The sequence below is a fragment of the Salvelinus alpinus genome, chromosome 15, assembly GCF_045679555.1.
Source record: "Salvelinus alpinus chromosome 15, SLU_Salpinus.1, whole genome shotgun sequence".
In the NCBI taxonomy this organism is placed as follows: domain Eukaryota; kingdom Metazoa; phylum Chordata; class Actinopteri; order Salmoniformes; family Salmonidae; genus Salvelinus; species Salvelinus alpinus.
This window is the reverse complement of record NC_092100.1, coordinates 28893106-29113883: the sequence shown is the minus strand read 5'-3', so window position 1 is coordinate 29113883 and position 220778 is coordinate 28893106. Positions and strand designations below refer to the sequence as shown.

Genomic DNA, 220778 nt, shown 5'->3' with positions numbered 1-220778 from the left:
CTTTTATAGAGGAAGTAAATTATGGTACTGAAACAATGTAATTAAATGGAATGATTGGCAGTTGAATATGTGTGATTATTGGGCCTACTAACAATCAATACTGATAGTGACTAATATTTCACATGATAGAAACAGGAGACAGAGAAAGTCAGGGTAGTCTATAATTAAGACATTTGAAAGTGTCCATCCCTGCAAGTTAAAATGCCGTACAATTTAAATTATGCATAATGGCACAGAATTTCATAAATTTTACAGTGGGAAAGTTGCTATGTTGATATGCTTCAGTTTGCTGCAGTATGACTTTTTGTCTCCAGCGACTATAAGGTAAAATTATTAAAAAACGAGTGTAATTTATATATACAATTCCCTTATCCAAACGGATTAATCATTTACCTAGCTCTTATCAATAACTCTTATCAATTTGTAAATTACTGTGCATGGAGAATGGTGAAAAGATTAAGTAGATGCTTTTTCCATTTGGAACCGGTAGGTTCACTAGAAATTATTCCAGGTTTCCTTGCGCGTAAAGGTAGTGGAATTATTAGGGAATTAAGTGAAGGTCAGAATACAGCATATCTGTAGATACTCCACCCCAAAGGAATAGTGAGTGGGTGAATAGCATGCTTTTCTCATGCTTAAGTCCAAGATCAGAATACGCATAGAGAGAAAAGGGAATAAAAAGGGAATTACGTTCCATGTACGCGTGCTTAACTCGGTGATGAAGTACTGTAGCTACACTACATTGCCAAACGTATGTTGACACCTGCTCCTCGAACATCTCATTCCAAAATTATGGGCATTAATATGGAGTTGGTCCCCCCTTTGCTGCCAAAACAGCCTCCACTCTTCTGGGAAGGCTCTCCACTAGATGTTGGAACATTGCTGCTGGGACTTGCTTCCATTCAGCCACAAGAGCATTAGTGAGGTCGGGCACTCATGTTGGGTGATTAGGCCTGGCTCGCAGTCTGCGTTCCAATTCATCCCAAAGGTGTTCAATGGGGTTGAGGTCAGGGCTCTGTGCAGGCCAGTCAAGTTCTTCCACACCGGTCTCGACAAACCATTTCTGTATGGACCTTGCTTTGTGCACGGGGGCATTGTCATGCAGAAACAGGAAAGGGCCTTCCCCAAACTGTTACCAAAAAGTTGAAAATACAGAATCGTCTAGAATATCATCGTATGCTGTAGCGTTAAGATTTCACTTCACTGGAACGAAGGGGCCTAGCCAGAACCATTAAAAACAGCCCCAGACCATTATTCCTCCTCCTCCAAACTTTACAGTTGGCACTATACATCGGAGCATGTAGCGTTCTCCTGGCATCCGCCAAACCCAGATTTGTCCATCTGACTTGCAGATGGTGAAGTGTGAATTATCACTCCAGAGAACGTGTTTCCACTGCTCAAGAGTCCAATGGTTGCGAGCTTTACACGGTTGGCATTGCGAATGGTGATGTTAGGCTTGAAGCTCCTGACGAACAGTTCTTGTGCTGATGTTGCTTCCAGAGGCAGTTTGGAAATTGGTAGTGAGTGTTGCAACCAAGGACAGATGATATTTACGCACTACCCGCTTCAGCAATCGCCGGTCCCATTCTGTGAGCTTGTGTGGCCTTCGCTTCGCGGTTGAGCCGTTGTTGCTCCTAGACAATTCCATTTCATAATAACAGCACTTACAGTTGACGGGGGCAGCTCTAGCAGGGCAGAAATTTGACGAACTGACTTATTGGAAAGGTGTCATCCTATGACGGTGCCACGTTGAAAGTCACTGAGCTCTTCAGTACGGACCATTCTACTGCCAATGTTTGTCTATGGAGATTGCATGGCTATGCGTTTGATTTTATACACATATCAGCAACGGGTGTGACTGAAATAGCCGAATCCCCTATTTGAAGGTGTGTCCACATACTTTTGGCCATGCAGTGTATGTAGATCCTAGATCCTATTCACAAGGGGGAGTTCTCATAGTCTGCCATCAAAAAAAGCCTCCATTTCCCACTTCTTTTGGATTATAATTAGATTGTAAGGCTCATATGAATGTCATGCTTAATATAATGTTTGTGTCATCATTGCAAATCAATTGCATTATACTTTTTAAAAAACACTTCAACCAGTAAAATGGCTGTTTGGCTAGCATATTACCAGACTATGTCAATGAGCGTTAGCATTTTGTTATAAAGTTAAAGCATGGCATTATAACAAAAACACAGTGACATACACTTTTAAAATGTGGAGCATTGCATTTACTCACCTGTCCGCCACATAACCTATATTCACGTTGTCATAGAGACATAAGACAAAGACACACACACAAACACTATGCACTCATCTATCAAGACAAGTTTGTGGTTGGAAAGGCTGAGACATCTTTGAGCTTAGGGTGGGAGGTGAAAAGTAGATGCAGTATTATCACACAGGTTGGTCCCATAGACGAGACATAACACAGTAATTCCTAACATATCATACAATTGCAAATTCCTAACATACTGTACAAATTGCAATTCGTAACATGTCATACAAATTGTAATGCGTAACATATCATACGAATTGTAATTCGTAACATATCATACAAAATGGATGATGTAAAGCTACAAAATAACACATAGGCTACCATACCTGTCACGATCGTGTGTAGGAGAGACGGACCAAAACGCAGCATGAGGAAAATAAGCCATCTTCTTTTAATTAAATGAACGAAGATGAACATAAAACGAAAACACTATACAAAAACACTATACAAACAAACAAAACAACAAATGATCGTGAAGCTAAATAACGCAAGTGCACAAACAAGACAACTACCCACAAAAGCCTACTGCCTATGGCCACCTTAAATATGGCTCCCAATCAGAGACAAATGAATGACAGCTGTCTCTGATTGAGACCCAATCTAGGCAGCCATAGACATAACTAGACAACCTCACAATTATCTATCCCATACACAATACAACACCCATAGACTAAACAAAACACACACAACATACAATGCCCACCCCAACTCACGCCCTGACCAACTAAACATAATCAAAATAACATAAAAATAGGTCAGGAACGTGACATAACCCCCCCCTCAAGGTGCATACTCCGAACGCACCACCAAAAGTCTAGGGGAGGGTCTGGGTGGGCATCTGTCCACGGTGGTGGCTCAGGCTGAGGGCGAGGTCCCCACCCCACCATAATCAATCCCCGCTTCTTTATCCCCCTCACAATGCCCACCCTCCAAATAACCCCACCTAAATTAAGGGGCATCATCAGGATAAGGAGCAGCACCGGAATGAGGGGCAACACCGGAATGAGGGGCAACACCGGAATGAGGGGCAACACCAGAATGAGGGGCAACACCAGAATGACTGGCGGATCCTGGCTGGCTGGCTCTGGACGCTCTTGGCTGGTTGACGGCTCTGGACGGTCATGGCTGGCTGACGGCTCTGGACGGTCATGGCTCGCTGACGGCTCTGGACGGTCATGGCTCGCTGACGGCTCTGGACGGTCATGGCTCGCTGACGGCTCTGGACGGTCATGGCTCGCTGACGGCTCTGGACGGTCATGGCTCGCTGACGGCTCTGGACGGTCATGGCTCGCTGACGGCTCTGGACGGTCATGGCTCGCTGACGGCTCTGGACGGTCATGGCTCGCTGACGGCTCTGGACGGTCATGGCTCGCTGACGGCTCTGGCTGATCCGGTCTGGCGGAAGGCTCTGGCTGATCCGGTCTGGCGGAAGGCTCTGGCTGATCCGGTCTGGCGGAAGGCTCTGGCTGATCCGGTCTGGCGGAAGGCTCTGGCTGATCCGGTCTGGCGGAAGGCTCTAGCGGCTCCTGTCTGGCGGACGGCTCTAGCGGCTCCTGTCTGGCGGACGGCTCTAGCGGCTCCTGTCTGGCGGACGGCTCTAGCGGCTCCTGTCTGGCGGACGGCTCTAGCGGCTCCTGTCTGGCGGACGGCTCTAGCGGCTCCTGTCTGGCGGACGGCTCTGTAGGCTCCTGTCTGGCGGACGGCTCTGTAGGCTCATGGCAGACGGGCGGCTTTGCAGGCTCATGGCAGACGGGCGGCTTTGCAGGCTCATGGCAGACGGACAGTTCAGACGGCGTATGGCAGACGGGCAGTTCAGGCGCCGCTGGGCAGACGGGCAGTTCAGGCGCCGCTGGGCAGACGGGCAGTTCAGGCGCCGCTGGGCAGACGGGCAGTTCAGGCGCCGCTGGGCAGACGGGCAGTTCAGGCGCCGCTGGGCAGACGGGCAGTTCAGGCGCCGCTGGGCAGACGGGCAGTTCAGGCGCCGCTGGGCAGACGGGCAGTTCAGGCGCCGCTGGGCAGACGGGCAGTTCAGGCGCCGCTGGGCAGACGGGCAGTTCAGGCGCCGCTGGGCAGACGGCAGACTCTGGCCGGCTGAGACGCACTATAGGCCTGGTGCGTGGTACCGGAACTGGAGGTACCGGGCTAAGGACACGCACCTCAGGGCGAGTGCGGGGAACAACAGGGCACACTGGACTCTCGTGGCGCACTCTAGGCCTGGTGCGTGGTACCGGAACTGGAGGTACCGGGCTGAGGGCACGCACCTCAGGGCGAGTGCGGGGAGAAGGAACAGTGCGTACAGGGCTCTGGAGACGCACAGGAGGCTTGGTGCGTGGTGCCGGAACTGGAGGCACTGGGCTGGAGACACGCACCATAGGGAGAGTGCGTGGAGGAGGAACAGGGCTCTGGAGATGCACTGGAAGCCTGGTGCGTGGTGTAGGCACTGGTGGTACTGAGCTGGGGTGGGAAGGTGGCGCCGGATATACCGGACCGTGAAGGAGGACACGCGCTCTTGAGCACCGAGCCTCCCCAACCTTACCAGGTTGAATGGTCCCCGTAGCCCTGCCAGTGCGGCGAGGTGGAATAGCCCGCACTGGGCTATGCAGGCGAACCGGGGACACCACCTGTAAGGCTGGTGCCATGTACGCCGGCCCAAGGAGACGTACTGGAGACCAGATACGTTGGGCCGGCTTCATGGCACTCGGCTCGATGCCCAACCTAGCCCTCCCAGTGCGGCAAGGTGGAATAGCCCGCACTGGGCTAAGCACGCGTACTGGGGACACCGTGCGCTTTACCGCATAACACGGTGTCTGACCAGTACGACGCCCTCTTACTCCACGGCAAGCCCGGGGAGTTGGCTCAGGTATCCAACCCGGCTTCGCCACACTCCCCTTTAGCCCCCCCCCCCCCCAAGAAATTTTTGGGTGAGCCTCTCGGGCCTCCAGCCTCTCCTACGTGCTGCCTCCTCATACCAGCGCTCCTGGGCTGTGGCTGCCTTCTCCTCCCGCAAGCGGCGATTCACACCAACCTTAGCCCAGGGTCCTTCTCCATTGAAAATTTGCTCCCAACTCCATTCCTCTTCTCTCCATTGTTTTAGTTCCTTTTCTCCTTCCTCAATCCGCTTGGTCCTGTTGTGGTGGGTAGTTCTGTAATGGCTGTCAAAGTCGTTCTCCTCCTCAGACGAGGAGGAGCATGGATCGGACCAAGATGCGGATTGGTAATTGTACATGTTTAATGTAAATAACAAGAAAACACTACAAACTACAAAACAACAAACGTGACATACCTCAAAACAGTCCTGTGTGGTCCAAACACTGACACAGGAAACAAACACCCACAAAAGCCTACTGCCTATGGCTACCTTAAATATGGCTCCCAATCAGAGACAAATGAATGACAGCTGTCTCTGATTGAGACCCAATCTAGGCAGCCATAGACATAACTAGACAACCTCACAATTATCTATCCCATACACAATACAACACCCATAGACTAAACAAAACACACACAACATACAATGCCCACCCCAACTCACGCCCTGACCAACTAAACATAATCAAAATAACATAAAAATAGGTCAGGAACGTGACAATACCAAACATAGAAATATCATACTACTTTCAGAGTCCCGGATTTTAATTTACTATGTTACATCTATCCCTAAGTTCAGGTTGCATCACATGCTATTTGAGAAAGAGCTGTTCTCTCTGGGTCTTGAGGCTCATACAGTAGGCTAGGGTTCCCTGGCAGCCACAGATGGTTTGATTTGGTCACCAAGTTTTCTGAGCTTTTTTCAAAAAATTTTTAATTTTCATGCTCGTAAAAGACTGTAAAAACAACAGGACATCAGCTCCATGTGATTTTAGTTTGGGAATCTGTTCCCAAGTATTCCCATGCAAAATAGAGACACGTGATCGTTTACAAATGTAAGCAAGGTTTGAAATGATTATGTTTTAGTCAAATATTATATCTGTTTGGGCTTCTTGCGGTCAATTAACAGTCTGCCAATTATTTGTAATTATCTTCCAGCCCCCTGACAATCAGCTCAAGAAAAAATGGTCCGACGGCTGAAGCTAGCTGATGATCCCAGCATGCTGTGTCTAAAGGGAACAGTCAGAGTGTGGGGCGAGTGAATTCAGAGTCTCAGGATGCCCTAAAACTCATGTACCTCATTCCCTCATTCCTGCCCATCCGTCCGCCCCCCCGCCCCCCAGCCTTACATCACACACTAACCAACAGGATATTTATAGCACAGCAGAGCTGTCTGCCTGTTGCTAGGAAACCGCCTGCTGCAGAATTCTCAAGCAAGCAGTCCCCTTTTCGTTTACAAAATGAGATGTTCCATGAAAAATGCTACTATACCAATCATTGTATATTCTCCCGGCCCATTTATTTGTCTGTACAGTGTGAATGCATCTGAGCTGTAGGCCTATTTCTCCAAGCCACACAGGGCTTTTGCCTCAACATTCTGAACAGTAGGCTACTACATTAAAACAGTGCCTAACACTCACACAAATAAATAGATTACTGCCCACTCATGGACATGGACAGTAGTGTTTTCTCTGAAAATGGCATGTCCTGGGAGTCTTCTTAGATAGAAAGCCAGACTGCTGCCTGTAAGACTTCATCTGCTCACATGTTTACATATTTCTAGCAAGTCCCCTGTTTGTGTCATACACTATATGGCCAAAAGTATGTGGATACCTGCTCATCGAACATATCATTCCAAAATCATGGGCATTAATATGGAGTTGGTCCCCCCTTTGCTGCTATAACAGCTTCCACTCTTCTGGGAAGGCTTTCCACTAGATGTTGGAACATTGCTGCTGGGACTTGCTTCCAGTCAGCCACAAGGCCATTAGTTAGGTTGGGCACTGATGTTGGGCAATTAGGCCTGGCTCGCAGTCGGTGTTCCAATTCATCCCAAAGATGTTTGATGGGGTTAAGGTCAGGACTCGGTGCAGGCCAGTCAAGTTCTTCCACACTGATCTCAACAAACCATTTCTGTATGGACCTTGCTATGTGCACGGGGGCATTGTCATGCTGAAACAGGAAAGGGCCTTCGCCAAACTGTTGAAACAAAGTTGGAAGCACAGAATCATCTAGAATGTATTTGTATGCTGTAGTGTTAAGATTTCCCTTCACTGGAACTAAGGGGTGTAGCCGGAACCATGAAAAACAGCCCCAGACCATTATTCCGCCTCTAGCAAACTTTACAGTTGTCACTATGCATTGGAGCAGGTAGTGTTCTACTGGCATCCGTCAAACCCAAATTCGTCGGTTGGACTGCCAGATTGAAGGGTGATTCATCACTCCAGATAATGCGTTTCCACTGTTCCAGAGTCCAATAACCGGCGAGCTTTACACCACTCCAGCTGACGCTTGGAATTTCGCATGGTGATCTTATGCTTGTGTGCGGCTGCTCGGCTATGGAAAACCATTTCATGATGCTCCGAGAAAAATGCATTGTGCTTATGTTGCTTCCAGATGCAGTTTGGAACTCGGTAGTGAGTGTTGCCACCGAGGACAGACGATTTGTATGCGTTACGTGCTTCAGCACTCGGCGGTCCCGATCTGTGAGTTTATGTGGCCTACCACTTCGTGGCTGAGCCGTTGTTGCTCCTAGACGTTTCTACTTCACAATAACAGCACTTACAGTTTTCCGGGGAAGCTCTAACAGGACAGAAATTTGACAAACTGACTTGTTGGAAAGGTGGCATCCTATGTATGACGGTGCCACGTTGAAAGTCACTGAGCTCTTCAGTAAGGCCATTCTACTGCCAGTGTTGGTCTATGGAGATTGCATGGCGGTGTGCTCAATTTTATACAGGTGTGGCTGAAATAGCCAAATCCACTAATTTGAAGGTGTGTCCACATACTTTTGGCCATATAGTGTATTTCATTTGGGGGAGGGTGGTGTCATCGTTATTGAATGATCCATGAATGAAGAGAAATGTTTATCTCTCAAGGGTCAGGGCCCTCAACCTGTGGTTGCTAGGGAAACTACCTGAATGTCAGCTTCATCCCAAGCTCAGTAGCACAATGATTGTCCTTTGTTTGTGCTGCTTGCTGCATATTTGACTGTGTGCAAAATTTTAGAATTTTACCTTTATTTAACTAGGCAAGACAGTTAAGAACAAATTCTTATTTACATGGCCTAGGAACAGTGGGTTAACTGCCTTGTTCAGGGGTAGAACAGCAGATTTGTACCTTGTCAGCTCGGGGATTCGATCCAGCAATCTTTCGGTTACTGGCCCTAACCACTAGGCTACCTGCCACCCCTTACCTCAGTAAGGTAAATTCAGTGAACAAGATTAATGTTTGTGCTGTCTCTCTCTCTCTCTCTTCCCTGCCCTCCCTCAATCTGTGCTGTATCTCCTGGGAGAAATCCTCATTGAATCCTGCTTTGAATATACATTAGTTTACATAAACAGTCGAGCTAAACTTACAATATACCTGATGAGCATAGCTGTGGGAAGTAGGGGTGCACCACCCTCTGAAAAATCTGAATACAAAAATCAGAAAAGACAAACCCACACCTCCACCCCCACCCCCAAACTACTTCCTGGAGCTATGCTCATGAGCCAAAATGACGATACTTTCCTCTTGAAATGTTGTTGCGAAGTTCTCTCTTGCAGCACAGGCCACTGGTCTATAGTTGCACAGTGGAAATAACTGATGGTATGGTTGTGTTCCCTCTGGTGGACAGAAATGCTACTACAATTCCTTACAATGAAAATATATTTATCTTAAATTCTAATGAAAATTCAGAAGTGTACAAAACAAATAATAAAGTTTACGTTTTGTGAAATAGGGTATGCATAGGGTATGCATCACTAATGATTCCTGTTATTACATTTGAACATCTTGGCCATGTTCTGTTATAATCTCCACCCGGCACAGCCAGAAGAGGCCTGGCCACTCCTCATAGCCTGGTTCCTCTCTAGGTTTCTTCCTAGGTTTTGGCCTTTCTAGGGATCTTTTCCTAGCCACCGTGCTTCTACACCTGCATTGCTTGCTGTTTGGAGTTTTAGGCTGGGTTTCTGTACAGCACTTTGATATATCATCTGATGTAAGAAGGGCTATATAAATAAATTTGATTTGTTATTTAATAAGTTTCCAAATATTGTAAAATAATTTCTCAAATAAGCATATCCACCCTATTAAATAATAATTGCACATCAACATCTAAGTCAATATTTTGATATGTAATTGATCATGATATCATGGGGAATGCAAATAGTGTATTTAGATTGGCCAATCAAATAACTTCCCAAGTTTCTTTTACAGCCATTATAGCCTACATCTATCAACATATTCTAAAAGTCTATGTCCTGTCCTAGCATGAAAGATTTCCCGCTCAAAGTCATGAAGTCCAATCTATATTTTGTATCAGTGTGTGATGTTATTTTTTGTTCTCACGAGGAGATCGTCAGACTAACAGACTGCCGCTGCGCACGACTCCAAACCCGTCCAGTCTAGCCGTCTGACCTCGAGACACCCCTTCCCTTCAGTTTCAGAGGGCACCGCTCTAGCTGCAGTTTGCGCGACTATTCTGTGCGGTGCGTGAGAGGCAGGGAAGCCGAGGAGATTCGGTAACATCATTAATTATCCCCGGCACTGACACCGCGTGATTCTCAGCCTCTTATGTAGCTCGATATGCTCGGGTTAATAACTTGTGATGCCCATGGCAGCCACAATATTCAGATGTTAACTTCATTTCCCACGTCTATCTACCATCTTGTCCTACATCAACAATCATACATGACAACAACAGTTTCATCAAGTAGAATATGACCTAAAAACTGGGCCAGTATTACTATTCACACCAACTCAATCTGCCTTTCTTACTGCAACAGTCAGGGCCAAGTGAAATATAAATAGTAAAATGATTCCAGTAGAATTATCAGATAGACATTACTTTTAAGCCTATCTATGGAGTTCTAGGTTTTCAGGCATTTCATACTACAAAGTGAATATGACAAATATCCACTATCTTTTTCTCTTTTTTTGCCCTTTTTACCTTCCTGTTTTTATTTACAGCATTTCCCCTTTAGTTATTCTCTGCTGTCTACCTCGCGGTGACTGCAGAAGATGTGTTCAGACATGTACAGCTGAGTTTAGATCCTTTGAGTTTAGATTCAAGTTGGAGTGTTAGCAGTCAAGATACTTCAAAGCACCTCATTTCATATCTAGATTTCACATGATCATTATTTAACAGCCACACAAATACAGTACTGCTCTTTAGTTCAGTAAAGGGGAATGTGTTTAGTCAGCTCAGCTCTGTCTGTGCAGCACAGCCGCTTGCTTCACTTGACGCTATTTAATATTTAATACCAAACCTGAACTATAGTTTTTGCAAAACAAGATAACAGGCTGTAAATATGGCCTTGAATAGCAATAAAATATGATGATAGTGAATCATTTTAATACATGTCAGAACATTTCAACTGCAGTAGGATATGTTATAGCAGAACCAGTGTATGGTCTGTCTCTCCATCTCCACCAAAGCTCTGCCTCTGTGTCCATCCTGTTGGGGAGGATTGGATCAGACACTCAGTTCAAATCAAAATCAAATCAAATCAAATCAAATTGTATTAGTCACATACACATGGTTAGCAGATGTTAATGCGAGTGTAGCGAAATGCTTGTGCTTCTAGTTCCGACAATGCAGTAATAACCAACAAGTAATCTAACCTAACAATTCCACAACTACTACCTTATACACACACACAAGTGTAAAGGGATAAAGAATATGTACATAAAGATATATGAATGAGTGGTGGTACAGAACGGCATGGCAAGATGCAGTAGATGGTATAGAGTACGGTATATACATATGAGATGAGTACTGTAGGGTATGTAAACATAAAGTGGCATAGTTTAAAGTGGCTAGTGGTACATGTATTACATAAAGATGGCAAGATGCAGTAGATGATATAGAGTACAGTATATACATATGAGATGGGTAATGTAGGGTATGTAAACATTATATTAAGTGGCATTGTTTAAAGTGGCTAGTGGTACATTTTTACATAATTTCCATCAATTCCCATTTTTAAAGTGGCTGGAGTTGAGTCAGTATGTTGGCAGCGGCCGCTAAATGTTAGTGGTGGCTGTTTAACAGTCTGATGGCCTTGAGATAGAAACTGTTTTTCAGTCTCTCGGTCCCTGCTTTGATGCACCTGTACTGACCTCGCCTTCTGGATGATAGCGGGGTGAACAGGCAGTGGCTTGGGTGGTTGTTGTCCTTGATGATCTTTATGGCCTTCCTGTGACATCGGGTGGTGTAGGTGTCCTGGAGGGCAGGTAGTTTGCCCCCGGTGATGCGTTCTGCAGACCTCACTACCCTCTGGAGAGCCTTACGGTTGTGGGCGGAGCAGTTGCCGTACCAGGCGGTGATACAGCCCGACAGGATGCTCTCGATTGTGCATCTGTAGAAGTTTGTGAGTGCTTTTGGTGACAAGCCGAATTTCTTCAGCCTCCTGAGGTTGAAGAGGCGCTGCTGCGCCTTCTTCACAACGCTGTCTGTGTGGGTGGACCAATTCAGTTTGTCCGTGATGTGTACACCGAGGAACTTAAAACTTTCCACCTTCTCCACTACTGACCCGTCAATGTGGATAGGGGGGTGCTCCCTCTGCTGTTTCCTGAAGTCCACAATCATCTCCTTTGTTTTGTTGACGTTGAGTGTGAGGTTATTTTCCTGACACCACACTCCGAGGGCCCTCACCTCCTCCCTGTAGGCCGTCTCGTCGTTGTTGGTAATCAAGCCTACCACTGTAGTGTCATCCGCAAACTTGATGATTGAGTTGGAGGCGTGCATGGCCACGCAGTCGTGGGTGAACAGGGAGTACAGGAGAGGGCTCAGAACGCACCCTTGTGGGGCCCCAGTGTTGAGGATCAGCGGGGTGGAGATGTTGTTACCTACCCTCACCACCTGGGGGCGGCCCGTCAGGAAGTCCAGGACCCAGTTGCACAGGTCGGGGTCGAGACCCAGGGTCTCGAGCTTGATGACGAGTTTGGAGGGTACTATGGTGTTAAATGCTGAGCTGTAATCGATGAACAGCATTCTCACATGGGTATTCCTCTTGTCCAGATGGGTTAGGGCAGTGTGCAGTGTGGTTGCGATTGCGTCGTCTGTGGACCTATTGGGTCGGTAAGCAAATTGGAGTGGGTCTAGGGTGTCCGGTAGGGTGGAGGTGATATGGTCCTTGACTAGTCTCTCAAAGCACTTCATGATGACGGAAGTGAGTGCTACGGGGCGGTAGTCGTTTAGCTCAGTTACCTTAGCTTTCTTGGGAACAGGAACAATGGTGGCCCTCTTGAAGCATGTGGGAACAGCAGACTGGGATAAGGATTGATTGAATATGTCCGTAAACACACCAGCCAGCTGGTCTGCGCATGCTCTGAGGACGCGGCTGGGAATGCCGTCTGGGCCTGCAGCCTTGCGAGGGTTAACACGTTTAAATGTTTTACTCACCTCGGCTGCAGTGAAGGAGAGTTCCTGACTGGGAAGCCGTCTGTCAGAACGGTGGTGACCCCAGAATATTTAATTACTTAATGAGCGTTTTGTGGTGCTATTAAAGCACTCACACGCCCCATTTGGCCTGAAGCCTTTCCTTTTAACACATTTACTCACTCAGAATCTCAATCCAATGTGCATCAAATAAATTAATCTGCAATTAAAAGCAGCAATGCCCAGAAAACACATACTGTATGTGATTGGTTCAAATCGCCCTATCATAGTCAGTCTAGTTGTCTGCCACATAACTGCTTCCCCCTTGGTTAAGAGTTTTCTTTTACGTAAGTGCTAAGTATGCAGACATCACAAACCCAAGTGATGAAATGTTTCTTCATATTTCTTCAATGTTTTATAATTTATGTTGATTTTAAAGTTGGAATTATGGAATGGGCCATTCGCCATTCGCCACTGATATGTGTATTTTGAACCCATATCCTCCTCAAGGACATAGTGCTTAGTGCTCACACCAAACACACTGGACAACATCTGAACTGTTTGTCAGTGGTCAAGTTCATCATCACACTTGGAGCAAACATTGTTTTTCAAAACATTGTAACCACCAGTGTGTCCGAGGCGTTAGAGAATTAATGTTGTACAGCATTGAAAGCAGTGGAAAACTTTATTTAGTGAAGTAATAACTTTAATCCTTCGAACATGACGAGGACGTCTGTACATGGTCTCTCTTCATTGTGTTGCTCTTGCTTTCCCTCAGTGTTTATCTCCCAATCCCTGTCCCCTCCCTCAGTCCTCAGGGAGACTAGTTAAAAACACATACTCCAAACATTTTACAACATTAGTCATCTATTTTCTATGAGTTTCTTTTAATCAGAATTATCTACATAAATGTAATGAATTAGTATATGTGGTTAAGTATAGTAATAAACTCCTCTAAGTTAATTGTTTTGTTTACAGTAAAATAATCATGATTGGTGCTGTTTAGTAACTGGAATGACGTTTTGCTACATTTCATTTCACCGGCAAGTTATTATATGCCTTGTAGCCATTGCATAATCTTGCAATCATTCCTAAGGGAGGGCTTGAGTTTGCCAATATGTTCTACGAGATCATACAAATCATAATCATCATCATTAAGAGGACAGTAAAAACAAAGATGATATTTAGGATCATAAAGTTATGTGTGTGTGTGTGTGTGTGTGTGTGTGTGTGTGTGTGTGTGTGTGTGTGTGTGTGTGTGTGTGTGTGTGTGTGTGTGTGTGTGTGTGTGTGTGTGTGTGTGTGTGTGTGTGTGAGCGAGAGAGAGAGAGAGAGAGAGAGAGAGAGAGAGAGAGAGAGAGAGAGAGAGAGCAGGGGGGTTTTAGATCACAGTGTCTCAACAGTCCCAATTGTCAACAAGAGGGTGCTGCCCTTGGCCTTGATTGATATAAGGAGAGGACTGAGTTTTCAAAACATAAGCTTTACATGCAGCAAATTTCCAGGAATTCTCATCTTCTAAGACATTAGGCTACACTCATATATGCCTTTTCATGTGCCTCCCATCAAAAAAATGAGCCTTGTATAATTGCAGAGGTTCAGAAGATTTGTATTTTTCCAGAAGTCTTATGCCTATGGAAAAAGTAATTCACGATGTAAGCTTATGGTCCAAACAATTTACAAAGAGAGATGTAATTTGTTTTGTCTGTCTCTGGGCTAAGGAACATGAGACATGGACGCATACATAGCATGAAAGCTCTTGCTCTCTGAAGTCTTGGTGAGTTATACGCGTGCGCACTAGGGATCAGTAGTGAGGAGAATTGTGAATGGGGGGAGTATTTTGGGTGTACAGTCATAAGTCGGACTCCGAGGAGCCAGGAAGTAACTCAGAACCATGCAGCGCGACTGATAAAGTCGAGAGAGCGGGCGTTTGTTGTCAGTGGACAGGGATCATACGCTTCAGGGTGAAAGGGAATTATAGCCAATTGCGAAATTGAGCCTAATCCATTGCAGTGGCAGAGACTGACCGCTCAGTAGTTCCGATTTGAGAGCAGGGAGAGATCACCACCCTGCTTCAATAAGGTAAATATCACATTAGCACATTGCTACACACCCCATCAAAAAAGACGGAAGAGAATAAAATCAGGATTGCAAAGGTTTTTCTTTCTCACAAACAATTAATATTAACAAAAGTTTATCAGCAAAGCTTCAAGATGCCTCGGGTGGTCCCGGATCAAAGGAGCAAGTTTGAAAACGAAGAGTTCTTCAGGAAACTCAGTCGGGAGTGCGAGGCAAGTCTATTCATTGGATACATTTTATCTGGTGGCGAAACAAAGTAGCTCATAACGTGGAAATGCACGTTGCGCTGATAGAGACCCAACTCTATCTTGCCTTTTACTGAAAGATATTGATGTTTTCCAAATATCAATATGAAAGCACTGTTGATTTTATGTGATACGTTTTTTCATATTTTAATGTCTAAATACACTTTTCAAAAAAGAGGAAGGAGACAGTTATGAAATTGTGTTTCGTTTTGGTTTGTTGTAAGTCTGTCAACTCATCTGAGTCGTGTATCACAGCCCGATGCTCTGACATTCACGTTGACTGACTCATGGCTAATGTAGTTTACAATCATTTCCCATCATTTATCATTTCAAATGGCTAAATGGAGATGAATGCATTTTCTTTGATGCCTCTGGATTTAAAGACTTAATAAAAATAAAGGTGTCTCAAATTCAAAATCTTGAAAGTGAACCATGATCAATGACATTCACAGTAAAGTTTGTTCTTTTTAATTAGGCCATGTGTTTTTTTTCTCTGAGATTAACTTTATTGATGCATTTGATCCTTCCTATTTTCAGATAAAATACACAGGGTTCCGAGACAGACCGCATGAGGAGAGGCAAGCCAGGTTTCACACCGCTTGTAGGGACGGTCGTTCAGAAATAGTGAGTAAACCATTTATGTTCAGCATACAACTCTTGAGATAATAACACTATAATCAGACATCATTACACTAACCTTGAGTTTATGTCAATATTTTGCGTAAATAGACACCCGGAACTAGACATTTTACATCAGCCAAAATATTACTTCCTCCTTTATTCTCTAACAAACAAAACAAAAACATCCTCTTAATATTAATTTCACTAAAATGACATTATACTATAATATGATCTGTTCACTGTCCAGAAATGTCATAAGCCTGTGTATCAGGTGTCCTACAGACAAGGCTATTAAGGTCTGCCTCTGTCTCAATAGTCTTTTGAGGAGAGAAACCGACATGGCCATTTGACAATGAGGGAAGTCAGGACAGAGCTGGGCTGGCGGGCCTGCCCGTGGCTACTTAAAACGGTCATTCTTCTCACTCCTTTTTTCAGTCGTAATATTTTCACGTTGTCTACTGTATGTGCTGTAATAAAGTAAAATGTAGTATTGATTTTATGTAGGCCTAACACTTTTATTCTTAGAGTAGCCTAAAATTACACTCTTGTTGAGTCTGATTGTTTCATATTTTTGGTAAAGTTATTCAAATCAAGGATTGTCTTTATGGCATGAAATAATAAAGTGACAAGGTAGTGTATCCAAATTCAATTACATTTTCAGACAAACAGATTCGAAAAGATATTCACAATAATAACATTGTGACTAGGCCTACTTGTAATTAGTTATTTTCTGTGATTGAAGTATTTTGAAGCATTATGTTACTGTCTGTCCAAACCTACCATTCACCCGAGTGTGTCTATTTCAAAATGATATTATTCTGACAGAGAAAGACATTAGAAATGATCATCACCGTACCTCAAATTTTAGTAAATTAAATAAATGCAAAGGACTTTGTTAATTCAATAAGGCAGAATAGTAATACACAATAGTTGTATTACTTGTATTATGAACATGTGCTATGTTCCTATAGCCTTAGTAATTACATGGTAATGACACTGTATTTTGTGTTAGTATATGTTGTGTGCATCCTGCCCGTGTTGTGTTTTTCCTATATTATGTTTGAAGTAATGCTATGAAAACAATACAAAACATTGTGTCCATATTTGGAGCTCAGTTGTTTTAAATCTTTGTCTATGTGCCAGTAAATTCCATGACATCAACCACGCACAGGGAGCCTGGAATCATTGGAAAGCCAAGTAATGTAAAAAGCCTAATTTAATAAATGAAATCAAAATTAATCATAGGCCATTTGTCATTAGTGTCAGTGCAGGGTCTGCTTTTAAACTATTATCGATTTTCTTGTCCTGTCTTTCTTACTGTATTCCTCCTATCTCTCACTCACTCCATCTCCCTCTCCTTCAGTCTCTTTCTCTTTCCTAAAGTCAGTTCACTATAGCCCAGTATTCCAACATTGTGTTGGTAAAATAGAATCAGATGTGCGTAACTCTATACTTCAAATAGAGAAAATGATGACTCTTGTGTTTTTTCCCTTTTTTTTCTGAGTGCTGGGAGCCCTGGCCCTGGCTCCAGGCACTCGTCTCTCTGATGTGAAAAAGAAATGACGGGCTGCATAATTTATGCTCGGGCCCAGCGTTCTGATCCTGTTTGTATTGATTTCCCTCTAAAAGGCTTTTGTGGCGACGGGCACCAACCTCTCGCTGCAGTTCTTCCCAGCCAACTTGCACGGGGAGCAGAGGCAGACGCCCACACGAGAGTATGTGGACTTTGATCGGGAGACGGGAAAGGTAATCCTGACATCTCTCTCTTTTCTTTTCTCTCTTATTCTCTCTTCTCTTTTCTCCTCTCTCTAATCTCATCTGTTCATTTCTCCTGAGAGGTGATTTAGGTTAACCTCTTAACGATTTGTCTCTGACGTACTCATCCATGACACTCTTTTTATTTCCCTGGCATTTCTGTAAACTCATGTAACCACACAATAATGATCTGTAAACAGCTTGGTATAGGCATTGAGGTATTCCTAGCATTTTTCACTCAAAATTGAGGTTGAATCTCACGACAGTTTGATTGAATCCAGGCTGTTGATTCAGAGTGATATGTTCTCTGGTTGGGATAAACCCTAGGCTTTCTGTAAGATGTTATCGCTTCACATGGAGCACGCTAAACATCACCCTGCCCTGCCGTCCACTAAAAAACCCACCTTTCTCCTCAATTCAATATTTCACTGTTCCTACTTTCCTTTATTTTTTAAACATGCCCATTTTTCTCACTGTAATTCCAACACATTCTACCAACTCAATGAATACACGACTACAGTATGTGGTTTCTTTCAAAGCCATAGGGATGGAAGATGGTGACAATGTTCCAACCATAGAAATACAATCCTATAGTAATCATATAGTAATAGTTTAGTACAATATATTTATAGTAATTATATAGTAAAGCCTTGCTGCTCCTGTGATTCAGATACTACTACAGGCGTGTTAAGGTGATACTGCCATGACACCTGAGAGCCCATGGGACTTTCTCCAGGTCCTGCCAACTCTGTTAGTGTCACTAAAGAACCGAATAAAGTGGGTCATAAATTGATTATCTGAACCATTAAACACCCCTGTCTGATCACATCCCTTCCATTTCCCAGAGAGAGCTCAATAAAACTATGGAAATGCTTAATCTTTTAGCCCTGAAAATTTTACTAGTCATTGTATAAAGATGACCTAAAGCGATAACATTTTAGATACAAATATTTACCAAAAGTTTAGATATGGACTCTTAAAACTTGAATTCCCCCTTGACACCTTTGTTTTAATGGTGCAGTGTTTAGAAGGATTGTATTTTTTGTTACTGTTTTGTTTGTGTATTAATTTGGTCCCCTGGAGACCTCGTAGTTGTTGCCGTACGTATGGTGTGCCAGAGGCCCCTGTTCACGGACAGTGCCTCGCTGAAATGTGCTCATTAAAAATGCATCCTTGGGAAATCGATGGACCTTTCGGCCCAAGGCTGACGGACTAATCTTTGCCCGTTAATTATTTAAAAAGGCGTGACGGGGAGTTGTCAGATGACGCGCTGGGTGTCCGGGGCAGGGCCTGATAGTAATCCTATCCCTTGTCACCTCTAGCAGGCTCAGGGCCATGCAGCTTTAATGAGCCCTGGGCCCTCCGTCCCTCTGCCGCTCCGCATCCAACATAAACCCCACGGAGCTCCCAGTCACACCATCACTGTCACCGTACACACACACACACACACACACACACACACACACACACACACACACACACACACACACACACACACACACACACACACACACACACACACACACACACACACACACACACACACACACATACACAAACACACACACACATATGCACACACACGCACTTACCCCCAACAGCACATGGCTGATCCTTTGCACCTCCATCAACATTTCAGTATCCAGTGAACTATCAGCACGCGTCGTATTCTCATGTTGCAACATTGGAGAACAGGGCTCAATTATTAGCTTGGATTTCTTCTCGACCCTTTCCACAATGCTGTGTAGTCATCAGGCTTCTTCATTTAGGTAGTAAATCCCTAGACAGGTGCTACTGCTCTGCTCGTTGACATGAATACTTATCTTTAGGAACTGAGGTGGAACTTATTTGGAGAACTTCTGATTTTTCTCTGGGCTCCCCCCCATCCCTCCCTCTCTCCCTCTCTCTAACTCCCTGCAGACCAGTGGTGTCAGGCTGGAAGAGATGTTGCGTACGCTGCAACCTCTGCTCTTAATTACTCTGATTGTTAACCTTTTACACAAACACATCTCACACTGCCTGGCTAGGAGATGTTAATAGACTGAATGAAAACCCCAAAGAATGTCTGCAGTGAAAGTGAAAGTGTGTGCCGTGGGGTCGGAAGAGGAAATGTGACATTTTACTGAAATATACCAGGTCAACAGGCCTGCGTCTGTTGCTCTATGAATTGAATCAATTGAAAAAAGTCTGAAATAAAATAGAAAATTGTAGAGGCGAAATATTGAAGCTAAGTCCTTTAGCTAGTGGAATCTGGGCTGTATGATTTGGCAAAGCATCCTTGCCAAGCTGTTTTCATGAGGGAACTGTCCAGGTGTAGCCTATGGATACATCAGCCATGTCTCACTATGGCATGATCCCCCTATTCCCAGTTGAAGTGTGAGGTCTATAAAGAGCATATAGCATACAGCTCTTTCCTCACCGCCACCCAACGCCAGTCCAGAGTAACAGATGAATAGGGAACAGTTATAATAATCTTTCCATGAAAAGTGAGTGATTTTATGGGTCTTGCCATTTTTGATTGATGGAGTCAGAACCAACCCCAGCTCAGTGTGAGCCCAGGGACTCGCTGTCTCTGTCTGTCTCCTTTCTCTGGGACCCTCTCCCTCTCTCACACACACTCTCTCTCTCTCTTCTTGTCTCTCTCACTCTCTTTTTCTCTCTCTCTTTCACTCTCTTTCTCACTTTCACTCTCTCTTGGTCTCTCTTTAGGTCTCAATCTCTCTCTTCTGGTCTCTCTCTCACTTCGCTTTTTAGGTCTCTCTCTCTCATTTCTCTCTCGTGCGCGAGTGAATAAACCATTGCGTTCCTCCATCCTTCCCCCACACCCCCTCGTTCTCCTCCTCCCTCATTTGAAAACACAGGCGGTGCCAGCGGAACGGGGCCAGTTTAAACTTGGCCGCTGGCGGGGGACAGTAGTATTATCTGAGTGGGGCGGTGAGCCCTGCTCCACTGGAGCCCCCGCAGTAGAGCTTAAGTACAGGCTCCGAGTGTCACTATAGGCTAATGGGAACCAGCTGTGTGGGAGGTTAATTTTAGCGGTAGCTAGCAGGGACCGGGGAGGAGCAGTTAACTCTGTCCCAGCCAGGGGCTCCCGGTTGTGGACTGCCTCGTACCGGGTAACTGGTCAGTCCCATGAATCTTCCACACTGCCCTAATGGCCATGGACTCTGACTCTGAGTCATGGCCATACAAGTCCAACCTTAAATTCATTAGATTGGAGGGACAAATGATAGCTAACAGTGCCTTTAGAGAATCATCAGACAGAAATGAATACACAGCAGCATACTGTTCAAAATTCACAGAGCAGAACAGGAAGTTGTATAACTGCCACAGGAACATTGAGAGAAGGCCAGTGGAGTAGAGTCCTTAAATCAGGTTTTCTTACTGTGACAGGCAGCAGAAGTGCAGAGCGTTTGAACTGCTACAGTAGCAGACAGGAGGGGGGGGATGATTCATTGTGTCTCAGTAAATTATTAATCTGCTCCAAGTGAAGTTTGCTTAGCTCAGACAAGAGCTCAGAGAGGTAGTGGGTCTCTGATGAAGATCCTCCATTTGTGCTTTGTTGTAATGGAACTCCATGGATACTGATGACTCACCATGGGATTGAAGAATATATTTGTCAAGAACCTCTACACAGAGTACAGTGAGTACCTGGACTGAAGTCCTGCCCATTTGATGTAATAGGGTTTTTACTGTAACAGAGAGAGAAGGCAATACAGACTCTTATACAGTGGCGATTTTAGCACGTACATCCTGGTGGGGCAAACAAAAACTAAAATTGGGTTGTGCATGCCAAGAAAGCCACTACACAACACAACACTAAACAATACATTCATTGCACTAAAACGGTGACAAACGGTGCCCACAAACTGTTAGGGCCTACATAAAGCTGTCCCAACAGCAGTCCCAACACCTTACCACTGCTACACCTGGCTATCAGTGGAGCCTTGTCTGGCAGCGAAACAGTTCATTCAGCCTCATTTACTGCCTTTAAAAAAACATGGCTGATATGGTTGATCCTCTTAAGGATCGGACCCTTTTTTCAATTTTCATCTAAAATAACATACCCAAATGTAGGAACCCAGGTCCTACATTTGAATATAAAAATGGATTTTATCAAACAAAACTATGCTACATTTAATCTCTGGAACCCTCAGGATGACAAATCAGAGCAAGATTACTGAATGTAAGTACATTATTTACCCTCAGAGGTGAATGTATCAAACCAGTTGCCGTGATACAAGTTTTTTGTTGTTGTGCACTCTCCTCAAACAATAGCATGGCATTTTTTCACTGTAATAGCTACTGTAAATTGGACAGTGCAGTTAGATTAACAATAATTTAAGCTTTTTGTCCATATAAGACATGTCTATGTCCTGGAAAGTTTGCTGTTACTTACAACGTCATTCTAGTCACCTTACCGCACATTAGCAACAACTGTCCCGGTATAAGGGACACCTATCCCATAGATCCTAAAGAGGTTTTAAACAAATGTGGTTTCTACTGACAATTGCGATGTACAAACTATGGCATAAAGGAACGACAAGTGGATAAGAGGCAATCCGTAATTTTGATTAAGACATTAATGAGCGAGCTAGGATGGACGTAGTCAATATAACTATTTGTTCAGCACTTTTGAAACGTACAGCGACAGAATTCAGAACATGGGCCGTTCTTACAGTGTTCTCCCTGTACGCCAAGTCAGAACCGTAGGATAAATAAAGGGGGCATATAAGCAGACAATGAAAGCTCTTACAATATTCAATGATTACATTTCTCTAAAGCAGGTTATAGGCTACATGTGCACCACCAAGTCAGAACAGTAGGCGAAATTAGGACGGGAAACGGGACCAAATTATTAGGGTGAGGCACATGGGCTACTAACAGCTTACTACACAACATACACTTAGTATTACTTTCTTAGCTACAGTATACATATCTCCCTGGCATATTACATAATTTATGCAGCAGCATACAAGACATATTTGAACTCACCTTGTTGTGCTGTGCTCACTTGAACAGGAAGGTGGCGCGGTGGTACTACTTGGGCAAATTTTGTCATCAAACTTTGTCATCAAAGTCTGGCATTCTCTGCATTTATGTTGCTTTCAAGACAACTGGGAACTCTGAAAAAAACAAGGTTGAATCATGATGATGTCAGTAATCTTCAGGTCATAGCTCTAGAAAGAGGCCCGAGTTCCCGACTTACAATTCCGAGTTCTGCCCCTCCTGTCCTGAAATACGGGTCGCCACTGCTCTTATATATGAACACTCCTCAACTTTAACTCAATCTTGTTGAAATTGGAGACTTTTAGGGTTTTGGAGCAGGGTTCAGCTGTAATGGTTTAAGAGATCTGGTGTTTGGCCTCTTCTCCATATCCCCCTCTGCTCTGTTCATCCGTAGAGCTTGTGTGTGGTTTCCTTTTATGCAAAGCAGAAATTGGGTCCATCTGCATGGCCATGCCAGAAGGTTGGGTTTGCCCCCCCCCCCCCCCCCCCCACTGATTGGTTGAGAGCTCCTGATATAGTCTCCTTGTTACAGACCCTCCAGAGTGTGCTGCTACTCTATTATATTGTGTTAAGAGCTTAAAGCACAAATACATGAAGAAAGTCGTAGAATGACTCCTAAACCTTTCAGCTACAGCCTGGTAAATGTGAAAGTCACTTCTGCTGGTATTACAGCAGTAATGCATAGCGGGATTGTGTAGGTGTGTTGTTATCTGACATGGGGCCAGAACTGAGAGAGAGAGCGAGCAGGCCCTTAACGTGGAGCCATACCGAGGCAGGGCCTCAGAGGCAGCAGACTATAAATCTTCGGCCTGTCTCTGGATGTAAGAATGTTCACTCGGGGCATATAGCACAGGGAAGATTCACAGTAAATTAATCCATTATGAAAGGGACTTCAGTCAGAGGCGTCACCACAGGAATTGGAGTTTTAATAGTTTTGTGTAAAAGCTTATTCCCAAGACCAGCCAGTGTGTTTGTGTGTCTCTGTATTGTGTGTGTGCGTATGTATGTGTTTGTCTGCCATAGCACTGCACTTACGGAGCCAATCTCCATATTAATGACGCGTCATGTGCCACAAAACATGGTCTTGAGCTGCATGGCGCCAGCTTGACAGTTAACCTTGTTACAGAGCCAGAGAGGGGGGAACAGCTTGACAGTTAACCTTGTTACAGAGCCAGAGAGGGGGGAACAGCTTGACTGTTAACCTTGTTACAGAGCCAGAGAGGGGGGAACAGCTTGACAGTTAACTTTGTTACAGAGCCAGAGAGGGGGGAACAGCTTGACAGTTAACCCTGTTACAGAGCCAGAGAGGGGGGAACAGCTTGACAGTTAACCTTGTTACAGAGCCAGAGAGGGGGGAACAGCTTGACAGTTAACCCTGTTACAGAGCCAGAGAGGGGGGAACAGCTTGACAGTTAACCCTGTTACAGAGCCAGAGAGGGGGGAACAGCTTGACAGTTAACCCTGTTACAGAGCCAGAGAGGGGGGAACAGCTTGACAGTTAACCTTGTTACAGAGCCAGAGAGGGGGGAACAGCTTGACAGTTAACCCTGTTACAGAGCCAGTGAGGGGGGAACAGCTTGACAGTTAACCTTGTTACAGAGCCAGAGAGGGGGGAACAGCTTGACAGTTAACCCTGTTACAGAGCCAGAGAGGGGGGAACAGCTTGACAGTTAACCTTGTTACAGAGCCAGAGAGGGGGGAACAGCTTGACAGTTAACCCTGTTACAGAGTCAGAGAAGGGGAACAGCTTGACAGTTAACCCTGTTACAGAGTCAGAGAGGGGGAACAGCTTGACAGTTAACCCTGTTACAGAGTCAGAGAGGGGGAACAGCTTGACAGTTAACCTTGTTACAGAGTCAGAGAGGGGGAACAGCTTGACAGTTAACCCTGTTACAGAGTCAGAGAGGGGGAACAGCTTGACAGTTAACCTTGTTACAGAGTCAGAGAGGGGGAAACAGCTTGACAGTTAACCTTGTTACAGAGTCAGAGAGGGGGAACAGCTTGACAGTTAACCTTGTTACAGAGTCAGAGAGGGGGAACAGCTTGACAGTTAACCCTGTTACAGAGTCAGAGAGGGGGAACAGCTTGACAGTTAACCCTGTTACAGAGTCAGAGAGGGGGAACAGCTTGACAGTTAACCTTGTTACAGAGTCAGAGAGGGGGAACAGCTTGACAGTTAACCCTGTTACAGAGTCAGAGAGGGGGAACAGCTTGACAGTTAACCTTGTTACAGAGTCAGAGAGGGGGAACAGCTTGACAGTTAACCCTGTTACAGAGCCAGAGAGGGGGGAACAGCTTGACAGTTAACCTTGTTACAGAGCCAGAGAGGGGGGAACAGCTTGACAGTTAACCCTGTTACAGAGCCAGAGAGGGGGGAACAGCTTGACAGTTAACCTTGTTACAGAGTCAGAGAGGGGGAAACAGCTTGACGGTTAACCTTGTTACAGAGTCAGAGAGGGGGAACAGCTTGACAGTTAACCCTGTTACAGAGTCAGAGAGGGGGAACAGCTTGACGGTTAACCTTGTTACAGAGCCAGAGAGGGGGGAACAGCTTGACAGTTAACCCTGTTACAGAGTCAGAGAGGGGGAACAGCTTGACAGTTAACCTTGTTACAGAGTCAGAGAGGGGGAACAGCTTGACAGTTAACCTTCTTACAGAGTCAGAGAGGGGGAACAGCTTGACAGTTAACCCTGTTACAGAGTCAGAGAGGGGGAACAGCTTGACAGTTAACCCTGTTACAGAGTCAGAGAGGGGGAACAGCTTGACAGTTAACCCTGTTACAGAGTCAGAGAGGGGGAACAGCTTGACAGTTAACCCTGTTACAGAGTCAGAGAGGGGGAACAGCTTGACAGTTAACCCTGTTACAGAGTCAGAGAGGGGGAACAGCTTGACAGTTAACCCTGTTACAGAGTCAGAGAGGGGGAACAGCTTGACAGTTAACCCTGTTACAGAGTTAGAGAGGGGGAACAGCTTGACAGTAACCTTGTTACAGAGTCAGAGAGGGGGAACAGTTTGACAGTTAACCCTGTTACAGAGTCAGAGAGGGGGAACAGCTTGACAGTTAACCCTGTTACAGAGCCAGAGAGGGGGGAACAGCTTGACAGTTAACCTTGTTACAGAGTCAGAGAGGGGGAACAGCTTGACAGTTAACCCTGTTACAGAGTCAGAGAGGGGGAACAGCTTGACAGTTAACCTTGTTACAGAGTCAGAGAGGGGGAACAGCTTGACAGTTAACCCTGTTACAGAGTCAGAGAGGGGGAACAGCTTGACAGTTAACCCTGTTACAGAGTCAGAGAGGGGGAACAGCTTGACAGTTAACCTTGTTACAGAGTCAGAGAGGGGGAACAGCTTGACAGTTAACCCTGTTACAGAGTCAGAGAGGGGGAACAGCTTGACAGTTAACCTTGTTACAGAGTCAGAGAGGGGGAACAGCTTGACAGTTAACCCTGTTACAGAGTCAGAGAGGGGGAACAGCTTTACAGTTAACCCTGTTACAGAGTCAGAGAGGGGGAACAGCTTGACAGTTAACCCTGTTACAGAGTCAGAGAGGGGGAACAGCTTGACTGTTAACCTTGTTACAGAGCCAGAGAGGGGGGAACAGCTTGACAGTTAACCCTGTTACAGAGTCAGAGAGGGGGAACAGCTTGACAGTTAACCTTGTTACAGAGTCAGAGAGGGGGAACAGCTTGACAGTTAACCCTGTTACAGAGTCAGAGAGGGGGAACAGCTTGACAGTTAACCCTGTTACAGAGTCAGAGAGGGGGAACAGCTTGACAGTTAACCTTGTTACAGAGTCAGAGAGGGGGAACAGCTTGACAGTTAACCCTGTTACAGAGTCAGAGAGGGGGAACAGCTTGACAGTTAACCCTGTTACAGAGTCAGAGAGGGGGAACAGCTTGACAGTTAACCTTGTTACAGAGCCAGAGAGGGGGGAACAGCTTGACAGTTAACCCTGTTACAGAGTCAGAGAGGGGGAACAGCTTGACAGTTAACCCTGGTACAGAGTCAGAGAGGGGGAACAGCTTGACAGTTAACCCTGTTACAGAGTCAGAGAGGGGGAACAGCTTGACAGTTAACCCTGTTACAGAGTCAGAGAGGGGGAACAGCTTGACAGTTAACCCTGTTACAGAGTCAGAGAGGGGGAACAGCTTGACAGTTAACCCTGTTACAGAGTCAGAGAGGGGGAACAGCTTGACAGTTAACCCTGTTACAGAGTCAGAGAGGGGGAACAGCTTGACAGTTAACCCTGTTACAGAGTCAGAGAGGGGGAACAGCTTGACAGTTAACCTTGTTACAGAGTCAGAGAGGGGGAACAGCTTGACAGTTAACCCTGTTACAGAGTCAGAGAGGGGGAACAGCTTGACAGTTAACCCTGTTACAGAGTCAGAGAGGGGGAACAGCTTGACAGTTAACCTTGTTACAGAGTCAGAGAGGGGGAACAGCTTGACAGTTAACCCTGTTACAGAGTCAGAGAGGGGGAACAGCTTGACAGTTAACCTTGTTACAGAGTCAGAGAGGGGGAACAGCTTGACAGTTAACCCTGTTACAGAGTCAGAGAGGGGGAACAGCTTTACAGTTAACCCTGTTACAGAGTCAGAGAGGGGGAACAGCTTGACAGTTAACCCTGTTACAGAGTCAGAGAGGGGGAACAGCTTGACTGTTAACCTTGTTACAGAGCCAGAGAGGGGGGAACAGCTTGACAGTTAACCCTGTTACAGAGTCAGAGAGGGGGAACAGCTTGACAGTTAACCTTGTTACAGAGTCAGAGAGGGGGAACAGCTTGACAGTTAACCCTGTTACAGAGTCAGAGAGGGGGAACAGCTTGACAGTTAACCCTGTTACAGAGTCAGAGAGGGGGAACAGCTTGACAGTTAACCTTGTTACAGAGTCAGAGAGGGGGAACAGCTTGACAGTTAACCCTGTTACAGAGTCAGAGAGGGGGAACAGCTTGACAGTTAACCCTGTTACAGAGTCAGAGAGGGGGAACAGCTTGACAGTTAACCTTGTTACAGAGCCAGAGAGGGGGGAACAGCTTGACAGTTAACCCTGTTACAGAGTCAGAGAGGGGGAACAGCTTGACAGTTAACCCTGGTACAGAGTCAGAGAGGGGGAACAGCTTGACAGTTAACCCTGTTACAGAGTCAGAGAGGGGGAACAGCTTGACAGTTAACCCTGTTACAGAGTCAGAGAGGGGGAACAGCTTGACAGTTAACCCTGTTACAGAGTCAGAGAGGGGGAACAGCTTGACAGTTAACCCTGTTACAGAGTCAGAGAGGGGGAACAGCTTGACAGTTAACCCTGTTACAGAGTCAGAGAGGGGGAACAGCTTGACAGTTAACCCTGTTACAGAGTCAGAGAGGGGGGAACAGCTTGACAGTTAACCCTGTTACAGAGTCAGAGAGGGGGAACAGCTTGACAGTTAACCCTGTTACAGAGTCAGAGAGGGGGAACAGCTTGACAGTTAACCCTGTTACAGAGTCAGAGAGGGGGGAACAGCTTGACAGTTAACCCTGTTACAGAGTCAGAGAGGGGGAACAGCTTGACAGTTAACCCTGTTACAGAGTCAGAGAGGGGGGAACAGCTTGACAGTTAACCCTGTTACAGAGTCAGAGAGGGGGAACAGCTTGACAGTTAACCCTGTTACAGAGTCAGAGAGGGGGGAACAGCTTGACAGTTAACCCTGTTACAGAGTCAGAGAGGGGGAACAGCTTGACAGTTAACCTTGTTACAGAGTCAGAGAGGGGGAACAGCTTGACAGTTAACCCTGTTACAGAGTCAGAGAGGGGGAACAGCTTGACAGTTAACCTTGTTACAGAGCCAGAGAGGGGGGAACAGCTTGACAGTTAACCCTGTTACAGAGTCAGAGAGGGGGAACAGCTTGACAGTTAACCTTGTTACAGAGTCAGAGAGGGGGAACAGCTTGACAGTTAACCCTGTTACAGAGTCAGAGAGGGGGAACAGCTTGACAGTTAACCCTGTTACAGAGTCAGAGAGGGGGAACAGCTTGACAGTTAACCTTGTTACAGAGTCAGAGAGGGGGAACAGCTTGACAGTTAACCCTGTTACAGAGTCAGAGAGGGGGAACAGCTTGACAGTTAACCCTGTTACAGAGTCAGAGAGGGGGAACAGCTTGACAGTTAACCTTGTTACAGAGCCAGAGAGGGGGGAACAGCTTGACAGTTAACCCTGTTACAGAGTCAGAGAGGGGGAACAGCTTGACAGTTAACCCTGGTACAGAGTCAGAGAGGGGGAACAGCTTGACAGTTAACCCTGTTACAGAGTCAGAGAGGGGGAACAGCTTGACAGTTAACCCTGTTACAGAGTCAGAGAGGGGGAACAGCTTGACAGTTAACCCTGTTACAGAGTCAGAGAGGGGGAACAGCTTGACAGTTAACCCTGTTACAGAGTCAGAGAGGGGGAACAGCTTGACAGTTAACCCTGTTACAGAGTCAGAGAGGGGGAACAGCTTGACAGTTAACCCTGTTACAGAGTCAGAGAGGGGGGAACAGCTTGACAGTTAACCCTGTTACAGAGTCAGAGAGGGGGAACAGCTTGACAGTTAACCCTGTTACAGAGTCAGAGAGGGGGAACAGCTTGACAGTTAACCCTGTTACAGAGTCAGAGAGGGGGGAACAGCTTGACAGTTAACCCTGTTACAGAGTCAGAGAGGGGGAACAGCTTGACAGTTAACCCTGTTACAGAGTCAGAGAGGGGGGAACAGCTTGACAGTTAACCCTGTTACAGAGTCAGAGAGGGGGAACAGCTTGACAGTTAACCTTGTTACAGAGTCAGAGAGGGGGAACAGCTTGACAGTTAACCCTGTTACAGAGTCAGAGAGGGGGAACAGCTTGACAGTTAACCCTGTTACAGAGTCAGAGAGGGGGAACAGCTTGACAGTTAACCCTGTTACAGAGTCAGAGAGGGGGAACAGCTTGACAGTTAACCCTGTTACAGAGTTAGAGAGGGGGAACAGCTTGACAGTAACCTTGTTACAGAGTCAGAGAGGGGGAACAGTTTGACAGTTAACCCTGTTACAGAGTCAGAGAGGGGGAACAGCTTGACAGTTAACCCTGTTACAGAGCCAGAGAGGGGGGAACAGCTTGACAGTTAACCTTGTTACAGAGTCAGAGAGGGGGAACAGCTTGACAGTTAACCCTGTTACAGAGTCAGAGAGGGGGAACAGCTTGACAGTTAACCTTGTTACAGAGTCAGAGAGGGGGAACAGCTTGACAGTTAACCCTGTTACAGAGTCAGAGAGGGGGAACAGCTTGACAGTTAACCCTGTTACAGAGTCAGAGAGGGGGAACAGCTTGACAGTTAACCTTGTTACAGAGTCAGAGAGGGGGAACAGCTTGACAGTTAACCCTGTTACAGAGTCAGAGAGGGGGAACAGCTTGACAGTTAACCTTGTTACAGAGTCAGAGAGGGGGAACAGCTTGACAGTTAACCCTGTTACAGAGTCAGAGAGGGGGAACAGCTTTACAGTTAACCCTGTTACAGAGTCAGAGAGGGGGAACAGCTTGACAGTTAACCCTGTTACAGAGTCAGAGAGGGGGAACAGCTTGACTGTTAACCTTGTTACAGAGCCAGAGAGGGGGGAACAGCTTGACAGTTAACCCTGTTACAGAGTCAGAGAGGGGGAACAGCTTGACAGTTAACCTTGTTACAGAGTCAGAGAGGGGGAACAGCTTGACAGTTAACCCTGTTACAGAGTCAGAGAGGGGGAACAGCTTGACAGTTAACCCTGTTACAGAGTCAGAGAGGGGGAACAGCTTGACAGTTAACCTTGTTACAGAGTCAGAGAGGGGGAACAGCTTGACAGTTAACCCTGTTACAGAGTCAGAGAGGGGGAACAGCTTGACAGTTAACCCTGTTACAGAGTCAGAGAGGGGGAACAGCTTGACAGTTAACCTTGTTACAGAGCCAGAGAGGGGGGAACAGCTTGACAGTTAACCCTGGTACAGAGTCAGAGAGGGGGAACAGCTTGACAGTTAACCCTGTTACAGAGTCAGAGAGGGGGAACAGCTTGACAGTTAACCCTGTTACAGAGTCAGAGAGGGGGAACAGCTTGACAGTTAACCCTGTTACAGAGTCAGAGAGGGGGAACAGCTTGACAGTTAACCCTGTTACAGAGTCAGAGAGGGGGAACAGCTTGACAGTTAACCCTGTTACAGAGTCAGAGAGGGGGAACAGCTTGACAGTTAACCCTGTTACAGAGTCAGAGAGGGGGGAACAGCTTGACAGTTAACCCTGTTACAGAGTCAGAGAGGGGGAACAGCTTGACAGTTAACCCTGTTACAGAGTCAGAGAGGGGGAACAGCTTGACAGTTAACCCTGTTACAGAGTCAGAGAGGGGGGAACAGCTTGACAGTTAACCCTGTTACAGAGTCAGAGAGGGGGAACAGCTTGACAGTTAACCCTGTTACAGAGTCAGAGAGGGGGGAACAGCTTGACAGTTAACCCTGTTACAGAGTCAGAGAGGGGGAACAGCTTGACAGTTAACCCTGTTACAGAGTCAGAGAGGGGGGAACAGCTTGACAGTTAACCCTGTTACAGAGTCAGAGAGGGGGAACAGCTTGACAGTTAACCTTGTTACAGAGTCAGAGAGGGGGAACAGCTTGACAGTTAACCCTGTTACAGAGTCAGAGAGGGGGAACAGCTTGACAGTTAACCTTGTTACAGAGCCAGAGAGGGGGGAACAGCTTGACAGTTAACCCTGTTACAGAGTCAGAGAGGGGGAACAGCTTGACAGTTAACCTTGTTACAGAGTCAGAGAGGGGGAACAGCTTGACAGTTAACCCTGTTACAGAGTCAGAGAGGGGGAACAGCTTGACAGTTAACCCTGTTACAGAGTCAGAGAGGGGGAACAGCTTGACAGTTAACCTTGTTACAGAGTCAGAGAGGGGGAACAGCTTGACAGTTAACCCTGTTACAGAGTCAGAGAGGGGGAACAGCTTGACAGTTAACCCTGTTACAGAGTCAGAGAGGGGGAACAGCTTGACAGTTAACCTTGTTACAGAGCCAGAGAGGGGGGAACAGCTTGACAGTTAACCCTGTTACAGAGTCAGAGAGGGGGAACAGCTTGACAGTTAACCCTGGTACAGAGTCAGAGAGGGGGAACAGCTTGACAGTTAACCCTGTTACAGAGTCAGAGAGGGGGAACAGCTTGACAGTTAACCCTGTTACAGAGTCAGAGAGGGGGAACAGCTTGACAGTTAACCCTGTTACAGAGTCAGAGAGGGGGAACAGCTTGACAGTTAACCCTGTTACAGAGTCAGAGAGGGGGAACAGCTTGACAGTTAACCCTGTTACAGAGTCAGAGAGGGGGAACAGCTTGACAGTTAACCCTGTTACAGAGTCAGAGAGGGGGAACAGCTTGACAGTTAACCCTGTTACAGAGTCAGAGAGGGGGAACAGCTTGACAGTTAACCCTGTTACAGAGTCAGAGAGGGGGAACAGCTTGACAGTTAACCCTGTTACAGAGTCAGAGAGGGGGGAACAGCTTGACAGTTAACCCTGTTACAGAGTCAGAGAGGGGGAACAGCTTGACAGTTAACCCTGTTACAGAGTCAGAGAGGGGGGAACAGCTTGACAGTTAACCCTGTTACAGAGTCAGAGAGGGGGAACAGCTTGACAGTTAACCTTGTTACAGAGTCAGAGAGGGGGAACAGCTTGACAGTTAACCCTGTTACAGAGTCAGAGAGGGGGAACAGCTTGACAGTTAACCTTGTTACAGAGCCAGAGAGGGGGGAACAGCTTGACAGTTAACCCTGTTACAGAGTCAGAGAGGGGGAACAGCTTGACAGTTAACCCTGTTACAGAGTCAGAGAGGGGGAACAGCTTGACAGTTAACCCTGTTACAGAGTCAGAGAGGGGGAACAGCTTGACAGTTAACCCTGTTACAGAGTCAGAGAGGGGGAACAGCTTGACAGTTAACCCTGTTACAGAGTCAGAGAGGGGGAACAGCTTGACAGTTAACCCTGTTACAGAGTCAGAGAGGGGGAACAGCTTGACAGTTAACCCTGTTACAGAGTCAGAGAGGGGGAACAGCTTGACAGTTAACCCTGTTACAGAGTCAGAGAGGGGGAACAGCTTGACAGTTAACCCTGTTACAGAGTCAGAGAGGGGGAACAGCTTGACAGTTAACCCTGTTACAGAGTCAGAGAGGGGGAACAGCTTGACAGTTAACCCTGTTACAGAGTCAGAGAGGGGGAACAGCTTGACAGTTAACCCTGTTACAGAGTCAGAGAGGGGGAACAGCTTGACAGTTAACCCTGTTACAGAGTCAGAGAGGGGGGAACAGCTTGACAGTTAACCCTGTTACAGAGTCAGAGAGGGGGAACAGCTTGACAGTTAACCCTGTTACAGAGTCAGAGAGGGGGAACAGCCTGACAGTTAACCCTGTTACAGAGTCAGAGAGGGGGGAACAGCTTGACAGTTAACCCTGTTACAGAGTCAGAGAGGGGGAACAGCTTGACAGTTAACCCTGTTACAGAGTCAGAGAGGGGGGAACAGCTTGACAGTTAACCCTGTTACAGAGTCAGAGAGGTGGGAACAGCTTGACAGTTAACCCTGTTACAGAGTCAGAGAGGGGGAACAGCTTGACTGTTAACCCCGTTACAGAGTCAGAGAGGGGGAACAGCTTGACAGTTAACCCTGTTACAGAGTCAGAGAGGGGGAACAGCTTGCTGCTGCTGCTGGTGGTGGTTATTGAAGGGGGGAAAATGAGGAGCAGATGAATCTCTCCCATCTTCAGCCCCAACATGAACCAGGGTGTGGTGCTTGGGAGGGGCTCTGAATTATCTCACAGAGCCACACAAATACACATTAATTGGTTGCTATGTTTAAAGGTTATGAACTTAATGTCATAAAGCTACTATAGTTACTCCATATTTAGTTAATGTAGTTTATACTCAAGTCTAGCTGAAGTGAACCTGGTAGTAATGTGTGTATGATGGGGGAGGGGGTAGGGAGGCATCAGCCCTCACTCCTGACACTGATGAGGAGAGAGGCGACTGGGCAAAGGCCAGGGTGGAGGGAGGATGATGGACGAGCATTTCTGTGAGGAGCGCAGTGGTCCGGCTCGTTTTGCGGTGGGGGCTGTTGTTTCCATCTCCCTCAAACGGAAGCCGCTCCACTGGCAGATGACTTGTCAATGACATCATCAAAGTGAGCCCACTAATTGATTCCTGCTGCTCTGTCATGCCCATTGTTCACTGAGCCCTCCTCGTGTTCCTCTCATCTGATGTTGATTGTTTGATGTTTGTTAAAAAGAGGGGTTCTTTGTGTCCTTGGCTATGCCATGTCCTTTTGTTGAATGTTTTTTTTACAGAAATGCTCCTCTTTTGACTGTCTGTTGGGACAGAACTGTCTCTGCTGGGGAAAGAGAAGCTTTGTTTTTCCCAGCACTAGTCAATCATACTCCTGCCTCTATTTTTGCCATAGGGTTTTCATTATAGCTCCCAGCTCAAATTTCCACTTCCTTTATCCCAGGCCTCAGATCAATGACCACTCCCACGCTTTATTGTGGGGTACAAATATACTGAATGTCACATGGCTTCCTGAAAATGTTAATCTTACAGTAAAATGAAACAGTGGAGCTCTGGTTGTGCCCCTGAGTGGCGCAGTGGTCTAAGGCACTGTTTCTCAGTGCTAGAAGCGTCACTACAGACCTGGTTTGATTCCAGGCTGTATCACAACCGGTCGTGATTGGGAGTCCCATAGGGCGGCGCACAATTGGCCCAGTGTCGTCCGGCTTAGGGCTTCGCCGGGGTAGGGCATCATTGTAAATAAGAATTTGTTCTCCACTGACTTTCATAGTTAAATAAAGGTAAAAAAATATATATTATAATAATAATACTAAAATACAAAAACTACTTTCTAAGGATAAATGTGACATTTCACTATGATTTATGGTTCTGCTACCTACAATAGCAGTGTTAATTTCACAATGAAATGAGAGAGTGTGTTCACTCATAACTGGAGGAAGAATCTTTCTGCACCAGGAAGTAGTTTTTTTCAACGCTTCTAAATGAGCTCATATTTTATTAACAATGTGAAACTGATAAAAACTGAGGGCTGTTAATGTGCAACAAACAGCCTCTCAGCCCATAAAGCAGCAAGCTGTTTGAGACATCATCGGTCCATACAGACCCCATAAAGTCTTCAAACATCTATCTCTCAGTCTGAGGGTTAGCTAATAACGAGAGTTACTAGACTTCTTGATTTTGTTTGTTTTCTTTATGCAGACATCACTCTTTTCCACCAGAAGTGATGACATTGCAGATGGAGTTGTTTCAGTTGACCACTCTCACCCCTTCCTCTCCTCTCTCTCTCTCTCTCCTCCTGCCAATTAAAACATTTGATTTAATTTGTTTTCCCTTCACCTTGCCCTCCAGAGTAATAAACATTCCATGATGTTGTGGAATTACTCAACTGATTCTGATTCATGGGAGTTTGGAACATGGGGACTTGTTGTAAATCACCTAACAGGATGGTGATGTTGCATCTGAGCAGATCACTTATTCACCATTTCATGAAGGGATTAAATATGAATTACACTAAATTGTTCCTCCGTAAATGTAATGGATGGATAGTCCAGATGAGTAGGTGAAAGACTTCAGTGTCTGTGTTTGTACTGAAGTAAGTCTGAGACTCCCCACCCTTCCTACATCCCACTGAGTGGGAGCAGTCAGACAGTGTTGTCTAGGAGGGAGGAGAGGGAAGCATCCTGCTTGGGGATTTGATTCTCCAGGACTGTCAGGACACAGGTGAGAAATACAGCGTGTATGTGCCGACTGCATTCCTGGTCACTATTCCAGGAACTATGTTCTCTCCCGGCCGCAGGGGGGGACAAGTGTGGTCACCTGGCCCGGAGGACCGTCTCTCTGCCTCCAACCTGACTGTGATGGGTGCCTCAGTGGGAGGGGCCAAGGGCCCCCCTACAACCCAGTATTTCCTGTACAGAGGGAAAATGGCAGATGTGAAACTTGACTTGGGTCCAAGTATAGCTAGAGTGCCTGAGAATTCAAGTCCCTTAAGATGCTCTTGGCAAGCCTGCCGATTCTTTATTTTGTCTGTCCTCACCTCTTCCCATGAAAACCGAGCCATCACTTTCTTTTGAAATGATAATATTCTTCTTGTGTATTTCTATCCAGTATATTATTAATTTGTTCATTTATTGTTGTAAATGTAGTTAATTAATTACTTTTAGATTATAACAATTCCGTATTCAAAATATATGTTTATATTAGTGTCTGTGACTATCTGATGTGACTTCTCAACGTCCTCTGGGGTTTTGTAGACTCAGCCATTTCTCCCCTGCAGCCTCTGCAGTATGTCCCAGCAGCCCCTGCACTATGTCCCTGCTCTCCCATTCTCCTGTGGTTAGAAACTTCATCCAAATGCTGGATTTGCCTTTGCATGATATTTACTTAAGTTAAACAGCCATCTGTAAAAACAGAGAAATGGATATCCTTTGTATGGTGTTCATGTGAGAAATTATTTTACATAGTGTACATGGTGTCCCCAACTACCCTATTCCTTATTCCCAATAAAAGTAGAAATGGTATAAAAAAAACAATTATTTCCATCAAGTGGCATCACAACCAATCTGATTTATAATCTGACTGACATAGTGACACAGGCCAAGTTTTTCTTATCACTAAGACTGGGTTGGTCTTTATTACATTTTATCGCTTTTTTAAATATAATTGATAAAGTAGAGCTATATCACTGGTTGGATTGGCAAGCTAGAAGCAACCAGAGACATTTGTATTACTTTTACAATCAAATTGGGAAAATTACCTAATAGAGGAAGCCTTACTCAATGAGTCAGTGTTACTGCATAACATAATCAGGCTTAGCAGGACAAGTTATACTCTGATTTGGAACATATATCAGAGGAATAGGGCTGTCTGGGGTCTGTCTGCCAGTCTGTCTGTCTGTCTGTCTGTCTGTCTGTCTGTCTGTCTGTCTGTCTGTCTGTCTGTCTGTCTGTCTGTCTGTCTGTCTGTCTGTCTGTCTGTCTGTCTGTCTGTCTGTCTGTCTGTCTATCTTTGTTTGTATGTATGTTTGCGAGTTCTGCGCTGGCATGGTGTCAGGTGAATGCAGGGCAGTTAGGGGCTATAACTGGGTTTTGGGGGGGGTCAGTTAGGGGGCTATAACTGGGTTTGAGGGGGGGTCAGTTAGGGGGCTATAACCGGGGTGTCGTGACTCGGTGGTTAGGGGTAATTATAGGGCTTGGAAGGACAAGGGGCAGGAGAATGGGTGAGCGCACGGGGCACAACAAGTCTAATACAGCCGTCTCTGTGGCAGGTGGTGTGGATGGAGGAACAGAGACTTGTCTCTGAGTGTGTGTCTGTGTCTGAGCATTTGTGTGGTTGGGTATATGTGTGGATGTGGGTGGGTATATGTGTAGGTGGGGTTGGGTATATGTGTGGTTGTGGGTGGGTGTGGGTGGGTGTGGATGGGTATATGTGTGGGTGTGGGTGGGTATATGTGTGGGTGTGGGTATATGTGTGGTTGTGGGTGGGTATATGTGTGGGTGTGGGTGGGTATATGTGTGGGTGGGGTTGGGTATATGTGTGGTTGTGGGTGGGTGTGGGTGGGTGTGGATGGGTATATGTGTGGGTGGGTATATGTGTGGGTGGGGTTGGGTATATGTGTGGTTGTGGGTGGGTGTGGGTGTGGATGGGTATATGTGTGGGTGTGGGTGGGTATATGTGTGGGTGGGGTTGGGTATATGTGTGGTTGTGGGTGGTTGTGGGTGTGGATGGGTATATGTGTGGGTGTGGGTGGGTGTGGGTGTGGATGGGTATATGTGTGGGTGTGGGTGGGTATATGTGTGGGTGTGGTTGGGTATATGTGTGGTTGGGGTTGGGTATATGTGTGGTTGTGGGTGGGTATATGTGTGGGTGGTTATATGTGTGGGTGTGGTTGGGTATATGTGTGGTTGGGGTTGGGTATATGTGTGGGTGGGTATATGTGTGGGTGGGGTTGGGTATATGTGTGGGTGTGGGTGGGTATATGTGTGGGTGGGTGTGGTTGGGTATATGTGTGGTTGTGGGTGGGTATATGTGTGGTTGTGGGTGGGTATATGTGTGGGTGGGGTTGGGTATATGTGTGGTTGTGGGTGGGTATATGTGTGGGTGGGTATATGTGTGGGTGGGGTTGGGTATATGTGTGGGTGGGTGGGGTTGGGTATATGTGTGGTTGTGGGTGGGTATATGTGTGGGTGGTTATATGTGTGGGTGGGGTTGGGTATATGTGTGGGTGGGGTTGGGTATATGTGTGGTTGTGGTTGGGTATATGTGTGGGTGGGTATATGTGTGGTTGTGGGTGGGTATATGTGTGGGTGGGGTTGGGTATATGTGTGGTTGTGGGTGGGTATATGTGTGGGTGGGGTTGGGTATATGTGTGGGTGGGGTTGGGTATATGTGTGGTTGTGGTTGGGTATATGTGTGGGTGGGGTTGGGTATATGTGTGGTTGTGGGTGGGTATATGTGTGGGTGGGTATATGTGTGGGTGGGGTTGGGTATATGTGTGGGTGGGGTTGGGTATATGTGTGGTTGTGGTTGGGTATATGTGTGGGTGGGTTACAGAGAGAAGCGTTCTCTAGCTCAACCTGCTTTCTCTATGTATGTCTCACCTCACTTGGTCACACCTGTTCTGTGTGTTTGTTTGTGTGTGGGGGGGTGGGGGGGGGGGGTGGATGTGTGTGTGCTCATAGATGTGGATATACTGGAAAAACAGCTCAGCCCTGACTAGGATTGCAGGATTGCACACACTGCTCCCGTAAGGGAATTGTGCTGTCTCAACTCCCAGGAACTTCCTGCTTCTCCATATCGAGCTGAGCATACGGAAGGGAACAGATAAAGATACTGGAATAGAGGGATGGAGGGAGAGGTGTAGAAAGAGGCTGGTGGTTGGGTAGCCAGGTTGAGAAGCAGCTGTAGATCTGTTGTTCTAGACAATGAGTGTCAGTCAGCACAGTCTAGTAGGGTCCCTCCCTCCCACGCCAGGAGTCCCCAGCCGGCCCCTCTGGGTCCTCGTCTGTAAGGGGGCAGGCTGATGGCTTGGGCCTGGAGGAGCCTTACTCACGAACTCTTACACTGTACTCATTCACACACCAGTTATCACAGGGGCAGAGGTGACGTCACTCACACTGTGTAGTATGGCATTACAGCCTATATGTATGGGTTTTCTATTCTCTAGTTACCATCGCCAGTATTAGTGTGTGGGCACTTCTACCTATTTTAGACCTTGCATCAGTGAGAGTTTAAGTTCATATAGGGGTTTGTGACTTTCCTGTTTTGCTCATTAATTAAGGCTGACTGTGTGGGAGGGAGTTTAGAGTATGTGGTGAGGAGGTGGTGGTGCCAGGGTGCAGGTGGCAGGGTACCAGAACTGGGCCCCAGTGTGTTTGTCACTTCCTGCCGGTTGTTGTCTTGCCCAGTGGGGGTGGCTGAGTCACCAGGGGGTCACAGAGGCAGCTGTCACAGCCCAGCAAGGGGGCAAGGTGAGGGGGAAGGGGTGAGAGGGGTGCGGGGGAGGCAGCTGGCATGGCTCCACAGACCTGGAGGCAAAAGGAGAGGAGAGGTGAAGGGAACAGGGGCATCTGTCTATGTGTGATTGTGGATCGGAACCTGAAGACTCAGAGCCCAGATGTAGCCCTGCTGCCCAGAGCACAGTATTGTGGGGTTGTGGTGGAGGCTCATGGGCAGATGGGGGTCAGAGGGTGTCGCGCCATGAGGCTAGAATCAGAACAGCCATGAAACAGCATGGTGACTGCCTGGAAATTCACACTTACCACAGGGGGAACCACCTCAACTTACACTGAGACAAAAAGAGAGAAAGAGGGATTGAGGGAGGGATAGTCAGAGGGAGAGAGAAAGAGAGAGTCAGATAGAGACATAAAAAGAGAGAGAGTGAGAGAGAGAGCTCAGGCCCTGAGTGGGATCTGAGTCACTCCCACACACTCATGTTTACTGTGTGAATAATACACTCACACACGTCCCAGACACTCATTGATGTAGCATTCCTTCTGCTAATATCATAATTAGTACTGTGTTATATCAGTTGGCTGTTAGCGTTCACACCTGCATTCACACACACACACACACACACACACACACACACACACACACACACACACACACACACACACACACACACACACACACACACACACACACACACACACACACACACACACACACACACACACACACACGAGGTGTGTGAGGACAATGGTCCTCTGTGTGCGGGCTCTCTGCCCTCTGCCCCCTGCGGCTGGGACAGCAGCCCTGCTCTCCTCCTTTCTCTCAAGCTCTCTCTGTTTTTCTTCTACCCCGAGAGCATCCAGATCTGCTGACGAGCTTTTGGCACGTGTCTAAATGAGGAGCCCTGTGCCAACGTGCCTGGCTGCGTCACGCTCACTGCCAGCCACTGTGCCAAGGCTCTGCCAACACACCATAGGCACAGCCTGAACGAGACAACTTCTCCTCCACTCTCCTCTGAGTATACCAGCGTCCTGTTGTCATCCAACATGATTGTTATTGACAAATTCGAAACAAGGCCTCAGAAATATGGGATTTTTTATCCCTCCGGTCACACTGTCCTACTGTGTGATATTGAGTGATTGATCTCCAGTCCCTACATTCCCCCTACATTCCTGCATCTGTTGATTTTAATATCAAAGGCATTCCCTAAGAGCATGATTGTTGTGCAACTGCTTTTATAAGCACATAGTCTCACAGAGAGACTGAGTGTGGCTGGGATGGGATGGGATGGGATGGGATGGCTCAGCCTCAGGCCAGTTGTGATTGGGTTGTAGAGGGGAGGGAGGGGAGGAGTGGCCCAGTGGAGTGGAGCTGACCTGGGATGGGGTCAGGGTCTCCCAGGGCTGGTCAGGGCTGGGACACCACACTGACCACAGAGCAGTATACAGTCCCACTCATTGTGTGCTTTTCTAATATGATATGCTGTTGCTTAGACCACAGCAGAATGTTGATCAAATCCAAACTTAACTTTGGGACTTTACACTAGTATCCTGTGTCCTCCCTCCCTGTGGCTCCATCTATGGCATTTCTGAGTCAAAGTTGAAATCAAAGTTTATTGGTCGCATACACAGTTTAGCAGATGTTATAGCGGGTGCAGTGAAATGCTTATGTTACCTAGCTCCTAACAATGCAGTAAAATGTCAAGCAAGTACACAAATAATAATAATACTTTTTTTAACAGTGTAACTAAAAGGCAATTCCTGGTCTTACATATAATCTTTTGTGTTTTAGAGGTCAGGGATGCTCCCTTCCACCCAGTGTTTTCGGCCATCTTTATGGAGGTACTTGGTCCACAGTTGGGTCTGTCTCACAAATCATGGCTGTGGTGGTTTCATCTAATTTCCTGTGTGGATGTGTGAACAGTGGACCTCTCAGGCCAGAGCCTGTGGGCCCAACCAGTGGTTGTGTGTTTGTGTTCCCATCTTTGTCCTCATGTCATGGTTTAGGACTCTTGGAGAAGGTGTTTAGTGTGTCTGGGTTAGCTGGGTCCATCAGACTCCATAGTAGCATCACTGGATCCAGATCAGCACACTCAATCACTGCCCTGTTTAGACATGGGTGTTTCATCAATTCAACTTCTTTGCCACTTTTATTCACAATGTACCTCTGTGGTATGTTATGTGCGTGCGTGTGTGTGTGTGTGTGTGTGTGTGTGTGTGTGTGTGTGTGTGTGTGTGTGTGTGTGTGTGTGTGTGTGTGTGTGTGTGTGTGTGTGTGTGTGTGTGTGTGTGTGTGTGTGTGTGTGCATGCTTGCGTGCATGTGTGTATGCGTGTGTGTCTGCATACACATGATCGTGTGTCAGTCACGGGGGTGTGGGGGATGTGGGGGTTGACATTTATTTCTGCAGAGGAAGTTTGTGGTTAGACCGTTTCTGCGCTCCCGTTCACATTTTTACTCTCCATGTAGCCGTGCTTTTTAAAAGCCATGCAGTTTCTTACAGATGTGGAAGTCATTTCAGCAGTGCTTGTGTAACGACTGGAGGAGTTTTTGTTCTGCATCGAGACGCTGCTGGGTCTGGGCTCCCCCGCCTCGCCCCAGTGCAGCATGAGAAGGTCTAGGCTTGTAAATAAAGCCCCTGTTCCAGGCTGTAAGGAAATAGCCTCTTAAGAAATGCAACAATGTGGGACTGGCCATGTATCTGACAGAAAACCAACAGAATCCACATCTAACACTGCGTGTGTTTGTGTTTTCATTTTCAAATGTATTCATGATCATTTGTTTCCTAGATAAAAATACTGCATTCCCCAGCTGTAAAGCTGGCGCTGTGTTGCCCTCAATGTTTGTCTGACAGTGTCTACACTTTGGGCAAGGGTATATATTTATTGTCCGTCTGATTAAATCAGCATGAGAACATACCAGAGTTGCAGACATTCCTTCTTTCTTTGATAGGTTCTTCTGTCCTGCACCTGATAACTTGGATGTACATATTTATTTATTTTTTCTAGATATATGTACACACCCACACACACACACACACACACACACATACAAACACATGCACACAAACACATACGCACAAACACACAAACACATACGCACAAACACACAAACACATGCACACAAACACACACACATACAGTGTATTCGGAAAGTGCTCAGACCCCTTATTGGTCACATACACATATTTAGCAGATGTTATTGCGGGTGTAGTGAAATGCTTGTGGTCCTAGTTCCGACAGTGACTGTGTGCTTAGGGTCGTTGTCCTGTTGGAAAGTGAACCTTCACCCCAGTCTGAGGTCCTGAGCACTCTGGAGCAGGTTTTCATCAAGGATCTCTCTACTTTGCTCCATTCATCTTTCCCTCGATCCTGACTAGTCTTCCAGTCCCTGCCGCTGAAAAACATCCTCACAGCACGATGCTTCCACCACCATGCTTCACCGTAGGGATGGTGCCAGGTTTCCTCCACACGTGACGCTTGGCATTCAGGCCAAAGAGTTCAATCTTGGGTTCATCAGACCAGAAAAGGTTGTTTCTCATGGTCTGAGAGTCTTTAGGTGCATTTTGGCAAATTACAAGCAGGCTGTCATGTGCCTTTTACTGAGGAGTGGCTTCCGTCTAGCCACTCTACCATAAAGGCCTGATTGGTGGAGTGCTGCAGAGATGGTTGTCCTTCTGGAAGTTTCTTCCATCTCCACAGAGGAACCCTGGAGCTCTGTCAGAGTGACCATCGGGTTCTTGGTCACCTCCCTGACCAAGGCCCTTCTCCCCCGATTGCTTATGAATGTCTCTGAGATAGATACTGCAGATGAGGGTAACTCCCCACTCTCCAGGGTGAGTGTAATAGGATGAATTGATAATTGATCACTTCCACATTGCCTGAGGATATGACATCTGCCTCGAGTCTGTCTCCTCTGCTCTGCTCTGTAGGGAACTGCCTCGTGGGAAACAGGATGTCACACTGGGTGGCACATGTCTGTCTTCTACTTCCTGCTCTTTATACTGTGGGTGTGGTTGATTGGCGAAGGACATATAGGCCTATACAGTATCTAGCCTTAACAGAGTCATGGCGTCTTAAGTGTGAAAGTGCATGGTTACATTCACTAGTATGAAGGCCCCTTTATGACTACTCTGGTGTGCTTTGGTTAGTCAGCCCCACCACTCTCTCTCTTCTCAGACATACTGCCTTGAGTGTGACTTAATGTATCTCATTAAGTCTGCATATCTACCATGTCTCTCACTACTCCTCTGTGTATACGTATAAGGACCCAGGGACCAACATGTTCAGACCTCTCTGTCTCAGCTTTGTCTTATTCTCTGTGTGTCTCAGCTTGTTACTCATATATGCCTTTGTGTCGAAAATCTACCCATGTTATTTGTTCATGAGCACATTCATTTGTGCTTCTTGTTTGTAGTGGTCTTGTGTAACTTTATTATTACAGAGTCTGGGTAGTCTTGACTATAAACACATACTGTACTTAACGTCCTGAGCCAAAGGAAAATACACCTGTGAGCTGCACTGGAGGGGAATATATATGGAATACTTATTCAAAGCATTTTATTCACTTCACTGCACTTATTCAAAGCATTTTTCAAAGACAGAGACTGAGAGGAGCAGATGCATCTAAATGAGGTCCTGGTCCCCTAGGGCATTTATGGGCAAATAGTGTCTCAAAGAGAAGATCAGGATTGTTTTGGCTGTAGGAATCAAACGCTTCCCATGAATTGAATCCCAGTATTAACCCCCACCCTCTCTCTCTCGCCCTCTTTCTTTCAGGAACTCAAACACACACACCCACACATACACACACACACTCACACAAACACACACACACTCACACAAACATACACACACTCCCCCACCCACACTCCCCCACCCATCTTCACAAACACACTGATTCTCTGTGTGTTATCCCTTAAACCAGTCCCACCCTACAGGCTTCTACCCCCTCTCTCTGAGCAGGCAGCAGGCAGGAAGCAGCCTTCCACCAAACTTGTTGCGCCACACTGCCTGTGTCTATCTTACTCTGTGTTGTAGCTATTTTTATCTTTCCCGTGTCTCCATCCTCCCCCTTTAAGTCTATGGCCATTATGTCTATGATAAGAAGGTACAGTAGATTAACTATAACCTTACCCAACCAATAAACCCCTATGTACCTCCCCCCCCCCCCCCCCCCCCATGTGTTTCACTCCCTGCAGTCAAACTCAATTATCTCTCCAGGACACCAGTGACCACTCAACAGGCCATAAACCACTGCAACAGCACCTCCCCTCAACCAGACTCAATCTGCCCCACTCCTCACTCTCCTTTCTCTAAGTTGCATGGTTTGGCTCCACATAAAACCCAATAGGGTTAGTGTTAGACAGTAGGTCAGGGTAAGAGAGTTCCATTCATACACATCAAATAACAAATCATATATGTATACATATAGCTATATCAGATTTTCTCTGATATCACTAAGCCTTCCTGTTAAACCCAGTGCCCTGTTAGTTGTGAGGGTGGATGGGTTGAGCTGCTCCGGTGTATAGAGAAGATATGTCTGTATGTCTACAGTATATATCACCTCAAATTAACCTGGGGGAAAGAGGGATAGGATTTGAGTATAGCTGCTTTTCTCATGTCTGCATTGTTGGGATCCCCCCAATAAAAACTGTGTGTTTAGCCTGATGGAGTTCTGAATGTTTCTTCTGGAAGGACCAGAGAAAGACTGTTTAAATGTGTTATTGATGGCTAAAAGGCCTGTATTGGTTGGGGGGGAGCTCTGTTTAAGTTGGCCGGTGGGGGACAAAAAAGGTGGAGAGGTCCAAAATGATAAAAATATATGTAACCAGACATTCATCTGTTTATTTGAAACTCACTGTCCCATGGTATATGGATTCTCAGAACCACTTATGGTGCACATTTAAGTCCTTGCATTTCATCTCATGCATAACCATGTGCCTGTGCTGTGGTGCAGATTTCACATTAGTTCACATTAATGCATGTAGCCTATATGTCTTTGTCAAACACTGTTATAGTGTGGTGAAGTTTAGTGTAGTTCAGTGTAGTTCAGTGTAGTTAGTATAGTGTAGGTTAGTGTAGTGTAGTGTAGTGTAGTTTAGTGTAGTGTGTATTAGGTGCCGCTTGTGTACTAGATCTATTCAGTTGATAGTGAAAAGATGGAATATTTGCTTTGGTTAATTTAAACCTGTGTAAATCGATTGATTCAGTGCTTTCAGAGGCAGTTGGAATGGGCTTAGTTTTTTCTTTATCCCTGGTGTAAAGTGGAAATGTGAATACTTCTTGCAATGGAACCCTAGTAAAGAACCTGAGATGTGAGGTGTGGACCTGAGAGAGAGATGAGGGAGGAGAGTTAGTTGCCAGGGAGGAAGAAGTATTGTTTGGTTGGAGAGTCGGGATAGATGTCAGAGTGGTGTGACGACAGAGAGTCGGGATAGATGTCAGAGTGGTGTGACGACAGAGAGTCGGGATAGATGTCAGAGTGGTGTGACGACAGAGAGTCGGCATAGATGTCAGAGTGGTGTGACGACAGAGAGTCGGGATAGATGTCAGAGTGGTGTGACGACAGAGAGTCGGGATAGATGTCAGAGTGGTGTGACGACAGAGAGTCGGGATAGATGTCAGAGTGGTGTGACGACAGAGAGTCGGGATAGATGTCAGAGTGGTGTGACGACAGAGAGTCGGGATAGATGTCAGAGTGGTGTGACGACAGAGAGTCGGGATAGATGTCAGAGTGGTGTGACGACAGAGAGTCGGGATAGATGTCAGAGTGGTGTGACGACAGAGAGTCGGGATAGATGTCAGAGTGGTGTGATGACAGAGAGTCGGGATAGATGTCAGAGTGGTGTGATGACAGAGAGTTGGAGGAATGAAAGGGGAGAGAGGATATGGTTCTAGGTGCTGACTCACTTGACAACTGGGAACTGGGCTGTTCTGTGAAATCAATAAGTTGTTCATTGTGCAGACAGTATTTGACCTCTCAGACAGTATGTTTGTAAGTGTGTGTGTTTATGGCTAGGATTGGTGTTTGGGTTTCAGAGTGATTAGGTTTACGTGTGTGTATGTGTCTGAAAGAGGGTATGCGTGTTTATAGCCAAAGCCCGTCCCCTCTCTCTTCCTCCTTCCCTATACTCCCAGCTACAGAAATAAACATCACACACAGACTGACAGACTACACGCTTTTGTCTGGAACTGAATTCCAAAGCCTCAGGGATGTGTTATTTCTATGGCCCTGAGCCAAACAGACAACCATATACTATACCCCTTTCTCTGGCTCACACTGCCATGGAGTCCTGTACATGCTCTCTCCCCCTCTCTCTCTCTGTCTCTCTCTCTCTGTCTCACACTGCCATGGAGTCCTGTACATGCTCTCTCCCCCTCTCTCTCCCCCTCTCTCTCTCTCTGTCTCTCTCTCTCTGTCTCTCTCTCTCTGTCTCACACTGCCATGGAGTCCTGTACATGCTCTCTCCCCCCTCTCTCTCTCTCTGTCTCTCTCTCTCTGTCTCTCTCTCTCTGTCTCTCTCTCTCTGTCTCTCTCTCTCTCTGTCTCACACTGCCATGGAGTCCTGTACATGCTCTCTCCCCCTCTCTCTTGCTGTCTCTCTCTCTCTCTCTTTCTCGCTCTCTTTCGCTCTCTCTTTCTCTCATGTCTCATATGGATATAAACATACTTAGCGATAGGGCATTAATGTATATACACACACTAATTTGTATAAATAAAGTCAGGATTTACTGATTTCTCATAGGAGAGCCTTGGTTTGCTGTCCCTCTGTCTCTCTCCATCCTACAGCAGCCTTGATAAATAAACAGCAACATGGCAGGAAGAAAACATCTCAGTGAGCTAGGCTGGGCCTTGGCTGGGCCTGAGGTGAGACAGGAAGAGAGAAAAAGTGGAATGTTAGTGTATGTATGCCTGTACGTGGGACTAGAGAACCATTTCCTTGTTTAGATTCAAGAGGATCTTCAATAGGCCTTTCTTTCTGTTTGCTCAGAATGGGTTGCATGTGTTTTACAATTCAAACCCCCTATTGTACGAGCCACTCTGACGCAAGTGAGGTTTTCTCTTTCATTCCAATCAGCACTCCTCCCATCCCTCTTACCCCTCCCCTAAGTCTTAGACGGAATGGGAGAAGACAGAGACAGAAGTGTCTCTAGTGAACTGAGTGACCCTTTCCTCTATTTTGTTATTTGAGAAAACCTTACTACTTTTATCTGAGTGGTTAAAAGTGAGCCACAACGACTGTGTTGAATAATGTACCCAGATCTGTGCATTCATTTGGTAGTATATGTTTTCCTAGATGTTTGAGCCAGAGCGTTGTTGTGTCTGTGTGGTCTGTCTGCAGGTGTACCTGAAGGCCCCTATGATCCTGAATGGAGTGTGTGTGATCTGGAAGGGCTGGATAGACATGCTGCGCCTAGATGGGATGGGATGTCTGGAGTTCGATGAGGAGAGAGCACAGGTACTGTAGCACATCTTTCATCACACCCCTGGTCCCCAAGCACCACCAACACAATACACACAACTAGATATAACAATTAGCTACTATATTTACACACATTTACATACAGTACACCTCTAGACGGACTACTTTTAAATTGCTTAACTAGAACTAAACTTAACATGTTGTGCCCCTGCCCCTACATATACAACCAAAACAACCACTCACTGGTCAAAACAAACTGTGTGTCTCTCTCCCCCTCTGTGTGTGTTCAGCATGAGGATGCCCTGGCGCAAGCAGCCTTTGAGGATGCACGTAGGAGGACCCGGGACTTTGAGGACAGGGACCGCTCGCACAGAGAGGACCTTGAGGTGAGCGAGATTGGACAGACTGGGGATGGGGTGGGCTAGTGGTTTGACAGATTCTGAATGTCCCCATGGTCACATGATTAGTGCTAACAAAAAAATGTGATGTTGGAAGGTTGTGATTGTTTGTGTCCCCTGTGTGCTATATGTAGAGAGATTGTTACCATGAGAACCCTTGCCAATTTCCCCTAAGGTAGCTGTAAATTACCATGACAGTTGTGTGAATAACCCGGATTGTTTTAGATATTTTACTCTCTAACACAAATCTTGAACTTATTGTGTGTTTGTCTGAGTTATCGTGTGTGTGTGTGTGTGTGTGTGTGTGTGTGTGTGTGTGTGTGTGTGTGTGTGTGTGTGTGTGTGTGTGTGTGTGTGTGTGTGTGTGTGTGTGTGTGTGTGTGTGTGTGTGTGTGTGTGTGTGTGTGTGTGTGTGTGTGTGTGTGTGTATTTTATTCAAAAGTATTTGTTATGGTATCTACAGTAGGTTTAGTGCATGAAGAGTCTATTCATAATAAGAACACAAAGAAACGTATTCATTTATTCTCAGATTGATCCTAAATGAAAACGAAATTGTATTTTTTTAGGACCCTGTGGCATCAAAAATCTGGGACTGATGGCATTCAAGGACTAGGGTCTGTCTTCTTTGCTTTTCAATATCACTCTGTCATGCACTAAACCCTGTGTGTGGTATGTGTGTGTTGGATGTGTGAGTGTGTTTGTGTGCGTAGTGAGGTGTCTGTGTGTTTGTGAATCAACACGAGAGCATGTGCATGTATGTGAACAATTTAAAGTATCTGAGTCTGCCTGTTTTAGTGCCTGCGTGTGAAGAAATAGAGAGACTGAATGAGTGAGTGAAGAGAGAGAGAGAGAAAGTTACATGTCAACAGTATTTGTTGAGTTAACACACTGTTGTAATGAATGCTTAGTGATAATGTGGGTTCCTTCTCTCTCATTCCCCAAAATCTCATGGTCAGTCATATGAATATGGTTTCTGGATTTTTTAAATGCATTTTCTGATTTTATGATAGTATGATGTGTGCAGGCCAGGAAATCCTACCAGGGTATAAGCTGGAAGACAGACCCCCCACACACACTCTCCCCCCAGTGCCTAATGGAGAACAGACCTCCTTACACACACACCACCCACCCTCACCCTGCTGCCGGAGGAGTCCGCTGCAAGGCCTGCTGGGACATATCTGCCACAGCTTGGCAGCACATGATTCTGAAGAGAGGGAGAGAGAGGGAGAGAGGGAGGGAGGGGGAGAGCATCTGAAGTAGTGCTTTCATGTTCACGTCTAGTATTTCCTCACTCAGTAACATACCCTCAAGCTCCCTCAGGAAGAATGGACTCCTTTCTTCTGAAAATCAATAAGCCATGGAGGTATTATTGGTCAAAGAAAAAGGAAAATGGACGTCTCTGACATGGAGCCTGGAGGAGATAGTCTCAAACAGGATTGTGTGGAAGGTGTGCATGTAGTCACTGTATGACACATCTTCCAACTAAACCCTTTCCATGCCTTTCATTCTCAAATACTGACTGTGGTGGAAAAATGAAACCCCATAATCATTTTCTTCACGTTTTTTTCCATCCAAGTTATGTTGAAATAGCAGTACTGCTCTGATTCAGAATTTTCAGATTGGACTGTAGCATTTAGCAAATTCTCTAATTGTTGAATCCCCCTGCTCTGGTGTCCTCTCAAGGAGGGAGGAAGCTGATATTGTTGGTTTTATTTTAGATGAAAGATAATATTTGCATTTGGACAGCACAGGACCCTGTTTTTATGTGATCTGGGCGCCTGGCTCTAGAGGACATTCAACCATTACATTTCTGTGGTCTGAACTTGTGATCCTATACTCAGTCCACCATAACTCAATAAAGGCCAGCAGCACAATGACAGTATGCCATAAAGTGGGAGCTAGGAGGCCTCTAAAGGGTTAGAAACCTGTCATTTAGTTCCAAAATCACAGCTCTTCTCTAGCAAGGTTGTCAGTGTCAGCTTTGAGTATGTGTGTCTAAGTAAAGCATATATGGGTAATTCCCATGTTGTGTGGCCTTTGCGTGTTTTTTCATGTTCTTTGTTCAGGTTTTGTGTTTTTCTTGGTGTCTGTGTGTGTGCGTGCATGTGTGCTCATGTGTGTAGGAGCGATACAGGACAGGACAGTGATAGCCATCTAGATGATTGAGGAAGATGAGATGGATGAAGAATAAATATTACATTTTTTATCAGCCCAGAGCCCCATTCTGCAGGTGGAATTAGAGGATTAATACTCTCCCTTTCCTGTAATTACGGTAGCACTCCACCCAGGGTTGAGGCTTACTGTAATGTGTATCATCAAAATAATATTCCTTTGTCTGTAGTTGCACTTTATAAAGTATATTATTATGTATTGAGTCCAAGTTTCAGATCATTGTAAAAAAGTGTGACCTTTCCTGATTTTTGTATTTATTTTCGTTTTGGAAGTTGGTCCAGTTCACATTACATTGTGTGTGGTGTGAGAAAGCCTTTTTTCATCAACCATTACCCAACTGTAACTGGTGTGTTTTGGCTGAAGGGGGAACCTTTACATAGACGTTCTTTCCTCTGACTCAAGGACACTTCAAATATTTATTTTCCTTCATTTTTTAACTAAGGGAGCAGCGCACATGTGTATGCGTGTGCGTGCGTGCGTGCGTGTGGTTGTTTTCGAAATCACTCTCCAACAACCTGTGATCGGCCAGTTCATAAAATCTTCATAAATTGACAATATTGCAGTAATAACTAACTATGGTATAATATATATTATTAATTGTTTTGAAGACACTATTTCCGTTTATGATTCTAAAGAGGAAGAATGGATGAGCGTCAGTGTCTCATTTAGGATTAGAGTAGTAGACTGAACCAGACCAGGTTTAAAATAAGCTATTATGGTGAGTCATTTGGATGACGACTACATGCCATTTCAGCTCAGAGACTTGTACCAGCGTCTACTTTCTCCCTCTGTCTGTCTGTCTGTCTGTCTGTCTGCCTGTCTGTCTGTCTGTCTTACATATATCTATGTTGGGAGAGATTTAGAAGTAGACGCATAAACATATGTATCTGTGACAGGCAGACAAGTTATTTTTAATTTTTAAAGCGTGTAATGTTGATGACTCCCCCCCCTTAGCCTCAGCTGGAAACTCTCTGGTGCCCTCTGCTGAATGTACTGCACTCATTGGTGCCCCATCTGAGGCCACTTTCAACACATTACACACACACACACTCATTATGGTATTTTTGGCTGTATCAAATCTGTTCTCCCCCCCCCCCCCCTCTGACACAGCCCAGGCGACAGCAGGACCCCAGCCCTGGCACCAACATGGGTAACAACGCTGATGATCACAAGATGCGCTAGAGGCCAGCAAGACACAGGGAGTGGGTCAGGGTGATCTGTCCGTCGTACTATGCCAGTCTCACACCCTGACATCAAGCTGTTAACTGGAGAGACCAAAGTCCACATTGCTGGGGATTTGGGGGTGGGGTGGGGTGGGATTCCTTTTAGTTTTAAAGTGTGGGTTAAGGGGATCGACCCAAACCTCGTTGTCTTCTGCGGGGTTTTGCACTATGTGATACATTCAGTTTAGTCCCCACTTCGCCTTCTGTATGCATGGAGCGCCTATCTATGTTTTCTTTTGTCCCCCTATGCAAAATATTTTGGAGGCACTTTCATTTACAATGCTTTATAAATAGGAAATGACTGGGTGATTATTAAATGGAACATATTTGTTCTTAAATAATAACTTATTTCTAAATTGATATACTGTATTTCTAATTAATCCAAATGTCTGTTTCCATCTACCTTATTATTTCCCAGAAAGTTTGTTTTCAAGGAGCACCTGAGGAGCACTGAGCATACATACATTTTTGTTTTTCAAGTTTTGATGATTATTTATTGAGTATCAACTTCCATCAGGTAGTTTGGAAGTAGGCCTACCATCAAGTACAAGTAGTTACCATTCAATCACCTATTTATTTTGTATTTATAAAGGACTGTAAACGATTGCCTAAAAGCTATCTCTTATCCTATTATAGCACTATTTTAATGAAATTGTATTTGTTATTATTTTATTCATGTTTTGTTTGAAAGTCATGATGTTTACTTTTTGTATTTCTTTTCTCTATATACATACTGTATTTGTCAGTCTTTCGGCTTTCGTATGGGATGTTAGTAGAATATAGAAAGTTGTGTTCTAGAAAAGTTACTTTTACAAAGAGGCACTTTCTGTCTTCCTGTCTCCTCTTTAATGTTATTGTAACAGTCTTTGAACATGAGACTAGCAGCACAGAGCACACAATGAGGTCAGTGCTGAGCTCGCTCTCTGTAAATTGAGGCAAATAGTCTTTTTCCTCTGCATTGTTTTTTTATTTTTATTATTCTCTTTATTTCACGTTTCATCTAGATCAGGGTTTATAACGTCTAAGCAGTAAATTTCTCCCAGAAAATGATGCAAAGGCACAGCAACATTGTCTCACTAACATACCCAACAGTTTTGTTTCGTATGTTTCAGGTTATCTGAATATCCTTGAGTTTGATCAATTATTTAGCTGTTGTCAGTGTTTCTTTCTCTTCCCCTAGCGGAATAGTTGTAACGGTTTATTCATATAAAGTTGTTGGTCACACTTTATTTGGATAGTCCCGTATAGATGATATACAGATGGTCATACGTTCAACAAGCTATCTGATGATAAGGAACTGCTTGCTAAAGTTATGGTTAAAGTTAGGGTTAGGTTTAGGTTTAGAATTTAAAATAAGGGTTAGGGTTAAGGTTAGGGCTAGGGTTGGGGTTAGTGGATAGTTAGTTGAAATGTTGTTGACAGTTATTGAACATCTACGAACCATCTACTTGGGACTACCCAAATAAAGTGTTACCAAGTTGTTTGTACTGGAGATAAGAAAGAGCAAAATCTTTAAAAGAGATAGAAGGCTTGCAATCCAACACTGTTTCAACCAGTCATGAAATATTGGGATGAAATAGGTAAAGAGTCAGTGAGGAGATAAAATAAGTAAGATAAATCACAGAAATACAGGTGTGTATGTTATTCAGTTTGAACAGTGATGGATTGTACAATCTGAGGCTCAATATTTGAAATTAAAGGAGAAAGCTAAGGTCAAGTTTAGCAGCAGTAATGTACCGGTGGTTTTCCACCAGTCATTTGTAATGTATCAGCTCAGTATTTTATTCAAAGTTAATTTGCTTTAATTTGAATAAAGAGGAAAGGTGGAGGAAGTAGCCTATGTTTTGTAAAGGGATGAATGGTAGACAGCAAGTTGTAAGATGTGGATGTGCAGGTCAGAAATAATGGGGTTTAGGTGGACAGTGGGAGAGGCAGGAGTTTGTCACACTTTGCTGGGGAATCAAGTTCTAATTTCATACTGCATGTGATTGTATTTCCTTGGATTATGTTCTTAGGTTTTTATCCTAAATACTTTCATATCACATACTTGCATAATGTTTTACATCCCAGTAATGATGCAGTTCTTTTGCATTTCTAGCTCATTAAAACAATGTGTATAGTCTTAGCCTGTTGCTTTAGTGTATCAAATCAAATCAAATGTATTTATAAAGCCCTTCTTACATCAGCTGATATCTCAAAGTGCTGTACAGAAACCCAGCCTAAAACCCCAAACAGCAAGCAATGCAGGTGTAGAAGCACGGTGTGTCACCTCAAGTTAGCATACCAATGTAGGTAGCAGGAACGAACAGGTTTACGCTACCTTCCACAGTGATGTTTATGCAATGTGTACAGTATTTCACCATTTTCTGAGAGCTCTATTTCAAATGGTTTGTTTGATATCTACTCCAGTGTATAGGGTACCTGATAAAAGTGGCAGTGCTCTTGAATAGAATTACAAAATGTATTGGACACTCAGAAACTAACTGGCCTACCTCCAGCTACAACCAAAAACAAATAGAAATATTGGGTATTTATTACTTCGCGATTTTGTGAACCTTTATTTAATTGAAATGTTGGTTAGATAGTACGATATGTTTGCATGAGGTCAGGAATGTCCAAAAAACACTGCAGTTATGACAAATCCCAGCCTGGATTTCCAATATAATTCATCTTTCCCTTCATGTGTAGGCCTACTCCCCTGAGTCCCAGTTAGCTGTAGCCCTGTCTGAGCTTCACCCTTCACTTAATGCTGGCATTAAGGCAAGTTACACACCAGAGACTATTTCCGAGTTTGCTCACTTTAAAAAATAAAAAAAATGTTTATTTTCTTATTTGTTTTAAGTTATTGATACAGGTTGACTTTTGTTGTGTTCAGGTTATGCTATGAAGAACTGTGTATTTCTGTGTTTAATGGCCTACCTTTTAAGATTTTACTGAAGAATTTAGTTTTCTTTCTTTCTGTTTTATGGTTTAGCTTGTTTAGCTTGTTTTGTTAAGGGGCAATTTAAATTTGTGTTGAATTTGATGTGTTTCATAATAAACTTGTAACAAACCTTTTACTAGGTCTTGTGCATTTTTTAAGACTCACCATTTCCAGAAACACTCATTTATTACTGACTTTATGACTGTCTAAAATTTAAAGGCTGTCTGCCTCTCTTTGAGGTTATTTTATCCTATGAATAATTACTATGGTCAACAAGTTGCTAGTCTCAGGTCTAGCCAGGTCTATGTGTGCTCCGAACTTGAACTCAGATAATCTTTCAAGTATGGCATTGTTCAGTCACAAGACTCTGAAGTTTGTAAACACGTGAGATGGTAAACAGAACTCATCACTTGAGTCAGACACTCATAACAGGCAATCTTACAACCATGCAGCAAACAACCAGCAAACATGATACCAGTGCACCATGAATAGGCTACACCTGTATGCTCATTGAAGTCGGCATAATAAGCATTTAAGTCAAATAGTTTAGTTTTATACTGTATCTGAATATTAATGAATAGTACTTAAATTGTACAATGTACATAGCCTGGCCATAGACAAGTTTTTGATTAGCATACAGTTTGATTAGAAATTATTATTGTTAATTGCACTAGTTATAGAAATGTGCAAACATAGACATGTTCACATAGATATTATAGCCTATAATTTAAACATGATAAGCGAGAATTTTGAAGAAATATGTTGGTCAGCTGACCAGGAAGTGGCTGTTTCTTCACGACACACAGGAAGTTGAATAATCAGCTGATAGTGTTGGTGTTTTGTTGGAAGTTGCCGTTGTTTGTGAAGTGTTTATATTCCTTTCTCTTCAATTCACGATAAAGACACAACAAACGAAAAAAGGAATTCGATGGACATTTAATTAATAGTCATGTTATGAAAATTAGCTAAGTGACTCACTGTTACAATTTCAATTCATAGCTAGCTAGATTGCTGTTGAATCCTCGGGAAGAAAGAAAACAGCAACGTAACGTCAGTCAACGGGTTTGAGACGTTCTTTGTTTTTGTTTTGTCAGACAGAATTGCAGTATTTGGTTTCTTCTTTTTGAACATCGTTTTATATTTATTAATAATTGTGCGTGGATTTTGATTACAATAACTATACAGGAGAGCTAGCTAGCATAACTACAAGTCGCAGATAATTGTTGTCAAGCTGCTGAGTTGTCTAATCAGAAGCGAGACAACAGAGCTGTTTAGATAGTGACGAGTGTGGAACGATTTCAGACTAGCTAGCTAGCTAGTTGTGGTGTGATCGTCATTTGCACATCACTCAGTTAGCTCAACTGCGACCTGTTGGTAGAGTTATATGTCAGCCACCAACCTGTAATTATCAGTAAGCTTTGTGTGTAATTAAGCAAGTTTGTTGCGCAATTCCTGTATGCCAACGTTGTCAGCAAGGATCGCTGGTCCAAAAGGATGGTAACAGCAGTGTGCTGTAACTAAGTTTTGGAGTGTCTTGGCCCCTAGAAGGTGTCATTTGTCCCACTGTCACTATATTTCAGGGTGTTTTATGTAAACCCGTATTGTGTATGCCTATGAATTAAGTATTATTTTATTGTGTTAATAGCTTAATGTTGTGTAGAAACCGTGCAATTGAAAAGGAGTGATTTAAGAAGAGAAGGATCAGGCAGTCTAATATTAAAGAAACGTCCAGTTCTGGCACAGGCACAGAACCTCGTTGAAAATCCTTCTCCCTACTTGCCAATGCTGGATCTGGAAGTTGTTCCTGAAAGATCTTTAGGACATGAGCAATGGGAATTCGCATTAGGTAAGTGACTCAGAAGATAATAGGTTATTTGGTATTCTTCATCCGACCACACACCCTAAATCTTTTCCCTGTCTGTTATTTTTCATATTTGTTTGTAATTTGTAAATGCGGACTAAATCTATCTCTAATCTTTTCCATCTTTTTGTCACAGGGATGCCATTGGCCCAGGCCATTTCCATTTTACAGAAACACTGCCGCATCATCAAGAATGTCCAGGTTCTCTACAGTGAACAAGTAAGAGATGAGATGACTGCTCTTTGATATGATGTAGGGTGTGGGCTGTCAGATTAATGTGACAGATTCTTGATTGACTGTTCCCTGTAATTACATGTTAATTACATGTTATCTTTCTGTGTTTCTAGACGCCACTCAGTCATGACCTCATACTCAACTTGACTCAGGATGGAATTAAACTGCTGTTTGATGCCTGTAACCAGAGACTGAAGGTGAGGGAGAGGTGCGCTCGTGGGTCATGACTTTAGACTTCATTCAGTAAACACTGTATGTTGAACACTAATCACGTCTCTTGTTGCTGTAATGTTTAGGTGATTGAAGTATACGACTTGAGCAAAGTGAAATTGAAATACTGGTGAGTGATCATCTGTTCCTAATGTGAATACCTGTGTGAGTATTAACAAATGTATATGTGAGCGAGGTGGGAATTTGTCAGACTGGAATTGTTTGTTTTACTTAGTGAGAATAGTTTGTTTTGCACATTGTTCATCTTATGTTGGATGTGGGACTTTGCTACTACATATACACTATATATACAAAAGTATGTGGACATCCCTTCAAATTAGTGGCACTTCAAATGAGTGGACTCGGCTATTTCAGCCACACCCGTTGCTGACAGGTGTATAAATTCTAGCACACAGACATGCAATCTCCATAGAAACACTTTGGCAGTAGAATGGAAGAGCTCAGTGTCTTTCAATGTGGCACTGTCATAGGATGCCACCTTTCCAACAAGTCAGTCTGTCAGATTTCTGCCCTGCTAGAGCTGCCTCGGTCAACTGTAAGTGCTGTTATTGTGAAGTGGAAATAGGAGCCACAACGGCTCAGCTGCGAACAGGTAGGCCACACAAGCTCACAGAGTGGGACCGCCGAGTGCATAAAAATCGTCGGTCCTCGGTTGCAACACTCACTATCGAGTTCCAAACTGCCTCTGGAAGCACACAAGCCTAAGATCACAATGCCAAGCGTCGGCTGGAGTGGTGTAAAACTCACCGCCATTGGACTTTGGAGCAGTGGAAATGCGTTCTTTGGCGTGATGAATCACGCTTCACCAACTGGCAGTCCGAAAGATGAATCTGTATTTGGCGGATGCCAGAAGAACGCTACCTGCCCTACCTGGTTCGGGCTAGGCCACTTAGTTCCAGTGAAGGGAAATCTGAATGCTACAGCATACAGTGACATTCTAGGCAATTCTGTGCTTCCAACTTTGTGGCAACAGTTTGGGAAGGCCCTTTCCTGTTTCAGCATGACAATGCCCCCGTGCACAAAGCGAGGTCCATACAGAAATGGTTTGTTGAGATCGGTGTGGAAGAACTTGACTGGCCTGCACAGAGCCCTGACCTTAACTCCATCGAACACCTTTGGGATGAATTGGAACGCCAACTTCGAGCCAGGCCTAATCACCCAACATCAGTGCCCGACCTCACTAATGCTGTTGTGGCTGAATGGAAGCAAGTCCCCGCAGCAATGTTCCAATATTTAGTGGAAAGCCTTGGAGGCTGTTAGAGTGGAGGCTGTTATAGCAGCAAAGGGGGGACCAACTCCATATTAATGCCCATGATTTTGGAATGAGATGTTCGATGAGCAGGTGTCCACATACTTTTGGTAATATATTGTAATAGTATCTAAGCCTAAATGGTGTCATTGTCTTGCAGTGGAGTACATTTCAACACTCAGGCTATAGCACCCACTATAGAGCAGATTGACCAGTCCTTTGGCGCCACACACCCTGGAGGTAAGGGAAAGACACTCACCTCACCAATCAGCAGATACAACTTTGTTTCTTATTGATAGTACTGTAGAATGCTGCAAGGTAGGCTTCTTGTGTTTGACCATGTTTTCCTCACTCCACAGTATACAATGCTGCAGAGCAACTGTTCCACTTGAACTTTCGGGGACTCTCCTTCTCCTTCCAGCTTGACTCATGGAATGAAGCTCCCAAGTATGAGGTGAGACTATTACCTGTTCCTGTTATATTTATCCCTAGTATGCTGTTTTTATCTGACTGGCTTTATAATTGCCTTATAAACCCTGTTTGACATATAGTATCTGCCACACTGCAAATGTATTCCGTAACTTGCTCTTCTTGTTCCCCTCATCTATTTTTTCAAATTTACTTTACCTGGCTAACAACCTCTAATAGACCTTGTTAACCAGATAAAGTACTAGTCTTTTTGGCTTGGATTATTTGTTAGATAATGAAAACCCCTGTGCCTCATTTTGACCACAGGGAATTAACAAACTAATTGCTACATCACCAATAGAGCTGTGTGATGCATGAGTATTTGGTTTTGAAGCATTTGATAATGCTGGAAATACAAAAAAAATCTGCCAAAAAATTGCTTAGTATGTATTTTCTTGTGAAAATGCATTGCTACAGTATAAAGCTGTTGATGTGAGTGCTTGTGTCTCTATATGTTGAATGTGAGCTGTTGAAATGCACACGCCAATCTACTCCCAGTTGTTTTGCTTTGACAGCCTAACTTTGCCCATGGCTTGGCCTCCCTGCAGATTCCGCACGGGGCCACAGTGAAACGGATGTACATCTATACTGGGAACAACCTACAGGATACCAAGTAAGAACATAATGTATTCACAAGCACACCTGGAATAATGGTTGAGCATGGCAAGTTTATGGGGAGATGGAGGAAGCAGGTGGAGTATAAGGTGAAGGGGAAGATACTGTGTGTTTGGTGAGCTTGTTTACTCCAATGGAAATGCTTCAACTAACACCATCTTCTCCTTTGAATATGGTTAGGTTTAAAAGTATTGCGAGATGTGTGATCTTGGATTGCAGAAAAAAACATGACTGTGACTCACTCTGTCGCTCCTCAGGGCTCCAGTGATGCCCCTTGCCTGTTTCCTTGGCAACGTGTATGCAGAGTGTGTGGACGTGCTGAAGAATGGTGCGGGACCACTTGGTCTGAGACTTCGCATCCTCACTGCAGGTACATAGCAAAGGGACATCTCAACCCACTCATGTCTATGAGTACAACACCATCAGAACTGTGTAATTGAAGCTTATTCTGTTCAGGTTGATATTCATTTTGAGGCTCTCTGAACACATGCCACTGACGGGACTGGAGGACGTAGGTGTTCTCTTCCCGTAGCTCAATCCATCCACAATTCTAATTGGATCAGGCTAGTCTTCTCCCTTCCTTTAATTAATTCCTTCCTCCAGCTCTGTTGTTAGGACTGTAATAGAGCCTCCTGCTGGAGCTACAGAATAGTGCTTTCCTGCAAGTCCCTCAGTTCCATCACGTTCCATGCTCTCTCCAGTCCATATGTAAAGCCCTGCTGATCTCATCACCAAATATCACCTCTGACAGGCCCCTCCCCTGGAGAGGCTGAGCTAAACAAATAACCTACAGGAGGAGCCATGTACACTATGTACTTGTACTCTACGCCCTTTAGTAGACGGGAAGAGGGCTATCAAAATATGTAAGTCATCTGAAAGTCTCTTGAAATCCCTCATCCAGTGTTTAGACGTGTGTCTTTTGACCAGCTGTTTTTGTTGTCTCTGGTTTGATGTATTACATGCATTCGTAATGAAATGATGTGCTCCAACAGTTTTGCAACATCAGGTCATATTCAGCTTGGATAATGAGTGTACTTGTGCCCTGTTGTCAGGCTGCGGGCCGGGGGTGATGGCTGATGCCAAGGTGCGTGCTGTGGAGAGGAACATCTACTTTGGAGACTCCTGTCAAGATGTGCTAAGCGCTCTGGGCTCGCCACACAAGGTCTTCTACAAGTCAGAGGACAAGGTATGGCCCTTAACTCTCTTCCCTGTCTCCTTCTTTTACCCTGACCCCCTTTTCTCATACTTGACTTGCTGCTCTCAGTTGATATGACCCTCTCTGTTTATAAACAAGCTCTCTTCATGTTTTGGTTTCCTGTTTCAGATGAAGATCCACTCTCCGTCGCCTCACAAGCAGGTCCCGTCCAAATGCAATGACTACTTCTTCAACTACTTCACCCTGGGGGTGGTAGGTCTTGGTGTTATATGGGGGGAGGGTAAAAAGAGGGCTTGTCTTTTTTATGTTGACATTAAAGCTCAATGTACAGTTTTGACCTCTGATTGTTCCCTCTTCCTGTCGTTCCAGGACATACTCTTTGATTCCACCACACACCTGGTGAAGAAGTTTGTCCTTCATACCAACTTCCCTGGTCATTACAATTTCAACATGTAAGTCTCTCTGCCTCAGTTAAGACTGGCACTTTATTGGCCCTTGGCTCAAATATACAATGTTCAGACATATGATTAATTTGAATTAATGATTTGCAGTCGAGCCATAAGAGGCTATTAACTCTTTAGTGGTTGAAGTAATGTAGTCGCAGGACTGCAGTGCTCCCCACTCAGTAACATGTTAAATCTCTCAATACTAGATATCATCGATGCGATTTCAAGATTCCACTTGTCATTAAGAAAGGTGAGTTTCTAATCAGCTTTTGTATTGTATTTCCTGAGTTTTTTGGTGCTCCTTTTGCACTCTGCCTGTCTCCTCTCTGACCTCTGTCAAGTCTCCTCATGTAATCCTGTCTGTGTCTTTCAGAAGCTGCTGATGCTCAGTGGGAGGACTGCATCCTCACTACCTACAGCAAGGTCAGACATGCCTGACCTGCTCAGTCTTTGCCTAACTGAATGTTTTCCTACAACATACTGTATATTTTTGATAAAGAGTTGTGAAAAACACCACACAAGCAACTATGTTTTAACTTTATAGGTATTTGTGACTTCAGAGAAGGTTTGTGTTCTCCTGACTGACTATGGTTGTGTCTCCCTTAGTGGGATCAGGTTCAGGAGCTTCTTGGACACCCCATGGAGAAGCCTGTCGTGCTCCACAGGTAAGAGATGCCTGGGTTAGAATTTACATGACTACTTTCCGATGAAGTGTTTTCACTCTACAACTGACTGCTGGCTCTGCAGTTACCAAAAAGGTGTTCATTTTTTCTGTTTCACAGGTCATCCTCTGCAAATAATACCAATCCCTTCGGCTCTACGTTCTGTTTTGGACTACAGCGAATGATCTTTGAGGTAAGAACTTGGTGTGTTCCCTGAGTCGTGAGTGATGATGGCATTAGGTTGAGTAGTACAAAGGCCTGTATGTAAACTCTGTGTCCTAACTGTGCAAACTTGTCGTCCCAGGTGATGCAGAACAACCACATAGCTTCAGTGACTCTGTACGGTGCCCCCAGACCCAGCAGCCGGGCCCGAGCCGAGGCCAGCGCCCACTGAACAGCATCCTACTGCCAAACCTGTCTCTCCCCTCCTCCAGTCCACGCCACAGCATCCCTAGGCTGATAAGAGCAGTGTACTCTGTCTCACTCAATCTCTCACCCACTGCCATGTTCACACCAGAGAGGAGCTCCTCTGGACCCATCTGCCCCACGGTGACGGGCACCTCATCCAGAGGCCTGCTAGGAGCCTTACGTCAGCCTTCATCCCACCCCCCTCCCACCTCTGACTCACCCTGTCCCAATGGTCTTCATCATCAAAACACCCATTAGATGTGTTTCATCAATGCACATTTGTATGCCGGCGTCCACAAACACATGCTCACCTGCATACACAAATGAGCACCTGCGTGCATGTTACAGTTTTTAAAATGACTTAATACATGCTTGACATGCACACATATATCAGAAACTGATACCAAAAGCATTTCAATCCTTTCGCCACTATATGTTCATGTTACCGGTTAATACACATGCATATGGATGCAGGCTCATCTCATATCTGCAGCACTAGCATAACAAGTACACCATTACATGCACAGACAGTTCCAGAAACAAACGTGCATGCACACAGACACAAACAATTGCATGAATAGAGAAGTTGTTGTTTTTAAAAGGAGAGTGGTAAAGGATGACAAGCACAAACTGGCCTCCCCATGGAGGGTCCTAGTGCTCTGCATGCTTTGAGGGGGAACTGTCTTGGCACATGATCAAACACAGACACACGTATACTGGTCCACATACACCACACACACGTTCATACACTCATGCCATGAACAAGTCCTCAGCATAAGCCACCTCCTATTGCAAGGCCGTAAATCACTAACTGCATTTGTAGTTAGTTAGTTTGTTTTGTGTTTATTTGCCAGGACCGATGGAAACATTTGAACATTTGCACTAAGATACACCCTATTTACTTTCTTGTTGTTTCCTATCCAATGAGGAGTATTGTGCATTTTATTTCTATTAGTGATGGAAGAGGAAAGGCTCCAGCTCCTCTATCCCGTGACTGATTTCCTTTCCTTCCACAAGTACACTATCCCCTCCACTGTCCACTGCTACCCCTGTCTTCCTCCCCATGCTATCTCATGATTTCTCTCTTTCCCCCTCCATCTCTCTCTCTCTTCACAGGAGATACCTAAATGAATCCCTCAGATTTACTTCATCATTGCTATCATTCTTAATTTTAATTTAAAGTGTTAAATTGCCAAAGGTTTTGCCAAAGATGGTTCAGGATGTTTTAAGTTATCCAGACATTTTAGTTTGTAAAAATTTGACCTTTTGCTCAGAAGAGCAGACATTCCCTCCTAAACAATATTTTTTTTATTGTAGGCCCCTGACCCATAATCTTAATCTCTCCCAAGTACTATTATTTGTGCTTTTTAATGCAGATATTTTATCATTCAGTTTTTAGTCTCCTGAGACTTCTCCCTATGTTTAGCAGGTAGATTTGGGACTATGTGCAGCAGCAGTCTCTTCTGGTGTTTGTACAGATTTGTAAATAGTGTGCTCTTTTTTTTTGTCATTTTAAGATAATGGTACAATGTGGGTCTGAATTGTTTTAAGGTCAGCACACACCAGACGTGACACTTGTATTACTTAGGGATTCTGTTTGATGTCTCTCTCTCCCTAGTGGAGAGAACAGTGGCGCTCCTAAGCCCTGGACCTGGAGGGTTCATTCATCTCTCTAGTTTAGCTTTAATAACCACTTAGTACTAGAGACAGATGCTGAAGATGGGCTAAAGCTGAGACAAGGAGGGGTTACTGTTGGATAGGGAAGGGAGCCCTGTACAGTCTATGATGTTTAGAACCCCTGGATGTGTGTGTGATCAGTGTTACAGTGGGTTGATAATGTTCTGGTGCTAGATCAGAGGTGTGACTGAGGCTTTTAAGTGTGTGTCCTCCTCCCATCTTGTGTATCTATCTGCCATCATGTCAGCCCCAGTCAGACCAGCCCTCCAGGCCTCAGCTTTACAGCGTGTGATGCAGGCTTATTACATGGGCATTGTTCATTCTGTTACGTTGACTTGTTTCATGAGTTGCGATGAAAAAAAAAACCTGTACTGTTGTTTTTAATTTTATCCCTTGCTTTGTGCAAGTTGAATAAAAAAAAAATAAGAAAAGGAAAAGGTAGAATGGCTTGTTAACATTGTGCCTCATCTCCCACCAAGCCTGTCTTGACTTCTCTCTGTAAATTAAACTAGGCTATAGAACTGCATTGTGTATGACTTGAGCATGAAAAGTTAACATGGTTGGCTGACTGTCACCCATAGTCATCATTGTCCTCTTGCTCCAGAAAACATAACAGTAAAGAGTAGATTAAAGACTTGGGTCACTATTCAATCTGTATCGCTGAAGTGTTACAGCTAGCACGATAAATGTAAAGGTAATTAATTTTCAATTACGCTGTAACTCAACTTTCTCGATACGGATTGAAGAGAGCCCTTGATGTAGAGGTCCTGAGCTCAGTCATGAAGGGCATCGCTGTCATCCTCATCACATATCCCCCTGGTATTCTGATTGGAAGATTTGCACAGTACACAATACATTGTTTTGTCTGGTCTTATGTTATTGTTGCTGGACACAGAAACTTGTATATCACTCTGAACATCTCACAGCAAGACAATGGTTATAACATCAGTTTGAGCACCCACTGGCCAGCCCTTCATGACCTGAGATGGATACACAGACTGGTTGTGTTGGAATTCAAATACAATGCACACTCAGCTTTGAGCGAGAAAACAAATGCAACACCACCAATGTTTCGGTGATGTTTCTGGAATGTTACTGCTGAGAGTGAGTAGCTAGTGTGCTGGGCTGTGCTTGCCCAATCTCAGGTGGACATATCAGATATTTTTTTAATGCCAGGAGCAAGTGAATGCTTAATTTTCATCAGTTGGTTTTAGCTATTTTATTTCCTCTGAGGTAATCCTATTTTTCCATTCGAATGAATGAATCGTTGTCCTTAAGATGAATTAGAAATGGACAACTTCAGTTTAGTGTAATACTCGTATTAATTCTATGTATTGTCTCCCTTTATATTGTGTGTTATCCTCCTCCCCTAAAGTAATTATTTTTGGTGGATTCAGTACAGTTAACCCATTTCTGGAAATGGGAATTATCCTTAATTAAACTTGTGAATCAAATTCATTGGAATGTGGTCTTTTATATTTTGGATACCTTTACTTCTGTACAATAAAGAACATGTATAGATCAACATTATCAAGCATGTCATAGAAAGCAATAACCATTACTGCGGTGAATCAGAACGGTCTGCTTAACGCTTGCACAATGCTTCCGACTGAAACGATGCAAGATTGCTGTGATAAATTTAGATGAGCTCATTAAATCTACTGAAACTCAACATTTATAATTTTATAACACTGCTCATTATGAATTCTGTTAATTAAAAATAATCCTGTTACCGTGTGTACAAAAAGGATGTGAACAAATGGATGTAATAAATATGACAAAAAAAGTTTTGTTTTATTTATTTATTAAGAGCACGAAAAAGCAGTACATGCACAGTTTTTCCACCAGGGACAATTTCATGTTAACAGATTGCTTTCTATTTTCATATCAACAGCATGTAGTGTAAAGAAAGCATTTGGACTACAGTTGGAGGTATAGCTGAACATACAAGTTTAAAAAGGAACACCCTGTATGATTTCAGATTATCAGAAGAATTGTAAATGATAGCACACCACCCACTCATGTTCAGGCTTTACCTTTGGTTTGTTGCTTGGTAATTGTCGTGTTCAGTGTGTCTAATTATGAACAAAAAAAAAGAGGTGCTGTGCACATAACATTGATGAAGGTGTGAACTGTTTCTTTGTGTTCATACCTCTGCGGGAACATTTCTAGGAAAGTTCCCCCAGAGTGTGGAACTATATAATGAGGTCCCTTGGGGACTTCCTACCACAGCTACAGTTATTCTTTTTTTATTTAACCTTTATTTAACTAGGCAAGTCAGTTATGAACAAATTCTTATTTACAATGACGGCCTACCAAAAGGCAAAAGGCCTCCTGCGGGGACGGGGGCCTGGGATTTAAAAAAATAAATAAATACAATATAAATATAGGACAAAACACACAACACTACATAGAGACCTAAGACAACAACATAGCAAGGCAGCAACACATGACAACACAGCATGGTAGCAACACAACATAACAACATTGTACAAACATTATTGGGTACAGATAACAGCACAAAGGGCAAGAAGGTAGAGACAACATTACATCACGTAAAGCAGCCACAACTGTCAGAAAGAGTGTCCATGATTGAGTCTTTGAATGATGAGATTGAGATAAAACTGTCCAGTTTGAGTGTTTGTTGCAGCTCGTTCCTGTCGCTAGCTGCAGCGAACTGAAAAGAAGAGCGAACCAGGGATGTATTTGCTTTGGGTACCTTTAACAGAATGTGACTGGTAGAACGGGTGTTGTATGTGGAGGATGAGGGCTGCAGTAGATATCTCAGATAGGGGGGAGTGAGGCCTAAGAGGGTTTTATAAATAAGCATCAACCAGTGGGTCTTGCGACAGATGTACGGAGATGACCAGTTTACAGAGGAGTATAGAGTGCAGTGATGTGTCCTATACAGTTGATGCATTGAGCTTTGCCTCCCCTAACTTCCCTTTCAAGTCTACGTACAGGTGTAATATGATGTGTTATCACACACAAAGATTCATAATTGACAACACTGTAGTGTACATTCAATTTCACAAAATCAACCTGGCACATGCTTCAGTCAATATTGACCTTATTGAGGCTCTGTGCAATAAAATAAAAAGATGGATTCAGTCATACTGTACCTAAATGGAGCAGGGATATTTTAAACATTACCACCAGTATACAGACTGGTTTTACATCCAGGATGTTAATGAAAAAGATGACAGGATTTTTTTCTTAGAAAAAGGGTACATTTACAATGGCTGTAAACTTTTAAGCAAAAACCACTGTATTGCCTCAAAATAAACTAGCAAACATTCAATCACAGCTTCCATATCCCAATGGCTTTCACAGTGTAGTCCCTCTGATCAACATAAACCAAACCCCTCAATGCTTTACAAACACTTTAACATCATAGTCCTGTTCCACTGTAGTCTCTGAGTCCTTCTGTCCTGTTGTTCCGAGTACCTTGCCCCTCCACTTGAAGGGCCACAGGGTGGGGGCCAGTTCACTGTGACGGCTCAGTTGGGGGTCATGCAGCAAGTTCCACATGAGCCAGATCTGTGGCACTGTCAGGCTGTGTACCACCATCAACTCCCTGTAGAAACAAGGGTCAAACACCTGGAGGTGGGGAGCAGCAGAGGGGCGCACAATGCCAAATGTACGAAAACCCTCATGGTGTGACGGTTTCACTCCAATTCTCTGTAAGCACATGCCTAAGAACACATCGTCGATAGGGAATAGTTCTACCTGCTGACACGCTCCACTCAGCCGCCTGGCGGTGTGACCGGACATCACAAAGCCTCCCCCTCCTGCATATGACGGATACATAGTCTGGCCGTACACAAACTCAGGCACAAAGTACTTGCTGCTGCGCCGGCGGATGGGGTGGGCATGGTGGATGATGTCACCCACAAAGAGGTCCTTATCAGGCTTCTGACCCTTCACCATCTCCAGAATGTTCTCTATATTCACATAGACATCAGCGTCACCTTTGAAGATGAACTGGACATTGGAGCAGCTGTCATTCACCCACTGGAGGAAGTGGGTCTCTTTAAGTGTCAAGTTGAAAAATGTGTCATCAAAGTCCCAGAGGAGAATGTCCCCAAAGCTGTGGCTCTCGTAGGCAAGGAGCCGGTCCCATAAAGGCAGGGCGGTCTTGTTCCTGGGTACACCAAGGAGGAATACAGTCTTTACTGTCTGCCCATCCTGGAACACACCCTCTCTTCCCCAGGTGCGCCGCACTACCTGCCTCCTTTCAAAGTCTGCCACTACTGACTTGATAGCAATGAGCATGTAGGGCTCGCCTGAGCACTTCCCTAGCTGGTCCATCAGCAGTAGGAAGTCCCGGTTGTCCTTATCCTTCAGGTAACCCTCAAAGTCAAAAGGTGGTCGTGTAGGTAAAACCGGAACAGCCTTTGTCCCCTCATCTTTCTTTGACTTAGATTTGGTCTTTGCCTGAGGTTTGGATTTAGACTGAAGTTTGGACTTGGGATGTGTCTGAGACTTAAAATGGGACTGATGCGCAGACTGGCACTTTGTCTTGTCTGGGGGCGTAGAAGGGACCCGTTTAGTTACATGGCTCTCTGGTGGGGGCCCTAAAAGAACGCGGGAGCTTGTACAGCCCTGCTTTAAGTGCCAGGTGTCCCAGGTGGAAGTGAAGCCTTGATGGGCATACAACATCAGACAGAGTAGCCCCAGCATGAGCAGGGTGCACAGAACATATTTTATATGAATTCTCCTCATTGTGTCCCACTGAACCTATTTCCCTCTGATTTTATTTACCACTCTTTTCCCATTGATCTTTATTTTCCTCTCCCTCAGGATCTCAGAGATCAGAAAGCGCCACACAGCATCCTGTGAGGATTTCATAATACTGATCATCCATGCAAAGATTTTCTGGATTATTTCCAACCGGATTGTTTCCATTCATTGAGTCAACATAATGACAGGGAACAGTTATGACCCTGAGGTCCTGCCCATTTATTCTCTGTAACCCAACACTCTGCAATCTTGATGTTTCTCCTGCAGTATGTGAGGGGTTTTCCCTTAAATCCATGACACTCATTTAATCCCATCTCATCAGCAGGCTCTGCTCCTTGATATGAAGATAAATCACATGAGAATTAAACATAAAAGGAGAGGAACAAAAGTACATTTTATATTTTCCTTTTATATTTACAGTTATTTACATTGTATAATTTATTTTCTGTTTTTCATTTAAGTTGTTATTAATAAATGATCTCTGCAGTTGCAATCGTTCAAACTAATTTCCCCAAATTCCCAGAACTATTTGCAAGAACGTTTGCAAGGATCAATCTTCCTATAGCAGACAAGCCCCCCTACGGTTTCCCGATTACGATTGAATTTAGGTTTAGGAGTGTTTTAATGATGCATATTTTGTACAACAGCCGAAGCTGTAACATGTGTTTACCAAAACAACATGCAGAGAGAACATTCACTAATTGCGTCTGAGGCATATGTCGATTCTGATACGCTCGCAAGAAAGGCAGCGCTGCTCTCGGATCAGTATTCTCCCTTTCAAATCTTACCTACAGATCAGCTCCTAGAGAGATTTAAGTCATTTAGCAGACGCTCTTATCCAGAGCGACTTACAAATTGGTGCATTCACCTTATGACATCCAGTGGATCACCTATGGCTACAAATATTGCTGCAGCTTATTCTAATGCTTACCCTATAATAATGCACTAAATCAAGATTTGCCACATCATTGCGCACATGTTCCACATCATTAAATATATTGATGCAAATATTACAGACAGTAACGTACAAATAGCTAAATAAAACTAAATTGAATAAACATGACATTTATTTTAATATAATTTAAAAACAGCATATTGGTATACGTAGCCTATCTGTATTCGAATACAGACACCGCGGTTTTCATTTAATCATATTTTTATCCTTCGCTTGTTAGTAACAATTGCAAAGAAATTGGAAACCTTGTATTTGTAGTCACAGTCTCTTTAAAGTTATCGGTAGTCACAGAAAGACAAATAAACATCTGGATTTTGGTTAGCGGAGATCTTCTGTGTATAAAGTGAGGCGGAAGGACAAAAAAACATCTAACAGACGACACACTTAGCTGTTCTACGAGTGGTCTGAGGCAGTCGTTAAATAACGAGCGTTTTCAAGAGTAACTTTACTGATGGATGGTTTTGGGAAACGGATTTGACGATGTTCCTACGAAAGTTCCAACGATGAATTTAGCCTTAAAATACGTTTGGGAAAACGGGCCCAGACCATCTACCAGTTGTCTACCATTCAAATGACACCTCAGAAGAAGCAATGTAAAAACGTTATTCCCTAAAAACACGCCACTTTCGATATAGCTACCACCGGAAGTGACATTTTCGTAGCAGGTTGGGAGAATTTATGAAGCTGGTTAGGAGAAATAACGTAGCAGGTTAGGATAATTAGGTTAAGGTTAGGACATTGGGTAAGGTTAGGGTTAGATAAAACGCTCTCCTAACCTGCTACAAAAAGTCACTTCTGTAGCTGTGCTCCATCGAAGTGGGGTGTTTTTAGAATAAAATGTTCCAAAACATTTCGAAGAATGACTACTTTGACATTCCCTCTTATAGGACGTAGCCGCAAATTTGGCAAATTCGAATTCGCTATAGGAGGGGGCCGTGTCGGATCTTATGTTAAACTGTACATAAGATTCCTAAATAGAAAAACATGTCCTATGTTCATTAGAACATAGTGTTCCTAACGTAATGTTCATATTAATATCCTTCATAAATGTAACTATTGGTTAACCATGCAGTTTATAACTTGCAAAAATGAATATTTGAACAAAACAACAAACCGTATTTTACGCCAGCAAAACGGACATACATGCGTTTACCCTCAAAGGAATAATTGTGTTGCATATGTTATATATCCTACCATGACGCATTACATTTAAATGTAATTGCCAGACTCTGGTGCATATTTGCATATCACAGGGAGCCCTATATTGAATAACCGCGTTTGTATTGTAATCAGTATACAGTATGTGTACAAAGTATCCTGCACATCAGTCATCATACTTACCACGACAGATTAAAGTCACCAAAGCAATTATATAGCGCCACTGCCAAACCCGGGAACATCTGGTTTCTGTATGAAATCAGTCTCAGACTGTAGGAAAGCTGGGCTCCAACCTGGGTCCAACATAAACGAGGTTTAAAATTGAGAGAAAAACACATTAAATTAATACAGACGTACTTGGTTTGGAGGCTCTGTAAGGAGTTAACTTTTGGAGAAATGTTCAAAACTGGCACAACACCGTTTTAACTGTGTTCTTTACACTGGCCACGTGACACGTGTGGGAGTCGCTGGTTCAGCGGCGCTCCAGGTGCCAGCGCAGCAACTGGAGACAGACTCCCAAGAATTGAGGAAGGGGAAGGGGGCATAATGATGAGGACCTAGCATACTTATTTGTCCGACAATGTACTTTTATCGTGGTGATCCTTGCAATATGGGACTATATGTTCTTAAATGGCTGCAATTTAGGAGCAGGACTCACTTCGCATGGTGAGACAGACATGAAATACATTTATTTAACCGACAAGACTTGAATACAAATACTACAAAGAAAAACTCAAAACACAGAAAAATTAAGTTAAAACAGTAATTTAATTTAGTTACATTTCTTTCTGCACACACATAATACAGTTCCCTGTCTATTTACAATCTACAAAAAGTAAACGTATATCTCACTCTGCTGGTCCCATTTAACATTCAAGGAGTATAGTTCTTTGGCTACAAAACAACATATACAAGTTGACAGTTACTCCCAACCACTGACTCCTCTAAAACATCACTGCTGCCCAATGGCACCTGGGGGTCCAGGTGAGGCCTGTTTCTTCTTTTGGCCTTGCCACTAGAGAACTAGTCTTTCTTCACTCATGTAAAGCCTCCCCCCGTTGCTCCCCCCAGACTGGCCTCTCAGGGATTCCAATCCCTTCAGGATTTCAGGCAACCACAGTGCGGTGCCCTCAGGAAGAGGCTGTGCCTGCTTTCATGATCTTGAACAGGACGTTGACATTGTTGTTTTTGATAGCGTCTCGGCAGGCTGTGATAACCTGATTCTTTGGCTTTCCCACTGAGAGAGACAAATAGGAAGAGAGGTTAGCAGAGATCTGAAACCTTTAAAACACACATTAAATTCTCTTCAAACCTGATGCTTCACTAATCTCCGTCAACCCCTACTCACCTCTCAGTCTCCCTGCCCTCTGAATGGCCTGGTTGACAGACTTAAGGCAGGCGAGGAGAGCATTGTGATTGTTGGATCGGATCTTGTACTCATTGATCAGGTCTCTGTTCAGGTCATAGAGCTCAATGTAGCGCTTCTTCATGTTCCTTCTGTCAGGCACAAAGAAAGATGAAGGGATTAAAAAGAAAAACAGGTCATTATCACCTTATCGAGCCATGCAAAGGAATCCTACAGAAAAATCATGGAGGTGGTGGTTGGTGTGTTGTCACTCACATGTCACCCATGAGCCGTGCGTCCTCTGCCTGCACCAGCATGTTACGGATGTGATTAGAATGATCTGCTATGGCCGCCGTCAGCTTTTGGTGGACAGAGTGATAGTCATCTACCTGTTAAAACAATAGATTACAAAAATATGTTAGGCCTACCACACAAAATAATGAGAGAAATGGTTGGTAATGAGATAAATACTATTGGTGTGGAGGCTGAGGTGGGGAGTTTACCTCAGTTAGGGTCGTTCGCAGCTCCCCAAAGTATGTGGGGAAGTCTGCCTCTGCCTGTAGGTCCTCTATGGCCAGGAAGGAAGCCAGTGATTGGACTAGATCCCCTGCCAGGTCTATGTCGTCTGTGTTTAGTGTGATCTGATTGTAAAGAAAAGGGCAGGTGAAGGGTCCATTTTGAAATACTAGAGATATCCTGTGCACAGCGATACGTGTTAGGACATGTAGACATACCTCTCCACTAGTGCTTAGCATGCTGATGGTGAGTAGTCCTCCGCCACGTAGAGAGGTGAACGTCACGTCTGGGGTATCAATGCCCTCTAGTAGAAGGAAGTTCTGGTTCAGCCACATGACCACCTAAAGACAGAGAATACAGCCATTTGATAGTGATAGTGACAGTAACATTACTATGGAGCAGAACGCCAGAAGGGCTCGGAAGTCGCCACAGGTGACAGCACATGAAAGTGTGTGTGTGTGTAAGAGTAAGTGAGAGAGAGCGACAGAGTTTGCGCTCACTCTCTGTGGCCTGTCGTTGATGGTGAAGGTAACTTTCCCAGTAGGTTGGGGGGCCTCAGGCTCAACATTAAGATCATACATGGAGAAGCGAGGCAGCTGACGTGTGATCTCAAAGACGTGGAACTGACTGCTGCAGGGAACAGAAGAAGCACAATCAAATGACAAAATAATGTTGTTGATTTTTATTGGACAGAGCTAAAGTTCCACTGAAACTACAACGTTTGGATAATAAGAGTGAATTTCATTGGCAAATCAATACATTAACACATCTATGTAGAGGACACATCTATGTCTCTTTCATCATTGAAATATGTGTACCTGCTCTTGCCGCCAACAAAAGCTTTGATGTGTAGATCCACAGGGATATCTTTGGGGGGAATGATGGGAACACGGATAGAACCACATAGATTCTGGGCACTGGGATGTACCACATGACTTTCACCCTCAAAAATTCCCTCAGCGAAAATCAGCACAGCTCGAATTATGGTCTCTGTAGAAGGAATGCCAAGAGGTCAATACCCAGCCCACTTACCACAGTAAGCCACATCAAATCAAAATCAAATAACATCACGTTACTGGTCGCATACACATATTTAGCAATGTTATTGCAGGTGTAGCGAAATGCTTGTGTTCCTAGCTCCAACAGTGCAGCAATAAATACACGAGGCTGCGCATTCTGGAATTATAGGATGGTGAGAGTCATTGGTTTCAATGTGGGACAGGCTGAGGTTTGGTCCGCTTGGTGAGTTTCTGTGTGGTTTTAGCTCTGTGTACGTGAGCTGCTTACTGGGTATAGATGACAATGTAAATCTAGGGCATGAGTGTGTTAGTGGTCCGTGAAGATGGTAAGGAGGATATCTGTGTGGGGTGATGGTGTTTACCATTGGGCGTGGAGATGCTGAGCTCTATGTGTGACCTCTGGGACTCCGTGGCAGCTCTGACAGAGAGGACAGTCTGGAGTTGGGTATTGGCTGGTATCACCCCCATCTGGGTGTCCCGTTCTGAAGCTCCTGGGACAGCCTGCTACAGAGCACAATCACACAGAGGTATTTTACACTATGACACAAACACCATGAGTGTGTAGTCTGTACATAGTTAAGAGGCGGGAGGATCGTAGTGTTCTCCTCACAGTAACTGAGAAAGTCTGAGAAAGTTTGTGTTTGAATGTTGGTCTGGGGTGTGGGTGTATGCTTGTACGTGTGGGCTTTAGCATTATATTCTTATAATATTAACGTCAGAGAGTTTCAGCACATCTATGAATGTAAAAGTGTGTTTGGCTTTATCCTCATAGTTCTTTCTGTGAAAGTGTTTGTCAGTGTGTGTTCTTAGAAACCTTGGCATTCTCCTCATAGTTGCGTAGTTCCAGTAGCAGGTTCTGCCTCCGCTGACTCAGCTCTCGGATCAGATCCTGCTCCACACTGGAGTCCATCAGGTTCCCCTTCATCTCCTTACTGGCAGGCAGGTAGCCACGCACTGACAACCAGCACACAACACATTGGATGTCACTTACTGAAAACATACACACAAATAAACAATATTCAATAGCTATGGTATTCCACATGTCTTTACCTTCTCCCTCCACAGAGGTACAGATGAGCTGTATCTGTCCATCCATGCGATAGTCCCCTTCCACCACTCCAGCCACAGAGGACGAGAAGTTGTCTTTGAAGATGACTTCACCTGTTCGATCGCTCCGTGCATCAATCTGTAAATGATGGTGAAGTCAAGGGGACTTACAACATTCCTTACACTTGGAGGAAAGGCTGGTGCCAAGTGCCAACCAGTTCCAGACAATGTGACAAAGTGAAGGATTAGAGAACTTTGGAAGACTCTCCTTGATTGGTGCTGTACTCATTTAAAAAAAATAGGTGCTAAATTGATTAACGACTGACACATCAAGGTGGTTTACCTTTCCATTGGACCAGCCTGTGATGAGTTCTACAACACCGTCAGCGTTAAGGTCAAATGCATGGATGCTCATTGCATGGTTCTTAGACTGCAGGGAGAAGGGGGAACCTTTACTGGCACATCTTTAAACACAAAGCTAGTGCAAATGTAATATGCTTTGTGTAAAGTGACAGGGATGCATTTAGACAGAAAACGACCTAATATTCAGCCAATTCAAAACTTGTAGTACCTTGATTCTCCAGTAGCGGGCAGTGCGGTCATATACACCCACAGTGCCGTTGGCCAGAGCATAACCAAACCTGCTGCCATGCATATGACAGAGGGAGGTAACCGTCTGAATGACACAAAGAGAGAGCAATCAGCACACATCGTCTCTTTGCTGACACACAATGTACTATAAACATCAAGATCATTACACATAATCAAATAGCATTAGAAACAACATGGCCTCATGTAAGATGAGCAATACCTCATTTTCAGGAATCTCAGACACAAGTTCGTCTTCTTTGAATACCCTAATGTCAAAGTCCTCTGATCCGACAAGAAGCTGTAAAGACCAGACAAAAAAAACACAGTATATTACCCATTTTAGGATCTAGTATAGGCCTATCTATTTAGTAACACAACATCTGAAATTGTCGAGTTTTATATTGCAAAGTATTTGCTTTCATCTTTGGATAAAAAATGAAATGCAACACCTCATTTTTTCCATCACCAGTAAAATCACAGAGCACCAATGATCGCACATTATCCCCTGTGACCTGAAAATTAACCCATAGAAACAGACATCAACAGTTATCACTTTTCTATTGCGTAAAAGTATTTTTATTTCAATTTCATTTTTGCACAACAGTTCACATAATCAAGAGAGTAAGAGGAATGCGAGCCATACCGTCCAGAACTGGTCATTCCCCTCATAGTCAAATCCTTGCAAAGCGCAGTTTCCTCCGATAATGGCGAGGGGGGACTCAATGTTCCCTAATTTCCCTAAAACAATGGCATTGGCCCCATCTGTCACCTATAGAGAATATGATGTGAAAAAGGACATTACATCTTCATTTGCAACTTTGTATTCAGTTAATGATTCAGCAGGCAGATGGCTTATGTAATACTGCTGTTACAACAGAATCATAAGGTTGTATTGATATGTTATAACATTGTGTCCAGTCCTTTGTACTGTCCTTGGCTCACCTCTCTGTAGAAGATGTCAGCATTGTCGTGTACGTCATAAGCCAGCAGGTTTGTCTGGGTGCCCACGAGGAGCGTGTCTCCAGTGGTGTTGGGTCCTAGTGTGCCAGCTGTCAGGCAGCTCACAGCCTGGTTGATATTGAGCAGAGAGATGTCCGAATCATGGGCACTCTGACTCAGACGGTGGGCTGCCTGACGCTGGCCACGTGTGTGAGGGTTATGGATGAACACCTGATGGAAGAGAGAAGATTGAATAACTTCACTGTAGTGCTATACTTCAATGCATACTTCATGCATACATGTAAATGGAGAAACTATCAAAGAGAACTGAGTGAGGCCATACCTTCCCTGCTTGTGTGGCTGCAGTGAGGCATGGGTGGATCCCATCAAACTTGCCCATTGTAACCATGCGAGGGTTGATTTTATGGTTCAGCTTGAGGGTGAATATAGGCACCAACATGGTGGCACAATCCTACAACAATAATAACCAATCATGGTACATATGGTGTGTGTGTGTGTATGTGTTCTGCTGGTTGCTTGTTTTGAGATGAATATGAAATCATTACTGCTGGAGAAACAAGGATGGTGTATCCCTCTTTCAATCTAGCAGATACTTACAAACTACCCTAATGTTATAAACAGCTTACTCGTCACCCGCTGGGTGTCCCGTTACCTAGCAACACTGGGCAGCTTGTCAAAGCTTTTCATCTAGCTAATCCCTGTAGTTTGCTCTCTAGTTAGCTATGTTCATTGGCTCCTCATTATCTTCAAAAATGGCCAACATTAGATAAACAGATAACTACAAAGATAGCATAGCTATGACCAATTAAAATAATGTTAGTACTCGAGTGCAACATTTCAGTAATTCACTTTCCTAATCATGAAGAAATCCACGACTGGCACAAGACATTGATTGTAACTCATCACAGCTATCTACGTTAACGTTAGCTTACTAGCTAGCATGCTATCCACCATTTCCAGCTGCAACAAGACACGATATTTTTCAACAACATAAAAAGCATTGCATTTTACGCATATGAATGGAACATGTGATAATGTGAGATGATATCTTACCGAAGTCCTCGATGTTTAGCTGTCTTTAACTGTCAATGTTTATGGGTTAGCTAGCTACAAGCATGCTATGCTAACGTCCGAATACAAGGCAACAAGATGCTTTCCCTCTTGCAAATGACGTAACTTGTCACTCAAAACTTCTGAAGTTGCTATGGGGGTTCGATTAATCTCGCCCGGGCGCTCGTGTAAGCGTGTTTTACACCGCTTGAAAGTTGGTAGCAACCGGGCTGCCTCCCGCACATGAGCCAGGTGCCACGCATAAACACTGAGGGGGTTCGATTAATCTCACCCGGGGAGCCCGTGTATGCGTGTTCTGCACCGGATGAACGTTGATTGCGTTCGTTTTGGAACCGTGCCGCGTTCAACGAATCAGATAATCGGAAATGTACGCGTTTCCTAATTCCGATTAGGATATGAACGCAGTGATGTGAACGTGAAGTCAGCTCAAATCAAAGTGATTTAGGAGCACGTGGAGTAAATTTCTTGTTCAAATTCATGATGATTGAAAGTGTTATAGCCTATATGCATATCTAATCTAGGACTACTTGCATGTTTCACATGCAAAAGTGATTGCTTTTGAGCTTTATTCCCAATTAAAACGAGTTAGAAAATTCAAACATTTATTTCATGGGAAAACGATGTTGTAGGCTTCTGAACGATACACCATGATGCCTCGTTGACAAAATGACAGAGCAAGGAGCAGATTACTGTTCGATTTGAGATAGGCGCTCCTCCCTCCCCGCTTTCGCCTGATGACGTGATGGGCCTTCGCCCGGTTCAACCTTGGCCAGCATAAAATAACTCCCTCACTTTATCGCGAGCACAACACTACACAGTACAAAGTGCTTTGAAGTAATCGTTGAATAAACAGGCTTCATTCAATGTTTCAAAAATAAGTTAAAAAAGGTTTTATTTATTTTTACTCCAAAAAATAAGTTCCTCACCGGGAAAACATGTATTATATTCCATTATATTATATGTTTCTGTATTGACTATGATTCATATTATGGTAAAGTACATGCTTAACTTTAACAAAAGTTCATATATCTTAATTTTATATGATGAAATATGAAATCTTTTTTTATGATAGACTATCTTTGTTGTAGGCCAATGACAATGTTCTGGTAGCATCACTGTTTTCATTACGGTCGTTTGTAATTAATTGTAGCTGGTACTGTCAGTGACTATTTGTATAACATTGCACAGTGTTTGTGGTATGACACAGCTCAATTACTCAGGCAGGAGATTCTGGAAAAATACTAACACTCAGTCGACGAGCGCAAAGTGATTCATTCTCATTCGAATGTTGCTCACGACCGCTGCCCGTGTGCAAATAAGGGGAGCATGGACATGGAAGGTCTCAACACAGCACCAATGACAGCAAATTCCCCCGGAAAAGTGACAAAAGAACAATTGCTCAACTGTTGTGTACCGTGTGCACTGCGCACAATAACGATGACTGTCCAGTCGAAAACCAGTCAACAATGTAGTGATTTATAGCCTAAATCGTCGTTTAAATCTATTTGTCATAAACACTATACATTCAAATTCTTCCCGACAAGTTTACATCTAGAATTACATAAATTTTTCTCATTCTAATCTATAGCCTAGTAGTCCTAGATTAGATATGCCTATAGGCTATAACACTTTAAATCATCATGAATTTGAACAATAAATTTAGTGTGCCTGTAAACTAACAATATCTGGTAACTAAACGTTAACGAAAGTCCAGACCCAGTGGGTTATTTGAAGGCATACATAAATAAATAAAATTCCTAATAAATCTTAGCATAGTAACATAATGGGTAGCCATATTTGAATGAATCAATTGTCAACATTGTAATTAGGCTATGTAGGCTATTGAAACAATAGGCTACTATTCCCTTGATGGGCATGTTTTCGCAGTAGATAATACACCGTGTGCAAGCTAGCCTATTAATGATCTGTCTGCGTGAACGCGCTACTCTGTTTTGCACACGGCACCTGTCTGCCCCGGACGATATTAAGTCGAAGTCTCGCTAGCTAGAAATTAAAAGCTGACAACACACCACTGACACCCAGCAAAACTACTACGATCCATTCTGATAAAGGGAGCTCAAAAACTGGAAAATGGATCCTTGTGAATGCTCCAAAAGTAAGTTATCATGTACATTGATCAATTTATCAAGAATATAGGCTATGGATACGCCTTAAGCGTATTTATTTCGAAAATCTTAACAGGTTAATAACCAACTACCTAACTCAACTGTTTATTTGTAGCTGGATCTTGCAACTGCGGTGGATCCTGCAAGTGCTCCAACTGCGCATGCACCAGTTGTAAGAAAGCAAGTAAGTGGTTCTGTTCTAAATCCAACTAGTGTTATTAGGCCAATAGTCTTTTTCTTATCGCTGGTGGCACTTTTTAAAGCCCCATGATTAGCCTAATTAACCTCAATTGCCTCATTAGTAGGCTACGCAATAGTCTTTGGTCATCACTAATCGATTATTTTTCGGCCCATCAGGTTGCTGCGACTGCTGTCCCTCCGGCTGCAGCAAGTGTGCCTCAGGCTGCGTGTGCAAGGGCAAGACTTGTGATACCAGCTGTTGTCAGTGAGGCCTGTGTATGACATCACAATGCAGTCCATTCCCTATGACTGAAGTTGTACCATCTTGAGCATAGATTTTGTACATTGTCAAATGTAAGGCAATAAATTGCATCTAACTTATTCAAGTTTCTTTGACTTACTTGGGTTACTGGAGTTGTTGGGCTATGGGACATAAATAAGAGGTCAATCATGTCTGCTCCAAAAAGAGCAATTGCTCGCTTCTGGGAAACCAGTTTTTCATTTTACTAAAATGTTTAAGTTGAGGTGCAAGATCGATCACCTTAACCAGCCAGCGCAGCAGGTGGTGTGAGCTGACGACTACAAAGCGCAAGGTCTTGTTGGAAAATGAGGCATGATCGCTGAGTGTTATAGTCCTTGGTGGAACCAGAACTCTTTGACATGAAAAAGCATTGCGGTAGCTATTGCTAAAGAATATCAAGATGCCGCAGCGCTATTCCAAGTGGGATGCACTGAGGGGTTTGTGCTGACTGTGACAGCCAGGTAAATGGTGTCCTTGACTGCAAGAACAAGATGTCAAGTGGCGTATAAGGAGATGTATACCTAAAATACGGAGGGTGAGGTAGGTCGGAAGGGGGTGAGCTTGAGTCAGTTAAATGGGGGAGAGGGTTTGTTAAAGAATTGTAGAAAGTGTGAAATGGAAGTATTGGAGGTGATCTCAGGTCAGGATGTTTTTTTTGTTTGAATAAGTGGACCCTTGCCCTTCGGCTGATCTATTTGTGGTTTCAGTGTGGGTGTAAAGCGTTTGGTGCTATGATTTGGTGTGGGTAACCAGAAGTGGTCTTGTGATTGTTTCTGCTGGTCAGAAGGAGCAGGCGCTCCAAATGGGTGCAAGAGATATGAATTGTTTCAAGAAAGGTGCGCCATTGAAAGGAGTGATTACTAGGGTAGCTGTGAAAGTTAACCAACCGAAGGGAAGATTCCCGGTGTTTGGTGCGACGTGAAACGAGTTCTGTTCTTTTGCGTTTTGATATTGAGTCTTTGCCCGACAACATGATGTTAGAATGTTATCCTGTACGAGCTTTTGCGCCGAATACATTACGTTACAGGTGTCAAGCTTATGGGCATGTGGCAGAAGTGTGCTTAAGGGGAGACAAATGTGTAGCATTGGGGAAAGGAGTGGTAGGTGTTAATTGTAGGGGTGGGGAAATGGGGATCCGAAATGTCCGGTGAGAGGCAGGTTGAGGTTTCCAGGGTTAGAGTAGTGCAGAAGTTGTCATATGCTGAGGAAGATGGGTCAAGGGGGAGGGATCCTGAGAGGAGTGGTGTGTAGTAGATCTGTACCAGTACAGAGCGATAGGACAAGTGATGTTTCCGTAAGATTAGATTTATAGCAATGGTTATCAATTGTACTGCAGGGATGGAACATAAGGTGCAGAAAATTGAGGTTGTGGTGGCAGCTGCAGAGGTATTTTGGTGTGCAAGCTCTTGATGTCAGAATTACAGGATGTGTTAAGTGGTAGTGTCCCATCCTTTCAAATCAAATTTTATTGGTCACATACGTGTTTAGCAGATGTTATTGCGGGTGTAACGAAATGCTTGTGCGTCAAGCTCCGACAGGGCAGTAATATCTAACAGTTTCACAACATATAGCATACCACCCTGCATACCACTGCTGGCTTGCTTCTGAAGCTAAGCAGGGTTGGTCCTGGTCAGTCCCTGGATGGGAGACCAGGTGCTGCTGGAAGTGGTGTTGGAGGGCCAGTAGGAGGCACTCTTTCCTCTGGTCTAAACAAAGATCACAATGCCCCAGGGCAGTGATTGGGGACACTGCTCTGTGTAGGGTGCCGTCTTTCGGATGGGACGTTAAACGGGTGTCCTGACTCTCTGAGGTCATTAAAGATCCCATGGCACTTATCGTAAGAGTAGGGGTGTTAACCCCGGTGTCCTGGCTAAATTCCCAATCTGGCCCTCAACCGTCACCTAATAATCCCCAGTTTACAATTGGCTCATTCATCCCCCTCCTCTCCCCTGTAACTATTCCCCAGGTCGTTGCTGCAAATGAGAACGTGTTCTCAGTCAACTTACCTGGTAAAATAACGGTAAAATAAATAAATAAATAAATAAATAAATAAATATACCCAAAATACACGTACATCTAAGGAATGGATTAAGAATATATTTATTGTATTTAACCTTTAACTACGCAAGTCAGTTGAGAACAAGTTTTTATTCACAATGACGGCCTAGGAACAGTGGGTTAACTGTCTTGTTCAGGGGCAGAACGACAGATTTTTACCTCGTCAGCTCGGGGATTCGATCTAGCAATCGTTTGCTAGATCCAACTCTCTAAACACTAGGCTACCTGCCGCCCCTATACATATATACGTACAGTGCAGTGAAAAAGTATTTGCCCCCTTCCTGATTTCAATTTTTTTTGTACATTTGTCACACTTAAATGTTTCAGATCAAACAAATGTAAATATTACACAAAGATAACCCAAGTAAACACAAAATGCAGTTTAAGTGAATTTATTAAGGGAAAAATGCTATCTGAACCTTCATGGCCCTATGTGAAAAAGTAATTGCCCCCTAAACTTAACTCATTGTGCCACCCTCAGCAGCAACAACTGCAATCAAGCATTTGCGATTACTGGCAATGAGTCTTTCACATCGCTGTGGAGGAATTTTGGCCTACTCTTTGCAGAATTGTTTTAATTCAGCCACATTGGAGGGAATTTGAGCATGAACCGCCTTTAAGGTCACACCACAGCATCTCAATCAGATTCAAGTCCGGACTTTGACTAGGCCACTCAAACCTTCATTTTTTTTTTTTAAGCCATTCAGAGGTGGACTTGCTGGCGTGTTGTGGATCATTGTCCTGCTGCAGAACCCAAGTGCGCTTGAGGTCACGAACAGATGGCCGGACTTTCTCCTTCAGGATTTTTTGATAGAGAGCAGAATTCATGGTTCCATCAATCACAGCAAGTCGTCCAGGTCCTGATGCAACAAAGCAGCCCCAGACCATCACACTACCACCACCATATTTGACTGTTGGTATGTTCTTTTTCTGAAATGCTGTGTTAATTTTACGCCAGATGTAACGGGACGCAAACCTTCCAAAAAGTTCAACTTTTGTCTCGTCAGTCCACAGAATATTTTCCCAAAAGTCTTGGGGATCATCAAGATGTTTTTTGCCAAAAGTGAGACGAGCCTTTGTTCTTTTTGGTCAGCAGTGGTTTTTGCCTTGGAACTCTGCCATGGATGCCATTTTTGCCCAGTCTCTTTCTTATGGTTGAGTCATGAACACTGACCATAAGTGAGGCCTGCCGTTCTTTAGATGTTGTTGTGGGTTCTTTTGTGACCTCTTGGATGAGTCGTCGCTGCGCTCTTGGGGTAATTTTGGTAGGCCGGCCACTCCTGGGAAGGTTCACCACTGTTCCAAATTTTCTCCATTTGTGGATAATGGCTCTCACCGTGGTTCGCTGGAGTCCCAAAGCTTTAGAAATGGCTTTGTAACCCTTTCCAGACTGATAGATGTCAATTATTTGCTTCTCATCTGTTCCTGAATTTCTTTGGATTGCGGCATGATGTCTTGCTTTTTGAGATCTTTTGGCCTACTTCACTTTGTCAGACAGGTTCTATTTAAGTGATTATTTGATTCAACAGGTCTGGCAGTAATAAGGCCTGGGTGTGGCTAGGGAAATTGAACTCAGCTTTCCAAAAACTGTGATTAACCACAGTAAATTCATGATTTAACAAGGGGGGAAATTACTTTGTCACATAGGGCCATGATGGTTCGGATAGCTGTTTCCCCTTAATAAATAAAATTATCACTTAACTGCATTTTGTGTTTACTTGGGTTATCTTTGTGTAATATTAAAATGTTTGATCTGAGACATTTAAGTGTGACGTGCACAAAAAAAAAAGAAATCAGGAAGGGGGCAAATACTTTTTCACAGCACTGTATATGTCAGAGCGGCATTGGACTAAGACTCAATGGCATAGTATAGAGTACAGTATATACATATGAGATGGGTGATGCAATATTTACAAACAAGTAAAGTGACTAAGATACCATAGAATAGTATAGAGTACAGTTTACACATGAGATGAGTATTGCAAGATAGGAGACATTATTAAAGTGCCTAGTGTTTAATTAACTTAAAGTGGCTAGTGATTCCTAATCTATGTCTATAGGCAGCAGCCTCTGATGTGCTGGAGATGGCTGTTTAATATACTACAGTGGTGTAGTATAGAATACACTATATACATATGTAACAGCATAGCTTCCCTCCCTCTCCTCGCCCCTACCTGGGCTCGACCCAGGGACCCTCTGCACACAACTGACACCCACGAAGCATCATTACCAATCGCTCCACAAAAGCCGCGGCCCTTGCAGAGCAAGGGGAACAACTACTTCAAGGTCTCAGAGCGAGTGATGTCACCGATGGAAACGCTATTAGCGCGCACACCGCTAACTAGCTAGCCATTTTACATAGGTTACACATATGAATTGGGTAATGCAATATGTAAACACAATGTAAAAGTGACTAAGATACTGTATAATAGTGTGGAGTGCAGTTTATACATATGAGATGAGTAATCCTAGATACGGAACATTAAAGTGGCTAGTGATCCATTTCTAAAAGTGATCAGTGATTCCTAATCTGTCTACAGGCCTCTGATGTACTAATGATGGCTGTTTAGCAGTCGGATGGCCTTGAGGAAGAAGCTGTTTTTTACTCTCTCGGTCCCAGCTTTGATGCACCTGTACTGACCTCGCCTTCTGGATGATAGCGGGGTGAACAGGCAATGGCTCGGGTGGTTGATGTCCTTGATGATCTTTTTGGCCTTCCTATGGCATCGGGTGCTGTAGGTGTCCTGGAGGGTGGGAAGTTTGCCCTCAGTGATGCGTTGGGCAGACCGCAGCACCCTCTGGAGAGCTTTGTGGTTATGGGCGGTGCAGTTGCCCTACCAGGCAGTGATACAGCCTGACAGGATGCTCTCAATTGTGCATCTGTAAAAGTTTGAGGGTTTTAGGTGTTAAGACAAATTTCTTTAGACTCCTGAGATTGAGCCTTCTTCACCACATGGTCTGTGTGGGTGGACCATTTCAGTTTGTCAGTGATGTGTACGCCGAGGAACTTGAAGCTTCCACCTTCTCCACTGCGGTCCCATCGATGTGGATAGGGTGGTGCTCCCTCTGCTGTTTCCTGAAGTCCATGATCATCTCTTTAGTTTTCTTGATGTTGAGTGAGAGGTTATTTTCCTGGCACTACACTCCCAGAGCCCTCACCTCCTCCCTGTAGGCTGTCTCATCGTTGTTGGTAATCAAGCCTACTACTGTTGTGTCGTCTGCAAACGTGATGATTGTGTTGTAAGCGTCCTTGGCCACACAGTCATGGGGAACAGGGAGTACAGGAGGAGCTGAGCACGCACCCTTGTGGGGCCCCAGTGTTGAGGATCAGCGAAGAGGTGTTTCCTACCTTCACCACCTGGGGGAGACCCGTCAGGAAGTCCAGGACCCAGTTGCACAGGGCGGGGTGCAGACCCAGGGTCTCGAGCTTGATGATGAGCTTGGAGGGTACTATGGTGTTGAATGCTGAGCTATAGTCAATGAACAGCATTCTTACATAACCCCCTCTTGTTCAGATGGGACAGGGCAGTGTGGTGGCGATTGCATTGTCTGTGGATCTATTGGGGCGGTAAGCAAATTGAAGTGGGTCTAGGGTGGCAGGTAAGGTGGAGGTAATATGATCCTTGACTAGTCTCTCAAAGCACTTCATGATGATAGAGTTGAGTGCTATGGGGCGATAGTCATTTAGTTCAATTACATTTGCTTTCTTAGGTATAGGGACAATGGTGGCCATCTTGAAGCATGTGGGGACAACAGACTGGGATAGGGAGAGATTGAATATATCTGTGAACACACCAGCCAGCCTGCGCATGCTCTGAGGACGCAGCTAGAGATACCATCAGGGCTGGCAGCCTTGCGAGGGTTAACACACTTAAATGTCTTACGTCGGTCACGGAGAAGTCCTTGATAGCAGGCCGCGTCGGTGGCACTGTATTATCCTCAAAGCGAGCGAAGAAGGTGTTCAGCCTGTCCGTGAGCAAGACGGTGTCCGCGACATGGCTGGTTTTCCTTTTATAATCCATGATTGTCTGTAGACCCTGCCACATACGTCTTGTGTCTGAGCCATTGAACTGGGACTCAACTTTGTCCCTATACCGATGTTTAGCCTGCTTGATTGCTTTGCGGAGGGAATAACTATACTGTTTGTATTCTTCCATATTTTATATTTATTTTCTAACCTTTATTTAACTAGGCAAGTCAGTTAAGAACAAATTCTTACTTACAATGACGGCCTAGGAACAGTGGGTTAACTGCCTTGTTCAGGGGCAGAACGACAGATCTTTACCTTGTCAGCTCGAGGATTCGATCTACCAACCTTTCGGTTACTGGCCCAACGCTCTAACCACTAGGCTACCTGCCGCCCCAGTCTTCTTGCCCTGGTTAAATGTGGTGGTTCGTGCTTTCAGTTTTGCGCGAATGCTCCCATCTATTCACGGTTTCTGGGTGGAGTAAGTTTTAAATGTCACAGTGGGTACAACATCTCCTATGCACTTCCTGATAAACTCATTCACAGTATCGGTATATGTGTCAATATTATTTTCTGAAGCTACTCTGAACATATCCCAGTCCACGTGATCAAAACATTCTTGAAGCATGGATTCCGATTGGTCAGACCAGTGTTGAAATAGTCCTCACCACGGGTGCTTCCTGTTTGAGTGTCTGCCTATAGGAGGGGAGGAGCAAGATGGAATCGTGGTCCGATTTGCTGAATGGAGGGCCGTATATGCATTCTGGAAGGTGGTATAGCAATGGTCGAGGGTTCTAGCAGCGCGAGTACAACAATCAATATGTTGATAGAATTTCGGGAGCCTTTTCCTCAAATTTGCTTTGTTAAAATCCCCAGCTACAATAAATGCAGCCTCATGATACAGTGGGGCAAAAAAGTATTTAGTCAGCCACCAATTGTGCAAGTTCTCCCACTTAAAAGAGGAGAGAGGCCTGTAATTTTCATCATAGGTACACTTCAACTATGACAGACAAAATGAGAAGAAAAAAAAATCCAGAAAATCACATTGTAGGATTTTTAATGAATTTATTTGCAAATTATGGTGGAAAATAAGTATTTGGTCAATAACAAAAGTTTATCTCAATACTTTGTTATATACCCTTTGTTGACAATGACAGAGGTCAAATGTTTTCTGTAAGTCTTCACAAGGTTTTCAAACACTGTTGCTGGTATTTTGGCCAATTCCTCCATGCAGATCTCCTCTAGAGCAGTGATGTTTTGGGGCTGTTGCTGGGCAACACGGACTTTCAACTCCCTCCAAAGATTTTCTATGGGGTTGAGATCTGGAGACTGGCTAGGCCACTCCAGGACCTTGAAATGCTTCTTACGAAGCCACTCCTTCGTTGCCCGGGCGGTGTGTTTGGGATCATTGTCATGCTGAAAGACCCAGCCACGTTTCATCTTCAATGCCATTGCTGATGGAAGGAGGTTTTCACTCAAAATCTCACGATACGTGGCCCCATTCATTCTGTCCTTAACACGGATCAGTCATCCTGGTCCCTTTGCAGAAAAACAGCCCCAAAGCATGATGTTTCCACCCCCATGCTTCACAGTAGGTATGGTGTTCTTTGGATGCAACTCAGCATTCTTTGTCCTCCAAACACGACGAGTTGAGTTTTTACCAAAAAGTTATATTTTGGTTTCATCTGACCATATGACATTCTCCCAATCTTCTTCTGGATCATCCAAATGCTCTCTAGCAAACTTCAGACGGGCCTGGACATGTACTGGCTTAAGCAGGGGGACACGTCTAGCACTGCAGGATTTGAGTCCCTGGCGGCGTAGTGTGTTACTGATGGTAGGCTTTGTTACATTTACATTTAAGTCATTTAGCAGACGCTCTTATCCAGAGCGACTTACAAATTGGTGCATTCACCTTACTTTGGTCCCAGCTCTCTGCAGGTCATTCACTAGGTCCCCCCGTGTGGTTCTGGGATTTTTGCTCACCGTTCTTGTGATCATTTTGACCCCACGGGGTGAGATCTTGCGTGGAGCCCCAGATCGAGGGAAATTATCAGTGGTCTTGTATGTCTTCCATTTCCTAATAATTTCACCCACAGTTGATTTCTTCAAACCAAGCTGCTTACCTATTGCAGATTCAGTCTTCCCAGCCTGGTGCAGGTCTACAATTTTGTTTCTGGTGTCCTTTGACAGCTCTTTGGTCTTGGCCATAGTGGAGTTTGGAGTGTGACTGTTTGAGGTTGTGGACAGGTGTCTTTTATACTGATAACAAGTTCAAACAGGTTCCATTAATACAGGTAACGAGTGGAGGACAGAGGAGCCTCTTAAAGAAGAAGTTACAGGTCTGTGAGAGCCAGAAATCTTGCTTGTTTGTAGGTGACCAAATACTTATTTTCCACCATAATTTGCAAATAAATTCATAAAAAATCCTACAATGTGATTTTGTGGATTTTTTTTTCTCATTTTGTCTGTCATGGTTGAAGTGTACCTATGATGAAAATTACAGGCCTCTCTCCTCTTTTAAGTGGGAGAACTTGCACAATTGGTGGCTGACTAAATACTTTTTTGCCCCACTGTATGTGGTTTGCATAAAGTACAGTGAAATTCTTTGAGGGCCGTTGTGGTATCCGCTGGGAAGGGACTTAAGTTTCTGTATGTTATTAGTTACACCATAAGTCGTTCATCATAAAACATATACCTCCACCCTTCTTCCCAGAGATATATTTGTTCCTGTTGGCGCGATGTACTGAGAACCCAACTGGCTTTACAGAGTCAGACAGTGTATCTCGAGAGAGCCATGTTTCCGTGAAGCAGAGTATGTTACAATCCCTGGTGTCTCTCTGAAAAGCAACTCTCACCTTGAGCTCATCAATTTTATTATCCAGAGATTGGACATTAGTGAGTAAAATACTCGGGAGCGGTGGGTGGTGTGCACGCTTCCTAAGTCAGAGTTGGTGTGCACGCTTCCTAAGTCAACACCCTGCAGAGTTGCAGGGTGTTGGCCTGAAGTAGGACTAAATAGATTAATAGTGGGATGGGTTTTTTTAAATATATTTTTTTGTGAGTTTACTGTTAGATCGTAGGGTATTTGTTTATTTGTCATGTAGTTCTTTCAAGCAAAGTATAAGGGATTTATACTCCAGTCTAGTAGGTGGCGGTATTACAACCGCTATTAAACCTCATCGAAGAAGAATAAAACGAGGCCTCATCCAATCAGGCTAGACCTCAGAAGTGCCGGGGTAAAATTTATGTGCGACTGGAAAACAAATGAGATAAGCGCAAAAGAGTGAAAACAACTGTCATAACTACTATTTGTGGAACAAGGGAAAGGCTAATTTGCTATCTAGGATTCATGTAAGTTACCCAGCTAATACGCGTTACAACTAGTTATGAACCTGCCGTTGCATGCCACTAGCTTAGCTATAGTTAGCTTGCTAAAGTGCTAGCTTGCTTTGTACCTGTAAACGAACTGATTCTTAAATGTGTAATTCGTATTAGTGTTGTTAGCTTTGGGACACAATATCGGGAGTCTAATACACAGACTCCCGATGTTGTTGTGGGCAGTCATATCAAAATCAGTTATTCTAGGCTTTCCACGCTAGTTAGCCTAGTTGCTCATCGTGCCAAGGGGGCATGCGCGCGCTGGTTTCGATTCAGCTGTCATTGCGTGGCTGCATACATCTTGATGCAGGTAGTTCGCAGAAAAGTCACAACTAGGTGAAAACCTATGTAGTAGCAACGTCAAGTTATTTACGCCGACATTGTGGACAACAGAGCAAAAGGCTCCAAACAGACAAATGATATTTCACATGATATGGCAGAATAATAAACACTGACCAGTCCACCTCGACAACACATTTAACATGTTATTTACAAAATGTACGTTTCGAAAGATACACACGACGCTCAACCGAACAATCAGGTTACATTTTGCTGTAATACACAATTAATTGGTATTTACAGCATGAAACTAATGACTGCAAAATCGTGTAAATGTTACTTACAAGCCAGAATGTTTAATAAAATTACATTTGAACTTACTCTACCGGTTGTCCGTGGTGTTGGTACTTCAGATGGTCGAAATTTGAGACAAAATGTCCACAGGAAAGTATTGTTTACCCGACTTTTTCAAGCACTGTACTGCAGTAGAAATTTCTGGCACGTGCAAAATCATCATCTTCTATGATATTGGCGATCCCCACAATTTAATGTGCATCCCGCAACCTACTATGCGGGATGGAAACACGAGTTCCCCAAAAACTGAACTACCAAAAAATAAATCCAACAACTTTTCTGTTAAAAATAAATAAAACAGATCTGAATCCTACACAGACTCCAGGGGAACCTGGGAGGGCGGGTTTTCCGCCGCCAGTATCTCTTGCAAGTCTTCCGATGTAAAATCCTTGAGTCCCCAAAACATTTCTGCTGCAGCCACAATAATGTGTCGTTTGTTCGACTTCTTTGAGACTTGTGCTATATAGTTTGACTGGAAATGAACGCAACAAAATACACTTAAAAAAAATATATATATATATTTGTATGATTCCACAACAAAACAACACAGCTAGAGTAAGTACTACGACAAAAGGTAAATCAACACCCCCCCAAAAAAATACATTAAAACAATGGCAAAATACAAATAACGAGTTAAATTGGAATAGTAATAATACTAATGACTAAATAAGACAAATTACAAGAGATACAAACAGTACATTACAGAGAGACAATAGCTACATTGATCTTCAAGCTCACATCCACCAACCTCAATGGAAGTGTTTCCATATAGTCCAGGAAGGGTTGCAAAGTGGTTGAATTTATTTCTTAAAGCATAGGTAATCTTCTCCATAGAAATACACCTACTCATTTCAGAGAGCCATCTTGTAATTGGGAGAGGGGAATCCGATTTTCATGTCAATGCAGCACATTTTCTTGCAAGGGTGATTTTCTGTAAATTTGATTTTGAATTTATTCCTCAAAATTACATTTGTGAAGTTACCCAGAATGCATATTTCAGGGTCAAGTGGGAAAGGGACCTCCATAATAAAGGCCAGGGTGTCACAAACATCATGCCAGAAGGCTTGTAATTTAGTACACTGCCAAGTAGAATGCAAAAAAAGTGCCTTCTGTTTTTCCACATCTAAAACACATTTCTGATATTTCAGGGTTATATCTATGTAACCTCTGAGGTGTCAGAGTTGGTAGAGGAAGTTGAAATGTATAAGTCTAGATTTGATGGTCGCTCACACACTATCTTGGCATAAGTCCGACCATAGACCCTCATCAATTGTAGTATTCAAATTGGATTCCCATCGCTCTCTCGACCTATGTACATCTAGTTTTGGGCATTGTTGCAATAGCAATGTGTACACTCTGGATATAAATATATATGTGTCATTGTTATCATGGAGTAGTTGTTCTATTCTTGATAGGTTTGGTAAAGTCATCTGAGAAAGTTTCTTAACTGTAAATAACAAAATAAATTTATTGGATAACTGGTATTTCTTTTAGTTGCTCAAATCACATAAGTACCCCATTTATATAACAATGTTCTAAATCCGTTATTCCCATCTCATGCTACTGTTGAAACATGTTGCTATCCAAGATCATTAGCAGGAGTCTGTTTTGCCACCGGGGTGTTTTGGGTGACAAGTCTTGTTTCAAACCAAATAACTTATGAATTTCATACCACGATCTTACTAAATTGATGGTACAGGGATTGTCAATTTGTGTTGATATAGTCTTGGGGTTCCACTTGTACATAATATTACCCCCAACTAGAGGTCAACCGATTAAGCGGCATGGCCGTTAAATTAGGGCCGATTCAAGTTTTCATAACAATCGGTAATCGGCCTTTTTGGACGGCGACTATGGCCGATTACATTGCAATCCACGAGGAGACTGTGTGGCAGGCTGTCCACCTGTTACGCGAGTGCAGCATCAAAATGACCTTGTGGCTGCAAGGAGCCAAGGTAAGTTGCTAGCTAGCATTAAACTTATCTTCTAAAAAAACAATCAATCTTCACAATCACTAGTGAACTACACATGGTTGATTATATTACTAGGTTAACTAGCTTGTTCTGCGTTGCATATAATCAATGTGGTGCCTGTTAATTTATCATCGAATCATAGCCTACTTTAACTTGATGATTTAACAAAAGCGCATTTGCGAAAAAAGCACAATCGTTGCAATAATGTACCAAACCATAAACATCAATTCCTTTCTTAAAATCAATACACAATTATGTATTTTTAAACATGCATATGTAGTTAAAAGAAATTCATGTTAGGCAATATTAACTGGTGCAAGCAGAGTCAGGGTATGTGCAGCAGTTTGGGCCACCTGGTTCGTTGCGAGCTGTTGAAAGGCCATTTATTCCTAACAAAGGCCGTAATTAATTTTCCAGAATTTTACATAACTATGACATTACATTGAAGGTTGTGCAATGTTACAGTAATATTTAGACTTAGGGTTGCCACCCGTTCGATAAAATATGGAACGGTTCCGTATTTCACTGAAAGAATAAACGTTTTGTTTTCGAAATGATAGTTTCCGGATTTGACCATATTAATGACCTAAGGCTCGTATTTCTGTGTGATTATTATATTATAATTAAGTATATGATTTGATAGAGCAGTCTGACTGAGCGGTGGTAGGCAGCAGCAGGCTCGTAAGTGTTCATTCAAACAGCAGCTCTTAGCAATGCTGGGATGCACAGCGCTGTTTATGACTTCAAGCCTATCAACTCCCGAAATTAGTCTGGCAATACTAAGGTGCTTATAAGAACATCCAATAGTCAAAGGTATATGAAATACAAATGGTATAGAGGAAATAGTCCTATAATTCCTATAATAACTACAACCTAAAACTTCTTACCTGGGAATATTGAAGACTCATGTTAAAAGGAACCACCAGCTTTCATATGTTCTCATGTTCTGAGCAAGGCACTTAAACTTGAGCTCTTTTACATGGCACACATTGCACTTTTACTTTCTTCTCCAACACTGTGTTTTTGCATTATTTAAACCAAATTGAACATGTTTCATTATTTATTTGAGACTAAATGTTTTTTATGTATTATATTAAGTTTAAAAAAGCTGATACCGATAAAATAAAAAATCGAATAAATTTTATTTGTATTTTTATCGGTATCAGCTTTTTTTGGTCCTCCAATAATCGGTATCGGCTTTGAAAAATCATAATCGGTCGACCTCTACTCCCAACCTCTACATTTAAGAGCAAACATTTCCATCTAAGTCGAAGAAGGGGCTGGTTCAGTTTCAAATAGTCATGAATTGAATCTAATTTGCGCTGCCCAGTAATACATCTTGAAATTTGGTAGGCGGAGACCTAGACTATAATCCCACGTTAATTTGTCCAGGCTCATCCTTGGGGTTTTGCTGTTCCATACAAATTGTCTTATGGTCTTGTTAAGGGAGTTAAAGAAACTATTGGGTAGGGATATGGGTAAAGACTGAAATAGGTACATCATTTTAGGCAGAACGTTAGTCTTAATACAGCTAATTCTCCCAAATAATGTGAGAGTCAGATCTATCCATCTATTCAAGTCATCCACCACCTTCTGAACCAAGACAGAGTAGTTAAGTTTGTACAAATTTCTTAATCAGCTTCTTGATATGCTACACCTGTCAGGTGGATGGATTATCTTGGCAAAGGAGATTGCGCAACAACTCTAAATGCAATCGTGCGTTAAACAGTTTTGTAAAATAGCCATTTTTATTTCTCAACTGGTAATTGAACTGCACATCCCATTCAACTTTCAAGTGCATAGGCAACAAGCTATCAGTGTGTCACCCACCACTATACATTGCGAGCTGGAGGCATTATGTATTTTGAAACCTGAATGTTTTCTTTCATATTATGAGCCATCTTACCTTGCTTCAAAGTAGCCTTTAGGCAAAATCCTACCATGGAAACTTGGAGGCAATTCTTCAAAGGTGGTACATGAGTTTCAAGTTTGGGGAGACATACAATTTATCCTACCATTCTGCGTGCCAGTTGATTTTCATATGCATATTTTTGTGGAACAGTTTCATATTGTTTTTGTTTCTCAATCATTTTCACATGGTTAATTATAAAAATCATTTTTCATATTATGAAAATCTAAAAGTTAAAGTCAACTAATATGAGATCACCAGCCTCTGCCATATGGAAACATTGATACACTGATCCATTGGCGGCTAAAGAAATAAGCTCAAGGAACTCATAGCGTATAGGCCAATGCAGCAGTAGGCCTATAACTTCCATTGTTCTGTCACACCGTGGATTGTTTATTATAGAGGTGGATTGTTGGAAAGTTTTTCAAATAGTTGTGAGAAACTTTAGTTTTAATATATTGTCATTCACAATAGATGTTAAAAATTAACACTTTCCTGCATTTCTGCACGGCAGGCCAAGGTACTTCTATGCTTGCTCAGGCGCGTGCACTCCCTCAACATTATCAGAACTCGCTCGACATCAGGACAGAGAAACAATGAATGTGCAAGAATTGGCGGGAGACAGCTGAGCGATTCTGGAGAGAGACTCACCTATTTTGCCACACCTCCCCTTGTCTCAACATTTTACTCAAGACACATCTTCACACATGTTAGAGGCTTTTCACTGACAGTCGCAACTCAATCAGCTAGGCCTATTGCCACGCGCCCTGCCCAAATTGCGGGCTTCCCAAATAAGCATAGGCCTACGAGCTTGTGATTTGAAACAATCCACATACATTTTTTATAGAAGTTAATGATCCTCGATTTCTCTGTGGCTAAGTCATGCTTTCTGGTGAAGTATTTTGAAATATTTTATTTATTTCCGTATAGACAGGAGTAACTTATATAATGTTGACATTCATTTCCATTTACTTCCCTATTGGACCCACCATTATGCCCTTTCTCTCCTGTTCTATTGGTGCTCATATCAACTTTCTTTCATTGTCCAGAACCCAAAGGCACAATCCTGGTTGTTGCATCTTTAGAATCCCCCTCTTTCGAACAGATTTTCATCTCTGTCACGTATGAAACCGCTATCAGGTGTGCAGGTTTAGAATGGTGTTTTCCTGCGAATTGCATTTTGGTAAATGTTTGAAAATGACCTGTTATTGGCTGCTTCATTACATGAGTTGCAGATTTATTACCATAGTCAAAATGTGATTCATGTCATTCTGAGCACCATGGATGGATGCCCTAATGGGTTATGCACACAATGCATATGCTTACATTTCTCAAGGGGCCAGTAAATTAAAATCTTCCTGGTCACGTTGTCCAGGGCCACATTTTCCCAATGGAAACCCTGGTACAGGCGCTCTAAAAAGTTGGATTAACAATAATTTCCTGTGGATATTTTGTCTCAAATTCAAAGCAGCTGAAGGACAAACCGCACAGACAAGCGGTAGAGTAAGTTCAAGTGTAATTTAATTCAAAATTCTGTGTTGTAAGGAACATTTACATGATTTTGCAGGCATTAGTTTCAGGCTGTTTTAGCTCTCAAACTCTAGGCGGCATTCTGCCGCCTTCCTACAGTTTTCAGCCATTAGCTTAGCCCACGACGACCTCATGTGAACTACAATCCCGACGCTGTGTTTTATCGTTTATAAAACGCCAATAATCATCGCTTGCGATACAGCTTTCGAAACATTTAAAAAAAAATATATATATATATTTTTTTTTTTTAATTAACCAGGTCAGCCAGTTGCGAGCAAGTTCTCATTTACAACTGCGACCTGGCCAAGATAAAAGCAAAGCAGTGCGACACAAACAACACAGTTACACATGGGATAAACAAACGTACAATCAATAACACAATAGAAAAATCTATATGCAGTGTTTGCAAATGTAGTAACATTAGGGAGGTAAGGCAATAAATAGGCCACAGTGGCGAAATAATTAGAATTTAGCATGAACACTGGAGTGATAGATGTGCAGAAGATGAATGTGCAAGTAGAGATACTGGGGTGCAAATAAAAACAATATGGGGATGAGGTAGTTGGGTGGACTATTTACAGATGGGCTGTGTACAGGTGCAATGATCGGTAAGCTGCTCTGACAGCTGATGCTTAAAGTTAGTGAGGGAGATATAGAACTCAAGCTTCAGTGATTTTTGCAATTCGTTCCAGGCAGTGGCAGCAAAGAACTGGAAGGAACGGCAGCCAAAGGGGGAATAGGCTTTGGGGGTGACCAGTGAAATATACCGCTGGAGCGCGTGCTACGGGTGGGTGCTGCTATGGTGACCAGTGAGCTGAGATAAGGCGGGGCTTTATCTAGCAAAGACTTATAGATGACCTGGAGCCAGTGGGTTTGGTGACGAATATGAAGCGAGGGCCAGCCAACGAGAGCATACAGGTCGCAGTGGTGGGTAGTATATGGGGCTTTGGTGACAAAACGGATGGCACTGTGATAGACTACATCCAATTTGCTGAGTAGAGTGTTGGAGGCTATTTTATAAATGACATCACCTAAGTCAAGGATCGATAGGATGGTCAGTTTTACGAGGGTATGTTTGGCAGCATGAGTGAAGGATGCTTTGTTGCGTATGGCCCTTTTATCAATGAGAGAAAGAATCCTTCAAATAAAAAAAATACACTTACTGTAGCAGTTTTGCACCAATCCATACCGCTATGGAGCATCCATCTGACGAAACTACACTTCCTGAGTTCCGCTTACACAGAGGTGTTCGGAGCATACAAGATGGCTAATTATCACCTCTTGTAACATGGAGATTTGTCCGTGTGGGAACACTAACCTATCAAGGGGTATATCAATTTAACTTTTATTTTTTATAATTTCTCGTTATATGACAGATAAGGTCCTTATGCTTCCAAAACTGTACCACAAGTGACGCGTGTTAATGTTCAGATTTGAGCGTAGGGGCTCTTAACAAAACTCCCCCGTACAGAACACGTCTTCGTCCACGATCTTTTGTGTAATGTAATGGAACTAAGAGTCATGATCAAGGGCTCAGGCTTTATATACCAATGAATTGTGTATCTAAATTTGCTGCAACCACCGTCCAATCAACAATAACAATACATGCACTGACATTACGTACTGTGCATTCGGAAAGTATTCTTTCCACATTTTGTTACGTTACAGCCTTATTCTCAAATTGATGGGGGAAAAAAATATTTAATCAATCTACACACACTACCTCATAACGACAAAGCAAAAACCGGTTTTAAAAAATGTTTGCAAATGTATAAAAAAAATGAAATATTCTATTTACATAACCTTTACTCAGTACTTTGTCGAAGCACCTTTGGCAGCAAGTACAGCCTCGAGTCTTCTTGGGTATGATGCTACAGGTTTAGCATACCTGTATTTGGGGAGTTTCTCCCATTCTTCTCTGCAGATCCTCTCAAGCTCTCAGGTTGGATGGGGAGCATTGCTGTGCAGCTATTTTCAGGTGTCTCCAGAGATTTTAGATTGGGTTCAAGTCCGGGCTCTGGCTGGGGCACTCAAGGACATTCGGAGACTTGTCCCGAAGCCACTCCTGTGTTGTCTTGGCTGTGTGCTTAGGGTCATTGTCCTGTTGGAAGGTGAACCTTCGCCCCAGTCTGAGGTCCTGAGCGCTCTGGAGCAGATTTTCATCTCTGTACTTTGCTCTATTCATCTTTCCCTCGATCCTGACTCCCAGTCCCTAGCGCTGAAAAACATCCCCACAGCATGATGCTGCCACCAATATGCTTCATCGTAGTGATTGTGTTAGGTTTCCTCCAGACATGATGCTTGGCATTCAGGCCAAAGAGTTCAATCATGGTTTCATCAGACCAGAGAATCTTGTTTCTCATGGTCTGTGAGTCCTTTAGGTACCTTTTGGCAAACTACAAGCAGGCTGTCATGTGCTTTTTACTGAGGAGTGGCTTCCGTCTAGCCACTTTACCATAAAGGCTTGATTGGTGAAGTACTGAAGAGATGGTTGTCCTTCTGAAAGGTTCTCCCACCTCCTCAGAGGAAATCTGGAGCTCTGTCAGAGTGACCATTGGGTTCTTGGTCACCTCCCTGACCAAGGCCCTTCTCCCCCAATTGCTCAGTTTGGCCGGGGGGGCAAGCTTTAGAAAGAGTCTTGGTGGTTCCAAACTTATTCCATTTAAGAATGATGGAAGCCACTGTTTTTGGGGACCTTCAATGCTGCAGGAAATGTTTTGTTACCCTTCCCCAGATCTGTGCCTCGACACAGTCCTGTCTCGGAGCTCTACGGACAATTCCTTTGACCTCATGGCTTGGTTTTTGCTCTGACATGCACTTTCAACTGTGGGACCTTATATAGACAGGTGTGTGCCTTTCCAAATCATGTCCAATCAATTGAATTTACCACAGGTGGACTCCAAGTTGTAGAAACATCTCAAGGATGAACACTGTAAAACCAATGCACCTGAGCTCAATTTTTAGTCTCATAGCAAAGGGGCTGAATAGTTATGTGAATAATGTATTTCTGTTTTTTATTTTGAAAACATATGCAAAAATGTCTAAAAACCTGGTTTCACTTTGTCATCATGGGGAATTGTGTGTAGATTTTTTAGGAACATTTTTTATTTAGTCCATTTTAGAATAAGGCTGTAACGTAACATAATGTGGAAAAAGTCTAGGAGTCTGAATACTTTCCGACTGCACTGTAACACACTATCATGTGACTCAATCTGATACAGCCATAAAGACTGCATGTAATTTAATCCAGAGTAGTCATTGGTTTTTAACCCAGCCATTCTGTCCCTTAACTTCTAGTGGTTGCCATGGAAGCGGAGGGCTTTGGAGAGCTCCTGCAGCAGGCGGAGCAGCTTGCAGCGGAGACTGAGGCTGTGTCTGAGCTTCCCCATGTTGAGAGGAACCTTCAGGAGATCCAGCAGGCTGGAGAGCGGCTACGTTCCCGTACCTTAACCCGAACGTCGCAAGACGCTGCTGATGTTAAAGCGTATGTTCTCTCTTCTGTATCAGTCAGTCACAGATATTTATTTTATTTTAGAGATGACCCACACATTGATATCACATGTGAAGTGTAGGCCAGTTCCCTTTTCTAGTAATATCTCATTATTTCCCCTGTAATGAATGAGGCTGATGGTAGTAAGATGTTGAAGTCATCTGCACAAAAGCTCATCATTATAATTGGTTATTTTTCAGATGACAATACATCTGACTGCGTTTGGACTACTTGCAATTACGTGATCTTGTCACTATTGCGTGTGAAATAGAGGACAGATATGTTTCATCAGTATTTGTACTCTTGGACACCCAGTTTATTGGAGTTGTTCTGTTATGGGAGATGTCTTTAAGAATGTATTTATGATGGCAGGTTAATGCTGCTCCCCACATTTCACTGGCATATGAAACGCAGTGTAGCTCTTATGTTCTGCATTGCAGTGAACTTACTTCATGCTCCTCATGCCCTCTAGAGCAGTGGTTTCCAAACTTTTTATAGTCCTGTACCCCTTTAAACATTCAACCTCCAGCTAGCACCAGAGTCAGCTCACTCTCAAATTTTGTTTTTTTGCCATCATTGTAAGCCTGTCACTCACACACACACTATACGATACATTTATTAAACATAAGAATGAGTTTGAGTATTTGTCACAACCTGGCTCGTGGTAAGTGACAAAGAGCTCTTCTAGGACCAGGGCACAAGTAATAATAATCAATAATTTAGCTATTTTATTTAGCCATCTTACATATAAAAACGTATTTGTTCATCAAAAATTGTTAATAACTCACCACAGGTTAATGAGATGGGTGTGCTTGAAAGGATGCACATAACTCTGCAATGATGGGTTGTATTGGAGAGACTCTCAGTCTTAAATCCTTTTCCACACACAGTCTGTGCCTGTATTTAGTTTTCATGCTAGTGAGGGCCGAGAATCCACTCTCACATAGGTACGTGGTTGCAAAGGGCATCAGTGACTTAACAGCGCAATTTGCCAAGGCAGGATACTCTGAGAGCAGCCCTATCCAGAAATCTGACAATGGCTTCTGATTAAATACAATTTTCACAGAACCGCTTGTTGCAATTTCGATGAGTGTCTCTAGTTCAGGTATCGGTAAGTGGACTGGAGGCAAGGCATGAAAGGGATAACGAATCCAGTTGTTTGTGTCATCCGTTTTGGGAAAGTACCTGCGTAATTGCTCACCCAACTCACTCATGTGCTTCCCTATATCACATTTGACATTGTCCGTAAGCTTGAGTTCATTTGCACACAAAAAAAATCATACAATGATGGAAAGACCTGTGTGTTGTCTTTGTTAATGCAGACAGAGAGGAGCTCCAACTTCTTAATCATAGCCTCAATTTTGTCCCGCACACTGAATATAGTTGTGGAGTCCCTGTAATCCTAGATTCAGATAATTCAGGCGAGGAAAATCATCACCCAGATATGCCAGTCGTGTGAGAAACTCGTCATCATGCAAGCGGTTAGACAAGTTAAAATTAAAGAACACTTTAAGCTCGTCTCTCAATTTAAAAAACCTGTCAATACTTTGCCCCTTGATAACCATCGCACTTCTGTATGTTGTAAAAGTGTTACATGGTCTCTGCCCATATCATTGCATAGTGCAGAAAATACATGAGAGTTCCAGGGCCTTGCTTTAACAAAGTTAACCATTTTCACTGTAGTGTCCAAAACGTCTTTCAAGCTGTCAGGCATTCCTTTGGCAGCAAGAGCCTCTTGGTGGATGCTGCAGTGTACCCATGTGGTGTTGGGAGCAACTGCTTGTACGCACGTTACCACTCCACTATGTCTCCCTGTCATGGCTTTTGCACCATCAGTACAGATACAAACATGAGTAGCAGCTATGTTTGGCTACACACGGACCGTTAGTGGAATTCCCTCGAGAGAGTAACGGTCAATGTGATTGGATGTTAATTATTTGACTAGGCTACCTGTATTTGACTTAGTGTTGTTATTTTTGTGAACATCTAGATGGTTTAATTTTATTTTTGGCAGTGAAACGAGGCTACTCAGGCAAAGAAAAAACCTCACCCACATCTATAGCCCCGTTGGAAAATATAAATGAACTGTTTGAAAATGTGAAGAAAAAAAACAACAAAAAATGAATTACTAAAAATAAAATGTGAAAAAAATCCCATTTTTATTTGGCGTACCCCAGTTTGGGAATACCTGCTCTAGAGGATACTATACTAAACAAACACAATCTACTCTTCCTCTGTTCCCTGTAGCTCTATCCTCCTGGGTTCCAGAGGCCTGGACATATTCCACATCTCCCAGCGTCTGGAGAGCCTGAGTGCTGCCACGACCTTTGAACCTCTGGAGCCAGTGAAAGACACTGACATCCAGGTATTCATTTCAGACTGTCTCTACGAGTGTGGGGCTGCTTTTACATCCACACCTGTTCTCTGGTATGTCACAAGCTTCTCTTCTGCGTTTTTCAGAGGCAAAGGCAGCCGGGCAAGTGATGGTAATGAATGTTTTTGAGTTGGTAATGATGCTTTAGTCAAACGGGCGGTTTCATATCTGGTTCTGTTAATGTCACAGCTGAGGTTAACTGTGTAATGATTTTTGTATGCTAATAGGAAACAAGCTAACGGATTCTGTTGGAGGATCATTGCAGTTTCTTATTGTTGGAAGTATTAGAAATGTTGTGTGTCTAGGAAAAGATGTCTGATGTGGATAGTGTCCAAATCTTTACTCATCATTCTGTATATCAAACCCACTGCCTGAAGTGCTGAGAGTTTGCAATTCAAACGCATGCACAAAGTTAACCCAACGTCCTTTGATTGGATTTGAACTGTCTTTAGTAGATGTCAATGTGATTTACATTTGGGGGTATTGAACTGTCTTTGGTACAGTTGAAGTCGAAAGTTTACATACACCTTAGCCAAATACATTTAAACTCAGTTTTTCACAATTCCTGACATTTAATCCTAGTAACAATTCCCTGTCTTAGGTCAGTTAGTATCACCACTTTATTTGAAGAATGTGAAATGTCAGAATAATAGTAGAGAGAATGATTTATTTCAGCTTTTATTTCTTTCATCACATTCCCAGTGGGTCAGAAGTTTACATACGCTCAATTAGTATTTGGTAGCATTGCCTTTAAACTGTAACTTGGGTCACACGTTTCGGGTAGCCTTCCACAAGCTTCCCACAATAAATTGGGTGAATTTTGGCCCATTCCTCCTGACAGAGCTAGTGTAACTGAGTCAGGTTTATAGGCCTCCTTGCTCGCACACGCTTTTTCAGTTTTGCCCACATATTTTCTATATGATTGAGGTCAGGGCTTTGTGATGGCCACTCCAATACCTTGACTTTGTTGTCCTTTGTGACGTAGAAGTCCGTCACTGGCCGCGGGCAGCATTTGGTTCTTTAACGCACGCACACATTCATCACTCCTCCCTGCTCCGTTATAAGATAAGTTACCAATGTGGGTCGACACACAAATTAACTTCTGTCTTAGTACATACATTTCACACTTGTCAATGTTCATATTTAAGATATACAATATTTATTATACTTATCAATGTTGTGGATGAGCGCGTTGTTTGTTCTGTTCCTCTCTCTCTCCATCTCGGTAACTTCCGGGTATGCTGGAAAAGGACCCGAGCTAAGGGAATTGGGCTGACTTTATAGTGCCTGTCCCAAATGGCTCATTAATGTAAATGGGAATATTGAAACATACTGTCAGTAGTGATGTAATGTTGTAAATGTTATGTTGTGATATTGTTTAAAAAACGTGTTGCAATGTATATCCTTTAGTATGTGTAGTTAATGGAAAATGTAGGTTTGACTAGATAATTAAGTAATTAGTGTTAATTGTTCTGAGGGGAGGGGCTAGCCCTACAAAAGGAGCCTCAATTTCAGTTCATGAGAGAGGCATTTTGGATCGAGCTGTGGATGGGGCAGCATTGTTTTAAGCTGTCCCATAAGGTAGACGTTTGATGGCAGTACTGTTGTTCTTGTTCCAGAATCACTTTGTAAATAAACACCTTTGCACAGAAGAACTTTTGCGGCTCCGCCATCTTTTTATTTTGATAGAGGTTAGGTTTTCCAGTTTAGCCTTCTGGCATACTCTACGTGACATATGGTGGCAGGTCCAGGAATCTAGCCAGCAGCCTTTTGGTGATCTTTTGGGTCAGGAACCTAGCCAGCCTATGGGCCAAGAGCCTGTGAACCATGAACCTGTTGGAGAGCAGCCTGTGGGCCAGGATCTGGTTGGAAAGACTGTTGGACAGGAACCTAGCAAGTTTTTTGGCGGGCTTTTGGATCTAGAAACTAGCGAGCTTGTTATAAAGCCTGTGGGCCGGAAACCTAGCGTAGAGCCTGTGGGCCGGGAACCTAGCGTAGAGCCTGTGGGCCGGGAACCTAGCGAGCAGTTTGTGGGCCGGGATCCGGTTGGAGAGACTGTTGGACAGGAACCTATCGAGCCTGTTGGCGGGCCTTTGGGCTATGAAGCTGTTGGAGAGCAGCCTGTGGGCCAGGAACCTAGCGAGGTTTTGGGCCAAGTACCTAGCGACCCTGTTGGAGAGCAGCCTGTGGGACCAGGACTTCGTGGAGAGCCTGTCGGTCAAGCGCCTGGAGAGCCTGTGGGCCGGGAACCTAGCGAGCAGCCTGTGGGTTGGGAACCTAGTGAGCTGTGGATGGGGCAGCATTGTTTTAAGCTGTCCCATAAGGTAGACGTTTGATGGCAGTACTGTTGTTCTTGTTCCGGAATCACTTTGTAAATAAACTTTTGCGGCTCCGCCATCTTTTTATTTTGATAGAGGTTAGGTTTTCCAGTTTAGCCTTCTGGCATACTCTACGTGACATATGGTGGCAGCGGTGGGATGGCGCACCGCGAATCAGTGAATTCCAACAAGAGAGGTAAAGGAATGCGTAGAGGATTGCGTTCTCAGCAGCAGCATCAACTGTCAGAAAAGGTACCTGAAGTTGAACCGGGGTGGAATACCATGGAATCGTCTGGTGAAGAAGAGGTCAAGTATGAAAAACGAAGAGCCCGACCAAGGGGCCAAACACAACCAGAACCGGGTGAGCTACCGGTTGAACCAGCAGATACAGCCATAAAAGACCAGCTGACTGAAGGAGCAGTTGGGGGACCAGAACCACACCCAACCATGGTAGCCCTTTTCCAGCAACTTTTCACCTGCCTTGAGAGGAGGGACGAAGAACTCAAGCAGGAGTTCCGGGGCATACGCCAATCTATCCTCACAGCTCCTCACCAAGTGGAACTCGTCAGTGAGAGCCCAATATTGGGTCTGCCAACACCAGGACGACAAAGGCTCGACGCAGCAGGGACTTCAACTCCACAGCAGGCTCCCCAAGCAGTAATGAGGCCAGCACCAGGAGACCAGTCCAGCAGTGTTAACGTCCATCTTCCAGCATTCCTGAGGAAGGAGCCAAAGATGCCCTCATACCAGCAGGGGGAGGACATTGAAAACTACCTGCTGAGGTTTGAGCGCATGGCTAAGACGTGGCAGTGGCCGGAGGTAGAGTGGGCCTGCAGGCTTGTCCCATTGCTCACGGGCAAGGCCTTAGAGGCTTACACAGCAATGGATGAGGGGCTGTCCAACGTCTACAAGGGCTTGAAGGAAGCGATGCTGGTGAAGTTCGACATATCACTGGAGACCTACCGTCAACGCTTCAGAGCTGCATCGACGCCATCGGGTGAGTCGCCGACAGAGACGTACCACCGCCTCAAGGGTCTCTACCGACGATGGGTTCGACCGGAGGAGAAGACACAAGACGAAATCGGTGAGGTCATCATCCTCGAGCAACTTCTACAAGTTCTACCACACGACATGCGAACCTGGGTCCGAGAGCACGAGCCCAAGGACGGGCTTATGGCGGCCAAGTTTGCACTGCAGTACCTTAATGCACGTAAAGGGGGCCCACCACGACCTGCAGCACCCGCTCCAAGGAGTCTCAGAGACACAAGGGACATCAGGGATGCCAGAGATGGTGGAGGTAACTCTGGGGGTTATGTGTCTGGGAGGAGGGAGGTAAGGGATCATGCAGTTCGCTCTGATGGGAGGGGTCTGACCTGTTTTTACTGCCGGCAGCAGGGGCACAAAGCTTCAATGTGTCCGCTACGTAAATCCAAGCTCTCAGGTTACTGTTATGTTCCAAGAGAGGGGGATGGTGTTCAGAATAGACAGACTCGGGAAGGGTCAGGCTTGGTACCTGTAAAAGTGAATGGTAAAAGTCTTACTGCAATGATTGACACCGGCAGTTCCCTGTCGTTGATCAGAAAAGGTAATGTACCTGTTAATGACATTGATTATGGTCATCAGACACTGATCCAATGTGTCCATGGTGACCAGTCACAGCAGCCCACAGCTGAGCTCACAGTTGAGATTCAGGGTCAGAAATACCTCCTCAAAGTTGGGGTAATGGAGAAGCTACCTTTTGAGATGATTTTGGGGAGGGATGTGCCTGTACTCTCTGATCTGTTGGGAAGTGTGGGGGGTCAGCTATATGAGCAGTCAGTTTGCCAGTCTGATGTTCAGGTGTCATGTTCAGTTGTCACTCGTGCCCAGGCCAAAGCTGGTTTACAACCTCTGCCTGACTTGTGTGATAGTCTGTGCTAGGGGGGAACCAAAGGGCCCAGAAAGTCACGCCGCCAGCGGCGTCTTGAGAAGTATGTGGGAAGCCCTGTACCTGTTGCTGATGTGTCTGGGTTAGAGGTGCAATGGGATGTTCCACAAAATGTTGCTACACTGCAGAAGTCTGACGCAACCTTGAAATGTTTGTTTGACAAGGCCTTAGCTGGGGACAGTCAATCTTCATGTGGGGGGATTTACACGGTAGACAACCACATACTCTACCTTGGGTCAGAGGCAGATAGCAGGAAGTTGGTGGGGCCATCTACCTGTAGACCACTTGTTCTCAACCTTGCACATGGGCAGGTCATCTAGGGCAACATAAGACCTATCTTAGGCTAGGCTCCCGTTTCTTTTGGCCCTCCATGTATACTGATGTACAAACATACTGCAAATCATGCCCCACGTGCCAGAAAACCAGTGCTGTTCGTAGGTCTGACCGGGCTCCTCTATGTTCACTGCCAGTTATCTCTACCCCATTCAAGAGAATTGCAATGGACATTGTTGGACCCTTGGAGAAGAGTAGCGCAGGTTACAAGTATATATTGGTGATCTGTGACTATGCCACCCGGTTCCCAGAAGCCTTCCCACTCCGTTCCATAACCACTCCAAAAATAATCAGTGCTCTTGTTCAGCTCTTCTCTCGTGTAGGAATCCCAGATGAAATCCTGACGGACCAAGGGACAAACTTCACCTCGCGACTGATGGTTCAACTCCACCAACAGCTGGGCATTAAAGGCTTGAGGACCACTCCCTACCATCCCCAAATGGATGGGCTCGTAGAGAGATTCAATCAAACGCTCAAGAACATGCTGAGGAAGTTTGTGGCTGACACTGGTAAAGACTGGGATAAGTGGTTACCCTTTCTGCTTTTTGCTTATAGGGAGGTGCCTCAGGCATCGACAGGTTTCTCGCCATTCGAACTCCTCTATGAATGGCCTGTGCAGGGACCACTGGACCTGCTGAAGAAGTGCTGGGAAGGTCCCCCAGTAGCTACCTCGGGACAGGGGATTGTCCAGTATGTCCTCCAGATGCGAGACAGGTTGGAGCGGTACCGAGAGGAAGTTAGGGCAAACCTTCAGCAAGCCCAGAAGGCCCAGAAGAGAGGTTATGACCAGCACGCTCCCCACAGAGAGTTTGAGCCAGGACAGAAAGTCCTGCTCCTCCTTCCCTCGTCTACCAGCAAGCTCCTTGCGCAATGGCAAGGACCGTACCTAATCGGGAGGAAGATGGGCCCGGTGACCTACGAGGTGCTGCACCCCGACAAGGGTAAGAAGAAGCAAACCTATCGTGAACCTTCTCAAGGCCTGGGAAGAGAAAGAGGAACTCTCCAAGGGAAAGTCCTTTCTGGTCCGCAGAGTAGAAGAAGAGGATGAGTCGGATGGGGTCACAGAGGCATGGAAAGAACGAGCAGAAGTCATACTGGCTCACCTGGAAGAAGACAAGCAAGATGAACTGAAGCAGCTGTTTGGCAAGTATCCAGCCCTCTTCAGTCAGAGACCAGGAAGAACCAAAGTCCTATAACACGTCATTCGTTTGAAGCCTGGCCAGAACCCTGTCCGCCAGCATCCTTACCGTGTGCCTGAGAGGCTGGTAGTAGCCCTCAAGGAGGAGGTCCACACCATGATAGAAATGGATGTTGTCGAGCCATCTTCAAGTGAATGGAGCAGCCCTATTGTCATTGTCCCAAAGAAGGATGGCTCTTTGCGCGTCTGCATGGACTCCCGTAAGGTGAATGCTATCTCCCAGTTTGATGCCTATCCCATGCCCCGCATTGACGACTTACTGGAGAGAATAGGTAGAGCTCATTACATCACCACATTGGATCTCTGCAAAGGGTACTGGCAGGTGCCCCTGGATGAACAATCCAAGGCCTACACTGCATTCCGGACGCCGATGGGCCTGTTCCAGTTCAAGGTCATGCCGTTTGGCATTCATGGGGCCCCTGCGACTTTCCAGAGGTTGATGGACAAGGTCCTCCAGGACTGTGACGATTACTGTGCTGCTTACTTGGACGACGTGGTGATCTACAGCCACTCCTGGGAGGAGCACATACAGCATCTTAGCAGAGTCCTGGGGAAGATCCATGATGCAGGCCTCACGCTTAACCTCCTGAAGTGTGAGTGGGCAAAACAGGAGACAAAGTACCTGGGTTACCAGCTGGGTAAGGGTGAAGTTCGGCCTCAGGTGGACAAAGTGGAGTCCATCAGGAACAGCCCTCAACCCAGAACCAAGACACAGGTGAAGTCCTTCCTAGGTCTGGCAGGGTGGTACCGGAGATTCATTCCGCAGTTTTCGACCATCGCTGTCCCTCTGACCAACCTCACTTCAAAGGTGGCCAGCAACCCTGTGAAGTGGACTGAGGAGTGTGAGGAAGCCTTCATGATACTGAAAAAACGACTGTGCTCATTCCCTGTTCTCCAGACCCCTGATTTTCGGAAGAGGTTTCTCGTGCAGGTGGACGCTTCGGCTGTGGGAATTGGAGCTGTACTGGCCCAAGGGGAGCCAGGAGAAGAGCTTCCTGTGCTGTACCTGAGTCGGAAGCTGTTGCCAAGGGAAACAAGGTATTCTACAATCGAGAAGGAGTGCCTGGCTATAAAGTGGGCCCTAGATAGCCTCCGTTACTACCTTCTTGGGAGGGAATTTGACCTGCACACGGACCACAGAGCACTGACCTGGATCCAGACCATGAAGGACCGGAATTCTCGTGTGACCAGGTGGTATCTGGAGCTCCAGCCCTTCAGGTTCTGTGTCCGTCACAAGGCAGGAAAAGAGAACATCACGGCGGACTACCTATCAAGGCTCCCGAACCTGGTCGCTTCAGGAGAGGAGGAAAGTAATGTGACGTAGAAGTCCGTCACTGGCCGCGGGCAGCATTTGGTTCTTTAACGCACGCACACATTCATCACTCCTCCCTGCTCCGTTATAAGATAAGTTAACAAAGGCATTTTGGATCGAGCTGTGGATGGGGTAGCATTGTTTTTAGCTGTCCCATAAGGTAGACGTTTGATGGCAGTACTGTTGTTTTTGTTCCGGAATCACTTTGTAAATAAACACCTTTGCACAGAAGAACTTTTGCGGCTCCGCCATCTTTTTATTTTGATAGAGGTTAGGTTTTACAGTTTAGCCTTCTGGCCTACTCTACGTGACATATTGCCACAACTTTGGAAGTATGCTTGGGGTCATTGTCCATTTGGAAGACCCATTTGTGACCAAGCTTTAACTTCCTGACTGATGTCTTGAGATATTGCTTCAAAATATCCACATCATTTTCTTTCCTCATGAGGCCATCTATTTTGTGAAGTGCACCAGTCCCTCCTGCAGCAAAGCACCCCCACAACATGATGCTGCCACCCACATGCTTCACGGTTGGGATGGTGTTCTTTGACTTGCAAGCCTTCCCATTTTTCCTCCAAATATAACGATGGTCATTATGGCCAAACAGTTCTATTTTTGTTTCATCAGACCAGAGGACATTTCTCCAAAAATTACGATCTTTGTCCCCACGTGCAGTTGCAGACCGTAGTCTGGCTTTTTTATGGTGGTTTTGGAGCAGTGGCTTCTTCCTTTCTGAGCGGCCTTTCAGGTTATGTCGATATAGGACTCGTTTTACTGTGGATATAAATACTTTTGTACCAGTTTCCTCCAGCATCTTCACAAGGTCCTTTGCTGTTGTTCTGGGATTGATTTGCAATTTTTGCACCAAAGTACGTTCATCTCTAGGAGACAGAACGTGTCTCCTTCCTGAGTGGTATGGCGGCTGCGTGGTCCCATGGTGTTTATACTTGCATACTATTGTTTGTACAGATGAAGGTGGTACCTTCAGGCGTTTGGAAATTGCTCCCAAGGATGAACCAGACTTGTGGAGGTCTTGGCTGATTTCTTTTGATTGTCCCATGATGTCAAGCAAAGAGGCACTGAGTTTGAAGGTATGCCTTGAAATGCATCCACAGGTACACCTCCAATTGACTCAAATTATGTCAATTAGCCTATCAGAAGCTTCTAAAGCAATGACATCATTTTCTGTAATTTTCCAAGCTGTTTAAAGGCACAGTCAATTTAGCGTATGTAAAATGCTGACCCACTGGAATTGTGATTCAGTGAAATAATCAGTCTGTAAACAATTGTTGGGAAAAATACTTGCGTCATGCACAAAGTAGATGTCCTAACTGACTTGCCAAAACTATAGTTTGTTAAAACTTCTTAGGGATAGCCCCCTTTTTTTCAATTTTCGCCTAAATGACATACCCAAATCTAACTGCCTGTAGCTCAGGCCCTGAAGCAAGGATATGCATATTCTTGGTACCATTTAAAAGGAAACACTTTGAAGTTTATGTGAATTGAATGTAGGAGAATATAACACAATAGATCTGGTAGAAGAAAATACAAAGAAATAACCAACTTTTTTTTTTACCACCATCTTTGAAATGCAAGGGAAAGGCCACTGTTATAGCCATCACTCTGGTTGTAATTCCGATAGTGCCCACAAGATGGCAGCAGTGTGCGCGCAAAGTTTCAGATGGATAACTTGGAGTATGAGTGATCCCCAAGACTGTTAGTGTGAAGTCCCCAGGTACATTTGGCAAATTTTGAAAAAGACATTCATATCCCATTTTTCTGCAAGAATATTGTCAAATCTGTATACTTGGACTTTGATTTAGCTTTTCAAGTATTAGTAGCCATATTATTAGTTCAACATTTGCAAAACAACCAGTTTTCATAACTTCATAACTCTGAATATCCTTATAATTTTTGTCCAAAATGAAAAGGCATGCTGTCGGACAAGGTTAGTACCTACATTTTACGACATATACATGGTTTCCGGGATACTCCCGGGAAGCCCAGCTCATTGGCTATCTAGCTAGCTTTGTTTGACCCAGATTGCTGATTATTTGACAAGATACATTAGTTCAAGTGATGGCCGCCCGCGTCATTGGCGTGCCATGAAGGTGATGCTCTCTGACCAAATATGGTGTTCTATAGGATATACTACACCCCTAATGAAATGGTGAAGTCTTGTTACCTTCTAGGATCTCTGAGGAATAGATACGAACGTGATTTGACTCGTTCAAACAACGTTTAGGGTGAGATTTCACAGATTCTTTTCTTTGTATTTCCACTCGTTCAATTTGCAAAATCGATCGTGTGTGCTATATGGACCTTTTTAGGATATGAAAAATGATTTTATCTAACAAAACGACACTTCATGTTATCTCTGGGACCCTTTGGATGATAACTCAGAGCAAGATTTCAGAATGTAAGTTCACATTTCACCTTCAGAGGTGAATTTATCAAACCTATTGTGTTCAAAAAAGTGTTTTGTTGTTAGGCGCTCTCCTCAAACAATAGCATGGCATTTCTTTGCAGTAATAGCTACTGTAAATTGGACAGTGCAGTTATATTAAAAAAAATGTAAGCTTTCAGCCGATATAAGACACAGATATAAGATGTGCCGACGTTTGTTGTTTCTCTAAAATCTGCTATCTTGATATAACGCACTGCATGATTTACAACTGTCCCGTTGACGGAACGCCGATCCTTATTTAACAAGACATTTGTGGAGTGGTTGAAAAACAAGTTTTAATGACTCCATCCTATGTGTATGTAAACTTCTGACTTCAACTGTAGATATCTATGTGATTTGCATTTGGGGGTTATTGAACTGTCTTTGGTAGATAGATAGTTATTACTTTCTGAACTTCTGCTCTTAGCTCTGACTCCTATAGAGATGTGTAAAAAAAAAAAAAAAAAAAAGTTACGTGGACAAATTTGTGGATATTTTCATAATAATCAGGGATCAGAAACAACCATACGCTGAGTATACAACATATTAAGAACACCTGCTCTTTCCCTGACTTAGCTTTCACCTGATCAGTCTATGATTCCTTATTGATGGCATCTGTTAAATCCACTCCAATCCGTGTAAAATAAGGATTTTGAAGCATTGAGACATGGATTGTGCATGTGTGCCATTCAGAGGGTGAATAGGCAACACAAAAGATTGAAGTGCCTTTGAACGGCGTATGACAGGCGCACTGGTTTGCACAAGTTTTGTGTCAAGAACTGCAACGCTGCTGGGTTTTTCACGCTCAACAGTTTCCTGTCTGTATCACGAATACATACGGGAACCTGCATCCCTGTATAACGCTATTGACACCTTGTATAGTCGTGGCCAAAAGTTTTGAGAATTACACAAATGTTAATTTTCACGAAGTCTGCTGCCTCAGTTTGTATGATGGCAATTTGCATATACTCCAGAATGTTATGAAGAGTGATCAGATGAATTGCAATTAATTGCAAAGTCCCTCTTTGCCATGCAAATGAACTGAATCCCCCAAAAACATTTCCACTGCATTTCAGCCCTGACACAAAAGGACCAGCTGACATCATGTCAGTGATTCTCTCGTTAACACAGGTGTGAGTGTTGACGAGGACAAGACTGGAGATCACTCTGTCATGCTGATTGAGTAAGAATAACAGACTGGAAGCTTCAAGAGGAGGGTGGTGCTTGGAATCATTGTTCTTCCTCTGTCAACCATGGTTACCTGCAAGGAAACACGTGCCGTCATCATTGCTTTGCACAAAAAGGGCTTCACAGGCAAGGATATTGCTGCCAGTAAGATTGCACTTAAATCAACCATTTATCGGATCATCAAGAACTTCAAGGAGAGCGGTTCAATTGTTGTGAAGAAGGCTTCAGGGCGCCCAAGAAAGTCCAGCAAGCACCAGGACCGTCTCCTAAAGTTGATTCAGCTGCGGGATCAGGGCACCACCAGTACAGCATCTGCACGCACAGTGAAGCGAAGACTTTTGGAGGATGGCCTGGTGTCAAGAAGGGCAGCAGAGAAGCCACTTCTCTCCAGGAAAAACATCAGGGACAGACTGATATTCTGCAAAAGGTACAGGGATTGGACTGTTGAGGACTGGGGTGAAGTCATTTTTTCTGATGAATCCCCTTTCCGATTGTTTGGGGCATCCGTAAAAAAGCTTGTCCGGAGAAGACAAGGTGAGCGCTACCATCAGTCCTGTGTCATGCCAACAGTAAAGCATCCTGAGACCATTCATGTGTGGGGTTGCTTCTCAGCCAAGGGAGTGGGCTCACTCACAATTTTGCCTAATAACACAGCCATGAGTAAAGAATGGTACCAACACATCCTCCAAGAGCAACTTCTCCCAACCATCAAGGAACAGTTTGGTGACGAACAATGCCTTTTCCAGCATGATGGAGCACCTTGGCAAAAGTGATAACTAAGTGGCTCGGGGAACAAAACATCGATATTTTGGGTCCATGGCCAGGAAACTCCCCAGACCTTAATCCCATTGAGAACTTGTGGTCAATCCTCAAGACAAACAAAAACCCACAAACTCCAAGCATTGATTATGCAAGAATGGGCTGCCATCAGTCAGGATGTGGCCCAGAAGTTAATTGACAGCATGCCAGGGAAGATTGCAGAGGTCTTGAAAAAGAAGGGTCAACACTGCAAGTATTGACTCTTTGCATCAACTTCATGTAATTGTCAATAAAAGCCTTTGACACTTATGAAATGCTTGTAATTATATTTCGGTATTCCATAGTAACATCTGACAAAAATATCTAAAGACACTGAGGCAGCAGACTTTGTGAAAATTAATATTTGTCATTCTCAAAACTTTTGGCCACAACTGTAGAGTCCATGCCCCGACGAATATTGCAACTCAATATTAGGAATGTGTTCCTAATGTTTGGTATACTTGTATTTTTACTAGCTATGGAATAACCCATTGATGATCAAGTGGCGCTGTAATCTGTTCAGAACCTAAATGGATACATGCCATATTATAGTGGGTTTCAAACTAGGGCTGGGAATTGCCAGGGACCTCACAATACGATATTCAATCAATCAATCAATTTTATTTTATATAGCCCTTCGTACATCAGCTAATATCTCGAAGTGCTGTACAGAAACCCAGCCTAAAACCCCAAACAGCTAGTAATGCAGGTGTAGAAGCACGGTGGCTAGGAAAAACTCCCTAGAAAGGCCAAAACCTAGGAAGAAACCTAGAGAGGAACCAGGCTATGAGGGGTGGCCAGTCCTCTTCTGGCTGTGCCGGGTGGAGATTATAACAGAACTATGCCAAGATGTTCATAAGTGACAAGCATGGTCAAATAATAATCATGAATAATTTTCAGTTGGCTTTTCATAGCCGATCATCAAGATATTATCACAATACTTTGGCGCTGATACGATTCGTGTTGCGATTCAATGCTGTGACGAGACGGCCTTGAGAACATTTGTTTTGATCAGTCATGGAAATAAAAGTGCTGAAAACAAATTGGCTCCCTATTTCAAAAGAAGTTGGAGAACAAGCTATGAATAGTGCTGAGCGATTAACTGTTTTTTAGTTTTTTTTTAAGAACTCATTGACCAACATCCGTTCAATTATTTGAATTCCATTTTGTGAGGGTTTTTTCTGTGCGCTCATGAGTTTCTGTGAGTTTCTCTAGAGATAAATCATATCCAGCCCAAACTGTGCGAGATACTAGGGAGTTGTAGTTTCCAACTGGACAATATTCTAGATAGTTTAGCTCATAAAACGTGGTAATTGATTACAATGACCATAATCCATTGCACCTCTACTTGTCCGGTCTGTTTCTTTTACACCTGCTATGGAAGAGAGAAGAATGTGTGATTGTGAGGGGATATAGAGAGCAGCTGTTTCTTCCCGAGGTATCTCTACCTGAAAATACATGATCTAAGTGATTGATAGTTGGTATTCAGCAGTCATAAAAGTATTCCTTATTTACTTTAAAGAACTACAAAATAGTGATTTGTCAGACAGCATAGGCAGCAGCTCTGTTGAGATGAGAAGACTTGGAATTAAATGTTAAAATAATCAAATAATATACACCTGACATTTTTTATTAAAGTAAGGTGAATAAATTGTTATTGAACCTTTATTTAACTAGGCAAGTCACTACTAAGCAGTAATTGGCAGTTACAACCATCATGGGACTTTTTTTCTTAATAGTTTTATTCTGTGTTACAGCATTCAACCCACATAATGCATAGTGCAAATAATCGAAACCGGAATCGAAAACCGTGATAACAAATCTAACCGAAACTGAACCCCCCCCTGAAAAAGCACTAATTGCTCATCACTAGCTATGAAGTTTTGATGCAGTTACAGCCAACTAGCGCAAAAATAATATTACAATATTGTCAAAACGATACGATGTATCATCAAAAATAATATCCCAACATGTAACTGTATCGATTTTATTTCTTCCCCATCACTATTCCAAACCCTGTCCAGTGTCCACCTGTGATCTGTGTCTGTTTTAGAAAAGGCAATATGCAGGCATTTTATTTGTTTTTCTTTTGTGTCTATACACTGGCTTTTCCCCATCCTCCATGTGTGCTGATGAATTGCAGCTGGGATGATGTTCCCTGGGTTTTTATGCAAGTCAATGAAATGTGAAATGCCTGCTAATCAGTTAATGGTAGCCCTTACTTTCTGCCAATTGTTACATCAACGGATGATGTTTCTGCAAATCTGAAGCCATTTAGTGGGAACAGTCTGAACTGTCTCAGATGAGGAAGGGAAACGGGAAGAACCTCCAGTCAATGTGCAGTATGTTGAAAAAGAAGATTAGCAGCATTACTATACAGTTATTCCATTGTGTTAGTAGTCACATGTAAAAGCACACGAGAAAATGATGAGGCTTGAAGACAGACTACCATCCTCTGGCCACACCCAGACCGTCAAACGTTAACACACAATGTTCTCTTTTGCTCTTAATTGGTTTGACCCTACAATATTCATTTTAGCCATGGTAATAATATTGTTGCTGTATCAAATGCATTGATTAGCCTATTCTAGAAGAGGGTGTCATCCACACCATCAGGAAATGATTATACAAATTAGGCCTATGATAGGGTTGTGGGGGATGGGAAGGCTGCAGATAGTCAGTGAATGACTGGGGTGTTATATTTCTGTATTGATCGCCTCATTTTCTGATGACCCCAGTGCTCCCTCTCCCACTCATAATCCCCAACCTTACATGTGGTGGGCTGGCCGGATGGAGCCTTGGTTTTACTGGAAGTGCACTTAGCCCTGTTGCAGGATTTAACAAGGCCTTTTTAGCTGGACTAAGTTGAGTGCGTGGGCCAGACACAGTGGGAAGTGGCTGGCCTTCTACTGTTCTGTCTGTTTATCCTCCCCCTCCACTGTGCATACCTTTGCATTCCTGTCCATTTTTTTACATGACAGTTTTCATAGGCAATTAATGGAATATTTATTTAGAGAAACTGTGTGACCTTGCTGTATAAAGCCAGTATTACTCTCACATTACTGGTGTCTCGTGTTAACCTTACGGGCAGGGAGCATCTGTAGAGTTGAGTCAAGCTACAATAAAAAGCTATTGAAGATCTATCATCAAACTGTTGGACAATGAAATTCACTTTTCTTCAAATATCCTATGTTACAAACTGTGTGCTTTGATTGCTAAGTCATCTTTTATAACTAGTCTATGGATTGCCACCCTTTTCAGCTATTTATTAGTCACGACATTTAGGCTAGGCCAGGAGATGATACTTGTATGTGGTAGCCTATGTGCAGTCAGTGGAACTGAATGGTATTTTCCCTATTGTCTGCACTGCAGTCATAGCTTAGTCTTTTCAGTAGCCTAGGCACTGGTAATAATATTGTGTGGTATTCTTTACATTGAGTGTGATTGCACTGTGTAGTACTGTATGTTCAAGTGCTCAAAGGGAAGCTTAAGAAGACAAAGGAAATGCTGGATGCTGATGAGGCGTAGCCGCTCTTATCTCTATGTGGGCGGCTCACAGAGAGGAATTGGGGTGTGAATGATGTCTGTAGTATATTTGGGTGGTAATGCATATGATTTCCCGCATTTACATTTAAGGTATGTATATAGCCTACTGTGTTTTTTTTAAAATATTTTTTTTAAAACATTTGTTATATTTGTATGTGTTGAGGCATGGCTCACATCAGTGAGGATGGAGATAAAGAAGGAATGAGAGTGAGAAAGGGGTAATAGAAATATCCAAGGGAAAGATAGAGAAAATGGACGGAATTAAACTGAAATGAAGATCGAATAGAGGCGAGAAAGACATGGAAAGGGAGCTGGATCACAGTCGAATGATAAAATGGCGAAAAGGAGAAGTGTCTTTCTCTCTTTCCCAGTTTTTCAATTCCATATTTTGCTTTCTCTCCCTCCCCCTCTTTCTCTCCCTCCCCCATCTTTCTCTGAGAGCAGCTATAGTGATGGCATGTATTCTCTGGACAGTCTGATAAGCGCAGCTGCTGCTACAGCAGACTTTGGTTAAATAGCTTCACATGTGCAGCATGTCTGGTCTGTGCAGCTGTGTACTCTGTATGCCCCCCTGAGAAGCCACTGCACCCTTCTCATTAACTAAACATGACTCCTTAAGAGGATTATTAGCCCAATTTCTGGACAGGATGTCGGAAGCCATCAGCAGAGGGGAGAAAAACCATTACCATAATTGCATTGCGCTAGGGGAGGAGGAAAAGGGGAAGGATGCATAGATGTTTTTAAAAAAAGGAAGAAATGAGTGGCCCTGAGAGAAGAGGACGGTAGGGATGCTGGAAAGAAGCAGGCGGCAGGGGAGGATCTGCTGATAGAGAGAGGAAGGCCTGTGAGGTTGAGCAATTACTCCTCCTTGATCCCCCCCCCTGCGTCTGAGGGCTGACTTGGTATAGTCCTCCAACAATAAAACAGCCTACAGTAACCCTTCATGTGGCACATCTCTGGGTTCACACCGGTGGCCCACATTGGGTGAGGAAGGTGCAGCGTCTGCGATGCGGGCCTGTCAGAGGATGGTCCGAAAACGCCCCAGAATGGCGCCGGCTCAGTTCTTCAGATGGAGACAGGGCAGTGTGTTTAGTGTCAGGCATAGGTCTGTCTACGCCTGGCTAACTGCACCTCTCCTCTCTCTCTCTCCCTGCCTGGCAGGCTGAGCCACAGCATGAGTGAGTATTGCCTCCACACACAGACACTCTGCGTTTGTACATCTGCTCTGTCTCTGTCACGATCTGTCTGTCACCTTGTCACCTTCTCTTTCCTCTATCTCACTCTGTCACTATCTCTGTTTGTGACTATGAAGATGGTGATGATGGTGGAGGTGGTGGTGGTCAGTTATATGAATGCTTATTCTCCACACAGGAAGTGGTGGCATAAGGGTGGGGTTTCACCTCCCCTGCTCCGCTCATTGTCAGAGTAAATGAAGATGCAGGTTTTCAGCTACTGACCCATCACACTTTTTTCTTTCTATCTCTGTGGAACTGCTGAGCATCAGTACATTACATGCAGAACTAAGGGAAAAGGATGAAACATAGAATTTAACATGTAAATCCAGATGCTAGAGAATTGATTTTAAGATGTTCTAGAATGCTTTCTGTGTGTGATGTTGTAACTATGTACAGACACAGTAAAATCACTATCATTTGTGAACCTTTAGACTGCTCGTTTGACTAAGCCCTGGGAAGAATTGTATGTATGTGCGCATGTATGTATGTGACACGAATCAGCACCGTGATATGGCCCATGTGTTACATGTACATTTATTCCTATACTGTCCTTTTTTTCTTGAGTTCTACTTTAGTGAACTATAGTGAATGTTTTCTGTTCTTGCAAAATTGTATGCAGTAAATACGCCACACAAATTTTGAGGGACAATGCAATTATGTAGGAGAAGGTTCTCGAGTCAGACCAGCTGGCTATATATGTTACATACTGCACATGTGTATTTGGCTGGATATATGCCATGAATAAAAGATCCAGGGAGTTTACAGCTTCTTTGTCCATTACTCAGGGAGTTTAGAACCTAAATATGAAATGATAGCCTAAAGTGTACTGTTTTTAAATAAAAAAATGCGGATAAGTTCCCCCTCCCTTTTGACCCTTCACTTTCTGGAAACCATAGAATGATACGCATAGCCTAATCTTGGTACTCTGTTATATTCTTCCACATAATGCCAGTTCACTAGGAAATGTATACATTTATTCAGATGTATTCTCTGTGTGTCTTGTTGTGTTTGGAGACATGACCTGAGCTCTCCTGGTATATAAATAGCTCCATTGTCAGCTCTTAGGGTGCAAACTGGGTAGAACCTGTTTCGTTTGGAGAGCAGAATCTCCTGAGGGGGGCGCTCCTTTCTCTCTGGCACAGACGATGGGAGGACCGAGCACAATGACTGAGCAAGAAATGTAATTGGCAAGATATAGCAGGAAATCTTCCTTTGAATAGAGGATAGGTACTGCTCTTATTGCTTACGATACTGAAAAGCCTCAGCTTCCCCCTCCTTTCGCGCTCTCCGCACTGTTCATTTACACTTGTCATTTGACGGTTGGCTGCTGAAGTAATAAGTCAATGATAATTTATAGCTGTCAGTCAAGATGCGGACTGCTGCCACTCTGATGTCTGGTCTGGTGATGTGATGGATTGGACAGACTGGGGCGAGGGTTTGAGCCTGTGGGGAAGGTTTGAGCCTGTGGCGAAGGGGGAGGGGCTGAGGCAGGGTGAGGTGGGGAGGGCTGGACGGGATGCTGCGCGGTCCGTCCTAGAGATGACAGGCGCCGAGACAGTCTGCAGGAAAAGGCCCATTATCTGAGAGAAGGGGATAGACTACTATATATATCATACTGACACCTGGAAAATACGAAATCCATTAGGCTTCGGTTTGCTCTTTTCTTTTTTTCGCCAGTTCTACCGTTTATTTACATTTTTTACATATTTCAATAGTATCTCCTAATGCTGGGCGAGGAAGTGTAAATGTGTGCCATTGTGATTTGCAGGCCTTAATCGCAGACTAAAGTATGACATTACCCTTTTCAGCTTTAAAAATGTCTTGTCTGCATTAAAGGGAATTCCACTCGAAAAGGCATGAGATTGTCTATCGGTTATTCCTCTGAATCAGACTTATGGAATATGGAAGGCAACGATAGGCTAAATTATCAGATTTTTAATGCAAATAAATGTCCTCACATTGTAAAAGGGTGTGGCTGGCATTTAGCCTAGTTGTTAAAGCCAGTGTCCACTATCACAGAGAATGGGCGTAGTGAGAGTGACATCCATTGTGCTGACTATCAGGGTATCTGTGTCATTGTGGCAGGCCTGTCACCACTGTGGTACCATTCATTCATGGGCTGGAATTTGGTTTCTTAACGATCCGCGATGGCTCTATGGACGATTCAGCACCACCATTTTTCATATAGTAGGCTATATCTTATTCTCAGCTTCTAACCCCACCATGGTTTAGATGCATTGACCCCTCAACCACCGCCCTCTTTTACATTGCTGTGTGTCTGGGTGGGTGAGTTTTATTCCCCCCACCCCTCCCTCCCCTCTCGGGCTGGCTGGCTGCCTGGTGGCAACGTACAGCTCCACTACGAGGGCGGTTCTGCCTGTTCTGGGCACAAAATTTTTCTCTTTCTCTTCGGACATCGGAAGGAGTGGAGGCTGATGTTTCTCTGTGCGTGCCAAAGTGTACATTAATTAGCTTACTCTATGTGAGATGGTGAGCACAGTCTACGTGCACCTACACAGCTGTGCAAATTTGCTCATGAATTAAACCCATGATTAACATGACAAAACAAGATGTCAATTTGAGTTCCTTGTATGTAGGAATTGCAATAGTGATGTCATTTTTTATTTTGGTACTGAAATGTAGGCTTGCTATATCACCATTTTGAGCCCTTAAGGAAGTGAGACAGCAGACAGACGAACATTTTAGTCTCTTCAAGATGCATCCATCCGTCTCTTGTATATCATGTTAGCCAGTTGAATGTAGATGCTGATGAATCTCAGCCCACTGTGGAGTTTGTTCCCTAAGGTAGGAAATTGAAGATGGGATGATATGAGGACAAAGGGCCAGGTGCGGTGCGTCTAATCGACTGGTGCTCATCATCAGTCAGGCTTCGTTGAATTAGCTGTAAAATGCCTTGAGATGGGCTCTGGGTTTGTGGGGATGGGATGGAGCATGAAAATGGCTTGACAAGATACGTAACAGGAGTTATTTTTGAGTGGTTAGAATGTCAGGTCAGGAGGAGGCTTCTACGGCTACTAAGAACATGAAGTTGCTATGCCCTGATTGCTGGCCTCCCATTTTTAGCACAGCGTTCATGATGATAGTTCTACTCCTTAGTTAGCCCTTGCAGATAGCATTTTGCAGGAGACCTGACTGTGTGGTCAAGTGGAATGTTGGTTAAAGCCATTCTAACCTCCAGCATTTCTGTCTTTCCAGGGCTTTCTGAAGAATGAGAGGGACAATGCGCTGCTCTCTGCAATCGAGGAGTCACGTCGCAGGGTAAGTGGCACTCTCTTGGCTGACTGGTTTGCCATGACCACACCCTCTCTGCACCCCATGTTCACATCTAATAATCCCATTTGGCTTTAACATACCTGGGGCCTCATTTATCAATATTGCGTTGAAACTATTCTAAAATAGTACTTACGGAAGGAAATTAGATTGTTCGTACACAGAAAAAGTGTGATTTGTCAAACAATCCTATGAGCATCATACGCACACTGGTAGGAGATCCATTGATAAATACCAATTGTTTGCAGCCTCAGTGCTGGTGCACAACCTAGGCTATTAGCATTTCGAAACGTCCCTAATTAACGATAGACAATCATCCCTTTAAAGCCTGTGGGAATATACAACGCTGTACCATGAACTGGCCTACAACGGCGCAACTCAAAAAAGCTAAGGGAAAAAAAGAACTTTTCTGAGACTGAAATAGAGGTGCTAGTGTCAGAGATTGAATACAACCAAAATGTTTTATTTCACTCGCCCAGTTGTGGTTTGACCAGTAAAATTTAATACAGCTACGAAGAGAGAACTGTCCTAATGGTCCTAAGTTGCTTTAGCAATGGCAATATACTTCAAATGAGTAGGCAACACTCACCAATAAGCCATTCATCCTCAACAGCACGAAGGCGTATAGACCAGCATTGCTGTTTTGTAAAATGAACGAGTCGTGCGTTCCACCTGGCCAACACATTCAGCAACATTTTATTGCGTATCACGTGACCTGCACATTGAGTGGAAGCCTTTTCTGTTCACATAGTTTTAACTCATTTTGGGATGGCGCTTTTATGGCGATGTGGGTGCCGTCTCTTGCGCCGTTCGTATTTGGGAACCCATTGGTGGCGAAGAAACCCCTGTTGTGCTGTGGTTTATGGAAATTGTATGTTTCAATTTGTATGTTATTGCATACAAAACATTGGTTCATCAAGGGATGTGAGATGCCGATGGGCAAGCTCTTGCTGAAAAGTGCCCGTTGCCAAAAACCTGAGGGTAGATAGCACTTTGATGTTCACCGGACTAGCCTTTCTAAATGGGTTTTAAATCCTCGCAAGGATCCTATAAGATTGGTTTTGGGAAACGATATCTGATGAGCCAATCTGTCGTTTCTGCAAAAATAGTCCTACCTGTTTCTAAAAACGCTCACTCTGCGAAATGCAGCGTGTGCTAAATCTTCCAACCGAGCAAAATCAGCCATCTCTCATTCCATTTCCCATTATCTCCGTCTTTTATAGTATTTCAGAAATAGTTTAAAATTCACATGTGCCACTAATTTAACAAATTACTGTACTTTATAGGGATTATTATTGTAACAAATGCATTGATATGGTCACAATGAAAATACAATTAACTCTCACATATATTTTCCACATCCTACGCTTGACAAGCAGTTCCCTTATTCCACCACTGGTCATGGCTATGTGTAAATTTATGCACCAGCTCAAGCAAACATTCATATTGATAAATCTCACACTTTGCTAAGGTTTCCCTCCATGGCATCTTGACATACCAAATGTTCTCCTGAATAGGCTATAGTTGCAATCTGTCTCGCACTTTTTAATAAAACGAATAAACCCATACCCTGTGTTGTCAATCATGACTTGCTCACCTTGTACCAATATAAACCCTTTGCCTATTATCTTTCTTAAATGGTTTCCTCTGCATGAGTTCAGACCAGGTTTAATTAGGAACAGTTCTAATTATCATCCACTGTCCCGGTGGGATTGAGATAGATAAGGTCTCTGGATTCTAATCGGTTCTTGGCTAAATCTGGACCAGCCATAAATGCAGACCCACTTTAGTGTCACAATCCCATCCCTCCACACACCCAGGCATCACAGGGCGTGAGCCACTTTGAAGAGCCTGCATAGTCCCAGATCTCACTTTTACTGTGTGGGGCCTCAGGATACCTGCATGGGTGATTGGAGGTGTTTATTGTGCACAGATAAAGAGCCTTCAGAAAGTATTCATACCCCTTGACTTATTGCACATTTTGTTGTGTTACAGCCTGAATAAAAACTATTTTGTTGTTTTTTCTCATTCATCTATACCCAATACCCCATAATGACAAAGTGAAAACATGTTTTTAGAAATGTTTGCACATTTATTGCAAATTAAATACAGAAATATCTCATTTACATAAGTATTCACACTCCTGAGTCAATACATGTTAGAATCACATTTGGCAGCGATTACAGCTGAGAGTTTTTTTGGTTAAGTCTCTAAAGCGTTGCACACCTGGATTGGACAATATTTGCACATTATTCTTAAAACAATTCTTCAAGCTCTGTCAAGTTGGTTGTTGATCATTGCTAGACAGCAAAGTCTTTTCATAGATTTTCATGCTGATTTAAGTCAAAACTGTGACTAGGCCACTCAAGAACATTTGTCTTGGAAAGCAACTCAAGTGTATATTTGGCCTTGTTGTAGGTTAATGACCTGCTGAAAGGTGAACTTGGAAAGCAGAACCAGGTTTTCCTCTAGGATTTTGCCTGTGCTTAGCTCTATTCCAATTATTTTTATCCTAAAAAACTCCCTAGTCCTTGCCGATGACAGGCATATCCATAACATGATGCAGCCACCACCATGCTTGAAAATATGAAGTGGTACTCAGTGATATGTTGTTGGATTTTCCCCAAACATAACGCTTTGTATTCAGGACATAAAGTGAATTTCTTTGCCACATATTTGTAGTTTTACTTTAGTGCCTTATTGCAAACAGGATGCGTGTTTTGGAATATTTTTATTCTGTACAGGCTTCCTTCTTTTCACTCTGTCATTTAGGTTACTTTTGTGGAGTAACTACAATGTTGTTGATCCATCCTCAGATGATACTTTAGCCTAATTTGCTACATAGGTCATCTGCCTTTTTTTCAATTATTTTCCATTGGACAAAATATTTAACCCACATGTTGGCCTAGGTTTTTTTTGCCAAACTAACAATGTCTTACTGTATGTAAATTATTTTATTTGATTTCAACTAACTTATGTTTTAATTCAATTAAGGCTGTGATTGGAGAAAACTAACGGTTTTAAGTCACCATTGGCCTCTTGGTGAAATCGCTGAGCGGTTTCCTTCCTCTCCGGCAACTGAGTTAGGATGCCTGTATCTTTGTAGTGACTGGGTGTATTGATACACCATCCAAAGTGTAATTAATACCTTTGAAATGCTCAAGGGATATTCAATGTCTGCTTCTTCTTTTTTTACCCATCTGCCAATATGTGCCACCCTTTGCGAGGCATTGGAAAACCTCCCTGGCCTTTGGTTGAATCTGGGTTTGAAATTCACTGCTTGACCGAGGGACCTTAGAATTGTACGTATGTGTGGGGTACAGAGATGAGGTAGTCATTTAAAAAATCTTGTTAAACACAATTGCACATAGTGAATCCATGCAACTTATTATGTGACTTGTTAGGCACGTATTTAGGCTTGCCATAACAAAAGGGTTGAATACTTATTGACTCAAGACATTTCAGCTTTTAATTATTTATTAATTTGCAATGATATCTAAAAACATAATTCCACTTTGACATTATGGATGGGGTATTGTGTGTAGGCCAGTCGCACACAATCTCAATTTAACACATTTTAAATTCAGGTTGTAACACAACAAAATGTGGAAGAAATCGAGGGGTGTGAATACTTTCTGAAGGAACTGTATCTCCCATGGCGAGAGTTTTTGCAGCGTTGGCTATTTTAAATAAATCATGTGCTTTGTAACCCATTTATGCAGCCTATCCTGGTTCTCTCAATTATTTCAAATTGGTCTGTCCAAATTAAATTTGTTCTCTCTCTCTCTTCGTACTTACGTGTTCTCTGTTCTTGTTCTCTGTCAGACGTTCCTCCTGGCAGAGGAGTACCACCGTGAGTCCATGCTGGTTCAGTGGGAGCAGGTGAAGCAGAGAGTACTGCACACCTTGCTGGGAGCAGGGGAAGATGCTCTGGATTTCAGCCAAGACGTAGAGGTCAGTGTCTCCATCTGATGTTTATCATTGTCCGATAAACCCTATGAACTCCAGTGCATAAAGCACACATCCAGATATAATCTATATACATATAATATATGACTTGACCACATTGAGATAAATAACGCACTCATCAAAAATGTTTACTGACCCAGATGGATGTTGCAGAATTCAATAGGCCCCTCCCATTTGCGAGAATTTTCCTTAAATATTTTCTTTTTCAAAACATAAATGGCAAGCACTCTTGTTTTTAATAATGGATAATGATCCAGCACATTCAGTTGGGGTCTCCCACAATGTTATCAGTCTTTACCAAAGCAATGTTTGTTTTATGTTACTTTGTTTAGTTAACCTTCAGGGCTCCAGATATTTAGCACAGTAGGAAAACTGCTGTGGTATTTACAATTTCCTAACTGTAGTTCTTACACATTGTCCTGTGGAGTGTGTGTGTGTGTGTGTGTGTGTTAGAGTTGATTTGGAGGGATTTGTCTTTCCCTGTGCTTATTGAATTATTAACCAACAGTTACATTTTAAATTTGTGACCTGCTGTTCACTCTCTATGCCAGAAACACACTACCTACTGTGTTCAGTTGTTGCTGTCTATACTCTCTTCTCTTATAATGCCATGTCTCATACAGCATTTATACTGCCCTATACATGGAATATACATTTATACTTCCCTATACATGGAATATACATTTATACTGCCCTATACATGGAATATACATTTATACTGCCCTATACATGGAATATACATTTATACTGCCCTATACATGGAATATACATTTATACTGCCCTATACATGGAATGTACATTTATACTGCCCTATACATGGAATGTACATTTATACTGCCCTATACATGGAATATACATTTATACTGCCCTATACATGGAATATACATTTATACTGCCCTATACATGGAATGTACATTTATACTGCCCTATACATGGAATGTACATTTATACTGCCCTATACATGGAATGTACATTTATACTGCCCTATACATGGAATGTACATTTATACTGCCCTATACATGGAATGTACATTTATACTGCCCTATACATGGAATGTACATTTATACTGCCCTATACATGGAATATACATTGTATGGGTGTGTCCCTTTTGTTCTCAAGAATACATGGTTGATCTGGATAAATGTTTATGCGTGTACGTGCGTGCATTTTATAATGCGCGTGCATTCAACCGTGAGCTTTGTTCACAATGGCTTTCACGCTATGTTGGTCACGACTACAATTATGAGCAACAAAGATTGAGGCTATAACCCTTCGTTTCTCTCGCCATCACATAACTACACACTTTTAGTCACAATTTTTTAGGTTTACCCTGTCCTCTCAGGGCAGCTTTCTATTTGACGTTCAGTGAAATGACTTGTCATGTATCGTCTCCCTGTCTGTTTGTGTTGCAGCCCAGCTTTGTGAGTGACGCAGGGACTCCTGGGCGGAGTGCTCTTGACAGCGTGGAGGTAGCCTATGGACGACAGGTTAGTCATTTGGCCTGACGCTGATTGCAGTGCAGCACCACTTAACGTGAGATACCTACAGTACATAGCAAAAAAAGGGAAGTGCAGTCTGCAATTAGTATCACTTAAAATGTTCAAAGATGTGAATCACCAAACCCGTTCTCTCTCATGTATTTTATAAATTTCCCTATGTGACGATATTAGACTTTAATAGGCTGTAATACATCCAGTCAGCCTGGGGCTAAGTGCCCTGGAACCTTGTGGGCTGAAATGGATGCACAGCCTCAGTCAGGATGCAGCTGCACTGTAGTGCACTTCACTTCATAGTTATGGGGTCCTGCTAAACAAGGCAGCAATAGATCAAAGAATTGATTAGCTGGCAGAGCCAGGGCATGCTGGGTAATTTCTCTGCTCCACTGCACGGGGGTCGGACAGCCTGTCTCTGTATCGTCCTCCCCAGTCACTCGATAAACACTGGAGTTTTAGTCCACTGGTTAAAGAGGACAGAATGTGTCGCCATATTGCCTGCGGTGTCATCATGCTGCTCTTTATGATCTTCTTTGATGACCTCCTGAACGTTTTCATCCTTTTTGTCCTGTTTTTCATCATCCATCACTTCTCTATGCGGTCATAGTGTTCCCTGGGGACGACTGGGACCGGGGCGCGGATCAGGGCCCCCTGGTCTTAGTGCTGAAACGGACAGCATTCAGTCTGTCAGTACCTGTCTGTCCTCTGACCCATCTGTAAGTGTTTCTCTGCTTTTGTTCCGCCTCAGATCTACGTCTTCAATGAGAAGATAGTGAACGGACACATCCAGCCCAACCTGGGAGACCTCTGTGCCTCAGTGGTAGACAGCCTGGATGACAAGGTTAGCTTCACGGAACCATTCCACATTCCTTTGTCTCTGTCTACGTTTGTCTTCCGCTGGGTTGGTAAATGGCCAGTTGTGGACATTTTGGATAACGAGTGTGTATATCTGAATGAGTATATATGTTTGTCTCTACAGAACGTGTCAGATATGTGGCTGATGGTGAAGCAGATGACAGACGTGCTGCTGGTCCCAGCCAAAGACACGCTGAAGAGCCGCACGTCCGTGGACATGAAGATGGCTTTCGTCACGCAGGCCCTGCAGTTCCTGGAGAACAGGTCAGGGGGGAGAGCCGTAGAATTAGAATGAGAACACTCCCTAAATGTATTGCAAAATACACATGTAGTTACCCCTCCACTAACGTTTCTCTTTGTCTTCCCTCTACGGCAGCTACAAGAACTACACCATGGTGACGGTGTTTGGGAACCTGCATCAGGCCCAGCTGGGCGGAGTCCCTGGCACCTATCAGCTGGTGTGCAGCTTCCTCAACATCAAACTACCAGGGCCTCTGCCAGGCATGCAGGTACTACTGCCCCCCGCACTGCAGCACATTCTGCTAGAAACAACATTAGCACTGTGCCCAGCCTTACTTACTAGTCCAGCCTTCCCTGGACTATTACAGTTGGCGTTTTTACTAAGTGTGGTGTAGAGACATGCAGGTTAACTCTGCTGTGTGTGTGTTTATAATAGGATGGTGAGGTGGAGGGTCACCCAGTCTGGGCTCTGATCTACTACTGCCTGCGCTGTGGGGACCTGGGGGCTGCCATGCAGGTGGTGAACCGGGCTCAGCACCAGCTGGGAGACTTCAAGACCTGGTTCCAGGAATATATGAACAGCCCTGACAGACGGTAGGAACCTCACACATAATGTACCTCCGCTGTGTTAGTAAACTGTTCTAGGCTGATTAGCTTTCCATTTCACTTTCTCCTGGAATTTGATGTGCTGTAACAATATGGCTCAGAACACCAAAGCACCCGTGTGATTTCTTTGCTCATATGAATCGGATCTAATCTCCTTAGTACTCATTTTCTCTCCATCTCTTTCTGTCTACTGCTCTCTGTCTGACCTGTGCTGTGTCCTCTCCTCAGCTTGGCCCCTGCCACAGAGAACAAGCTGCGTCTCCACTACCGCAAAGTGCTGAGGAACAGCGCTGACCCCTACAAGAGGGCCGTCTACTGCCTCATTGGGAAGTGTGACATCGCAGACAACCATGGAGAGGTGGCCGACAAAACCGAGGACTACCTGTGGCTCAAGGTGCTTGCCTGATGACCAGTCTGTAGAGTCAGGATATTAATATTTTACCACTGTACATGATACGTAGCGCTAGTTGGGGAGAATCAGGTCAAATAGGTTTGCCTATTGTAAATGAACCCTCACATTAACGTAGACCTGTCCCTTCCTCCATGCCCACAGCTCAACCAGGTGTGCTTCGATGACGACGGCAGCAATGCTCCTCAGGACAGACTGACACTGGCCCAGCTACAGAAACAGCTTCTAGAGGACTATGGTGAGTTCAGAACACTTCTGGGTACATGACAGCCAGACTACTAATTTGAACAAAAATAGACCTTCAATACTAATTCTGTTCTAAGAGAGAATACTGTCTAGGACTGGAGGACTCTATTAAAGTAGAGTTGTGTAATATCACCACTTCTCAGTCCCCCCTGGGAACTGCTCTGCTCAGATAAAGGCTTCACTGTTCACTCTTAAGACTTAAACTTTTCTTAAGTTTTATCAGACATAAGGAGGCAAAGTTCTCCCACCTGGAGGATGAATCATGGCTTGTTATCTCGCTCATTTCCACACAGTGCAATAAAAGGTGACTGTGACTCATAGATAAGCTTGCTGCCTTTCAAAATGGCTGATGTATTCATGTTTACTTCCTACTTGGTTGAACATGAACTTTACTGAGAGGGATTAATGCAAGTTGATGACTAAGTAGTAGAAGTGGAATAGTTTTGATTTGTTTGTAATTGTTTAGAATCTTTGTAATGCGGCGCAAATACATTTCTGACTTTATTAATATATATTCAATTAGCATGTTCTATTCCCTTTCCCATGATGTGAATGTGATCCTAATGATTTAGAGTTTATTTCTGTTCCTTATCTGCAGGAGAGTCCCACTTCTCAGCCATCCAGCAACCGTTCCTGTACTTCCAGGTGCTGTTCCTCACGGCCCAGTTTGAGGCTGCGGTGGCCTTCCTGTTCCGGGTGGAGCGTCTACGCAGTCATGCTGTTCACGTGGCTCTGGTTCTCTACGAGCTAGGGCTGCTGCTCAAGTCATCTGGACAGAGCGCACAACTGTGTACGTCAGGCTACGTGTTTGACTTCCTCTACATTTGCATAATTTATAGTCTCACACTTGTATCTCACACTTGTTTCTTGTAGTTTTGAAGCTGATGGCTACTGATAAGTGAATGTTTTTCTACGTTTCAGTGAGTCAGGAGGCTGGGGACCCCCCTATGGTCCGACGGCTCAACTTCATCCGTCTCCTCATGCTCTACACACGCAAGTTTGAGTCCACAGACCCCCGGGAAGCTCTACAGTACTTCTACTTCCTACGGTTCGTTAAGTTACATTGCAGCCATCCTCCTAAGAGATGCTGCTGTCAGTTGGAGAGACCTCTCCACCACTCCACTGTGTCAATAACACTTGGAGGCATGGCGGTATAAAGGGAAAATGAAGTCTTTGTTAGGGGATTTCTGGGTGATTGAAGAGATGAGGCCTCATGAATAAGCCAGTGGGCCATGAATCCAGTTCACCATGAATAATACAGAGGCTTTCACACATGCCCTTGGTTGGGTCATTTACTCTTTCTATTGGGGTTAAGAGAATTAAGCGTTTTGATTAGAGCCTTCAGACCTCTATTGTTAATTAAAAGCTGTAATGTGTATCAAATAGTTTTGTTTGAATATCAAATATGTGATTGTCTATCCTCTCTTCCTTTTGGGTACAGGAATGAAAAAAACAGCCAAGGAGAGAACATGTTTTTGTGCTGTGTTAGCGAGCTGGTGATTGAGAGTCGAGAGTTTGACATGCTTCTGGGAAGACTGGAAAAAGATGGCAGCAGGAAGGTAATGGTCACACCTTTGTTCTCACTCATGATAAATGTATGTTTTAAGAGAAGACTCTCAGTTCAAACCCCTCTTTAAATGTTATTCACTTCATTGTGCATAATGATCCATTTTGTGAAAGCAATCATGGTGCTGCTGATTTTTCCATTGTGTTCGCGGCACCCGGGAATGTGTATTCGGGCTGTTCAAAGAGTTGACTGTGCCTTGTGCTTCTCCCCCAGCCTGGAGTGATTGATAAATTTGCCGGAGACACGCGAGCCATTATCACAAAAGTGGCGCTGGAGGCAGAGAACAAGGGCCTGTTTGAGGAAGCAGTCAAACTGTATGAGCTGGCCAAGGTGAGCAGGGCTTTGGGTGGCAAACGTTGGGGTCAAGCAGTGTCAGTGGGTTTACTCTAGGTGAAGGAATGGGCCGAGTTGATAGAGACGAAGAGTAGAAAAAAATGAAATGTCTCCTCACATTTCTCTATTTTCCTCCTCTGATCTGTAGAATCCAGACAAGGTCCTAGAGCTGATGAACAGGCTGCTGAGTCCTGTTATTTCCCAAGTGGGCTCCACCCAGTCCAATAAGGAGAGACTGAAGAACACTGCTGTTGCCATCGCTGAGCGGTAACATCCTGGCATCATCTACATTCTGCATTACCACTGAAATTAGAACTTGTTTGACATTGCATCTTATAGGCTTACTGAAAGCAATTGTGTTAGAAAAGATGAGTGGACCATTGAGGCTAAGTTCTCTAACTTCAGTGTGTGGTCTTGTTCTCTGTTTCAGGTACCGGACCCACGGTGTCGCTGGAGAGAAGTCTGTGGACAGCACCTTCTACCTGCTGCTGGACCTCATGACCTTCTTTGATGAGTACCATGTTGGTCACATAGACCAGGCCTACGATGTGAGTCTGACACCCAGGGCTTCCTGCCTGATGGCTTACAATGCTGTTTATTCAGATGGAACTGATAGTAGTTATGATGACCTCTTCTTTAACTGTCCCTAACTTCTCCCCTGTATCTCTCTCTCTATTTATGTCAGGTTATGGAGAGACTGAAGCTGGTCCCTCTGAGTCAGAACAGTGTGGAGGAGAGGGTCGCTGCATTCCGTAATTTCAGTGATGAGGTGAGATACTGCACTCTAATTACACTCAGTATGCAGCACCACACATCCAAAGTCTACATGTAATCTTTTATCCTTTAAAAAAAAAAATATTGATTACATGCTCAGTAAACAACAGGTGTGGAGTAGCAATGAAATTGTTATTTATTGACCCTTCCCAACAATGCAGCGAGGAAGAAAACAGAGAAATTATAGAAAAGTAAAACAAATAATAGATACAAATGCTATATACAGTACCGAGTCGTTGTGCAGGGATATGAGGTAATTGGTGGAGATATGTACATATAATTAGGAATAAACGTGACAGATAGTAAATGGTAGTATCAGCGTATGTGATAAGTCAAAGTTAGTACAAAAGGGTCAATGCAGATAGTCCGGGTAGCTATTTGGTTAACTATTTAACAAACTATTTAGCAGTCTCATAGCTTGTGGGTAGAAGCTTTTCAGGGTCCTCCTGTTGGTTCCAGACGTAGTGCATCTTGACTGCTTGCCGTGCAGTAGCAGAGGGAACAGTTTATGACATGGGTGGCTGGAGTCTTTGAGCATTTGCAGGGCCTTCCTCTGACATCGCCTGCTATAGAGGTTCCGGACAGCATGGAGCTCGGCCCCAGTGATGTACTGGGCCGTAAGCACTGCCCTCTGTAGCACTTTGGATGCCAAGCAGTTGCCATACTAAGCGGTGATGCAGCCAGTCAAGATGCTCTCAATGGTGCAGATGTAGAACTTTTTGAGGACAACGGCCTGTTTGAGGAAGCATGAAACTAAATGAGCTGGCCAAGGTGAGCAGGGCTCTGGGTTGCAAAGGTCCCTGTCTTACCTGCATTGTCCTTTGCATGTTGTTCCAGGTCAGGCATAATTTGTCGGAGGTTCTCCTGGCCACCATGAACATCCTGTTCATGCAGTACAAACGTCTGAAGGGCGCCACAGCAGGAACCCCTGGTCGACCACAAAGATCCATGGAGGACAGAGACTCGGTGAGGAGATGGTGACCTCTCAGGGCAATACTGGCCATGGGATAAAAATGGAGGGACTTTATTAAGTCATTGAGGGACTTTTGGGGGCTATGTGTTGTGATGGACTGGGCAGTAGAGACATGCCTCTGCTCTATTATATGTTATTTCATTGAATAATGAGTACTGCACCATCTTGTTTTGACACAGGGTTGATTTCACTGTCAACTCTAAGATGTTAACATGCCCTTTTGGCATTTTCTGTGTTTGTCAACAGCAACTGCGCAGCCAGGCTCGAGCACTGATCACGTTTGCTGGGATTATCCCATACCGCATGGCAGGCGACACCAATGCCCGGCTGGTGCAGATGGAGGTCCTAATGAACTGACTCCAAAATACCCCAAAGCCCCAGCCATACCCATCCTTCTCATCAACTGTCTGATTTTCTTTTGTGCATTTTTCCCATTTCTTTGTCTTTATGTTGCTCCATATTTGTATTTTTTCATAAATTGAAATAAAATGTCAGTTCAATTTAATTTCTTATGCATTAATTTCATTATAAACCCATTATTTGATTCATTTTAATTTAGTTTGGCAGTTTGCTTATTGTTTTTTCCATTCTTATCCATCATGGATGGTCATCTATAAAATGATTAGTGGTATGAGTACTACCTGGATTTCAAGAAAACACTGAAAGAAATATTTTTACTCTTAGATTAATTTGGAATTATTGATTTTAAAATTAATTGTGGCTTTTGATATTATTTTATGGTAAAAGGGATAGTTAACATTTTTGGCAATGAAGCCCCCCCCCCAGAGTCAGATGAACTCATGGTGCTCAAACTGCAGGCAGAGACATAAAAATCGTATCCATGAGTATAGGAAATGTATGCACTCACTGTAAATCGTTCTGGATAAGAGCATCTGCTGAATGACTAAAATGTCAAATCTGACTGGGTAAGTAGAAAAAAGGGCTTGGTTGCCAAAATGTCAAACTATCCCTGAGACATGGCTGCCTATAGTCAAGAAGCAACAGGGAATTGCGAATCATTGCACTAGCCATAATCCAGTGGTCCAGGAGGAACAAAAGCTTGCAAAAAGTTTTAATTAAAGTATTCACAAGATGTGTGTTCTACATTAAAATCCACCTCAACAGGCGATTTTTTTAAAAATATTTTGAGAAATCATTGATAATGAGATTCTGTGGGTGCTAGAACGAAAATTCAACATCCACTGTATACTCTTCGTTGATGGAACGGCACACAGAGACAAAATGTATCCCTGCTGGTGGCTTTCTATTAGGAATTACATGATAATGATATGTCTCTTTGCTACTAGTCATACTGGATTGATTGCCTTAGAAAGGCCAATATGTTTCTTTGGATAACATTATTTTTTTATGACTGATAATATCACAGTAGCTGAAGAAATGACACAGTGTAGGTAATAACTGAATTGAAAGAACATTGTGATGGGCTTTGTCATGTGTGACGCTGCTGCACTTATTGACAGATGGTTAGAAGGGAAGGAAATGCCCTGAGAGAACACAGAAGGGAGTCTTTGCTTCACTTGGCTGCACTAGATTGTTGAAGCTGTTCCCTCTCAAACTTAACCCATTGTCACCACAGGGGACTTGTGTTCATTATGGAGAGAATCAAACTTGACTGTGCATGCTCTTTTACTGTAGTGCTTTAACTTTTCACTCACAGCCCTTCCCATCATCATTGGATCTGTGCTGGAGTTAGTTACCACCTCGGACTATGATCCTCTTTCCTTTGTTATTGAGACGGTGCTTTTACTTTGCACCACATCACAACCTGCTCTAGTGAAGATCAGTCTCTGTGTGGAGAAGACATGGACTGGGAGCTCCCTCTGCCACGGTTTATCCATTCTAAGGTGTGTGTGCTGCAGCTGGTGTTGTGAATCAGGCCGATGCCACACACCCGCTATAACCCGGCTATTTCACAACACCAGGGTGGCACTGCACCACTGCCAACGAGACGCCAAGGGCAAGCAACAAGCAGCTTTGAGGAGCCGAAGATCAAATTACCTACTAGAGTACCTACAGTTCATTTGATGAAATGTCTGCTGTGATTTTGATTTCAATGACATGTACAAGTATTTGATTCAATGTGTTTTTACTTAATTTTGTGTCAGATTTAGCAATACAATTATGCCCCAATGAGGCAAAAACACTATACTTTGGGAGATTCCAGGAGGAGTTTGATCATTTGTTAAAAAGATAGGTTTTCAGGATATAATTAATTTTAAAAAGTTATATTTTGGAGCAAATGCAGTCAGGGGGATCAAGAGTTTTGAATAGTGAGGTTTCTGTACCAGGACTTGTCTGCAGTGTCAGCTGTATTGTAGTATGCTCAACTGTGCAAGTTAATGAGAAACTCGATGAAAGGACTGCTGGCACAACATCCCACTGTGCACACCTTTGTTGAATCAACGTTGTTTCAATGTCATTTGTCAACGTATTGTGACGTGGGAAATACATTGGATTTGAAAAAAGTCATCAACCAGTACCTGTGTATTGGGTGAACAATCCGTGTAGTTTTTGGCCAATTAATATTTCCTATTAGATGACAAGATAAAAAACGAGTAAAGGGTTGTTCCTCATTTATTTTATTTGAATCCGAAATCAAACAACACATAAACGGTTTGTTTTGTGTTTTTTGTTGTCTAAAGGAAATGTTAAATAAAGATAAACGGAATAATGATTTGATTATTCAAATGTCTTTTTAATGGTCGGTTCTGGTTCAACCCATGCACTGTATGTTTTGGCAAATTGGTGTCTTCCTGACAACACAGAAAATTATAAATGGGTCTTTCTTTGTTTTATGCAGATATAATGGCTATTTATATATATAAAAAAAAAATTCTCATTCCAATGATTTGATTATTGACTGTCACTGTAGTGGGTCATGTGACCAGTCCTGGGTCCAAAATTGGCCTAGGTCAGTGAAACAATTACTTCCACAACTTTTACAACCCTAACGACTAACATGTAACCTACATAATTGTGGATAGGCGCTATAACATGCCACCGATCACCACAAGCTTCAGTGCCTACGAACTTAGACAACATGACCACAAGGGCAGTCAGCCACGGTGCAGTGAAATTCGTGCGTCTTGACCAATGATCTATACAGTGGTCATGACCCATGGAGATTCAGTTTTTAGTTTTGCCTATGTCAGGATCTGGCCATTTGTGATGAGCATAATAAGGACATCAATAATAAGGTATGAAATAAACTCTGACCACGGACCTATAGTGATTTGAAACTCCAATGAGCAACCGTGCGGAAAGATCAGGGCCCGGTTTCACAAAATAATATTGGTTCATCGCTAGAATGGTTCTCACGATTAACTAAGCCTTAAAATGCTTTTGGCAAACCAAGCCCTGTGCCCGTTTTCCAGAGCCATCGTATAGCGTTAAAATCTTCGTTAGAACCATCTTACGATGTATCTTTAGCAGCCGAGGCGTTTCCCTGAGCCTTCGTTAGTAACGTGGCTCTTAAAACCCTTGCACACCTACAACCACTTATAGAGCAGCCAAAGTGCACGGTTAGGCTGAATCTTGTCAGTACAAATTTGAACCACCCGGAACACTATAAACGCCAAGCCATTGTCAGAGGAACAACAATAATACAGCATATGGCTGCTATTCAGCAGATTGTTGCTCTCCGAGATAACCGGCGATGCCGGTTGGTGTATTTCAATGAGCTTATTCTCAACAAACTGAGCCCATTGCAGTCTCAATGATGGGGCAGAAATACAGGGTCCCACGAGACGAGATACTCAGACTGCTCGACCTTGTTTCTCCTTCAAGCAGGTAGAGTTTTCTCCAGGTCCTTCGTGATGGACACGTCATCATAACATTAAAAAAAATAAACAAGATGTGTGCAATAGAGGTTTAGTTACTGTATATATACTGAACAAAAATATAAATGCAACATTCTTTAATACAGTTCATATAACTGGGAATACAGATATGCATCTGTTGGTCACAGATACATAAAAAAAAGGTAAGGGCATGGATCAGAAAAAACGTCAGTATCTGGTGTGACCACCATTTGCATGACCTTTGCATAGCGTTGATCAGGCTGTTGATTGTGGCCTGTGGAATGTTGTCCCACTTCAATGGCTGTGTGAAGTTGCTGAATATTGGCGGAACTAGAACACACTGTCGTACACGTCAATCCAGAGCATCCCAAACATGCTCAATGGGTAACATGTCTGGTGAGAATACAGGCCATGGAAGAACTGGGACATTTTCAGATTCCAGGAATTGTGTACAGATACTTGCAACATGGGGCAGTGCATTATCATGCTGAAATATGAGGTGATGGCTGCGGATGAATGGCATGACAATGGGGCTCAGGATCTCGTCACGGTATCTCTATACATTCAAATTGTCATTGAGCAAATGCAATTGTGTTCGTTGTCCGTAGCTTATGCCTGCCCATACCATAACCCCACCGCCACCATGAGGCACTCTGTTCACAACGTTGACATCAGCAAACAGCTTGCCCACACAATGCCATACACGTGGTCTGCGGTTGTGATGCCGGTTGGACATACTGTCAAATTCTCTAAAATTATGTTGGAGGTGGCTTTTGGTAGAGAAATTAACATTCAGTTCTCTGGCAACAGCTCTGGTGAACACTCCTGCAGTTTGCATGCCAATTGCACGCTCCCTCAAAATTTGAGATATCTGTGGCATTGTGCTGTGTGACAAAACTGCACATTTTAAAGTGAGCTTTTACTGTCCCCCGCACAAGGTGTACCTGTGTAATGATCATGCTGTCTAGTCAGCTTCTTGATATCCAACACCTATCAGGTGGATGGATTATCTTGGCAAAGGAGAAATGCTCACTAACTAGGATGTAAACAAATTTATGCAGAACATTTGAGAGAATGGAACATTTCTGGGATCTTTAATTTCAACTCATGAAACATGGGACCAACTCTTTACATGGTACAATTGAATAGGCCAAAAGCATAGCCAATCCATTCAGTGAAATGAATGATTGAGGCTGGACTCAAATGCTACATTGATTTAGGGCGTATGCCCGCTGAAGACAAGTCACATAGGCCTACTGGCTATGTCATCGCTGGATGGGCTAAATAATGTAAAGCTATTTTGTGACAATGTATTTTTGTTGCAAATTGCTATAGGCCTATACTTAAACAAAATTGCATTGAAACAAATTCATCGATCCAATGATTTACCATCCGTAAGCTATAGGACAAGGTGCAGCTATATGGTTTGATGCGGTTTCGTGGACTTCCCCACTGATAACCGGTAATCCCTTGTTAAATCGGAACAGCCTCAGCTCATATATTTGGGCATATACTAAGCTCCTATATGTCCGCACGTGATGACATTCATAGGCTAATGCTTATATGTGGAGGCGTTGCCTGAACAAAAGTGTGCACAATAGGCTCGCTAATAACCAATTTGTTTATCATCTCAGGCACTGGCCTCTAATTGACACAGCTGTTTTACCTGTATTCTGACAGGTTCAGGATCCTGGACAGCGTTGATTAAAAAAACGTAAGTGCTGAGAGTTCAGGATGAGAGGCAACGGGTGAGACTATTATAGAATCTTCATTCAAAAGATCTAAAAGGTCTTCTGGCTCTCTTACATGTGGAACCTATTTCCTGACTTCTCGTAGTCTGGGGGAAGATTTAAATTGCGTCCTCTCTACCTTGTCTCCTCAAAACCCATTTTTTTATTTTTTTATTTAACCTTTATTTAACTAGGCAAGTCACCAATTTGAGGAGAAAGGCATAGGTCCCTCCCCTCTGACCTTCTCCAATGGGTTTTGAGAAGGAGGCGAGGAGATAGGACACGATGAGTGTGAAATTGAGATCTTCCCTGGACGGCTCCATCAGACTCATCTTTCCCTGCTTTCGCTGTTGCCATGCACACAGTGGGCTTCACAGAGACTGTGCAAGCACTAAGGAAAGTCAGTGTGTAATTACATAGGCGTTTACCCACATCCCTTATAGTCAACCTTTTAAATTGAGTTACATTTTTTAACTGTACTCTTGTTTGTACCACAAACTTCCCACATCAGGAGAGTGGTTCCAGCATAGTGGACCCCATCATTGGCATCTGCATCATTGGAGTGATCACTGTCACATGTCTGCTGGCCATGTCATTGGCTGGGATGGAATGGGAGTCCAAGGTCAATTTAACCTGCCACTAGGAAGCAATATTTCTAAATAAACTACAGTATATGCCTGGTGTCAAGATGTAGGAGAAATAGAGAGGTGAGGTGTAATTGAAATTAACTTCAATTTTATTATTTAAGTATTTAAGTTGTTTGAGGTATTTTTTGTGAGCCTCTGAATATGTATTGTGGTGCATTGTGTTTGAAGTGAGTGTTCATTAATAAGCCTGATTAATACAGCATCTGAATTGAACATCCCATCTCCCTTTCATGTAAATCTCTCTCGGACAAGGTGACTTTTATCAATATATTCGGCTCTATTTTGTGAACGCTGCGTGTAACACATCCGGTGTCAGGATAAATAAAATGCAAGGTCTGCTAACTTTCTTTAATTATGTTTAAACAATGAATGGCAAATGCAATTTTCGTATATACGGGTTCGCTGTTTCACCGCGCAGGATGAACAAAGAACTGGCAAGAAGTACGTAAACAGCTGTTCTTATACCGTGATGACGTCGTTTCAAAGCGTCTGTTGGCCTATCACAGTAGAGGCTGGGCTTGGTTTAGACTCTGCCCCCCTTTGCTGGCCCCTTGGCGCGTTCCTTTGTCCACCTCTGGTTGCTGGGTAGATTAGCTCCGTCTTGGGTCTGTCAATTCTACACTAAAACAGTTCCTAATATGGTATTGTCCAGTATTCTAACCTCCTCGTTGGTCTAGAGAGATGCACCCCTCCCCTCTCCAGACTGTCCACAACTTTTATGGCCTGTGTTGGTCAGTCCTTTCACCTACACACCCACACCCCTCTGTATAGTGTAACGAGTATTACCGAAGGTGGCTTCCCTTCCTGTTCGAGTGGCGCTCGGCGGTCGTCGTCGCCGGTCTACTAGCTGCCACCGATCCCTTTTTCCTTTTCGTTTGGTTTTGACTATTGATTTCACCTGTTTATTGTTTGGTTGTTAGGGTGGTGCTATTTAAGTTCGTTTAGCCCGTTTCTGTTTGTGCGGGTTTGTCTTTCTGTTTTGTATGAGGTTGTTCGTTTATTTTGGGGTTTTCCACAGTCTGGATTTATTTTCCAGTGTGTACTTTATTCAAGTCGGATTTTTACGCCAATGTTTTGACGTTACCAGTTGTTCTTCTGGTTGGACATTAAAGAGTGTTTTTTCCCCATATCTTTGCTCTCTGCGCCTGACTCCTCACAATTGTCCTCATTGATCGTAACAGAAGCCCGCACCCCATATGGAGCCAGCAGGAGCAGCGACCACCCCTCTCCCCACGATGGAGGAGAGAGTCCTTCATCACACGTCCATCCTCCATCGCATCGGATCAGCTATGGATCTAATGATGGAGAGGATGGATCGTTGGGAGAGGAGTGGTCTCCCTACTACCCCACCTACCCTCCCTCCAGCAACTATACCATCTCCTCCAGCGGGATCCGGTGCCAGCGCTTTGCGTATTACGCCTCCAAGTCAGTACGATGGAGCGGCGGCGGGGTGCCAGGGATTCCTGCTACAATTAGATCTGTACCTGGCCACCGTTCGACCAGCTCCCTCGGATGAAGAGAGAGTGAGTGTCCTCGTCTCCTGCCTGACGGGTAGAGCCCTAGAGTGGGCCAATGCGGTCTGGAACGGGCCCGACTCAGCGAGGGGCCACTACCCGGAGTTCACCCGCCGTTTTCGGGCCGTGTTCGATCACCCTCCAGATGGCCGAGCGGCGGGTGAGAGATTGTTCTATCTCCGACAGGGGACGAGGAGCGCGCAGGACTTCGCGCTGGATTTCCGGACCTTGGCCGCTGGAGCAGGGTGGAACGACAGGGCCCTGATAGACCATTACAGGTGTAGCCTGAGAGAGGACGTCCGCAGAGAGCTGGCTTGTCGGGACACTACGCTCAGTTTGGATGAACTAATAGACATGTCTATCCGGTTAGACCATCTGCTAGCTGCTCGCGGACGTTCTGAAAGGGTCCTGTCCGTTCCACCTCCTGACCCTCCTACTCCCATCCCGATGGAGCTAGGAGGGGCAGCATCTAGGGAGATCGGAGGAGGAGGCTCCTCCTGTACCAGTTGTGGCCGAAGAGGACACACTTCCGGTCGGTGCTGGAGGAGTCCATCTGGGAATCGAGAGGGCAGGCAGAACACTCCTCGGTCACCTCAGGTGAGTCAGCACCACACTCTCCCAGAGCTTCCTGTTGGTCACATGTTTTTGTTAATATGTTTCCTTAAATTTTTTCCCTCTCTCCAGCATAAGGCGCTAGTCGATTCAGGCGCAGCTGGGAACTTTATAGATCGCGGACTCGCTCAGAAGTTGAGGATTCCGTTAGTTAAGGTAGAACCCCCCCTTCCCTGTGCACTCCTTAGATAGTCGACCATTAGGGTCAGGGCTGGTCAGGGAGGCCACAATTCCTTTGGAGATGATTACGCAGGGGAATCATAAGGAACGGATTAGTCTGTTCCTTATCGATTCACCTGCGTTTCCGGTGGTGCTGGGGATTCCCTGGCTGGCTATTCACAATCCGACGATTTCGTGGAAACAGGGAGCTCTACAGGGGTGGTCTGATGAGTGTTCAGGCAGGTGTGTAGGAGTTTCCATCGGTGCGACAACGGTGGAGAGTCCAGACCAGGTTTCCACCGTGCGCATTCCCGCTGAGTATGCCGATTTGGCTATCGCTTTCAGTAAAAAGAAGGCGACCCAATTACCACCCCATCGACAGGGGGATTGCGTGATAAACCTCCAGGTAAACGCTGCACTACCCAGGAGTCATGTGTATCCTTTGTCCCAGGAGGAGACGTTGGCTATGGAGACATATGTCACGGAAGCTCTGGGACAGGGATTCATTCGGCCCTCCATGTCACCCGTCTCCTCGAGTTTCTTTTTTGTGAAGAAAAAGGATGGTGGTTTGCGTCCGTGTATTGATTATCGAGGTCTCAATTCCATCACGGTGGGTTTTAGTTACCCACTACCTCTCATCGCTACGGCGATGGAATCATTCCACGGAGCACGGTTCTTCACGAAACTGGATCTCAGGAGCGCGTATAATCTGGTGCGTATTCGGGGGGGAGATGAGTGGAAAACCGCGTTTAGTACCACATCGGGCCATTATGAGTACCTCGTCATGCCGTACGGGTTAAAGAATGCTCCAGCTGTCTTTCAATCCTTTGTTGACGAGATTCTCAGAGACCTGCACGGACAGGGTGTGGTGGTGTATATTGACGATATTTTGATCTACTCCGCTACACGCGCCGCGCATGTGTCTCTGGTGCGCAAGGTTCTTGGGCGACTGCTGGAGCATGACCTGTACGTGAAGGCGGAGAAATGTGAGTTTTCCAAACAAGCCGTTTCCTTCCTGGGTTATCGCATTTCCAGCTCGGGGGTGGTAATGGAGGGTGACCGCGTAAAAGCCGTGCGTAATTGGCCGACTCCGACCACGGTAAAAGAGGTGCAGCGGTTCTTAGGGTTTGCCAATTACTACCGGAGGTTTATCCGGGGTTTTGGTCAGGTAGCAGCTCCTATTACCTCACTGCTGAAGGGGAGGCCGGTGCGTTTGCAGTGGTCAGCAGAGGCGGACAGAGCCTTCCGTAGGTTGAAGGTGCTGTTTACCGAGGCGCCAGTGTTGGCGCATCCGGACCCTTCTTTGGCGTTCATAGTAGAGGTGGACGCATCCGAGGCTGGGGTTGGAGCGGTGCTCTCACAGCGCTCGGGTATGCCACCAAAGCTCCGCCCCTGTGCTTTTTTTTCGAAAAAACTCGGGCCAGCGGAGCAGAATTATGATGTGGGGGATAGGGAGTTGTTGGCTATGGTTAAAGCCCTGAAGGTGTGGAGACACTGGCTTGAGGGGGCTAAGCACCCTTTCCTCATCTGGACTGACCACCGTAACCTGGAGTATATCCGATCAGCTAAGAGACTGAATCCGCGTCAGGCAAGGTGGGCCATGTATTTCACCAGATTTCGTTTTACGATCTCGTATCGACCAGGTTCCCTCAACACTAAGGCCGACGCGCTGTCTCGCCTCTATGACTCAGAGGACCGGTCCATCGATCCTACTCCCATCATTCCGGCGGCCAAGTTGGTGGCACCAATAGTATGGGAGGTGGACGCGGACATCGAGCGGGCGTTAAGGGAGGAACCTGCGCCTCCACAGTGCCCGGAGGGGCGTAGGTACGTACCGCTCGCTGTTCGTGATCAATTGATTCGATGGGCTCATGGTTTACTCTCGTCAGGTCACCCGGGTATTTCGAGGACAGTGCGAGGTCTTAGGGGGAAGTACTGGTGGCCCACCTTGGAGAGGGATGTGCGATTCTATGTCTCTTCCTGTTCGGTATGCGCTCAGAGTAAGGCTCCTAGGCACCTGCCTCGAGGGAAGTTACAACCCTTCCCCGTTCCACAACGGCCGTGGTCCCATCTTTCGGTGGATTTTCTGACTGACCTACCCCCATCTCAGGGAAACACTACGATCCTGGTCGTTGTGGATCGGTTCTCTAAGTCCTGCCGTCTTATCCCGTTGCCCGGTCTCCCTACGGCCCTGCAGACTGCGGAGGCACTATTTACCCATGTCTTCCGGCACTACGGGGTGCCCGAGGATATCGTTTCTGATCGGGGTCCCCAGTTCACTTCCAGAATATGGAAGGCGTTTATGGAGCATTTGGGGGTCTCGGTCAGCCTGACCTCGGGGTATCACCCGGAGAGTAATGGGCAGGTGGAGAGAGTGAACCAGGAGGTGGGTAGGTTTCTGCGGTCGTATTGCCAGGACCGGCCAGGGGAGTGGTCAAGATACATCCCCTGGGCAGAGATTGCCCAGAACTCACTAAGCCACTCCTCTACCAACATGTCACCATTTGAGTGTGTGTTGGGGTACCAGCCGGTTCTGGCACCATGGCATCAGAGTCAGACCGAGGCTCCTGCGGTGGAGGAGTGGGTACAGCGCTCTAAGGAGACTTGGAGAGCCGTCCAGGAGTCTCTGCGTCAGGAGAGACGGCAGAAGAAGAGCGCTGACCGTCACCGCAGTGAGGCCCCCGTGTTTGCACCGGGGGATAGGGTCTGGCTCTCGACCCGAAACCTGCCCCTCCGCCTGCCCTGCCGGAAGCTGGGTCCGCAGTGTGTAGGGCCATTTAAAGTCCTGAGGAGAATAAATGAGGTGTGTTACCGATTGTTACTTCCTTCGTATTATCGTATTAACCCCTCATTTCATGTGTTTCTCCTCAGGCCGGTGGTAGCTGGTCCCATGCAGGAAGGTGAGGTTCTGGAGGTCCCTCCGCCCCCTCTGGACATAGAGGGGTCCCCGGCGTACAGGATACGGTCCATTCTGGATTCCAGACACCGGGTGAGGGGCCTGCAGTACCTCGTGGACTGGAAGGGGTACGGTCCGGAGGAGAGGTGCTGGGTCCCGGTGGGGGATATATTGGATCCAGCTATGCTGCGAGAGTTCCATCGCCTCCATCCGGATCGCCCTGCGCCTCGGCCCCCGGGTCGTCCTCGAGGCCGGCGTCGGCGCGCTGCGGGAGCTGCACGTCAGGAGGGGGGTACTGTAACGAGTATTACCGAAGGTGGCTTCCCTTCCTGTTCGAGTGGCGCTCGGCGGTCGTTGTCGCCGGTCTACTAGCTGCCACCGATCCCTTTTTCCTTTTCGTTTGGTTTTGACTATTGATTTCACCTGTTTATTGTTTGGTTGTTAGGGTGGTGCTATTTAAGTTCGTTTAGCCCGTTTCTGTTTGTGCGGGTTTGTCTTTCTGTTTTGTATGAGGTTGTTCGTTTATTTTGGGGTTTACCACAGTCTGGATTTATTTTCCAGTGTGTACTTTATTCAAGTCGGATTTTTACGCCAATGTTTTGACGTTACCAGTTGTTCTTCTGGTTGGACATTAAAGAGTGGTTTTTCCCCATATCTTTGCTCTCTGCGCCTGACTCCTCACAATTGTCCTCATTGATCGTAACATATAGTTTGTGTATGTGTGTAACAAAACAATATTCCTCTTCAACCAATATGCTAACAGGCTATTATGCTTAAACATCAATCCTAACAATTTACTCTCAGATTCGAAAATGCTAATTAGCATCAAAGTATACATCGTGCAAGACTAAAAATCCCTGCAAACTCCTGCACGTAATCTCTAGCTGGCACCTTTGCTAAACGGTACATTTTTAAGAAATGTACCCCATTTATTAATTACTACATTTAGCTAACATTAGATAATTAATTCAGAGATTCTTACCTTTGCCTAGATTCGTCAGTTTCGTCCAGATCCAGATTTTTTATTTTTTTATTTCACCTTTATTTAACCAGGTAGGCTAGTTGAGAACAAGTTCTCATTTGCAACTGCGACCTGGCCAAGATAAAGCATAGCAGTGTGAACAGACAACAACACAGAGTTACACATGGAGTAAACAATAAACAAGTCAATAACATGGTAGAAAAAAAGAAAAAAAGAGAATCTATATACAATGTGTGCAAAAGGCATGAGGAGGTAGGCAATAAATCAGATAATTACAATTTAGCAGATTAACACTGGAGTGGTAAATCATCAGATGATCATGTGCAAGTAGAGATACTGGTGTGCAAAAAAAGCAGAAAAGGAAATAAAAGCAGTATGGGGAGGGTGAGGTAGGTAAATTGGGTGGGCTATATACCAATGGACTATGTACAGCTGCAGCGATCGGTTAGCTGCTCGGATAGCAGATGTTTAAAGTTGTTGAGGGAGATAAAAGTCTCCAACTTCAGAGATTTTTGCAATTCGTTCCAGTCGCAGGCAGCAGAGAACTGGAAGGAAAGGCGTCCAAATGAGGTTTTGAAAAATGAAGGTTTTGAAAATCAGCTTCCCCAAACTTGAAACTCACACGCAGCCTGTGCTGAGGACCTAATGCGAACAATGTCCGCATTTTCTTACTGAATCAACTAAATAAAAATGTCTCACTTTGTATTTAAACTTTTTATTCCCTCTCTTCTTGCCTCCCTCCTCTCATACCTCAGTGTCTAGTTCTCAGTGTTCTGCCCAGTACGCTTGCACTGGTCGACATTGTTGGAACCTTTACCAAGAATCTAAGCCTGATGATGTGTATGAATGTTGTCACTGAGTTATCATATTAAATCATTGTACAGAGATTGACATCTAGGGTTGTCCTATTGCCCGGGGAAAGTGACCTGAACAGTTGCACAAGTTGAGCCTGCTCTGAGGTTGTCCCATTGGGCAGGTGATTTTTTTCTTATTGATAACAACCAAAATGCAAAGAATGTTAGTCACTGTTCTTCTGATTCCTCCCCTGTATGTAGGTGAAAATAGCCACTTAACATTTTCAGGCAAGTGATAACAATCTTCGTTCAACCAAAAAATACTCCCGACATGACTAATGGGCAAGTGCCTTTCAGATCTTAAAGGTGCAAAATGCAGAAATCGCTCCACCATTTCCTGGATGTTAAAATTCTAATAGTTCACCTAATTTCAGTTTATGTGACAAAACCAGAAATTTATAATGTAGAGAATCATTGTACCATCTAAACCAGTGAAATATGTTTTCAATAACCAAAAATATTGTATTTTCAGCCAGTAAATAGTGAACATAGAACAGATCTACCGCTTCTTAGACTTGCGTTCAATGAGAATGACAGATCTATAACTCACATACAGTGGGGAGAACAAGTATTTGATACACTGCCGATTTTGCAGGTTTTCCTACTTACAAAGCATGTAGAGGTCTGTAATTTTTATCATAGGTACACTTCAACTATGAGAGACGGAATCTAAAACAAAAATCCAGAAAATCACATTGTATGATTTTTAAGTAATTAATTTGCATTTTATTGCATGACATAAGTATTTGATACATCAGAAAAGCAGAACTTAATATTTGGTACAGAAACCTTTGTTTGCAATTACAGAGATCATACGTTTCCTGTAGTTCTTGACTAGGTTTGCACACACTGCAGCAGGGATTTTGGCCCACTCCTCCCTACAGATCTTCTCCAGATCCTTCAGGTTTCGGGGCTGTCGCTGGGCAATACGGAGTTTCAGCTCCATCCAAAGATTTTCTATTGGGTTCAGGTCTGGAGACTGGCTAGGCCACTCCAGGACCTTGAGATGCTTCTTACGGAGCCACTCCTTAGTTGCCATGGCTGTGTGCTTTGTGTCGTTGTCATGCTGGAAGACCCAGCCACGACCCATCTTCAATGCTCTTACTGAGGGAAGGAGGTTGTTGGCCAAGATCTCGCGATACATGGCCCCATCCATCCTCCCCTCAATACGGTGCAGTCGTCCTGTCCCCTTTGCAGAAAAGCATCCCCAAAGAATGATGTTTCCACCTCCATGCTTCACGGTTGGGATGGTGTTCTTGGGGTTGTACTCATCCTTCTTCTTCCTCCAAACACGGCGAGTGCAGTTTAGACCAAAAAGCTCTATTTCTGTCTCATCAGACCACATGACCTTCTCCCATTCCTCCTCTGGATCATCCAGATGGTCATTGGCAAACTTCAGACGGGCCTGGACATGCGCTGGCTTGAGCAGGGGGACCTTGCGTGCGCTGCAGGATTTTAATCCATGACGGCGTAGTGTGTTGCTAATGGTTTTCTTTGAGACTGTGGTCCCAGCTCTCTTCAGGTCATTGACCAGGTCCTGCCGTGTAGTTCTGGGCTGATCCCTCACCTTCCTCATGATCATTGATGCCCCACGAGGTGAGATCTTGCATGGAGCCCCAGACCGAGGATGATTGACCGTCATCTTGAACTTCTTCCATTTTCTAATAATTGCGCCAACAGTTGTTGCCTTCTCACCAAGCTGCTTGCCTATTGTCCTGTAGCCCATCCCAGCCATGTGCAGGTCTACATTTTTATCCCTGATGTCCTTACACAGCTCTCTGGTCTTGGCCATTGTGGAGAGGTTGGAGTCTGTTTGATTGAGTGTGTGGACAGGTGTCTTTTATACAGGTAACGAGTTCAAACAGGTGCAGTTAATACAGGTAATGAGTGGAGAACAGGAGGGCTTCTTAAAGAAAAACTAAGAGGTCTGTGAGAGCCGGAATTCTTACTGGTTGGTAGGTGATCAAATACTTATGTCATGCAATAAAATGCAAATTAATTACTTAAAAATCATACAATGTGATTTTCTGGATTTTTGTTTTAGATTCCGTCTCTCACAGTTGAAGTGTACCTATGATAAAAATTACAGCCCTCTACATGCTTTGTAAGTAGGAAAACCTGCAAAATTGGCAGTGTATCAAATACTTGTTCTCCCCACTGTATGTGTTGGGCCGCCCAAAAAGTTACGTATTGAAGGTTAAACTAATAATATATGCCACTAAGCAGATGCTTTTATCCAAAGCGACTTAGTCATGCATGCATACATTTTTATGTATGGGTGGCTTTAGCAAGAATCAAACCCACAACGCTTGGCATCGCAAGCACCACGCTCTACCGACTTTAATTTTTTTATTTCACCTTTATTTAACCAGGTAAGCTAGTTGAGAACAAGTTCTCATTTACAACTGCGAGCTGGCCAAGATAAAGCAAAGCAGTGCGACACAAACAACACAGAGTTACACATGGAATAAACAAGCGTACAGTCAATAACACAATAGGGGGGGGGGAAATAAAGTCTATATACAGTGTGTGCAAATGGCGTGAGGAGGTAAGGCAATAAATAGGCCATAGTAGCGAAGTAGCTGAGCCACACATGTCAATCCCTGATTGTGCATGAGCTATTTTTTGTATTCTATGCCATAAACCTCTCTCTCTGTTACCCTGCTGTGCCAAAAGGGAGGGCCTTCTCCCTCAGCTGTGGACACTGCCAGTAGCAACAGTCATGTGACCTGACTGAACAAGTGGCGGATCAAATCCTTGTATCAAGGTGTGGTGGCAGATGACCTGCACACTGTGTTTCAGATGCTGCTCCAGGTGGGCCAACTTCCAAGCCTCATCTCCATCACCACAGTAGTGAGATCTAGTAGAACAATGGTCTAGATCCAGTTCATCATGTGGTTCCATACTGCAGGATTTAATCCATGTGTTATAATTTATTCCCCCAGGGTGCAGGTTTTGTCAGATATCCTCCTGATGGGGTTCAAAAGGAACTGGCATAAAATCAAATAAAAAATCAAATTATATTGGTCACATAGACATGGTTAGCAGATGTTAATGCGAGTGTCGCGAAATGCTTGTGCTTCTAGTTCCGACCATGCAGTAATATCTAACAAGTAATCTAACAATTTCACAACATGTCAGGACCCGGTTACGAACTCGGGTCTCCGGTGTGAGAAACAGTCACTTAGCAAACTGAGCCACTAATAGTCGGCAGAACCCAGAAGATGAGGCAGACACAGCAGTACTTGAGACGGTGTTTTAATAAAGTAAAAAGGAAAGTTCGTCAGGCAAAAATATAAATCCACAACATCAAAAGTAATTCCAAGAGAAAAAGGTAATCCTCCAAGTCAAAAGGTAAATCCACAAGGTGGTAAGTACAGCAGTAAAAAGCCTCAAAAGATAATCAAAAATAAATAAACGAGAAGAAAAACAGAGTACCACAAGAGAGTCCAACTGGAGCAACAAATGTTCACAGCATCGCTAGGGCTGGGTGCTAACATTCAAACACAGAGCAAAGAACTGAGGAAAACTAAGGGTTTAAATACATACAAGGGAAACGAGGCACAGGTGCAAATAATAACAAGGGAAAACAAAAGGGTCAAAAAAGCACAATGGGGGCATCTAGTGGCCAAAACAACAATCTTGGCCAAATCCTGACACAACAACTACCTTATATACACAAGTGTAAAGGAATGAATAAGAATATGTACATATAAATATATGGATGAGCGATGGCCTAACGGCATAGGCAAGATGCAGTAGATGGTATAGAATACAGTATATACATATGAGATGCGTAATGTAGGGTATGTAAACATTATATAAAGTGGCATTGTTTAAAGTGACTAGTGATACATTTATTACATCAAAAAAGTGGAAAGTGGCTAGAGATTTGAGTCAGTATGTTAGCAGCAGCCACTCAATGTTAGTGATGGCTGATGCACCTGTGCTGACCTCGCCTTCTGGATGATTGCGGGGTGAACAGGCAGTGGCTCGGGTGGTTGTTGTCCTTGATGATCTTTTTTGCCTTCCTGTGACATCGGGTGGTGTAGGTGTCCTGGAGAGCAGGTAGTTTGCACCCGGTGATGCGTTGTGCAGACCTCACTACCCTCTGGAGAGCCTTGTGGTTATGGGCGGAGCAGTTGCCGTACCAGGCGGTGATACAGCCCGACAGGATGCTCTCGATTGGGCATCTGTAAAAGTTTGTGAGTGTTTTTGGTGACAAGCCAAATTTCTTCAGCCTCCTGAGGTTGAAGAGGCGCTGTTGCGCCTTTTTCACCACGCTGTCTGTGTGGGAGGACCATTTCAGGTTGTCCGTGATGTGTACGCCGAGGAACTTAAAACTTTCCACCTTCTCCACTGCTGTCCCGTTGATGTGTATAGGGGCTGCTCCCTCTACTGTTTCCTGAAGTCCACGATCATCTCCTTTGTTTTGTTGACGTTGAGTGTGATGTTATTTTCCTGACACCACACTCCGAGGGCCCTCACCTCCCCCCTGTAGGCCGTCTCGTTGTTGTTGGTAATCAAGCCTACCACTGTAGTGTCGTCTGCAAACTTGATGATTGAGTTGGGAGGACAGAGCAGACCATCCTGCATTGACAACTACATTGGCATTCTACAGTGAGTGAATCACTGTCAAATCAGAAAGATGAGTTCCTTATGGATGTGTTAGTGAGAATGAAGTTTAATGTGTCTTTGTGGCTGTGTTTCAGTGACTCATTTGACCTGCAGTATGAAGTGTGTGGGCTGCGGATGAGGGAGTTAACCCTGGGGTTTGAGGCAAGCCCAGAAAGGGGTGTCAACACCTGTGTGCACACCTGCACATTTTTTATTTATGTATGATAACATTCAGAGTATACAGTTTGTGGTCTATGACGTTCATTCTTTTTTTAATAGTATTGACAGAGGGATGTTGTCTTGGTTACAGTAGACCCTGATGCCATGGTGACTGAGCCTCAGCCTCATACTGTGTGTTAGTCTAAGCAGGGGGAAAATACCATTGATGTGTACTGGCTGTTCGATGATGGAGGTGAGTTTATTGTTGTGAATTGGATTGCGCCCATGCACAAATCTCAAAATGTACAACATAATCAGACTGATAATGTGTGGTCATAAATCATACAATGTTGTTAAATGTCAAGTACCACAAGTCAGAGAGATAACATAGGATAGAATTATGTCACGGTCATATCAGGCATATCAAGTGGTCAATGTTATGTGTGAAAGGTAAAAGTTAAGGCTGTTGAGACGTTGTTAATTCCCTACCTGCTCACACGTAATAAGCGCTGGGCAAGGTGCAAGGTACTTGTCTTTGTGGGCGGAGACATCCTAGCGAAGGGAAGAGCAAAGGAAAGAGTGAGTGTAGCATGTTTAGGGTCATACTGGGCGGTAGAGACATTATGTAATGTTGTCAGAATAGCCCTTTGCCTTTCCCCTTCTTTGAATAGTTAAACTGAGCATGTCCTTTGTGTCACATTTATAGTCATGGCCCTCATCGGCAAGTTCTGCCTTGGTTTCCATGACGTCAAAGTGCTGCCTGATATCAATGGACGACCACAACATGAACAGTATGGTTCCCTGTCACTCACTCTCTACTCTATGATTGTGTCTTATTCAGCACTGTATTGTCTTATTCTTATGTAAGGGTTCAGTTGATAACATTTGAACATCTTGGCCATGTTCTGTTAATCTCCACCCGGCACAGCCAGAAGAGGACTGGCCACCCCTCATAGCCTGGTTCCTCTCTAAGTTTCTTCCTAGGTTCTGGCCTTTCTAGGGAGTTTTTCCTAGCCACGTGCTTCTACACCTGCATTGCTTGCTGTTTGGGGTTTTAGGCTGGGCTTCTGTACAGCGCTTTGATATATCAGCTGATGTAAGAAGGGGTTTATAAATACATTTGATTGAGTTGCACAGTGATTAAACCCTATGAATTTCATCTACATCGATTTACAATTTATGCAGGTCAGTGCTCTGTTGAGACACTTCCATCTGCCTCGCTGACAGTGCGAGGAGGTTTGAGGATCTGATATGGACCTACAAGCTGAACACCGACCAGAAGGATGGGCATGCAAATGAAGCAGGACTGTCCCTGGGTGGTGTCTGGTGAGGAGATGGAGAGAAATAAGATCATTAACTGGGATTCGAGGGCCCAAAGGGCAGGACCACTCTATTGCCAAAATGTCAATTGTAGCATAGCTAGATGTAGAATACATGTTTTGGAATTTTGACAGTATCATTGTTCTCTGCTTACTGTACCTCCATATATGTGTTTTTGCTCCAGACCCTTCAACAGATTCGTCTGAACGAGGTTCTCCAAGATTACTCAAGGGATGCAGCCATGATTGTTGTGTACATATTTTGTATTTACAAAACAGATGTTTTTATTGCATTCATTGACTTCAACCCACCCCATCCCATTACAAAGCCCATAAAGGTGAGAGGGATATTGGAGTGATAACTGAGCTATGTTCTCTTATTGACAGAGCTATAAAAATAGCGTCACACACATATATAAACTCCTAGTAATTTATTGGGTAAATCACCAACGTTTCAGCATCACTGTGCCTTCAAGGTAATGTCATGAATGCATAAACCAGGTTATGTAGACAAACAGTGCAACCAATGACAATAGTGAGGGGTGTGTCATAATTATTAAGTTAATAAGAATGAATTGAGTGAAACTGTTAAAACAAATGTGTTTATAGCATATTGAATATATTAGGCTATTGTTATCATATGGAAACATAATTAAATATTGTACATAATATTAGCATCAACATACATTGTTTAATTCAATTTCACATAAATATTTAATTGTTTCCTATTTCATGAAAACATTTTGTTACATGTAATCTTTTGGTTCAACCATAATGCATAATAAGCATCATCAACAGGGGGAACATATTAGGTGTACGCTGATAAGCTGTAGAAAGAATATATCAATTTATAAGACCGGTTCATTAAAGAGAGAATTGTTCATAAGAAGGACCTGAGATCAAAGTCAATATTCAGACCACTAGGGGGCAATGTTTTTAGATAGGATATCCAGTAAGCCTCCCTTTGTAGTAGTAGGATCTCAATGTTACCTCTCCTTGATAGAGTAACATGCTCAATGCCTGTCTATTTGAGGGAGGAGATAGGATGGTTAGCTTCAACAAAGTGAGCTGCTAATGGATTATCAATGTTCTTACCTGTGATTGAGCTGCGGTGTTCAGCTATGCGTTGTTTTAATTATCTTTTTGTTTGTCCTACGTATACTTTCCCACATGAACAGGTAATGAGATTGATTACTCTCTTGGTCTTGCATGAGATGATACCCCTAACTGGGAGTTTTCAAACTGTATGTGGGTGTCTGAAGAAGGATGTTTTTATAATGTGTTGCACTGTGCGCATGAGCCACATTTGTAGTTCCCATTTGGAGTGGGTGTCAAGAGTGGGCTTATTGACAGAACCATGCCCGTGGGAAGGAGAGGGCACGTGACTTGCACCCACTTAATGGTGAGGGGAAACCAAGAGCATATGCTCACCTTCTAATGTCAGTGATCCCTGTTCTAAATATGTTTAATGAAATCACCCAATAACCAAGGAAAATAGTATTGTTATAGCGCTGGTGATAATATATCTGATTTTCTCTGGTAGAAGTGCTCTGGTCATGACAATTCACTTCTTTCATTATCATCAGCAGACTCCTTAGCCATCTGTGAAATATGTGATTACATTTAACGTCATCATCAGTAGCAGAAGCATTGTTGTCATTATCATCACTATGCAATAGAATATAACCTTTTGTTGATGGTATGCTTGACGATAGACTGTTTTGAAGTGTAACACCAGTGTGTATTTGTAATTGTCAGTAAAAAAAATCCAGTGCTTTTATAAAAATGTTGACTTGTAAACAAAGATTAAAGTGATAACTAGGCTTCTTGTATTGCGTAATCACTTGAAAGAACACCTATATCATAATGCTCGTTTCAATGTTCATTCTAAGAAGCCTAACTTTCAAAATATAGTTATTTTTGGTTCAACCGGAACCCACAAAATGTTTGTTTGATAAGTATAGTATAGAGCACAATTATCTAATGAAATGTTTCTGTCTTTTGAATGTGGAAAATAATTGGACAGGCCGAGGCAAAATATTAAAATATGACTGATGGTGAACTGTAACTTCGAAGCTGGTATCATAATCTTTGCACAGCATGCGCAGTACAGAATGCTCCACGAGCCTCCACGTTTGATCACGAGCCTTGGTTAGCCAATCACATCAAGCCACAATGTGTTTCCAAACAACACTCCTTTTCACGCGACGGGCTATGTCAACTACTTCCTCATTTCAACTAAAAAGTTTTCGGGTGAATAAATTGATTGCTACTTTGTATCTCTGACATTTCAGATGATCAGATACTGTAGTTACTCACTCCGTTGATATTATTACTTGATAGCTAAGAGGCTACATTGTAGCTACTACTTAATCGCGCTGGGAGAGATCACAAGAAAATAAACATGGACAATACTGGTTTTCCTAGACAAAAAACAATTAAGCTTGTGATAAAAACACCTAATCAAGCCCACGGGGATCAAACGATTGAAGGAGTTGACATGGATTGGACAGTGAAAGAGTTGAAGACACATTTGTCGAGAATGTACCCAAACAACCCGGTGAGTGAATGTAATAGTTAACTTAGCTAGCTAACGTTACCAGAGCAAGCTAGCAAGTCCTTGCCAAGTTATATAGGTCAGGGAAGCTTGTCAGCTAATGTGACGCTAGCTACTGTCAATAACAATCATTCAAGCCAAACAGCTAAGTTAGCTAGCTAGGCTATGTATAGTTGTGTGTATTAATCGTGGTTGCTGTCAGTGTGTGTCTTGTGTTGACATCTGTCCCCCTTTCCCCCACAGGCTGAAAGTGATCAGAGACTAATTTACTCTGGCAAGCTGCTCCCAGACCACCTGCATGTAAGAGATATTTTCAGAAAGGTACGTGTGTGTGCTTGTTCACCTATCTAACAATTAGACATATTCTCAGAACTCTATCTACATACCGAGTTATGTTTCAAGCATCTGGTCAGATTGCAGGAATCAAATGTCAAAAATATATTGTTACTGATTCAACATAATGTGCTTAGATCAGGGATTCAGTCAGCCCACACAAATACCTGAACTCCGTTAATTGTGAAACATGTCTTAGTTGTTTTAGTATTACTGCCGTGACTTAAAACTGTGCAGAACAGTTTGTATATTTAATCTGTTTTATCAATTAATCACAATACTAGAATCATTATTGTTGAACAAAACCCAGACTGAAAACTGGACTTTGACAACCCTGGAGTTCAAGTCTATTATAAGCCCCTCATAACCCCTTTTCTAAACTTCAGATCAGATGTTGATCACTCAGTTCACTACTTTTCTTACAGGATTTTTCAACAGCCAATTTTTGTTGTAAATTTTTTTATTTAAAAGGTTGAATGGGTGTCCCTCTATGTCCAGTGCCAAGAATGGATGTCATGTATATTACTGTGGTTTATGTTGTCTGGTGTATCTTATCATGTATGTATATGTCTTCACAGACGGACCTAACACCCACTGTGCACCTGGTGTGTGCAGTAAGGACTCAGCCTATAGGTCCGCTAGGAGCAAGACCAAAGGTAAAGTACCCCATATGGAACCCTATCTCAGAATCCAGTGTCACAGTTTATGTGAAGGTTATGATGTAGTCCTAGGTGAAGCTATTTTAAATCTACTCATTAAATAGCATCAGTCAACAATGCCTCAGTTGTTGCTCCCCAAGATATTGTGCCAAACCATGATGAAACTTTTTAGTTCTGCTGTGCCAGTGATTCCCTCGTGTTCTCCTTTAGAAGCCATGCACACCTCATGAATATTAACTAGTAGCTATAATTGGGAGCTCCCGGAGCTGACAAAGGACAGTCAAAGCCACAGATTCAGCATAGGAAAAAGCCACCTCACACAGTTGATAAGGAGTCATTTGATAAGCCAAAACGCCCTATCAGCCAAAATTGTCTCAATTATTCCCCCATTCAGTTGTTGAGAATGCATCAGCCGAGTCTGTTCTGTTCTCTGGAAAGAGGAGTCCCAGCTCAGTGGGTAGCAGGAGACAGGTGCACAACTGCTCTCATTAGGATTCTCTGGAGACCATAACTTTGCATCTCTGAAACTTTACTGCAGCTTATAGCTATGCAGCTAGATCTAAAAATAGCTAGGTTGGGGGTTTCACATAACTTTAAAAAAAAATTGTGTGAGAGTATATTCCTGTATTTTAGTGCCAAATGGGTCTAGACATGTCTGTGAGGGATCAATTTTGTAAAAAGCTTTTTTTCAGATTGGTAATGGTATGCAAACAATCATACAATACATATTCAAGTGCAGTTTAAAGAACCAGGACCAAGTACCTTTCACGTTAGAACAATTGAAAACAAAGGACAGGCAAGATACTATCCAATTTTTTTATTTTGAATCCTCTCGTCTACTGTGATGGTTTCTGTTGTCACTTTGTCAGTATCTTTTAAGATGAGGTAATTTTTTTAATGAGCATGGCCTTATTTCAGCATATTGGATGACTGTCAATCATATTCTGTCATTCATATTCCATTCACCATTCACCCAATGTAATATCGATAGCTTTAGACTACTACATCATATTTAAATTTTCCCTACACCCATCATGAAGTTGCTACAACCTATCCTATGAATGAAGGTTAACAATGTAGGTGCACACAGGTCAAGAGAAATGTTTGAGTAGTCAAGGTGACAGACAGTGACACATTCAATACCACCTTGCATACACTTGCCTGCATCTAGCTTTTCTAGGGTGTAATCATTAGTCCAACAGTTGCAAACGAGAGTTTCTTTTGGACAAATTCAGATATGTTTATCCCTGTTACGTTTGCTTCCGTTTAAGGTTTTCATCAGAATTGGTGGAAAGAAAACACCCCTGATCACACGCAAACACAGTTCACTTTCATAGTAGCCACATACCAACAGCATGATGACTTTGCTCGTTATATTCCTTCTCGCATCAACACGCTCTCCTCCTCTCACCTTTTCCCTTCGCTTGTGGACTTAAGTGCACAACACATCAGCTGTCTGTGAACAGAGGAAAAAATCTTTCCTAGCCAAAAATGTAATTTTTTTTAATACTTTTGATTTTTCAGAAATTCTCTGAGGAGCATCCACTAATGTCCACCCTGTGGTGTAACACCATTTCTCACTTTTGATTCAGGTCAGGGAATCAGAGCAGCAAGAGGCACAAACATCGGCCATGCCTACCGGTCAGAACCCAGAGGGTGCCTCCCCAGCCCCATCTGTGCCCACTGAACCAGAACTGAGACAGCGCAGGCCCCCTGCCCCCTCTCACACCCCACCAGCAGCTGCATGGCCTGGCACTACAACGTGAGTTAACAAGACTGGTGCATTCTTTGCATAAGGCTGGTGGTATTAGTACTGTATCTATTACTTGTGTTGCTTTATGAAAAGTTATATTGCTTGGAGAGATTATATGCATTACATTGGTCTATCCTTCAGTCTGACATGACATGTAATTCACACTGCTATTAACCTGTGTTTCTAGGCTAGTGGCAGCAGAGATGACAAACCCAACCTTCCCCACTTACTCCCTCTACAGCCCTCAACAGCTTCTCTGGCTGCAGCACATGTATGCTCGCCAGTACTACATGCAGTAGTAAGTTTTCAATCACAAGCATTTTATCACATTTAGTTATGTGACTTCCTACTGTTCTGCCATAGCATATTATTAACCCTCTAGAGCAGAGTTCCCAAACTTGGCCCGTGGCGGGTTTTATTTGGCCCCACAAGTTTTCTGATCCAAAAATAAATAAATAATAAGCTAACATATGGAAGGGTTTTAAGATGGTCATTCCAAGGATTATTTAGCTTAAGACCCATTAAGTTATCAAAAGATATATACAAAAATGATTCGATGAGACATTGAATTTGGCATTACTGTTATTAGCCAATAGAAACGCATTGAAAAACAGATTCACTACATGGAATAACAGTCCCCCAAAAATGTAAAAGGAAGTTTGTTTTGAAGTGTCTGTCCTATATCTGAGAGATATAAGAAAGATCAGGAAGTTATATATATATATATTTCTTACATGTATTTATCCCCATATTTTAGGCACTAAACTATGTACCAGTTAAAAGTTTGGACACCTACACATTTCAGGGTTTTTCTTTATTATTAACAATTTTCTACATTGTAGAATAATAGTGAAGACATCAAAACTATGAAATAACATATATGCAATCATGTAGTAACCTAAAAAGTGTTAAACAAATCAAAATATATTTGAGATTATTCAAAGTAGCCACCCTTTGCTTTGATGACGGCAGGTAGGTAGCCTTCTGGTTAACCGAAAGATCGAATCCCCGAGCTTATCGAAGATCGAATCCCCAAGCTGACATGGTAATAATCTGTCGTTCTGCCCCTGAACAAGGCAGATAACCCCCTGTTCCTAGGCCGTCGTTGAAAATAAGAATTTGTTCTTAACTGACTTGCCTAGTAAAATAAAGGTAAAATAAAAAAATGACAGCTTTGCACACACTTGACATTCTCTCAACCAGCTTCATGATGTAGTCACCTGGAAGATAGCCCTATTTGGTAAAAGAGCAAGTCCATATTATGGCAAGAACAGCTCAAATAAGCAAAGAGAAACCACAGGCCATCAGTACTTTCAGACATGAAGGTCAGTCAATCTGGAAAATTTCAAGAACATTGAAAGTTTTTTCAAGTGCTGTCGCAAAAACCATCAAGCGCTATGATGACACTGGCACTCATGAGGACTGCCACAGGAAGAGAAGACCCAGAGTTACCTCTGCTACAGAGGATCAGTTCATTAGAGTTAGCTGCACCTCAGATTGCAGCCACTCTGCCTCACAGAGTTCAAGTAACAGACACATCTCAACATCAACTGTTCAGAGGAGACTGTGTGAATCAGGTCTTCATGGTCAAATTGCTGCAAAGAAACCACTCTAAAGAACACCAATAATAAGAAGAGCCTTGCTTGGGCCAAGAAACACGAGCAATGGATATTAGACCGGTGGAAATCTGTCCTTTGGTCTGATGAGTCCAAATTTGAGATTTTTGGTTCCAACCGCCGTGTCTTTGTGAGATGCAGAGTAGGTGAACGGATGATCTCTGCATGTGTGGTTCCCACCATGAAGCATGTAGGAGGAGGTGTGATGGTGTGGGGGTGCTTTGTGACACTGTGATTTATTTAGAATTCAAGGCACACTTAACCGGCATGGCTACCACAGCATTCTGCAACGATATGCACTCCCATCTGGTTTGCGCTTAGTGGACGATCATTTGCTTTTCAACAGGAAAATGACCCCACACACCTCCAGGCTGTGTAAGAGCTATTTGACCAAGAAGGAGAGAGATGGAGTGCTGCATCAGATGACCTGGCCTCCACAATCACCCAACCTCAACCCAATTGAGATGGTTTGGGATGAGTTGGACCGCAGAGTGAAGGAAAAGCCAACAAGTGCTCAGCATATGTGGGAACTCCTTCAAGACTGTTGGGAAATCATTCATCATGAAGCTGGCTGAGAGAATGCCAAGAGTGCGCAAAGCTGTCATCAAGGCAAAGGATGGCTGCTTTGAAGAATATATAAAATATATTTAGATTTGTTGAACATCTGATTCCATGTGTGTTCATGGTTTTGATGTCTTCACTATTATTCTACAATGTAAAAATCAAGAAAAACCCTTGAATGAGTAGGTGTGTCCAAACTTTTGACTGATACTTCTATACATTTTTAAAAACTGGTACCAGGGACCTTCAGGCGAGTCTTGTGAGGCTTGTGGGCGTCCTAGAGCAAAACACAGAACACCATCGTGTTCGTATGAGTCAGCTTTCCACTGAGATGTCATATTAGTGTGTAGCCCAAACCGTTTGGATGCTACAGACAGAAGTTGGCAGAAGAGGCTGTACCAACTTCAGATGAGTCTTGTGATGCTTGTGGGTGTCTTTTAGAACTGTCGTTTTCGTGAGAGTCTCATATTTCAATAGACTAGTTTGTAGGCCAAACTGTGCTGACGCTACGGACATTGTCTTGAGAAGAACGATTTTCGGGATGTCTCATGGTCTGACAAACACCAGTCTAGGGTGATATCGGCAGATGGGGTGGATTGAGAAGCAGCCCATGCAACAAAAAAACATGTCTAGCTTAAAGACACATTTTCTTGGGGATTTTTGCATTATGTTAATTAGATTTTTGCGGAGGTTAAGCAGGGAAAATACTTGAAGTGTGTTTTTCTTAGACCGTGTCTATCTTTTGTCCCAAAGCCATGCAGCCTACGCAGCAGCAGCAGCCTCTGCCCCCTTTGCCCCAGCTGCCGGCCCATCCCTGCCTGTCGCACCCCACCAAGCCGCTATCCCAGCAGCCCTGCCAGCCAATCAGAATGCACAGGACGCTGCCTTCATCAACCCGGGAGCAGCCAATCAGAACCTGCGGATGAACGCCCAGGGCGGACCTGTGATGGAGGATGAGGAGGATATCGATCGGGATTGGCTTGACTGGGTGTACACGGCTGCACGTCTGGGTGTCTTCCTCAGCATCGTCTACTTCTACTCCAGCCTGAGCCGCTTTGTCCTGGTCATGAGCAGCCTTCTCCTTATGTACCTGTGAGTTTGCTGGTTATGTGGCTGTTTGTTTGTTCTTACACTACCGTTCAAAAGTTTGGGGTCACTTAGAAATGTCCTTGTTTTTGAAAGAAAATATTTGTTTTCTGTCCATTTAAAATAACATAAAATTTACCAGAAATACATTCTAGACATTGTTAATGTTCTAAATGACTATTGTAGCTGGAAACGGCATATAGGTGTACAGAGGCCCATTATCAGCAACCATCTCTCCTGTGTTCCAGCAGCAAGTTGTTAGCTAATCCAAGTTTATCATTTTAAAAGGCTAATTGATCATTAGAAAACCCTTTTGCAATAATGTTAGCACAGCTGAAAACTGTTGTTCTGATTAAAGAAGCAATAAAACTGTCCTTCTTTAGACTAGTTGAGTATCTGGAGCATCAGCATTTGTGGGTTCGATTACAGGCTCAAAATGGCCAGAAACAAAGAACTTTCTTCTGAAACTCGTCAGTCTATTTTTGTTCTGAGAAATTATGGCTATTCCATGCGACAAATTGCCAAGAAACTGAAGATCTTGTACACCGCTGTGTACTACTCCCTTCACAGATAAGCACAAACTGGCTCTAACCAGAATAGAAAAAAGGATGAGAAGAAAATGTTCATTATCTGTTAGTTGGACTGGTCCTGGGAATGTAAACCGAGTTTCCATTATTATCATATCAGTGAGTTGGTACTGCCTCTTTTTTTGCACAACCTGTTCTTAACCATTAATAACATGAAATTCACCACCACGTGAATAAGATGTAGTCACAAATAACATGTATCCTGTGTACTTTGACTGTATGCTATGACTGTGTAAAAAACACACAGTTTAAGAAAAATCATGCAGATCTACATTATTAATCCCTGTTGTCTTCCTCTCAGGCACACAGCAGGCTGGTTCCCCTTCAGGAGAAGGCCCCTGGTCAGAGGTCCAAACAACCTGGTCCCCGAGGTTATCCAGAACCACCAGGACAGGAACCCAGTTCCACCTGTAAGACACGTTTTCTCTGGCGGGAGATAACAGAGATGGCTTTATAACAGGGCATTTAGCTACTGCCCTTATGTAGTAACATTCATCACACAGCATGTAGCGTTTCAGTAACAGTGTTGAATAAATACAGAGTTAGTGTGTTTATATCTTAACTCTGGCGGTGGGGCTAACAGTTTCTCCTCTTCTCTCAGACGGAGGACCCTGCAGGAGAAGAGGGGGCCGGGGCGGAGGCTGAGGTTGATGAACCACACCCCCTGACTGCAGTGCTGGTGCCTCCACACAGGGTGTCCATCGTTTGGACTTCCTGGATCTTTTTCAAAGCCTTCTTTGCCTCCCTCGTCCCAGAGGCCCTAGCAGTGGCTAACTGAATTATCAACTTTTCCAGCAGGGGGCACACTGGTGCTGAATTTAACCTGAGTATTAGACATGCCTCTCTGTCACGGGAAGTCCTCCCTCTTTGGACTTCTGGATAGTAGATGCCTGGACATTTTGTGAGAAATCCTGAATGATTTAGGGCTTCAATGCATACAAATCCCTGCCTGTAGTCTGTTGTGTGTGTTTAGGGATATGGTGGTTCATTCGGCACTTCCTGCCTTATGATAGTGACCAAATGGTTGTATATGCAGTATAGTACATACACTTCTCGCTGCCAAATGGTTGTATATACTGTAAATGAGTATTGGAACTAAAAATGTAAATATTATTCTATTGTCTGTGTAACAGGGTTGGTTATGTTTCCACTTGACACTGCAGAAACCTGTATTTTGTTTGTGTATTCCTATTGGTTGTTTAAATTTACATATCAGTAAGTTGTTATGCCATTGGTCATGTTTGCAGATAGGAAGAGATCGCAAACTTAAATTCTTCCCAGTCTGATATTGACATTCAGGTGGTAGGCCACGTTCTGAAATTACTGTATTCTATTTTCATATTTGCAATGTGTAGGAGTTCACTATGTACAGTACCTGTCCAAAGGTGAGGCACACCTACTCATTCAAGGGGTTTTTCTTAATTTTTTATATTTTCTACATTGTAGAATAATAGTGAAGACCTCAAACCTATGAAATAACACACATTGAAACATTTAGTGACCAAAAAAGTGTAAAACAAATCAAAATATATTTTATATTTGAGATTCTTCAAAGTAGCAACCCTTTACCTTGATGACAGCTTTGCATGCTCTTGGAATTCTTTCAACCAGCTTCATGCGGTAGTCACTGGGAATGCATTTAAATTAATTTGCCTTGTTAATTTCTGGAATTTCTTATTTTAATGCGTTTGAGCCAAGCAGTTGTGTCAAGGTAGGGTTGGTATACAGAAGGTAGCCCTATTTGGTAAAAGACCAAGTCCATATTATGGCAAGAACAGCTCAAATAAGCAAAGCGAAATGACAGTCCATTACTTTAAAACATGAAGGTCAGTCAATCTGGAAAATTAAGAACTTTGAAAGTTTCTTTATTAAGTGCAGGTGCAAAAACCAGCAAGCACTATGATGAAACTAGCTCTCATGAGGACTGCCACAGGAAGAGAAGACCCAGAGTTACCTCTGCTGCAGAGTATAAGTTCATATAGAGTTACCTGCCTCAGAAATCGGCAATTAACTGCCCCTCAGATTGCACCTCACAGAGTCCAAGTAACAGACATCTCAACATCAACTGTTGAGAGGAGACAGCGTGAATCAGGCCTTCATGGTTGAATTGCTGCAAAGAAACCACTAATAAAGGACACCAATAATAAGAGACTTGTTTGGTCCAAGAAACACGAGCAATGGACATTAGACTGGTGGAAATCTCTCTTTTGGGCTGATGAGTCCAAATTTGAGATTTTTGGTTACAACTGCCGTGTCTTTGTGAGAAAGGGAGTAGGTGAACGGATGATCTCCGCATGTGTGGTTCCCACCGTGAAGCATGGAGGGGGATGTGTGATGTTGTGGGGGTGCTTTGCTGGTGACACTGTCAGTGATTTATTTAGAATTCAAGGCACGCTCAACTAGCATGGCTACCACAGCATTCTGCAGGAATACACCCTCCCATCTGGTTTGCGTTTAGTGGGACTATCATTTGTTTTTCAAAATGACAATGACCCAAAACACACCGCCAGGCTGTGAAAGGGCTATTTGACAAAGGTGGAGAGTGATGGAGTGCTGCATCAGATAACCTGGCCTTCACGATCACCCAAGCTCAACCCAATTGAGATGGTTTGGGAAGAGTTGGACCGCAGAGTGCAGGAAAAGCAGCCAACAAGTGCTCAGCATATGTGGGAACTCCTTCAAGACTGTTGGGAAATCATTCATCATGAATGAGAGAAGGCCAAGAGTGTGCAAAGTTGTCAAAGGCAAAGGGTGGCTACTTCGAAGAATCTCAAATATAAAATAAATGTAGATTTGTTTTACACTTTTTTGGTTACATGATTCCATATGTGTTATTTCATAGTTTTGATGTCTTCACTATTATTCTAGATAATAGAACATAGTAAAAATAAAGGAAAACCCAAACTTGACTGGTACTGTATGTGTACGCTACCTGTTAGATATTGGTCATGTAATTGCTGTAAGAGCGAGTTAGCTAGCATGCTCTAATTTTAATGGTCGCTTTAGCTCCCTGCTATTTCCAAACGAGTCACGAATCTACAGCCATCAACATACTGTTGTCTTACACATCTAACGTGCTTCCTTGTTTCTATCGTCAGGTACCGTCACATTTATTGTATTTTGTACTCTTTTTGTCATTGTAAAGATGTTTGATTAAAAAAAATACCCAGTCTGATTTTGAAATGCAGGCAATCAATCACAAATCTGCAGCCATCAACCTAGAGTGGTCCTGCACATCGAATGTGCTTCCTTGTGTCTATTGTCAGAATGAACACCAATCAACTGAAACCGCTGGCTGGCCATTCCTTTCTTTTAAAAAATATAACAATGCAAGAGTTACCAAGTACGATCACATCTGCACACTACAAAACATATCTTATTATGCAAGCTTGCTTTCATCTGGGTTAAATTCTGGGATGCTCATAGTGCTATATGACTATGAAAGTTGAATTATGGTAAACACAGGAACATGCAGTTGTGTGGGGCTTAGGCCAGACTGCTGTGTCCGTCTAAAAACAAAATTGAATCATGCATAGCGAACTTGCTCCCTTGTTATACAGATGACAGAAATATGTATTGTGATTATTTTTGGAAAGTATTCAGACTCTGACTTTTTCCACATTTTGTTACAGCCTTATTCTAAAATGGATTAAATTGTTGCCCCCCCCCCCCCCCCCATCAATCTACACACAATACCAAATAATGACAAAGCAAAAACAGGTTTAGAAATGTTTGCTAATTTATTAAGAATAAAAACGGATTAAATTCACTTAAGTATTCAGACCCTTTACTCAGTACTTTGTCGAAGCACCTTTGGCAGCAAGTACAGCCTCGAGTCTTCATGGGTATGACGCTACAAGCTTGGCACACCTGTATTTGGGGAGTTTCTCACATTCTGCTCTGCAGATCCTCTCAAGCTCTGTCAGGTTGGATGGGGAACGTTGCTGCACAGCTATTTTCAGGTGTCTCCAGAGATGTTTGATCGGGTTCAAGTCCGGGCTCTGGCTGGGGCACTCAAAGACATTCAGAGACTTGTCCCGAAGCTGCTCCTGCATTGTCTTGGCTGTGTGCTTAGGGTCGTTGTCCTGTTGGAAGGTGAACCTTCGCCCCAGTCTGAGGTCCTGAGTGCTCTGGAGCAGATTTTCATCAAGGATATCTCTGTACTTTGCGCCGTTCATCTTTCCCTCGATCTTGACTAGTCTCCCAGTTCCCAATAAGGCTGTAACATAGCAAAATGTGTGAAAAGTCAGGGGGTCTGAATACTTTCCGAATGCACTGTATACACTAATTGTAATTTCCCTCTAGTAAGTTCCCAATTTGATTTGTCTTTTTGTTTTTATTTTGGTAAAACAGCTGTTTAGGGGATGCTACTATATCATAAATATTTTATGGAGACTTGCATTAATAGATGCAATTAATGTACTTATTTAAAAGGATTGCCTCTTAAGAAACAGTAATTTACTAGTCAACTAACAGAACAAATACTATATCACATCTACAGTACTCAATAACACAAGCTTGTTTCAGATAAATATGTTTTTAATTTTCTTAGCATATCTCATGAAAATGTTTTAAGTTCACAAGGGTAACCCTCCTCCACTCCAACTCTACAGCTTTTGCAATCCAAAGTGCATTGACCTGTTGGAGAAATGTGGGGTTTGCAAACTGCATTCAAATCAAATCAAATTTTATTAGTCACATACACATGGTTAGCAGATGTTAATGCGAGTGTAGCGAAATGCTTGTGCTTCTAGTTCCGACAATGCAGTAATAACCAACAAGTAATCTAACCTAACAATTCCACAACTACTACCTTATACACACACAAGTGTAAAGGGATAAAGAATATGTACATAAAGATATATGAATGAGTGGTGGTACAGAACGGCATAGGCAAGATGCAGTAGATGGTATAGAGTACGGTATATACATATGAGATGAGTACTGTAGGGTATGAAAACATAAAGTGGCATAGTTTAAAGTGGCTAGTGGTACATGTATTACATAAAGATGGCAAGATGCAGTAGATGATATAGAGTACAGTATATACATATGAGATGGGTAATGTAGGGTATGTAAACATTATATTAAGTGGCATTGTTTAAAGTGGCTAGTGGTACATTTTTACATAATTTCCATCAATTCCCATTTTTAAAGTGGCTGGAGTTGAGTCAGTATGTTGGCAGCGGCCGCTAAATGTTAGTGGTGGCTGTTTAACAGTCTGATGGCCTTGAGATAGAAGCTGTTTTTCAGTCTCTCGGTCCCTGCTTTGATGCACCTGTACTGACCTCGCCTTCTGGATGATAGCGGGGTGAACAGGCAGTGGCTTGGGTGGTTGTTGTCCTTGATGATCTTTATGGCCTTCCTGTGACATCGGGTGGTGTAGGTGTCCTGGAGGGCAGGTAGTTTGCCCCCGGTGATGCGTTCTGCAGACCTCACTACCCTCTGGAGAGCCTTACGGTTGTGGGCGGAGCAGTTGCCGTACCAGGCGGTGATACAGCCCGACAGGATGCTCTCGATTGTGCATCTGTAGAAGTTTGTGAGTGCTTTTGGTGACAAGCCAAATTTCTTCAGCCTCCTGAGGTTGAAGAGGCGCTGCTGCGCCTTCTTCACGACGCTGTCTGTGTGGGTGGACCAATTCAGTTTGTCCGTGATGTGTACACCGAGGAACTTAAAACTTTCCACCTTCTCCACTACTGACCCGTCGATGTGGATAGGGGGGTGCTCCCTCTGCTGTTTCCTGAAGTCCACAATCATCTCCTTTGTTTTGTTGACGTTGAGTGTGAGGTTATTTTCCTGACACCACACTCCGAGGGCCCTCACCTCCTCCCTGTAGGCCGTCTCGTCGTTGTTGGTAATCAAGCCTACCACTGTAGTGTCATCCGCAAACTTGATGATTGAGTTGGAGGCGTGCATGGCCACGCAGTCGTGGGTGAACAGGGAGTACAGGAGAGGGCTCAGAACGCACCCTTGTGGGGCCCCAGTGTTGAGGATCAGCGGGGTGGAGATGTTGTTACCTACCCTCACCACCTGGGGGCGGCCCGTCAGGAAGTCCAGGACCCAGTTGCACAGGGCGGGGTCGAGACCCAGGGTCTCGAGCTTGATGACGAGTTTGGAGGGTACTATGGTGTTAAATGCTGAGCTGTAATCGATGAACAGCATTCTCACATGGGTATTCCTCTTGTCCAGATGGGTTAGGGCAGTGTGCAGTGTGGTTGCGATTGCGTCGTCTGTGGACCTATTGGGTCGGTAAGCAAATTGGAGTGGGTCTAGGGTGTCCGGTAGGGTGGAGGTGATATGGTCCTTGACTAGTCTCTCAAAGCACTTCATGATGACGGAAGTGAGTGCTACGGGGCGGTAGTCGTTTAGCTCAGTTACCTTAGCTTTCTTGGGAACAGGAACAATGGTGGCCCTCTTGAAGCATGTGGGAACAGCAGACTGGGATAAGGATTGATTGAATATGTCCGTAAACACACCAGCCAGCTGGTCTGCGCATGCTCTGAGGACGCGGCTGGGAATGCCGTCTGGGCCTGCAGCCTTGCGAGGGTTAACACGTTTAAATGTTTTACTCACCTCGGCTGCAGTGAAGGAGAGCCTGCAGGTTTTGGTAGGGGGCCGTGTCAGTGGCACTGTATTGTCCTCAAAGCGGGCAAAAAAGTTGTTTAGCCTGTCTGGGAGCAAGACATCCTGGTCCGCGACGGGGCTGGTTTTCTTTTTGTAATCCGTGATTGACTGTAGACCCTGCCACATACCTCTTGTGTCTGAGCTGTTGAATTGCGACTCGATTTTGTCTCTGTACTGGGACTTAGCCTGTTTGATTGCCTTGCGGAGAGAATAGCTACACTGTTTGTATTCGGTCATGCTTCCGGTCACCTTGCCCTGGTTAAAAGCAGTGGTTCGCGCTTTCAGTTTCACGCGAATGCTGCCGTCAATCCACGGATTCTGTGTTTACCGTGTGGGGTTGTAGTACATTTCACTCCTTTTCCCCATTGCTTCCTCAGGCTAGTCCAGGCAGGCTAGAGAGTTCAGCTAGTACTTCTGGTCCATAGTGACTTGCTCCCTCTGACCCAGTCCACTCTGCAACTACTCATATCTGTCATGTACTTATTTACTGGAAAGTACATATTTTCTCAGGAAGTTAAATTGACTAATTGGTTCTCTATAGTTTCATCATGATGGGTCTGAGTCAATACTGGCATTCCTGTCACTGGATGGTATGGGAGTTTCTCAGAATGTGCCCTATAATCTTTTGGGGGTACATCTCTGTTATGTACTGTCCTATAATAACCCTACCTCACATGTACAGAAGTAGCTGCCTGGGGACAGAAAGACCACGCAACGAAAAACACCCCCAAATCCTCAGACTTCAACTCTGGCCTGGTTGAGGCCCAATTATAGCCTACTGGGGCAGTTTTGTGATGTTTAGTTTATCAAAGGTTAGCCTCAATCCATCCCCCATCTCCCTGGAGGTGTCTTCTGTTCCCTCCCTCTTCCTCCTCTTGTCTGTTTGGCATGCTCAACACAGCCTGGATCAGTTGCAAGTTTCTGAGGAGACACTACACAGCTCTGGGATCCAGTTTGAAGTCAGTATTAATTTAGCTGCTTGTGTGATGGATAAGTGTTTGATGACACTCCCAGTCCTGCTCCTGTTCCTGGGCCTGGTTTGGATATCCCGCTCCTGTCTGAATCCTGTCTCTGCATACAGATTCACTGGGGCTGTCTGTATGGTGACCTACTCTGCAGCAGTGGTCTGTGAGTATGACTACTTTATTCCTCTCTCTCTCTCTCTCTCTCTCTCTCTCTCTCTCTCTCTCTCTCTCTCTCTCTCTCTCTCTCTCTCTCTCTCTCTCTCTCTCTCTCCCTCTCTCTCTCTCTCTCTCTCTCTCTCTCTCTCTCTCTCTCTCTCTCTCTCTCTCTCTCTCTGGTAGATCCAATGGAGGAGAGTTATGGGAGATATTGATGGGATGTAAAAACATGTCTTCCTGTATTTATCTGATGATGTAATAGAATGAAATACAATATGAATATGAAAGGGATTATCAGTGTCTGAACCCATTAAATTGAGAAGGACATTTAAAAATTCTCTCTCTCTCTCTCTCTCTCTCTCTCTCTCTCTCTCTCTCTCTCTCTCTCTCTCTCTCTCTCTCTCTCTCTCTCTCTCTGTCTCACACTGCCATGGAGTCCTGTACATGCCCCCCCCCCCTCTCTCTCTCTGTCTCACACTGCCATGGAGTCCTGTGCATGCTCTCTCTCTCTCTCTCTCTCTCTCTCACCTGATGCTGAAAGTGCTTTATAGCTTCCTTATTGCATTGTTTTTGTTTGAATAAAAACATTAGATTTTACTGACTTGGTAGTTGAACTGTTTTGTTGAGTATTAGCTTTAATACTAAGGCTTGTATGTTGACCTTAGATAACTGTGTACTGGTGACACTGGCATGTGTCACTGTTTGCAGTGTCAACGTGGGACATTCAGTAGATTTTGAAATTGAGCCACATATTGATCTCGGCATTAACCCCAAACTTTGTAAGTAGATTTTTCTGTCCATTGTTTTTGTAGTTTTGACCTGAATCTTATAAACACAGTTTTATTGTGATGTGTTGTAATGTATTTCTTGGCACTGACCAGTCTTTCTATGTCTCAGATTGTGGAAAAGAGAAAGTTGCCACTGACACCTCAGTCTGTTACCTCACCTTCCACAAGCTCAATCTCCTGCTGCAGGGAGACAAAGAGTGAGTGAACGTGAACATGAAACCTAGAGAAAATTGTGCAATATATTACACTTGTCAACTGCTCTCTGTTTTTCGACAAGAAAAGTAAAACTGCTGCATAAAATACAAAACCTATGCTTTACATTCTGTCTGTAGACCTGGCTGGCTGAAGAGGCTGTTTACAGACTTTATCACCTTCACAGTGAAGTTGGTTATTAAAAGCCAGGTGAGTGACATAAGAGGGAAGTTTAAAATAAGAAAGAAAGAGCACACCCTGTTGTTTGGAATGGGAACAAATAATGGGAAGAACAAGCAAGGAGGTGGGCAGAGCCAAGCACGAGCTAGCGAGATCCTATTGGGCCGTTATAGCATACATCTGCATATTTCCGTTAGGGAACGCTTACTCTGGGAAGTGCGCGTGTGCAATAACTCAATTCACCTTTACACTCCTTAGAAACAAAACAATTTTTTAAGACTTTGGCAAAGGATAAAGTCTACAAAACGTAGTCCACTCTGCTCACAACAGACTAGTTTGGGGAACAGAAAACTGTATTGAGATCAAATGTTTAATCGATGAGAACATTTGCAGAATGTCTGTCAAAAATCCAACTCCTTCCATCTTCTCCCACTGCCGTCCACTGGGCTTCCTCTCACTACCATATTTGGTAGTGAGTGGAAACGCCAAGCGGATGCTTCACATTTATACATCTGGTGAAATATCTGTCTCATTGTTCTATCTGTGGTATATGTCTCATTGGCCTTTACTCAATTAGATTTGCTCAACTCCTGCATCCCCCCTTCTCCGCCCTCTCTCACCTCCTTTTGAAAAAGGTCAAAGGTAATCGAGGAGAGGCAGCGAGGAGAGTGAATGTGGGCAAAAATGTGCTTGTTTGAAATTAAAAGGCTTAGGGATTCAAGCTTAGGTTGATTTCAAATGGAATTTTAATAATAAATATGTTGGATTCACATCTCCATCTCAAACAAAAATAAAAGTTAAAGAATAGGATTAAATCAAATCAAACTGCATTTAAAGTGCATTTAAAGTTTGATTTGATTTAGTCCTTTTCTTTAACATAGATTTTTGGTTGAAATTGAGATGTGAATCCAACATATCAATTATTAATTTGTAGACAAACTGGAATTAAAGCCAGACTCAGTGGCACAGATGGAGCTATCAAAGCAGAAGATATATCTCCTTAAAAAGTTATTATTTGGTTGAGTTGACAACTAAACAAGTCAATAGCACTTTTGCAATACGGTAAATAGTCTATTAACTTGTTAACAAATTATATGTTGGATTCTCGTCTACATCTCAACCAAAATAAAAGTAAAAGAATAGGATTAAGCCAGGTGCTCAGATCTAACTATACAAGCAGTAGATACATCTCCTTTCAATGTTAATGTTGTAGTTGTCAACCAAACACAATTCAATATTTATTTTGTAAGACAGTAAATAACCTAATATTAAGGCTATCTTACAAACTAATGTAACAGTATTTATTCAACCTTAAAATGAGTAACTCATCCATGGACACATTGAGGTTACTGTAACAATAAATGTCTTATGTAATCATAGAAGGTGTGCATGTTCAGGGTCCCAGGTCTGTGGAAATCTTCACAATTGCTATAATAATCTACACAGAATCTCAAAAAGTATTGATCACCTGCACCATGTGCTTTAATGTAATCTCTACAAATTGCAACCCAGGTAATTTAGTTGTGATATTAGATCAAGCAAATTGATGACTCATTAAATTGTTGTATAAATAAACAAAATATCTGACATTGTATTCCCATTTGAACTTTGGTGTGCTTTGAAATGGTTGAAAGTGCACTGATAACATATTTAGGTGACAACTAAACGAAAAATCAGGCATTGATTTTTCTTTGGAATTTGGTTGAGCTTTTAGATGGTTGAAGCAGTGATAACACATTCGGAATTCAACAAATTTTTGGCTGTCTTTTTGAGTGGGTGAAAATAAGTTGGAATCTCATTGATCAACATAGGCTATCTACCAAATATTAACCAATTCTCCATGTTGAAATGACATGGTGTTCCCAGTGGGACAACCTGGTCTTAGAGCATTTTGTGTTATTCTCTATTTACATTTTACGAATTACAGTTCGTATTATATATTCCGAATTTGCAAAACGTACAATATGTTACGAATTCTAGCTAGTTGGCTAAATCAAATCAAATCAAGTTTATTTTATATAGCCCTTCGTACATCAGCTAATATCTCGAAGTGCTGTACAGAATGCAATGCAGGTGTAGAAGCACGTTAGCTAGCTCGCTAACGTTAGCTAAACTAGGGATGAAGGAGTCCGCATGCTTCCCAGCCGAAACAGTTCAGAAGAGTTTGTGCATATATTATGACAACATTTTGTGACGTTTTTGTTCGTTTTGGACTTCAGTGAGGGTTTTTTGGCTTTTCGGGCGCACAATTTTTTTTTCAGGAGGCAAGCCGAAATTCGGAGCTGAAGTCTAAGCCCCTTCGTCGGTGATTGGTCAACAGTAGGCATTCTTCAATAAAGTCTTTGTTGTCATTCAATGAGAGACAACTCGTTTTCATACTATTTTTTATTGAGAAATACTGCACCAAACATCTTAGTTAAATGTAAAATTGCGCAACTAAGATCTATTCTGCAAAAACTTCTAAATTAATGACAGATTTCTTGAGATATCTTAGATTAATTCCGACTATTTTGAGGAAGTGTATATTGGCTACGGCGTCTCAAGATGGACAAACAGTACTATTGCTGACTTTTTCTCGTTTTTCAAGTGAAGGTATTTTAAGGGAGTATGTGATCAGCCGAACTGAAGCATGCTGATGCCTTTAGGGTTAGGGGTTAGGGTTAAGTTTAGGAGGTAGGTTAAAGGGTTAAGGTTAGGGAAAGGTTAGCTAAAAGGGTTAAGGTTAGGTTTAGGGAAGGGTTAGCTAACATGCTTAGTAGTTTCAAAGTAGCTAAAAAGTAGTAAGGAGTTGAAAAGTTGTCCATGATGAGATTTGAAATCACAACCTTTAGGTTGCTAGACATTCACGTTATCTGACCAACCACCCTACTTAAGTGACCATAAATGGAGTGTCTCGGACTTATGTACAGAAAAATACAAAATACTCTGAGACCACATTGTTATATGTGATCCAGTACTGAAATGCACCCCAAAAGGTTTTAGTAGCTTATTCCTTCAGGTTGAGTGGGACTTCTATTGCGTAAGACATTTTATAGATAAAGGATAAGTAGCATATTTTTTTAATGTGTGTATGATTTTCTCCTCTGACAATACAACAGCTGATTCAACGTGGTGTGGCAGATACCAAAACTCTTCTGCGGTAGGATACACAGTGTGGCCACTGCTCATTCTCTCAAAATGTCTGCGCCCAAAGAAGACAAGTTTCCGAGGAGAGAAGGACCATTATGAGATGTTATGTCGGAATTTCACCGGGCCGCAAGCAATGTCCGGAGAAGAGGAATATTGGGACAGGGACACAGAAAGGTGGATTTCTGAGGAGGAATGGAGGGGGAAAAAAGAGGAAGAAGAGGTTAAAGAAAATGAGGAAAACTGAGGTTGGAATTGAATTTGAGGAAATGGCGATAAAAATGGAGATTGGGTGTTGAAGAAGAGTCAAGTGCAAACAAAGTGAGCTGTGCTCCAGATCAAGTGAAGGAGGTGAAATGAAAGTGAAGGAGAGTGAGTTAAGTGAGATGGAAGGTGTGGTGCATCAATGGACATGATGAGGAATCTGGTCCAGTAGGAGTGACATTTTTGAAGAAAATGGATCCTTGCCTTTTGGCAGATCCATTTGTGGTTTCAGGGTTGGTGATAAAGGAGTTGGGTACAGTTGAATCAGTGAAGGTAACCTGTAGTGATATTTGTGTGTGTTTCTTCTGATCAACAGGAGCGGGTGCTTCGTGTCACGCAACTTGGGTCAAGATCTGTTTCTTGCTTTGCTCTTTGGAACAGGACACAATTGAAAGGAGTGATTTCTGGGGAAGCATTAAGTGTGGAGGTGGAGCAATTGAAGTTAAAGATTCCTGGTATTTGTGATGCCCGCTGTTTGGTGAGATGCAGACCCGGTGGTGAGCGTTATGAAACAGAGGAGTCACTGTCAGTCCTTTTGAGTTTTGAGTCTTTACCCGACAAAGTCATGTTAGGATATATCAGTTATGCTGTTAGAGCTTTTGTGCCGAACCCACTGTGGTGTTTCAGATGCAACGTTTATGGTCATGTCGCAGCAGTTTGTAGGAGGGAGATTCCAAGATGTGGGAAGTGTGCAGGTGTAACGGATGTGAAATGGCTAGCTAGTTAGCGGGTATGCGCTAATAGCGTTTCAATCAGTTACGTCACTTGCTCTGAAACCTAGAAGTAGTGGTTCCCCTTGCTCTGCAAGAGCCGTGGCCTTTGTGGAGCGATGGGTAACGATGCTTGGTGGGCGACCGTTGTTGATGTGTGCAGAGGGTCCCTGGTTCGCGCTCGGGGCGAGGGGACGCCGTAAAGTTATACTGTTACATTGATGCTGTTGACCCGGATCACTGGTTGCTGCGGAATAGGAGGAGGTTGAAAGGGGGGTGAGTGTAACAGATGTGAAATGGCTAGCTAGTTAGCGTGTACGCGCTAATAGGGTTTCAATCAGTTACGTCACTTGCTCTGAAACCTAGAAGTAGTGGTTCCCCTTGCTCTGCAAGAGCAGCGGCTTTTGTGGAGCGATGGGTAACGACGCTTCGTGGGTGACTGTTGTTGATGTGTACAGAGGGTCCCTGGTTTGCGCCCGTGTCGTGGCGAGGGGACGGTTTAAAGTTATACTGTTACACAGGAGGGCATGGGATAGAGGATTGTGTAGTTTCGGTGGAAAAGTTGTGTGTGTCAACTCTAGAGGTGCCCATGTTGCTGGGGATCGGAAGTGTCCGATGCGAGAGAGGCAGGTTGAGGTGGCTAGAGTCAGAGTAGTGCAGAAGGTGTCGTATGCTGAGGCAGTGAAGAAAGTAGAAGAGGATTGGTCAGGATCCCTGTGAGTAGTACATCTGTGCCAGCACAGAGGGATAGGCCAACGAGTGATCAATCAATCAAATGTATTTATAAAGCCCTTCTTACATCAGCTGATGTCACAAAGTGCTGTACAGAAACCCAGCCTAAAACCCCAAATAGCAAGCAAGTGATTTAAGCTTCAGTAATGTTGACTTCTTAGCATTCATAGCAATGGTTATCAACTGTACCGCAGAAATGGAACGTAAATCACAGAAAATAGATGCTGTGGTGGCAGTTACAGAGAACTATTTGGGTATACGAGATTTGACTTCAGAAGAGTTACAGGGTGTGTTGAGTGGTGGTGTCCCAGGCCATTGGCATGGTGCAGGAGTAGATAGGATCAAGTAGTGGAATGGGGTAATGATTTTAATGAGTATAGGGTTAGTTTGAAGGTTGTTTTTTTTGCATATATATATATCTATATATATATTTTTTTAAATTATTATTTTAATTGTATTTTGTATTACAAAGTATAATGGATTTATATGATAGTCCAGTTGGGGGCGGTAAAGCAACATTTTGGATGCCAACCGCTGTTAAACTCCGAAGAAGAAGAAGGAGAAGGATACACCAAAAGGAGGCTATCGAGGAAGGGAGAACCAAAGATTTTTATAACTAAACCTAGATAGACCACAGGCCGTTGTTTCAAACATGAACAAATGAGTCAGTGGTCAGAAGAAGCAAGGAGGTGGGCAGAGCCAAGCACGAACTAGTATTGTCGCGTTCTAGCAAAGCATATTTCCGTTAGAGAAGGCCTACTCTGTGAGGTGCGCAATAACTCAATTCGCTTTTGCACTCCTTCTAAACAACGCCATTATTTTTAACTTTAGCAAAGGGTAAATTCTACAAAACGTAGTCCACTATGTTCGTAACATCTTCTAGTTTTGGGAACAGAAAAATGTATATTGAGATCAAATGTTTAATCGATGAGAAAATTAGCAGAATGTCGGGCAAAATCGATCTCGCCTTATCGTCTCCCACTGCCGGCCAGTGATCTTCCATATTTGGTAGTGAGTTGAAACGCCAAGCGGATGCTTCACATTTAAACATTGTGAAGTGTCATGGTGAAATATCTGTCTCATCTGACCGTCTTCCGTTTGCCTATTGACAGATTATCCTTTGCTTAGCTAGCCAACGTCGCCATGACATCACTTACAAGTGTGATCGCGGATTTCTATTGGAGAATCAGTTAATGCCTATCGTCATACTGTACTGTCATTGACAGAGAGAGGACGGAGAACATACTTTTTGCCAAAACGACAAAAAAGGCCAGTGTGTTGGAAAGAGGACTAACTGACAGCTCAACTCTGCCCTCTACTGTTTGGTTAATGCGACCCTGCTGACACATGAACTCATCAGCTGCAACAAATAATGAAACAATGTTATTCATAAGGAACGTATTTACTTAATTGCAGATCTGCAAGGAGATCAATAATGTGGCAAACATACTGGCTGACTTCATACAGGAACGAGTAGGTATGGTCACGTTTGTGGAGTTTGGGTAGATGATGACTTATGAAGCCTACAACAAAACGTTATGTTATTTATGTCTGTCATCTATATACAGTGGGGAGAACAAGTATTTGATACACTGCCGATTTTGCAGGTTTTCCTACTTACAAAGCATGTAGAGGTCTGTAATTTTTATCATAGGTACATTTCAACTGTGAGAGACGGAATCTAAAACAAAAATCCAGAAAAATCACATTGTATGATTTTTAAGTAATTAATTAGCATTTTATTGCATGACATAGGTATTTGATACATCAGAAAAGCAGAACTTAATATTTGGTACAGGAACCTTTGTTTGCAATTACAGAGATCATACGTTTCCTGTAGTTCTTGACCAGGTTTGCACACACTGCAGCAGGGATTTTGGTCCACTCCTCCATACAGACCTTCTCCAGATCCTTCAGGTTTTGGGGCTGTCGCTGGGCAATACGGACTTTCAGCTCCCTCCAAAGATTTTCTATTGGGTTTAGGTCTGGAGACTGGCTTGGCCACTCCAGGACCTTGAGATGCTTCTTACTCTCCTTAGTTACCGTGGCTGTGTGTTTCGGGTCGTTGTCATGCTGGAAGACCCAGCCACGACCCATCTTCAATGCTCTTACTGAGGGAAGGAGGTTGTTGGCCAAGATCTCGCGATACATGGCCCCATCCATCCTCCCCTCAATACGGTGCAGTCGTCCTGTCCCCTTTGCAGAAAAGCATCCCCAAAGAATGATGTTTCCACCTCCATGCTTCACAGTTGGGATGGTGTTCTTTGGGTTGTACTCATCCTTCTTCTTCCTCCAAACACGGCGAGTGGAGTTTAGACCAAAAAGCTCTATTTTTGTCTCATCAGACCACATGACCTTCTCCCATTCCTCCTCTGGATCATCCAGATGGTCATTGGCAAACTTCAGACGGGCCTGGACATGCGCTGGCTTGAGCAGGGGGACCTTGCGTGCGCTGCAGGATTTTTATCCATGACGGCGTAGTGTGTTACTAATGGTTTTCTTTGATACTGTGGTCCCAGCTCTCTTCAGGTCATTGACCAGGTCCTGCCTTGTAGTTCTGGGCTGATCCCTCACCTTCCTCATGATCATTGATGCCCCACGAGGTGAGATCTTGCATGGAGCCCCAGACCGAGGGTGATTGACCGTCATCTTGAACTTCTTCCATTTTCTAATAATTGCGCCAACAGTTGTTGCCTTCTCACCAAGCTGCTTGCCTATTGTCCTGTAGCCCATCCCAGCCTTGTGCAGGTCTACAATTTTATCCCTGATGTCCTTACACAGCTCTCTGGTCTTGGCCATTGTGGAGAGGTTGGAGTCTGTTTGATTGAGTGTGTGGACAGGTGTCTTTTATACAGGTAACGAGTTCAAACAGGTGCAGTTAATACAGGTAATGAGTGGAGAACAGGAGGGCTTCTTAAAGAAAAACTAACAGGTCTGTGAGAGCCGGAATTCTTACTGGTTGGTAGGTGATCAAATACTTATGTCATGCAATAAAATGCTAATTAATTACTTAAAAATCATACAATGTGATTTTCTGGATTTTTGTTTTAGATCCCGTCTCTCACAGTTGAAGTGTACCTATGATAAAAATTACAGACCTCTACATGCTTTGTAAGTAGGAAAACCTGCAAAATCGGCAGTGTATCAAATACTTGTTCTCCCCACTGTATGTGTAGGTGGTGCTAAGGATTTACATAATGAGGGGAGGATGTTGATATCCTCCTAACCAGGCACGTGTACAGATAGGACTCTACCTATGCAGAGCACATGCCCCTTTGCCCTTCCAGTCTCCAAAGTGCCCTTTTGGGTGGTGGTATAATTTCCCCCAAAATATTTTTTCTTGTATATATTTTTTTTAATTGTTGACATTAAAACCAGTGAATAGTGATAGCATTGACGTCATCCACGTATTCCTATGGAAAATTCCCAATGGCACATGAAGCAGGACATATTTGAATTTGAAGTACGCCATTTTGCTGAATAGGGCTGAATGCAACTGGCCAGGGTTCTGGGCTGCATTTAGTATGTTTTTATGTTCTGGAACATTCAATTGAACGAAAACGGTGCTGTACTGAACGACCAGTTGTAAAATGAGGAGGTTGTGGGTTGGGGAACGCTATCAGCATGGTCACGTCACTCATTGCCTCAAGCCGCACCCACCAAATGGGAGCAAACATAACTCAAAGTCTGTGCAAGAACTTACAAGAATGTTTTGGAGAAACGTGTCGTTCAGTACAAACCATTCCGCAACGTAGCAAACTTCCTAATAAGACACTTTAGTCATCAAATCAAGCTTTATTTATACAGCACATTTCAGACATGGAATGCAACACAATGTGCTTCACAGGAAAAAACTATGAAAATAAAAACTGATATGTACTAGACAACAAACATAAGTGTATAAAAAAAGAAAAACAAAAAATAGAAAACTGAATGACTAAAAAGCACCCTAAGGAAAAGCAAAGATAAAAAGGTGTGTTATAAGATCTCTTTTAAAAATATCCACAGTTTTTGCTGTTCTCTGGCAGGCTATTCCAGAGGCTGGGGGCATAGTAACTAAAGGGTGCCTCTCCATGCCTCTTGGTCCGAGGCTTTGGGATAGTTAAAAGGCCAGTGCCAGAGGACCTGAGGGACCTAGTGGGTACTGTAGTAGTAACATAAGACAGCTGAACATTAAAGTAACGAACCACATGTTCACGTTGATCATGAGACTGTGGTAATGGAGATATACTAAGGGACGTTCTGGCCCTCTTATTTTCTCCATTGTGCTGACAGACTGACCAGACACATACCAGAGAAATATGCCTAAGGCAACTGGATGCTAATGGTAGAAGAGACATATAGTCTGACAATTCCAATAAGACACATACCAGAGAAATATGCCTAAGGCAACTGGACACTAATGATAAGAAGAGACATAGAGTCTGCCAATTCCAATAAGGACATACCAGAGAACATGCTGGGGCATTGAGTTAAATACAGGGTTAAGTTATAGGCCTATAGGATAGATGGACATATATTATTTTTAAGACAAGCACGGGTCTGGCCACTATTATAATTTAACTGAAAGCAGATAATGGGCGTTAGTAGGCGTGAACAAGCAGGAAGCCTGAACTAAAAAGATAATGATGGCAGGAAGAATTAGGGGAAGTATGCTTATTTGCATATGGGGTGGACCCATATGCTATTTATGTATAAATGTTGGAACCGGGGTTGGGAAGCGGTGTGTGTTCCGCGGGGACATGCCAGTTGGCTATACAATTGTAATAAAAAGCATGTTTGATTTTACAAGTTCTTGAAAGCGTTGTATTTGAAATGATTTTCCACGACATATTTGGCGAGCTTGCCAGGAGGGACAGGGACTGAGGAATGGCGTTCAGGGCTGGAGATAGTTTCTTTGGACAATCTGACAAACAAGGGTGGCCGCCCAGCTATAAGAAGGTAAGCTAGTTCTTACAATAGTTGACATGTTTGTGTAGATTGCTTCAGAGATACTGTCTCAGCGAGAGGGGCGCCACGTAAGTCTCTCTTTCAAATTTCCTAAAATGAAACCAGTAAATACAAAAGAACTTTTAAATTCAATGAATTTGCATGTATGTGTAATTTGGGGAATTGTATTAAATATAAATGTATGCGCATGTATAGAGACTGAGTGAATAGGTGCTGTGAACTTTGCTTGTGTTAGATGTAGAGTGGGCATGCATGCGCTCGTTCTGATCAGACCGTTCGAATGTGTAGCTTAAATGATGCGGTTGTTTGCGCATCTGGCTGAGATGGCTGGTTATAATAAGGGACAGCTCATACGGTCAAAACAGATAATGTAGGTAGAAAATCCTGTGATACCTCTTCAATAAAATTAGTAGAAGGAATGCTTGGACAGGTTACTTATAAATAACGGCTCTAAAAGTAATAGAGAACTGCATAAATAAGTAGTTAGGAAGCCACGATACCGCTCTTTAAAAAAGGAACATTTTTAAAGAGGTCTGCTTGGGTGGGATATTCACGTCACGGCAGAAGGGTCTGTTGGTGAATATTTAGTAGTTAAATAAATATTTCATGGTTACCGCCCCAGAACGGGGGACTGAACGGGTGAAGTATTTAGGTCGCAGGAAAACGTTAGCCCGATTGTGCGGCGTTCAACTGCAAAAGTAGCTTATACGGTCAGAGCATAAATCAGTAGTTAAATAAATATTCCATGGCTACTGCCCCAGAAAGGGGGACTGAACGGATGAATATTTAGAAGGCAGGAAGAACGTTAGCCCGATTGTGCGGCGTTCAAATGCAAAAGAATTCCTGCGAATAAAAAACCGCTCTGTCTAGCTAACAGGGTTTTGTAATTCAGTAGGTCACGCCACAATACTACTCTAATAATAGAAGAAAAGATCAGTATTGGGGGGGTGAATAGGATATGAAGACAAGCTGATCCGATTAGACAGTAGTCTCGTCATATTGTAGAAATCTTAGCAGTCTAGGCTTATGTAGGAGGAAGTGAATTAAGTCAATAAAGTAAGACTAAGTTGTTTTGAGGTAAAAACAAAGGGATTGAATGAACAGGTGAAAAATAAAAAGGATGAATGAGAATGTTGTAAGAAATGAGTGGATCTGTGTAAAAATAGAACATTAGGAAGGAAAGACAAGTTGTGTGTGTGTAGGCAGAACGTCCAGAAAAGGGAGCGCGCAGCTCTCCTGTGACAGAGTAGAGTTGATGAAGGGTGCCGTTAACTGCTATTAGGCAGAGGGAAAGAAGTTAAGAAACATCGAAGTACAATAAGTTATAAGCAAGGATAAAAACACTGATGTGATAAAATGGTAAGAGACCGCGGTAAGAATAACAAAAAGGTGTCAAAACAAATAATAAATAAAAATACTTAAAAAGGCGTTAACCGAATAGTATAAATACGGATAGAAAAGTGTGAAACAAAACAGAAAGTAGGAGCGCCAATAAATTGAAATTATACTATAAAGTTAAAAATGAATCTAGGTTGGTTAAGATAAATAGTGGAATCCAGGACACATTAAGAATTCGCGTACGGTGAAACAAAGAAAGAGGAAAAAACAGGCCGTCAGACACTCTGTGTCTACAAAAGCTACGGTCTAAATATAGCCTGAAGGGTAGACAGGGGTGCAAAATCGAGTGGCCAGGATAAAAAGGAGAACAGGGGAGGCTTGACTCACTAGTAAATTGACCATAGGATCAAACAATAAGAATATAGAGAAGAGGTAAGAAAGTAGAGACAAAATAAATAAATAAAGGTAAAAGTAAGACGTTAGATAGAGATCTTAACGGAGCGGGCAGTGGACCTGTGTGGCTCAGTTGGTAGAGCATGGTGTTTGCAACGCCTGGGTTGAGGGTTCAATTCCCACGGGGGGACCAGGATGAATGTGTATGAGCTTTCCAATTTGTAAGTCGCTCAGGATAAGAGAGTCTGCTAAATGACTTAAATGTAATGTAAATGTAATCATAAAATTGATTAGAGCTATAAGAATAGAATAAACCAAACGGATAAAATGAATTAATAATGATATCTGTAAAGGGAAAAACACAGTGATATTTGAAGTACTGTACTAGAATAAGACATTAAGTCATCTGTAGTATTCAGAAATAATGTCTGTACTATAAAGAGTAGGCTTTGATAAGAGAAATTAAGTGATGTGACAAATGAATTATTAATTGGAAAGGAGATTAGCTCTACCTCGGAAAAATAATAAATAAAAGGTGTATAATACATGGGAGTATTTAGGAAAAATAAATAAATAAATAGTGGCATGAAAACAAAAATGATTGTTTCTCCCTAGCATAGAGGGATTTAAAAAAGCCATGGAGTCACTGAAAGACGCGCACATTAGTTCTACCGAATTCGGATTGAATATGAAAAAACTGGATAATGGGGGACGCCATTACCCGGTAACATTCTATCATCAGAAAATACATTACTATAAATGACAAATGTGGTTCCACTCGTCCTCGCAGACGTGCGGGTGATTAGTAGAACTATTGACAATATCTAAAAACGAATAAGAAAATAGCTCCTGTTTTGAATATGGATATAGCGGGTTATGGGGAAAATTAGTGTAAGGTGACACTAGAACTTAGTGCGGTAGCAGGAAATGCCGATATACGAGAGTTTATTTCCTTGTCAACATAACAAACAACTAATTGGTTTGAGGTTAGTGAGAATGGAATTTTTTACTTGGCGGTGTATAGTCTCTGAGCGAACAATGAGTGTTTGATAGAGATTACAGTTTATATGTGGTCAAGAAGAAGTATTAGATCACGTTTGACTTGACATATAGTAGAGTACAGATGGAATTTGAATTGTTAGACATTCTATACCGTCATTCTCTGAATGACTCTGAATCTCTGACGGTTATGGAATAAAAACTATTTGCTGATTAAAAGCTGACGTTGTGAAATTAACGATATGTATACTTTCTTTTCCAGAAAAAAAGGGTTTAATCTTCTCTGGTCAAAATATCATTGGAGACTGTATTACTGTGGAAAGCAGTTAATTAAAGTCAGCTGCTATAAAAATATCTGGATAAGGCTACAACATTGGAGTTCTGGATAAGTGAGTCCAGTCCCTGTGTGCTATTGGCTATGGTTCACTAGTAAGTGCACCATGTACTGGGAATGAATATGCATTAGTAGATTTATTGGAAGGGCTTTTTCCACTTCAGTTTCAATTTGGGTATGCAGAAGGATGGAAATGTTTTTTGAAAAATGTATTTAAGTTGTTCCTAAGGACAGGGGAGTGGAAACATATTAATGGTGTCAAAATGCCCTGATTCCTAAGAATTTCCTGTGAAAGACTGATCACCTTTTACTAGAAATTGTTGGAACAGGTGGGATTTAATTATAAAATGTTTAAAAGACACAAGACTCTATTCAAAATGTATTATTACTTTGGAAATCTATTATGTCCCTGGGAAAATTATGAAGAGTTGTAGCCTTAAATTGAATAAGTTATTCAAATAGGTTTATTTTTTATTTTTGTTTTTTGATATAACATGTGTTCATAGGTAAAATTATCAGTTCCTTGGGGTTATGGTCTTTGGGTAAATACACAAATGTGCTTTGTTCATTCTGCATATAAAAAGTGATGTAAGTTACTCCAAAGGGTTTATTGGAGTGTGGGTTTCTGTGAGGGTTTTGTTGATAAATACATCATCTGTAATTCATCTGAGAGATCACCAGTAGAATAAGGGAGTTATCATTAAAGGTGACGTCAGAATGCTTTAAGGCATGGGAGAGAATATCACCACAAGTGGGTGTGGAGCTCAATCCCACCCTGATCGACTGAATAGTGAGGGACAACTGTGTCTGATGACCTGTGAACTGTATCAAATAATAGACATGTTGAAATGATATGGGCCAGGGTGAATTATGAATTAAAGGAATTGGGGTATTGAACTTTTATTACCAGGCCACTCATGAGAGAAAAACTGAGACAAAAGGGCTATTGGGAAAATAGATAATACTGGTAATAAAAGTGTTTAGTATAAATGTTAATTATTAAAGGGATGATGTGTATTGAATAGATAAGGTCAAATTTGAGTTAAAGTAAACACTAAGGACTGTTATTCTGAATATTGGGTTGGAAGATGTATTTAAAAAAGAACTGTTTAGTTATTTAGATATAGAACTGTTTAAATTTAATTGGCCTAGGGTAGCTCTGGAAAATACTCCTGAGACAAGGAGGTTGACAACTTACAGAAGATTAGATAAGGTTTTTTGTTTCTTTTGTTTTATAATGTCATTGGAATTGTAATGATAAATTGTAATGTTTGATTGAATAAAAAGGTAGTCTGTTGTGCGATGGTACCCAAGAATGAAGAAGAAAGAGACCAATAATAACATGGGCATAGAATGACACGGATGGACGTTTTCTCCAGGTTTAATTACATTACAAATAGTGGTAATTTATTTCAAATGTGTAATTATTATAATTTTTTTTTTCTCTTTTTCTCGTTTGGTCAATTTATTTTTGTTTTGAGGAACATAAGGTTGTGTATATGTTCCTGAGGAGGGACTGATACTGATATAAATGATATATAAATTGACTTAAGGATGTTTTAAGTATGTATCAAACAATGGCAGTTATGGGTTAGGGGACTCATAAAAGAAGGTAATGGTAGTGAAGGGGTGTTATTTCTAGAAACTATGTATAAAAATAGAGATAATTCACAGAAAAGGAAAGACAGCTGGCTGTGTAAAATATAGGGACAATTCTAAAAGTAAATAGAACAATTCACATATCTAAAGATATGGTAAAAAGAATAAGTGGTGGCATTTTGAGCATTAGCGCAAAAGTTTAAGAAACTTATAACTTAGTTTTGTTAGGATTGGATATTAATCCAACTGGAAGACGCTTGAATGATTATATGTTATTTTACAGCAGTTGCTGTAGGGACAATCATTTGACTATCATTATGAATATTTCTGTGGCAGAAGGCCAGGTATTTGAGGCAGAATGGTTACATAGGGCTGTTATTAAGAATTAAGATTTAGTGATCTTGCTATAAGAAGAAAGTCTGTTGTCAGGAAATAACCCATGTGTTAGTGTGTATGTCCTCAGGAAAAAACAGCCAGAAATGGAAGGGTTTGGGCTGCATTCTGGAGACTGAGTGTACATCAAGATACACCAGGCTGGGGGTATACTTCTTACAACACTGCAGTAGTAAAGATCTTCATGTCTCTCTTTGGTGGGTGCATAAGTCTCACGAGAAGTGAGGTCCAGCTGAATAATGGGTGAGCTTGAAAACACCATGACAGAGGACGTGGAATCAGAGAGAGAGAGAGAGAGAGACTAGATTCCACTATAGACATACTGGGTTGAGTTTGGGGGCTACTTGTTTCATTTTTTTAATGCATCATGTGAAAAAGAATAGATGATAGGATATTATACTCTAAACAAACATGTTAAAGGGATTGATATGAAAGCATATACAGTGTTGAATTAATTCAAGAAGAGATAATGTTAATTGTAGGTTATGCACATGATTATCAGTTGAAATGGAGCAAATGGGAAACTAAGTAAATATTGACATGATTTGGGAACACCTCTCAGAACCTGGGGCCGAAAGGGGAAGACTGGGTGGAAGCATGAGGAAGCTTTTTAGGGCTTTTATTTTTGTGGAGTCCAGCAGAAAAGTATCCTGGAGGCATAGAGTCAGGTAAAGAGAGAGTGGGAATTGTCATGGTCTCAGATTTCAGTTTGCATGAATATATTTATGCATAACACATAACATTGTCAATGCTGTTATGTTTTGTCTGTTGTTTTCCAAGTCTTATGTCTAGGAAAACAGAAGGAGAGGGGTTCGCCAGCTTCAGCTGGAATGTCAGTTTGTTGTGTGATGAGTGATGGAAGTAAGAGGATGTATGGTGTAATCATAGAACAGAGGCCATAAGTCTCTAAGTATGAATGCCTCACAGAAAGAAGGCAGAAACCTGAACCAGGACGAGAGGTTCCGCGTCTGATGATCCAAGGGGACCAGAAGGACCTCTTCCAGTGATACCAGGAGATCTAGTCTACGTTCGAGTGTTCCGGAGGAAGTGGGATCAACCGAGGAGAGAAGGACCCTACGAGGTGGCAACAGCCACAAAAACAGCAGTCCAAGTGAAAGGAAGCAAGACGTGGTATCATCTAAACCACTGCAGCTGAGTCCCAACAGAGAGAATGATACAACCACATAGAGATGAGGACACAGAGGATGCTGATTCACCAGGAGGGAGCCTGGAGGGAGCAGGAGCAGCGGAAACGATTGAGACGCCAGGGAGGAGCCAAGAAAACAGCAAATCAAGTGAAAGCCAAAATACGACAAGTGCACCGACTAATGCACCCAGAAGAGGAGGAGAGGCCTCACAAGGCACAGAATGAGAACATCTTTTCCCTAAAAATTGAAACCTTCCAGATGGAAGTTAAGTCCGGCCTGAGGAGGGAGCCTCAGGTGAAGAAAGAGGAGGAAAAGTTCTGCAAGCTGAAGAAAATGGGGATTTCCCCACAATTGACTTTTAAACTTTTGAATGGTCTCCTTTACAGACAATTGAAGTTAGAACAACAAAAGAATAATGACATTGACATAACAGAAGTAACAGTGAATGCTAGTATAGAAACAACAGACTAATGCACAATCAAGACGTAAGGTGGAAGCAGGAAGAGAAGAAAGGAATCAGTCGAACAATCCAAAAAGACTGACAAGGTTAGAATCTCTGTTCCACCTCAACTTATAACAGAAGCAGGATAACTGAAGTCTATCTCAATCATAAGGATCAAACCCTTACCGGAGATGGCACTCTGTGGATGGACACATCACCAAACAAAGGGACAAGTTGTTTGGGATCCGAAAGGATGTGACCTGACATTAATCAAAGAAAAAGACGAGAGGGTGCTCATCATGAATCAGATTGAACCAGTTGAAGGTGAAGAATTAATAGTTGAAATAACAAGAACAACAGTGACCGAAGGGAGTAGCACCATGGTCATTAAGATTGATCCTACCCCTGCACCTGAACAGGAAGAACCTGTGACAACAACAAGGGTGGCGGCTGCTGTGACGACCACAGTAGCTACCACTAAGATGACATCGACCTCCCTTACCAAGCAGTTCACTGTACCCACAAAGCATCCTGAGACATCAGAGTCAGGAGAGTTTTTTTACTGACATTTGGAACTTTCTGATAAACTCTAATGATCTACCTCAAGATAAGAACATTGAAAAAGCGACAGAATTAGATATATTAGAACCACTCAAGGACAGCACACGAGAAGAAGTAGTGAAGAACGAGTGGTACAAATGGGCTAAGTATATGGCAAACAAACACAGAATGGACAATTGTATTTTGTGTAGAAAATCACATTTGTCTGATCTTTTAATAGTCTCTGAACTGTCATCATTTAAAAACTGTGTAAGTTGGAAAAATGACCATTGTACCAATAGAAAGTATTCTATTCCCTTGTGTGACATAGAATATAGGATTGCTCTGGGTAAGCACTAGGGGTAAAACTATGTTGAATAAGATCATGCTGGGAGATAATGATTGTGCTGCCTATATCATTAGAACTGAATCAAATGGACCTCAATTAGACAGAAGTACTGTGGTTAAAGGAAAATATGAATGTTTTTACAGACACCACACCGAAGGAATTGATGTAGGAAACACCACTGTAGAAGTGATACTATTTGGGTGTTAGAGAATGTGGGAGTTCGTAAAAGTAATGATAAAGGGTTGATTATGAATAGAAAAGGGTTGTGTGGTCACATAACTCAGGTTGCACCGTCTCTCACTATGCTAAAGAATCAAGACAGAGGTATTGCGGATAATTTCTGGATGTGTGGAAAAAACAAATTGTTGAATGTATTGCCTAATGAATGGATTGGTCTTTGTGTCTTAGTAAGAGCAATTCAACAGGTTACCATTATTAAATCACCCCACGATGACTATGTTAATTCTAGAGTTAAAAGGAAGTATGAAGAAGACCCTGAGGTATACCTTGATGCAATTGGACAGCCTAGAGGTGTACCTCGAGAGTTCAAGGCAAGAGATGAAGTTAAATTAGGATTTGAATCTATGTTTTTGTGGATAACACCAAATAAAGACTTAGAGTGGATTAATTATATATATTATAACCAACAGATATTCATTAACTATACTGATTCGGCTCTAACGGCGTTGGGGGAACAGGTACGGGCTACCAGTGAAATGACTTGGCAAAATAGACAGGCTCTCAATTGGCTCTTAGCGGAGATGGGTGGAGTTTGTGTCATGTTTGGGGATGACTGTTGCACCTTTATTCCCAATATTGCTATGGACAAACTCAAAGGATTATGAGCAGAAGTAAAGGCTAATGCTGGTTTAGACTCCCATGTATGGGATTGGTTAGACCTAGCGTTAGGAAAGTGGGGAGCCATGTTTGCTAGGATGGCCATCATGTTGGGAGGAGGGTTATTGGCTCTGGGTATTGCAGTTTGTTGTGTTATACCCCTGGTAAAGTTAATTATGGTTAAGACAACAGTTAAACAGATGTTTGTAATGAGAGATGACTCTCCTGTGGTGATTGATCCTGTACCGGGAAGCCCAGGCAATTATACCAATAAGTATGGAAAGCCTTGCAATGCAGTTGGAGGACCTCTTGACTGCCCCTTTGGTAACCCTAACTGTCTCTATGAAGTGATTGGGGGGGGTGGTCACACGATTTTCGTAAGGATGGTTTCCATGTATATGTTAAATTACCCAGTTCAGATGAATGTTTACTTATACATGTCCACAAAAAGTGTCATTTGCGTCACAATTGCAAGTGGTGTACGAAAATTCATGAGGATGGTCATAACCATCACCCGGAACCTTTTTTCTGTGCCAAGTGTCAAAGAGGAGATTGTTTTATTTGTAAGGATGAGGACTGTGCTCCTAGATAATGGGTTTTAGCATTTTTTTATTTTTTTTATCATATTCATTGTATTATCTTTTATTTTTTATACCAAATTTGATCTTTTACTCTTATGACAATTGGAGATGTTTGGTCTAGTTAGGTTTTCTTTAATGTTTCTGATTGGATCTTTTACTCTTATGAATATTGGAGATGTTTGGTCTAGTTAGGTTTTCTTTAATGTTTCTGATTGGATCTTTTGCTCCTATTTCATATTGGAGATGTTTGGTCTAGTTGGTTTATATGCTTCACTTTGTTTTTATTTTTTGTATTTTCTTGTTTATCATAGGTATTTTCATTTACTATCCCAAAGTCTTATTTGTATCATTTATGTGGCTAAATAGCCCCAGAGGGGGGATTGTAGTAGTAACATAAGACAGCTGAACATTAAAGTAACGAACCACATGTTCACGTTGATCATGAGACTGTGGTAATGGAGATATACTAAGGGACGTTCTGGCCCTCTTATTTTCTCCATTGTGCTGACAGACTGACCAGACACATACCAGAGAAATATGCCTAAGGCAACTGGATGCTAATGGTAGAAGAGACATATAGTCTGACAATTCCAATAAGACACATACCAGAGAAATATGCCTAAGGCAACTGGACACTAATGATAAGAAGAGACATAGAGTCTGCCAATTCCAATAAGGACATACCAGAGAACATGCTGGGGCATTGAGTTAAATACAGGGTTAAGTTATAGGCCTATAGGATAGATGGACATATATTATTTTTAAGACAAGCACGGGTCTGGCCACTATTATAATTTAACTGAAAGCAGATAATGGGCGTTAGTAGGCGTGAACAAGCAGGAAGCCTGAACTAAAAAGATAATGATGGCAGGAAGAATTAGGGGAAGTATGCTTATTTGCATATGGGGTGGACCCATATGCTATTTATGTATAAATGTTGGAACCGGGGTTGGGAAGCGGTGTGTGTTCCGCGGGGACATGCCAGTTGGCTATACAATTGTAATAAAAAGCATGTTTGATTTTACAAGTTCTTGAAAGCGTTGTATTTGAAATGATTTTCCACGACAGTACATAACTTAAAAGCATGTCTGACATGTATTGGGGTGCTAAATCATGTATTTAAAAACCAATAGAAGAGACTTTAAAACCGGTTTAATGTGGGCTCTTCATCTGGTCTTGGTCAGTTCCTGTGCTGCACCATTCTGTATATTTTGCAGTTGACCAATGGCTTTCTTGGGTGGACCAGACATGAGAGCATTACAGTAGTCAAGCCTGCTTGTAATAAAATCATGGATGAGTCTCTCTGTATCAGCCTGAGAGAGAAACGGCCACACCTTGGCAATGTTCCTTAGGTGGTAAAAAGCTATTTTGGTCACATTCCTAATGTGTGATTCAAAAATGAGTTCAGAATCTAAAATAACACCTTGGTTTTTTACCTGGTGTTTTATTTTTATTGCCTGTTAACTAAAATGTGCGGCCAGGTTCTCTCTCTGTGCTTTGGCTCCAACAATAGTACCTCGGTCTTGTCTTGATTTAGCTGGAGGAAGTTGTGAGCCATCCAAGTATTTAAATCACTAATACAGTCTAATGATTTATCCAGAAATTTAAAGTTTTGTGTCATCTGTGTAGCAGTGAAAATCATGTTGTGCTTTCTGATAACGCTGCCATGACATCAGTGTTTGACATGACATCCTATAAAAATGCCAGGGAGGACTTATTGTGACAGGGTAGGAACCAAAGTGTTGACTAGGGGACCGTATAATCTTTAGCTACATTTAATATTTTCAGGTTGTCAACAGGTTGTCAAACTCATTCCAAAGAGGACAGAATGTCTGCGGGTTTTCGCTTCTCCCTTGTACTGGATTGATGACTGAAGGTCACTAATTAGTAAGGAACTCCCAACACCTGGTTGTCTAGGACTTAATTGAAAAGAAAAACCTGCAGACACTAGGCCTTTCATGAAATGAGTTTGACACCCCTGGCCTACAGTGTTACCTGAAATGTTATTTTAGGAATGCCCTTCTATGTGGCCAGCCTAACGTTTGTAAAACACCCCCCAAAAAAGACTGCGGTCAAGACAGAACCCCAAAAATACGTTGTTCCATGCTTACTGAGGTGTAGCCTACCATATCGGCCCCAAATGGAATTTTATGAATAGCCCACTGTTTGTAAAACAGGCCGTTGCATTGGCTTTATTAGTCCTGATTCCCGTAACTAATCCATTTGGCTATTTATACTCTGAATATCAGTTACCCAACTTTATCAGGAGGAGTTATCCTTAGCCTATTTGCAATGTATTTACACAGCGGGTAATGCAGAAGTATTTTCTTTTTCGCTATGATCAGCTCGTAAACAATTTAGGGGATGTTTTTCAGCGGCAGGGACTGGGAGTCTAGTCAGGATCGAGGGAAAGATGAACAGAGCAAAGTACGGAGAGATCCTTGATGAAAACCTGCTCCAGAGCGCTCAGGACCTCAGGCTGGGGCGAAGGTTCACCTTCCAACAGGACAATGACCCTAAGCACACAGCCAAGACAACGCAGGAGTGGCTTCGAAACAAGTCTCTGAATGTCCTTGAGTGGCCCAGCCAGAGCCCATGTCAGAACCTCCCAATCTATATGTCACGACTTCCACCGAAGTCGGCTCCTCTCCTTGTTCGGGCGGCGATCGACGTCACCGGCTTTCTAGCCATCGCCGCTCCATTTCTCATATTCCATTGGTTTTGTCTTGTTCCATTACACACCTGGTTTTCATTCCATAATTACTGCATGTATTTAGTCCTCTGTTTCCCCTCCATGTCTTTGTGTGTAATTGTTTGTGATGTGGATTATTGTCGTGCGCTTTACTTATGCCATGTTCCGTGTTTTTGGCACGTTGTTTTTATGTGCTGTACTTTGTGGAACGGAATTAAAGTGCACCTGTTCACTACACTCTGCTCTCCTGCACCTGACTTCGCCTCCCGTACACACCCTTTACACCATAACCATATTCAAGTCAACACTAAAGACACGTCTTCATACAGGCTTACCCGGTTGTCTTAGATTTTATCCTCATTCTAGTTTACTTCCCTGGTTAGTCTGTCATCATATTTAGTGTTCTCCATGGTTCGTATGTGCTTATATTTAGTGTATACATATTTTTTTAATGTGATTTTTTTGCTTACAGTTGAAGTCGGAAGTTTACATACACTTAGGTTCGAGTCATTAAAACTCGTTTTTCAACCACTCCACAAATTTCTTGTTAACGAACTATAGTTTTGGCAAGTCGGTTAGGACATCTACTTTGTGCATGACACAAGTAATTTTTCCAACAATTGTTTACAGACAGATTATTTCACTGTATCACAATTCCAGTGGGTCAGAAGTTTACATACACTAAGTTGACTGTGCCTTTAAACAGCTTGGAAAATTCCAGAAAATTATGTCATGGCTGATAGGCTAATTTACATAATTTGAGTCAATTGGAGGTGTAACTGTGGATGTATTTCAAGGCCTACCTTCAAACCCAGTGCCTCTTTGCTTGACATCATGGGAAAATCAAAAGAAATCAGCCAAGACCTCAGAAAAGAATTGCAGACCTCCACAAGTCTGGTTCATCCTTGGGAGCAATTTCCAAATGCCTGAAGGTGCCACGTTCATCTGTACAAACAATAGTACGCAAGTATAAAAGACCATGGGACCACGCAGCCGTCATACCGCTCAGGAAGGAGACGCGTTCTGTCTCCTAGAGATGAATGTACTTTGGTGCGAAAAGTGCGAATCAATCCCAGAACAACAGCAAAGGACCATGTGAAGATGCTGGAGGAAACAGGTACAAAAGTATCTACAGTGGGGAGAACAAGTATTTGATACACTGCCGATTTTGAAGGTTTTCCTACTTACAAAGCATGTAGAGGTCTGTAATTTTTATCATAGGTACACTTCAACTGTGAGAGACGGAATCTAAAACAAAAATCCAGAAAATCACATTGTATGATTTTTAAGTAATTAAATTGCATTTTATTGCGTGACATAAGTATTTGATCACCTACCAACCAGTAAGAATTCCGGCTCTCACAGACCTGTTAGTTTTTCTTTTAGAAGCCCTCCTGTTCTCCACTCATTACCTGTATTAACTGCACCTGTTTGAACTTGTTACCTGTATAAAAGACACCTGTACACACACTCAATCAAACAGACTCCAATCTCTCCACAATGGCCAAGACCAGAGAGCTGTGTAAGGACATCAGGGATAAAATTGTAGACCTGCACAAGGCTGGGATGGGCTACAGGACAATAGGCAAGCAGCTTGGTGAGAAGGCAACAACTGTTGGCGCAATTATTAGAAAATGGAAGATGTTCAAGATGACGGTCAATCACCCTCGGTCTGGGGCTCCATGCAAGATCTCACCTCGTGGGGCATCAATGATCATGAGGAAGGTGAGGGATCAGCCCAGAACTACACGGCAGGACCTGGTCAATGACCTGAAGAGAGCTGGGACCACAGTCTCAAAGAAAACCATTAGTAACACACTACGCTGTCATGGATTGAAATCCTGCAGCGCACGCAAGGTCCCCCTGCTCAAGCCAGCGCATGTCCAGGCCTGTCTGAAGTTTGCCAATGACCATCTGGATGATCCAGAGGAGGAATGGGAGAAGGTCATGTGGTCTGATGAGACAAAAATAGAGCTTTTTGGTCTAACTCCACTCGCCGTGTTTGGAGGAAGAAGAAGTATGAGTACAACCCCAAGAACACCCTCCCAACCGTGAAGCATGGAGGTGGAAACATAATTCTTTGGGGATGCTTTTCTGCAAAGGGGACAGGACGACTGCACCGTATTGAGGGGAGGATGGATGGGGCCATGTATCGCGAGATCTTGGCCAAAAACCTCCTTCCCTCAGTAAGAGCATTTTTTATTTTTTTATTTATTTATTTAACCTTTATTTAACCAGGTAGGCAAATTGAGAACACGTTCTCATTTACAATTGCGACCTGGCCAAGATAAAGCAAAGCAGTTCGACACATACAACAACACATAGTTACACATGGAGTAAAACAAACATATAGTCAATAATACAGTGAAAAAAATAAATAAGTCTATATACAATGTGAGCAAGTGAGGTGAGATAAGGGAGGTGAAGGCAAACAAATATATGTATAAATAAATAAAAATATAAAAGGCCATGGAGGCGAAGTGAGTACAACACAGCAAGTAAAATAAAAACTAAAAAATAAATAAAAAAAAATAAATAAAAAATAAATAAAAATAAAACAATGGAATGGTTGGTTTGCAGTGGAAGAAAGTGCAAAGTAGAGACAGAAATAATGGGGTGCAAAGGAGCAAAATAAATTAATAAATAAATACAGTAGGTAAAGAGGTAGTTGTTTGGGCTAAATTGTAGATGGGTTATGTACAGGTGCAGTAATCTATGAGCTGCTCTGACAGCTGGTGCTTAAAGCTAGTGAGGGAGATAGGTGTTTCCAGTTTCAGAGATTTTTGTAGTTCGTTCCAGTCATTGGCACCCATTGAAGATGGGTCGTGGCTGGATCTTCCAGCATGACAACGACCCGTAACACACAGCCAGGGCAACTAAGGAGTGGCTCCGTAAGAAGCATCTCAAGGTCCTGGAGTGGCCTAGCCAGTCTCCAGACCTGAACCCAATAGAAAATCTTTGGAGGGAGCTGAACGTCCGTATTGCCCACCGACAGCCCCGAAACCTGAAGGATCTGGAGAAGGTATGTATGGAGGAGTGGGCCAAAATCCCTGCTGCAGTGTGTGCAAACCTGGTCAATAACTACAGGAAACGTATGATCTTTGTAATTGCAAACAAAGGTTTCTGTATCAAATATTAAGTTCTGCTTTTCTGATGTATCAAATACTTATGTCATGCAATAAAATGCAAATTAATTACTTAAAAATCATACAATGTGATTTTCTGGATTTTTGTTTTAGATTCCGTCTCTCACAGTTGAAGTGTACCTATGATAAAAATTACAGACCTCTACATGCTTTGTAAGTAGGAAAACCTTCAAAATCGGCAGTGTATCAAATACTTGTTCTCCCCAATGTATATCCACAGTAAAACGAGACCTATATCGACATAACCTGAAAGGCCGCTCAGCAAGGAAGAAGCCACTGCTCCAAAACCGCCATAAAAAAGCCAGACTACGGGCTTGGCAGCAGGCAGCATCATGTTGTGGAGGTGCTTTGCTGCAGGAGGAACTTGGGCACTTCACAAAATAGATTGCATCATGAGGTAGGAAAATGATGTGGATATATTGAAGCAACATCTCAAGACATCAGTCAGGAAGTTAAAGCTTGGTCGCAAATGGGTCTTCCAAATGGACAATGACCCCAAGCTTACTTCCAAAGTTGTGGCAAAATGGCTTAAGGACAATAAAGTCAAGGTATTGGAGTGGCCATCACAAAGCCCTGACCTCAATCCTATAGAACATTTGTGGGCAGAACTGAAAAAGCTTGTGCGAGCGAGGAGGCCTACAAACCTGACTCAGTTACATCAGCTCTGTCAGGAGGAATGGGCCAAAATTCACCCAATTTATTGTGGGAAGCTTGTGGAAGGCTACCCAAAACGTTTGACCCAAGTTAAACAATTTGAAGGCAATGCTACCAAATACTAATTGAGTGTATGTAAACTTCTGACCCACTGGGAATGTGATGAAAGAAATAAAAGCTGAAATAAATCATTCTCTCTACTATTATTCTGGCACTGCGCCCGGCCCGCCAAAGGAGTTGCTAGTGTGCGATGAGACAAGGATATCCCTACCGGCCAAACCCTCCCTAACCCGGACGATGCTAGGCCAATTGTGCGTCGCCCCATGGACCTCCTGGTCGTGGCCGGCTGCGACAGAGCCTGGGCTCGAACCCAGAGTGTCTGGTGGCACAGCTAGCACTGCGATGCAGTGCCTTAGACCACTGCGCCACCCGGGAGGCCATGGCCGGGGGCTTTAATGCAGGCAAACTTAAATCAGTTTTACCAAATTTTTACCAGCATGTCACATGTGCAACCAGAGGAAAATAACTTGAGACCACATTTACTCCACACAAAGAGATGCATGCAAAGCTCTCCCCGCCCTCCATTTGGCAAATCTGACCATAATTCTATCCTCCTGATTCCTGCTTACAAGCAAAAACTAAAACAGGAAGTACCAATGACTCGCTTAATAAGGAAGTGGTCAGATGCTACGCTACAGGACTGTTTTGCTAGCACAGACTGGAATATGTTCCGGGATTCATCCAATGGCATTGAGGAGTATACCACCTCAGTTGTCGGCTTCATCAATAAGTGCATTGGCGACGTCGTCCCCACAGTGACCGTACGTACCCCAACCAGAAGCCATGGATTACAGGCAACATCCACATTGAGCTAAGGACTAGAGCTGCCGCTTTCAAAGAACGGGGACGCCTATAATCCGGACGCCTATAAGAAATCCCGCTATGCCCTCAGATGAACCATCAAACAAGCAAAGCGTCAATACAGAATTAAGATTGAATCCTACTACACCGGCTCTGACGCTCGTCGGTGTAGCAGGGCTTGAAAACTATTACGGACTACAAAGGGAAACCCAGACGGGAGCAGCCCAGTGATGCGAGCCCACCAGATGATCTAAATGCCTTTTATGCTCGCTTCGAGGCAAGCAACACTGAAGCATGCACGAGAGCACCAGCTGTTCTTGGGAACTGTGTGATAACGCTCTCGGTAGCCGATGTGAGCAAGACCTTTAAACAGGTCAACATTCACAAAGCCGCGGGGCCAGATGGATTACCAGGACGTTTACTCAATGCATGTGCGGACCAACTGGCAAGTGTCTTCACTGACATTTTCAACCTCTCCCTGACTGTCTGTAATACCTACATGTTTCAAGCAGAACACCATAGTCCCTGTGTCCAAGGAAGTGAAAGTAACCTGTCTAAATGATAACCGCGCCGTAGCACTCACGTCAGTAGCCATGAAGTGCTTTGAAAGGCTGGTCATGGCTCACATCAACAGCTTCCTCCTGGATACCCTAGACCCACTCTAATTCTTATACCGCCCCAACAGATCCACAGATGACGCAATCTCAATCGCACTCCACACTGCCCTTATCCACCTGGACAAAAGGAACACTTGTGTGATAATGCTGTACAGCTCAGCATTCAACAACATAGTGCCCTCAAAGATCATCACTAAGCTAAGGACCCTGGGACTAAACACCTCCCTCTGCAACTGGATCCTGGACTTCCTGACGGGCTGCCTCCAGGTGGTAAGGGTAGGCAACAACACGTCTGCCACGCTGTTCCTGAACACTGGGGCCCCTCAGGGGTGTGTACTTAGTCCCCTCCTGTACTCCCTGTTCACCCACGACTGCGTGGCCAAACATGACTCCAACACCAATATTAAGTTTGCTGACGACACATCAGTGGTAGGCCTGATCACCGACAACGATGAGACAGCCTATAGGGAGGAGGTCAGAGAACTGGCAGTGTGGTGCCAGGATAACAACCTTTGCCTCAATGTGAGCAAGACAAAGGACCTGATTGTGGACTACAGGAAAAGGCGGGCCGAACAGGCCCCCATTAACATCAACGGGGCTGTAGTGGAGCGGGTCGAGAGCTTCAAGTTCCTTGGTGTCCACATCACCAACAATCTATCATGGTATAAACACACCAAGACAGTCGTGAAGAGGGCAAAACCTTTTCCCACTTAGGAGACTGAAAAGATTTGGCATGGGTCCCCAGATCCTCAAAAAGTTATACAGCTGCACCATCGAGAGCATCCTGACCGGTTGCATCACCGCCTGGTATGGCAACTGCTTGGCATCTGACAGTAAGACGCTACAGATGGTAGTGCGTACGGCCCAGTACATCACTGGGGCCAAGCTTCTTGCAATCCAGGACCTATATAATAGGCGGTGTCAGAGGAAAGCCCATAAAATTGTTAGAGACTCCAGTCACCCAAGTCATCGACTGTTTTCTTTGCTACCGCACGGCAAGCGGTACCAGAGCGCCAAGTCTAGGACCAAAAGGCCCCCTTAACAGCTTCTACCCTTAAGCCATAAGACTGCTGAACAATTAATCAAATGGATTATTATGTTGACACCCCCCCCAGAATTTGTTTTGTACACTGCTGCTACTTGCTGTTTATTATCTATGCATAGTCACTTCACCCCTACCCATGGACTCTACAAGGTGTCGAAAGCGTTCCACAGGGATGGTGGCCCATGTCAAGTTGGCTGATGTCACACTGTTTTGTACACTCAGTGTATATTCATAACTCTTTAAAACGCCTGTTTTAAAAATGTATAGTTTATTCGTATAAGGGTCATAATACCATAATAATGCCATAGCCTAATTAACACTCCTCAAAAACGAAACGAAAGTAAAAGCATCTTCCCTATGCCCCATTCACATGATTTGAGTTTCACTTTATTGTAGGCTGCTCTGCAGGGATGCGACAAGCAGCAAAATTTGGTAAGTTATGAGTCTAGGCTATACTTTACGCAGCAGCCTAACGCGCGACACAAGACCACAGGTCCTCCTCACCTTATCTTGCATGACCTTTCCGTGTGAAGCAAGGCTACGCATTTGGGAACTTGCAGTAACCGGGCAGTTTCAAATTGTTTTATAACTATTTAGCTTTGCCGGGCCATGTGAAATAGTTTTAGATACTATTGTAATCTAATTCTACACTCTTAAGTAAAGGTGCCTGGAAGAACTGGATCACTTATTACAAAGTAGTCTCAGCCCTTACAAAAAATATTGCAGTTTTGAAACTGCAGTAAAAGTGCCGTAACTGTAGTCGACTGTGGTATTTTGGACGCAGTAATTGCAGAATAGTTATACTGCACTCTAACTGCAGTTACACACGTTTTTTTTGGGGACGCAGTATTTGCTGCATACTGCAGTTATACTGCACTCTAACTGCAGTTATAACCCCTAATAAGTACACTGCCGTTATGCTGCACTCTGACTGCTGTCTTTTTTTCGTAAGGGAGAGCATTTCGTATGATTCCTTACATAAATCCGAGACACTCCATTTAGTATGATGTGTTACGTTTCGTATGGTAGCCTATCTATTAATTTGTGGATGTCCATCATTCATTTGGTATGACATGATACGAATTACAATTTGTGTGATATGCTACGGATTACAATTCGTACAATATGTTAGGAATTTGCAAAATGTACAATATCAGAATTTTAGCAAATGTGTAACGTGTTATGAATTCCAATTTGTTGTTGCTAAAGTCAGCTAGGGGGCTAGGTTGCAAACGCTAGGCTTGGGGTTAGAGTTATAGGTTAGGGTTAGAAGTTAAATTAGATTCCGATTCAGATAGTTTAATAGTCACATGTACAGGGTTGCAGGTGTGATTGCAGGGTACAGTGAAAATCTTAGGCTTCCAGCTCCAACATGCAGGACTAGTGAAATAAAATAAGGAAAATGGTAGTAAAAACAATAGAAATAGCACTATATACACTACCGGTCAAACGTTTTAGAACACCCACTCATCCAAGGGTTTTTCTTTATTTTTACTATTTTCTACATTGTAGAATAATGGTGAAGACATCAAAACTATGAAATAACACATATGGAATCATGTAGTTATCAAAAAGTGTTAAACAAATCTAAATATATTTTATATTTGAGATTCTTCATAGTTTGCCTTGATGACTACATCTACGATGTAAACTTAGCATCTTGCGAGCTGCTGTCTGAAGGAACAGATATAGATAGCTCCCAAAGACTGAAATAAGATAAATATCTGTTTTCATGTGCACTTAACATATGCAGCATGCAATAGGAATTGTTTTGATCGTGTCAAGAGGTAACTCCGTTGACCATTTAGCCTACATGTGTCAAACTCATACCATGGAGGGCTGAGTGTCTGTGGGTTATCGCTCCACCCATGGAGCGAATTTAAGTCAAAACTGTAATTAGGCCATTCAGGAACACTCAATGCCGTCTTGGTAAGCAACTCCAGTATATATTTGACCATGTGTTTAAGGTGCTCGCTGCTCCCGAGTGCCGCAGTGGTCTAAGGCACTGCATCTCAGTGCTAGAGGTGTCACTAGAGACCCTGGTTTGATTCCAGGCTGTATCACAACCGGCCGTGATTGGAGTCCCGTAGGGCGGCGCACAATTGGCCCAACGTCGTCCGGGTTAGGGTTTGGCAGGGGTAGGCCGTCATTGTAAATAAGATTTTGTTCTTAACTGACTTGCCTAGTTAAATATAAAAAATAAGGTATGGAGAATTATCAAGAGTCTGTAGGATTATAGAAAAAGCAGTTGGGAAATGAACGTTTGAGTAACTAAATGTTCAGTGAATGTGAGTATATTTAGGTGGTTTAAATGACCAACTTTCCTACTAACCTTCTAAAAGTCTGACGTTGCCCAAATGTTGCCAATCCGTTCATTATTCTACTAACTAGGGATGTGACAAATAGACAATTTTGCTTAACGTTTACAGGGCCATTTATCATCGGTTTTCTGTGAAAAAAATCATAAAATTCCACGTCAATTTACAATGCAGAATAATGGTCCTATTACGCATGTATGACTTCTAGGGCCAGGTAATGAAGTTATACAGTGCCTTTGGGAAGCATTCAGACCCCTTGATTTTTTCCACATTTTGTTAGGTTACAGCCTTATTCTAAAGTTGATTCAATTGTTTTTCCCCCTCATCAATCTACACACAATACCCAATAATGACAAAGCAAAAACAGTTTTTTAGAAATGTTGGCAAATAAAATAAAATAAATAAAAACTGATATCACATTCACATAAGTAGTCAGACCCTTTACTCAGTACATTGTTGTAGCATCTTTGGCAGCGATTACAGCCTCGAGTCTTCTTGGGTATGACGCTACAAGCTTGGCACACCTGTATTTGGGGAGTTTATCCCATTCTTCTATGCAGATCCTCTCAAGCTCTGTCAGGTTGGACGGGGAGCGTCGCTGCACATCTATTTTCAGGTCTCTCCAGAGATGTTCGATCGGGTTCAAGTCCAGGCTCTGGCTGGGCCACTCAAGGACATTCAGAGACATGTCCCGAAGCCAGTCCTGCATCGTCTTGGCTGTGTGCTTAGGATTGCTGTCGTGTTGGAAGGTGAACCTTCGCCCCAGTCTGAGGTCCTGCGCGCTCCGGACCAGGTTTTCATCAAGGATCTCTCTGTGCTTTGCTCCGTTGATCTTTCCCTCAATCCTGACTAATCTCCCAGTCCCTGCCGCTGAAAAACATCCCCACAGCATGATGCTGCCACCACCATGCTTCACCAAAGGGATGGTGCCAGGTTTTCTCCAGACACGACGCTTGGCATTCAGGCCAAAGAGTTCAATCTTGGTTTCATCAAACCAGGGAATCTTGTTTCTCATGGTCTGAGAGTCCATTGGGTTCTTGGTCACCTCCTTGACCAAGGTCCTTCCTCCCCGATTGCTCAGTTTGGCCGGGCGGACAGCTCTAGAAAGAGTCTTGGTGGTTCCAAACTTCTTCCGTTTAAGAATGATGGAGGCTGCTGTGTTCTTGGGGACCTTCAATGCTGCAGACATTCTTTGGCACCCTTCCCCAGATCTGTGCCTCGACACAATCCTGTCTTGGAGTTCCACGGACCATTCTTTCAATCTCAGTTTTTTCAATGACATGCATTGTCAACTGTGGGACCTTATATAGATAGATATGTTCCTTTCCAAATCATGTACAGTCAATTGAATTTACCACAGGTGGACTCAAATCAAGTTGTAGTTACAATCTCAAGGATGATCAAAGGAAACAGGATGCACCTGAGCTGAATTTCGAGTCTCATAGCAAAGGGTCTCAATACTTATGTAAATAGATATTTCTGTTTTTTATTTTTATTACGTTTGCAAAAAATTCAAAAAAACAGTTTTTGCTTTGTCATTATGGGGTATTGTGTGTAGATTGATGAGGATTTAAAAAAAAATTTTTTTTAATAAGGCTGTAACGTAACAAAATGTGGAAAAGGTCAAGGGGTCTGTCACGTTCTGACCATAGTTCTTTTGTGTTTTCTTAGTTTTAGTGTTGGTCAGGACGTGAGCTGAGTGGGCATTCTATGTTGTGTGTCTAGTTTTCCTGTTTCTGTGTTTGGCCTGATATGGCTCCCAATCAGAGGCAGGTGTTAGTCGTTTGTCTCTGATTGGGAGCCATATTTAGGTAGCCTGTTTTGTGTTGGGTTTTGTGGGTGGTTTTCTTCTGTCTTTGTGTCTATGCACCAGATAGGACTGTTTCGGTTTTTCCACATTTATTGTTTTGTATTTTGTAGTGTTCACGTTTTTTGTTGTTATTAAAGATGATGAACACTAACCACGCTGCGCTTTGGTCCGATCCCTGCTACACCTCCTCTTCAGACGAAGAGGAGGAAATCTGCCGTTACAGGGTCTGAATACTTTCCGAATGCGCTGTGTGTGTATATATACAGTACCAGTCAAAAGTTTGGACACACCTACTCATTCAAGGGTTTTTCTTTATTTTTCTGGATTGACTGACCTTCATGTCTTGAGGCAATGATGGACTGTCGTTTCTCTTTGCTTATTTGAGCTGTTCTTGCCATTATATGAATGTCACGCCCTGACCATAGAGAGCTTTTTATTCTCTATGTTGGTTAGGTCGGTGTGTGACTAGGGTGGGTCATCTAGGGAATTATGTTTCTATGTTGGCCAGGTATGGTTCCCAATCAGAGGCAGCTGTTTGTCGTTGTCTCTGATTGGGGATCATATTTAGGCAGCCATTCCCCCTTTGTGCTTTGTGGGATCTTGACTATGGATAGTTGCCTGTTAGCACTATTGTTAGCTTCATGTTTCGTTTATTGTTTTGTTTTACTGTGAGTTTCACTTAGAAATAAAAAGATGTGGAACACAGATCACGCTGTGCTTTGGTCCACTTATTATAACGATCGTGACAATGGAATTGGTTTTTTACCAAATAGGGCTATCTTCTGTATACCCCCCTACCTTGTCACAACACAACTGATTGGCTCAAACACATTAAGAAGGAAAGGAGTTCCACAAATTAACTTTTAAGAAGGCACACCTGTTAATTGAAATGCATTCCACGTGACTAACTCATGAAGCTGGTTGAGAGAATGCCAAGAGTGTGCAAAGCTGTCATAAAGGCAAAGGGTGGCTACTTCGAAGAATCTCAAATCTCAAATATATTTTGATTTGTTGAATGCTTTTTTGGTTACTACATGATTCCATATGTGTTATTTCATAGTTTTGATGTCTTCACCATTATTCTATGTACAATGTGGAAAATTGTCAACAAAAAAAAAACTTATGAGTAGGTGTGTCCAAACTTTTGAATGGTACTATATACATATATATATACATATATATATATATATATATATATACACACACACATATACACACACAGTGCATTCAGAAAGTATTCAGACCCCTTGACTTTTTCCACATTTTGTTACATTACAGCCCCCCCCCCCCCAAAATCCTCATCAATCTACACACAATACCCCATAATGACAAAGCATAAACAGGTTTTTAGAAATGCTTGCAAACTTATTAAAAAATGTAAATAAGTAATTTACATTATTCTTTTTTTGAGCAGATGGTCGGGGGCAGAACATAATTACAAATAATTTGTAGACGGCAAATTGACTGCAAGATGTCCAAACAGATATATTTGACTAAAACATAATCATTTCAAGCCTTGCACACATTTTTATACGATGCCGTGCTTCGCTTTATTATGCGAGGGAATACTTGGGAACATATTTCTTAAATAAAATCACTTGGAGCTGATTTTCTGTTGTTTTTAGTCTATTATGTCCCCCCAAAAAATACATGTGTGTAAATATACATATTTATGTTTGTTTTTTTGGCTCAGAAAATTGCGGTTGGGAAATTAACCAAATTTTTCCCGCAGGCCACCGGTTGGGGAACCCTGGGCTAGATTATTCTACACGCAACAGACCGAAGACTGAACACACACTTAGCAAAGAGACAGAGCAGGCAGGCCAGCTCCAGGAAGAGAGGGGCAGTAGAAGGCGTGCTCATATGTTTTGGTAATCTGCATCTCACAATGTCTTGTCTTGCATGCCTTGCAAATTCACCAAGTAGCCTAAAGTTAACCTCTTCCTCTCTGGTTTTATTTGAATTACACTTCCCCAGGGCTTTATCGGTTATAACACAGAAAATAATATGTTTTCTCATAACTGAACTTTGATTTTAATTAAGTGGGAAAAAAACTGAAAACATTGTTTTCTGGCTCGGGATTTTTCTTAACGTTAAGGATCCGAACTTTGTTTAAAAGTTTTAAAAGTTCACACCCCTACTACTAACTATGACTGAATTTTTTCCATAATGTACTTTTCATGCATATACATTCGAACAAAGAACACCGTCACAAATAATGTTTCACAGTTTATTGCCACTTGAGAAAAATAGCAAAGGTGTCTCAGGCAGTTTTTGAAGTATCTAAATATAGTGTAACCTACCAATCAATGTATATCAAGTGTTGTGGAGGGCATAATCTTACAATGTTGCATTCCAGAAATGAGAGCTTTACCATCTATGCCAAAAGTCTGGGCCTATGATGGAGATTGTAGAACTGTCATCAACGCATGCTTCAGTATTCCCCCTTCTCTCTGGGAGCATTTGTGTGCCCAGGCCCCATAGGCATAATATCGAAAGGATCCCACCCTGGTAACCAACCAATGTAGCTGTGGTCCAGAGAGGAGAACTCTACCAACTATGACAAAAACCTGGGCTCCCGATGGGGACAATATAATTCTCCCCACTGCATGTTACAATAGTAAAATCATCGGTTTGTCACCTGTTAAACTGATTCAACATTGAATTTAGTCTTCGAGATGCTCAAACACGCAGGTGTAAGACAAAACCCACAAAGAAAATACAACAGGCAAATTCATATGTGGTCTCAATGTCTAAATAGTGATGGCAGGGCTAGTTCAAACTGCAGTAGGATGTTTCTCCTCTCAGGTGAGTAAATCAGCCCATGTGTGGTGAATAGCATTAGGTTGATCTATGTGTGCAGGACACAGGAGACCTGAATAGATCATGTGAGACAAAAGTGACAAGAATGAATGAAAGAAATCATCACAACAAAGGAATGTAGTTTGTGAGCTGGAAAATGAACATCCTGACAGTCTGAGGCAAGGTGCTCTCCAATCATCCTACTCCAACTATTGACAGGGATAATGTGCCATTTCTTATTTGTCAGTATGAATTAAATGATTTGGTCCTGCCTTGATGACTGTATTAGATTTACACTATAAGTCCTATAGATTTTTTTGTAGTCTTAAATTATTACATGAAATAAACTGATAGTTATAACGCTCCTGGTCCCGGAATGTCATGTTAGATTGTGATAAAACTATCTGCTCCTGCTAGCTAGCAACATATCTACTTGTTGTAACTAGCTAGCTAACTAGCAAGCTAGCTACATTACTAATGTTTGCTGTGTTCTATGTTGGGAGTCATTTTACAGCTTGCATTGAGGGTATCACGTTTTTACAACTAAATAGTTAGATTACAAATAAATAATAAAGACTCCCTGATAGCAGTTTGTCAGAAGGATATCTCTCTCAAGATGTCACCAGCTGTCTATTACCTTAGATACGGATAATGCGATTGGCAGACGTGATCAGCAGAGATAGTACTATCTATGGTACTCAAGTTTTGATTAGTTTACAGTTTAGTACTCAGTGGCGTTTGCCTGACCAGCCAGGAAAATAAATAGCAAGAATTGACATTGCTAACAAACAGAAATGTGTGCAGAATGTGTTCAGAATAAATAAATATACGTAATATGTAAAAACCAGCTCCTCCCTCAACAGAGATTAATCATCTCAAAAACTAAAGCAGATAGCTTGCTACGGCCCGCCACCTATGTGTAAAGGTATGAACCGGAATCTTTCTGTGATGGGAGGGGTTCAATTTTGAACCTTTTTAATAATGAAGAGCTGGCAGTCTATCCGATTGGAGGCGTAGCTTTCAGATAGTTATTTTTGTAATTCCTGTTCCTAATAGATTTTTAAAATTTATTTAACCAGGTATGTTGACTGAGAACACATTCTCATTTACAGCAACGACCGGGGGAATAGTTACAGTGGCCCTTGGCATTTTTCCTATTTTGTTGCCTTACAACCTGGAAATAAAATAGATTTTGGGGGGGTTTGTATCATTTGATTTACACAACATGCCTACCAATTTGAAGATGCAAAATAGTTTTTATTGTGAGACAAACAAGAAATAAGACAAAAAGACAGAAAACTTGAGCGTGCATAACTATTCACTCCCCCAAAGTTAATACTTTGTAGAGCCACCTTTTGCAGCAATTACAGCTGCAAGTCTCTTGGGTTATGTCTCTATAAGCTTGGCACATCTAGCCACGGGGATTTTTGCCCATTCTTCAAGGCAAATCTGCTACAGCTCCTTCAAGTTGGATGGGTTCCGCTGGTGTACAGCAATCTTTAAGTCATACCACAGATTCTCAATTGGATTGAGGTCTGGGCTTTGACTAGGCCATTCCAATACATTTCAATGTTTCCCCTTAAACCACTCGAGTGTTGCTTTAGCAGTATTGTTAGGGTCATTGTCCTGCTGGAAGGTGAACCTCCGTCCCAGTCTTAAATCTCTGGAAGACTGAAACAGGTTTCCCTCAAGAATTTCCCCGTATTTAGCGCCATCCATCATTCCTTTAATTCGGACCAGTTTCCCAGTCCCTACCGATGAAAAACATCATCACAAGTTTTCGGGGTGATGAGAGGTGTTGGGTTTGCGCCAGACATAGCGTTTTCCTTGGTGGCCAAAAAGCTACATTTTAGTCTCATCTGACCAGAGTACCTTCTTCCATATGTTTGGGGAGTCTCCCACATGCCTTTTGGCAAACACCAAACGTGTTTGCTTATTTTTTTCTTTAAGCTATGGCTTTTGTCTGGCCACTCTTCCATAAAGCCCAGCTCTGTGGAGTGTACGGGCTTAAAGTTATCCAAGGTGGCTTAGCAGTTCAGACGTCTTTTTCTGTTCCGTATTGTTCGTGTCCTGTATATATATATATTTACACCTTTCTTCGCATATCTTTTATCTATTTTATTATCCAAGAACTCAACTACAAAAGCTTTCCTGCAAAAGCTTTCCTGCAACCCGCTTCACCAATTACAAAAAGTATTACTTACCTCAATCTGAAAATCCATCGTGGAAGCTAGCCAGGGGCTAATTCAGAAGCTAGCCTGAAAGCTTAACCAGAAGCTACTCCGATAGCTAGCCAGAAGCTAATCTGTAGCTGCCCCGAAATTAGCCGGTTTGCTGGCTAGCGTTGGTGTTTCAGCTGCCCACGTTTAGTGGTCATCAGCTATTCCTTTAGCTCGATAATCTACCGGCACTTTTGTGCAACGCGTCGGACCGGAGCATTCCGGGACTCTTTTTTTCTCTCAGTTTCCCCGGATTCCAGCCGCAGGCTCTGGACACTTGTACCTTGATTTCGCAGCTAGCTAGCTGCAAACCGTGTGACTATTGGCTTACGTCGACCCCGGAGCAAACTCTAATCATTCTGGAGCTAGCCAGCTGAGGAGTTCCATCACCATCCGGACCCGTTTCTTTTGTTGCTGCTGCAGATACGGAACCCCACCGGGCCTTCACGACTGACTGCCGCGACTGACTGCCGACGTTATCTGCCCGAGGGATTTATCCATCTGGCACCTCCGTCCCGACGTTACCTGAACGCTCATCTGAGGCCCGCTAATCGTTAGCTGTCTTATCGGCTGCTATTTGAACAAGTATATTAGACAACTATTATTATTATTATTATTTATTTATTTTATTTTTTTCCTTGGGTCACTATATCTATTTTGCCAATTTGGATTGATCCCCTCTACCACACGGAACCCCACTACACGGAACCCCACTAACCTACCGACGGAAACGCACGAGGTATCTACAAACAGACCTCCATCCTATGCTGCTACCGATAGCCATATACCCGGCCAGCTGTCTGGATCGCCACGACCCCAACCAACCTCTACTCACTGGACCCTTATTGATCACTCGATTAGCATGCCTCTCCTTAATGTAAATATGCCTTGTCCATTGCTGTTCTGGTTAGTGTTTATTGGCTTATTTCACTGTAGAGATTCTAGCCCTGCTCTCTATACCATATCCAACCTCTCAGTTCCACCACCCACATATGCGATGACATCACCTGGTTTCAATGATGTTTCTAGAGACAATATCTCTCTCATCATCACTCAATACCTAGGTTTACCTCCACTGTATTCACATCCTACCATACCTTTGTCTGTACATTATTCCTTTAAACTATTTTATCGCCCCCAGAAACCTCCTTTTACTCTCTGCTCTAGTAGCCCTAGGCGACCAATTCTCATAGCTTTTAGCCGCACCCTTATCCTACTCCTCCTCTGTTCCTCTGGTGATGTAGAGGTGAATCCAGGCCCTGCAGTACCTGGCTCCACTCCTATTCCCCAGGCGCTCTCTTTTGATGACTTCTGTAACCGTAATAGCCTTGGCTTCATGCATGTTAACATTAGAAGCCTCCTCCCTAAGTTTGTTTTGTTCACTGCTTTAGCACACTCTGCCAACCCGGATGTTTTAGCCGTGTCTGAATCCTGGCTTAGAAAGACCACCAAAAATTCAGACATTTTCATCCCCAATTACAAGATTTTCAGACAAGATAGAACGGCCAAAGGGGGCGGTGTTGCAATCTACTGCAAAGACTGCCTGCAGAGTTCTGTTATACTATCCAGGTCTGTTCCCAAACAATTTGAACTTCTACTTTTAAAAATCCACCTCTCTAAAAACAAGTCTCTCACCGTTGCCGCCTGCTATAGACCACCCTCTGCCCCCAGCTGTGCTCTGGACACTATATGTGAACTGATTGCCCCCCATCTATCTTCAGAGCTCGTGCTGCTAGGCGACCTAAATTTGAACATGCTCAACACCCCAGCCACCCTACAATCTAAGCTTGATGCCCTCAATCTCACACAAATTATAAATGAACCTACCAGGTACCACCCCAATTCCGTAAACACGGGTACCCTCATAGATATCATCCTAACAAACTTGCCCTCCAAATACACCTCTGCTGTTTTCAACCAAGATCTCAGCGATCACTGCCTCATTGCCTGCATCCGTAATGGGTCAGCGGTCAAACGACCTCCACTCATCACTGTCAAACGCTCCCTGAAACACTTCAGCGAGCAGGCCTTTCTAATCGACCTGGCCGGGGTATCCTGGAAGGATATTGATCTCATCCCGTCAGTAGAGGATGCCTGGTCATTTTTTTAAAAATGCCTTCCTCACCATCTTGAATAAGCATGCCCCATTCAAGAAATTTAGAACCAGGAACAGATATAGCCCTTGGTTCTCTCCTGACCTGACTGCCCTTAACCAACAGAAAAACATCCTATGGCGTTCTGCATTAGCATCGAACAGCCCCCGTGATATGCAACTTTTCAGGGAAGCCAGAAACCAATATACACAGGCAGTTAGAACAGCCAAGGCTAGCTTTTTCAAGCAGAAATTTGCTTCCTGCAACACAAATTCAAAAAAGTTCTGGGACACCGTAAAGTCCATGGAGAATAAGAACACCTCCTCCCAGCTTCCAACCGCTCTGAAGATAGGAAACACTGTCACCACCGACAAATCCACTATAATTGAGAATTTCAATAAGCATTTTTCTACGGCTGGCCATGCCTTCCACCTGGCTGCCCCTACCCCGGACAACAGCACTGCCCTCCCCTCTGCTACTCGCCCAAGCCTTCCCCATTTCTCTTTCTCCCAAATACAGTCAGCTGATGTTCTAAATGAGCTGCAAAACCTGGACCCTTACAAATCAGCCGGGCTAGATAATCTGGACCCTTTCTTTCTAAAACTATCTGCTGAAATTGTTGCCACCCCTATTACTAGCCTCTTCAACCTCTCTTTCGTGTCGTCTGAGATCCCCAAAGATTGGAAAGCAGCTGCGGTTATCCCCCTCTTCAAAGGGGGGGACACCCTTGACCCTAACTGCTACAGACCTATATCTATCCTACCCTGCCTTTCTAAGGTCTTCGAAAGCCAAGTCAACAAACAGATTACCGACCATTTCGAATCCCACCACACCTTCTCCGCAATGCAATCTGGTTTCAGAGCTGGTCATGGGTGCACCTCAGCCACGCTCAAGGTCATAAACGATATCGTAACCGCCATCGATAGGAAACAATACTGTGCAGCCGTATTCATTGACCTGGCCAAGGCCTTTGACTCTGTCAATCACCACATCCTCATTGGCAGACTCGACAGCCTTGGTTTCTCTAATGATTGCCTCGCCTGGTTCACCAACTACTTCTCTGATCGAGTTCAGTGTGTCAAATCGGAGGGTCTGTTGTCCGGGCCTCTGGCAGTCTCTATGGGGGTGCCACAGGGTTCAATTCTTGGACCGACTCTCTTCTCTGTTTACATCAATGATGTCGCTCTTGCTGCTGGTGATTCTCTGATCCACCTCTACGCAGACGACACTATTCTGTATACTTCTGGCCCTTCTTTTGACACTGTGTTAACAACCCTCCAGGCGAGCTTCAATGCCATACAACTCTCCTTCCGTGGCCTCCAACTGCTCTTAAATACAAGTAAAACCAAATGCATGCTCTTCAACCGATCACTGCCTGCTCCTGCCCGCCTGTCCAACATCACTACTTTGGACGGCTCTGACTTAGAATATGTGAACACCTACAAATACCTAGGTGTCTGGTTAGACTGTAAACTCTCCTTCCAGACTCACATCAATCATCTCCAATCCAAAGTCAAATCTAGAATTGGCTTCCTATTCCGCAACAAAGCATCCTTTACTCATGCTGCCAAACATACCCTTGTAAAACTGACCATCCTACCAATCCTCGACTTCGGTGATGTCATTTACAAAATAGCCTCCAAAACCCTACTCAATAAATTGGATGCAGTCTATCACAGTGCCATCCGTTTTGTCACCAAAGCCCCATATACTACCCACCACTGCGACCTGTACACTCTCGTTGGCTGGCCCTCGCTTCATACTCGTCGCCAAACCCACTGGTTCCAGGTCATCTACAAGACCCTGCTAGGTAAAGTCCCCCCTTATCTCAGCTCGCTGGTCACCATAGCAGCACCTACCTGTAGCACGCGCTCCAGCAGGTATATCTCTCTAGTCACCCCCAAAACCAATTCTTCCTTTGGACGCCTCTCCTTCCAGTTCTCTGCTGCCAATGACTGGAACGAACTACAAAAATCTCTGAAACTGGAAACACCTATCTCCCTCACTAGCTTTAAGCACCAGCTGTCAGAGCAGCTCATAGATTACTGCACCTGTACATAACCCATCTACAATTTAGCCCAAACAACTACCTCTTTACCTACTGTATTTATTTATTAATTTATTTTGCTCCTTTGCACCCATTATTTCTGTCTCTACTTTGCACTTTCTTCCACTGCAAACCAACCATTCCATTGTTTTTTTTTTTTTTTTTTTTTTATTTATTTATTTTTTATTTTTTTTTTTTTTTTTTATTTTACTTGCTGTGTTGTACTCACTTCGCCTCCATGGCCTTTTATATTTTTATTTATTTATACATATATTTGTTTGCCTTCACCTCCCTTATCTCACCTCACTTGCTCACATTGTATATAGACTTATTTTTTTTTTTTCACTGTATTATTGACTATATGTTTGTTTTACTCCATGTGTAACTATGTGTTGTTGTATGTGTCGAACTGCTTTGCTTTATCTTGGCCAGGTCGCAATTGTAAATGAGAACGTGTTCTCAATTTGCCTACCTGGTTAAATAAAGGTTAAATAAAAAAAAAATAAAAAAAAGTGGTCCTATGGACAGATACTCCAATCTCCGCTGTGGAGCTTTGCAGCTCCATCAGGGTTATCTATGATCAAATCAAATCAAGTTTATTTTATATAGCCCTTCGTACATCAGCTAATATCTCTAAGTGCTGTACAGAAACCCAGCCTAAAACCCCAAACAGCAAGCAATGCAGGTGTAGAAGCACGGCGGCTAGGAAAAACTCCCTAGAAAGGCCAAAACCTAGGAAGAAAGCTAGAGAGGAACCAGGCTATGAGGGGTGGCCAGTCCTCTTCTGGCTGTGCCGGGTGGAGATTATAACAGAACATGGCCAAGATGTTCAAATGTTCATAAATGTTCACAAATAATAATCAGGAGTAAATGTCAGTTGGCTTTTCATAGCCGATCATTAAGAGTATCTCTACCGCTCCTGCGGTCTCTAGAGAGTTGAAAACAGAAGGTCTGGGACAGGTAGCACGTCCGGTGGACAGGTCAGGGTTCCATAACCGCAGGCAGAACAGTTGAAACTGGAACAGCAGCAAGGCCAGGTGGACTGGGGACAGCAAGGAGTCATCATGCCCGGTAGTCCTGACGCATGGTCCTAGGGCTCAGGTCCTCCGAGAGAGAGAAAGAGAGAGAGAAGGAGAGAATTAGAGAGAGCATACTTAAATTCACACAGGACACCGGATAAGACAGGAGAAGTACTCCAGATATAACCAACTGACCCTAGCCCCCCGACACATAAACTACTGCAGCATAGATACTGGAGGCTCAGACAGGAGGGGTCAGGAGACACTGTGGCCCCATCCGATGATACCCCCGGACAGGGCCAAACAGGAAGGATATAACCCCACCCACTTTGCCAAAGCACAGCCCCCACACCACTAGAGGGATATCTTCAACCACCAACTTACCATCCTGAGACAAGGCCGAGTATAGCCCACAAAGATCTCCACCACAGCACAAACCAAGGGGGGGCGCCAACCCAGACAGGAAGATCACGTCAGTAACTCAACCCAACTCAAATGATATCTTTGTTGCCTCTCTGATTAATGCCCTCCTTGCCAGGTCCTTGAGTTTTGGTGGGCGGCCTTCTCTTGGCAGGTTTGTTGTGGTGCCATATTCTTTCCATTTTTTATAATGGACTTAATGGTGCTCCGTGGGATGTTCAAAGTTTCGGATATTTTTTTATAACCCAACCCTGATCTGTACTTCTCCACAACTTTGTCCCTGACCTGTTTGGAGAGCTCCTTGGTCTTAATGGTGCCGCTTGATTGGTGATGCCCCTTGCTTAGTGGTGTTGCAGACTCTGGGGCCTTTCAGAACAGGTGTATATATACTGAGATCATGTGACAGATCATGTGACACTTAGATTGCACACAGGTGGACTTTATTTAACCAATTATGTGACTTCTGAAGCTAATTGGTTGCACCAAATATTATATAGGGGCTTCATAGCAAGGGGGGAATACATATGCACACACCACTTTTCAGTTTTTTATTTTTTAGAATTTTTTGAAACAAGTCATTTTTTTCATTTCATTTCACCAATTTGGACTATTTTGTGTATGTCCATTACTGTAACGTTCTTCGTCTGGAGGAGAAGAAGAGGACCAAGATGCAGCGTGGTATGTGTCCATAATGTTTTAATAATAAAACTGAACACTGAAACAAAACAATAAACCGACAAACGAACAGTCCCGAAAGGTGAAACACAAAAACACTAAACAGGAAATAACCACCCACAAAACACAACAGAAAACAGGCTACCTAAATATGGTTCCCAATCAGAGACAATGACTAACACCTGCCTCTGATTGAGAACCATATCAGGCCAAACGAGAAACCCAACATAGAAACACAAAACATAGATAACCCACCTAACTCACATCCTGACCAACTAAAACAAAGAAATAACACAAGAACTAGGGTCAGAACGTGACAATTACATGAAATCCAAATATATATATCCATTTAAATTACAGGTTGTAAAGCAACAAAATAGGAAACACACCAAGGGGGATGAATACTTTTGCAAGGCACTGTGCAGGGGGATGAATGAGCCAATTGTAAACTGGGGATGATTAGGTGGCCATGACAGTATAAAGGCCAGATTGGGAATGTAGCCGGACACCCCTACTCTTAAGATAAGTGCCATGGGATCTTTAGTAACCACAGAGAGTCAGGACACCCATTTAAAGTCCCATCTGAAAGACAGCACCCTACACCGGGCAATGTCCACAATCACTGCCCTGGGGCATTGGGATATTTTTTATAGACCAGAGGAAAGGGTGCCTCCTACTAGCCCTCCATCACCAATTCCAGCAGCATCTGGTCTCCCATCCAGGGACTGATCAGGACCAACCCTACTTAGCTTCAGAAGCAAGCCAGCAGTGGGATGCAGGGTGGTATGCTGCTGGCAAATCATGTTAAGTTTCTACACTGCAAATTAAAATGTTCTTTGAATATTTATGCATATTACATATAATAATATAATATTAATCATATTAACATTTCTGATAACATACAGTAATAAAGTGTTAACAATTCCTACTTTCGGGTTTGCATAGGCTCTTGAGGAACACATACGCCTCTGTTAGCCTCACAAAAGCTCCAAAACTGTCAGTGTTCAACCTTAACATGTGATGACAGTACAACAGAACAGATGAACAGGAATGACATTTACGGCTGGCTAAAAAATATCTTAAAGCAATGCCTCTACTAAGCCACGCGTCCACTCCAGGGTTCCTCCACGAACCCATTGCTGCATTGAACCATTAAAGGTTCCTCCAATAACCATTGAACAGGAATGGTTCCTTGAGGAACTCCTGGGTTCCTTGAGTCACCACTAATTCTAAGAGTGTAGGTGAAACGTAATCAAAAAGTTGCATTCATTCATTCATTTGCCTACGTTTGTACAGCTGATGGCAATGGAAGATGTAGAAGCAGAGGAAGATGTCCAGACTGTATTGACACAGGAGACACATGAGCTAGCAGACATTCTGAGCTATCAAGATGATGGCTTTCTCACCATGTTCTATGAAATGATGGACATCAGTTCGCGGGAGAGGCTAGTGCAACTTGCGAGCCACAGAGAGCCCATCCTGGGGTTGTTGAATTACTTCAGGACTGCAGAACCTGCTATTTGTCGGCAATTTCTTCAAATGGTTTGCATGCTCTGCGAGAACATGCCAATGCTTCTGGAATCACGGCTGATGTCTGTGGCCGGGTCTGTGACTAGTAAGTATTTATGTAATGTGCATGTGCCTGCCAATATTGACTATCCGAAATATCCACATTATAGCCTAGTTATGCATTTATGGGGAAGATGTCAATATGAGTCAGGACAGGGTTTCCTTTCCATTTCCATGCCTCAAATGTTAGACTGATTTGACACCTAATCAATAAACATCCACTGACAATGCATTAACTAAGTGGATAGAGTTAGGCCTTTTCGTTATAACATTTATTGAAAGTTTGATTTGGCCTACACCAGCAAGTGAACCCCCAGGTAATCAATCAATCAATCATCACATTTTAGTGCAGCTGTTGTCTACCCTCTTATCAATACTAATGTAAGGGGATATGAAGTGTTTCATTGTTAGTGTAAGATGACACCTCTGTGTGATATTCATGCAAAAAAATTGTCAAAGGTCCAAAAGCAGATAACACTAAAAAGAGCATTAAAATAGTTAGATGTATACTGTGTATAGAAGTGAAATAGTTAGATGTATACTGTGTATGGAAGTGAAATAGTTAGATGTATACTGTGTATGGAAGTGAAATAGTTAGATGTATACTGTGTATGGAAGTGAAATAGTTAGATGTATACTGTGTATGGAAGTGAAATAGTTAGATGTATACTGTGTATGGAAGGGAAATAGTTAGATGTATACTGTGTATGGAAGGGAAATAGTTAGATGTATACTGTGTATGGAAGGGAAATAGTTAGATGTATACTGTGTATGGAAGTGAAATAGTTAGATGTATACTGTGTATGGAAGTGAAATAGTTAGATGTATACTGTGTATGGAAGTGAAATAGTTAGATGTATACTGTGTATGGAAGTGAAATAGTTAGATGTATACTGTGTATGGAAGGGAAATAGTTAGATGTATACTGTGTATGGAAGTGAAATAGTTAGATGTATACTGTGTATGGAAGTGAAATAGTTAGATGTATACTGTGTATGGAAGGGAAATAGTTAGATGTATACTGTGTATGGAAGTGAAATAGTTAGATGTATACTGTGTATGGAAGGGAAATAGTTAGATGTATACTGTGTATGGAAGGGAAATAGTTAGATGTATACTGTGTATGGAAGGGAAATAGTTAGATGTATACTGTGTATGGAAGGGAAATAGTTAGATGTATACTGTGTATGGAAGGGAAATAGTTAGATGTATACTGTGTATGGAAGGGAAATAGTTAGATGTATACTGTGTATGGAAGGGAAATAGTTAGATGTATACTGTGTATGGAAGTGAAATAGTTGTTTTGTCTCAGACGTCACTTATTTATCCACAAGAAGGATGTCTTCAATGACGTTTCATTGAGGTGCTTTGTCTTTTCTTGAGTTTCCCCTATATTTCCATTATTATATTCCCTCCATTTTGTTATTCTTCTCAGAAGAAGTTGTTGAAAACAACAGTCATACCCTGGTTGATGAGTATATGCCATCTCAAGAGTGCTGTCTGAAACGCCCACGAATAGGTAAACACCAGTCTTTTCATGTCTCAGTAATATTTGTCACAGGGTTTGAATTTGAAAAGACTTGCATACTGTGTGAGCTAGCTCTGTTACTTGAAATAGTATGAGTTGTTTCTAAATTAGTACACAGTCACTAATATATTTTTTAAACAAAGTAATGAACATCTAAAAAACATATTGTCATGTTGTTGTGTTCAGGTCAGGAGTATGTTTAGTGTTAATTTATAAGATGTTCTTTGTATCCAGACCACATAGAAAGTTACAAGGCTGCTGTGAGGAGATGTCTACTGCAGAGGTGGAAGAGGGTGATGCAGGGTGTGGTGAAGGTTTCTCTGGAAGAGGCCTGGGTAAGTCTGCGCCACAAATGCCTGGTTAGACCAAGAGACAGGGCTGATCGACGGCTGAGCCCACCAGAGCTCCAGGAGGGGGCTGTGGAAGACAGGGTGACCGTTGACTCCCTCCTGGGTTCAGAAGCCCGGGTCACATTGCTGTTGGGCCAGGCAGGGTCAGGGAAGACGCTACTAATGCACTGCCTTGGACAGCGCTGGGCTCAGGATGCCTTCCCCTCCTTTCACCTACTGGTCCTGCTAGAGTTCCGCCAGCTCAACCTCGTGGCTCGGCCGTTGTCTCTGAAAGAGCTGCTTTTTCGCTTCTTCCTCCCACCAGAGGGTGGGGAGGAGGAGGGTGCTGCTGTTCTTGACTTCATCCTCCACAACCCTAAGGAAATATGCTGGATCTTTGATGGCTACGATGAGTTTCACACTAAAATCACCCACTCAGGGAGTCTGAGCAGCCCGTTTGACCCACAGTGCCCTCTACCCATGGCAGAGCTGATATCAGGGCTGTGCAGTCGCAGGATCCTCCCAGGATGCACCCTACTGATTACCTGCAGGCCTCGGGATGTGACAGATTTGGAGAGCTCTGTGGACTGCATTGGGGAGCTGCTAGGCTTCAATTGGCGCAGTGTGAAAGAATATGCTGAACAGTACTTCCAGGACAAGGATCTGGATCTAAAGGAGAAGGTAGTCAGTCACCTACTGGCCAACCATCGCCTCCTCACCTTGTGTTACCTGCCAGCTCTCTGCCATATCTGCTGTGTGTGCTTGGATCACATATTCTCCAGAGGTGGGTCTCAGTCCCAGGCTTTGCCCCAACTGCCAACCACCCTCACCCAGGTCTACCTCCAGATCCTCTGTGCCTTTCTGAGCCGATGCTCAGGGAGGGTCATGCCCGTGTTGCAGAGTCACAGGGCAGAGGTCACACAGCTGAGCTGCATGGCCATGAAGGGTCTGGAGGACAGCAGGATCGTGTTTCTCTCTGAGGAGGTTCCACCAGACCCGTTGGACTTCGTCACCAAGGCTGGTCTACTCTCACAGGTGGACCAGGGTTACACGTTCATGCACCTCACCATGCAAGAGTTTATGGGTGCGCTACACATCATGACCAGCGAGGACATCACAGAGGCCCAGCTTAGGAAGAAGTTGAACCTCAAGACCCGCTGGACCACGAAATCAGACCCCAAGACGGTCTTCACTGATTCTCTCCACCTCTATGTGTGTGGGCTTGCCGCCCCAGCCTGCTCTCCTTACCTGTTCCAGCTGGTTGAGGGAGCAGGGGCTGTGAGGTGGGTAAAGAAACGCCAGGCATTGGTTCTCAAATTGCTCCGGAGTCTGGCAGTGAGCACCAACCTGACTGGGCCCAAGGTAGTGGAGCTGTGCCACTGTATCCAGGAGACCCAGGATGCACAGCTGGCCATGGAGGTGGTGGGGTCACGATCATGCTTTGAGCTAAGGAATATCACGTTGAACCCTGTAGATCTGGATTCCCTGGCCTTTGTTGTATCGTCTGCTGGAGTGGGAATGGGGCTGGACTTTGGAGCTTGTTCTATGGAACTAGAGTGTCTAGATATTCTACCCAGCTGCCAGCACATCGACTACCTAATGTGAGTTCATGACTCATTTATACACTGTGTACTAAACAATAATAATCCTGCATGAAACTACATAGAATTTTTCCTCTCTTTTTTTTAACAATCCCTCAGTTTTCGAAGCCGCAAGTATGATGACAGATTTGCAGATAAACTGTCTAGCATCCTCCCCAGACTACCAACCCTGAAAAGATTTGAGTGAGTCCTTCTTAACTGAGTAACTCAGTTTTGAAAGGACCAACTTTCAAAGTTGTTTGTTTGTGTGTGAATGTCTAAGTGTGATGTGAATAATTATGCTTCTCTTCCCCAGGTTTATCTGTGGTAACCTCACTGATGTGGGAGCTGCCAAACTTGCCAGAGCCCTGGAGAGCTGTCCACAGATCACGGAGCTCAAGTAGATGATTATTCACTTACCATAACAACCAAAGATTATTACCATGACTCTAAGATTTTATAGACCCTTTTATCAAGAACTAACCAAACTTGGTTAAAGATACAGTACCACTTTTGCCATGGTACAGTTGGTCTGATACTGTACTGAACAGTTGTCTGTTTGACAGCTTCAGTGACAACAGCCTGACCGACAGAGGAGTCGGGGAGATCGCTGACCTCATTCCGAAGCTGCCCAGTCTAGCCTCTATCTTGTGAGTGTGTTGTTTCCTTGACTGGATCATATGTGTTGATCCTAGCCCTTCATGTTTATTGTGTAGCTTGTTTCTATATTTGAGCAAGCTTGCATTTCTGTTAAGAAGCCTGTGTGTGTTGTATGTTTCCAGGCTGGGGAAGAATGGCTGCTCTCTGGAGATTATCTACACCCTTCTAGAGAAGATGACTTCCTGCCCCTCCATCCAGGAAGTCTATACCCGAGTATGTTTTTAGACTTGACAATACCCACTGGGCACAAACGTCCAATTCAACGTTCATTCCACATTGGTTAAATGTAATTTAATTGAAATAACGTGGAAACAACATTGATTCAACAAGTGTATGCCCAGTGGGTAGAGACTTCATGTGTTCACAAATAGAACCAGTTAACTGACTGCAGTTCTGAGAAGAAATGTGCATACTTTATCAAAACTGAAGAAAAAAAACAAGTATTGGGTAGTATATACTAAACTAAACTATAAACTATGTTTTATCTCTCTTTGCAGTGGAATGAAGGACATCAACGTCCTGTTTTTCCCAAGCTCAGACATAAAAAGGTGAGTTTTGTGTTTTAGTGAAGGGAAATAAAAGAAGGTGCAACTTTCATTTATTTCTTCAGTGTTTGGCAGGCCCATGCAAATCAAGCTAATGTTTCATGTTCTTGTTGAGAGAATGTTGCTTTTGTTTCATTGTTCTGTCTATACCACATAGGGAAATCTACTGTACTGTATCAATCAGCCTCTCTCTTATCCATTTTTCTCCCTTTCTACTTGTCTCAAGTTCTAAGAAAAACATTGGACTGACTGCCAGGTATGATATTCTCTGTTTGGTTCTTATAAAGAGCTTTTGAATACCAGGAGTAACATTGCTGTTGTTTCTTCCCTCTCTTTATGTGTCATACAGCCTATTAAACTGCAGTTTGAGTACTGATCAGATGACTAGACTGTGTCAGTTGCTAGCGAGAAGTCCTGGCCTCACTCTCCTAGAGTAAGTAAAAATGTACCCAATGTTGTACCCAATGTTCTTGAGCAAGTCACATCACACTGTGGGTAAGGACACTAAATATGTCAAGAGAATCTGACTTTCTGATTGGTGTTGTGTTGTGACCCCTGCAGTCTGTCAGGAGGCCACATGAAGGCTGGTACTCTCAAGGCCCTGACTGACTCTCTACAGAAGCTGAACGTCTCCAAACAGATTGTGTAAGACTGATCTTTTATTTGAAGTGTTAGACTTTTGATAAAGTCATGATCTTGTGCCTGTCCCGTATTATGTTTGAAACTAGTTATGCAGCCTAATACGGTTATTGTCTGTGTCTTGACAGTCTGAATGACAGCCACATATCTGTTGATGGGCTGATGATTCTGACCAGTTTCCTGTCTGTATGTCCTGATGTGGTTCAAGTGGACATCAGGTATGTTGTGCATAACACCCTTTATTTTCTTAGATAAAGCCAATATAGACAGCACCCATTCTGTGTGCGTAAACTGCAACCAGACGAAAACCACCACACTACCCCATCACTTCCTGGTGGCTTCACTATTCAGAGGGTGTCTCCTCTGTCAAGGGGTTTGCTGTAGGCCCAAACCAGACGTTATAAACATGTAAGAAATGATGATACTACTGTGGTCCCTATTATACAACTTTTTTTTAGAATGTCCTGTAAATTCCTCTCAGACCCTTCCCACTGGGCTCAAACGTCAATTCAATGTCTATTACGTTGGTTCAACGTAATTTCATTGAAATGACATAGAAACAACATCGATTCAACCAGTGTGTGGCCTGTGGGTTACCACTCACTGTTGTGCATTTTTTCCCATACATCCCCATGACAGGCTGCAAGACCCTGTTCGCGTTTCCATGCTTTTTTCTAGGGGGATAGAGAAACACAAGATTTCTAAGAGACTTTGGTATGTATAATATTTTCACTTCTATATTACTAATGATGTGGATAATGTTTTCTACTGTAAGTGGTATGACATTGTCTCTGCTTTTCATCCTCTTTTCCCATGGTCCCTGTGTGCAGTCTGACGGGCTGTGCTCTTCGTCCCCCTGACTTGGACCGTCTGTGTGAGAATCTGAGGGACTGCTCTGCTCTGACTCTGCTGGAGTAAGTGTCCTCAGGGAGAGGCTTTGGAGTGTGAAATAGCAATAAGGATAATTGTTGGTATGCACATATACAAGGACCTGTTTGTTTCTGTTTATAACCCAACCCCCACCCACCTTTGTCAGTATTTCCAACAATGCTTTGGAAAACAAAGGTCTGAAGAAGTTGTTGGACCTCTTGCCTCAGCTTAGCAACATACAGGAAATCAAGTAAGAATTTCTATAGCAACTCAAATCTCTTTTCCTTTTCTTCCTTTTTTGTCAGTTTCTTTTTCCTTAAAACCTTTTTTTCTGACCAGGGAGTTTCTGTATACCCTCATTTTGTTTTAGTGTCAGTGAGAATGCAGTCAGCATGGAAGGAGTGGTGCAGCTAGCTGGAACCCTGTGCTCACACAGGAACATGAGCGAAGTGAATATCAGGTATTCACATAACCTTACTGTCTTATACAGACCAACACATTTGTAAACGAACAGACATGCTTGAAACAGGCATGTTAGAAAGTGTTTGAATTCATGTCTAGTAATATGTTTGCATTTGTGATGATTATTAACTATAAAACTGTTATATTTATCAGTCATGGGGGGAATGAGAAGCTGTTTCTGAAATTCCTCTCCAGTAAAAGGTAATAGAGCAACAGAGTAATAGCAATATAGTGTATGATAACACCTCTTTCTGATGATGTTGCTTTCAAAATACCAATTCTGTGACTCAGTGAGATGTTGTAGTCCTAATAACCGTTCACTGAATCTCTGTCATTTCAGAATACAATCAACAGGATTGGAACAGTGTAAGAAACTCAGGTAGGACACAGAGCAATATGTAACTTTTTGGGTGACCCGACCAAATTCACGTAGAAATGTAAGTTATAGATCTGTCATTCTCAATTAGAGCTTTCGGTGGCACGAATGCATAGTGCAAAAAGCCACAACATTCACTACTGGAGTTTTGCGTGGTTAAGATAAAATCATGCATCGAATTATCTTGAGTACCTGTAGCGGTCCTGTGGGTGGGTAGGTGGGTGGG

General features: G+C 43.3%; 7 protein-coding genes, 1 long non-coding RNA gene and 2 pseudogenes across 23 annotated transcripts in view; 7 read left to right on the top strand and 3 right to left on the bottom strand.

The window, feature by feature from the left end:
- The first annotated feature begins 14576 nt into the window (after positions 1-14576).
- On the top strand, positions 14577-54219 carry LOC139539867 (core-binding factor subunit beta). Of its 7 annotated transcripts, XR_011668029.1 has the most exons (9): positions 14578-14813; positions 14925-15022; positions 15593-15679; positions 17306-17422; positions 47287-47403; positions 47658-47753; positions 48332-48379; positions 48790-49212; positions 51048-54219. XR_011668029.1 is itself a non-coding variant. In XM_071343217.1 (8 exons), the coding sequence occupies exons 2-7, from the start codon at positions 14945-14947 to the stop codon at positions 48359-48361; spliced, it is 525 nt and encodes a 174-aa protein (XP_071199318.1). In that variant the 5' UTR covers positions 14578-14813; positions 14925-14944; the 3' UTR covers positions 48362-48379; positions 51053-54219. The 7 variants fall into 7 exon arrangements, 6 of the variants coding, with proteins under 6 accessions (XP_071199315.1, XP_071199318.1, XP_071199316.1 ...); XM_071343217.1 differs by lacking the exon at positions 48790-49212 and having other exon boundaries at positions 51053-54219; XM_071343215.1 differs by lacking the exon at positions 48790-49212.
- Positions 54220-54886: 667 nt separating this feature from the next.
- On the top strand, positions 54887-63534 carry LOC139539875 (phagosome assembly factor 1-like). Of its 2 annotated transcripts, none has more exons than XM_071343240.1 (16): positions 54887-55929; positions 56081-56163; positions 56292-56375; positions 56475-56518; positions 57819-57898; positions 58018-58112; positions 58675-58739; positions 58999-59111; positions 59794-59927; positions 60066-60149; positions 60267-60349; positions 60550-60593; positions 60717-60766; positions 60950-61008; positions 61126-61198; positions 61310-63534. In XM_071343240.1, the coding sequence occupies exons 1-16, from the start codon at positions 55866-55868 to the stop codon at positions 61397-61399; spliced, it is 1245 nt and encodes a 414-aa protein (XP_071199341.1). In that variant the 5' UTR covers positions 54887-55865; the 3' UTR covers positions 61400-63534. The 2 variants fall into 2 exon arrangements, with proteins under 2 accessions (XP_071199341.1, XP_071199340.1); XM_071343239.1 differs by having other exon boundaries at positions 58642-58739.
- On the bottom strand, positions 63156-70377 carry LOC139539874 (UDP-GlcNAc:betaGal beta-1,3-N-acetylglucosaminyltransferase 9-like). Of its 2 annotated transcripts, none has more exons than XM_071343237.1 (2): positions 70130-70377; positions 63156-68167 (listed from the first exon to the last, which is right to left on the bottom strand). In XM_071343237.1, the coding sequence occupies exon 2, from the start codon at positions 67813-67815 to the stop codon at positions 66457-66459; it is 1359 nt and encodes a 452-aa protein (XP_071199338.1). In that variant the 5' UTR covers positions 67816-68167; positions 70130-70377; the 3' UTR covers positions 63156-66456. The 2 variants fall into 2 exon arrangements, with proteins under 2 accessions (XP_071199338.1, XP_071199339.1); XM_071343238.1 differs by having other exon boundaries at positions 63156-68161.
- Positions 70378-70695: 318 nt separating this feature from the next.
- LOC139539873 (BBSome complex member BBS2) lies at positions 70696-76615 on the bottom strand. 3 transcript variants are annotated; one of them, XM_071343233.1, is made up of 18 exons: positions 76478-76615; positions 75747-75875; positions 75407-75634; positions 75108-75233; positions 74914-74976; positions 74685-74762; positions 74445-74549; positions 74217-74303; positions 73877-74012; positions 73641-73780; positions 73189-73330; positions 72626-72797; positions 72308-72437; positions 72026-72148; positions 71795-71932; positions 71568-71680; positions 71295-71443; positions 70696-71183 (listed from the first exon to the last, which is right to left on the bottom strand). In XM_071343233.1, the coding sequence occupies exons 2-18, from the start codon at positions 75861-75863 to the stop codon at positions 71077-71079; spliced, it is 2154 nt and encodes a 717-aa protein (XP_071199334.1). In that variant the 5' UTR covers positions 75864-75875; positions 76478-76615; the 3' UTR covers positions 70696-71076. The 3 variants fall into 3 exon arrangements, with proteins under 3 accessions (XP_071199334.1, XP_071199335.1, XP_071199337.1); XM_071343234.1 differs by having other exon boundaries at positions 72308-72434; XM_071343236.1 differs by lacking the exon at positions 74914-74976.
- A 7683-nt stretch (positions 76616-84298) lies between these two features.
- LOC139539309 (uncharacterized) lies at positions 84299-87454 on the bottom strand (annotated as a pseudogene).
- An 872-nt stretch (positions 87455-88326) lies between these two features.
- LOC139539871 (nuclear pore complex protein Nup93) lies at positions 88327-131979 on the top strand. 4 transcript variants are annotated; one of them, XM_071343229.1, is made up of 21 exons: positions 88327-88481; positions 97851-98037; positions 100291-100408; positions 119935-119997; positions 123835-123963; positions 125391-125465; positions 126220-126312; positions 126451-126590; positions 126703-126835; positions 127003-127160; positions 127401-127566; positions 127726-127819; positions 128426-128617; positions 128749-128875; positions 129269-129386; positions 129608-129724; positions 129876-129994; positions 130158-130275; positions 130413-130496; positions 131339-131467; positions 131721-131979. In XM_071343229.1, exons 2-21 carry the CDS (start codon positions 97859-97861, stop codon positions 131829-131831), a joined length of 2463 nt encoding a protein of 820 aa, XP_071199330.1. In that variant the 5' UTR covers positions 88327-88481; positions 97851-97858; the 3' UTR covers positions 131832-131979. The 4 variants fall into 4 exon arrangements, with proteins under 4 accessions (XP_071199330.1, XP_071199331.1, XP_071199332.1 ...); XM_071343230.1 differs by lacking the exon at positions 88327-88481 and adding an exon at positions 90957-91096; XM_071343231.1 differs by lacking the exons at positions 88327-88481; positions 97851-98037; positions 100291-100408 and adding an exon at positions 116574-116661.
- Positions 131980-149630: 17651 nt separating this feature from the next.
- On the top strand, positions 149631-151244 carry LOC139539308 (solute carrier family 12 member 3-like; annotated as a pseudogene).
- Positions 151245-152951: 1707 nt separating this feature from the next.
- LOC139539866 (homocysteine-responsive endoplasmic reticulum-resident ubiquitin-like domain member 1 protein) lies at positions 152952-163111 on the top strand. The gene is made up of 8 exons (XM_071343211.1): positions 152952-153344; positions 153585-153662; positions 154253-154330; positions 155926-156095; positions 156274-156384; positions 159017-159355; positions 160238-160346; positions 160538-163111. Exons 1-8 carry the CDS (start codon positions 153189-153191, stop codon positions 160712-160714), a joined length of 1218 nt encoding a protein of 405 aa, XP_071199312.1. The 5' UTR covers positions 152952-153188; the 3' UTR covers positions 160715-163111.
- Positions 163112-167328: 4217 nt separating this feature from the next.
- Positions 167329-190499, top strand: LOC139539865 (uncharacterized). 3 transcript variants are annotated; one of them, XR_011668028.1, is made up of 5 exons: positions 167329-167688; positions 168347-168460; positions 168579-168666; positions 168802-168871; positions 189952-190499. It is a non-coding gene; the product is annotated as an uncharacterized lncRNA (long non-coding RNA). The 3 variants fall into 3 exon arrangements; XR_011668027.1 differs by lacking the exon at positions 189952-190499 and having other exon boundaries at positions 168390-168460; positions 168802-169628; XR_011668026.1 differs by lacking the exon at positions 189952-190499 and having other exon boundaries at positions 168802-169628.
- A 22794-nt stretch (positions 190500-213293) lies between these two features.
- The window catches only part of LOC139539864 (protein NLRC5-like), a 20987-nt gene continuing 13502 nt past the window's right edge, over positions 213294-220778 (top strand). Inside the window, 17 exon segments of the mRNA XM_071343210.1 lie at positions 213294-213609; positions 214999-215082; positions 215326-217021; positions 217121-217204; positions 217317-217400; positions 217567-217650; positions 217783-217869; positions 218155-218234; positions 218545-218638; positions 218767-218850; positions 218973-219062; positions 219484-219558; positions 219675-219758; positions 219881-219964; positions 220085-220174; positions 220330-220377; positions 220517-220555. Of these exon segments, the coding sequence (XP_071199311.1) occupies positions 213294-213609; positions 214999-215082; positions 215326-217021; positions 217121-217204; positions 217317-217400; positions 217567-217650; positions 217783-217869; positions 218155-218234; positions 218545-218638; positions 218767-218850; positions 218973-219062; positions 219484-219558; positions 219675-219758; positions 219881-219964; positions 220085-220174; positions 220330-220377; positions 220517-220555 (3203 nt within the window).

Bases quoted from the DNA above. Each gene is read 5' to 3' on its own strand.
- LOC139539874 (XM_071343237.1), bottom strand. From the start codon at position 67,815: ATGAGGAGAATTCATATAAAATATGTTCTGTGCACCCTGCTCATGCTG.
- LOC139539866 (XM_071343211.1), top strand. From the start codon at position 153,189: ATGGACAATACTGGTTTTCCTAGACAAAAAACAATTAAGCTTGTGATA. The intron at 153,345-153,584 runs GTGAGTGAATGT...TTTCCCCCACAG, and splicing joins GAATGTACCCAAACAACCCG to GCTGAAAGTGATCAGAGACT. The intron at 156,096-156,273 runs GTGAGTTAACAA...CTGTGTTTCTAG, and splicing joins GCATGGCCTGGCACTACAAC to GCTAGTGGCAGCAGAGATGA.
- LOC139539871 (XM_071343229.1), top strand. From the start codon at position 97,859: ATGGAAGCGGAGGGCTTTGGAGAGCTCCTGCAGCAGGCGGAGCAGCTT. The intron at 125,466-126,219 runs GTTAGTCATTTG...GTTCCGCCTCAG, and splicing joins AGGTAGCCTATGGACGACAG to ATCTACGTCTTCAATGAGAA. The intron at 131,468-131,720 runs GTGAGGAGATGG...GTTTGTCAACAG, and splicing joins CCATGGAGGACAGAGACTCG to CAACTGCGCAGCCAGGCTCG.
- LOC139539867 (XM_071343213.1), top strand. From the start codon at position 14,945: ATGCCTCGGGTGGTCCCGGATCAAAGGAGCAAGTTTGAAAACGAAGAG. The intron at 17,423-47,286 runs GTAATCCTGACA...GTCTGTCTGCAG, and splicing joins TTGATCGGGAGACGGGAAAG to GTGTACCTGAAGGCCCCTAT. The intron at 47,404-47,657 runs GTACTGTAGCAC...GTGTGTGTTCAG, and splicing joins TCGATGAGGAGAGAGCACAG to CATGAGGATGCCCTGGCGCA.
- LOC139539875 (XM_071343239.1), top strand. From the start codon at position 55,866: ATGCTGGATCTGGAAGTTGTTCCTGAAAGATCTTTAGGACATGAGCAA. The intron at 59,928-60,065 runs GTATGGCCCTTA...TTCCTGTTTCAG, and splicing joins TCTACAAGTCAGAGGACAAG to ATGAAGATCCACTCTCCGTC. The intron at 61,199-61,309 runs GTAAGAACTTGG...TTGTCGTCCCAG, and splicing joins TACAGCGAATGATCTTTGAG to GTGATGCAGAACAACCACAT.
- LOC139539873 (XM_071343233.1), bottom strand. From the start codon at position 75,863: ATGTTGGTGCCTATATTCACCCTCAAGCTGAACCATAAAATCAACCCT. The intron at 72,149-72,307 runs GTGAGCGCAAAC...CTCTGTCTTTAG, and splicing joins TCAACGACAGGCCACAGAGA to GTGGTCATGTGGCTGAACCA. The intron at 71,681-71,794 runs GTAAACTCCCCA...TTGTTTTAACAG, and splicing joins TGCGAACGACCCTAACTGAG to GTAGATGACTATCACTCTGT.